At 34.6% G+C, this 225,197-nt stretch overlaps 31 protein-coding genes, 3 long non-coding RNA genes, 2 other non-coding genes and 6 pseudogenes across 58 annotated transcripts; 20 read left to right on the top strand and 22 right to left on the bottom strand.

Moving 5' to 3' along the window:
* Positions 1–4,178: 4,178 nt before the first annotated feature.
* LOC106409172 (F-box only protein 13-like) lies at positions 4,179–6,015 on the bottom strand. Its single transcript, XM_013849851.3, has one exon. It carries the CDS (start codon positions 5,494–5,496, stop codon positions 4,309–4,311), a length of 1,188 nt encoding a protein of 395 aa, XP_013705305.2. The 5' UTR covers positions 5,497–6,015; the 3' UTR covers positions 4,179–4,308.
* A 7,220-nt stretch (positions 6,016–13,235) lies between these two features.
* On the top strand, positions 13,236–17,225 carry LOC106408600 (alpha-aminoadipic semialdehyde synthase). Of its 2 annotated transcripts, XM_048763322.1 has the most exons (7): positions 13,236–14,452; positions 14,568–14,951; positions 15,033–15,115; positions 15,188–15,304; positions 15,387–15,462; positions 15,564–15,918; positions 16,012–17,225. In XM_048763322.1, the coding sequence occupies exons 2-6, from the start codon at positions 14,714–14,716 to the stop codon at positions 15,737–15,739; spliced, it is 690 nt and encodes a 229-aa protein (XP_048619279.1). In that variant the 5' UTR covers positions 13,236–14,452; positions 14,568–14,713; the 3' UTR covers positions 15,740–15,918; positions 16,012–17,225. The 2 variants fall into 2 exon arrangements, with proteins under 2 accessions (XP_048619279.1, XP_048619280.1); XM_048763323.1 differs by having other exon boundaries at positions 13,236–14,951.
* Positions 17,226–20,495: 3,270 nt separating this feature from the next.
* Positions 20,496–23,559, top strand: LOC106409318 (annotated as a pseudogene).
* A 58-nt stretch (positions 23,560–23,617) lies between these two features.
* Positions 23,618–26,172, bottom strand: BNAC07G44100D. The gene is made up of 6 exons (XM_013847912.3): positions 25,515–26,172; positions 25,022–25,119; positions 24,537–24,561; positions 24,284–24,404; positions 24,072–24,206; positions 23,618–23,976 (listed from the first exon to the last, which is right to left on the bottom strand). Exons 1-6 carry the CDS (start codon positions 25,924–25,926, stop codon positions 23,766–23,768), a joined length of 1,002 nt encoding a protein of 333 aa, XP_013703366.1. The 5' UTR covers positions 25,927–26,172; the 3' UTR covers positions 23,618–23,765.
* Positions 26,173–31,673: 5,501 nt separating this feature from the next.
* On the top strand, positions 31,674–34,736 carry LOC106407042 ((S)-coclaurine N-methyltransferase). Its single transcript, XM_048763321.1, has 7 exons — positions 31,674–31,924; positions 32,995–33,328; positions 33,419–33,518; positions 33,909–34,019; positions 34,138–34,221; positions 34,301–34,359; positions 34,453–34,736. Exons 1-7 carry the CDS (start codon positions 31,738–31,740, stop codon positions 34,643–34,645), a joined length of 1,068 nt encoding a protein of 355 aa, XP_048619278.1. The 5' UTR covers positions 31,674–31,737; the 3' UTR covers positions 34,646–34,736.
* Positions 34,737–36,670: 1,934 nt separating this feature from the next.
* Positions 36,671–37,710, top strand: LOC106409184 (glutaredoxin-C6-like). The gene has a single exon (XM_013849860.3). It carries the CDS (start codon positions 37,064–37,066, stop codon positions 37,487–37,489), a length of 426 nt encoding a protein of 141 aa, XP_013705314.2. The 5' UTR covers positions 36,671–37,063; the 3' UTR covers positions 37,490–37,710.
* Positions 37,711–40,300: 2,590 nt separating this feature from the next.
* On the bottom strand, positions 40,301–42,706 carry LOC106410744 (UDP-sulfoquinovose synthase, chloroplastic). 3 transcript variants are annotated; one of them, XM_013851331.3, is made up of 4 exons: positions 42,506–42,706; positions 41,230–42,312; positions 40,544–40,989; positions 40,301–40,500 (listed from the first exon to the last, which is right to left on the bottom strand). In XM_013851331.3, the coding sequence occupies exons 2-3, from the start codon at positions 42,268–42,270 to the stop codon at positions 40,588–40,590; spliced, it is 1,443 nt and encodes a 480-aa protein (XP_013706785.1). In that variant the 5' UTR covers positions 42,271–42,312; positions 42,506–42,706; the 3' UTR covers positions 40,301–40,500; positions 40,544–40,587. The 3 variants fall into 3 exon arrangements, with proteins under 3 accessions (XP_013706785.1, XP_048619274.1, XP_022562074.1); XM_048763317.1 differs by having other exon boundaries at positions 40,301–40,989; XM_022706353.2 differs by having other exon boundaries at positions 40,301–40,989; positions 41,230–42,302; positions 42,506–42,684.
* Positions 42,707–44,505: 1,799 nt separating this feature from the next.
* Positions 44,506–46,358, bottom strand: LOC106411230 (calcineurin B-like protein 10). Of its 2 annotated transcripts, none has more exons than XR_001282357.3 (9): positions 46,073–46,358; positions 45,803–45,974; positions 45,609–45,691; positions 45,460–45,519; positions 45,261–45,369; positions 45,125–45,177; positions 44,975–45,055; positions 44,779–44,875; positions 44,506–44,701 (listed from the first exon to the last, which is right to left on the bottom strand). XR_001282357.3 is itself a non-coding variant. In XM_013851945.3 (9 exons), exons 1-9 carry the CDS (start codon positions 46,106–46,108, stop codon positions 44,647–44,649), a joined length of 762 nt encoding a protein of 253 aa, XP_013707399.1. In that variant the 5' UTR covers positions 46,109–46,357; the 3' UTR covers positions 44,506–44,646. The 2 variants fall into 2 exon arrangements, 1 of the variants encoding a protein (XP_013707399.1); XM_013851945.3 differs by having other exon boundaries at positions 44,779–44,891; positions 46,073–46,357.
* Positions 46,359–47,830: 1,472 nt separating this feature from the next.
* Positions 47,831–51,000, top strand: LOC106407538 (homeobox protein ATH1). Of its 6 annotated transcripts, XM_022705848.2 has the most exons (7): positions 48,034–48,236; positions 48,644–48,674; positions 48,763–48,888; positions 49,232–50,033; positions 50,110–50,453; positions 50,543–50,603; positions 50,716–51,000. In XM_022705848.2, the coding sequence occupies exons 4-7, from the start codon at positions 49,248–49,250 to the stop codon at positions 50,881–50,883; spliced, it is 1,359 nt and encodes a 452-aa protein (XP_022561569.1). In that variant the 5' UTR covers positions 48,034–48,236; positions 48,644–48,674; positions 48,763–48,888; positions 49,232–49,247; the 3' UTR covers positions 50,884–51,000. The 6 variants fall into 6 exon arrangements, with proteins under 6 accessions (XP_013703863.1, XP_022561569.1, XP_048619276.1 ...); XM_013848409.3 differs by lacking the exon at positions 48,034–48,236 and adding an exon at positions 47,831–48,026 and having other exon boundaries at positions 48,644–48,888; XM_048763319.1 differs by having other exon boundaries at positions 48,644–48,888.
* A 2,977-nt stretch (positions 51,001–53,977) lies between these two features.
* Positions 53,978–55,426, top strand: BNAC07G44040D. The gene is made up of 3 exons (XM_013847754.3): positions 53,978–54,314; positions 54,675–54,833; positions 54,906–55,426. The coding sequence occupies exons 1-3, from the start codon at positions 54,048–54,050 to the stop codon at positions 55,266–55,268; spliced, it is 789 nt and encodes a 262-aa protein (XP_013703208.1). The 5' UTR covers positions 53,978–54,047; the 3' UTR covers positions 55,269–55,426.
* A 9,386-nt stretch (positions 55,427–64,812) lies between these two features.
* Positions 64,813–67,425, top strand: LOC106375135. 4 transcript variants are annotated; one of them, XR_001275214.3, is made up of 7 exons: positions 64,813–65,198; positions 65,296–65,452; positions 65,626–65,874; positions 65,961–66,029; positions 66,122–66,762; positions 66,898–66,957; positions 67,108–67,425. It is a non-coding gene; the product is annotated as an uncharacterized LOC106375135 (long non-coding RNA). The 4 variants fall into 4 exon arrangements; XR_001275211.3 differs by having other exon boundaries at positions 66,875–66,957; XR_007326362.1 differs by having other exon boundaries at positions 66,122–66,957.
* A 6,627-nt stretch (positions 67,426–74,052) lies between these two features.
* Positions 74,053–75,971, top strand: LOC106409051 (probable protein phosphatase 2C 61). Its single transcript, XM_013849739.3, has 5 exons — positions 74,053–74,350; positions 74,455–74,709; positions 74,834–74,951; positions 75,038–75,261; positions 75,482–75,971. The coding sequence occupies exons 1-5, from the start codon at positions 74,162–74,164 to the stop codon at positions 75,674–75,676; spliced, it is 981 nt and encodes a 326-aa protein (XP_013705193.1). The 5' UTR covers positions 74,053–74,161; the 3' UTR covers positions 75,677–75,971.
* Positions 75,972–76,359: 388 nt separating this feature from the next.
* Positions 76,360–77,565, bottom strand: LOC106408987 (CXXC motif containing zinc binding protein). 2 transcript variants are annotated; one of them, XM_013849679.3, is made up of 4 exons: positions 77,384–77,565; positions 76,966–77,073; positions 76,725–76,892; positions 76,360–76,585 (listed from the first exon to the last, which is right to left on the bottom strand). In XM_013849679.3, the coding sequence occupies exons 1-4, from the start codon at positions 77,483–77,485 to the stop codon at positions 76,460–76,462; spliced, it is 504 nt and encodes a 167-aa protein (XP_013705133.1). In that variant the 5' UTR covers positions 77,486–77,565; the 3' UTR covers positions 76,360–76,459. The 2 variants fall into 2 exon arrangements, with proteins under 2 accessions (XP_013705133.1, XP_022561362.1); XM_022705641.2 differs by having other exon boundaries at positions 76,725–76,886.
* Positions 77,566–79,697: 2,132 nt separating this feature from the next.
* BNAC07G44010D lies at positions 79,698–86,552 on the top strand. The gene is made up of 20 exons (XM_013851676.3): positions 79,698–80,754; positions 81,111–81,226; positions 81,329–81,537; positions 81,634–81,753; positions 81,864–81,992; positions 82,130–82,255; positions 82,328–82,383; positions 82,498–82,597; positions 82,666–82,783; positions 82,865–83,074; positions 83,151–83,472; positions 83,562–83,655; positions 83,732–83,840; positions 83,934–84,205; positions 84,419–84,546; positions 84,638–84,872; positions 84,960–85,148; positions 85,218–85,841; positions 85,913–86,001; positions 86,083–86,552. The coding sequence occupies exons 1-20, from the start codon at positions 79,952–79,954 to the stop codon at positions 86,228–86,230; spliced, it is 4,197 nt and encodes a 1,398-aa protein (XP_013707130.1). The 5' UTR covers positions 79,698–79,951; the 3' UTR covers positions 86,231–86,552.
* LOC106411007 (glutamyl-tRNA(Gln) amidotransferase subunit C, chloroplastic/mitochondrial) lies at positions 86,519–87,832 on the bottom strand. The gene is made up of 6 exons (XM_013851677.2): positions 87,588–87,832; positions 87,469–87,509; positions 87,312–87,367; positions 86,936–86,987; positions 86,785–86,871; positions 86,519–86,664 (listed from the first exon to the last, which is right to left on the bottom strand). Exons 1-5 carry the CDS (start codon positions 87,798–87,800, stop codon positions 86,796–86,798), a joined length of 438 nt encoding a protein of 145 aa, XP_013707131.1. The 5' UTR covers positions 87,801–87,832; the 3' UTR covers positions 86,519–86,664; positions 86,785–86,795.
* A 2,152-nt stretch (positions 87,833–89,984) lies between these two features.
* Positions 89,985–91,800, bottom strand: LOC106409276 (GATA transcription factor 9). The gene is made up of 2 exons (XM_013849932.3): positions 91,186–91,800; positions 89,985–90,832 (listed from the first exon to the last, which is right to left on the bottom strand). Exons 1-2 carry the CDS (start codon positions 91,408–91,410, stop codon positions 90,113–90,115), a joined length of 945 nt encoding a protein of 314 aa, XP_013705386.1. The 5' UTR covers positions 91,411–91,800; the 3' UTR covers positions 89,985–90,112.
* A 2,588-nt stretch (positions 91,801–94,388) lies between these two features.
* LOC125590155 lies at positions 94,389–95,980 on the bottom strand (annotated as a pseudogene).
* A 3,605-nt stretch (positions 95,981–99,585) lies between these two features.
* Positions 99,586–100,492, top strand: LOC106409872. Its single transcript, XM_013850423.3, has one exon. The coding sequence runs from the start codon at positions 99,755–99,757 to the stop codon at positions 100,340–100,342; it is 588 nt and encodes a 195-aa protein (XP_013705877.2). The 5' UTR covers positions 99,586–99,754; the 3' UTR covers positions 100,343–100,492.
* Positions 100,493–101,011: 519 nt separating this feature from the next.
* LOC106408595 lies at positions 101,012–104,817 on the bottom strand (annotated as a pseudogene).
* A 6,871-nt stretch (positions 104,818–111,688) lies between these two features.
* On the bottom strand, positions 111,689–112,888 carry LOC106409054 (ethylene-responsive transcription factor ERF043). The gene has a single exon (XM_013849742.3). The coding sequence runs from the start codon at positions 112,543–112,545 to the stop codon at positions 111,859–111,861; it is 687 nt and encodes a 228-aa protein (XP_013705196.1). The 5' UTR covers positions 112,546–112,888; the 3' UTR covers positions 111,689–111,858.
* Positions 112,889–116,203: 3,315 nt separating this feature from the next.
* On the bottom strand, positions 116,204–119,254 carry LOC106411207 (tocopherol cyclase, chloroplastic). The gene is made up of 10 exons (XM_013851919.3): positions 118,874–119,254; positions 118,359–118,603; positions 118,108–118,187; positions 117,884–117,960; positions 117,360–117,529; positions 117,180–117,277; positions 116,997–117,104; positions 116,810–116,926; positions 116,585–116,734; positions 116,204–116,492 (listed from the first exon to the last, which is right to left on the bottom strand). Exons 1-10 carry the CDS (start codon positions 119,119–119,121, stop codon positions 116,313–116,315), a joined length of 1,473 nt encoding a protein of 490 aa, XP_013707373.2. The 5' UTR covers positions 119,122–119,254; the 3' UTR covers positions 116,204–116,312.
* A 1,224-nt stretch (positions 119,255–120,478) lies between these two features.
* LOC106410735 (TOM1-like protein 9) lies at positions 120,479–124,764 on the bottom strand. 2 transcript variants are annotated; one of them, XM_013851319.3, is made up of 10 exons: positions 124,458–124,764; positions 123,946–124,024; positions 123,749–123,847; positions 123,563–123,676; positions 123,243–123,403; positions 122,720–122,801; positions 122,449–122,534; positions 121,953–122,150; positions 121,432–121,868; positions 120,479–121,321 (listed from the first exon to the last, which is right to left on the bottom strand). In XM_013851319.3, the coding sequence occupies exons 1-10, from the start codon at positions 124,556–124,558 to the stop codon at positions 120,741–120,743; spliced, it is 1,938 nt and encodes a 645-aa protein (XP_013706773.1). In that variant the 5' UTR covers positions 124,559–124,764; the 3' UTR covers positions 120,479–120,740. The 2 variants fall into 2 exon arrangements, with proteins under 2 accessions (XP_013706773.1, XP_013706774.1); XM_013851320.3 differs by having other exon boundaries at positions 120,479–121,318; positions 124,458–124,763.
* Positions 124,765–133,467: 8,703 nt separating this feature from the next.
* LOC111207840 lies at positions 133,468–136,744 on the top strand. The gene is made up of 7 exons (XR_007326360.1): positions 133,468–133,632; positions 133,716–133,992; positions 134,069–134,125; positions 134,202–134,304; positions 134,874–135,220; positions 135,591–135,657; positions 135,913–136,744. It is a non-coding gene; the product is annotated as a PGR5-like protein 1A, chloroplastic (transcript).
* Positions 134,868–136,744, top strand: LOC106411032 (annotated as a pseudogene).
* A 62-nt stretch (positions 136,745–136,806) lies between these two features.
* Positions 136,807–141,952, bottom strand: LOC106453554 (transcription factor MYB3R-1). Of its 2 annotated transcripts, none has more exons than XM_022707099.2 (12): positions 141,671–141,952; positions 141,229–141,381; positions 141,052–141,106; positions 140,803–140,860; positions 140,585–140,679; positions 140,342–140,445; positions 140,129–140,257; positions 138,478–140,038; positions 138,054–138,265; positions 137,844–137,958; positions 137,522–137,740; positions 136,807–137,154 (listed from the first exon to the last, which is right to left on the bottom strand). In XM_022707099.2, the coding sequence occupies exons 2-12, from the start codon at positions 141,288–141,290 to the stop codon at positions 137,035–137,037; spliced, it is 2,730 nt and encodes a 909-aa protein (XP_022562820.1). In that variant the 5' UTR covers positions 141,291–141,381; positions 141,671–141,952; the 3' UTR covers positions 136,807–137,034. The 2 variants fall into 2 exon arrangements, with proteins under 2 accessions (XP_022562820.1, XP_048619273.1); XM_048763316.1 differs by having other exon boundaries at positions 141,484–141,675.
* Positions 141,953–146,461: 4,509 nt separating this feature from the next.
* Positions 146,462–152,847, top strand: LOC106409835 (potassium channel KAT3-like). Of its 3 annotated transcripts, none has more exons than XM_048763314.1 (13): positions 147,428–149,183; positions 149,614–149,829; positions 149,908–150,069; positions 150,511–150,568; positions 150,649–150,966; positions 151,053–151,292; positions 151,381–151,479; positions 151,548–151,580; positions 151,688–151,873; positions 151,987–152,064; positions 152,161–152,227; positions 152,348–152,491; positions 152,612–152,847. In XM_048763314.1, exons 1-13 carry the CDS (start codon positions 148,930–148,932, stop codon positions 152,713–152,715), a joined length of 1,959 nt encoding a protein of 652 aa, XP_048619271.1. In that variant the 5' UTR covers positions 147,428–148,929; the 3' UTR covers positions 152,716–152,847. The 3 variants fall into 3 exon arrangements, with proteins under 3 accessions (XP_048619269.1, XP_048619271.1, XP_048619270.1); XM_048763313.1 differs by having other exon boundaries at positions 147,432–149,183; positions 152,149–152,227; XM_048763312.1 differs by lacking the exon at positions 152,612–152,847 and having other exon boundaries at positions 146,462–149,183; positions 152,149–152,227; positions 152,348–152,598.
* Positions 152,848–153,293: 446 nt separating this feature from the next.
* LOC106407156 (protein PXR1) lies at positions 153,294–155,065 on the top strand. Its single transcript, XM_013847957.3, has 3 exons — positions 153,294–153,758; positions 154,110–154,353; positions 154,465–155,065. Exons 1-3 carry the CDS (start codon positions 153,468–153,470, stop codon positions 154,839–154,841), a joined length of 912 nt encoding a protein of 303 aa, XP_013703411.1. The 5' UTR covers positions 153,294–153,467; the 3' UTR covers positions 154,842–155,065.
* A 1,027-nt stretch (positions 155,066–156,092) lies between these two features.
* LOC106411340 (transcriptional corepressor LEUNIG) lies at positions 156,093–161,758 on the bottom strand. Of its 2 annotated transcripts, XM_013852091.3 has the most exons (18): positions 161,365–161,752; positions 160,497–160,594; positions 160,272–160,381; positions 159,616–160,047; positions 159,449–159,534; positions 159,253–159,331; positions 159,085–159,160; positions 158,954–159,000; positions 158,564–158,875; positions 158,273–158,473; positions 157,953–158,192; positions 157,752–157,869; positions 157,548–157,657; positions 157,327–157,476; positions 157,097–157,252; positions 156,891–157,007; positions 156,573–156,779; positions 156,093–156,494 (listed from the first exon to the last, which is right to left on the bottom strand). In XM_013852091.3, the coding sequence occupies exons 1-18, from the start codon at positions 161,394–161,396 to the stop codon at positions 156,351–156,353; spliced, it is 2,715 nt and encodes a 904-aa protein (XP_013707545.1). In that variant the 5' UTR covers positions 161,397–161,752; the 3' UTR covers positions 156,093–156,350. The 2 variants fall into 2 exon arrangements, with proteins under 2 accessions (XP_013707545.1, XP_013707544.1); XM_013852090.3 differs by having other exon boundaries at positions 158,954–159,160; positions 161,365–161,758.
* A 527-nt stretch (positions 161,759–162,285) lies between these two features.
* Positions 162,286–166,925, top strand: LOC106409917 (probable boron transporter 7). Of its 2 annotated transcripts, none has more exons than XM_022707287.2 (11): positions 162,286–163,577; positions 163,731–163,867; positions 163,936–164,211; positions 164,295–164,433; positions 164,530–164,695; positions 164,772–164,938; positions 165,030–165,203; positions 165,277–165,489; positions 165,566–165,897; positions 165,989–166,376; positions 166,468–166,925. In XM_022707287.2, exons 2-11 carry the CDS (start codon positions 163,761–163,763, stop codon positions 166,495–166,497), a joined length of 1,992 nt encoding a protein of 663 aa, XP_022563008.1. In that variant the 5' UTR covers positions 162,286–163,577; positions 163,731–163,760; the 3' UTR covers positions 166,498–166,925. The 2 variants fall into 2 exon arrangements, with proteins under 2 accessions (XP_022563008.1, XP_013705908.1); XM_013850454.3 differs by having other exon boundaries at positions 163,712–163,867.
* A 1,100-nt stretch (positions 166,926–168,025) lies between these two features.
* Positions 168,026–171,232, top strand: LOC106410097 (annotated as a pseudogene).
* Positions 171,233–180,171: 8,939 nt separating this feature from the next.
* LOC106410233 (cellulose synthase A catalytic subunit 1 [UDP-forming]) lies at positions 180,172–184,767 on the top strand. Its single transcript, NM_001316291.1, is given in 14 exon segments — positions 180,172–180,266; positions 180,504–180,699; positions 180,777–180,952; positions 181,035–181,149; positions 181,229–181,418; positions 181,501–181,767; positions 181,880–182,225; positions 182,308–182,445; positions 182,526–182,651; positions 182,743–182,955; positions 183,037–183,304; positions 183,387–183,583; positions 183,655–184,005; positions 184,082–184,767. Coding segments are annotated over 14 exon segments (3,252 nt in total). The 5' UTR covers positions 180,172–180,185; the 3' UTR covers positions 184,670–184,767.
* Positions 184,768–187,287: 2,520 nt separating this feature from the next.
* BNAC07G43780D (protein WVD2-like 5) lies at positions 187,288–190,373 on the bottom strand. Of its 4 annotated transcripts, none has more exons than XM_013851762.3 (9): positions 190,121–190,373; positions 189,185–189,394; positions 188,871–189,116; positions 188,753–188,793; positions 188,594–188,665; positions 188,404–188,500; positions 188,258–188,329; positions 188,093–188,194; positions 187,288–188,019 (listed from the first exon to the last, which is right to left on the bottom strand). In XM_013851762.3, exons 2-9 carry the CDS (start codon positions 189,386–189,388, stop codon positions 187,564–187,566), a joined length of 1,290 nt encoding a protein of 429 aa, XP_013707216.1. In that variant the 5' UTR covers positions 189,389–189,394; positions 190,121–190,373; the 3' UTR covers positions 187,288–187,563. The 4 variants fall into 4 exon arrangements, with proteins under 4 accessions (XP_013707216.1, XP_013707214.1, XP_013707215.1 ...); XM_013851760.3 differs by having other exon boundaries at positions 188,404–188,503; positions 190,121–190,319; XM_013851761.3 differs by having other exon boundaries at positions 188,404–188,503; positions 190,114–190,296.
* A 1,737-nt stretch (positions 190,374–192,110) lies between these two features.
* On the bottom strand, positions 192,111–194,272 carry LOC106407140 (putative L-ascorbate peroxidase 6). The gene is made up of 10 exons (XM_013847941.3): positions 194,018–194,272; positions 193,791–193,893; positions 193,589–193,704; positions 193,442–193,512; positions 193,126–193,168; positions 192,958–193,054; positions 192,805–192,888; positions 192,607–192,731; positions 192,461–192,527; positions 192,111–192,342 (listed from the first exon to the last, which is right to left on the bottom strand). Exons 1-10 carry the CDS (start codon positions 194,184–194,186, stop codon positions 192,240–192,242), a joined length of 978 nt encoding a protein of 325 aa, XP_013703395.1. The 5' UTR covers positions 194,187–194,272; the 3' UTR covers positions 192,111–192,239.
* Positions 194,273–194,907: 635 nt separating this feature from the next.
* Positions 194,908–201,271, bottom strand: LOC111207622 (G-type lectin S-receptor-like serine/threonine-protein kinase SD2-5). Its single transcript, XM_022705843.2, has one exon. The coding sequence runs from the start codon at positions 197,544–197,546 to the stop codon at positions 195,045–195,047; it is 2,502 nt and encodes an 833-aa protein (XP_022561564.2). The 5' UTR covers positions 197,547–201,271; the 3' UTR covers positions 194,908–195,044.
* A 1,824-nt stretch (positions 201,272–203,095) lies between these two features.
* On the bottom strand, positions 203,096–204,733 carry LOC106407482. The gene is made up of 4 exons (XM_013848350.3): positions 204,481–204,733; positions 204,256–204,370; positions 203,849–203,963; positions 203,096–203,769 (listed from the first exon to the last, which is right to left on the bottom strand). The coding sequence occupies exons 1-4, from the start codon at positions 204,579–204,581 to the stop codon at positions 203,351–203,353; spliced, it is 750 nt and encodes a 249-aa protein (XP_013703804.1). The 5' UTR covers positions 204,582–204,733; the 3' UTR covers positions 203,096–203,350.
* Positions 204,734–206,256: 1,523 nt separating this feature from the next.
* Positions 206,257–207,801, top strand: LOC106408594 (glycosyltransferase BC10-like). The gene has a single exon (XM_013849334.3). The coding sequence runs from the start codon at positions 206,492–206,494 to the stop codon at positions 207,641–207,643; it is 1,152 nt and encodes a 383-aa protein (XP_013704788.2). The 5' UTR covers positions 206,257–206,491; the 3' UTR covers positions 207,644–207,801.
* Positions 207,802–209,687: 1,886 nt separating this feature from the next.
* Positions 209,688–211,505, bottom strand: LOC106409253 (auxin-responsive protein IAA29-like). The gene is made up of 4 exons (XM_013849911.3): positions 210,701–211,505; positions 210,202–210,503; positions 209,981–210,071; positions 209,688–209,834 (listed from the first exon to the last, which is right to left on the bottom strand). The coding sequence occupies exons 1-4, from the start codon at positions 210,973–210,975 to the stop codon at positions 209,759–209,761; spliced, it is 744 nt and encodes a 247-aa protein (XP_013705365.2). The 5' UTR covers positions 210,976–211,505; the 3' UTR covers positions 209,688–209,758.
* Positions 211,506–213,377: 1,872 nt separating this feature from the next.
* Positions 213,378–217,469, top strand: LOC106407698 (annotated as a pseudogene).
* A 15-nt stretch (positions 217,470–217,484) lies between these two features.
* TRNAR-UCU lies at positions 217,485–217,557 on the bottom strand. The gene has a single exon. It is a non-coding gene; the product is annotated as a tRNA-Arg (tRNA).
* Positions 217,558–217,643: 86 nt separating this feature from the next.
* Positions 217,644–219,007, top strand: LOC106409644. Its single transcript, XM_013850237.3, has 5 exons — positions 217,644–217,969; positions 218,074–218,176; positions 218,249–218,348; positions 218,532–218,626; positions 218,715–219,007. Exons 1-5 carry the CDS (start codon positions 217,831–217,833, stop codon positions 218,908–218,910), a joined length of 633 nt encoding a protein of 210 aa, XP_013705691.1. The 5' UTR covers positions 217,644–217,830; the 3' UTR covers positions 218,911–219,007.
* Positions 219,008–219,599: 592 nt separating this feature from the next.
* LOC106410205 lies at positions 219,600–220,231 on the bottom strand. The gene is made up of 2 exons (XR_001282285.3): positions 219,870–220,231; positions 219,600–219,791 (listed from the first exon to the last, which is right to left on the bottom strand). It is a non-coding gene; the product is annotated as an uncharacterized LOC106410205 (long non-coding RNA).
* A 1,678-nt stretch (positions 220,232–221,909) lies between these two features.
* Positions 221,910–222,702, bottom strand: LOC106409945. Its single transcript, XR_001282216.3, has 2 exons — positions 222,178–222,702; positions 221,910–222,099 (listed from the first exon to the last, which is right to left on the bottom strand). It is a non-coding gene; the product is annotated as an uncharacterized LOC106409945 (long non-coding RNA).
* Between the last annotated feature and the right edge of the window lie 2,495 nt (positions 222,703–225,197).

The following is a 225,197-nucleotide window of genomic DNA, read 5'->3' as shown; positions in this document are numbered from 1 at the left end:
TAAAGGTTTGTGTAAAATTAGTCTGATAAGTAAGGGAGATAAATAGACGACCACATATTTTGGGTATGGAGTATTTTTGATTATTGATGTTAGCACAATATAGATAATAATATAAAGGAAATTGTGTGTTGATTGTTTCTTACGGATCAATGAGGAGACATATAACGACTCGGACTGTTTCTTTGGTAAGGTCAGAGCCCTGGACAGAACGGATTTGCCCAACCACATCTGCGAGTTTAAATATCATTTATGATATCGAAGCATAATATAAACCCAGATGCAATATAATAATATACCTGGGAGTTCTAGGTTTGTGTTCGCAATCAATTGGAAATTGTCGAACAATCTAATTATGACTGGAGATTTATCTTAGGAGCATCTGTGATGACTTCATCAATAATAGTTGGTGAAATGAAACGAATGAGGAATGAATGATCAGTTATCTTGTACATGCTTGAACACCTATCAACCTCAAAACGATCGACTTACATAATTGAACCGGCTTTCAAAGATGGCATGTAATGATTAGCACGTCCAGCGGGAATAAACTCATGAATCACAGAATCTTCAAATAATATTATTCAACAAAGAATCAAGAAATCAATTAAAAACAATCTATATTATTTTCTTTCCCTAGGCCCGACCCACAGAGAAAGCCGAAGAAGCAAGGGTTTCCGACCTTCATAAATATATATTAGTTTCGGCCATCAATGTACAAAGTATCATTTAGTTTAGTGGTATAAATGTTGGTGTTTATATCTCAATAACTCGGGTTCGAGCCATGGACTTGACACTTTTTCACACTTTTTAAAAGTGTGATCCACAAAATGTTGACGTGGAGCGCTGAGGAGAGAGCAAAAATTCAATCATTATAATATAGATTATCTGTTTCCATTCTTCAATATACGACATTAATATATATTTTTTCCTTAATATGTGCGATTATGGTTTCTAATTCCATGAAAAAACTAATTAAACTATCTCAAAATACATAATTTCTTCTTTTTTTTGTCAACCCTCAAAATACATAAGGGAAATAAGAGGTTATAGCCACAAAAAAAAACGAAATTCACATGTTTCCATTTAACCTAACGATCCTATATACGCTGTTACAAATATAAAATAATACTGTAATACCCCTAAAAACAACCGGCCCAACCTGATACAAAAAATAATTAAATATTTTAATTACTCACTCCACAAAAGTAACCCGTATCTCACTTTTCTTCACATCTTCTCCTTTTACTTTCTCTGGTAATTTTACTGCAGTCGAACGGTCTCCGGCACCGCTTTCATCCATCGCCTCCAGTATGCATGCAATCGATATTTTTTCCATCTACTATGTCCTCTGTTTTCAATTTTCTTCAGCGTTACTGTTCTTGGTTAGGGTTTCAGCGGCGGTAATAAGAAACCCTTTCTACCCAACTTCACCACTTCGATTCTTCTCAGATCTCTAAATCCCCCCGTAAGTTCTCCTTCTCTGTCGTAGATTCTCTTCACTGTGTCGTCCTATGTGGTTATTTTCTTCCAATTTGGGGCTCCTCTCATAATCAAAGTGTTATAGTTTCTAGGTCTGTATCATCGGCTGATGTGAATTCGATCGTCCCCGATTCAGAATTAGTCTCTCCCATTTCCCAATTTGATTTAGGTTTTCGTATTTCTCGGGTTGTGTGAGGTGATGCGAAATATGTAGTGTAGTAATTTAGGGGAAGATGTGTGGAATATCATTGCTTAGAAATGCTCAGTCGGTACATATAGTATGATATTTCGAATCTGGTTTCCATTTGAAATGTAATAGTATACTTATCCCATTCAACTATTCCACTGCGGATAGTATCACTTGCTATTATGTTTTGCTTTGCTGCAATTTGTGGTCGGTTGTGGTTCCCTCTCTGATGTTCTTATTCTAAATTATGCTTGAATTGGGGGTTTTTTCTCTGCGGTGCATAGTTCATAGTGTAAAAATATCGATTATTTTGTGGAATAGCATCTGTAATACATAGATGTTTCATCGTATGCCCGTATCAGTATATCTCGTTGCTATATGTCATGTCAAGTGGAATAGTATAAGGTTCACATTATTTCATTTTACATGGAATCGTACTTTTACATCATATACATTTCCATTCGTTAGCCATTCTTATTCTGTTTAAATCATAATTCATTTATATATTGAATATTACAGTGTGAACCGTCCTCATTCTTTGACTCTCTTACTTTTCATTCTTTAGGTTTGGTATGGACGAGTTAGACCTTCCAAGTAGATTGTTTGAGACAGGCTTTGATGTCAAGTGGATTTAGTTTTCCGAAGATTTGGGTTGCCTATGGTGGATTGAGGTTTATATTTCCCTAACTTGTGTTTAATGTTTAATGTCAAGTGTTTTATTACCAGCCCCATTAGCTTTGTATTTCATGTTGCTCATGAGGAATGTAAATTCATGTCTCCAGTATTATGGCAGGTGGATTTAATTTCACAAAGATTTGGGTTGCCTATGTATTGGGGCTTATATTTCCCTAACTTGGGTTTAGTGTTTACTATCAAGTGTTCTATTACCATCCCCATTAGCTTTGAATTTCATGTGGCTCATGAGGAATGTAAATACATGTCTCCAGTATTATGGCAGGTGGATTTAATTTTCTGAAGATTTGGGTTGCCTATGGATTGAGTTTATATTTCCTTAACTTGAGTTTAGTGTTTTCTGTTAAGTGTTCTATTATCATTCCTATTAGCTTTGTATTTCGTGTTAGCTCAATCTTAGCTCTAGTATGAACATAGTATCATTTTAAATAGTATATTCTATTTGAGATTATTCTAAATAGCTATGTGAGATCTTTTATGCATATTCTATTTGTTCAAACTATTCTATGTGAGATAGAATTGGTTGACAAATTATTCTATTCGAGATAAAATTGCATGATCTGTAACGAATGCGCTACCGTTCTTCATCATCGTAATGTTTGAAATATAAAAAAATCATTTTTATATAAAACACAATGGATTACTCTGTTATAACCATGTTTCCAAAAGTTATCATTTGAGAAGTATTAAGTACTTACAATACATATATCTTGGCATGTATTTCACATTGGCTTGTATTACATACTTTGCTTGTATCATTCACATTTCAACTGTCGCTATATTATGTAGATGCTCTTTCAATTGGAACTATATTTGTATTTATATTATTCTATTTAAAATACATAGTATGGAACTACAATTCTTGAATTCTCCGTTTGTTTGACGTTGTTTCTTTTACACTTACGATTTTCATCTACTCCTCTCTCTACATATTTTTCTTCCTTTAATTTTGACTACGGTTCTTCGACGCGCGTCCTAAATTCTCTCATTGTTACTATGGGACACAAAACCACCACGTTGTTTGTTTAATGTGTTGGAACCGGTAACCTGTTACTTAGAAGGGTATAACCGGATGGAATGAAGGTAAAAAGTCAGTGAATAGATTATGACAAAATCATGTCTATTTTCTTGATTTCTCGCCGAAATGTGGCTATTACGCCAATTAGCATTTCAAAACTAAAAAAAAAGTGTTTTATTTTTAAAACAGTCAAATAATAATGTAAAAAAACATCTGGATGCTTCTTAACTTCTTCACCCACTTGATTGATATAGTTCTTTAGTCATTGTAGGGTTATCCGGTGAATTATTGGTGCTACTGATATTCAAATCATTTCCTTATCTACTCTCCTTTTTTTTGCCAACAATTCACCAGTAATTTGGTTAACAGTACTAAACCGAAGAACACATCATTATGAAATAACCGGTTGCTAAACCATCTTGTGCAACGTCAAGAACCAACTTGGGTGTTCTAGTTTCCCCCTATGAGTTTCTTGACTTGCAAGTTAGCATCCTTCAGTTATAAAAGCCAAAAAAAAATTAACCTACCATGCAAGCAAGCTTCAAAGCTACCCCTTTCTACTTTTGTAAATTTTTCAAATTATACTTTCTCCTCTCATTGTTTAAGAGGATATTGAAATGAGACACATGCTGCCTGGAATGCCATGTCAGTAAGATTAGCTCAACATGGGGCAGGGGAACTTTGGGTGTTCTCTCTGCTTGCAAGTCACTCAGGCTTGGTATGCGAGGCACACAACCAACATGTATGCTGCTGCTTCCAATTGGTGTGAGATGAAACTTGCCAAGTGAAAGATGTGATCAGAAACATCAAAAGAATGGTATGCTCAAACTCAATGATTGTCAAGTTACATCACATTATACTCAAAAAGAATACACAAACAAAACAATCACTGAAACCTAATCCATAAAAAAAAAAAAAAAAAAGCAAAACATCAAACTGTTGCTTCAATCCTAGGCTGGAAAGAAAGTGCTGAAACAAACTCCACAGCTTCTCCACCACTGAAACATCTCGGCAACTCACTCCACTCTTCTCCAACCAAATCAAACACAAAGTATCTACAACACACCTCAGGAAGATCCGCATTAAAGCACACAAGTATCTTGTTTCCACCAGCTCCTCCAACGCAGTTTATGTCCCCCTTTCTCCCGTACAACTCATGAGACATAGCAGGAGGCAACATCCCGACATGAACCCAGCTCATGTCCTCCAGCTTCCAAATCCTCAAGCTGGCGCTTTCGTAAAACTCAGAGAGAAGGACCACAAACATGGTTCCGTTACACTCCACCAAGTCGATGGAGTACTCAAGAAAAGGAGGAAGAAGCTTGGGAAGCTGCGTGAAGCTTCTTTTGGTGAGGTCACACGCTATGATGGTTCCGTGAGAGGTGAGAAAGTAAACGGTTTCCACATTGTCTTTAACGGTTATAACGGAAGAGTACTGCTTCGAAGGGCTTCGAAGGAGAGTGTTACTCGCTACGACGACGTTTCCTGACTTGCTAAGAAAGTAAACTGTTTCTGTATCATCATCATCATCATTGTACTCATCGTTCTTCTTCACTAACTCAAACTCTTTGCTCCATGAACAAGAACTTGACTCGTAGAACTTGAAACAGAGATTTGGGACTTCGCCGGAGATTGTAACAAGCTTGTAGCTGGTGGTCATGGCTACAGCTTGGAGAGGTTTGTTATCATCTTGACAAGGAAGGTCAATGGAGGATCCTGTGAGGGGGTTACGGAGGAGGAAGTGGCCGGAGACAGAGGAGCGGAAGCAGAGCAAGCCGCCGGAGGAAGCTACGGGGCTGAAGAGATCACGACGGTGGTGGAGGAGGGGACGGCTGAGGTTTCTCCAGCTGTTTTCTGTGGAGTCGTAAACGAAAGAAGAGGAAGAGGTGCAGTCTTTAGCGATCATGAAGAACCAAGGATCTCGATAAGGGACTTGAGAGCAGGCGAGCTTGAAGGTTGTTGAGGTTTGGGTGGACTTCCATCTCTTGCAGACGGAGGTCATGCGGAAGTAAGAGGAGGTTGGTAGGCGTGAGAGGACTCTCTCCAAAACGTCGTCGTTGAGGTCAGATAAGGTGACTGCTTCATCTCTTGATTTTCTTTTACCAGCTGAGAATCCCATGTTATCTAGGGGAGATCAAGAAACAGAGTGTGGAAGTGAGAGAAGCAATTCTTGAAATGGAGAAGTGTGGTGAAGTGAAGCACAGAGTAGAAAAGTGAGTATATAGTGGTGAAAATGTCTTCTTTTTAAAGATGTGAGAGAGAGAGAGAGAGAGGCTTCTTTGGCTCCTCTTTCAGAGAGCGTTGACAATCCCCAAAAATACAACTGTATGGAGAGAGAGAGAGATAGAAAAAGTGAAAGGTTGTGTTGTAGCTTCTTGTTCAATTGTTCACTTCCCAAAACAAAGTTATAAAATAATAAATAAATAATTTCTCTCTTTAATGAGTTTTTCTTATTTATTTTGGCAGAATTTATCTTAAAGAATATTATTGTTTGAATGAAAAATAATGGATGTGTATATACACATTCAGAAAAAGTATTTTAATAAAAAATAATGAATTTTTTTTTGTTCAAAAGATATAATGAAAATTAAGTAGCTCTATATCTTAAAGAAAACAATTTTAGTTAAATAAATAAACTTATCATAATAGTCAATAGAAAAATTATAGTTATAACAACCATATAATTTATAGACTAACTTGTAAAGTTATTAATATGTATTAGTCATATTGTCCTGTTATAATTTTATTTCGAATATAGTAATGTGTGTATGTATGTTAATGATAAGAAAAACTTAACAATTTTGTAAAAAAAAGTATTGTGGAGTGGGGCATTAAAATAAGAAATAATAGCACGTCTGAGTTATTTAGTAGTGGAAGCCTTCTTTAAATAACAATGAAATAAAATAAAATAAAATTTACAAAACAAAAACTTACCGCCAACGAACTTCTTTTATAATTTAGCTTGAAGAGTGCTGCTAACTAACCTGCTATAATGATTTGACAAGAGCTTTGTGACCTATTGTTTCCAAACATAGTTGCACAATTCCTAGTTCACAAATTGGCTCTGTTGTGCCTCTATATATCTCAGCATTCAGATGGTAATGAAATGGAACATGATATTCAATTTTTTTAATTATCATTAAATCAAAGTAAAAAAAAAAACATAGAAGAGTTAGAGCACGGAGACAGGCAGTAGACACCCCCACGGCCAAGGCTGGTTTAAAGACCCAACAGAAAAGCAAAAGAGAAAGTTGGTTAGGACTTATGACTTGGGAGCTGCCCTCTCTTCACTTGTCTTATCTCATACTAATACCTTCTATCAAAAGTGGCTATTCGTGTGGGTTGTCTTCTTTTACTTTTCCTTTTTCTTTTCGTATTGTTCTAAACAGTTTTATCTTTCGAATAACAAATTTAAAAGTCTCTACTTTTTCTTTTGCTTGTGTTTTCTCTTGTATAGGTATTAAGCTCCACCAGACAAGTAAAATTCTTTTTTTTTGGCATCAAGTCACATTTGTCAAGCTTAGCGTTGAATTCTTCATCCAAAAATACAAGCTTTTGTAGTTATGCATGCCTATTGTTCCATTTTGGGAAAAAAAAAACTATAATAGTTTTGCTGGTAATACATGTTATTTGAGTTTATGAATAATTAGTTAATTACTATAGAAATGGATTTAAAATCAGACACAATATAGTTTGGAGTTTATAAATTATCTGCAGAAAAAAAAAAGAATAAAAAGTTCTTTGTTTGTGAGAAAAATGTATGGAAAAGAAGAAGAAAAAGGTGCAAAAGCAAAGAATAGGACCACTATTACTTTGTAGCCTCGTTGAGGAATCTCTTCTCGCATCGACTATTGTGCCATTGCAAAGTCAATCCCCAGAACTTGTTCCCAGGCCAGCCATGCTCCTCAATTAACCTATAGATAATTTATACCTAGAAGCTTTTAAGAGAGAACTATATAAAACCTGATTTATAAGAAGAAAAAAAAGCCGTCGACCAAACCTAATTATAGGTCGTTGCACATATATCGATGATACCCAAAACAATGTTCAAGTTTTCACATTCTGTCACAAGAGAACTTACACGGATGTACTTTTATTTGTTAATTGTGAATATAAGTGCTAGCTTTGAAAAACACTTAAATTGCGCTCATCTTTTAAACGGCCAACATATAATCTTAAGTTAGTAAAAATAGAGAGACGTATACGATCTGGAGATCTGTCTCAGTTAATGTATTGTAGAAATCTAACATTCCTCCCTTGATTCTTGACTTGAAGAAGGTTTGCATGTGTAACACAAAGAAAGGTAGGAACGGAACACCAGAAACATGCAAGTCATCACGTGATGACAGGACAAAGGAACTTGGGGCTTGTTTTGAGCCAACAGCTTAAGCCCAACCTCTGCAAACGTGATATTGCTTAATTAAAATCCAAATCAAAAGCCCAATCTATCCATTACTTTTTATTACTCCCATGTTTTAGAGAGTTTTCAATATGTAAAATGTTTTTTATTTTCCTTTGTAACTTTTGACTTTATTGAAAATTGGGTAGCCAATAGTATTTTGTTTTGTAATTGATTGGATAGTTTTTTTTGTAATTGATTGGATAGTTTTCAATTAATATTTTAATATTATTTTTGAGATAATAAATAATTATCTTAATAGTTGTGAATATGTATAAAACATCATACTTTAAGAAACAAAGAGAGTTTTATGGAATTTCATAAACGAGAACAAGTTTATTGTCTGTTGAATCTGACGAAACCCACCCTGTTAGAATAGTCCCATATACTAAAAAGTCATGTTAAAACCTAAAATGATAGACGTAGAGAACACGGAAAGTAGTAAGAGTCGTGATCTCAGTGTAGGAAACAGCAAGAGAATAACGTATTCACTCTTCTCTTGTATGTTTCTCTTCTTCTCATACACTAATACACTTTCCGTTGGGGCAGACTCCGTCATTATCTCTATCAAACCACATAAAGACGACCTTCTCCGGGACAAGTTCTCCCTTTCTTACTTTTTCTTCCTCTTGAAAGTTGAAATAGTAATTTTTGTATAAACGAAATAGTAGTTAATTAATCCATTTGTCATTGTGTATTGCATTACATAATAGGATTTTATCAGAAAGATTTTGCTAGTCCAATTTATATAACAAATCTTAGATTAATGTTACCACATTTTCTTGCTCACGTTGAGGATAACTTTATTAACGTCTATTGCGTTTGTATAATTTTGTTTGTCGTCTACTACAAAGCACTATAAATAACCTTTAACAATGACTTTTCGTAGTTTACTAAGATTATTTTTACATGTTGGGTAATCGTTCACGTTATCCGCCTGTGTTTGATAGGTGTTCTTACTGCCCGCTCTATTGAATTATACTGTATAAAATTTTATCGATGACTTACTTTATTAGTCTCCAACAAAGTTTAGATTCAACTTTTTACAATAGCATTGATTGGTTTATGCCATCTTCGTGTATTTTATAAACAAACTTTATATGATATAACAAATACATCTAGTGACACAAATAATTATAAAAAGACCACGTTTTTCTTTCTTTTATATCATGATTTAAAACAATAGATTATTATTTGTTTAATACAAGATACGAGCCCGTTGCGTTGCAACGGTTTTTGTTTGATGTTTTAATTTAATAAAAACTATAAAATATTAAATCATTTTATTATAGATTGATGATTGTTTTTTGCATATGTTGTTTGAGATTTATTTTATAATTAAAACTCGTTTTCACACATAAGTTCAAATTAATATTTGTAATTTATAATCATGGTGCATAAATAAATTGTTATAAACTTTATACTTAGATTTAGAAAAAATACTATACCTAAACATTTAAATTGAACACAACCCGAAATAAAAAATTGAATAAAAATTAAAAAGAAATAAAAGTCAAATACACCAATCGAATCAATGACATCATTATACATGTTCATATGTACTAATTTAATGTTTTATTATATAAGTCTTTAAATTTTTATTTTGTCAGGATTTTGTTTAAAAAATAAAACATTCTATTTTATAACTCTCATTTTTATTACAATTTAAAAAAATAAAAAAAATAATATTAAATACTCTTTTACAATTTTGTTTAGGCTTTTAGAAAAAGAAAAATACTATCATATAACCTATTACAATTATCTTTTTTTTACTTGATATAAATTCTAAAATAATCAAAATTTAATTTAAATCTATGGAAAAAAAAATCGGGGCGTAGCCCGGGAACCTATTACAATGATCTTTTCTTTAGAATTTCAGAAACAAATAAATTGATATCAAATAATTATTTTTAGTTATTATTAAATAATTTTAAAATTACTATGTTTACAATTCGTATCAATACTAATTTTACCCTTGTTTTGCTAATTAAACATTTTTTAGTATCATGTTCATCATCAGCTACTCTCTTAAAAATATTATCAAATAAATTTTTACAATTCTCTTTTGATTATGACTTTTAAATATGATACAAATTTCTTTTGATTAGAATTTTTTTTATAAAAAAATGAAAACAACTATCAAATATTATTTTATGGTTTTTAGGATTTTATGAAATTGGAAATTATTATTTACATAACTTTTACAATTATATTTTGTCTAAGATTTAAAAAAATAATTTTTCTATCAAATAATTATTTCCAGTTAATATTAACTATTAAAAGTTGCCATTTTCAAAATTCGTTTTTTTAATATCACTAATTTTTTTACATTTTTTATTGTTAATTCAAAAATTGTTACTATCATGTTTATCATTAATTTATTTAAGTAAAAAATTACTATTAAATAAAATTTTACAATTCTCTTTGGTCAGGATTTATTTATTTTTTAAATAAAAAATATTAATTGGTTAAGATTATTAGAAAAGATTTTTTTTTGAAATTTATTTTATTTAGGATTTTAGGAAAAGAAGAAATTATTTTGACATAAAGGCAGTTTTTATTGACATATTCACAATCTATTTTTTTTAGTTGACACTTGTCACAATCATATCAAGTGAAATATCTGAAGCTAATTTTGGTTTATATTATTTTAACACAAAATTATTAAAAAGTAAAATTAGTTAATTATAAAAATAAATTATTTATACATTTTTATTTTATTTAGTTTTTTAAAAAGGAAATTAATTATTTTATAATTGGTTTTTCTTTTAGATTTTTATACAACTGTTTTATTTTTAATATAAAAATTATGTTTAATTGTTTATATATTTTATCTTATACATACAAACACATATTCATCATATTCACGCAACTTATGTACGACAACAATATCAAAATTAAAAGTTATGTTAGCATCATAAGATGTAAGTATAATAAAAAGTTGAGTTGTATAAAGAAATTATAAGAAAAAACTCAGGTAATACTTTTCATGTAAATACTATTGTGTTTTGTAAAAATAATATGTTAAAGCTTAAACCTAAATATAGATGTGAAATATTTATAGCTATTTTTGGTTATAATTTTTTAACATACAATTATCAATTAAAAAAGAAAAGTTAGTTACTTATAAAAAAATAATAAGAGTACTTTTAAAATTTTATTTTAATTAGGATTTTGAAAAAGTAATATTATTTATTTTAAAGTTAGTTTTTCTTCATGTTTTTATTAAATAATTTATTGTACTTGTAAGATTTACAATTTGTTTTTTTTTTTTTTTTTTGTCAGCACAATTTGTTTTTGTTTTTGTTTAAAATTTGTTTTTGTCAGCACAATTTGTTTTTGTTTAACATTTGTTTCTTAAAAGTTAATATTTATCTTTTATAATTCTCTATCTTAGTATATTTTAAAACAAACATTATAATAAAAATTAACAATAATAATAATGATAAAAATAAGACTATTAAATAATATTTATAATTACTCTTTAAGAAAAATTGTTTTTATTATTTAAGTATATATATTTTTGATTATGAGATAGTTTAACACATGTCACATTTTTAAATATATAATTCACATGTGTCACAATCATGTTAATTAGTAACTTTGAAGAACCCAACTTTGTATATAAAAATAATACTAATACTAATAAGACTATTAAATAATATTTATAATTAATTTTTAAGAAAAAATGTTTTATTATTTTAGTATATATATTTTTGATTATGAGATAGTTTAACACATATCACATTTTTAAATATATATAATTGACATGTGTCACAATCATGTTAATTAGTTAATATTTATCATTTATAATTCTCTATCATTAGTATCTTTTAAAACAAACATTATAATAAAAATTAACAATAATAATAATGATAATAATAAGACTATTAAATAATATTTATAATTAATTTTTAGGAAAAATTGTTTTTATTATTTAAGTATATATATTTTTGATTATGAGATAGTTTAACACATGTCACATTTTTAAACATATTTTTGACATGTGTCACAATCATGTTAATTAGCAACTTTGAAGAACCAAACTTTATATATAAAAATAATAATAATAATAATAATAAGACTATTAAATAATATGTATCATTATTATTTTTTTAAATGTGTTTATTATTTTAGTATATATATTTTTGATTATGAGATAGTTTAACACATATCACAATTTTAAATATATAACTGACATGTGTCACAATCATGTTAATTAGTAATTTTGAAGAACAAAGCTCAATATAAACTTTTAATTATATTTTAATTAAAATTTTAGAAAAGGAAAATTATATTAAATAAATTAATTTCAAATCTATTTTTTTTTTAGAATTTTAAAATAGGAAAATTTCTAAAACATTACTTCTAAATATTTTTTAAATTTTTTTTACTATTAAATAATTTTTAAAAGTAGTTTTTTCAAAATTTGTTTTATTATCTTATTATATATATTTTTAATCATTATATATTTAAACACATGTCACAATATTAGAAAACAAATTATGCAATAATGTTTTGATTAGGATTTTAAAAAGGAAAATTACTATTAAATCATATTTATTATTACTTTTTAATAAGATTTGTTTTTGTTAATATCTTAGTATATATATTTTTAATTATGAGATAAATTAACATATGTCACAATCTTAAAATATATAATTGCCTTGTGTCGCGTTCATGTTATTTTGCAACTTTGAAGAACCAAACTTTATATAATAAGATTTTTTCGAATTTTTTTATTATATTTTTCAAAATTTCTTTTTGAAATCGAAAATTATGTTTCAAACTATTTTTAAAATTTTTATTTATTTTTAAGTATTTATATATTTATTTGAATCCTAAATTTCACATTCCAAAAACCCTACCCCACCATTCAACTCGAAATTTTAAGTCTATATTAGTTAATCCTATGGGTATAAGTGTCTTTTACCCTTCATTAAAAGTGAAGGTAAAAGTGATTAGTGTATAAATGAAAAGTGGTACCATGGATGTAGTATTTGTGGCAATTTCTCTTTCAAATATATAATTGACATGTGTAACAATAATGTTAATTAGAAACTTTGAAAAACCAAGCTTTATATATTAAAAATAATAATAATAAGACTATTGAATAATATTTATAATTATTTTTTAAATGTTTTTATTATTTTAGTATATATATTTTTGATTATGAGATAGTTTAACACATATCACATTTTTAAATATATAAGTGACATGTGTCACAATCATGTTAATTAGTAATTTTGAATAACCAAGCTCAATATAATAATTATATTTTCATTAAAATTTAGAAAAAGAAAATTATATTAAATAAATTATTTTCAAATCTATTCTTTTAGGATTTAAAAAAAAGGAAAATTTCTAAAACATTACTACTAAATATTTTTTTTAATTTTTTTACTATTAAATAATTTTTAAAAGTAGTTTATTTCAAAATTCGTTTTATTATCTTATTATATATATTTAAACACATGTCACAATGTTAGAAAGAAAATTATTATCAAATAATCTTTTGCAATAATGTTTTGATTAGGATTTAAAAAAAATAAAATTACTATTAAATAATATTTATTATTACTTTTTAATAAGATTTGTTTTTGTTAATATCTTAATATATATATTTTTAATTATAAGATAGATTAACACATGTCACAATCTTAAAATATATAATTGCCATGTGTCGCGACATGTTAATTAACAATTTTGAAGAACCAAGCTTTATATAATAAGATAATGTATACTATTAATATTTTTTCCAAAAAAAGAAAGGCAACACGCCAATTACCAGTTCAACTAATCATTTTTATAATTTTAATCATTTACATAATTTTGAGCTTATAAAAGGACGTATTGTTACCAAGTTCTAAACTCACCTTAGAAAGCTTCCATCTTTTGACAAAACCAGTTCAACATCATCAGGTAAGTTTTAATTTTCTTCTTGTAGAACATTCCTTGTCGTAAATGATCTTGCAAGAGCTTTAGCTCAATCACTCTCTGTGTTTTCTTCCGGAATATGATGGTTTAATGTCTGTGAGTCCTCTATGAGTTATCAAATGGTTGTGTCGATGTTAAACGTTGTCAGGGAGTGTGAGATGTTGTTTTGTTATTCCTTTGCAGAGATTATAAACTCATGAATATGAACTCAAGTGGTGATGAGGAGAAGCTTGGGAATGGAGTTGTGGGGATTCTAGCTGAATCAGTGAACAAATGGGAAAGAAGAACACCGTTGACACCGTCTCACTGCGCTCGTCTTTTACACGGTGGCAAAGACAGAACAGGCGTTTCCCGTATTGTTGTTCAGCCATCTGGAAAGCGTATCCATCACGATGCTTTGTACGAAGATGTCGGATGTGAAATCTCTGATGACTTGTCTGATTGTGGTCTTATCCTCGGTATCAAACAACCCAAGGTAATAGGAAACTTGCTTTATATATGAAAAAAGAATCTACTAAATAACTTTGTAGGTATGCATCTAATCTTGTATGACACGCTATCGGTAGTTAAACAATCTTATTTTCTCGAATTTGTTATAACACTTTTTTTGGTGTGTGTGTTTATGAGTTTTAGTGTACTGTGTGTGTTGCAGCTAGAAATGATTCTTCCGGAGAGAGCATATGCTTTCTTTTCTCACACTCACAAGGCACAGGAAGAAAACATGCCTTTGTTAGATAAAGTAAGAACAGTTTTTTTTTTTTTTTGGTAAAAGTAAGAACAGTTTTCATTCTCCTTTCATCTCTTTAGTCCTCTTTTAATAGCATCTCTAAGAATGTTTAGAGACCGGATTGCAGATATTGTCTGAGAGAGTGACGTTGTATGATTATGAGCTCATTGTTGGAGATCATGGGAGGAGACTACTGGCATTTGGTAAATATGCAGGCAGAGCTGGTCTTGTTGACTTCTTACATGGACTGGGAAAGAGTAAGCTGCAAGCAACATGTTTTTTTTTCAAAAGCAACAAGCTCTCTTTTTGGATGTTAATGAATGTAATTTTGATGCAGGATATCTAGGTCTAGGATATTCAACGCCTTTCCTCTCGGTAGGTTCATCCTATATGTATTCCTCATTGGCTGCAGCAAAAGCTGCTGTGATATCTGTTGGTGAAGAGATTGCAAGTCAGGGACTGCCATCAGGAATCTGCCCTCTTGTATTTGTCTTCACCGGAACAGGAAATGGTAAACTTATTTGTTCCTTTTACTAGACTTCTTAGCCTGAGGTTGTTTCTTTCAGCTAATCTATTGTTTTTCATTTTGCAGTTTCTCTTGGGGCGCAAGAAATCTTCAAGCTTCTTCCTCACACCTTTGTTGAACCTAGCCAGCTTCCTGAACTATTTCTAAAAGTAAGTGTAGCTTCAGGGTACTGAAGATTACTATGCTCTTTTGTGAGAAATGAAATGTATATTTCTACACAGGACAATGGGATTAGCCAAAATGGAAAATCTACAAAGCGTGTACATCAAGTATATGGCTGTATCATTACCAGCCAAGACATGGTTGAACACCAAGATCCATCAAAGTCCTTTGACAAAGTAACACTTTATTAACAACTTATCTCTCCCCATGGCTGTGACTTTGTTACACTACTATTAACTCTTTATTATTTATCTTCAGGCTGACTATTATGCACACCCGGAACACTACAATCCAGTTTTCCACGAAAAGATCGCTCCCTATACATCAGTTCTTGGTACATCCTGTGCTCTCTTTTGCCTTTAAAGTTAATGAGTTTACATATATGAAATTCATTTTCCACTAGCTCCAGTGTATAAACGCTGACTTTCTGTGCAGTTAACTGTATGTACTGGGAGAAGAAATTTCCCCGTCTTCTGAGCACCAAACAGATTCAAGATTTATCAGCAAAAGGATGTCCACTAGTGGGAATATGTGATATAACTTGTGACATTGGTGGCTCTATTGAGTTTGTTAACCGAGCTACTTCAATTGACTCCCCTTTCTTTAGGTAAATCTAAACCTTGAAAGGTCTTTCTTTATAGTCTTTTACTTTAGCTATCAAATGAAACTTGTTGAAGTGATAAATGTCTTTAGGTTTGATCCTGCAAAAAATTCATACTGTCATGACATGGATGGTGATGGTGTAATATGCATGGCCGTTGACATTCTACCCACAGAATTTGCTAAAGAGGTAAGATGATTACATGTTTTTTAGAACTTGGAAAGAGTCTACAGTTTCAAAAACTTTTTTCTTGATTTGGAGTTCTTGTGTCAATGAAAAAAGGCCTCCCAGCATTTTGGAGACATTCTTTCCGAGTTTGTCGGTAGTTTGGCTTCAATGACTGAAGCTGCGGATCTACCTGGACATCTGAAGAGGGCTTGCATAAGCTACAAAGGAGAGTTGACACCTTTGTATGAGTATATTCCACGCATGAGGAAGTCTGATCCACAGTATGCCCTGCTTCCATAAAGTGGCAAATGAGGTCATAGAGTGCAATTTTTGAGATAATTTTTTTTTGTCTTCAAATTAAACTTTTGAGGTCATAGAGTGCAATTTTTTTTGAGATAAAATAATATTTTTGATTTCTCAACAAAAAAAAGTGTGCAATTAATAAATTAATTTTGTGTTTCAAAAAAAAAGTGTTTCAAAAAAAAAGATTGCTCAACAGAGTGCCAAATGAGGTGGCCATAAGTGTGACTCGGGATCATAGACTACAATCTTATGTAGCACCAAGGTGGTCCTGCTTGGCTTAGTACTCTAATTATGTCAGAAGCTTCTGTCAATGTGAGTGCCTGAAACCTAGCTGTGGAGCTTTGGAACATAACAGCATCTGCGTGTGTTTCCTAATTAAGTGCTCTCCTTTGTCTCTTTCATCTTTTATTTTAATACCCAACTTGTGGGTTCTTTTCCACACCTATTGGTGTTGGTTTATGTTGCTTGCTTTCTTCCTAGCCAGGTTATGGCTTGTCTGCACTCTGGTTTTTTCAGTTACTTTTGAATGAAACATAGTGACAAAAAAATACCTAATAATAGGTCGCCACACAGATATCGATTATACCAAAACATTGTTTAAGTTTCACATTCTGTCACAACACAAGAGCATAGACATCATTTTTTTTTTTTTTTTTTTTTTAGGTAACCGCGAGTTTCCGGCGACCGTGGTCAACCGACTATTCCCGCGAGGCCCACGGCACTCCACGTATTCTTGGAATTTAACCCTAGCCCGGGTAGCCAGCGGGACTCGAACTGCGGGTACCGTATTGGGGGTTTTCCCCTCAAGTACCACTAGCCCAAGGCCGATGGTTGAGCATAGACATCATCCACGGAAGTTTGTTTGTTAATTGTGAATATAAATGCTAACTACGAAAAACACCTATATTGCGCTCATCATTTAAACGGTCCACACCGCATAATACTCTTGGCCTGACTGGTTCAAATGCAGCGGTTGCGGTTGCGGCTGCGGGAGTTTGCGGACGTGGATGGTTGCGGTTTCTAGCGGTTTTAAGAGATTTGTACAACTGGTTTTGCGGTTAAAAATTGGTGCGTTTGCTGGATACTTATGACTGGTTAACTACCATATACAGCAGCGGTTAAATAATAAATTAACAATATTTACATTTTATATAATTATAAAATATCAAAAATCATAATATTATAATAAATATGAAATTTATAATTAGAAAATTATAGTTTTAAATTTTTAAAAATTATAGAAAATATTGTTATTTTAAAATTTTATAATATTAATTAAAATATAATAGATATATTTAAGTACTATTATAATTCCAATTTAAATTTTTTATTGAATATTTTTATTTTTGTATTTATATGATTTAAAAAATTATCCTCCCGCAACCAACCGCAAACGCTAACTGGAACCAGCTTTTGATTTTAAGAGGTTCAGAACGGTTTGAATTGATTTGTAGCGGTTTGTATGATTGTTTCGAAACGCTGTCAATCGCTACTAACCGCAAAAGTTGCGTTTGTGGGTGGTACCGGGGAAACCAGTCAGGTCCTTAGTCAAGATAGAGATTCTTGCCCTAAGACGTATACGAATCTGTCTAAGATACTGTACGGAGAAACATAACGTTCCTCCCTTGATTCTTGAACAAAGTTTGGCATATGTAACACCGCAAACACGAACACACGTGTTTTGAGACAACAGCTTAAGCCAATTCTACGAAGAGTAATTGGTAAGAATGCACCCAAAAACCTATATAATTTGCCATATATCCTTGTTTCTTTTTAATATTTTTTATGACTACAATACCCTTATCTCTATTTCTCTCCATTTTTTCTTTTATGTGTTCTAATCTCTTTATCTATCGTATAGATTCTTCAAATCATCTTCTAATTCAACACAAATCTTTATTTTTTTATTCTGTTTCTTTTGACATCCATAATGCTAATCTTATTATCTCACCCCAATTCCAATGTTTCTAATTTCGATTCACAATCAACTTTTAGATAATATATACGTTAGTAGGTATTTTATTACTTACCTGCTATTATTTAGATTTTAATGGATTCTTAATCGATACATGAAGTGTTAGCTGTTACAAATAGTTTTGAGGCTATTTGATAGATAACTAATTAATTGTTAATAGTTTCATGATTTGTTAGTCGATACATTTGTTTGATACATAGATTGTTAGATGATACTGAAATTATTAGCTGATATGTTAGTTGATATGTAGATTGTTACCTGCTATGTAAATATTTAGCTGATAAATCTAGACTTAGTTGTTTTCGATAAAGTATGAGAGTATTTTCGTCCGCATAGTATCAAAAAGTTATTCATTTTTGGGTTATCCATAATTATGGGCATTCAGCTAATTTGGACCTTAATTGGATATATTGCACGCATTCACTCTTCTATGAAAACGTGATATTCTATAAATAAATTATCCAAATCAAAAGCCCAAGTTTCCAATACTTTTATTTGTTACTAATTAAAATTCACCAAGGTTATGCTCAACTGTAGTTTTAATTATGTCAGATTTATATTTGACCTAAAAGAATGAGTTCATCAGCTTTTGTGCGTGTCTATAAAAAAATTAGTGATGGTTTTTTCTTCTATTTTACATACGTCCGGTTTAAGCCATTCATTAGCTTTAATTTCAAATGTGTTTGTTTGTTAATTTTGAACTATTTTATGGTCATTTGACCCAAAAAAATGTCAGCCCTAACAACGAAACTATAACTAAATACAAAACTGAAGTGGTTCACTGTTAATAAATCTATAAAATTTATAGGAAAAAACAAAATTTACGGGGTGTCAATTGCACCACCTTTGTTGCAAGTTGCTCCTCCCCTAACGTTGAGGATACATTTTTTAGCGTGCTATAATTTGTGTGTTTGTCGTTTACATGGGAAATACGAATACAGAAGCACAACATAATCTTTAACGAATACAGAACATAATCTTTAACGAATATAGAACATAATCTTTAACGAATACAGAACATAATCTTTCTTTATTCTTAAAAAGTTTAACAATGGATGAAGGACAACACAACATAATCTTTAACGAGGACTTTATTAGTCTATTTAACAAATTTTAAATTAGCTTTAATTTTGAAGAATATGTTCAAAAACGAAGTTTAGATTAATTTTGGAATATCATTGATTGGTTCACGCCATCCTCTTGGAATCTATAAACAACTTTATCATTATATACCAAACACATCTACTACCACTGAGAGTCTGAGATGCAACACAATTAAATTATCAAAAGAACACGTTTTCCTTTCTATCATTATATACAACATTAGACTATTACTTTAAATTGTACATATAATACTTTTCAAGAAGAAACCAACAGGCCTATCATCAATCTCCAACTAATCATTTCAATGATCTAATTTTACCAAAATTTTTTGTTGATATAGGTAATCTATACCATTAAAATAGAAATCATTACTTATTTCATATATAATATTTCATTTTGGACTTTTCCTCATAAATTTTATGAAATTTTACATTTTAATTATAACATCTTCTAATATCTTTATCTTTTTGTTTAAAATACAAATATATATTTTTAAAAATCTAACAAAATATTTTTGGCATCCTTTAAAAAATTTAATCCAAAAATTATTTAATTAATATTATAATTAGCATAAAACATTTAATAAACGAAAATTACAAATTCTGTAAAATATTTTCAATTATATTTTGATGATAATAATAATTTAAATTGATTAAGTTGCGAAAAATACATTTTACAAAGATTTTAAATAGATTTTGTTGAAAAAAATATTCATTTCTATCTCAAATATAAAAATAAAAATATCTTATCAATTTCATTTTTTCACATTCACACCTCTCAATACGTTTATTCTACTATTTAGAGTTTTAGATTTTGCTTGTCAAATGATATGGATAACATCTATGAAGTTAGAGAATAATATTAAAATATTTAATCATAAATTTCTGGAATATAAACATTAATATTTTGGTGTTCCAAAAAAAAAACATTAATATTTTGATATATATGAAAAATACGGATGCATGCACATATCAAGATCTAGTTTAGCTTATAAAAGGACGTAAAGAAACATAGTTCTTACTACACATCGAAAAGATTCCATCTTAAAAAAAAAACAGTTCACAAGCATCGAATGATCATATCATCAGGTACGTTTTCATTTCTTCTTGCAGAACTTTACTTCTCGCAAATGATCTTATAAACTAATAAGTTTGTGTTTGTCAGGGAGTGTGAGATAGGGCTTTGTTATTCTTGTGCAGAAATTATAAACTCTTAAACTTTGAATCCAAGTGTTGACGAGGAGATGAAGAAGAAGAAGCTGGGGAATAGGGTTGTGGGAATACTAGCTGAATCAGTGAACAAATGGGAACGAAGAACGCCGTTGACGCCTTCACATTGCTCTCGTCTTTTACAAGACAGAACAGGCGTTTCACGCATTGTGGTTCAGCCATCTGCGAAGCGTATCTATCACGATGCCTTGTACGCAGATGTCGGATGTGAAATCTCTGATGATTTGTCTGATTGTGGGCTTATACTCTGTATCAAACAACCCAAGGTATATAGGAAACTTGCATTTTTTCAAAAAAGAATATACTAAATTCTTGAGTCTTGTATGACACGCTAGCACTAATTAGCAGGAGATCTCTCTTTACCCGTGGACACTTGGCTAAATTGGTGAACTTAAATCCTTGTGTCGTTTACTTTCTTGTTTAATTGTCTGTTTCGGCACTATCTCATGCATCGGTTATAACATTTTTTTGTTTATGAGTTTTAGAGTATAGTGTGTATTGTTGTGTTGCAGCTAGAAATGATACTTCCCGAGAGAGCATATGCTTTCTTTTCACACATTCATAGGGCACAGAAACAAAAAAAATGCCTTTGTTGGATAAAGTAAGAAAAGTTTTCATTCATGCCTTTTAAAAGAAAATTTTTAGTCCCTTTCAAGAGAATATCTGGGAATGTTGAAATCTGTATATATTTCGAAAATGCAGATATTGTCTGAGAGAGTGACTTTGTATGATTATGAGCTCATTGTAGGAGATCATGGGAAAAGATTATTGGCATTTGGTAAATTTGCAGGCAGAGCTGGTCTTGTTGACTTCCTACATGGATTGGGACAGAGTAAGCTGCTCTTACCCATGACCTCGTAGTCCAGTGGTACTACCTCCTTGGGAAGGAGAGGTCGGCTGTTCGACTCGCGTGGAGGGGGAGGCGTGTCCAGGGCCCGTAAAAAGGTACAGACAAAGGCTGGCGCCGGACTTAGGTGGTGGGCCGCAAGGTCAACACCTGGTTAAACAAAAAAAAAAAAAAAAAAAAAAAGCTGCTCTTGCTGCTATTCTAACATGTTCTTTTTAAATCATTAATAAGCTTACTTTCTTAGGTGTTGATGAATTTAATTTTCGATGCAGGATATCTAAGTCAAGGATACTCAACTCCTTTCCTGTCGCTAGGTTCATCCTATATGTATTCCTCATTGGCTGCAGCAAAAGCTGCTGTGATTTCTGTTGGTGAAGAGATTTCAAGTCAGGGACTGCCATCAGGAATCTGCCCTCTTGTTTTTGTTTTCACCGGTACAGGCAATGGTAAACTTCTTTGATCCTCTCCTTCAGTTCTCAGCCTAAGGATGTTTCATTTATAATTTTCTCATTTTGCAGTTTCTCTTGGGGCGCAAGAAATCTTCAAGCTTCTTCCGCACACTTTTGTTGAACCAAGCAACCTTCCTGAACTATTTGTAAAAGTAAGTGTAGCTTTGCTTTTTACTCATTTTCAGGGCATTAAAGGTTACAAGTTTTGGTTTATGAAGTGTGTATTTATGCATAGGACAAAGGAATGGGCCAAACTGGAAAATCAACAAAGCGAGTACATCAAGTATATGGTTGTATTATTACCAGCCAAGACATGGTTGAACACCAAGATCCATCAAAGTCCTTTGACAAAGTAACACTTACTTAACAACTTAGCTCCACGCCTGTGACTTTTGTTACACTACTATTAAATCTTCATTTATTTATCTTCAGGCTGACTATTATGCACACCCGGAACACTACAATCCAGTTTTTCACGACAAGATCGCCCCTTATACATCAGTTCTTGGTAGATCCTGATCTCTATTTTGCCTCAAGAGTTGATGAGTTTACTTGACATAGATAAACATTCGCCTGTAATTCCCAAATTAAAAAAAAATCACTTGACATAGACCCCTAAATTTATTTTAAAAAAACTCAAATTTGTTAAAAAATATTTTTATTAAAACATTTACTAAATTGTCTATGGCCCCTAAAATCTCAGGCCCTGAAAATTCAATAGTTCCAGCGCGTACTTAACTCTGACTCTCTGTGCAGTAAACTGTATGTACTGGGAGAAGAAGTTTCCACGTCTTCTAAGCACCAAACAGGTTCAAGATTGAGCAGAAAAAGGATGTCCGCTAGTGGGAATATGTGATATAACTTGTGACATCGGTGGCTCTGTTGAGTTTGTTAACCGAGCTACTTCAATTGACTCCCCTTTCTTTAGGTAAATCTAAACCTTGAAAGTATCTAATCTTTATAGACTTTTACTTTTAACTATGGAATGAAACTTGTTGAACTGATAAATGTCTTTAGGTTTAATCCTATAAAAAAATCATACTACAATGACATGGATGGTGATGGTGTACTACGCATGGCCATCGACATTCTACCCACAGAGTTTGCTAAAGAGGTAAGAAAGTGTTAGTAATATTAGGGACTGATGCTACAGTTTAAAAACTTTGTATTTGATTTTGAGTGCTTGTGCCATGGTAAAAGGCATCCCAGCATTTTGGAGACATTCTTTCCGAATTTGTCGGTAGTTTGGCTTCGATGACTGAAGTTGCAGATCTACCGGGACATCTGAAGAGGGCTTGCATAAGCCACAGAGGAGAGTTGACACCTTTGTATGAGCATATTCCACGTATTATGAAGTCTGATCCAGAGTATGCTTTACTTTCACCATTCTTTCACGTACATTATCTAAAGTGATTATTAGGCTTCTTCACTAAATTATGTTTTAAAACTTTCTACACTTCAAAAAGCAGAGATGTACAAGATAACATCGCCAACTCTGTTAGTTAATCCAGATGAAGAAGACTACATATCTCCAGGGGGAGAAACAAAGGAGGAGACGAATAAGTGAAAGAGTGTTGTTTTGGTGGTTCTGCTAATGTCTCTAGAGATGCTTCTTCATGCAAAGGAGGAGACAAATAAGTGAAAGAGTGTTGTTTTGATACTAGTTAGTAAAAACATAAACGTACTTGTTTGTTTATGCTCCTATTGTGAATTGAATTTTAAAATAAATGAGATTTTAAAAAATTTAAAACTATACATCACTTTATATATTTACATCAAAATAAAAAGTTGAATAACATGATTAAACATTAAATTTAGAAAATAAAACATTTAATTTAGTGCTAAAAGATTACAGTTTTACCTAATTCCATCTTGTTTTGCTTCTTTCATGTTTGTACAATAATAATGTCACTTGAAAGCATCAATACTATAGTTTAGCACTGGCAAAATGCAAAAATGTTTCAACACTTTGATACTACCAATGAGAGAATATGCTGCTCCACTTCTTCCCAGTTATGAACTCTAGTAACCAAAGGATGTCTATCCACAGACTCAGTTTTAGACCAAGGGTATGAGTTTTCATAGTCAAAGAGGAGAACCTTCATTCCTATGTTAGCGCATTCCTCTGCATATCTCGGGTTGTCGTCAATCAACACCTCTGCTCCAAATGATCTGCAGTTAAATTAGCCCATCAAATCACATGAAAGATATAAAGTGTTTATGTTTTAGTCTGCAAATATATTCATGAATTGATTCTGTTTATGCACCTGCAGATTTCAGACTTGGGTTTAGACTCTCCATGAAGAGCAAAATGGTTTCCGAAATGAATCTGTTTAAACAGTCCTGGAAAATGCATGTCGAGCCACTCAAGTGTGTGATCCTTTATCGCATTCTGCCGGGACCTATTCAGTGATATAAAAACACATTTATCGTTTTTTTTAAGTAACTGGTCAAACGTTCAACAGAGAAGGTTACGTACGTCACAACTGAAAGCTCGCAATATCTTGAGAGCTTGTGAAGAGTCTTATGGGCGCCTGGAAGAGGATGGATCCCTTTCTTGAAATATGATGTCTTAAAGAATTCATGAACACGTATGTCAGCTGCAGGAAAAGAACATTATTAGGTCCCCAATCTATCCACCAAAATTGCTGGCATACAAAAAGTCTACACAGCAAATCATCAGCTAGTCTCTTAATTAATGCATATGGCTGAAAGAAGGCCGAAGATAATACCTTCATTCCGAGAGCAGTTCCATATCTGCGAGACAAATTAAGACACAAGTTTAAGGGCATATCATAGACAAAATATCCGTGGTGGGAAGCCAGCAACGTTTTATCTGTACAGTAAAAGGCGGGCTCCTGAGTTTTATATGCTTTAGCGATAACTTGACAACAGAAAATTGGAGCAAACGTCTAAGGAAACCTCTTTATCCATTCCAAATTTCTGAAAATGAGGTGCGGTTTTATACAAAGTGCACTGTGCTTTATAAGTGAAGCAGAGAACTCCTATTCTTATCATAAGCCAAAGATAGCAATCCATCTCGTATGTGAACTTCAAAAAAGGTTATTCCAAGCTAACTCAATATATCACCCATTCATCTTACTATAGGTCATAAACTAGAAAACAAAGCAATGCAAAAGCAAGAGGGTATTCCTTCATGTTGAACAACAAGGTGTAAGACTTATGGAAAGCTCAAAAAGAAACTCTCACATCATACCTTGAAGAACTCGTAGACATGGTATTCTGAGACTGTATGGTTTGACAAATAGCGATCCGCAATGAACCTGTTTAGGGCCGAGACAAAGTTTCCAAGAACTGCGTACACAAAAAGACCATAAGATGAAGCAAAGCTTAAAAGAATGGCTGAATTTTAGAGAGACAAAATATGGTGTTCAGTGTAGGAAAGCAAGAGATATCCGCAAACAAATCATAATTCAACACACATCCAATGAAAATATTTAAAGATATCAGTTTAAGACAATAGTTAAACGTAGTTCCCCGTATGATCCATTAATATAGTTAGGCACATTCGAATCAGTACACATATTTCGAGATTCTACTACACACACTATCCAGAACAATTTATATACTAGTCAGCTAATGATTACATTACTCATTCACCCCCTAAGCTTTTATAAAACCAATTCAACAGTTTAATAACTCTTAAAAAGCTGTAAGCATCATCACCTAAAGAAGAGAAGGGAACATACCCTCATCTACGTCAACAGCCACAACAATCTTATCATTCCCTTGAAGCCTCGTCGTGTTACTAGGCAGACCACGGCCATTCGCTATGTCGGTGGTTCCGCCGCGTTCAGATTCCAATCCATGTAGAAGCCGCCGGCGATGCAACAGATGTAAAGCTCGAGCCTTTTGATCAGCCTTCTTGTGAGAAGAATCAAAACAGCTTCTTGAGGCTAACCCATTGTGCTTTCCGCCTTTGTAAACCTTGAACAAGCCAGTTCTGTCGTTGTAAAATCTAACGGGATCGAGCCTGTGAACGAAATCTCCACCCAATCGGTTCCCGATTGATCGGAGAAGAAATGGATCGGAAGAAGCAGACATTAGGGATCGTGGGATGATTCTGTGGAGAATGGCCTTGGAGCAGTGCCTCTTTAACATCACGAACCTTTCTCACACTTACACCATCCACACATCCATAAAATCAAAATCGAACAAGAAACCCTAGAATCCCCAAATCGATAAGAGAGGGACTGAACTAATTAATTTTTGTAAAGGAATACAAAAAAAATTAGAAGCGCAATCTAATCATGCATTCAAGCAACTTAGCTGGGGACTTATCAAAATAGATTAAGCCATTTAATTAAAATTAAATAAATAAAAAACTATAGTATAATCCCTACATTTACGCCGCGGCCTAACGGCGGAAAAACAAATAAACATCTTTGTTTTGTAGTAGCAAAGTGTAGGATGTCTTGTATTACTACTAGTGCACCTTTACCTTGTTTAACATCTTTTAATTTAATTTAATTAATAATCATGTCGAAACAAACGATATAAGGCCGGTTCAGTTGGTCCAACCGGTTTGTAGGAATTGATTAATTTAATATGGTTCATTCTTTGATTGGAAGAATCCTACATCTTCTACCTCACATGTTGCATTCAGGTCTTTTGAAGGAAGACTCCTTTTCACCTTCGTGTGTGTGTCGTCGTCAATTTCCTTCCATGTCACGTGAAACAATCAAATATTCCAACACTGTTTTGCTAAACAAATAATAATAATACAGTGTAAATGATGAAAATAATAACTCATTTTGTGGTCCCGTTGCTTGTATTTTTAGCCAGGTAGCCATCTCGATGTCAAGTAGTCTGCTAGTTATTATTTTAGAAGTCTTCTCAACGACATAGCTAATTTCCATCAACTTAAAAAAAAACACTAAAAGAGATACTTTTGCTTTCATCCTTAATTTTCTTGATGGACAAACCAGTAATGTTTGGGATGATACATATATACTAAGAACACAAAACACATTAAGCACAAAAGAACATTAAAAAAATTCAATATTGGTTTTCTTAATTAAAATCATTTATACAAAATACCTATTTGCTTAATCATAATTATAATTAGTTGATTTTACACTTTGTGAATCGTAATTAATTTCTAATCTATCCAACTTTAATTTTACAGCCAAAATTTCTAACTTATTCAACTTCCAATATCTCCATTCAACCTCACAAAAGTCTCATTTTGGTGGCCAACTTTCACGTCTTGTTACTTGCCTTCTTAAATAGCACTCCCTTGTTTGTTCAATAAGATTTGTTATTTTTATCTTGATATCTCCAATTTAATCCTTTCTTCATAATATATATATATATATATATATATTATTTTTTTTGGTCAAAAATCCTTTCTTCATAATATATTTTTCTTATTTTCATGTTTATCAACCCTAATCATAATGACACATCAGTTTTCCCCTTTTCATATTCTTTTGTGTCTTCGTCTGACTTTGTCAAACAACTCATTGCATGTGCAACAACGAACATATTTAGCAGCCGACTCCTAGTCTTAAAAGCTGATGTAGCAGTTGCAAAGAAGATCAACTTACGGTTAGCTCTAACAAGCGTAGTTGAGCACTCTAGTTCGCCTTTCATGGAATCACAGTGTGGGCTTCCCAACAAGGTTAATACTTTCTCCAGCATTATATAGTCTATGTTGTTTTGAAATTAATTAACATTCTATATGTTTTCATGGTATTAATGTGACGACTGGCGATAAATAGAAAATATCATACTAGTGATCATATTAACGTCTGATGTGCTCAATAATAATAAAAGAAGGGGATGTGATCTAAGCACGTTATTTTATACGTTACAATGTTATTTCACGAACGAAAGATATTTTAGTCAAAACTTGTCAAATTTTAAAGATTCTTTGTTGTTAATTGTTTATCTAAATATATACGTAAAGTTTACTTGGGAATCCTAAAGTATGAGTGGACTGTAACTATCATGATGTGAAGGCAACAAAAGAAAGAAAGAAATAGAATTAACATGCATGTAATACATCTATATACGGCTCTGGTCTATTTTTGCCTAGCAGAATGGTGATATCCGAGATTAGTACGTACAAATACAGAAAAGGACCATAATTGAAATATGTAACAACATCACTACTATATAAAAAGAATTAATTTAGAGGTTGCTAAAGCTGTCCACATAGGACAAAATATTCTCAACCAATTAAACCACCACGTCATCACGGTCATTTCTTAATACTCAAGCTATTAGGCCACGAAAGCATCCCAGCCCTTCCAGATATTCGGCCCAATCGTAATACTTCCATAGCCCTAATATCTACAGGGACGCCAAATCTGTTTGTCTATCCCACTCTTCTGGTTTAACACTTACAGAGAGCCATGTTACCAATTATTTAAACTCTCCGCTATATTTCTTGTCGCTTGCAAAAATCAAAACCAGTCTGTTACAAAACTTTCTATCTTCCACATTCCACTTTTTTTTGCTAGATATTGGACTGCTAGATATTGCTGCCCAATTAAAAGTGAGTATTGAGTAACAACATCATCTCCGGACTCCAAGCTTTCTTCGTCTTCTCCCCTTCTCAATATATAAATCGATGTCTTTCTTTTTTCTCACCAATGGGTTTGTACATTTGAGATGAGCCACAGTAGAGCTAATCGTACGGCGGCTAGAATCTGATTGAGGTTAAACGCTTTACTCACGGTATAGAGGTAATGACGGTGAGAATTTGATTTGTGGTTAAACGGACTCATTCTCTTTTTATATTTTTAAACTAAAACCACATAATCTGATTTGGTGGTTTCGCTTTCTTTTGCAGCCATTTGAGTTTGGGGAACGATGAACTATGAAGGTTTGTATCCTAGCTCCTTTATACATAACTTCATTTTCTAATCCTGGACACAGAGAGATTATGAAGAATTCAAGGTTAACATCAATGCTTAGTTGCGACTGCACAGAAAGTGTCTGAAGAAGTCTTGACTAGGCACAAATGCACTCCCTGGCCTGGTAATAATATTTGTGATCATCTGTCCTGATCTAGGTGAGATTCTCAGAGGCGTTTAACTGTTTCATTTTTGTTATATGTGCTGAGTGTACACATTACTCCCAGAGTTATCTGTTTATTTTCATGTTTTCTCCTTTGAAACAATGGTGTTTGCGATGTATAAAACCACAAGCTGCCTAGGCTGGTTTGTCTTCCCATGAGAAGAGACCCAGAGTTGACCATCATAAAATGTTGGAGCCATGAATCTTATAGTAAATGATTATGCCTAATCTTTGATTATATTATTTGAATTATTTCCGCAAATCTCAGGGTTTCTATCTAATGCTCCTTATCTTATAAATGTAGATTGTGATCACTACATCAACAATAGCAAAGCTCTTAGAGAAGCAGAGGTAGATCCTCAGCCGGGAAAGAAGATTCGATGGGATCAGTATACACGACATATACATATATCACAATGTTGTAGTCTTCGACGTAAGTATACGATAGTTCTGTCACCACCCTCCTTCTCTTGAGTCATAATCTCGGGCTTAAAATTAATTTTTCATCTTGATTGAGCTCCCGCTTTGGCACTGCTTTATGTTGCTACCTTTAGCTTCATTGAAAGCAAAAAGAACAGCTACTGAATAGATTTTTAAATGAGGTACATATATATAATCACTCAAAATATTTTTTTTAGCGCCCACTTTGACCTACAAAAGAATTACACATTAAAGCACTTGAAAGTTGAATCAACCGATTGAAAACAAGACTTTGATGATTTTGTTATCCCCCACGACAAAGAGACACTTCTTACCGTAAGAAATGCACCATATATTATCTCTAGGGTCTCATCTACTTATGATTTGCATCTTCGTTTTCTCCACAAATAAAGTTTTCCGAGGAGCTGAGTTGAGGAATTCCCATAAGTTATATGGTCAGTGAACAAATAGTAACTGTGGGAGCCAACTTTTCTGGGATCCTTGACACAGAATACGTAGAGAATCCAAGTAGAATAATGGTTTGTCTCCGGGCAATAATATGTGTCGGGATAACAGTACACTGTGAGTTTTGTGTATTTGACAAAAAGTAATTACGGTGTATTTGTGTATATGCATGTGTCAGACACAAGTTCGTGATTGATTTAGTTGCTGACATGTGAGCAACCTTTTTATGATTGTTTCGTCTTTCTCAACAGATAAATGAACTTATATTATGTCAAGCAATCTAACAAATAAGTTAACTCATTAATTTTTAGATAAGTATTTATGTCCCTAATACGCCCTCTCGAGATGATGGCTCTTTGAGCGTCAATCTCGGAATGTTTGGGCAAGGATCAATGGGCCGACTTTGGGCTAGATCGATAATGGATCGGGTTGGATTGTTTGGATCGGGCTCTGATACCATATTAAGCTAGATGGACTTCCAACCTAAAACCAATTGGTAATAAGAGGAGTGACCCATCTATCTTATATATTACTAATGATCTCTTTCAATACCCGATGTGGGACTTATGTCCCTAATATTGTTGATATATACTATCTCTTTGTATTTTAAAATGATGCTTTAAGTTTTTTCACAAATGAAATGTTAAAATTATTATTATTGGGATTAATATTATTTAGATTAATTTTAATCTTTTATATTTTACATTTTAATTACAATATTTATTTGTCACTAATGATGCTCGCCGTTAATGATCTTTGAGTTTTTTCTTGATGCGTTAAGTTTCAACTTTAAAAAATGTTATATAAACAATTAGTAATATTTTAAATATAGTGGAAAATTTTGTATATTAATAAATTTGAAGCATGTAATCCACGCGTAGCGCGGAAAAAAAATCTAGTATATATAGGGACACAACTTAGGTTCACCCCCTAGGGTGAACCTTTAAATTCACCACACCCTTTTAGACCAATCAAATTGACACATGGATTATTAATTAAAAAACATTAAATTAAATAAAAATAGCTACAAAAAATAAAAACGTTAATTTTAACGACTTTAACGCTTCCGGCTAAACTCTAAACCCTAAATCTTAAATTCTAAATCTTATACCCTAAATTCTAAACCCAAATCCAAACCCCTAAACCCAAACCCTATATCCTAAACCCTAATCCTAGATCCTAAACCCAAATTATATACCCTAAACCCAAAAACTAGACTATAAACCTAAACTCTATACCCTAAACCCAAGTCGTAGACCCTAAACCCAAACCATAAATCTTAAACCCAAATCTTAAACCCAAAACCTATACCCTAAACCCAAATCCTAGACCTAAAACCCAAACGGTAAACCCTAAACCCAAACCCCAAACTTAGATGGGTCTAAGACTTGGGTTTAGGGTATAGGATTTAGGTTTATAGTCTATTTTTTGGGTTTAAGGTATATAATTTGGGTTTAGGATCTAGGATTAGGGTTTAAGGTATAGGGTTTGGGTTTAGGAGTTTGAATTTGGGTTTAGAATTTAGGGTATAGGGTTTAGAATTTAAGATTTAGGGTTTAGGGTTTCGCTGGAAGCGTTAACGTCGTTAAAATTAGCGTTTTTATTTTTTGTAGCTATTTTTTATTTAATTTAATATTTTTTAATTAATAATCTATGTGTCACTTTAATTAGTCCTAAAGGGTGGGGTGAATTTAAAGATTCAGTTTAGGGAATGAACCTAAGTTTTGTTATATATATAGAGTAAGTAATTTCCAAACGACAGAAAAAAAACGTAACGTAATAAATGAAATTCATAAATAAATGGTGCTATATTTATCTGATAAAATAAAAATAGATCCGTCATTAGGTAATACACGTAATTAACAATGCGTGTTTGAGTTGAACAGTTGAACTAAGAGTTAAAGCCGTGCCTATATATATAGACCTTGTTTCCAGTACATTCATTAAGATCGTAACGACTAAACGAAAAAAAAAAACTCAAGAGACGAGAAAGAGAGAGTAATGGAGAGGATTGTCGAGGTAGCTTACGGAGCATCCGTGAAATCAGTTTTAACGTTGCTGGAGAAGAATCTGTTGCCGGATGTTGTCATAAGGCTACTAACGCGGCTGCTTCTCGCCGGTCGACTTCGTTCCGGTTACAAACCCACGGCGGAGCTGCAACTTTCTGATCTACTCCGTTTCGTTAACTGTAAGTGACATACCTAATTGATCCTCTCATATTTTTGGTTTGTAAGTTTTTAGAATTGTTTTTGAACAAATAATAACAATTTATAATTGTTAATATATATATATTGTATAAATAATAATAATAATTTAGATTTTGTTAATAATGATTAATGAGTGACGGTCTTATACGAACCGGTGTTTGGTGTGTCACACACAAGTACGATATGACTATGCTTCTGAGTTCTGAGATTTAGTTTCGTCCGTGACCCAAACTACTTTAGTGGACCACTGTACTTTGTTGTTGTGAGTAAGTTTCTTGTTTGATCTGCGTTATGTGTAAATACTGAATACCAAGAAATTTCTTTTTAGAAGAATCAAAAAGTTTTTTTCCTGAAAAATTTGTAAATCTTTATTGTTGAGAGATCAGCGGACACAAATCTTTTTTTGGTAAAACGGACACAAATCTTCTTCGTCTTTTACTCATCTGCATGATTAAAAAGTTACATATAATCAATAAATCTAACTTTAATCATGAGTTGTGAAGCAAAAATCAAGAATTTTAAAGAATTTTTTTAATCTGTCCAACTTTTTCTCTGATTTGGCTCTAACGCCACAGGACTCTGCCTTAAAGCGCATAATCGGCGAGTTTCCGGCTTCTACGGCCGAGTTTTAAAACATAGACTAAATGTATTTATTCTTGTATTTGTATATTACCTTTTTAACAGTGATCAGAGAAAATAAAAGGAAAAGAGTTTTTACTTGATTATAAAAAAGTAAAATAATTCAACAGAAAAAATATTTACTCCACTACATTATTGATGAAAATGATTTTCAGTCAATACCTTAATTTGCGTCTCCATATTATATATAAAAAATCTTAATAAAACTTTTACATCTAAAAAGAAATAAAACATGTTCATTTTTTCATAAAATACTTTTGTAAAAGGTATAAGCAGAAAAATTAAATTAAATGCCAGTAAATTTTTCATTTTGCAGATTTGTTTGAAAAGAACACAATATTATATAAAACGTAAACAAACATTAGAGGCCATGTTACCATAATGATTCATGTATGATATATGTATATTTCAGCTATAAAAGAGATGCCTATAGCCATAAATACCGAGAAGCCGAAGACGCAACACTATGAATTACCAACCGCTTTCTTCGAACTTGTTCTTGGAAGAAACATAAAATACAGCTCATGTTATTTCCCAAAGGATTCAAGTAGCTTAGAAGAAGCAGAGGAAGCAATATTGGCTCTATATTGCGAAAGAGCTAATGTGGAAGATGGACAAAGTGTTCTCGATGTCGGATGTGGCTGGGGATCTTTGTCTTTGTACATTGCCCGCAAGTATAGCAATTGCAAGTTAACCGGTCTTTGCAACTCAAAAACACAGAAAGCATTTATTGATGACCAATGCCGGTAATTTATTTCAAACCTATAAAGTTTCAAGTACTCTTATATAAGAAGACTATCATAAATTGTTCGCTTACTTTGTCATGTGTTTTAAAGGAAACTCGGCATTCAAAATGTTGAAATCATTGTTGGGGATATTAGTACTTTTGAGCATGAAGGGACATATGATCGAGTATTCTCCATCGAAATGTTTGAGGTTAGGATATTTTTGGATCTAAGAGCATCATCATCACTTAGAAATTCAAATGAATCACTTAAACTGTTTTTAAATATATAAAAGAAAATTATATTGAAATTCCCAGCAAATGTGATATTGACCATTCAGCATTATGTCACATGTAAAACAAGACTCTCACAATCTCGGGGCACACTGTCCTCGCTGTGTTTTCTTCTTTTCATCATTTTCGATTTTTAATCTTTAAATCTCAGTTAGAGACTAATGATGCACATGCTCTGAGCTTTATTCAAGTTACCTCTATTTAAGTGAAATATCTACCACTCTTTTTATGTATGTTTGATTGAGCTGTACTTTCTTCAAAGAGAACAAAAGTTCTTAGCTTTGTTTTTCTATTTGGATTGTGAATAGCATATGAAAAATTATGGAGAGCTTCTGAAGAAAATTGGAAGCTGGATGAAGGAAGATAGTCTTCTGTTTGTTCACTATTTCTGCCATAAGACATTTGCTTACCACTTTGAGGTATACATTATACATATAATGCAAAATCAATTGATTATCTTCTTGTTTAACTAGTTCTTTCACCATTTTTTTCTCTTGGCAATGATGCTATCTTTGGGATTATGCTGATTCACTATAGGATGTGCGTGACGATGACTGGATCACAAGATACTTCTTTAGTGGAGGAACAATGCCATCGGCGAATCTTCTCCTCTATTTCCAAGTACTATACATTGTTTAACTTACCATGTTTGTTGCACTTTATTATCATCAATCCAAACATATATCCTTTTTATGCTCAGGACGATGTTTCAATTGTGGATCATTGGCTCCTAAACGGGAAGCATTATGCAAGGACCAGGTAAAAAAAATAAAATTGTTTGTGATAGTAAGTAATTAGAATACAATTTTATCTTGTGATGTTTGTTACTTGATATGTAATACAACTTTTCAGTGAGGAGTGGCTCAAAAGAATGGACAAGGAGATAGTTGCAATAAAGGAGATAATGAAAATGACTTATGGGAAAGAGGAGGCAGTGAAGTGGATGGTTTACTGGAGAACCTTCTTCATGGCTGTTGCTGAGCTTTTTGGATACAACAATGGAGAAGAGTGGATGATTTCACACTTCCTATTCAAGAAGAAATGATTATATCTTTCTTCTCCTAGTAATCAGTTTATGATTTATCTTTGAGTTGTGTGAGCCAAACAAAGAATAAAACATTATCCTTCTACTTTGATTGATTGTCTTCCTAGGTATTACAAACGTATGCTTTCCTATGAAAAAAGAAGCGCAATGGATATTAATCTGTTTTCAAAGAGACAGTGTTATTGAGAAACATAAAGAGTCGAAGGTGTGAATCTTGAAAAACACCCAAGAAGTGTTCTGCAAAAGCATTGCATCAAATATCTCGGACCAATGAGTTTTTGACCAACAGACTCGACCGTGCTAGTTAGCTAGCTTTACCTTTTTGATTACTCATTAACGTCTGTGTTTCTTTCAAACCTTCAGATGGAGAGAGAAGCATATGAAGTGATAGTGGAAGATAGGACTATTGAACAAACAGAGCATGACTCTGATCAATTCAACTGTTCAATGTCGATTGGTACTTAGCATGACTGGAACCTTATTCGTAGGGCCAAACATAAAGGTTTTTTCCAGTCTTGATGTAAATTATCACTGCACATGTAAATGTGAATGCAAATACAAACACATGAACATAAATACGCCTATTCGCATAAAATGTACATGTTTCAATAATGAATTAATTTTATATTTTGGTAATATTATTATTTAAGTTATTTTTAGCTATTTTCTAAATCATACAATTCAGGACATCATTTAAATCTAGCACTAAAGCTCAATTTTTTTTTATTGTAAAATTTGTCGGTTGTAAACTTGTTTATGTAATATTTTTATAGTTTGTAATAGTATAACAAATCAGTTTTTAAGAAGCCGGAAAATTTAAATTTAGGATTTACAAATACAAAAAGATGTATTTACAATACAATTCAAAAAAAAAAAGATGTAAATATCTTAGCCAGTGAACACCATATTTATTTAGTCAGTTAGCTAGGGAGAACTCTGTGGGTAGGTGCAAATGCAGCTGATTAACTATACAATATACCGCAAACGCACTAACATTTCTTTCGAATCATTGACAAAGATTCGTTTTCATTTAATTGGAATATGGATGGAAATGGAATCTTACATATAGAATCTTAGGACTTAATGTTTTAGGTGAGATCAATATAAAAAATACGTCATGATCCTGGTGGACATCTATAAAAAGACTATAAGCGATCACAATAAAGAAAATGGATCCACTTAAATATATAAACTAGTAGTATTAACTATTAAGTCTTAAAAATAACTATGGGCTTACGTGAGCATATGTGGCAGACACGAAATTGAAGACAACACCATCAACGGTGCTCGTATAAACAACATCTCCTCTAGAAGTCCATTTCAAATTGGGCTCCATTTCATTTATTTCCACAGCACTATTGCTTGTCCTCTTCTTCATGTAGTAGTAGTACTTGCTCATGAAATAGATCTGTGTTGATCTCTATGTAAGTTGATTCAACTTGGATGACAAAATGGACTCGTTACTCTTTGCAATTGTTATTTTTACTAGTCATGGTTGTAAGAGATCATCTTATCAGGATTTCAACATGATGTAAATCCACTTGAAGACAAAGTAGGCTAAAAGTTATGAAAACAACGTTTATGTTCGATATTTAGCATCTGATATCTTAAATTTGCGAGGTTTCTTGGAGACGGGATAGATCCAATCCAAACACTCCGTTATGACGGGATTGACGACAACAGAATCTCAACCTTAAGAAGCCTTGGGATTGGTCCATTTTTTTATATTTTGCATAAAATAACATGAAAACATTATGCTTAATGCTTTGTCATAATAGCAAAAGCGTCAGCTTAAAGAATATGCAATATCTTAGTTGTACTGGACTTTTAAAAGTATAACTACTAGTATACAGTTTAGAAGCTTCAGTAACCAATCAACATAGAAAACTTACAAAGCTAGCCAATACAATACATATAAGGAGAGTACTCGTGTTCCTTGATACTACTAACCTGACTACCAAATAATATTATTGCGAATATAATTTGCATTCACCTTTTCCCATTGAAAAGGTCAACATCGGCAATAAAATCTAGCGCGTGGATTTTGGAACTCCCATGCATTTAACTCCTCAGAATAAATAATTTGAAAATACATTAAAGAAACAGTCCAATGAGAAAAAGAAAAAAAAAATAAAAAACACACTGAGACAGTACTTTGTGATGTAAGCAACCACATACACCACTCCCTTCTTCTCTTCTCTTATATTATTGGCTATTTTGTTCCCCCTAATTTTATTTATTTATTTATTATTTTCACTAATGATTCATTTTTGTTGGTTGAACCTCTTTGATTCTTTCTATATTTTTTGGAATACTTTTTTTTCGGAACACCTTTTGATTCTTTCTATATATACAAATACAACCCACTTCTTCCTCGTAGATTAATGCTCTCTACGTCTTTTCTCTCTCTAGTTGCCTATGATGCAAGAATTAAGCTTAGAATGTTTCTCCAACGACGTCGTTCGCTTAGACCTAACTCCTCCTTCCCAAGCCTCACCTATTTCTCTCTCCATAGACGAAGAAGAATCATCGGAGTCTAAGATCCGACGGCTGATATCGGAGCATCCAGTGATCATCTTCAGCAGATCTTCTTGTTGCATGTCCCACGTCATGAAAAGACTCCTCACTACTATCGGAGTCGTCCCCACCGTCATCGAGCTCGATGATCACGAGGTTTCCTCTCTCCCCTTGGCTCTTGAAGAAGAATTTCCCGGCGGCGTTCTTCCGTCTCCGGCGGTTTTCATTGGCCGTGAGTGTGTCGGTGGGTTTGAGTCCCTCGTCGCGCTCCATCTAAGTGGTCACCTTGTCCCGAAGCTTGTCGAAGTTGGAGCTCTTTGGGTATGATTGTAATCTACTTCTTGTTTTTTTTGTGTGTCAACATTTACTTCTTGCTTTTCAATAGTATTTTACAATATCAAAAGCAGAATTTTTAGGGTTTCTTTTTTCTGATTATTCTCCGATGATCAAAGTTATATATACCCATGTAGAAAATGAATTATGAATAATAATTAAAGATGTGTAATTATAGTTTTATATAATTAGTAAATTTGTTTCTTTGTTTTACATTAATCAATCAACCTTATTTATCAATTCGGATTGATCAGAACTAATAAAATATGATTCAGTTGCATAATGATTAAAGTTTATTTATTTTTCTATAATATCATGTTGATCAGAGTGGTAAAGTGAAAGATGTTATGAAAATGTTACTGTAAATGTACTGTGATTGGCATGCAATTATTTTTTATATGTTTCATCTATGCATGATAGGATTAATGTTCGATCGTAGTTAAGTAGTTCATCTGAGTAGTGGTTATTTGGATCGAGAATGGACTACTTCCGAGTACCTTCTTCATCATGAATAATCTTTTTTGGTGATTATTAAGTTTTATGGTTATCATATGGATGCGTTGTCGATCTGAAAGTTAATTTCATTATTTATGTCAATATACTAAAGAATATAGTAGAGAACCAAGTAAAGAAGATTCTACCATTATTTGTAAGGTCTCCGAGCTCCAAGGCTTTAAGGAAATATTCCTCTATAAAAAAAATCAGATAATTTCATTACTGTGTCCCTTGGTATCATCTATTAAATAGTTGGTCGAGTTTATGCATTAAGTGGTTGAAGTTTGAATCAGATTTCCATCTCTTTCCTTCAAAATTTAAACATGTCTAGTTAGAAAAGGTATGTTGTGGAACTGTATAAAACATTTTTAATTATTCGACTATAAGTCGAAATTAATAAGAATTGGAAAATGGGAGACAAACTTTCAATAATTGAGGGGGTTTTTGACAGCGACGCTGGGCTTAAGTGGCATCTCTAAAAACAATTATTCAATTTCTTCTTCTTTGGAGTTGAGTAATTGGAATAAATGCTATATACTTCCATTATACCTGTAGGTTTTGTAGTAGGATTAGGAAAATAAGGTCAAACGTCCAAGTTCCACATTTCAAGGATCAGGATTGACCTATGCCGTATCAATGATAGATAATTAGATACTGATGTCAGATGATCACTGCTATTTTACCAAGAGCTTCGAATGGTGGTTGGTTTGAAATTGTAGTCTTTCTTTTTTATATACACACGATAACCATACGAACATCTAATAAGATAATACAGTAATCATACATCGACGATAACCAAAATTTTTGACAAGACATCCATTAATTGATCGTAAGGGAGAAATGAGATGATATGAATAACTAAGCAATGGATCCTATCAACTTCACCTTAGCGCAATCGGAAACTATATTTTGGAGTCTGTAGTTGCAACCTGGCCTCCATCCATGAAACCTTTTAGCTCTCTTTGTTGTGCTCAGACTTTATCTAGCTTTCCATGTTATGAATGCATGAATTTACGAAAACCATTCTTTTTGTTTTATTTTTCATGTTATTTTGTTTGGCTGTGTATAACGATTTAATGATCTACACGCTGTTTCATATATTGTAAACACACACAAAACTCATTATAATAGTTTCTCATTTTAAATTACTATGAATCCTAAATCATTCAAGTGCTCATTAGTGTAACTGTAATACTTAGGGTGTACCTGCTCAGAGAACTAGAATTAAAAGATAGGCAAACAATAAACAAATGTTGATGCCCACAAATGTCTCTTGATCCAAAACTCATGCAAATGAAGTGTAAGCAAATAAATTTCACATCTAAAAATAAAAACAAAAAGTTGCCGACCTATACAACTTGGTAGTTGTGGGAATAAGATTTATGTGTGTGAGATCATGTGATATGTCTTCCAAATTAAGGTTATGCTTTTAATACACATATTTTAATTTGCAAGTTGATGAATACTGATGGCAACGATGACCTCATCAACCATAAACAACAATCTCTCCAACAAATGTTTAATGATATGATAATATTTAGATTTTAGAATAATATAATAAAATACAGAGAAATACTCAGTGCCTCCACACCAAAAGCATTTTCAGTTAAACATGAATTGTGTAAACTATAGAGAATTATTTGCTCAATTATTGGATCGTTGTTGTACGTATTGCCATTCTTCTTATTTTAGAGATCAAGTCATATAAAAAGTGTTAGAGGCCAATAAGCACAACATTAGAACAATATTTTTCACACAATTATCCCACAATTATACAATTTATGCTTTTTGCGTAAATCTGAAATATGATAGCATCTCATGCACTAAGATTTGATAAATTGTTTTCAAGACGTACAAGCACTTGCAATTATATATTAAAATATGTTCTGTTGATATGGTATTTTGGTTTTTATCGTCACATAAGAAGAAAAGGAGAGAACGAATTTTAAAAGGAGAGACATTAGGGCTGAAACTATAATAATTAACAGTTACAAAAAAAAAACTATAATAATTAAACAAAAACAGTTTGATTCCTTAGAATTTGACAGCACAAGTTTCCTTCATATTTGGAAAATGGATGACACTAAAGTACATCTACGATGATCCCACCAACACTATTCTCAACTAAAAAATATTTACTAGTAGTATTTATTTTAACTGTTTAACTAAATGATTGAACCGAGATATACGTCTACTATAAAACAAAATCTACAATTTTACTTGTCTAAGAATTTTAAGAATTTTTTTCCTTGATCATAATTCGGATGTCCCCAATGCGTATTGAGTGAGAAAGCTCGTCAAGTTTTAAAATAAACAAAATATGAGATGGTTTTATGTTACTTATGTGAAATTTTTATTTGTTCAGTATAAATTTACATTTACACAACCACTACCTTCGGTTCTTCTTTTATGTAGTTTTCAAAGATTATATAACATTACGATCTCCAAATAAACTACTTAAGCACAAATAAAGTTTTGAAGGATAACAAACAACACAACTCTCGCATATAATCTAATAATCTCCCCCAGTAACAAAAAAAAAAAAAAAAAAAAATCTAATAATCTCCCTTCAGTGTACTAACAACAAACTGGACTTCTTAGGGGTTCATGGACTTAGTCTTGACACCAATCTTCTTCCAAGAAACACTAGGCATGATCTGCTTCTTGTCCACACGATCCTTAAACTGAACAGCAAAGTTGAGCAAGGAATCAAGAAGTGACTCAGAGAGATAGTGCGGCTCAAGTCCAAGTTCCATCAGCTTTGTGTGCTTTGCGTTGTAGTAATGCTCTTCCGCCTCCACTCTCGGGTTAGGCACCGTCATCTTCGTCACGTCCAGCCCCAGCTTTAAACCCGCTTTAGTCACCAGCGACGCCAGCTCGTTGACTGAGAACTGTTCTGTGAACTGGTTGAACACCCTGAACTCACCAGCCTTTGCAGGGTTCGCTATAGCTAGCTCAACACATTGGACCGTGTCTCTTATATCAAGGTAGCCTCTTGTCTGCAAAGAGGAAACAAACCGAATAAAAACCAATGTTCACTGTTTAGACGTCTTATAGATATTCAATGTTTAGGCGGACACCTAGACCGAATTTTTAAATGCATAGACAATATTTTTTAAAAAATCGGTTTTAATTTTTTTTCCGTTCAAATCCGATTTGCTGACTAAGCGGATGCCTAGACGCCATTGCCTAAACTAATTTTTAGAACACTGATAAGACAGAACAAAAAAGTTATTTACCTGACCACCTTTACCATAAACCGTAAGTGGGTGACCAACAGCAGCTTGGACACAGAACCGGTTAAGAGCAGTACCAAACACAGCATCATAATCCAACCGGTTCCTCAGCTCCTCATGCATCTCAGTCTCATCAGTCTTCACACCATAAACAACTCCCTGGTTAAGATCAGTAGCTCTAATCCCCCACGCCTTGCAAGTAAAAGCAATGTTGTGCGAGTCGTGAACCTTGCTAAGATGATAAAACGAGCTAGCCTGCTTCGGATACGGCAGCGTATCAGTCCTACCATTATGCGTTATCGTTATATACCCTTCCTCGATATCGATATTCGGAGTCCCATACTCCCCCATCGTCCCAAGCTTCACGAGATGACACTCTTCTCGAAACTCTTTGATAGCAAAGAGGACGTTGAGAGTGCCTATGACATTGTTGTGCTGCGTAAACACGGCTCTGGAACGGTCTATCATAGAGTAAGGAGCAGACCGTTGTTCACCGAAGTGGACAACCGAGTCAGGCTCAAAGGAGTTGAAAGAGTCAGCTAAGAACTCGAAGTCGCAGATGTCTCCAACGTAGAGCTCGATTGTCTTCCCTGTCAGAGCCTTCCAACGACTGATACGGTCGTGGATCGACGCTATGGGAGTTAATGACTCGAGACCAAGCTGGTGGTCGAAGAGGCGTCTGACGAGGTTGTCGACGACGGCGACTTGGTAGTTCTTTTTGGATAAGTGGAGAGCAGTGGCCCAGCCGCAGTAACCGTCTCCGCCGATGACCATGACACGTTTTGGTTTGGAGGGTGAGGTGTTGTTGTTGGTGGAGGTTTCGGGTGGTGCTTGTTGGCTTGTAGCGGTTGCTAGGAAGACGCAGCTTCTTCTTCTTCTTTTAGGTTTCTTCTCTTGGAAGTGAAGTGCTTTGAGAGAGGGATGGTTTGAAAGGGGTTGGGGGTTGAAGAAGGTTTGGTTTAAACCAAACGGTTTAACCGAGTTCTTGCTGCTGCTGGTTAGGGAGACAGCTAAAGGGCATGAAGCTGAGAGTAGATGCGCCATTTTGTTCTTGATTCTATAGAAAACACATTCACCTGCAAGACACTAAGAAAGTAGCCAAGATTTAGGACAATTTGGTCAGAAGAACAGAACATACCTAGGACAAGTGAAGATTCTGTCTGATTTCACTATCTTTCTTAAAAAAATAAATAGAAAAAGAACAATCTAGAGATTATCTATCTTCTTACACATCGCGAAAACCAGTAAGAAAACAGCAGAGTAAGATAGGAGTGCTTACAGTTTAAGTGAGGTTTTAGGAACTTGTTCAGAGTCGAGAAGAAGCTTGAAGGCTTTTGGAGTGAGGGCGTTTCCTTGTGATTTTTATCTCACTTCTCGTGGAGATGAAGAAGAGAAGATGAAGCCATTGGATGCCTAAGCATATTCTTATTTATTCCATCTTTATTTTCTTAACCGAAATACTTTAGCCGATGAAATTAAAAAAAAAAATCTAAGTTTGGGTTAAGAAAATCAGAAAATCGATCTAACCAACTGGGCATTCAATTCCAGCAAGGTTAGCCCAGAAAGAAAAGCCCAATGGTGTTCTCAAGGTAATCTAAAAAAGGAAACACTCATCTTACAATAGGTAATCTAAAAAAGGAAACACTCATCTTACAATGGTGTTCTTCACTAAAATTGAGATTCATTGAGTGGGTTGGGTTGTTTGTTTGTGTGTTCTCAGGGAGACACATGGACAAAGGTGTTAAATACTACCTCCGTTCCCGAAAGTAAGATGTCTTAGGTTTTTTTCTTGTTCCATAAAGATAAATTTTCTATATTGTTAAAGTACTTTTTTATACTTTTGAGGAACATTAATTGAGAATATTTGAATTGATTAAATTTCATTGGTGGAAAGTTATTGGAAAGTGTATAATAAAGTAAAAAATAAATTAAATTATAAATATTTATTAAATTCTTAACAAACGTGTATACTCCAAATCCATTATCTATTTATTTAAGGTCTCTTTATTTAAATCTCTTTCTCGATGTAGAATCTTTTCTCCAAGACAATCTTTATTCAAGAGACTACGTTCATTTCCCTGCCCAATAGCTCTGCTCCTCCAAGTTCTGGTAAAAAAATTTTTTTAATGAATGTAAAATTTTATTCAAACAAAAATATTATTATATCAAGTGCAGCTTTTGTTTCTCTACGAAAATTAAACCTCGTACTAATAAAAGATTAGCCTATTTTTTCATGAATTTGGTCTTGCTCCAAACTATGTTATCAATCCTTCTTCAAAATATCTTCCCTTAGCTTCAGCCTCACATTTTATCCACAAACTTTATCAAATGAAAGTCTTTATAGGTGTTAGTCACGGTTTGTAGACAATCACAATCCGGCCCCGCTCAATCATATATGGACCTCTGTGCAGATTTTATTTGTATGAATATAACATACATAATTTATGAAAATAAGACCCTAAAATTTTCTAGAAAAAGATCCTAAACCCTTACCTAAAAATTGGAAAAACAAATTGGACCCAGTGCTAATGCACTCTCGACACTACCCAAGAGCCGGGCCTGATCACAATCAGATCACTCCAGTTTGCAGTGAACATATCTTGCATAAACCATTTACTCAAAGTTCTGGTAAGTTACATGTATTATAAATCATCCAAGATTGATAGGGGGATTATTAAATTCAAAAATATGACGTGTGACAAATGAATGAAATGTGGAGCAGGGCGTGTGGACAGGACAATGTGTATGGAGACAGGAAACTGGTGTCCACTCTCCTCCCCGAGGAAGATCAAGTCGCAGCTGCAGTATAAGCTTGATTTACATTCATGTCTTATGTATCCCCTTTCTCGCTTTTCTCTTCTCTGTTTTTTTTAGTACACTCTCTATCTGTTACTTCCATAGCTGTAACATTTCCATTAGAATGTTGTGAATCACACCATCATTCGTTTCCTTTATTAATATTTAGTTGGATACATCACAGTATATACATCCACACATGACAAAAACATAAATTATTAAATTGAAAAAAAAATCAGGTTATTGAAAACAGTATAGATTCCTTTTTATTTATTAGGAAACTCAAGTAAACGGTATCTATTTCAGCCAAGCTTGAAATTGGCCAAAGTATTTTGGTTTTACACATTATATAGATTTCTTTATAACAATAAAAATGTCTCTCTCTCAATGATTGTAGATAAGACTTTTCATAATATTCCTTCTTATCCCTTCCAATCTTTCAACAGATGATATGTCTGAATCACTGATCCGTGTATGGCAAGATTAGATAGAAAAAATGGTTTATTTACTTTCAGTGGAACAGTCTACAATGCGTGCATCAAAGGAGATCAGCAACCTCACATTTACAACTGGTTTTATATACGTGAGAATCAAAGCAGAAAGAGATAACCGGGCGCTGTTGCCTCAGTCTTCAACCTCAGTGTTGAATATAAAACTTGGGAATGCTGTCGTCACATCCCTTCAAAGTTCAAAACATCTATGTTAATAATTTAGATTGAAGAGTTAAATCTAGCAAAAGAGAAAAAGATTTGGTACTTTAGGTAAGGAAGAGTCATGTTCTTCAACAAGGTGGGATGCTTAAGCACATACACTTTCCATTCCTCCTTGCTTATTTTACCATCTTTGTCAGAATCTGCATCAGCAAATGTCTAGCAGGAACCAAATTAAATTTTAAAAGATGTCAAATAAACCAATCTGTTAAGTAACTGAGATTCCAAACAAATACACTCACTTTATCAATAATCATGGTCACAAGTTCATCAGACAAAATCATTTCAGATTCCATCAGAATATCAACCACCATTTGATGCACCTAAACATTAACAACATCAATTAAATAAGCTCAAAAGACAGTTTAAACTTGCAATGGTAGATTATTTACCTCTTCTTGCTCAATAAATCCGGTTTGTCTTAGATCATATAGCCTAAACGCAACTGCCAAAGATCAGAAACATATGCTTGAGACTGTATATTATTAATAGTAGGACATTGAATAGTTATGTTGCTGTGATTCTTACAGTCGATCTTCTCCTCAATTGGTGCGTAGGGATGAAACACACTCAACGCATGTATAAATTCCTCAAACTCTATAACCCCATTCTTCTTTTCATCGAACAAATCAAAAACCTAACCAAAACATTCATCTCAAAAAAAAGGTCCAAGAAACCATGAAAAAAGCTATTCATGTCTCTCTAAAGAACACACACACACACTCACCCTATCAAGAAAGAGGTTCTCACCGTACGGAGCTTGGAAAATCGCCAGCTGAAGCTCTTCCTACAAACAAAAGAAATATCAATATCCTCATAACCATCGAGAAGACTGACCAACTTAAGAAAAATACTTGAACTTTGAAAAGAACAGACCTTGTGAATCAATCCGTCATCAATGATGGAACAGCTCAGTTTCTTGAATAACTCATACAATGCTTCAACCTCGTTGACTGAAACTGCAAACAAATTCAAAACCAAAAGGTTAAAACTTTGGGTCCCTTAAAACTTTTGAGGTCCCAAACAGAGAAACTTGAAAAACCCATTAATAAAAAAGAAGAAACCCCCACATGGAGAATCAAGGGCAAGAAGAGACAGGTTCGCCTGCTGACATATCTGAGGCGAACGGCGGCTGCGGCAACCGAAGCATTGTCCCACGGTGGAGAACAGGAAATCAAAAATGGCAAAGAGAGGTATAAAGACGGCGCAGAGTTGCTCTCCAACGGTAAGAGAGCTTGATCTCTGCTTGTTTTTAAAAAACCAAAGGAAGAAGACTCAGACCATAACCAATCAAAATTAAGGGAGAAAAAAAGAAGAAAATAAAAAAAACAATGTCTTTCCCAGAAATTTATAGAGGAAACTCCCGGCAAGTCCATGATTCACTGGTTAACAGTTCTTCCTCCTCTTCTTCCTTCTTTGTTCTTAGAATACGGTGTTGAGATCACATCAAAAGTCTCGAAATCCTTTTGAATTTGAGGTTATAGAACCAAAAAAAGGAAAGCTCTTTCGATTTTTGCGTCACGTCATCCAAATGGAATTACGCAGATCCAATTAACTAGGCTAAGGTGTTTCGTCTTTGATGGTCCTTTCGTTTTCAGTTCAGCTGTTTTGTCTTTGCGTCTTTTGTGTTTGCGTGGTCCCACCGACATTTGTAGTTTTTGTTTATGAGTGTCGTTTTTTTGGGCTTTATTTCACTTTTCTGGGCTTTACACTCCATTATGGGCTTGTGTTTTGTGGGTTTTGGACTCCACTATTGCTCAAGTTCGTTACCATAGAGGATGGTAGTGTCGTTTTGATGTCAGATAGTGGGAGGAATGGTGAAAATACATAAATGCTTAGATTAATGTGGACTAAAGGAGATGATCTAAGGCGTTAAAGGGCGAGGTGATATCGTAATCATCAAGCTGGTTTCACTCTCCAGTCTACTGAATACGGAAGATGAAGGTAAACCCTAATAACGAATGGTCCTACTATGTCACTGTAGAAGAACCCATTACATAATCAAAATGAACAAATTCGCCCAATAGCCATCATGAAACCGAGAAAACATTTTCTATGAGGACCGGTGTCAAAATTTGGGATAAGCTATGCTGAGGTGGCACTCTAAGGGGATATATACAAATTCCTGCGAGAGCAATTGTATTTACAAGAAGATCCAAACTTTTTCTTTTTTTCTTTACAAAAGGGACACGACGCTGCAAGAGCGCCGTCGTAACTGTGTACCCGGCCCAAGAAGAGAAGGCAACCAGATAAAATTTAGCGAAGCCGAGTTGCATTCGCTGAATGGTAACGAACGACTGTGTCTGGAACGAGAGCTTCATATATTCAAGGAGTGGTGTTCTTTTCACATGGCTTCAAAGTCATGTCAGCTTGTGTCTAAACATGAACCTAGAAACATTTGGTCTGAAAGTTAGATGTGTTGGAAATCTTTTATATGTTGTTATATAGCAAATTTATATAATTGCATTTTCTTTCCAAAAAGATGGAAAGAAAATGGTTGGCTACTCTTTTTCAACATAGCAACTAATTAGTAGATTTTACATCGTTCTAATTAAGTGTTCATTCCTTGTGCATTAGTCGAGTAAGATCATGTTTGAAGCTTGATAAGAACATAATTAAGATTTTGATGAAAATTAGCAACGATTCAAGGGAACAAATTCTGATATTCCCCACATCCAAACCATGGCTCCATTTTCATCCAAAAAAACTAAGACTCGTAAATCTAGACAAGTTAGAATATCATAGTTTCACTTTCAGATATGCATATCTATTATAGCTAGGACTACTAGAGTTAATCATTCTTAACTAGTATAATAAGACGTTACATATAAGGACACATTGAACTAAATGAATACACGATTTGATAAGAAAGGAACAATACAAAAAAGAGGCCAAACTTGATTGATATTTTTGTATAAAGGTTACAATAATATTATTTATATGTATTATGTAAAATGATATGAGATTTGATGGCACAGCACAAAGACAGGAGTGGTGAGAAAAGAAAGAAGAAAAAAGCAATAACCCCAATGGATCACACATCTCATCAATTCTCCTTAAATGGCTATAAAAAGATCTCACCTCTCTTTACTTTTTTCCCTCCTTCTGATTTCTGATTATTGAAACCACCACAAGAAAACAAAAACAGAATTTCTTATTATTTTATAAATCGAATTATATAATTTTGTCTAGACACATTCATATATATAGAGACATGCAAATAGTAAAAATGTAGGGTCTCTTCCCTAATTTAAAGCCTGCAACAGAAATGAGTGCACTTCTCTGTAGTATACAGTAACACATCTGCCTTCTTCATGTATTTGGATTTGGTTTTAAGTTTCAACCATATATTTCTTGAGATGCATTACTTTCTATGATCAACATGTCTAATAAGTAAATTATATAAGATTTGATTTTTTTCTTGTTTATCTTTATCATTGCTTTGTGTCAGAAAATCTAATAGAAATATGAAATGGATTTCATTACATAAACAGAGAGAGCTCCGTACGTGATCTGGCCCTCCTTCTTTTCCACACCTCTGTCTCTTCAGCTAATTTGTTTTTTTTTTCTTTGCCTGAGAGATAGTTTATTTATTATTTGTTTGTTTTTTTTTTGCTAAAATACCTATATGTTGGTCTAGTGCTTTGAATCTTTTAGTGAGGCAAGTGATGAAGTTAAAGATACAGTTATTTTTTTCATGAAAATGTATAAAAGTAAGGAGAAGATCAAAACTTTTTGTATTGTTCGCATTCATGCAAAAGAGATTAAACCAGACTCACTTTTCTCTTTTTCAGTTTTGTTTTTTTTTTTTTTTTGCTAAAATCTTTTTCAGTTTTGTTGTATCATCTTTTTCTTTTGTTTATAATATCTAATACTTTTATTGTTGATTTCTCCTTTTTGGCTCTCTTTAGGAACATAAATTGAGAAGCTGACGAGTGAAAGGTACAGTGTTCTTTCACAGGAAAGAAGAGAAACAAGCATTTTCTTCTTCTTCAATCCTAACACACATTTTGGAAAATTTTGATGTAAGAGTTCTGTTTGCAACGGTTTGTTCTCTGAGATCTTCCCAGAGGTTCTATCAGAAGAAGAAGGATAAAGGCAACGGTTTGTTCTCTGAGATCTTCCCAGAGGTTCTATCAGAAGAAGAAGGATAAAGGCAAGTTGAACACTTTTTTATGTTCTATGGACATTTGTAGTAATCTCAAGATTTCTTCTCTGTTTAACTAGGTAACTGTTTTCACAGATATCTTTGAGTTATTACTGGTCTATGCATCATTGAGCCTACATACTGCTTTCATTAATTATTACAGATATCTTTAAAGTTTACGTATATGTTTAAATAATTACATAGTGAGACATTAATGACATAGCTCTTGCATTGAACTTCTCTGTCTCTTGCAGCATTTTACATTTAGTACCATTCTCCAAAGATTTAGTTTCTAAGATCTTCTGAAAATTCTTTGTCTGAGTCTTGAATACTTCTCTTTTTGTTAATGCAGTTTCATTACAGACCTAATGGACAACGACAACACTTTTAGTTCTCTCGTTAGTGTCATGACTAACCAAAATAATCTTCTCATGGATTTGATACCTTCAAGAGAAGATTCCACTTCATTTTCAACAATGCTTCCATGGAATTCCATGAGATTAGATCCTCTACAAATGGGTGGATTTGATATCTTCAGTTCTTTTCTCACTAATAAGTACTTATCATCTACTTCAAGCTCTATCAATGTTCAAGAAAACTTTGAGGTTATGGCTCCTCCTCCTCTTCCTCTTCCTCCATTTCATCATTTGGATCATTTAAGACCATATGATGATTCCTCAAACAACATGTGGAGTCTTGGAGAAAATAGTGGGTTTCATGCATATTCTTATGTAGAAGGTGTTGTTGGTCCTAGTGAACCAATAGCATCTACATTTGCTGAAGAAGATGTTTCTGATGAGTGCTCAGAGATTAGTCCTTATGCTGCTACTAAAATGACCTCAGAGCAAGCTTTGACCTCAGAGCAAGCTTCTTCCAGCAGCAAAGACATTTATAATAACGTCTCTCATGTTATATTTGGCTCAAAGTATCTTCACTCTGTTCAAGAAATACTATCTCAATTCGCTACATACTCCCTCCACGGCTTAGAGAATAATCCTCAATGCTATTTTTCATCTCAAGAAACTGAGTCAAGGGCTGCTGGTTCAGCTTTTACTTCACGTTTAGAGAATCAAACGGAGTTTGTTGAAGGAGGTTTTGATCAAAGACGAGCATTAGAAGCAAAGAAAACCCAGCTCTTGGATCTTCTTCAAATGGTATATATTCACACATATTATACATAAGATGGAGAATGATTTTGTTTTAAGTTTTTGAGTTGCGATTTGTCTTCAGGTGGATGATAAATATAGTCATTGCGTTGACGAGATTCATACGGTTGTATCAGCCTTCCATGCAGCAACCGAGTTAGACCCGCAGCTACACACCCGGTTTGCACTCCAAACCATCTCGTTCCTATACAAAAACCTGAGGGAGAGAATCAGCAAAAAGATACTTATGATGGGATCAGTTTTAGAGAGAGGCAAAGAGAAGTCTCAAGAAAATTCAATCATCCACCAGCACTGCCTTCTTCAGCAGATGAAGCATAAGAACCATCAGATTTGGAGACCGCAACGAGGCTTACCAGAGAAATCAGTCTCGGTTCTAAGGACTTGGATGTTCCAAAACTTTCTCCACCCGTAAGAATCTTTTTACTCATTACTAAGTCTACTTTATGATGACAATGTTAGCTAGAATTGATGATCTTGATGTATCCTTTTGATTGTAGTTACCCAACGGATTCAGAGAAACATCTTCTTGCTATACGAAGTGGATTGACAAGAAGTCAGGTAATGCATCTAACTCAAGCCTCAAGACTTTAGTCGCACGTGTGTTTAGTTACACAAATCCATGCAGCTAGTGATGAAGTGTGACTTGTTTGTTGTTTGTGTGTGATTAAAGGTATCAAACTGGTTTATAAATGCGCGGGTTAGGCTATGGAAGCCCATGATAGAAGATATGTACGCAGAAATGAACAAGAGGAAGCTGAATAACACTCACCTTCAAGGCAGTGGAGGAAGTCGTAGGATACCAAAGTCCATAATGATGACCCAAGAAAGGAACAAATAAGAGAATGATTATGTGGTAACTTGTAACGCAATCGCTACAATGTTTGTCAGACAAAACTACGTACTATGATGGTTTCATGTTATAATAGTATATACCACTTCTCTTTTATCTCAACTATTTCATTTCATTTTTTTTGGTATTTAAAACATTTTTCTTTTTGACGTCAGTATTTAAAACATGGAAAATTGGGTTGTATGACAAGGAAAAAACGCATAATTCACAGCATAACCATTTTCCTTAACGTTTCTATATACGGTGTTAACTTTATAAATTAATACTATACTGCTACTTCCTGAAACCGGCGAAATCTGAAAAGAAAAAAAAAAAATCTTAATTATTATATCCAAAATGTAAATCGTGGCTTTACTGACTTCACATCTTTCATTTTTACTTCTTTAGTACCTTCGTAGTCTTGAATTCTCTCTGGTACGGCTTCGCTTCACATCGTCATTTCCACTGGATTTGTTTTGAATTGTTGACTTCTTCTTCATTCTTTATAAACGCGTCATCTTCTTCTCGTCAGAGATCGTCGACTACAAACGGCGTTAAAGTTTCAGCGGCGAGTAGTACCAAACCGTTCCTATTCTACTTCACACCGTCGATTCTTGTCAGATCTCTGGAACTACCGTAAGTTCTCGGGTGTTTATATGTTGTTATTCATATGCTGTTATTTTCTTTTCTATTTGGGATATTTCGAATTAGGGTACTATAATTGGTAAATCTACAACCTCGTTACCATTGCATCTCGGATCTGATTTTCCGCATCGAAGTTCGCCAGTTGATTTAGGATTTGGGTTTCCCCGGTTGTTCTTATGCCTATTTTATCACCGTCTGGAAATGACATGATCTCCGTTAGGTATATTCCATTTGACTTGGAATAGAACAAAATATAGACGTTTATATTCCATTTGACTTGGAATGAAATAAATTCGAACGTTTAATCATTTTCTTTAGCTTCTGAATTCATACTTGTATTTAATATTTACATATTTTTATACTTGTATTAGGGTTTATATTTCCGTGTAGGGTTTTGTGATGATTGGAGAGAGGTTAGTTTCTAGAATACTGAGTTCGTCACTGCAAGATTAGGGTTGACATTGGATTAAGTGTCATATTTCCGTGTAGGGATTCATGATTAGTTGATAGGATTTTCGTGTATATTCCCATGTGTGGTTTAAGATCGTGAGTTATGCATATCGTTACGTCTTACATGGTTTTCATTCCACATTATTGTTATACTATACAATTTATTTTACATTTACTTTGTTATATGGATCCTAACATTTTTATCTTTCTCTTTTGTTTCTCAGGTTACAAATGAAAGATTTAGGCTGTCAAGTAGATTTTTCGAAACTGGATTTGGGCCATCTGGTGAATATATTCTCATTTATATGTAATGATGCAATGTGTATATAAGCGGAATAGATCGTGTGTACGTAAAATGGAAAGACCATTCATGTGAAATGAATTATATAATCTTTACTATTTGTTGTATTCTATTTTATTTGCAGAACATAGAATATAAATATGATTGTATAGTGCATAAGCATAAATTATGTTTTGTTGTTGTATCGTTGCTATCAAAACTAAGAATTTAAAACTCAATTTTATCATTTTGTTAACCAGATCCACATAAGTGTAAACTTCACATAAATTTCGTTAACTACAACTACATTTGGACCATCATCTTATAGTACTTCGGCCATATAGGATAGAACATTCAGTGCATATATATGTGGTCAATAGTATATACTATTTCAGATTTTAATTTTATTCAAAATATTATAATTATATTTTATAGTTTACATTTGGGTTTGGGTTTAGTGATTGAAATTTAGGGTTTAATATTTAGGAGTTGGGGTAATGTTTAATATTTAGGAGTTGTGAATGAAGTCATAATCCTATACTATTTCAGCCCTGTGGAATAAAGCATTTGATGCATATGTAAGTGGTCAATAGTATATATTATTTCTTATTTTAATTTTATTCAAAATATTATAACTATATATTATAGTTTACATTTGGGTTTGAGTTTAGTGATTGGAGTTTAGGGTTTAGTATATAGGAGTTGTGGTAATGTATAATATTTAGGAGTTGTATATGGAGTTATAATCCTATACTACTTCGACCATGTGGAATAAAACATTCAGTGCATATGTATGCGGTCAATAAACATTTACTGCAGGGAATACATCATCATCTCTGCACAACCGCACACATCAGCTTCTACGTAACTGGTTATTTTGGGTCATGTGCATACATTTATTCTAGTTTATGTAGTTCTTGTGGAGTGGAAAGAAGATTCTTCACATGTATCTATTTACGTTCATAATATATATTACATTCCATCTGACTCATGTCAAACGGAAAGTTTCGTCGTCTAAATTTGACGGTTTTACTGAACTCGGCTTGATTTTATGTAAACCATTTCGTATTTTACTTTCACCTTGCACCTTATCACGGTTCTAAAATAAAGAACAACATCACTCCATTGTAAATGAACTTACAATAAACCATTCCCACATATGTGACGTAGTATGGAAAGCAATACAATCAGAATATGATTTATGTCATCATTTTCAGATCGCCGTTATGTTACAGAGTTTCTATCTCCCTCACATCTGTTCGTCACTACTTTTGATTTATATCCTCCATCATACGTGCTCAAGACAGCTGCGCACAACGATCCCTATTATATGCGATTGTTACTGTGGCAGCCAAACCCTCCACGTCGTTCACTTTATAACAACAAATTGGCAACTTGTTACGGTAAGAGGCATAACCGGATGGAATCAAGCCAAAAAATCTGACAATGAATTACGTCAAAATCATTGTTAGTTTCTTCATTTGTCTTTGAAATCTGGCTATCTTGTAAATAAGCCCTTAAAACATTATCATCACTAAAATAACTAAGAAAACTATGTACCCATATTGGTCACCGCCGTGAACACAAACCATTAGAATTAATGACGTAATAATTAGAACGAACATGAAAAGAAAAAAAAAACAGAAAATTACTTAAACGACATCGTATTCATGTTTGACTTACTTACCTTAAGTCAACTAGTTAAAACGCAGCGTTTTATTTTTGTTTCATCTGACTCAAGTAAGAAAGTCGAAGAACAGACAAAGTTCGAGTTCTGTCGGAACCATCTCGACGGCGAATGGAGGAAGACAGAGCGGTCGTGATCGGAGGCGGAGCGTCTCGATACGCGCTGAAGCCAACGCGTATAAACAGCGAGGACATACTAATCTGCGTCGACGTGGATGCGGAATCGATGGCGGAGATGAAGACGACGGGAACTAACGGGAGGCCTTTGACGAGGATGGAGTGCGTCAAGCAAGCTATCATCCTCTTCATCCACAATAAGCTCTCCATCAACCCGGATCATCGCTTTGCTTTCGCTACCCTCTCCAAATCAGCCGCTTGGGTATGTGAGAGATTCAGGGGTTTCTTTCGATTCATTAGCAATGCTCCGTAAAGTTTTGATTTTTAGATGAAAAAGTTGAATTCTTGATGTTGGGTGGAGATAAAGTTTGCAACTTTACATTGATTCAGTTAGATATGAATCGAGAAGAAGAAGTTGTGTTTGTGTATAATGAGAAGCTATATAGTTCTAGTTCTTGATGCATAACATAAGCTTCACTGCTGACTTGTGTCATCTAAATTGAACCTTGAATGTCTTTTTCCATCTAGTTACTGGTTGTGTGGGAAAGAAAGTTAATGTTTAGATCCTCTCTGCTGAGTCTGCCTGCCATCTAAATTAAACTTGAGTCCTTTTGTGTTTCAGCTTAAAAAGGATTTCACAAGCGATGCCGCATCTGCTATTGCTTCTCTAAGAGGATTGTCAGCTACTAAATCCTCTGGTCGAGCTGATCTCACACAACTGTTCCGTGTAGCGGCTCACGAAGCCAAAATCTCCAGAGCACAGAACCGGATCTTGAGAGTGGTAAGTTTATTTTCTTCACTAGCCACGTCCTGAAAAAGCTATTTTACTGATCTTGTTTATACCTCTCTTCAGATTCTCATATACTGCAGGTCATCCGTGAGGCCAACTCACGAGTGGCCATTAAAGCAGAAGCTCTTCACTCTGGATGTTATGTACCTTCACGACAAACCGAGTCCTGATAACTGTCCTCAAGATGTGTACGACTCTCTCGTTGATGCTGTAGAACGTGTTTCAGAGTATGAAGGCTACATCTTTGAGAGCGGTCAAGGGCTTGCGAGGTCTGTTTTCAAGCCCATGTCGATACTGTTGTCGCATCCTCAGCAAAGATGTGCTCAAGATGATCTCGACATCCCCAAGTCTCTTGCAAAGAAGGTGCCTGTGGTTGAGGCAGCAAGTGTTGATGATAATCAGATTCCTCAGGCCATGAGCCAATAATAAATGGCTTTTTTTCTTAACAGTAAGACAGCTCCAATCATATCTCCAAATTTCGCCACAAAAACAAAGTTTATTTTTCTTAAGGTTGTGCATATTTTAAATCACTAAAAACAAGTGTTCTTTTGAACTTTTACTTCTGAACTTTTATCTTCACCACATATCTCTCACCATTGGCAAACAACCTTTTGCATTCTTCAGTAGTGAGCTCATGAGAAACATATGGCTTTACCAGTCACCTGAACTGCATAGATACTTTCTACCCATTGTTACGGTATCAACAATCGTGATACGCTTTGTAACCGCATATATCCAGTCACTTGGGGAGAGAAGTTCAAATTTCTAATCATCGAGTGCATATCCTTTGCAATCTCATATTGTGGGGGTTGATGATAATTCTTATTGGATGGATACGAATGTTGTTTTTGAATCCAGATATAGTTTTGTGATATTAAGTCAATGATTTTATAATTTTAGTTGAAATTTTGACTATTCCCAATATATTAATCGAGAAGCATTTGAAAATATGTAACCGTAATTTTGTATTAATTAAAAAAGACCCCTTACTTATGTGGCACATCTAAATGCTTTCTAAATCTTTTTTCTAAGAATTCTAGAACACCTAATATAAACTATAGTTTAATCTAAAGTTGTCCCGTTTTTCCATAATTATATAACACTAGAGAACATTATATTAACCTAAAATATAAGAAGTATGTATTCTTTCCTTAAATAAAAGCTACGGAATTACCTAATATGATTTACATATATATCGCAATTAATGATTATGAATAATAAAGATTTGATAACAATTTTTCCCTCCTTCTTCATTTTTGTTTAATTTTATATTATTAAAAAAATTAAACAATTACATTAACCATATAATAGAAAAATTAGATTTTTTCTTATATGTTATATTTTGAATTTTTTAAAATGACTTTAAATTAAAAAAAATGAGGAAACCTTATATGTTATATATATTTTTTTTAAAAACGACTTTAAAATACAAAAATGAGGAAACCTTATATGTTATATTTTTCTTATATGTTAGATTTTTTCTTATATGTTATATTTTGAATTTTTTAAAACGACTTTAAATTACAAAAATGTAAATTTTCCTTAAGTATACGACTAAAAACATTAAAATGACATGTATCAATTCGATGATTGATTTGAAAGCTTTCAAAACCATATGGAAGATAAAAGTCAAAATAATTGAACTGTGGAAACAATACTGTTCACTTTTTAAAGAATGTGTTCGATGGAAAAAATAAAGTTTTTATGTCATAATTTGTTTAATGTCCACTAGAGAACATTATATTAACCTAAAATATAAGAAGTGTGTATTCTTTCCTTAAATAAAAGCTACGGAATTACCTAATAAGATTTACATATATATGGCAATTAATGATTATGAATAATAAAAATTAGATAACAATTTTTGCATCCTTCTTCATTTTTGTTTAATTTTATATTATTAAAAAAAATAAACAATCACATTAACCATATAATAAAAAAATAGATTTTTTCTTATATGTTATATTTTGAATTTTTTTAAATGACTTTAAATTATAAAAATGAGGAAACCTTATATGTTATTTTTTTTAAATGACTTTTAAATACAAAAATGAGGACACCTTATATGTTATATATTTTTTATATGTTAGACTTTTTCTTATATGTTATATTTTGAATTTTTTAAAACGACTTTAAATTACAAAAATGTAAGTTTTCCTTAAGTATACGACCAAAAACATTAAAATGACATGTATCAATTCGATGGTTGATTTGAAAGCTTTCAAAACCATATGGAAGATAAAAGTCAAAATAATTCAACTATGGAAACAATACTGTTCACTTTTTTTTAGAATGTGTTCGATGGAAAAAAATAAGGTTTTTATGTCATAAATTGTTTAATGTCCAATCCGATCAATCCATGATATATTAATCATAGTTTTGTACCATAATTTTTAATAAAAATTGATCCGATCCATCGGAAAGAAATTATATAATAACAACAAAAAAATATTGTATATGTATAAATAAAATGATCAAATATACAAAAGAAATTATCGATAATATATACAAATAAACTCACCCGCGCAGGTCTTATCCTAGTTATGCATTAAATAATTGGGGTTTTATTAACGGACGATAAAAGCTAATGGAATTTGGCTTTGATTGGTAACTGTGCCGAATAGCGCATGAAGCGCGATTCCACAAGTATTTTGCCAATCAACAAAATATTGCGGAATGAAAAAAAAATGCAAAAACGCAGGTTTGTATTTTTGCTAACTAAAATATTAAGAGAAATTCCATTAAATGGAAAAGTGAGTTTTAGAAGATTATGGTGGAAAAAATTACAAAATCATCACTTTCATATTATTAAACTATATGTAATACTATTTTAAAATTTAAAATACATAGCAATAAAAAATTTAATGATAAATAGTTATGTTGTAAATAAAGTTATAATATAATTTGCATATTATTAAATGTCAATCTATTATTAAAACGTATTGAAAGATAAACTAGATATTTATAATAAGAACTAAAATATTTTTAAATAAATTTTAGTTATTTTCACATTTTGTAATAACTAGTTTAATTATTGATATTTATTTTTATTATAACAAACAGAATACCATATAAAATAGTTTGATCAATTTAATATGTATTCTACCATTCCGCAAATTTTAAATTTTTCTGCGACTTAATTAATTTTTTTCGCAGATCAACTATTTTTTCCGCGAACAATAGTTACCAATCAGAGCCGTAAGACAAACTGAAATGTTCTTTTAATAACAACTTCAAGACGATATTTTATAGAAGCTTTTTCCACACAAAAAAAAACACATACAAAGGTCCAATTTTGAGTTCATTTAGATGTTTGATATAATATAAAATAATTAGAATTGTGTAACTGCTCTTATCTTTTTATCCCGATAAGCATCTCAACAAACTCATCATATGAATACAGTTCAACAAGCTGGCTGGTTAGTGTTTGCTTGCTCGGCCAGCTTTCCAAATATAGTTTGTCCCCTTTTCATGTCTTCGTTAATTTAATTTCATAGGATTTAATTATATCGTCATGGTTTAATACATGGAGATAATTTATGGAAAATGTGTGGTTCAGAGAAGGTTGAGCTTTTAATATTACAAATCGTCTCGGGTTGTAAAGTCAAACATATTAATCAAATCGTTTGAAAACGAATATATTTCGTAAAACGCTAATTGTCTTGCGGTCCCATGTTAGTATGATATGATGGCACTATAAAACTTGATATTAGAAAATAACAACCGTAGATGTATTATTAGTGTGTGATTTATCAATTGCTGCAACTAAGTAGGAGGCGAGCAATGTAGTTGTCACCTGCCCTCCAATCTCTCAAATATATATTTTCCTCTATAATTTACTTTATAATCGAGTTATTCTATTTTAATAGAAACTAGATTTTGACCCGCCCTTAAAAGGGCGGGTATATATTTTGTTTTACGTTTTTGTTGAAATTTAATTTTTATATTTGTGTTTTGAGTTATATATATGTTTTTCTTTGTATAATATTTATCTTAAATGATTAATAATTTTTTTTAATAATTGTATTAAAATAGTTGGACCACACCTATATTAATAGGTCACGTTCCTATTTTAATAATATTGATTATAGAAAAAAAATAGATTTAGGTTGAAAATGCTCTAACTGGTGACAGATTTTCTCGTACGCTTCTCGTTATTTTTGGGAGAAACTAAAAGTATACTAAATCACAAACTACGCTTCTTGTTAACGCCACTCATGTTTATATCAGTGTACTTTAATGTAGCTTCCAATGAATTTTCATCTTTTTGATGTTTAGGTTAACAGAGTTATGGCATAAACACAAACCAGACTTTTTATTTTTATCGGAAACAAAGCAAGAAATTGAGTTTGTCGAGAAATTTCAAGCTCATTTCGGATTTGATAATCTGGTCATAGTGGACCCAGTGGGACGAAGTGGTGGATTGGCATTTTATTACAATAATGAGTTCCAGGTTAATATTCTATATTCAAGTAATCGAATGATAGATGTGGAAGCAGTGGCGTTGGGGAAAACGGTATATATGACGTTTGTGTATGGAGATCCAGTTCAAGATTTGCGAGAACGAGTGTGGGAACATTTAACTAGATATGGAATTTCCCGATCCGAGCCATGGTTTATTATTGGTGATTTAAATGAGATTACAGGAAATCATGAAAAAGAAGGTGGAGCTTTGAGAAGTGCGAATTCATTTGTTCCTTTTAACAACATGATAAGGAATTGTGGTTTACTGGAGTTTCCTGCCAAAGGAAATAAGTTGTCATGGCAAGGAAGAAGAGGGAAAGGAAAAGGGGCAGTAACGGTTAGATGTCGTTTAGATCGAGCATTGGCAAATGAGGAGTGGCACACGCTATTTCCCTGTTCCTATACAGAATATTTAGGGTTGGTGGCATCGGATCATCGTCCAGTGGTGGCTTACATAGAAGATAAAGTTATCAGGAGAAAAGGACAGTTTAGATTTGATAAAAGATGGGTAGGACAAGAAGGCCTTATGGAATCAATCACTATGGGATGGTCTGATAATAGTGGAGGAACAAGAGCGGGTTTAGTGGCAAAAATTAGCAATTGCCGTCATGAAATAGCAAAATGGAGGAAAAATAATCCACCTTATGGGAAGGAGAAAATATCAGATTTAAAGAAGGCTCTAGAGGAGATACAAACAGATGATACTAGATCTCAGGAGGATATTTTGGAAGTGTCTAGAAAGTTACAAGAGGGATATAAGGATGAAGAGGAGTACTGGCATCAAAAAAGCAGAAATATGTGGTATTCATCTGGGGATCTAAATACAAAATTTTATCATGCATTAACTAAACAAAGAAGGGTTCGTAATAGGATAGTAGGGCTATATGATGGTGATGGCAATTGGATTACAGAGGACAACGGAGTAGAGAAAGTGGCGGTTGACTATTTCAAAGAATTATTCACTACAACTTCTCCATCAGGATTTCAGGAATTTCTCTCAGAGGTAACACCGGGCATAACTCCACAAATGAATCAACGTCTAATGAGGATAGCGACCGAGGAGGAAGTCAGAGATGCTCTATTTATGATGCATCCAGAGAAGGCACCAGGACCGGACGACATGACAGCTCTTTTTTTCCAACACTCATGGCATATTATTAAGGGAGATTTGGTGGAGATGGTGATTGATTTTTTGGTTTCTGGAGAATTGGATTCGAGGTTAAATATTACTAATATTTGTATGATTCCAAAAACGGAGAGACCTATAAGGATGACGGAGTTGCGACCCATTAGTTTATGTAATGTAGGGTATAAAATTATTTCAAAGGTTTTATGTCAGCGTTTGAAATCGTTGCTACCCTCTCTAGTATCAGAAATGCAATCGGCTTTTGTGGCAGGACGACTGATTTCTGACAATATTCTTATAGCACAAGAAATGTTTCATGGATTACGGACTAATGAGGCATGTAAAGGAAAGTATATGGCAGTAAAAACGGATATGAGTAAGGCCTATGATAGAGTAGAATGGGAATTTATTAAGGCATTACTACAGAAAATGGGGTTTCATGAACATTGGATTAAACTAATGATGGAGTGTATATCATCGGTTCAATATCGGGTCCTTTTAAATGGACAGCATAGGGGTCTCATTGTGCCACAAAGGGGTTTACGACAAGGAGATCCTTTATCTCCATATTTATTCATTTTGTGCACCGAGGCTTTAATAGCGAATATCAAGAAGGCAGAGAGGGAAAAACAATTAACAGGAATCATGGTGGCCAGAGCATGTCCTTCAATATCTCATCTCCTTTTTGCGGATGATAGTCTCTTCTTCTGTAAGGCTCAAAAGGAAGAGTGTTACACAATTCTAAGGATTTTAAAGGACTACGAGAAAGTTTCAGGTCAACTAATAAACTTTGATAAGTCTTCAATTCAATTTGGGCATAAGATTGAAGAATCTATCAAGCAGGAACTAAGAGATATTTTGGGCATACAGAATTTGGGAGGGATGGGAAATTATCTAGGTCTGCCGGAAAATCTTGGGGGCTCTAAGATACAGGTTTTTGTCTTTGTACAGGATCAGCTAAATAAGAGAGTCAATGGTTGGACTTTTAAGTTCTTCACGAAAGGAGGAAAAGAAGTGATTATTAAATCAGTGATTACGGCTTTGCCAAATCATGTGATGTCTTGCTATCGTTTACCCAAGGCTACTGCAAAAAAACTGACTAGTGCGGTCGCGCAATTTTGGTGGAGCCCTGGCGGCAACACAAGAGGAATGCATTGGAAATCGTGGGATAAAGTATGCATCAGTAAGGCTGATGGAGGTTTAGGGTTTAAAGACATCACTGATTTCAATACAGCGATGCTTGGTAAACAGTTATGGCGACTGATAGAGAAACCAAATACTTTAATTTCTCGAGTTTTTAAAGGTCGGTACTACAGGAATGCATCACTCCTGGATCCGATTCGTTCATATTCTCCGTCATATGGATGGCGAAGTATTGTATCTGCTAGATCTCTGGTAAGCAAAGGACTAATCAAAAGGGTGGGAACAGGATCATCTATATCAGTATGGAATGATCCTTGGCTCCCAACCACTCGCCCGAGACCAGCCAATAAAAACCAACACAATCTTTACCCAGACCTCACAGTGGATTCTCTTATAGATCCTCATTTGCGAAGATGGAATTCGCCGGCACTACGGGCTTTGGTGGACCCACAAGATGTGAAATTGATAGAAAGTATACCATTGAGTAGAACTCGGATGGCTGACCATGAAGGATGGCATTTCACAAATAATAGAAAATATACTGTTAAATCTGGATATCAGGTTGAAAGGATATACCCAGATAAGGAAAAACCCCCATTAGTGTTTGGGCCCACAGTGGATATTTTGAAGGCATATTGTTGGAAAATAAGGTGTGCCCCGAAACTTAAACATTTTCTATGGCAATTGGTGACAGGATGCATTGCTGTTAAGAAAAATTTACATGGGCGAGGGATACCCGGAGATATATGTTGTGCAAGATGTGGAGCAGATGAGGAATCGATTAACCATGTCTTTTTTGAATGTCCCCCTGCACTTCAGGTATGGGCACTTTCGAAGATCCCAACAAATCCAGCTATGTTCCCCACAAGCTCTCTATTTGTGAATATGGATCATCTCTTTTGGAGAGTTGTCCCACAAATGGAGGATCATCAGTTTGCCTGGATACTTTGGTATATCTGGAAAGGAAGAAATAATAAAATATTTAGTAATATTGACGTGGATCCTATGGATACACTTAAACTGGCGGAAACGGAATCAAAAATATGGGCTGAGGCACAAATATTGAATGATAAAAAGAGGACGACACATATAGAGGCTAATATTCTTCCGTCAATTCCAGGAAGATGGTGTTTTACGGATGGATCCTGGAAAGAAAATGAAAGTTTCTCAGGTCAAGGGTGGTACTAGAGCTGGGAATTTGGGTCATTACCCGCGGGTCCCGCCCCGTTTGATCCGCCGCGGGGCGGGTGCGGATCGATCGATTTACAAATTTCAGCATGCGGGTGCGGGTGCGGGTTGAGTCAATTTTTAGCGGGGCGGGTGCGGGTCAACCAAATTTGAGTCGCGGGTACCCGCCGACCCGCAAAATAAAAAAAAATATTATTTTTTTTCTAATTTTTTTTAAAATACATAAAAATAAAAATAAAAATATGTAAAAAATATATAAATTAATGAAAATTATATAATTTAAATTATAAATGTATAATTTTTATTATAAAAAGTAATTAATTGATAATAAAAATAATTTTTTATTAAATTTAATATTATCTGCGGGCCCCGCGGGTTACCCGCAATCTTAGCGGGGCGGGTGCGGGTTTACGATTTTTCTTTCGCGGGTTATGCGGGTCGGAATTTTGAGTTTAAAAAACAGAGTCGATCCGCGGGTTGGCGGGTCATGCGGGGCGGATTAACCCGCGAACCCAGCCCTAGGTGGTACAGCACATTAGAAGGATTTGCGGGACTAATGGGAGCAAGGAATGTCCGGGCTTCACTCACTCCTCTCCATGCAGAGATGGAAGCTTTACTATGGGCTATGAAATGCATGAAAAACTTAAGACAATTTCAGGTTACATTTGCGACGGATTGTTCTCAATTGGTGAAGATGGTTTCGGAACCAGAAGAATGACCAGCGTTTGCAAGTTATTTGGAAGATATACACATCCTGAAAGAGAGTTTTACTAGTGCAGAGATTATCTATGTACCAAGAACGCAGAACAAAAAGGTGGATAGCTTAGCCAGAAGTGGTAGGAAGAAAACGTCTTTTGTAGTTCACATGGATCAATATCTCCCTGTGTGGTTCACAGAGTCAATATGAGTATGTAAAATTGATGACAAAAAAAAAAAAAAAAAAAAAGGTTAACTTATAATTACTAAACAAATATGTCAACATTTACGAACACCGTCGGTGTCGGACCCAGAACTAATTTTGACTGGTGTCATGAATATGAGTTTTAGCCCAACCTAATGTATAATTTGGAAATTTTTTAAAAATATGGGGTCAGGGTATATCGAACCCGTGTTTTAGGGGGGTCAAAGGAAGAGTTTTGAACCAAATGAGCTGAGAATCCTTTAATGTCCTATGTAATAAGCTAGATTTTTATAATTTTACCGGTGTCAGGTGACCCCATTCCTTTGAACGTGGGTCCCCCCCTGAACACCGTTGTATGTATATTTGAGATATTCTCCAACATATACTCACAGTCCTCACAAATAGATATCACTAAAACTCCATGTGGCATTTTCAGTTAAGAAAGCTCTTCACAAATGATTTCTGAAACCAAGATTGCGATTTATAGAAAACAAATGCTTAGTATAGCTAAATTAAGCAACATTCTTGCTCGTAAACTTGTCCTCTGTACTTGCTAGTGGAGCCATATGTCCAGAGATTCTAGTTCACCCAAGTTGTAGGTCACGACATCAGGATAACTTAAAAATCACCAAAACATAAAACAAAGATGCATGGCTTTAGGATGACGATGCCAACATGTGTGACATTCGTTCTCTCACGACATCTCTCTGTGTACGGACGGCATAAATTTCTAACATAAAGAGAAAAATGAAAATATTTTTTAATAACGTTTGACTAAAATATTAAATTGGGAATCCAATTAATCAAAGGTTGGAATCCTACAAGATGACACATCATGTGCCTCTCTAATTGAGCGGCGGGGTAGTCTATGAATATAAAACAACAACAAAATTTTTATGTTGACTTTACATCTCACAAAATTGTTATTGTCTTGATGTCATATAGCTAAAATGATTATAGAACTATATATGATAAATAAAATAAATTATATATAAAGGTAGGCCATTTTACAGTTTGGATCAAGGAAAATGTAGCAAATATATCATCATCCTTTTTACTTCAATGATAAGTTTGCTTTTGTAAATTGCTATACATACGATAGATGGTATGAATATAGTTCTCAATAGGAGACCAACTAGTTCAATCTATATATATATAAAAATGTGCCTCTCTCCTTAGAGAGCCACGTCACTAAATCAAGCTCCCATAGTCTTCCACGTGTCCAACGCTGCGTTTCATTTGTTAATTTTGTGGGCTTTTGGCATGGCTGAATAAACCCATCCCTAATTATCTTCTAACATGTCCAATGGAAAATTAGGGTTCATCTCCGCCATTGAAGAGATCAAGTTGCTGAGTTCGAGTTGATGAATCTGTTCGTAGATTTCGATCACGTCGTCTGATCTTATTTCTCATCAACCGAAACGCTCTCAGTTACAGATTCATCGCATTAAACATCTTCTTAACTCCATCAACCATATCTAGCCTTGAATGCGAATTTCCCTTCTGCAAGGCGGTGTCACTGAGCGTATAAAAGGTAAGCCTTTCCCCTCTCAAAATCATATTCTTGATCTGTTGATTCATGGGGAAATGGCTAACTCGAAAGTTCTTCTTTCTGATTTGAAATCTGGTAGTTGCTGCGGTTATGGGAGGCGAGAGACGTCAGGCGCGGTGGGGATTTCTTCTCGCTGACAAAGGGAAACCGGAACTGTTACGGGCTACATTCAACCGATTCTTTTGGATTTCTTCTTAGATCGTTATGGGCGTCGATATGCTCTCCTTGATGCCAAGGTAGCTCCGGGGATTTAAAAGAACAAACCCAACTTTTTCCTTTAAGATTTACAAATCTTATCATTTGAGTTAAATCTCATATGTAAGATTTTTGCTTCAGTAGATTTTAGTTTTCAACAATGTTTTTGTTTTAAAAAGTAGATTATTGTATGATAGTTTTAAACAATTTGCAGGATATTACTGAAGAAAAAAAATCTTATCCATGCCCAACGGAGTGGTTATTCGGTGTTGATATTGACATATTGTAAAGAAATAGGAAGAGTTTTCACGGTTTCACAGCAAGCCCAAATATACTTTGTTTTTGTATCATCTGGAGATTCCTTTGAGAAGAAGAGGAATAGAGTTCTTTTGGTTCGATGGGAAATTGGGTCAGAAGTCCGAAGAGAAGGTGCTGAAGGATTCAATGAAACCATCACAAAACAGTAAGTAAATGGATAAGTTTCTGATAAAAAATTTTTTTTGAATCGAGCATAAAGCTAAATATATTTATGATTATATGATGTATCAGGTTCTGCTTCTGTCTCTGAAACCTGGAGTCGAATTGAATCTAACCGCATTTTCACACGTCTTCTTAACGGTACCATTTCTCTTCAACCTTACGTTAAAATTCAACTTGATTATGGAGAGATGATGGCTGCTCTGTTTTTTGAAATGCTTATGATCCATCAGCGGAAGAGCAATCGATCATATGAGAACTAATCGCGTAGACATAGCAGCGACACTGTTTAGAGTTCCGTGAGTGAGAACAAGATCGTAATAGGCAGTACAATGCCTGCTTTATTGAATCTTCTCTTGAACGGGACCCGAGAGCAGCTGTGGCAGCATTGTTCAATCTCTGCATTGATCAGGGAAACAAAGGCATAGAGATGATAGCCGGCATAGTAGCTACATTGGTTGAGATGCTAAGCTTTGAAGTTACATGGCTGTGGTTCCCATTGCTTGCACAATGCCAAGAATATTGACAAATCCCTCCGGCTTAGAAAGAAGGTCAAACCCACTCAGGGTTGTGAGGTTTCAGTTAAAGAATAATAAGATGCCTGAGCCAAAAGTGCCGGTGAGGTTCGATCTTGATGATCATGAGCAGGAACCAAAAGAGAAGTCTGTGGAAGAAAGAGAGGGTTTGAAAACTGTTGAATGGGAGGTGGAAGTTGTGAGGTTCAAATCAAGCTGACGAAGAAAAAAGCTCTAACTAAGGCTATTACAAACCAAGACGAAACCACGAAGATCGTATTATTGTATTTTAACTAGCGTGGATCCGATAGTTAGAGCTTTATGTCGAAACCGAGAAGATCGTATTACTCCCTCCGAAGGTACTCCTTTCAAACTCATTTATTCGTTTCTTGCTTTTAGATCGTACATACATGATTCGAACTGTTCAAGAAATGCATCAAACAATGTTGACCGTATACTTCTTGCCCATAGCGTTGTTCATGGTGCAATGGCAGGTTACACTAGCTACATCAGTAGTCTTATCAAATGGAAGACAAACATACATTCTTTAAAGCGTAAGTTACTGACACATATCAAATGGGTTTTTCGCTTTCAATCCAGGAAGAAGCCGAGTTGTGATTATGGATGTTTCAATGGGATAATCTGGTTCGACATAACAGAGGTCTTGGAATCGCCCTGACCTGTTTTTTTTGTTGTGGTTGCAGAGTATAACATAGAAACAGAACAATATGGTGGTTACGGATAGGATGTGGACAAGGTTAATGTTTTAGACGAATCAGCTCAGTTTTTAGGCCCTACGGATATAATCAAGGAGAAGAAAGAGGTGCCGGAAAAGCTACTTAAGAAAACTGGTATGGAGTTTTTGATTTTCCTACGGCTTCTTAAAAGATCGCTAAGTGAAGCTCAGAAAAGCATGTATTTCTAAAACATGTGATATTCAAAGTTTCTTTGAAACAATATGTTCTAGCGATTTACGCATATTTGTATCATTTTTTGTGTGATGAGTTTTAACACTTCAGCTATATTCTCTTATTACTGTGCTCAAGACGAAGCAGAACTGTCTAGATGGTAGATAAAAGCTTCACGTTCTACCCTACAAATAAGTGAAGAAGAATGACCAAAATTATTTGTTCAAAAAAAAAAGAATGACCAAAATTAATGATTATTTTTAACACTAAGAATTGTCATTGTCGTCAAGGACAAAATAAAGAATTAGTAATATAAAAGTGGCTTCATTGTGTACGGTGTGTTATGATTCTGTAAATAGCACAGATTGTATTGTTTATCACATTAAAAATATATTCTCATTATCGAATGAACAGAAAAACAATTAATCTATTTCACTTTTTATATATATTTTAGATAAGTTATTTTGTTTCTAAGTTTCCACAGGAAAATAACCTAATTCTCAGTATCAATGTTGCAGGAAGTGAATTTTTTAAAAATATTTTTAAGAATGGGTTCATTTTCAATTCAATTAATTTATTGGCATAAATATGTTAACATATAATCTTTTTTCAAAATTCATATAATAAAATATAAAATACATAAATTTATTGCAATTTTTAATATTATCGTGACATCATATTTACATACAAAATCTAAATTTACAGAAATTATCAAAAGTTCAAAAAATTAAAAAAGTATTAGAATAAACAAAAAATTACATCATCCCAACATATAATGTTTTTCAAAATTCATATAATAAAATACAAATACATATACTTATTGTAATTTTTAATATTTTCATACATGCAAAAAACAAAATTTATAAAGATTATTAAAAGTTTTAAAAAATAAATTAAAGAAAGTATTAGAAAAACAAAAAAATACATCATCCCAACCTAAAATAAACAGAGTTCAACAACATAAAAAAATAATTTATATCTATCTTCATCTTCTTTACTATTACTCACTATCTTTGGTTCCATAAAATATAACCTTATTTTAAATAGTTAAATATAAAAATTAACTACATCAAAAACACATTAAAATTATAGTATTCATTTATAGAAAACTACAAAATATTAATTTAAAACTGTAAAATTTTAGAAACTAACAAAAAATCAAACTATTTACATAATAGTAAACAAATACTATATCTCAACTTCAAAATTTGTAACTTTCTTATCTTCTTTACAACTAGGTAATGACCTTAGACGAATTAAAATATTTGAAATGATATTATAACTATACATTTAAGTGTTGATTTACAATATAAACAATATATTTATATTTTTAATATTTTATACAGTTTTAAATATCATATTCAGCCTAATATAAAACGTAACGAATGCATTCGTACAAATTGATAATTATGAGAACCACTAACATATTCTTGAAAACCAAAAATATAGCAATTCACAATTATCCAACAAACTATGAATTCATAATTATTATAAAAAAAAAAAGAACACCTACACCTAATCCACCCAATATGATAAGTTATAGGCAGCAATTTATTAATATAAACACAAACATCGAAATCAAACATAATTAATCTTAACATACATAATCTCTAATCCTTGCACACCTTAATATTATTAAAAACTACATACGTTATTATACAATTCTCTTGCAAAAACTTATCAAAAACACACACAATGAAAATATACAATTACATAGTTACATATATCATAAGTAAAGTAAATCCCGCCCGTAGGGCGGGCCGACCCTAGTAATATATATAAAAAAGGCTATACAATTATTGAATAAAAAGGATGTGAGAGTTGACGAAGTTGTATCGCTTGATATGTCCAAAAGGCCAGGAGGGACCGGCCTAATCTGTACTTACAAAGGCCATACGTCATCTTTTTTTAAATACTCCTTTTGTTTATAAATTTACTAGGTGTTTTGACCCACCGGCGGATATAATCATCTTACAAATATTATTATTTTATGTTTTATTAATCTAAAAATCGGTATAATAAAACTCTAATTGGCGAACATGTTGAAAAAAAAAATTATGATGAATTATTTGTTCCTCAAAATTTATAACAGTTATGTTAAAATTTTAGTTAGATTATTGGAAGGTAGATCCCACTTTTTTCTTCTAAATTCCACATGGATGAATGAATTTATTGGAAAAAAAATTTCAATGCAATTTTGATAAGGAACAAATTGAACAAAAATTCTTTTTTTTTTCAATTTCTCAAATGAATTTTTTTAACTCTTTTAATGGTCACCAACTAAAGCTATAGTGTTTCACGGATTAAACTTAAATTGGTTTAAAGTTAAAATAAGAAAATTTGTTTTGAACTTAGTCACAAGTTAAGTTATTATTTATGATTTTAAATAGTTAAATCAAACATCAAATTATTTATATATGTCAAAAAACGTTCAGCAAACTATGCACTTATTATTGTGTTAAAAAATTTAAAACACTCATATATTAGAAATAGTTTAGAAAATATCTTTATATAAATATTTTTTTGACTAATATTTAACTATAAATTGTTTTATATCTTAATTTTTTAACTTTATAATAAAAAATATTATTTTCAGATAGCAATACAATATATATAAGAATTCTCTTAATTTTTAAATATATTTTCACAATTTTATTATATTAGTTTATAATTAATTATTTAATATAACATGTAAATTTAATATTATTAAAGTAAAATTCGTGTTTTATTATATAAAATTCATTACGGGTTTTGTGAAAATTAATAAATATTCAGTTAAAAACTAATAATAAATAAATGACCTATATAAAAGCTTAAAACCTAAAAAAATATGAAAAATAAGAAAATAAGAATTTTATCATAACATATAGATTTAAATATTATTAAATCAAAATTCGTTTTTAATTATATATAAAATTCATTATGGATATTTTTTAAAATTAATAAATTAGTGATTCAGCTAAAAATTATTAATAAATCAATGACTAAACTAAAACCTCATAAAAACATGACAAATAAACAAAATTGACTAAAATCATGGAAAACATGACAATTAAGCAAAATCAAAATAATTATATATCTAATTACATATTTTATAGTTATATTATTTAACTTAATAAATTATGTACTCGACTAAAAATTATTAATAAATTAATGAATCAGTTTAAATCTAATTAAAACATGACAAATAAACAAAATTACATAAGATTATGGAAATCATGACAAATAAACTAAATCACTTCATAAATAATAGTATAGATATATGACAAATATCATTTTAATTCATTTTAAACTTTGTTAAAGTTCAAAAATTGTTCTTAGTATATAATTGTAATAATAATAAAGAGTACACAACTACGTACAAAACATTACACATCACCAAAGATATGAATCGACAATATTGTGTTTGCAAATTTACTTTCATGATTAGTTGATAAAATTGAGTTTAATATAAAGAAAAGTGTTAATCAAACAAAAGGCAAACGACTAACAACTTTGTTGATTGGCATTAGAGAAGTCTTGTGTAGACATTATTGTGCTATATGATGAACTATTAAAGATCTGCCTGGTCTATAATTAGGCTTTCGGAGTGAATTATCCCCACTAGTCCGTTTAGTTTTTACATGATCTTCGTTTATCGTCGTATTTTTCATATGATATATTAAGAAAAACCAATCTTTGAGTTTTGACAACTGCCAAGGCTTAACTTGAAACTTGGGAAGATCATAATGTTTGATAAGTAATTTAGCATACTAATCAATTGATTTGTCAGGTTTTAAGTGGTCTATGTAATCCTCAATTTCTATATTATTTTTTAATTTAATACTAGCAAACTTCCTTTGTTCACATATCTGGACACATGACTTTTCCTTTAACTAGATATATATATTTGACAACCAAAAATGCGAATACAATATTTTATGCGTCTAACTTGTTGGCACTGACAAAGAACATGAATCCCGTCGTAATTTTTGTTAATAACTTGAAACCCGTATTAATATTCTCGAATAAACCAATTAGTAGTTTAATCAAGATACTAATCACACGTCACGCCCGTACCGTGTGCCCTTTCAATAGAATATTGGGATGGTCTAGATAATATATTCAACTAAATATAGTTAACTACGTTTTTGTAAGTTGTAATACGTTGTCAGTGCCACCAGGAGCCACATAATTGTGTTATAATAAAAGAAGCTGTATTAAAATCTTAAATTGCCATTTCAAATAATTCGGAGTATGATGAGTATCTCATTCGCAGGGTCGACTCATGTGACTTATTCTTTTGTTTTAATTGACTGCATCCATCTATTACAATTAAGGGGTGTATTCAGTATAACATTTGAGGTGATTTGATTTTTAAAGGAGTTTTAGATTATTTCAATTAGTTGCAGATATTTAGGTGATTTTTGTTAAACCATTATAGATTATAACCTAAAACCATGAGATTTGAGTTTTAATTTTTTTAACTAAAAAACTTCGCCCAAACACTTGAAAACTTTAAAACTCCACAACTTAAAATATTTTCAATAACAATGGATTTTAGAGTACTCTACGAAATGTTAAGTTCAATAACAGTGGATTTTAAATGAATTTTTAAAATTCATGTTTGAATAACAGTGGATTTGTCATTTTAATACAAATCACCTAAAAATCTCAGTTGAATACACCCCCTTAGGAATCGTCTATATAGAAACTAATGCTTTGACATTTTAGATTATGTTTGCATTTATACATAATTTTCTAAACTAATGTTGTTAATTGTATGAATAATGATATATATTTATCAGTCCTATGCAGTGTTCTAAAATGCACTAGGCGTTCGTTACGCGTTAGATGATTGTATAGCGCCTAGCCGTATAGGCAGATGCCTAAACGGGGTATATACGGATATATACTTATACACGAAATACAAGTATAAGATTAATATATACACATTATTTTTGAAAAAAACTGAACATAAATATATTTTAATCCAATTTTATGTATAAGTATATAGTTTAACATATATAAATAGTTTTAAATTATAAAAATTAAAGCCATTTTAAATATATAAAGATGATAAATTTAAAAATTAAAGCCATTTTAAATATATAAAGATGATAAATTTAAAATGATTTTTCAACAATTATACTTATATCTACAATCATATAAATACATAAGATAAGTAAAAATAATATAAATAATAACATTAATAAAATATAATAATAATATTAATAGTTTTTTTTAATATTAATGCTTAAAATCTGCTTAGGCGTCCGCGTAAACCGCATAATGTCCGCCTAAACGCTTTTATTCACCCGAATTATATAAATCCGCATAAAACACTGTATAACATAAAAACAACACAGTTGGCTACCGTATAACGCCTAAACGCCGCCTAGACGGGCGCCTAAACCGTATTTTAGAACATTGGTCCTATGTATTTAGCTATGTAAAACATGAAAAAATGTTATGCTCATAAACTATTATATTAAATCTTCATAAAACAACTCTGTGTATATTATAGAAATTTTATAGTTTTTTTATAAAGAGCGTAAAAGACAAATATAAATGAAAATTTCATCTTCTAATTACGCTGCTTCATGTTTATATATGATAAGAAACAAAAATATTGTATATCTACATGTTAAATGTGCGTAAATGCCACATATGACATAACCAAATACTATTCTTAATTAAATTTTTGATTTTATAGATAAATGATATATATGTGATTGACAAAAAATTTAATTTACCCCAAATGCTATTAATAATAGAATATAGATCGACCGCCTAAGAGCATCTCCAAAAAGACTCTCTATTATAGAGTTTTGCAAATTCTATATTTGAAGTTTCAAGGTGTTCTTCTCCAAAAACAAAACTTCGAATTTAACTTCAAAATTATTTATAATTTACACTATGCTCTTTATATTTGTCATAATTAATATAAATCCATAAAACGTTTGTATATAACTAGCACATATATAAAATATTATAGTAATATTAATTAATAAAATATTACACTAAAATATAAAATTATAAATAGAAATACATAATTAAATATTAAACTACAAGAAAATACCACATTATTACATAAAATTATTTTAAAATGCTTCATTTTCAGTTATACAAAATTTGTTTGGAAAATATTTTAAAAGTTCTGAAGAAAATTTACTAGACTATTAGTGTTGATATAATATTTAAATTTGTGTAATAATTATGTCTTCATGTATATATCCTCTTAAAAAAATTATTAAGTTTCTTTTGTAATATTCTTGTTGTCTAATTCTACTTTTAAAATATTATAAATCTTATTTTGATTTAAAAAAACTTCTATATGTAAAATTTTAATTTATAGAAATAAATTTGAAATATTTAAAGTATACAAAAGTTTTAAAGATTAAAATTATGGATAAGAAAATACTTAAGAATCATAAATGTGATGTATAATTAATTATAAGGATCAAGATGCAAATAAAAAGATGAAACTTCAAATTTAGAGTTTTAAGAAGTTAAACTTCATATTTGAAATTGAAGTTTCACTTCTTAAAACTTTAAATTTGAAGTTTTGAAGTTTCTTTTTGAAAAATTCTATATTTGAAGTTATAGAATTTCTTTTGCAGATGCTCTAATAATTGAATCATTCTCTCTAAATGCCACAAAGATACAAGTCATCGAGATGAATATATAAATCATATAATAGAACAATTATTTATTCCTGATTAAGATTCACAAAGTCTATATAAAGATGGTGGGTATATGCATAAGCAAAGTCGTGTATCAAACTCCTTCATTTGCTTTATCTCCTCTCATTTCACGTATATAGAAAACAAAAAAAAAAGAGCAAAAAAACAAAAGAAAAAAAAAAGAAATGGGATTTTGTTTTTGTTTATCCTCAGGAGGATCAACAGATAGAAACCAGATTTACGAGATAAATGATTATGGACAAGAAAATGCAGTTCTATACTCTGAACAACTTGAAGTTCCTCAAGACTTTGGCTCGGTCTCGTCTTTAGCTGGAGGCAAGGGCTTCAATCAAGATGCTGCCATACTCCACCTGGTATTGTTTCAGTATAATCATTACCATTTTCTTAAGCATATATATTTTAAAATGTAAATATATGTTTGTATCTTTTTCTAAAAACATGAATGATAAAATTGTAGGGATATGGAACTGAAGAAGGAGCGTTATGTGGAGTGTTTGATGGGCATGGAGAGAAGGGTGAATTGGTGAGCAAGATCGTAAGAAACCAGTTGCCATCTTTATTGTTAGGTCATATGAATAATCATTCAGTGACTCGAGACTGGAAACTCATCTGCGAAACTACTTGTTTGGCCATGGACAAAAGAATTCTTAAACTTAAGAACACTATTGATTGCTCTTCTTCCGGAACTGCTGCTGTTTTCGCCGTTAAACATGTAAGTTATTGTAATATTCTTATAAAAATTTCATATTAAGTTATATTTTGAATATAAATGATTTCTTCCTTTAAATGAAACATATAATCATATTTTGTAATATTAAACAACCATATTTGACCAGGGAAATCAAGTGATGGTGGCAAACCTAGGAGATTCAAGGGCTATTATGATTGGAACAAGTGAGAATGGAGAAACGGAGGTGGTTCAGTTGACCAGTGACCTAAAGCCAAGTGTTCTAAGTAAGTTTGTGCTACTATGTATAAAGTGATGTTTGTAAACAACGTTTCCTTATGGTTAAGCATTTTTTTGTTAAATGATTTTGCAGGCGAAGCGGAGAGGATAAGGAAACGCAACGGAAGAGTCTTAGCTTTAGAGGCAGAGCCTCATATTCTAAGAGTATGGCTTCCACATGAAAACCGCCCCGGTCTAGCCATGTCTAGGGCTTTTGGTGACTTTGTCCTTAAAAGCTACGGTGTCATTGCAACTCCTGAAGTCTCTACGCATCAAATCACTTCTCGCGACCAGTTTCTGCTCCTTGCTTCCGATGGGGTACGTATTTACATCTCCATGAATATAACATGACCGAACAAATCAAATTTTTTTAGTATGAAACATAATCTGAATTATATTCACATATGTTTTCTCTTTAGGCCCATTTATTTAAGGCGTTTCATGATAACAAACTAAAGCCTAAATTAAAAACAACAATTGAACAGTATGATTCATGTAAATAACAACATTTTTTTTGTCTCTCTTGTGTGTTGTAAAGGTGTGGGATGTACTTAGTAACGAAGAAGTGGCTAAGGTGGTGATGAACTCTGCCAACGAGGCAGGAGCGGCCAACGCGGTGACGGAAGCGGCGGCTAATGCGTGGAGACAGAAATATCCGACGGCTAAGGTTGATGATATCACTGTCGTGTGTCTCTCTGTCAACAAGAGACATGTTCCACAGCCTCGTATATGATTAAACAAACACACTTGCGAAGAAAGACTAATCAAAGATGGATGACAAAACAGCTTACTCAGAGACTTCTGTGTGTTTGCCTATGAGCGTGAACGTATGTGTATATATTTATACCTACCGTTGTATGTTACGTCGTGTGATTAATACTGAGAAATGAAATGATATAGAAGTTAGGAGTGGTGTGTGTCGTGGGATAAAAGCAAGAAGGAGTTTGACATTTTTGACACACGTCATGGGAATCTATGTATAACTATTGGAGCTTATAACGTGAATCATTCAAATTTTTGTTTCCAAACTCTGATGTTATTGCTATGTCAATTTGATAATCACATTTAAACAAAGATGATATCATCACCATATATTTGGAAACAAAAAAAAAAACATTTACAAGAATCAGTCCTACCTGGTCCGTGGAGCTCTCTTCACCGCGGATTCAGTGCTTAAACCCCTAAAGCCCTCTTCACGTTTGTTTATACTATTACCAATACCCTCAACCGCTCAGTAGATCCCATGATGATTCCCTCTTCAGTGTTTAACTACAAATTATCGATTTGTGATGTACAAATCCGTGTAGAAGTTAAAGTTAATGTATATAAGGTTTGTCTGATATATTGTTCTCCTTGCAATTCTCAAACTCGGGATGAATTTTGTGGCAGAAACAGATGAAGAACATGGGGAATAAATTTCAGAAAATGGGAACTTTATTAGAACTTGAGTAACAATCTTTTCATAGTTTTTACATACACCTGAGAATCAGAAGATAGAACAAGAGACGCCTGAACTTTACTTGGTGACGGTGAAGCTTGCACGGAAGTTTGATATCATAACCGGGCACTCGCCCTTCTCATCGTACTCCGTGAACTCCTCTCCGCTCGACAAATCAATCTCATCAAACTTAGTTCCAGATTCCTGTTTAGGCCCCCCCAAAAAAAAAACTCAAACTTATAAGAGCTTCAAGTAGTATTAAGCATCAAAGACTCGACTGGAAACAAAGCTTGGAGTTCTTTGTCCAGACCACTGTTAAATTAAAAAAAAGGTGTAAACTTACAGCTTCAGCTTTCCAAAATCCACCAAACCCGAAATCGATGGGCTCATAGCCTCGACAGTCAAAGACCATAAGAGGAGCATGCTCTCCACCCTCAGAATCTTCCAGAGTTAAAGGTCGACCTTTTCCAGGGATCATAGTAACATTCCCTTCCCTTCCACAGAACTTACACTATAATAATAACTCATGGAGACAAACCATCAAATTATAAAGAGATGACGAAAGAGTGAAGAAGAAGGATTACCTTCTGAACAAGATGACAAGTACCCCTGCCACCAGGAGGAGTGAATGTCTCATTCAAAGTCACACACGTTTCCTTCTGCGTCACCTCTCCACATCTTTCACATTTCAACTATACGCACATTATAACATACTGTTAGTATTCGCATGCACACAAGCAATAACAACAAGGAGAATCATTCATCTACTGTGTAATATATACTCTGTAATACGCCCATACAGTTCCATGGATTCAATTTAAAAGGGGAAATTGAAACCCTAGACAGTAAAGATCTAAAGCTTTACTGATTCCTACAAAGTACCAAAGCAATGGAGAGGAGCCGTTAAGTCATCATACACCCAATTAAACGAGACGATGAAACAAAAACCCTGATAAAGCCAGAATCAGGACGGAGAATCGAAAATAAAATGGAGGAAGAAACCTTGAAGAGGTAAGGGAAGTTGGGATCGTCGCAGCCACCGGAGGGCTGGAGATTAGTGAGATTCTCTAGATCTGCCGTGATTTTCAGCACATAGTTCACCATCTTCCTTTGGTGCTTTTCGGACAAGAGAGGAGGAAAATTCGACGGTCTTCTTGCCCTTGAGAATGGGAGTGGTTTTCAAATCCTGACCGACCGGTCGGACCAGTAAATTTGATCCGGTTATCTCTTAAGAGTACTAACTAAACCGGTCACTAATATATGTTTTAACATGCATGAAGAGTAAAACAATCATCTCTTTTGTTTTAAATTTTATAATTTAGTTATAAAAATAAAAATTCAAATTCCATGGTTTTATATGAGATTCTAGAGTTGTTTAATAAAAATCACACTAAATTATAATATTCACCTAAAATCATATAAAACTCACTAAAATCAAATCACTTTAAATTTCAGATTCAATACATCCCCTCCTTTGCCGTTCTTCTCTATCTATGATTTTTCTTTTGTCTAAATTATAGCTGAAAAAATCATATACATCCAACATGTTGTGTGTACTCTCTCTTCAAGGTTAGAGGACTACAATGATTAGATTATCTTATTTATTATTGGATTCGGATTGATTCTCCAACTCGATAATCCAACCCATTTAATAATTGCTAATCTTTCAAGGCAAAGCTAACTCGATTATTTTCCACAAACGTACACACGCAGAGAACATATTGATCTTGATTTTTCAGAAAAGCCGTGTGTGTACTTATTCATATATATAGCTTGTGAATATCTTCACTACCGATTCGTTTTGAAGGTAGACGTATATATCTTTAGTCTCCGACCATTTTAATATGATTAATCTCACGCCGACAAAAAATGATTATCTCACAAGTGTCTCGTAAGACGTTTAGATCAACATCTTGTGTATTGATATAAAACACACGTTATGAATCTATTTAAACCAACAACGTAGAAACCCTTGCTCATGTGGTACGCTTTGTTCCTTTCTAACATAAAATGTCACCCTTAAACGATAAAAAATGTAAAGCTCGTGTAACATAGTGGAAACGCACCAACACGCAACCTCTCCGAGGAATCCTCAACAAACCAAACACGTTGAAAAAAAATCAATATATTCTCTTGCCATTTGGCTTGATGTCGGTTTGGCAAAGCCACACGTACATAATGTAACATAGCTTCATGACTAATCAATCCCAAAGTATTTCCTTTATGTTGATCCGTCATCACTTCCACGTTATTGTCGTCATTATCCTTTTAGTTTGGTAATCAATATTTTATCATTAAACGTGACAAGTACTATTTACATTATTCTCCAACCAAAAAAAAATACATTTCCAAATTAATAATCAGAAACATTAGTACTCTTGGACCCTCTTTGATTAACCGTTAAACTATCACTTTAGCAAAACCCCCCTCGTCATTACTTTGGTTTCGTTTTTTATATAAATACGTTAACTAGCTTTCTAGTTTCTCTAACTTAATTTAGTTTGTTTCTTGTTTTCTAATTTTTTAACATGTCACAGTTATTATTCCACAAGGGCATGTAAGAAAATTATATTGCAACCCCTAATTAAACATGAAAAGAACCCTAGACTTGAAAATGGTATAGTGAAACTTTGGCACATTGTGTTCTAGAGTCAACATTCTAGAGTCAACAATGAGTGAATACATTTTTCATATTGCCATTGAACCTAATGTGAAGTATTTCTTTGTCTCCTGAAGTTATTATATTTCATTGAAACAATGAGAAAACAAAATAAAAATACCCAATATGATTTGTGAAAATTACAAAACAATCGATTAATGAAAACATTTTTCTTACAACCGGAAGCATCGACATTTTTACTATTTAAGACATTAACATTGGTCAATCATTAACGACTTTACAGTAAATTGTAGTGATAGACTCCAAACACAACAATCAAAGAAGACTTTCATCTTTTTTTCTTTCAAATAACTAATATATTTTTATTTTATTTTCTTAGAGAAAACTTAACATGAAGAAAAATAGTTAAAATTATATTTTAACATAAGGATTAATTAAATTAAATTAAGTTTTAACATAAGTATTTATTAAAGTAAATTTTTAACAAAAGGATTAATTAGATTAAATTAAACGAAAGTATTGTTTTTATTTGTAACACACGGATTAATCAAGTTAAAGTAAAGTCTGAAGACCCAAACCAAAGATCTTTAATATTCAGTTTGGTCGTTTACGTAAACACATGTCATAAACTCATTGGTTAACACGAAAAGAAAGTCTCACGTGTAGTAACGCGAAAGCTAAAAGCTTTCTAAAAATCTCTCACCATTTTACCAAACAGAGCGCGCCTCTCGCTTCCTTCCTTCAACCTCTTCGCTCTCTCTCTCTCTCTCTCTCTCTATACACAAAGCAAAGCTATCTCCTTCTCTCTCTCCACCTCCTCTGTTCAGACACAGAGCATCACCAAATCTCCAAACCTCTGTTCTGTCTCTTTGTCGCAAATTCTGAATTCGAAATTTTATAGAGACGCAACGGTTAAGATTGGTGTAATCAATGGCTTCTCTCATCTCTGCATGATTCTGAATCCAATTCAAATGGTGAGATTCCATCTCCGTTTCGCTCTCTCCATCATCATCATCTACATCGTTTTCACAAATCCGAAACTAATCGCCGGAGATTACAATCCGCCGACACCTTCTCCGGCGCCGGAGCCTCACCCTGATGACCAATCGTCCGTTTCATGTGTCGATGACTTAGGAGGCGTTGGCTCTCTGGATTCCACGTGTAAGCTCGTCGCCGATTTGAATCTCACACGTGACTGTTACATCTCCGGTACGGGAAACCTCCACGTCTTACCCGGCGTTAGATTGGTCTGTCAGTTTCCGGGATGTTCGATCACGGTCAACATCTCCGGGAACTTCTCTTTGGCCGAGAACTCGACGGTTATCGCCGGAGCCTTCCGTCTCGCGGCGGAGAACGCTGATTTCGCGATTGGCTCGGCGGTGGATACCACCGGATTGGCTGGAGAGACGCCGGAGGAGGCGAGCGGTACGCCGGTGGGAGTCGAAGGAGCCGGCGGGGGATACGGCGGAAGAGGTGCATGCTGCTTGGCCGATACGACGGCGAAGGTTCCGGAGGATGTGTGGGGCGGTGACGTGTACGGTTGGTCGTCTCTTGAGAGGCCGGAGGTTTATGGGAGCAGAGGTGGATCCACGAGCAATGAGGTTGATTACGGTGGAGGTGGCGGCGGAAAGGTGGCGGTGGAGGTGGTAGGGTGCGTGGGGCTAAACGGCAGCGTTGTGGCTGATGGGGCCAGTGGTGGAGTTAAAGGTGGTGGTGGGTCCGGCGGCAGCATCTTCGTCTTGGCACATAAAATGTAATCTCTTTTTGTCATTTTCACTCTTTCTTTACTCTTTCTTTAATGGGAAAGTGTTTTGGATTTTTTAAGGCTTTGCATTGGCTTAGTGATGTTAAGAAAATAAAAAAGATTAATTAAAGAGTTGACTCACTTAATGCAAAAGGTTAGGTTAGAAAGCTTAGACCTTTAGTTATTGCTGCCTTTTCGAAGCCACTTTGGTTTGCTTTGGTAGTTAAGAGTGAGAACTTTAGATCAGAAAGCTTCAAACTTCTAATGATAGTTTTAGGCACTCCTCTATGTATTGTATTATGGCTTTGGTTAGGTATGATAGCTAGATTTGATCTCTGAAAATACTGTTTTGGTTCATGCCACAGGGCAGGGAATGGTCGTATAAGTGCGTCTGGAGGTGATGGTTATGCTGGTGGAGGTGGTGGACGTGTATCTGTCCATATATTCAGCCGCCATTCTGAGCCTAAAATCTTTGTCCATGGTTAGGCTTCAGTTTTGGGTCTATAACCATTCCTAAATTTTGTGAAGTTTCTTGACAACTCATTTTGATTGTGTCCCTCTTTGTAATTTTATTTTTTTGTAGGAGGTAGTAGTATTGGTTGTCAAGAAAATGCTGGAGCTGCTGGGACATTGTATGATGTTATTTCAGAGAGATTAACTATAGACAACGAGAATAAGACAACATATACAGACACTCTTCTCTTGGAATTTCCTAACCATCGCCTTTTCACTAATTTGTATATCCAAAATATGGCTAAAGTTTCTGTCCCCTTGCGTTGGAGCCGTGTCCAGGTTTGTGAAAATTAGTTAGATTCTTGATCTTTGTAAGCATCATCTTTTTGTCACTGATAGTTTCCTATGTTTAATATATTTTTTCTTGTTGTACAGGTGCAAGGATCAATAAGTTTGTCAAATGGTGGAGAGTTGAACTTTGGTCTTCCTCGTTATGCTTCTTCTGAATTTGAATTATTTGCAGAGGAACTCTTGATGAGCAATTCTGCTATCAAGGTACTGGACTAATACTGAAAAACACACATGAGTTTTGAATATTTGTTCAGTTTTTTATTTATTTATTTCTTACATGCACTGTGTGGATCTCTATGCTCTATATATATCAGGTGTTTGGGGCTTTAAGAATGAATGTCAAGGTGTTCTTGATGTTGATGTCAAGAATGTTTATTGATGGTGGTGGTGTGACAATTTTGGGAACTTCAATGCTCGAAATTAGTAACTTGCTAGTTCTAAAGGTATCCTAATCATAGTGTTTTTTTTTTTTTTTTTTTTTGAAACACCTCCTAATCATAGTTAATAATCTTTTCTTCACCTCGCTACTGAATTGTAGACAACTTTGATGTTCTATTATGTGCTCTTTTCTTTTATGCAGGAGTCATCTGTGATACAATCCAATGGAAACCTTGGAGTACATGGGCAGGGTCTGTTAAATCTAACAGGCACAGGAGATACTATTGAAGCACAGCGTCTAATTTTGTCTCTATTTTATAGCATTCAGGTAAGAAAGATATATATATATGCGTTTAACATAGGTAAACCTTGCTAAGAGCTACTTTTATGATTTGTCAAGGTTGGAGCTGGAGCGGTTCTGCGTGGTCCTTTGCAAAATTCATCAACTGGTGGCCTGTAAGTTCCGAGAAGGTTCGGATGATCCTTCTACAAAAAGTCATTTATCTTTTATTACATTTTACTTTGTTTTACTGAGCCGGTAAAGACTTTTATGTTTGGTTTATTTTAAAGTACTCCAAAGCTTTACTGTCAACGTGAAGATTGCCCTGTTGAGCTACTCCACCCGCCGGAAGATTGCAATGTTAATTCATCTCTTCCGTTCACTCTTCAGGTACTTGTTTACAGAAAAAAATATGATGAATGCAGATGTTTTTATGTTCTAAATGGTCTATGTTGCAGATTTGCCGCGTTGAGGATATTACTGTTGAAGGTCTTATCAAAGGATCTGTTGTCCATTTCCATCTGGCAAGAACTGTAGTTGTCCGCTCTTCTGGAACAATAACTGCAGATGGGATGGGTAAACACACTCATTTCTACTCTGTGTTGTTTTTATTTGTAATGTGAACCAGTTTTTGAGAGATTTAACTATTGCACACAGGCTGCAAAGGTGGAGTTGGTACAGGTAGGTTTCTGAGAAGCGGTGTTGGGAGTGGTGGTGGACATGGTGGTAAAGGTGGAAGCGGGTGTTACAATCATACTTGCATTGAGGGTGGAGATGCTTATGGAAATGTAGATCTACCGTGTGAACTTGGCAGTGGAAGTGGAAATGAAGAGTCTGAAGATTCAGTTGCTGGTGGAGGAATCGTTGGTAAGTCATGTTTTGTCTATAGAGAAGCGATTGGTTCACTTACATATACTAACTCTTTCTAAAATGTATTGTGAAGTGATTGGTTCGCTTGAGCATTCACTTTCAAGCCTATCACTTGAGGGATCGATAACAACTGATGGTGAGAGTCCCAGGAACACGCTGAGAGGCATGAGTAATTATAGTATAGGGCCTGGTGGTGGTTCAGGTGGAACAGTACTTTTGTTCTTGCGCACACTTGACATAGCTAAGTCTGCGATTCTCTCTAGTGTTGGAGGAAATGGTAGTCTAAAGGGAGGTGGTGGAGGAAGTGGTGGAAGGATTCATTTTCATTGGTCAGATATTCCAACTGGTGATGTCTATCATCACATTGCTAATGTAGAGGGAAGCGTTTATGTAAGGTTTGTAAAAAACAAGTTCATACACAACAAAATGTGAGCTTAATGCATTTTTGAACATAATGTCTGATTCTACTATTAATTAATTACAGAGGAGGGTTGGGTGCTAGTGAAGAGAACGTTGGAGAGGACGGAACTTTGACTGGGAAAGCTTGTCCACAAGGCCTCTATGGTCTATACTGCGAGGTAGTGTTGAACTCTCGTATGTGTCACTGTTTCTATCCATAACATTTGTGGTCTAACATGTTTCAATCTACTACAGGAATGTCCAGCTGGAACTTATAAAAATGTTACTGGATCAGATAAAGCTCTTTGTCATCTTTGTCCGGCTACAGAGATTCCCAATCGTGCTGTTTATGTCACTGTTCGAGGTACTTTTGTATGAGACACATAACTTCGATGAAACGCCTTGTTGTGTTTGATCCATATGTCTTTGTTGTGTATTTACTTGTTTATTTGACTAGGTGGTGTTGCGGAAACGCCATGTCCATACCAATGCGTTTCGGATAGATACCACATGCCACACTGTTATACTACACTTGAAGAGTTAGTATACACATTTGGTGGACCCTGGCTGTTTGGCATTCTTTTAGTAGTTGTGCTCCTTCTACTAGCACTTGTTTTCAGCGTCGCCCGAATGAAATTCATTAGTGGCGAGGAGGTACATGGAGCTGCCACAACCCATCATGGCTCTCAGATTGATCACTCATTTCCATTCCTCGAGTCATTGAACGAGGTTTGATCTTTTATATTGAGCCCCTTCAGTACTATAGTTGAAAGAAGATATCGTATGGATGGAACATAATTAGATACAATTATCAAGGCACTATGTTTTGCTAGGCTATAGCAAAATAAACAATCTTCCCAACTTAATCTAGTTAGTTCCCTTCAACATACATTACTTTCTAGATGGTACTATATAGTTAACATATGTGTTTATCTTATTAAGGTGATGGAGACAAGCAGAGTGGAGGAATCACAGGGACACATGCATAGAATATATTTCTTAGGTCCTAATACTTTCAGTGAACCTTGGCATCTTTCTCATACTCCCCCAGAGAAAATAAAAGAGATTGTGTAAGTTAGTCATCATTAGCTGTTGATTGTTGATTGATTGATCTGCATGCCTGTTTGCTTTGGTCTCCTCATTTGATTTTATTTTTTCCAGGTACGAGGCTGCTTTCAATGGATTTGTTGATGAGATCAATGCTATAGCTGCATACCAATGGTGGGAAGGTGCAATATACATTGTTCTTTCAGTTCTTGTCTATCCTCTTGCATGGTCGTGGCAGCAATCACGCAGGAGGCTGAAGTTTCAGAAACTCCGTGACTTTGTTCGATCAGAATACGACCATTCTTGTCTACGTTCATGTCGGTCTAGAGCTTTATATGAGGGGATAAAAGTACATACATATCCAATCATTAGAAAGAAAATTAAAAGGGTAAACCATAGTTTATGAGATTAAAGCTTATGTGATGTGAATGTGCAGGTAGCTGCTAGTCCTGATTTGATGCTAGCTCATCTGGATTTCTTCCTTGGCGGCGACGAAAAGAGAAACGATCTTCCTCCTCCTGTTCATCAGAGATTACCAATGCCTTTAGTTTTTGGAGGAGATGGGAGTTACATGGCCTGTTACTCACTCCAAAGTGATGAGATCCTCACCAGTCTTATGAGCCAGGTTCGGTCTTTTCTTGTTTTATGTCAGTGACTGCAATATCGTTACTGAATATTACCTTCTTTTTAATAGTTGGTCTCACCAACCACTTGGTACCGCTTTGTTGCTGGTCTGAACGCTCAGCTACGCCTGGTTCAGCAAGGAAAGCTTAGGTCCACGTTTTGCTCGGTTATGAGATGGATTGAGACTCACGGAAACCCTGCCTTGAGAAGACATGGTGTGCATGTTGACCTAGCTAGGTTTCAGGCTTCTCCTTCCTCGTCATGTCAGTATGGGATCATTGTTCACACCATTGTAGATGAAGTGGCATCACCAACAGGACAGCAACATTTCACACAATATCTAAGTAGCTCAATCATAGACATTGGTAGCTTACAGTTTCTCAAAGAAGAAAAAGATGTCCTGTCCTTCATCTCCTTCTTGATTCATAACACGAAACCTGTTGGCCACCAGGATCTGGTTGGTTTGGTTATCTCGGTGCTTCTCCTAGGAGATGTAATGCTAATGATGCTCACGCTGCTTCAGCTCTACTCTATATCCATGCTGGACGTTTTCCTCGCTTTGTTTGTTTTACCTCTCAGCATCGTTTTCCCGTTTCCTGCTGGTGTCAGCGCTTTGTTTAGCCACGGACCGAGGAGATCCGCTGAACGCACTCGCGTCTATGCGTTGTGGAACCTCACATCACTAATCAATGTGGTAAGTGACTTACTTGCTACTTTTTCTGCAATCTCCTCTTACTAGTCTTGTCTGATTTGTTTTTATCTCAGGTTGTTGCGTTTGTGTGTGGATATGTTCATTATCATGGCTCATCATCTGGGAAAAAGATTCCCTATCTCCAGCCATGGAACATTAGCATGTGAGAGTGATCTTCATGTTGCAACAACACATTCCTTCTTGCGACATCAACTAACATGTTAGTACATGTTTGTTTGTGCAGGGACGAGAATGAATGGTGGATATTCCCCGTAGCTTTGTTCCTATGCAAAGTGTTGCAGTCCCAGCTTGTAAACTGGCACGTTGCAAACCTCGAGATACAAGATTACTCCTTGTACAGTGATGACTCCGAGCTGTTCTGGCAGTCATAAACCATAATTTTATCATACAAAACACACGGTGAAGGGAGCTGGTTTTTTTAAAAAGGCGTCTTCTGGTGCACAAGATTTTTCCAGGTGAATATATAGCTAACTATTTGGTTCCCAAGCCAAGATCCATCTTGTGTGTGTTTTTTCTACTTTGATGGATCTTTATGGGATGTAATGTTTGTTTTGCTGTTTTAAATGATGTATGTCTTCACCTACAAAGATTGTTTTGGTGATTGTGTTATGAATTTATATGTTGTAAACAGTGGTTTGGTCTTGTTTTACAAAGAAGGATCAGTGAATACGAAATGGATTGAGTTTAGGTACATATACAAATGTTTTATTTTGTTGTTCTCTGCTTAACAATTAAACAAAACATAGATGCTGCAACAAGGACCGGAGCTGAGAATAAATCTGCTAAGCCACACAAGACGAAGAAGCTGCACATGAAAGACACACCCAAAGAGAACATCAACTAAGATTGTGAACACAAAAAAGAAGCTAAATTAACACAAGTAGATAAACTATGATTCCTCCCGAGTGGATAGAGAGTAGAGTACCTGAACAAAAGTCACTCTTTGTTTAATACTTTAGGGACTTTTAAGTATGTCTCATCAAAGCTTGGAATAGAAGCTCTTATACTATCCCTGCGTAAGAAAAATTGAAAGTTCAGTAGATGGTTTACTATTCATGAAGGCATGAAGATCAAACCTGTTCTCAAACGTCTGGGGAGCATCCTCTCGCAAATTTCGGCCTTCCATTTCTACAAATTTTTGTAAAGATGGGTAAGGAACTAAGGATCAATTCATTGAAACAAGCAGTTATATTTCTACTTGCCAAACGAATCAAGACTGATAAACCAATGTGCGTCCTCAGATATTATACAACGAGAATATGTGTTTACTACAAAGGCTTATATATACGTCAAGGGGCCTAATCTCAAATCAACTTTGCTTATAAAGGTCAGTAATCGAAACATGATTTAAGGGATGAAACTAATCTTACTTAAACACACAACCGCAGAAAAGCCCAAACAGTAAAAGTAAAGAAGGAAGTTGTGTAATGAATGTCAACGTGTGATTCAGACCTGCTCTAATGGCAGGCTCCACACAGTTAACATCGACTTGTTGAAGCTGACCAAACCTGCATTTTTCCACCAATTCACAAGCCAATCTCGGCAAAGATAATAGCTTTAAAATTGCACCAACACGAAACTATATATAGAGAGAGAGAGATCAATTTACCAGTCGATGACTTGACGAATCTTAGGTTCACATTCCTCAATCTGGAAAAGAAGAGGGAGAAGTCAAATTCCGACAAGAAGTAGATTAGAGAAACGCAAACGATTAAGTGAAGGGTAGACCTCGGCCGGAGTGAGAGAGATTCGAGCTGTCTCAGCAAGACAGGATATGTCCGGCAGGGAGGAGGAGTTCGTGTAAGACGAGAAACTTCGCGCTATTATTCTACTCTCTTGTCTTTGGAACTGAAGACTTGAAGAAAAATTTGATGACTTGATTCCCATCCTCCTGCGAGGACAAGCAGATATAGCCGCAAGCAAAGCTCTGGTCGCCGCCATAGCTAAAATTGAAACGGCGTCACTTTGTGAGCTGAGCTCTCTCTAATTATATATTAGTAAACCGGTTTCAAACCGGTACGCTCACAAAATCAGGTTCTCGTATAGTCAACCGTTTCTAACCGGTATTCCTTCAAGTCAAAAGGAATTTTTTACTGAATTTGAGATTACTAAAACTTTCATATACTTAGTTCGATGTGTTAGTGATCACGAAGTTTTTAGTTTCAAAACTTTTAAACTAAGATGCATTCATTGTAAAAATGTATTTGAGATGAATAAATTTAGAGCAAGTCTCACAAATTAACCCACAGCCTGAGCAGACAAATCATATTGTATGAAGTAGGCCTGGGCAAAATAACCGGAACCGAAGAACCGAACCGGAACCGAACCGGAACCGAAATGAAATACCCGAAACCGGAACCGGACTAATACCCTCAAATACCCGAACGGTTCCTATATTTTTATATCCGAAATAACCGAACCAAACCGGAACCGAACCGAGAACCGAACGGGTACCCGAATATATAAAAATATTAATTATATATACATATAACATCACTAAATATATATTTTTAATTTAAAATTCTATTAAAAGTATTTGAAAATAGTTGAGGATAACTAAATTATTATAAAGTATCCAAACTACCCGAAAGTATCCGAAACTATCCGGATAGTTTTATCCGAAATATCCAAAGTAATCCGAAATATCCAATTTTTTTTATCTAAATCATCCTAATTATTTGATATTTTACCTTAAATAACCAATATTTTGTCCAAATTATCCGAAGTACCCGAACTATCCGAACCCGAACCGGATCCAAATGAGAACCGAACTTTTTCCGGATATTTTCCGGTTCCTACATTTACTATCCGAACCGAACCGAACCCGAAACTATCCGAACCGAACCGAACCGAAAATAGGTCAAGTACTAAATGGATCTTCTAGCTACTATCCGAACTACCCGAAACCCGAAATACCCGAACCGAACCGAACCGATACCCGAAATGCCCAGGCCTAGTATGAAGCCTGGTCTTACTCTTGCAATTGCAATTGATGTTTCTTGTTGTTTGTTCAACATCAGATTTGTCTGTGTTACATTCAACAGCGAACGCTCTAGCCAGTTCAACAACTTATGAATACTGCATTATAAGCAGAGGTAGTCTAACCTTTTTCCTATATGATTACAAAACAAATAATCAAGATATATTATTTGTTTAGCGTTGCCTAATAGATGTTTAGACATTACACCTTATTCCACGTTGCCTATTTAACGTCGGCTAAGAGATGTCTATATTTACATTATGTACACCAAATTGCTCCCACTTGCTGGTTAGGTTTGCATGACAAAGCATGTGACGAGCACGTCGATCTATGTTCCATTTTCCTTTATTTAAGGCAATAATACTTGCATACTACTTTTGTGCTGCGCAAATTTGTATTTGTCCCTTTATTTTACTAAATATATTTCAGATTAAAATTAATGCAGCATATTTCCTCGAATATTATTGTCAGAATGTAAAACGTGAAAGAAGTTAAAATTCGGGGAATAATAATTAAGTTTGATAAATTATAATAACCCATCTATCAAAATGAGTGAGTATCCACCTTGGATCTCGGTGTTTTGGGTGAATAATGTTACTGTTTCGTTAAATTTATATACAAAATAGACAATAATCTCAGCCATCATAGTGTGAGCAAATATAGACTTGATCAGTTTCTTACATGTCTCACTTTCACGTATATCCGGTGTAGAAAAATTAGTTTGGTATTTTTCCTTCACTAAAGAACCATCATGTAACATGGAACCTCAAAGTTTATTATGAATATAGTTTTAAATTGAAATGTATAGATCTTCTTTGTAACCAATATGATGATATCTACAAAAGAAATACACACGTGTATACTTTATACAAAGTAACAGCGGAAGAGAAGAGGAGTAACAACTATTTGGATTTATCCATTTTGGATATTGATTGTTTCGATTATTTTCATGACTCTTCTTTATTTTTAAAATACATAAAGTGGAAACAAGTTGATACTTAAATCACAGTTAAGAACTTGAGATTGTTTCTTAACTCTTCTTATAAAAAGAAATAAGATTCTTAACTCGTTTTTTACCCGGTCTATAATTATTTTGAAATTTTTTCACTTTTATAGAGCTTTATATTTTGAACAGAAAATAAAAATTCATTAAAATATCAGTAGTATTCTGCAGGAAATAAAACCAACTAAGATGTTAGAAAAGCAAGAAATAAAGCGGGAAAAACCTAAATAGAACTTATTCTTCTGAATTTATCCACGTGGAAATACACGATCAGATTAAGTGTCTAAAGTCAGGAGCCACGTGGTTATTATCATTACCGATTAAGAAATCGTCACCGTTGGATCTAACATCCATCAGAAGATTCTCACACCGAAGCTGACTCAGCAAATGCTCATCTCTCACCTCCTTCTGTCTCCGGAGCTCCATCACTTTCCGGTGAGAGTTCGAGTGCCTCGCCATCACGAACGTCGGGCTCGAAGCCGGTCTGTACTCCGGCACGAGCCGCCCTGATTTGTACCGTACGCCGCACGCGTTGCACAGCGTCTTTGGTCCCATCGGTCCCGTCCGCCACTGCGGCGTCTTATCCGTCGCGCAGTGCAGACACCGTCTCTCTCCTCCGGTTTCTCCGCCTTCTCCGTCGGTTTCTCCGGCGATGTCGTGGTCTTTAACTCTGAGCTGTTTCTTCTTGGGAAAGGGTTCGTCGGAGGCGGCGATGGCTAAAAGACGGGAAGCCCACGTGGAGGCTGCAGAGCGTGATCTTTTGCTTCTCGCTTTGGCGGGAAAGGAAACGTTGGAGTCATCGGTGTCGGTGAGAATAAAGATTTGGTCCAGTTCGGGTTCGGGTTCTGGTTTAGTTTGGTGGGTTTGGGTTAACCCGGTGGTTTGAGTTTTTGTTAAGCCGGATAGTAACTGGAGCTTGTCTTGGTCTTCTTTTGAGAATGATTCTTCCACGAAGTTCGATAGCCATTCTAGTTCAGCTAAATCCTCACACTGTTAAGTGAAGTGATAATCAAAGAGAGAAAAAAGTGTTATTAATTCAGAAATGTATAAATATTTTGCCTGCTTCAAAATTACTCTTTTTTTGTGCAACCTTAAAAATTACTCATAAGTCCTAATTATTGTGTATAATTATGAACACAAACTCAAATTTTTCATATTTTATATCAAAATATTATGAAAGATAATGAATTAGAGTGACCTATTTACAAAAAAAAATTCATGAAATTAACATAAAAACATGGTAAAGGACTAAAGGTGGTGTTTCAAAAGTAAAAGTAAAAAAAAAGGGTAAAGGTGAGCCCTTTTGGCGTGAATTAGAAATAAAAATGTTATGGAAAAAGTACCGGAACACAGAGGTCGTCGGAAAACGCACTGCCGTCGGTGTAAAGCGACGAGGAGTTGGAGCTACTGGCGAGATTACCGACGGAGACGGCAGAAGAGTCAGGAAAGGATTCAAACCCGTCGTCAGGCTGGCCGTTGTCGTTAGAAAAGTCAAGAAGGTCGTCGACGACGAAAGAGTCAGCGTTACCGGCGACAAGGAGGAGCTCCGGAGTTAGTTGTTGTTCCATTGGGGGGGAAACAGAGAAGGTTATTACTGTAAGTAAATGAAAGAGAAAAGGAAAGAAAGTGAGAGAGGCTTTTTGGTGGGGGTGGTGGTGAGCGAAGAATGTAACGGAGAGGAAGAGAAGGAGAGGTCTATTTTTGGGAGGTTGTGTAAAAGAGAGAGTGATGTTAGAGAAAGGTATGGTTCATGTGAGATTAGAACGAGACAGAAGACAGCTAAAACAGAGGAACTTTGACTATTGAGTTATACATACTCTTCCTTTCTCTCTTTTTCTTTTTGTATTATTAAAATCACAATAATTATAATTAACTTTATATCTCCAAGGGACATTTGCTTATACACAAGGGGAGGTGAATATCAATAAACATATATTAATTCATAATTAAAACATTAACTACAGTAAAAAATCTGTAAATTAATAATGTTGGGAGTATGATATTTTATTAATTTATAGAGTTATTAATTTACAAAAAAAATTCTTTCTGGATTTTTTTTTATTTTAGAATATATTTTTTATAAAATAAACAAAATAATTGATTTTACGGTATATACACTAATTATTTTTTTGAAATTCGACTTTCAAGTTATTTTGTTGTATTATTTGGTGTATATAAAATATGTTTTATAAATTTTAAATATGGTTTAGATATAATTTTACTAAATATAAGCAAAATATAATGAAGTATTAAGAAAATCTAGAGATAATTATATTGTGAAATAAATCAAATAATACAATTTTTGTTTGTACTTATTTTATCTAAAATATTATTATCAAGTACTTATTCTAAAATATTATTATCTTATTATTTTATCAATTTTGTGTCTTATTTTGAACCGGTCCATCTCGGAACCGGTAAAATTTATTAATTTATAGTGTTTATTAATTTATCGAGTATTAATTTATAAAGTTTTTAAGTATTCGTATTACCGAACAAAAAGAAAACAAAGCCCTCGAGTGATGGTGAAAAAAACTACGTTTGTTTTTGGTGTTGTTAAACCAGCAAACTAACAAAGCCCATTAGTTATGTTCTGCACATGAGATGGAGTGTGATCTCTTAAACCACAGAAAACCAGAAGTGAATCCTGGAAATTTTTGATTCATCATCAATTTGAAGTGGCCTTAATCGTCCATGTACAGCCATTCCTTATAGCTAGTCTCCACCGTGACCTTAGGAGTGGATCTTTATCTAGAATTTGAACCATCTAAAGATCTCAAAACTTAGTGGTACATGAACATGATATCAACATCACAACTTTGTCATTTTACTAAGTCTAATATTGTAGTGAACTTACTCACATAGTCACATGTAACATAAGTCCGCAAGTATCAAGTATGTCTATATAATCACTCACATTGTCACATGTGATCTAGTATTTCACTGCTTTACAAAAATGTATTTACTGCTTTGCGGTGAACGTTATTCCTCAATAATATTTTTCGAACCAGACACGTATTTAATAGACTTCTCATCAGAAGAACCAGAAGAATCTTTTGCAGCCTTTTATGCAATGTAGTTTTTTTTAACAGACTAGCAATATACTATGCTTCTGCAATGGATAAAGCAACCACATGCAAAATAAAAATAAAAAAATCTACTTCCGACTTGTTCTGTTTTCATTGTAAAAACAAAAATCTAAACTGGATATTGTTAAGCAGAGGCTCACTATGAACAAAAACATAAGCCCATCTCTAAAGTAATACTGTTATGTCTACAATAATTTGAATATCTACGAATATACGATTTGAGCCTAGCGATATTTTAAACATCAACGATACTTGCGCATATTAGCATACATATAGTTTCGGAAGTTTGTTGACAAAAAAAAGAAAAATTAGTTTCGGAAGTTACAACTTTTCTAACGAGGAAGTGGCTGGTTTGTTCATTGCAGTACTTACCGCCGATATTAACATTTGTAAACCAGGCTGGTTTAGACATGCTGGAGACTTACGTTGGTGATACTTTTTTTTTTGTAATTGTACGTTGGTGGTACTTTCAAGATATCACTCTCGAGAAAATCTTTGTCAACAACGGGAGAAGACCTTATCCTCCGGCGTCCCTCAGATAATGCAACAGGTACGCTAAATCGAGCTTATCATAACATAACTAATAACTCAATATTGAAACATTATTCCTACAAAAACATTATGTTTTAACAAAAAAGTTGAATGTAAAAAAAAAAATTGAATGTAACCGGTGCAATAAAATCATAATTATGATTTTTTTTTTTAAATCATAATTTTGCGGCCGTAAATCAAATTATTAATAATAATGTTTCAGGGGTTTACGTGTATTGATGGAGGAATATGCATGTCAAGCATGGGGAGAGCAGTAAAGGGTTCAACGACGACGAAATTGCTGTTGCATGGAAAGGGTTCAACGACGACGAAGACCTTCATTGTATGCTTCATGTTCCTCAACTGGTTTTTATCTGATTTTTTTTAAAAAATTACGTTAATTATCAAAACACAGAGATACGTTTTTTCAGATATATATATATATATATATATATATATATATATATATATATATATATATATATATGTATATATATATACTCTTAGCTCTCAGTTAATTTGTATTTAGTTATATATAGTCGGAAATTATGACTATGTATCATCTCTAATTTTGAAAGGTTTTATTTTATTTTCTTATTTTTCCAACACTTCTTTTTCTATTAGCCTGTTAATTAGGTTATGAAATGTTACGTGCAATATTCCTTTTTTTGCATGGATTTTTTTCTTTTTGATTTTGTTTCGAAACTGTTCCTTGTAATATCTACTTCAAACCATCCTCTACGTGAAGAAAAGTAAACCATTCTCCATTAGCGAATCTTTTCTTTCTTTAAAAAACTTAATTTATCAATAGTAAAATATATAAAAAGAAGGTAAGAAATCTTTCTTTAAGATAGGAAAGGATATATATATATAGAGAATATTTTTGTGTGGCTAATATGTAATGGATAAAAAGTTTGACGAACATATTAATTCTTAGATTAAGTACTAATCAGAGTAATCCAGAAAATACAACAAATCCAGGAAAAAAATGAAGTTCATACAATCATAGATATATGATAGAAATCACCAAATCAAATGTATCTTTATTTCACCTTTTTAACACGAAAACACCAACTAGATTTCACACTGTAAAAAACAATGAGATTTTGACATATTTTTATCATGAAAAGCATAGAAAAGGTTTTACAGATTCATTTCCATTTTATCCGCCATATGTTGAAGACAAAAACCCACGTAGGATTCAAGGTTTTCCTTCGTCCAACCATCAACAGGATCGGACACAAACGACCACTCGATTCGACAGATTTTTCCATCCGATTCATCTCCACCGTCCACTGGCAACACTTTGACCGTCGCCACGTAAGATCCGAACCCCACGTTATTCTCAAGGACCTCGTATAGCTCAAACACCGCCCGACTGGATCGATCTCGACCAAACGCTCTTTAGCCCATTTGGTTTCCTCGTCTTTGATTTTGTTGGAGGCGCAATATCGGACCAGACTCGTCTGACCATCGGTTCCTTCCACTCTGTGACACGTGTCAACAGTTGGGAACCACTCGTGAACATTGCAGAAGTCTGAAACGACTGACCAGGCTTGCTCCTCCGTGACCCCGTTGACTTGGACGGCTTGTTTTCCCTCCCACTTTGACGCAGCTGTTTCTTGCTCCATGTGACCGACCACTTTGATGATATGACTTGTATAGTTAGTCGCTTTGGTGCAATGTTTATCAAGAAGTTCGGTAGCACGAAGCTATTTATGCTCAAAGCCAAGCGTGCAATGTACATACTACCCTCATTACAAGCCAAGTATAGCCCAATAAACCTACAAACCCAAAACTAAGGTCCAATAACAACTCATGCATAGTCCAAAAGCTCTTTATGTAACCCACATCGCAAACCAAAATCTTCAACTATTGTGACTTTTTCTAGTTCCTTAGTTCATTATTGATTGATATTACTATCATTTATAAAAGAGCCATTTGTATTGTTCCTCCTACTTGCTAACAACATATTGTGATTCTTTAGACCATTAAAAAACTTAAAAGCAACTGCTTGTATTATATTGTAATTTCGATTTCTTTCCAAATAAAAACTTTTCGATCCCACTATCCGACACTGCAAAGATACTCCACTAATATAAGAAACTACGAGAAATTAAAATTATAGTAGTAGCAAAGTAGGGATCCTATATTGTTTAGCCATCATTAGCTAACCCAAAGTCCACATCAACCTTACAAATAAGTACGCAAAGTGAAACCATAACCTTCTTTTTGTTAATTAAAATAGAACGGATAATGTTTTGGCCACTGGAAGTGCTTTCGAGTCACTGAATAAATTCAATAAAACTTGCGTATTATCCGGTGTCCATATGAACTCTCACCAACCGCGCTGATCATGTGTGTTACTTAGAATTAAAAAAAAAAATATTTTCATTGTTGCTAATACTTGTTTACTTCAGCTAATATATCAATAAAACTTAGTGTTTCGTAATTACCAATAGACTATATAGAAGTATCAAGTATGTCAAAGCGGGTCACTCGGATATTCGTATGTTTTAATGTGTAAATATGTTATAATTGTGTCTAGAATGATATTATTCAAAGTCGCGTATCAGGGTTTCACTTACTCTTAAGCTATGAAACATTTATTTATATGGCCATTTTCAAACACCACCAAGTTACACCTAACTCGCTGATAGTGAATAAGTGCGAAACTAAGAAAGAGCGAGCAAAGTGGATTATTAAATCTGATACACGATTTACGTAATTGAAAGACAAGATTCAAATACAAGGAAACCTAAAACACAAGGCTGAATGGATTACTAATACAACTATGAAGCAACACAAACGTACAAGAGATGGAACTACAAACATTAATCCATGAGAAAAGTTTATATATGAAAAGATATTCGTCCATGTAGCACACATATTTTGACGGTCTAAAGAACTTTTAAAACCAATCAAGATAATTAAATAGAGTACCAAATTTTTTAGGACAACCAAAGATGGATCGACAAATGAGATCTACATACACCCTTTTTCTAAGTGACGAAGTTAAATCGTATCCTCTTGCAGTAAGCATGATGCAAATAAAGTATGTGATAAGGTAAATATCATTCCTCTTGAAATACATAAGATAATACTTTTAACCCTTGCTTGAGAAGGTGCTAAATTTAAAATTGTAAAAAAGGGTTCTCTTTTTTTTTTTCCGAGCAGTAGGACCCGTTTTCTTTCATTTTAACATATCCATCATAATCCAAAACCCATCAATTGCCTAAAACCTTAAAATAGACTTCCTATTTTATTCAGAGAAAAATAAAAGGGAATTAGTAACTAATACCTAATGATGACAATTTTATGTTCAAATTATTAACCACTCATTACTAAACAAATTATCTAGGCCTAATTTTTGGTCGGATAATGTGATTTTTATATCTCCAGCTCATGTACACTTCTTCTAGGCGCAGTAATTATCTCGTTATTATATAAAATATGATGAAAAAGGGTGTTTTACTGTTTTGATACTCCATTATGTAGTACTAGAATCCGAACAAGTAAATAAATGGTAAAGTTAAAAGAAACCAAAAAGTTGATCATGCTACACGTTTAACTTTACGTGAGGGTTAATTGGTAAGAGTCAACAGAAATATACTATTTACATCATTAATACAGCAAGTCAGGTAAAAGTGTTTAACTAAAATAAAATCAGGTAAAAGTGTCATCATTATCATCTGTTCAAAGATTTTACTTGATTCATGCAAAACATAAATTTTCGACATTGTATTTGTTTTCGGTTAGTAACCTAAAGAAGGAAAATAAAAGTTGTTTTGTTCTATTTTTGTTATATCAAACTTTTAGACTCGATTCAGTTTTGTTATTTGGTTATTGCATTTTTACTTTCGGAACTATTCATTTTTACTGAATTTTTAATTACAGCATAATAATAAGTTTTACTTTCCACAAGCCACAATAAATCGTTAATAATAACTAATTTTTTTAGAAATTTCGACCTAAAATATTCAAATAATATAACAGTGTCGCCCGTCAAAGTATCTATACGAAATTTGGGAGCCCGAAACATCCAAGTAGGAAGACAACAAACAGTTCATGATTTCTTTTCCACAAAAAAATATTAATTTATTTATATTCTAGATAAGATATTAACTCTTTCGACAAAGCAATCAAAATCAACTTTTCCGATTTAAATAAATAAAGCCAAAGTATGACCAATGGATCCCTATTCGTATTACACTTTTTGCATATGCGAACAACTTAGAGGGACTAATACAATCAGAGCCGTGCTCACCTTGAAGTAAAAAAGGCATTCGCCTAGGGCCCCTTAATAATGTAAATTTTTTTAGGGTCCCTAAACTCTAATTTTTTTTTGTATCTAGTAAATATTAATTAGATTTTTACCAGATTTCAAATTCTTTTTTTTGTTTGAAACTTTTTTTTGTTAAAATCTGTTTTAGTTAAAATCTTAGAAACTTTAATTATTTTTTTAAAATCATCAACTTCTAAGTTCTAACCCATGCAAATTAGGATGATTTGATGAAAAAAATCACAGAAATAAAAATTGAAACAACTTTTGTTGACTTTTAAGGTTTTATCTATTATTATCTGGTTATATATATATATATTATTTTTTTTGTATCATTTTCTGAATATAAGTAAATGTAAAAATATGTAAAAGTATTATATAGTAACTAAGTTTTAGAGACTTTAATATTCTTAAAAGTATCATCATTTTAACACACAATTTAACCTTCATTTTTATGTTACTAATTTAATATTTTACATCACATTTTATACACATTTTATATACTATGATAATTTGGCAAAAATTATTAAAGAACCAAAATAAATTAATCAAAAATTTTACATTCTAAACTTTGTGTATCATTTTTTATTTTCTAATTTTTAATCCATATGGAAAAAATAAGTTTTTTTTGAATTATTTTATTTTAAATATAATACACATAAAATTATATAAACAAAAATATAATTTCGCCTAAGGCCCCTGTATCTCTTGGCACGGCACTGAATACAATTACATAACCAAAAGAAAGAAACATATAGTTTAATATATTTCTCGTTTCTTTATTTTTTTACCTGAAAAAATTAAAGTAAAGACACAGAAAAAGAAAAGGTAACAAACTATTAAAATCCATAAAGACAGACACAGTTTAAATAAATTTGTATAATGCAGCTGTTATCATTACACTCTAGCTACTTAAATATTGTTTTACTTTAAAATGAATTTATATTCTAAGTAATCGAGTCGCCTTTGTTGATGTCTATAGAGCAATCTTCAGTATCTGTATTTTACCAGATATTTGCTCCACTAGTCTAACATGTTAGATTTATGAGACACTAGTTTAGCTATATAGAAATGGCAGTTTACGAGTTCAGCCGTTTCCATTTTAATAATAACTTTCAAATCAGTTTCATATGTTTCAATTTTTTTTTAACTTAAAAGGGTTAAATCCGGATCTATTTAAGACACGTACCTAACTCCCGGGTAGAGATACAGTTCACGGATAGACCTTTTACTGAACATTCAAATGAGCCGAAAGCAATAAACCATATCCGTGTAGCCAGCAGGATTCGAACCAGGGTTCGCCGTATTGAGTTTATTCCTTCAAGAGCACACTACACCACTGGTTATATGTTTCTATTTTGAAATGTTAAGTTCATATTTATCTCATTCGTAATAGCACATGTGGAATTCAAATTTTGTATTGTTATATTTTTTTTTACACATGAAAATCCATTATAGATCTTTTAATATAACAAGTTTTAAGATCTTAAATTTGGGTAACACAATATTTTGATGTACGAAATTTAAGTCACACTATTTTCTGGAAGAAAAAAAACTAACAGTTTTTGTTTATTAATAAAACCAATGGTAACAGACTGTACTTATTTCAGAATTTTATAACCACAACCTATAAAGAGTACATCGAAGTTCATTATTAGATAGCTTGAAACTACAATAATATTCACTAGATTTCATAGTTTTGCTATAAAATACTTTGAATTATATAGAGATTTAATTTGTTTTCCACAATACCATGGTGGAAGACTCAAACTAGAAGAGCCCCTTTCCGGCAAATCAAGAATGTTTTTAACGGTTGAGATAATAACTATTGGACCCATCGACTTCTTTTTCCTATCTTGAAATAAATTTATAATAAAACTCCTATAGCCGAATAAATATAACGTTTCCGTTATATAAAGAGCATCATATGTTTTCTTCATTAACCCATTTTTAGTTTCTTTAAATACCATCCCTCCAACCTTAAGCATAACCTTCTCTTTCTCACACCTAATGTATACACACGAGATGGAGGTTTGTTCAACAGTCACAACCAAGAAGCTCTCAAGGCTCGCGAAGCTAATCCTCTTCACAATCCAGAAGGTCTCAGACGCCTCACGTCACAAACTCCTCACAACTCTCGATCCTCAGCTACTCGCGAAACGTGGCAAGACCCTACGCAAATCTTTAAATGACGCCGTATCAACATCCCACTCCCGGATCACGTGCCGTCCTGCCGACTACGAAGACATCCAATCTTCCTTCATCTCACCTGTCCCGATCCAGCTGGACTACGAGTTCAGCTGCAGCAGCACCCCACCGAGACGTTCCTACGCCTCAAACACCACCGGACGACGCAGCGGGTCTCGCAAACCGCTTATCAACAAACGCCAACGCCAAGCGTATGTCCGGTACAACACTCTCCCCAAGGTCCGAGATTCCGCCTGGGAACGACACGTGGCAGCCGCCGTGTTTCCTGACGTAGCTAGCAGCACTGGAACCATGGAAAGTGGCTACGTGGACAGGGCAGCGGAGGAGTTTATACAGAGGTTCCATAGACAGCTGAGGTTGCAGAGGTGGATGATGGCTCAGGAGGTTTAAAAACATTTGATTCATGGTCACTTTTGTTACACCAGAATATATCAATCATATCTAAAAAATTACTACAAATAGGTATCTTTCATAGTCTTGTTTTGACTTTCTACTTTGGTATATATTTCCCTAGTTTCCCCTTTTTTCGGTTTGTGTAATTTTATGAATCCATGATCGTGTTTTGGATCTGTTTGCATGAAACTGTAAGAAAGTTAATCTTCGAAATAGCTCTTTTGTGTGTATATCAGCGATATATATGAAAATATCTTTACATAATTTTAGACAGATCTAAAGTATGATTGACTACTTGCGCATCTAATGAATATTAACGTTTTGAATTACCATTAACGTTCGAGTTACTGCCCTTGCAGAGATGCATACATGATCCAAATTTATTACTATTGAATTGGCCTTGTATTTGGCACGTTTACGTGCGTTATTTACATATTACGTTTTTTATATACGTTTTCTATTGTTCCTTAACTATTTGTTCTATGTTATGAACTTATGATGAATGATATATTTGTTTAATATGCTTCGGCTATACTTGAACATAAACGACAAAGTTTGTAAGCCTAAATGATGTTGAAAATGATCCATATCATTGTAGATCTATCTACCCTATGATAATATATACTACTTCGGTTGTATTGAAAATACAGCAATGATAAAACATTTAGTCTCTGCTAAGCCAATATTGTACTAAGATTGGTCGTCTAGCAAGTCAAAAGTTACTGTAAAAGCTTTCTCCAAATTTCTCGGCAAAGACGAAGTATGACATCTCTCTACCAAATCCCACTAAAAATCTAGAGGGTTGGATCTTATAGAACTCTATGTTTTGTTTAATCATAGTATATAAAAGGGAAGGCACAGGGAAGAACAATTTAGATGAAACAAAATAAGGACGTCTGCGAACTTTTTAAAGAATGAATTTATAATTTTTTTTTGGAATATTTGATGAATAATAGTTGTTTTGCTTATAATGCGGCTTCTATATAACATGCATCCATAGGTATAATATCTTAAAATGTGTAGATTTCTATAAGAATAACCAGATTCTAACCCGCCCTTTGGGTATATTTTTCGTTTTAATTTTCTTCCGAGAAACTTAATTTTTATATATATAAATACAAAAACTTGAAAGAATCGATCCGTACCAGAATAGATATCAGAATACCTATGTTTAATTTCAACTAAATCAACGTGTAGTAATTGCTAATAGTATATATAATTGTCGATGAAAATATTTTTTTATTCAAATATCCAAAATCACAAATAAATTAAAATATTCTTAAAGTTATTAAATATTTAAATCAGTGCATATAACCATTTAAAATATATATATCAAACATATTTGACAATATATAGGCCGTTCATTAAAACCTATTAAAAATTGAATAACATTGGGCTTTTCCAATTGCACATATAGATGAATTATATGGAACATGCCATATATGGTCATATTCTTTATAAAGTATATTAACCATTTAAAATATATATATCAAACATATTTGACAATATATAGGCCGTTCATTAAAACCTATTAAAAATTGAATAACATTGGGCTTTTCCAATTGCACATATAGATGAATTATATGGAACATGCCATATATGGTCATATTCTTTATAAAGTATATTCACATATTTTTTTGGCGAAATATGTTATGGGGATTATAGTTGAAAATGTCATCATTTTTGTTACATGCTCAAATATATTATATAAACATGGATTTTAATTAGTTAAGATAAGAGTAGTGGATCCCTACAATATAAGGTTTCGTATTACTTTTGTATTTTGTAGAATAATGCAGTTATTTTAAAAGTAAGTTCAGTTGGACACAACATATATCAATGGGTCATGTTGCTGTTTTAATAGAATAGACTAGATTCTGACCCGCCCTTTCAAATTTTTTGTTTTAAATTTTTTAACAAATTTAATTTTTATATTATTGGTTTTTTAATCATATGTCAATAATGTAACTGCATAAATTAATTACATGTAGTAACGTGTTATATTCATCAATTAACAGGTCGAAATTATTAAATAGCATAAAAATAGTTTGGGCTGAATTCAGTTCAAAACAAAAAAAATTGGACTCAATATTGACAAAAGGGGAAAACGTAACCAATTGTAAATGGTCCGAAAATTTTGGATAGGAGGTTACACATTGATTAATAAAGATGGTTACATTTATAAAATATTTGATTTATTTTTTATGTTGGACACAACATTAATCAATTGGTCATGATGCTGTTTTAATAGTATTGATTTTAATAGTATTGATATCTTGGTTATATGATATTCTGATCGGGATGATGTTTCATATATAGCTATAGATGTTGATATTATTAAACAAACTGACCGTTACTGAATGTAGAAATAATTATGTAGCAGTCCATTTGGAATGTTTAACCATGGTCCCTTATATGAATCCATGTACCGGTTTTGTTTGTGTATCCTTATATAAGTGATGGTCTTCACTTTTACTGCAATCGTGTACAAGACAATGAATGATGAGGATAACATGACTCAAGTTCAGATTACACACTAATTATCTGGTATCAGATCGGTAACCTTTGTTTTTTTATGCCAGGCAAACCAAATTAAAACAAGACTCCCAAAAATAAACAGGAAGGCATATTCTTATATACATAAACCGTTGTATGAAAACATAATTATTCAAAGTCAAACCACAAAAGAACCAGACATCAGTTCATGTTCTCCATATTGAGCATTAGTCTTCCATGCTAACTCACAATACAGACAGCAAAACAAATCCAACAACTGTTCCTGCTTATCTTCTCTTTCATTTTTTTTTCTTTTTTTAAGACTTTTTAATGTCATTTTTACTCTTTTAAAACTTTTTTTGTTTCCATATAAAAATTCACTTACCAAAAAGGCTCTGGAATCGGTCTTCTTGTCCACAGCAACATTTTGAGTTGAACTTCCCATTTTCTTGATGAGTCTGGTTATCACGTCAATAGCCTAGAGGACGATCACACAGTGGGGACTTTAAGCCTAACCTGCTGCTGCTATAAAAACACACTAAAAAAACAATAACATAAAACATCATGATATTGCCTTATCTCAGTTATATGTGCCTTCTGCAAAGATTCTGACCTAGCTCTGTCAAGATCTTGATTACGAGCAAGAACATAAGTTAGTTAGGTATATTCCTCACAAATCTAAGGAAAGAGAGAAAAAACTTGAGAGTTGCTTGATATACACAACAAAAGCATTGCAGTGCAGGACCTGCCAACCATTATGTGCACTAAGTTAGGCGGTATGCAGAAACAACATAAGGCAAGTGAAAACACAGCATATATATTTTGACCTTTCAGTGCCAAAAGAGGTAGTAGTACTGCTTTAAATATGGACTACCATCAAAATTTCAAACTTAGCTATTAAACCAAGTTCGAGCATTCCTCTTAAAATCCCATGTACTGTGGAGCTTTGATGCTCACATACTATTGGAAGTTGATTTTAAACCAAACAGAAAATGTATAAATCTTTCAAAAGCAACTATTATGAGGTTGGTAGATTAAGAACCTGAAGGTCTTCAGGGGACAGCATATACGTTTCCTTTATCCACAAAAGGATCTGAATTTGCAGCAGGAAATTGAAGAACCTGTAAAACCCATCATCACTATTCCTGGTCCGTTCAAAAATTATTGTCAATTCCCTGGTAACACACCTGAACCGTCAAGCATACAAAAAACTCACCTCATAATCACGGTTCTGCTCACAAGATCTGCTCAGCTGAACACTATCAGCAATTTCTCCAGTTGTACTAGTCCCACTAAATAACTTCGATTCTCTCTCAACTTCATTGACAGCAGCTATGGAAACAGATCTCAAATCACGATCTAAGTTTTCTTCCTGCCCACTTTCACCCACACACTTCCCCACAGACCCAGTCAGATCAGACCATTCTTGAACAAGAACCTACTTTCTTCTTCCAGAGCTTGCTCGCTTCCAGAGTTACACTCATCTTGAGCAAAAAAATTTGAGTTCTGTACTCTCATTGTTCAACTTTTCAGACTCAGTTATAGTGATAGCACTACTTTCAGGAGAAACAATATCTAAACTCTGTGGACTAAGAGATGCACGTTTCTCAGGTTTCTCTGGCCGAGCATCCATCATTTCGTTGTTGTTCTTTCTCTTAGCATGCCTCTCCACCACAGAGCTGGAATGAGAAACAATGCCATCTTCACCCTGATGACTCTGGTGCCTGGACGGCCGTGGCCTTCTGTATCCATTTGGAAAAACAAAAGGTGGAAGCCGTCGTCTACGAACATGTGAAACAAACACATCCATCCCAGGTTTCCAGAACATATACATGTACCACGTATATCAAACTGTTGACAATCTTGACCACCAACTCCCTCTGCCCTCTGCAAGCCCATGAAAAAGGCACAATGCAGAAACTGCCTAGACGTGTCTACATAATTAGCCTCCCATTTGTGTCCCTTTCTATCTGCATTGTTGAATTAGAAGAACGAGATCGAGAACCATTCAATATCCAGATCAACGTCACACAGCACAGACGAGTTGGAGCTATCCAGATCCTATTATAATTCATATGTCCATTAAGAGATTTGAATCAGCAAGCAGCTTACAAACTTTTGTGACAGCTCACAGGCTCAAATATTATCTATAAATCAGGACATCTGTTCAAGAAACAGCCAACAAACTTCTCCGCTCTCTCTCACATTCAAATTTAATTAAATGTGAATGGACCATCTATGGTTTGCATGAAGAATCATCGTACGTAATTATTTTATTATGGGGACAAAAATTTAAAAACTGCATTTTATTTCCTTCCACAAATCAAACATGCACGTGTAAGGTTCCCTCCACAAATTCATATAACCATAAAAAAAACTCCAAAGTTTGCCATATGGTTATTTCTCTAAACCATTCTTTTTTTTAACGGTCTGAAATAAGTGTTACATAAGAGCAAGATGTAGAACCTGCTTAAACATAACTGAGAAAAGAAAGAAACCTCAACGAAAATTTTAAGAGAAAGACTATCTTCGTTGCACTGTGCTGCTTCTCGTACAATCTCACATGCAATCCAAACGGAAAGGCCCTGGCCCTCAGAGCAAACATCCGTTTTACCTAATTTTCACGCGTAGCCTCTCTGTGGTCTCTCATGAAGCCACGCCGGACCAGCCATAGCCAAATAGGATTGAAACCGTCCGTCTCGTAAAACACTCTTAGCTATATATATGTCTCTTGCAATTAGGTTTTCACTTACACGTTCCTCCTCAAAACTTATAATAGAAAAGGATTGATCCAACTGATTTATTTCCTCAAGCAAATGTCGGTACCTTGGCCATTGGTTAGGGGCTGAAATGGCATCGATAGTAACTCTATGGTCTCCCTAACATGCCAGTTATGTAAAGCTGCTCGAGAGTTGAGCCTATCAACTACTGCAATAGCTCCCGATAGCACCCGCCAAAGAAATTAGGAAGCTTCCAGACTCTCTCTTCTTGAGATCAATTCTCTGTATCTCCAAGGACTTCTCTAAACCATTCGAAAACAATTTATTTATCAATCCTGCTCAACATAAAAAAAAAAATATTTAGCGCTGATATGCATCGATCAAATCAATATTTGCGACCATTAGCTTTATTTCAACTCGTAGGACATCTCAACTATTTTCGTGTAAATACATTATTGTCATGATTCATGAACTTATATAAACAGAAGAAAAAACATTATTAAGATACGGGACGCATCCATGTACGTTGGTATGCTCTGTAACTCAATACTGTTGTTGGTCCTAGTTAATGTTAGTTTATTCTATTTTTTTCAACAAAATGAAAACAATAATGTTCTTTTTTATAAAAATAGTTATATTTTAGGGAACTAGATTATAACATGTTTAATGGAACTCCAGCTGGAGTGCCCGCCCTGGATTCGAGTGGCCTTGGTCACCTTCCCGCCTATAACCGTGCGTTCCCGGATGGAAGGTCTCGTGGGGATTAGTCTGGGCTTACCGCCTGGGATCCCCCAAGGATAAAAAAAAAAAAAAAAAAAAAAACAGAAAAAAAAGACAGTTCAAAAAAAAAGTTAATAGGACTAGTCTCTCGTAAAAGAAAATAATTTGTCTCTCGTTGATATCATAGAATCGACCTTCCATTGCCAACTTAAAAAAAAACGTTAATAGGACTTGTCTCGTTGTTGTCCGCAGACGTTTGCGATTGCTTGTTATAGTATGATGTTTTTCATACAATTAAACCATAACTTTTATTACTATTAGAGTATTATTATTAAATCATTGAGAATAGACGGTATGCGTTTACACCTTGCAAATTTTGTATAAACATGAAAAAACTTTATTTTGACATAAGATCACAAATTTTTTTTAGGGACAAACGAGATGGAGGTTGCTGCTAACGCTCAACCACGCAGAGCAAGACTTGAAGTTGCTTTCGACATGTACCATAGGAAGATTGCAATCATGAGTAGCCTTGTTTTTCCAACCGACGCTGGTATGGACATGCGCTTGCAGAATATAGAAAGTTCCCTATTTTCCCAACTAACTTGTTTTCTTCGTAAACAAGGTATATTGAAGCTGGATCTAAAGACCTGTGGATAACTAACTTAGAATGTATTTCAAGGAGTCCATCCACAATACTTTTCAAAAGATCTATCGTAGCACTCTCTGGTTTCAGAACAGTGTCCCACATATTGTTGCAGCTCTGGTTCTTAATCAAGTCTTCTAAGGTATACATGTAAGGCTCAATTAATGAAACAAGAGACTCGCCTCTATCCTCATAACCTCTATGTTGCAGTATATTCTTTGAATTTCCCAGCAAACCAAGACGCAAGTACTCATTCTCAAGTAAAGTCTTATCCTCCTTTGCTCTTACAAGAGAGATACTAAGAACATCACCTTTAACTTCATCTACCAAATCCTGTGCTCTTAAGGGATTCCTAATATAGAGTTTTTCTTATCTAGTTTGGAAATGGAAGAAAGAAGGTTGGAACAACTGACCCGACTGACCTGTTGAAGACTGGCCCGTTGAAGGCTTGCTGGCTTCACTAAGAGCAGACAGACTACAAGACCACTCGGATCGACTCCAATTTTTATTTAGCATGCTTTAGCAACCGGTTTAAACACCCAAATGTCACATGTTTCTCCATAAATGGTTTAATATTTTTACTTTGGTTACATGACTTAACTGTATAAAAAATGTTATTATTTAAATTGTTGGATACTTGTTTTTAGATCCTTCATGATAAGCCTGCTCTAATAGGTTTTGTCTCTCGTTTGCCGACAAACGTTTGTAATTGCTTGTTAGACCATCAGCAATGGACCTGTTGAATAATTCATTCAACTGATTAAACCATTGTAAAGAGGGTGTTGAATTAAAAGAGAGCATACGTAAATTCACAGCAGTTGAATAATTTCAACTAGTGGAAAGAACATAAAATGGGCCCCACTCTTCTACATCTTCTATTGTGATTAGTGTTTCAGATTTGTATGATTTTTATTTCCACAAAATATTTCAAACTTAATTATTTTATATTTGAATATTTTGCTACAAAATAAAAATTATATCAAAATTCATTATTTTTAATGATCTATAAATAGAAGCTACTTTCATTTCATTTGGATATATATAATAAAAATGTCATTTTCATTGTAATTTCTACATTTTTATCAATATTAAATTTTAGGACCTTAACTTATGGTATATTTGTTTTACTAATATTAATTTTAGGGTTTTTTGTTGTAAAAAATAGTAAAGAATAAAAATAAAATAAAATTAAAATTATTAAGTTATGTCATTTTAGTTATTTCATTTAGTTACACTCAATTTTTTTATTATTTAACTATCAAAATTATATAATAATAATATGAATTAAAATTTGTGGGGTATGGTGTTGAATTTTATAAAACAAAGCCATTGTAGTGAAAAAAATTATATGGATGTTGAATTAATAGGTGGAAGAAAGAAATGATGGTGTGGATTGTAAAAATGTGTAAAGTAGGGTGTTGAATTCATAAACCGTTGTACATAGTCTTATAGTATGATGTTTTTCATACAATGAAACCACAACTTTCATTACTTTAAGAAAATTATTATAATTAAATCAACATAAAATAAGAAGAGACTCTGTTTGCCTTTGCACCTTGCAAAATTTTTTACAAACATAAAAAACTTTATTTTGACATAAGATCAGAAAAAATTAGGGGGAAATTCATATATAAACACAAATGCAAAATCGTGTTTCAACGACCAAAATCCTAATAAAGACTAGAGCTTAATAAATTGCCTAATAATGTAATTTTGCTTGATTAAGATTAATTTAGCACCCCAACCTCAACCAAAAAGAGAAGTTTTATTTTATGGTACTCGTCAGATGTGTATTGGTTGTATTTATTAATGAAAGCACCTTATGGTTTATTTATTTTTTTCCAACTAATTAGTTTGCATTCTTTTTCAATTAAGGTGTATGTCAAAAATCAGAATGCATGGCGTTCCAAAGCTGGTGGTCAGCACTACTATTTTCCCAAATAGGCTTTATTGATCTTGCAAGATTATGAAAAAACTAGAAGGTAAAAAAAAATACTCAAAACACTAACACTGCTGTCATTATTTCAGCTAAACCCAAGAGCCCTGTTCAGGAACGCGCTAGACGCTAGTCGGGCGGTCGGGTTGGGCCTAGCGCCTAAAGAGAAAATCGGGGATTAATCGGAAATTATGCAGGGCGGAATTTTTAGATGGTTTATTGTGTTATAAAACATGTTAATCTTTAATTGTGTATAACATTAATACATTTTCATGTTTAAGATTGTATAAAACACACAAATAGAATATATAAACTTAATATAGTGTAATTTTCATCAAAATTATGTATATAAATGATATTTATAAAATTTTAGATCAAATAAAAAAATAAAAATATTATTAAAAATAAAATAAAAAAATAAAAAAAAAATAAAAAAAAATAAAAAAAAATAGATTAGGCGGCTAGGCGGTCATTTAGGCGGCTAGGCGGTCTAGGCGGAAAAAATCGAATATCAGATTTTCTTAACCGATTTGGCATAAATCGGGGCGGAAGAGTGACGCGTAGCGCCTAGGCGGCTAGGCAGCCGATTTTTAGAACATGGCCCAAGAGTATACACACTTACATTTCATCATCTTTCTTGGAGATATCTCACGCGACTTAACTGTATAAAAAATGTTATTATTTAAATTGTTGGATACTTGTTTTTAGATCCTTCATGATAAGTCTGCTCTAATAGGTTTTGTCTCTCGTTTGCCGACAAACGTTTGTAATTACTTGTTATAGTATGATGTTTTTCATACAATGAAACCACAACTTTCATTACTGTAAGAAAATTATTATAATTAAATCAACATAAAATGAGAAGAGACTTTGTTTGCCTTTGCACCTTGCAAAATTTTTTACAAACATGAAATTTTTTATTTTGACATAAGATCAGAATAAATTAGGGGGAAATTCATATATAAACACAAATGCAAAATCGTGTTTCAACGACCAAAATCCTAATAAAGACTAGAGCTTAATAAATTGCCTAATAATGTAATTTTGTTTGATTAAGATTAATTTAGCACCCCAACCTCAACCAAAAAGAGAAGTTTTATTTTATGGTACTCGTCAGATGTGTATTGGTTGTATTTATTAATGAAAGCACCTTAGGGTTTATTTATTTTTTTCCAACTAATTAGTTTGCATTTTTTTTCAATTAAGGTGTATGTCAAAAAATCAGAATGCATGGCGTTCCAAAGCTGGTGGTCAGCACTACTATTTTTCCAAATATGTTTTATTGATCTTGCAAGATTATGAAAAAACTAGAAGGTAAAACAAAAAATAATCAAAACACTAAAACTGCTGTCATTATTTCAGCTAAACCCAAGGGTATACACATTTACATTTCATCATCTTTCTTGGAGATATCTCACGTGACTTAAATGTATAAAAAATGTTATTATTTAAATTATTGGATACTTATTTTTAGATCCTTCATGATAAGCCTGCTCTAATAGGTTTTATCTCTCGTTTGCCGACAAACGTTTGTAATTGCTTGTTATAGTATGATATTTTTCATACAATGAAATCACAACTTTCATTACTGTAAGAAAATTATTATAATTAAATCAACATAAAATGAAAAGAGACTTTGTTTGCCTTTGCACCTTGCAATATTTTTTACAAACATGAAAAACTTTATTTTGACATAAGATCAGAAAAAATTAGGGGGAAATTCATATATAAACACAAATGCAAAATCGTGTTTCAACGACCAAAATCCTAATAAAGACTAGAGCTTAATAAATTGCCTAATAATATAATTTTGTTTGATTAAGATTAATTTAGCACCCCAACCTCAACCAAAAAGAGAAGTTTTATTTTATGGTACTCGTCATATGTGTATTGGTTGTATTTATTAATGAAAGCACCTTATGGTTTATTTATTTTTCCAACTAATTAGTTTGCATTCTTTTTCAATTAAGGTGTATGTAAAAAATCAGAATGCATGGCGTTCCAAAGTTGGTGGTCAGCACTACTATTTTTCCAAATAGGTTTTATTGATCTTGCAAGATTATGAAAAAACTAGAAGGTAAAACAAATAAACAAAACACTAACACTGCTGTCATTATTTCAGCTAAACCCAAGAGTATACACACTTACATTTCATCATCTTTCTTGGAGATATCTCACGCGACTTAACTGTATAAAAAATGTTATTATTTAAATTGTTGGATACTTGTTTTTAGATCCTTCATGATAAGCCTGCTCTAATAGGTTTTATCTCTCGTTTACCGACAAACGTTTGTAATTGCTTGTTATAGTATGATGTTTTTCATACAATGAAACCACAACTTTCATTACCGTAAGAAAATTATTATAATTAAATCAACATTAAATGAGAAGAAACTTTGTTTGCCTTTGCACCTTGTAAAATTTTTTACAAACATGAAAAACTTTATTTTGACATAAGATCAGAAAAAATTAGGGGAAAATTCATTTATAAACACAAATGCAAAATCATGTTTCAACGACCAAAATCCTAATAAAGACTAGAGCTTAATAAATTACATAATAATGTAATTTTGTGATTAAGATTAATTTAGCACCCTAACCTCAACCAAAAAGAGAAATTTTATTTTATGGTAGTCGTCGGATATGTATTGGTTGTATTTATTAATGAAAGCACTTTATGGTTTATTTTTTTCCAACTAACTTATTTTTCCAAAAATCAGAATGCATGGCGTTCCAAAGCTGGGGGTCATCACTATTATTTTTCCAAATAGGTTTTATTGATCTTGCAAGATTATGAAAAAACTAGAAGGTAAAAAAAATACTCAAAACACTAACACTGCTGTCATTATTTCAGCTAAACCCAAGAGTATACACACTTACATTTCATCATCTTTCTTGGAGATATCTCACGCAAAAAAAAAAAAACAAAAGAGAATCCCATGAAAACTAAAGCCAACAAAACAAAAAAATAAAAGAGAATAAATACGATTTTAATTTAATTTTCAGGAAAATGTTTCCAAGAAAAGCTTTCTTGAAAAACCGAGTTCAGCAGAGAATCATTGTCATATGTAAAATCATCTACCGTGCCACTCAGTGACCATGACGGCATGAACACCAAATCCTCCAACGAGTCAAAAAACACAAACTCGCTTGACTCGTCTAAACTCGTTCCAAGACTCGGCAACTCGACGATGTTGTCCAAACCGTCCGAGACCATACTCTCCTCATCAACGCTCGTCACAGAGAACGAAGACGAAGAGAACGACGCCGTTTCGCTAGTCTCACTCTCCGACCCTTTACTCAACGACGCCGTTTCGCTCGTATCACTCTCAGACCTCACGTGACAAAACGCCGCCGAGTTACCAAAGTCCATGAGAGCCGCTTTGGTGGCCGCAGCTCTGACGTCACGAGGGCTGAGCGAAGCGGGTCGAGGGAGAGAATTTGAGAGCTCAGGGAAGTTGAGAATGGCGGAAGTTCCCTTGATACTCAAAGCCGCCACGTCGTGAGCACGCATGGCCATCTCCGCCGTGGGGAAAGTCCCGAGCCAGATCCTCGACTTCTTCCTAGGCTCACGTATCTCAGATACCCATTTGCCCCAACTCCTCATGCGGACTCCACGATACACTGGCTGCTTACTTCCTTTCTTCTTCTCCTTGTCGGGACCAAGTGACAAATCGACCATTGTTAAGTGTTTCAAGAATGTCACAAAGAGTAGGGGTTTTTTTTTGTAGTTTTTCTGTTGAAATGTAATGTTAGAGATTTGGGTTGGTATAAAATATAAATAATATAAACTTAGGAAGAATATATATCTTAAGGCAAAAGGAGTGAGAAGAAGCTAGAAAAGATAGTTCTTGTTTGTATCATTAATTGGTGAAATTTCTACTCTCGTGTTATGATGTTTCCAAGTCTCTCAATGATTTCTCAGTGTTCAGAGTATTAACTCTTTAACTTATATATATAATAAGTATAGACATATTTACATTCTCTCTTGTATATGTTTGGTTTGAAAGAGAGAGGGACCCATACAGGGCGTAGCTGCTTACCTACTAGAAAGATTGGTGTGGCTGTAACTAGGACTGTGCTTTCTGTTTGTTAAAAAGTTTAATTTATAACGCGAAACACGAGTTGATGATGTTTTCTAATCTTTTGCTTTTCTTTTTGCGATGTGACATCTTAGAGATGTTCCTTAGATTTGGTTTTGTATTCACCAGAAAAGAGAAAAGAAGGTCTGGTCCTCTTCAGTATACTTACTCTGCAGTTTGCACGATGTGTATAGATTCGAAACTACGGTGGAGTACATAGTCACCAGTGTATTGGATTTATTGAACTCATAAGTAGAAAGAATTTGCTTTAAACATTTATGTCATCACTCCAATGAATTTGTTGAGACGGCAACCCTAGGCTAGGACGTAATAACTTTCTAGCTTGTGCGTTAAGAAGTACTACTTCTACGCATTAAATCACATCTTCTCGGGCCGTTGAATCCGGTTTCAAATTTAAAAAAAAAAACTAAAACAATGGATGAATCAAAACATCATTATAGTGTTTACCACCAAACCTACGTGATCGAACTTTAGCATGAGAACGCCTTATTCGTTTTGGTTTGATCTGAAGCACTAGGGCATCATTATCGGTAGGAACTTTTCAGGATTCTTAAAATTTCCTTTTTTTTTCTGATTTTGAAAAAAAAAAAATAAAAAAAAAATAAACCAATCGCTCGGACCGTCATGCGTCAGTGGAGCTCGCAAACAGTACAATGATCAAACGAAAATGACTCTTAATTAAGAAACTTCTCTCCTCGGTTTTACAATTTTTGTGGTTTCCTTTGAGATTCCACCTAAGATACACCAATAATCTTGCTCTAACTTAAATACCGTGGGTCTGCTAGAGACGGAAGTTGAATATTTTAATTCTGTTAATCTAAAACCACCAAAGACTAACTGTTATTATGCCAGTGAATGTAATATCATTGCTCCATATTTATTCAAAAGATTATATTACGAACTTGTCGTTTTCTATATTTCCTTTGGTGGTGGGGTTCCAAAAGAGCCTTCATATCTAAAAAGTTGGTCTATTATTACATCATCAATACCCATTGATTCAATAGTGTCGACAATATCAAATAGTGTGATAACGCGGAATTTCATGGGTTTTTTTTTTTTGCTTCTATATTGGTTATAAAAGATATGAGTTGCGTTGATCTTAGCTATATTTGCACGAATGTTTTTCGGTATGATAATTTTGCAGAATGTAAGAATTCAGAAGAATGGATAAAATGCGCCTTATATATACATGAATAGGTACTGTTGCTTATCAAATCCATAAAAATTTACACAAATTAGTTTATATGCACAATATGCACGATAGCTAGTAAATCATGCATAGATTTTAAGTGTCTATGTGGATTTCACTTACTTCTTAAAGAAGGCAATACGGATCCTAATTTTAAAAAGTTCTTTATTGTGTGGACGTTATGGATAGGCAAAACTACATGACAAAATATATAATGATAATTAAATACCTTAAATAGTACAAACAACCTAAATAGAAGTGTTTAGTTTAACCGGATTTCTATATATATATTTTTGGGGTGTAATATAGATTAGTGTATTATCACATCATTAAAAAAAAAGTATATTATCACATCAAGACGGTTGATGTTTGATTTTAGACTAGGAATGTTCTATTATTAGCCTTATTGACTGTTTTACTGTGTAGAACATGAATTAACTCTCTAAGAGTACTCTTTAATCATTTTTTGTTTAGAATTGATTCGCCCTCAATTAGCCTTTATTAGTTATGTCTTTGTCCATTGACCCATGTATACTAATTTGTCATCGTCGTCCACCCACAATACACACCGAATTTTTTCTTAATTTTTTATTTGTCGGCGTCAACCTTTTTTCTGTTGCCTTCCGCCCACTGAATCCTGCATGAGCTGTAATCAGGTTTCAACAGCCCAGTATTGAATGACACATTTAATGAGTGCTACAATCTAATATGAATAAAAAAATAGTAGTGCTATAGTATAGAGGAGAGAGAACAAGTCGACAAATGTTGAAGAAGAAAAAAAGTCGTACGGAGAAGATAATCTAGCTGTCTGGCTGTGATGCACCGTTCGTGTATCCGACAACTCTTGGACCCACGTGTCTCAACTACGACCAAACACACATAAAAAAACTCGAAAGCTTTAACATAAGGTAACAAAAAAGCTATTGAGACGATTTTTTAATATTGTTTTCGTATAACTTTTCTATTCGTTGGTATGAGATCTAAGACGATCTTGTTTTAAAGTCATTTTTTTTGTTCAAAGTTTTAAAGTCTTTAATCCAATCAAACTAAGATTACTCGATTGTCTCACTTGCTAACTCAAAAAAACAAATGTGTATTTTTAATATCTATAGTAGATATGCAACTTGGTGATCAATACTACATTGGATGTATAAATCATTTCGGAAGGAATTACGAAAGAAAATATTAATGTATATACGTTATGTGGTCCTCTTTTGAATAATTTGTGCCGATGATAGCTACGAGCAATACCTATTTGGTCCGATCCTGGCCATTAAAAAATGGTAATTAATATATTTATATATGTTTATAGTTTTATCTTACTTTTAAATAAGATTCTGACCACCTCAAGATTAAATAACAGAATGGTCGTTCGACGTAAAAAATAAATAAAAAAGATTATGGCTTCAACGTAGAACACGACATACACTTTAATTAAGATATTTCATTATAAGCACATGACAATTTAAAAAGTAGATGCATATAATAGCCATAGATATCTTTTTAAGCCACTGAAAACAATGAAAAGTATGCCACTATGATGTGTCCAAAGCAATTTTTTAAAGTATGCAAACGTTCTTTTATAAAGATGAATCAAAATCAAAGATTCTTCGTGTTTATTTCGGTGTTTTTGGGACCTAAAGATCAACCCCTTTCAACAGGCAACATGCAGGTTATGATTACATGTGTTAGGCATATACGATGAAGATTAATCAAAACATTCAAGCAACATTCTGGTGGAAAGGTTAATATATACAAAAGAAAACACAACAAAACTGAAGCAGACGTTTTTACAAAATTTGTTTTGTTGATGCGGGAACACTCAAATGATGTGGTTGTAGTTAAAAAATCTTGCAAGTTTAGTCTTAATGACGTTGTGAGAGATATTAGTTATAGTGAAAATTAAGGCTCTCAAGTAGTATATATTAGGAATCTAAGAGATAGCTTGAACCGGTTATCTTTTGGTTTATAGACAAAACTACCAATCCAATTCCCGGTTTAGATTTAAAGACCTAGGCTTTTTTAAGTGGACTTTACACTAGCCTGTATAATTAGTTACCCAAAAGGGCCCAATAAACTAAACCATACATATCACTGAAGCTAGCAACATACTCAGTTTTTGAGTCACTTGGCTTTCTCTATCAACAAACAATCAACTTACAAACCAGGTGGCTTGAAGAAAGGGACTAAACCAAAGACGGATTCAATATCCAAAGGGACCTGAAGAGACCGTTTGAGTAGCTCAGGTGTGTTGCTAGTATCTCCTTTCCATGTCCCAAACCACGGTCCTCCTCCTATCTCCACTGCCGCCATAGAGCTCTTTGCCTCCATTATCACCTGCATCATCATTCACCATATTAGGCTTCTTTAACTGCCTCAGTGGACTAGCTAAGACTTTTAACTACAGTGATGCATTTGTACACACATACCTTGCCTTTGCTTCCATCATAACGCCGTTCCCATATCTGCAACTTCAGTTCACCGTAACAACTATCTTTGCAAGCCGTAGCTAACCCAGCTTCTGAGGTTGGAGCACGCAGAGGTGTACCCGCTTCATTGGTTCTTGCCTCTAGTTCCACCTGTCACAAGACACTCATTCATCAAGCCTCAAAGTGAAACAGAATGAATATGAGGAAGAAAAAAAATTATATTACCATATGAGTTTCATTCTCTGCAGTCATGTACCAATAACCCCATGGAGACATCTCCCAGCTAACAACACCATTCCACGGAACAAACTCGTATAATTTTCCATCGTAGTGCACACAAATCTACAAAAGAGCTCAGAGATTTATAAACTACTTATCAAATGACATTGTGGGATGTTAATTAGTTGCATACCAGTGCAGCATTCTCAAAGGTCTCAGTCAATCCTGGCAACTGCCTCAACCCGCCAGCTGCAGTCAACGCAACTTCCCCTTTTGCCCTTTCAAATACATTACACTGGACCTGTAAAGAGACACTGACTAGTAAAGCTACCGAACAGGGGTCAAAGTGTATGTACATGGATGAGAATGTGTTTACCCAAAACCATTTTCTAGGGAAGCCTCCACCCCAATTCTTCTCTGAATAAGAAGGTGCATCCCTAAACTCAAACCTTTCATCACCCCATTCTATCCACCCTGCATATTCAAGAGAAGGCAAGTAAGTAAACGTAACGTTATATCTATTACTAAATTTAGTTGATTAAGAAAAAGTTCAGACCTGTTGAAAGGCCTCCTGCCATGCATATCTGCCAATGAGGCTCAAATACAGGAAAAGCTGCAGGCCAGCCTGCAGTAGACTTCTGTTTGGTCCCAACATCACCCCAGCCGTAAACAGGACGGGTGCTGTACTCCCACCGAGCGGATTTCACAGTTTCCGCATAGTCAGTCCTGCCAAACACAAGTGAATTCAAAGTTAAACACATAAACTCCACAACAAAAAGAAAGATAGAGTTCTACCAGTCGTGTTATTATGCCAAACTAATCCCAACATCTGAAATATACTACAATGCATAATCATCACCAAAGAACAGGAATCATGAACAGTTGAAGCAAGCATTGTAGGTAAGTGGTGTGATGTAAGAATGATGCCTAAAAGATACCAAAGTAACAGTTTCATTGCCGGGTTTCTCAATACTAAACAAGATGTCTATTCAAAAAGCAATTCTACTATTGTATTAGGCTTCAAGTATTTTTGTCAAAACATATTGAATTCTAGCTGTGCATAGAATTAGAAAAATTAACCTGCCATCATCGCAAATGTGACCTTGATGCCAGAATGGGGTAGCTTGGAACCCTTCTGACACTCTTCTGTTGAACTCCTACAACCAAAACCCCTCATGTTTTACAGATCAAAGTTTCAAGAAAATAACAAGAGTAGAACGCTATCAATGCATACAACCAGAAAGATACCTTTCACATAACAGAGTAAGCAAACGAAGGAGGAGGGAATGATTATTTTAATTTACCTCTGGTGGAACCTCCTTGTCTGGAGACCTTGTGCCTGGCTTAGCACTGAAAGTATTCCCCAAAACTAGCTCATGCCTATCTACTCATGATTAAAATATTCAGGTAAGGAATCTTCAAACTTTAATTAATTATTAAATAAAATAGCACCTAAGACTTAAAAGATTCAGATAAGAACTAGAAGTAAAAACAAGACTACTCATATATTGAGTTGGTCATTATTATCATGAAATAGCAACAAGAAGGTTACTACCTCCCCAGAAGTTGTGAGAGTCCTCAGTGTATTGGCATAAATACTTATCATTAGCTCCAAGAATCTGAGCTCCAACACCAGTGAATCTCGGTCCATACAGACCAACCTCCAACGGTGAGAGTCTCTTCCGGAAAGCAGGATTCTCCACAGAATACATAAAGCAAAAGCTCTCCCTCTTCTCAGGGATCGAAACCCTGAAGTACCATCCCTCAAAGAACTTCCTCGCTGTTCCATCGAAATGGTACCTGTTCCAGCAACTTGTCAGACATTATATAAATTCTCACTCTCTATATTAAAAGTTCTGAGAGTTCACTTTCACTTCACAACTAACCCAATAATAACAAAAAAAAAAATCAACTTGAAAGAGTAACACACTGGAAGCAGTAAGAAGGAAACAATATTCAAAGAATAAGAAAAAAAAATAAACAAAAAGTCCAATTAAACCGGAAAAAAAGCTAAACCGGAAACAAAAATTGGAACTTTGAAACAAACCAATGGGGATTAATTTGATTTACCCACTGTGAGGAGTCCTGAGCTCACGATTGGGTGGTGTGGGGACATAAACTGGTTTCACGGAGATAGCTTCGGAGTTAATCGCGTTTCCGGAGGGAGATGTTTCACTGTTCGTCGTGGAGATAGACGCTGAAGCCCTGGGAATGGAGCGGGGAGATAGTTTAGTCGATCGGAGAGGAGATAAATGACGAGAGAGATCAAAGGAGGCGAAATTGGTGTTCATCGATACAGCTAAGCTCCGAGTATCCATAATTTGAAGGCCAGATTCTCAGTAGAAGAAGAAGAAGAAATGCCAAAGGAAACGGAAATTTAATTTGGTTTGGTGACAAACATGTAATGAACAAGAAGATCATGCAGACAGGCAGAGGACACGTTGTAATAAGTGCTTATTATGTGGCAGACAAACGCCATAGAAGCTAGCAAATCACATGGGTACCGAACTCTTATGGCCCAATGGGCTTGACGAAATTAGATATATCATAAGTAAATGTTTTAAATGATATATTTTTATTTTAGTTATATATGCTATTTTTATGTTTAAGAATCTGATTGACTTATTTATTTTTGGTGTATATTGAGTTGCATTTTACGACAACTATTTTGGATTTTAAATAGATATAATAATATTACATGTTGCTAATTGTATTTAGTTCATTTATATTTTAGATTTGTAAATATATTTTCGTAATTTCTGTAATTTATCTTGTACCATATTAATTTATTTTTGTAATATTATTTGATAAGTCAGTTTTATATGTTTCACTCTCACTTAATTTTTTATGATATTAATGTATTGGTCTAACAAATACTAGTTTTGATCTATTGACAAACATAATTTATTAATTATTAAATTAGTTATTTAGTTTCAAGTTAGTTGTAATATTAAAAGTTTATAACCGAAGAAGAAGTTTATAATGCATACGGTTGATTTTCCTCTTTAAATCTTTTGATCAAAACAGATATATAACAAATATTGTTTGTTGTTTTCTTTTAGTATTTATTATATTATTTGAGATAAATTTATTTAGAAACATTTTTTTCTTTAAAATAGTATATTCATTATTTTTATTAATTAAAATTAAAATCAAGTATATATATTCCTTTTTCAATTTTATGTAGTTAAAGAAAATCAAGTATATATATACATTTCATATAAGTACACAGAATTGTATTATTTGCTTTATTTCACAACGTAATTATCTTTATATTTTCTTAACATTTCATTATATTTTTCTTATATTTAGTAAAATTATATCTAAATTTTGTAAAACTTATTTTATATACACCAAATATTACAATAATTTTAGATATAATTTTATAAAATAACGTGAATGTCGAATTTCAAAATTTTAATTAATATATATACGGTAAAATTAATTATTTGTTTATTTTATAAAATTATATTCTAATATAAAAATTCATTTTTGGTAAATTAATAACTTATAAATTAATAAAATATCATAGTCTTAACATTATTAATTTATAAAGTTTTACCGTATATTTGATTAAAAATTACATAAACAACACATAATTCATATAATATACGAAACTCTCAAATTCATGTTGAGCTTTATTGCCAATGGAAAGTTGGAAACAATCAAATAAAATAATGTCTGAGAAAAAACAAATGGATTAACAATGTCCTAGAAAATAGAATCTCCGGACAAACAGTTCTCTACAACAAATATACAAATCCATTCCCAGTCATAATCACCAGCAAATTTATAAGCAAGGAACACGATAACATATATGTATGTATGCATCTCACAAGAGGGTCTAATCAATTGATCAAATCTTGAAAAACGAAGGAAAGAGAGTTAGCCGAGTAAAGAAACAGAGAGACGAATACTCATAAATCATGAGTAAATTTCACATGGTACCAGCTCTTCCGGAAGTAGGTTTTGTACCAGGCTTGAATTTGGAGATGTCAACTAGATCCCCAAATAGCTTATCTTCTGGTTTATTCTTAGGTTTCATTGGAGGCAGATAAGACGATGATGCTGGTACCTGATGCGACGCCTGGTCTCTGATGGACATGCCATGCATTTGCTGGTCCAGATATGGGCTGCTTCCTTGTTGATGTTGGTTATAACCGTATCCATAACCTCCCATCTGGTTTCCATACGCCTGTTGCTGTTGTTGTAGTTGTTGCTGTTGGGCATAGAACTGAGCCATCATCATCTGCTGCTGCTGTTGTTGTTGGGGTGGATAGCCTTGATTAGCTTGGTTTGGCATTGGCTGTTGCATGTACATACCGGGTTGAGGCATTTGAGGATATGGACTGTTGTTGTTTTGGGGCATTTGAGGATATTGTTGAGCATGTGAGAAGCCAATTTGTGTTGGATGCATTTGAGGAGCAAATGGACTTCCTGACTCTGCAGTGGGACTGAAGTCCTGATGCTGAGCTTCCCATGGGGGAGGTGGAAATGCCATACTGTCTTGGGCACCTTCTATGCATTACAAACAGAACAAATAATGATTATACATGAGATACACTTAAGCTAGTTCTCTCGAATCTAAAAGAGTGAAATAAGTTAAAGCCTATGATTTATGATATTACCGTAAGATGGCTGTTGTGGTTGTTGCAAGTGCTGTGCAGGCTGACTATTCCAAGGAGACGAGGCCCCTTGTCCGTATGATGGCTGCTCAAACTGTGAATAACCCGCTGGAGGAGCAAATCCATTGGATTGTTGTAATCCAGCTTCTCCAGCTTGACTAGTTGGTTGAGGATTCAGAGGGCTACTCGGGAGAGCTGAATTACCAGTTGGTGCAGTTGCAGGACTCGGACTATTGGTATTCTCTCCGAACATATCAATAAGGGCAAGTGCATTCTGATCTGATGCGGCCGGACTTGCTGGTTGAGGAGGTCCAACAGGAACAAGGGCGAGATCATCGCCACTGAGGAGGTCTATTTTCGAATTGGCAGAACCATTAGTTACAGGTGGTGCAGGCAGGGCCAACTGATTTAGAATCCCGTTACTAGTGCTTGGTGTAGCTCTGCAAAAAAATTGGACATCGTACAAATCAGAAGCTATTTACTAAGACAAATTGTTTTACCCGGTCAAGTGTGGTCTTACGTACCCGTTAGCCTGAGTACTGCTGTCCCCAGTATCAATAAGTGGGGCATCAACATCTACAAGAGATTTTCCTGTCTCAGACTTTGGCTTTTCGATTTGAACAGAAGGTCCAGGAAGTCCAGAAGCGATTGCTTCGTAACTGGTTAAGACCCGCTGCAAGTCGTCATTCAACGCCAGGCCTTGACTTAACAAAGACTCGTCCCTGGATAACAAAGTTGTGAGGTGAAGAAGATTACAAGAAAGCTATGCTCTAAAGCATAAACTCAATTCTCATCAACTGGAGTATTCTACGTGATACATCTTAAGGGTGAAGTCAGTATTAAACTGAAGACTCAACGCTGGTTGTTTTATTCACAGACACTATTATCTCTGGCAATATGTATGCATATAAGAACATAATATAATGAGAGATCTCATCGCACTCAGAGTAATATAACTAGTATCAACATGAAAAAGAAAAGTATATGTAACTAGAGAGTAGGAGAAAGAGCAGCTCTTACGAAGTTGAGTTGACTAAATGTACCACTCTCTGTTTGTATGTACGACACTGCTCCACTAGATCGACCATCACCTCTTGTTTAAGGTCCTGAAGAAATCCAAAAAATAAGTATTGATCATCCTAGATAATTAAGTAGAAAGCAAAAATAATTAAATTCCACAATCGCAGTCAAATAACAATCCCAAAAATATTCTTCTTATTCTAGTATATTTTGCACCACGCCAGCACTTGCAAACAGGTAGTTATTTTTGTCTGCAGCTAAATCGTGTTACCTCCTTGTTCCCCGGCTCTAATGCACTCAGCATTTCAGCAAGCACATCCATGAGACCTTTTGCATTTTGAATCTCCGACAAACTGACAAAGAATTTTGATATACAATAGAATAAACATTGAGAATAAACAGAGGCATGCGATTACGCCCTAAATAAAGAAGCAAACAGGCGCAAAGTAAACACTTGCAGACCTAGCATACATTCCTAACATGTCCTACAGTAAAAACTGAAACTCTATTACTACACATGTGTTTTACAAAAACTAAAGATAAGTTACTTGGCTGTAATTATTTTCTTGATTCTAATCACTGTCTCACCTTCGGTTTACTCTATACCTAGGCTTACAAGTACGCCTGCTTTTTTTTCTAATACGTTTCATTAGTACAAAAAGTAGCTAAACATATCTTAAATATTTTTGTCAAATAACTACAGGACGTTGGAACTGGCCCTAACAAAATATTCCATCGATTTGTTAAAAATTCGTTAACTTAAAAACAGTGACGTTGCAACAGATGATAGTTACCTCAGTGTCGGAAAGTCTGGCTCTACCGAAGCTTCAGGCATATCATTACTAGGTCCAGCATTACGAAGATTTGGAGGGTAAGACGTCAAAGGCTGTGTTTGTGGAGGTGTGAACACAGGTGCTGATCTCTCCGATCTCTGAGGGAACACAGCCCCAGCACGCTGAAAGAGACAGGAGTTAAAACTGGTGATTAGGAAAGAGTAGTGGACGAGATTCTATCAGAACTCACAAAAGGATCTTAATGAGAGACATATGGACATCCAGAATCAGAAGCAACACTTTATTAAAGGAAATACATCGAACAATTTCACTAGACATACCAACAACTCCTGGTAGCCTGCGTAGTATTGTGGATATCTTGCCCTAGGACCGCCAAAGGCCTCTTGCCATGTATCAATAAGAACCAGGATCTTCTCTTTGACATGGAAGTCCGGCTACATGCATCAATAGATACATTGAATTAGAGAGAGATACACAGATTTAAATCCATTTCGAAGTACATTTACCTTTTTCTTAACTATCCGGACCATCTCATGAATAACACCCTTCTCAGCCACATGCATATGAACCATGTCACCACAGTTCTTCACTATCGTCTCAAGAAGCTTTCACCATAAAAAAAATGCATCATGATGAGTGAATACTATCATAAAACTGCCATTAAGGAAAAAATAAAAAAGGAGACAATGATCTTGGAGCTCACTGTTAAGGCAAGAAGTTGAGTTTTCGGATTCCTGCTACCAATCCGTTTCTTGACTCCTTTCACAACATCTTTTGCTTGCCTGCAAAAACATCAACCAATTTCAAACATTATGTAGGATCCATCAGGTTCGTAAAAATCAATTATGTAACCCTGTTGTATGCTTCTTGCAATAAAAAATCATATAAAGAAGAAAAAAAGTTCCCATCTTTTACAACAAGACCCTATAAATGATGAATTATTAGGTTCAACGAGCTATTTCAAATTCAATCAGCTGCGAACTCAGACAGCCATACACAGACCAAGAAAGACTTGTTATACAGAACAAACACTAATCATGTCGACTTTAACAGAGTTCAAACTCAGCAGGGAAGCTTATATTCACATTAACGCCTAATGAAACCAATCACAGATTCAAATGGATAAAAACAGTTTTCAATACAAAAGAAGCAAAAAAGCAAATCAAAATTCGAAGAAGCATAGAGAGAGAGAGGCAAGCAAGCAAGCAAGCATACGAAGGATCGCTATTGAGCATGTCACAGATCTCGAGGTTCATAGCCCAATCAGGTCCGATCAGCATCTCGCTCGTCGCTCTCTCCACCATAGCGTTCACCATCTTCCTCGCTTTTGACCCCCTCAAACGAGGAGAAGAGAAGAGATGAGATGAATTCAACAACAAAGCTTTTATCAATCAGCAGAGCCGTAAGAAAGATCACGCAAGAGATTACTCCGGCCAAGAATCTCTCTCTCTCTCAGGATTTCACGCCCCTCTCTCTCTCTCTCTCTCTCTCTCTCGAATTATCTTTTTTAATTTTCGGAATGTTTTATTTTATATTTTCTGTTTTTTTTTTTTACGAATTAGCCCAAAAGGGAAGAGGTAAAGACAAGATAATGGTTAGGTCTGCTATTCATCGGACCGTTGGTTTGACCGTCCAATTGAATCCCACGGCCACTATTCTATCCGAATAATGTTAGTTATTTTTTACCTTTTTGAGAGCTAAAAAAAAATGTTTTCAAATCCAATTATTCTGGTTTTAGAAAGCAATGAAACAAACATACTTTTGGAACTCAAAAGATGAATTCATATCTTTGAGTGTTGATTGATGTTTACCACACTTTGTATGGTGGGAGTGGGAATCTAAAATAATAAAGATACACTTTTTTTTATTTTTAATATCGTATTTTATAATAAGTGTCATTTTACCTCTTTTTTTTTGTTATACAAAGTGGGGATTATACCGTTTCAATGCAGATTATATTTACTTTTAAATGAAAATTAATTGCAAACTGTATTGAATTTATAAATAATTTTATTTATTTTAAATATTATTGTCAGAAAAATGTAATTAATAACAACTTACGTATATTTGAAAAGTAGTTATATTATGGAATAATAAATAATAACAGTGTTAATGTAGCCTCATAGTGGATTAATCAGGACTCTAAAGCTAAGCATTATCTATGGTTGGTCCAATGCTTAACTTGTTTATCTTTACTAGAAAGAACTAGTGGACAGCTTTATTATCAACACATGATACCATGAGGGAACCAAACCTTTTGATACATTTATGTTAAATTAATTTGCAATAATTTTCCTTCTCCTATTTCTCTAATCTTTTATCATTTTCATATTCTTATATTAGTTTCTTTTACATTTTTTGTCGTTATCCCATATAAAAAAATCTACACTAATTAGTTGTTTTGTTAGAGCATCTTTATTGCAGTTTCTTATGAGGGGTTTTAAACAAAATCACTGATTTATTTAAATCAAAAGTAAATAATTAAACTGTAACCGATCCTTAATTGAGCAGTTTGGACACCGATTATTAGAAGGGTTCTAAACACACGTGTCTAACACACAATGAAACATAAATTTATTTATTTTTTCTCTTTTTTTTTTTTTTTTTTTTTTTTTTTTTTTTTTTTTTGACAGCAAAGAATTTACAGACTCATGATGACTCTGTAAACCAAATCGGTAACTCCGCATCCATGTGAACGACAAAGGACGATTGTTTCCTAGCACTGCGTGCTAGACTATCTGCCCGAAGATTCGCTGTCCGAGGTACATGAACTATATCAGAGTTGAGGAAACTTCCTTTGAGAAGCTTTATGTCCTCCAAATAGCTTTCGAATGCTGGCCATTCTTCTGGTTCCGAAACCATCTTCACCAATTGAGAACAATCCGTTGCAAACGTTACCTGAAACTGTCTTAAATTCTTCATACATTCCATTGCCCAAATCAACGCCTCTATCTCCGAATGAAGGGGTGAAAGACATGCCCTTACATTCCTTGCCCCTAGCAGCCCATCAAACCCTGGTAAAGTACTATACCAGCCTTGTCCTGAGAACGTATCCTTATCCTTCCATGAACCATCCATAAAACACCATCGACCTTGTGTCACTAGGGGAACATTGATCGGTACCGAAAGCCCTCTCGTTGGGTCATTTCCCACCTGTGCTTCTGCCCAAAGTGATGATTCTATTTCAGCTAATTGAAGAGTATCCCTCGGATCCATATCCAAATTACTGAAAACTTTGTTATTTCGAGCTTTCCAAATATACCATAGAATCCATGCAAACTGATGATCATCCATCTTTGGCCGGACTCTCCAAAATAGATGATCCATATTAGCAAACAATGAAGAAGTAGGAAAAAAATTCGGAGCTGACGGAATCTTGGATAATGCCCACACTTGGCGTGCCGGTGGACATTCAAAAAATACATGGTTAATTGATTCTTCAGGCTCTCCGCATCGAGCACAAAATGTATCTCCATTTATCCCTCTTGCCTTGAGGTTTTTCATTACCGATATACATCCTGAGAGAAGTTGCCATAAAAAATGCCTTATTTTTGGGGGACACCGAACTTTCCAACAGAAAGCTTTAAGTATATCCACTGTAGGGCCATAAAAAACTGGTGGTTTTTCCTTATCCGGATAAATCCGTTCCACTTGATAGCCTGATTGGACTGAATATTTTCCAGTTTTAGTAAAATGCCATCCATTCCTATCCTCAAACTGATTCCTACTTAAAGGAATACTTTCAATTATTTTCGCATCCGCAGGATCCACAAGAGTCCTAATTACCTGTAAATTCCATGAGCGAGATTCCGAATTTATGAGGGAATCCACTGTAAGGTCCGGATAAAAGTTGGGGAAATTTTTGGTTGCTGGTCTCGGGCGAGTGGCTGGGATCCAAGGATCATTCCATACAGAGATAGACGAACCTGTTCCCACCCGTTTAATTAGTCCTTTACAAACCAGAGATCTAGCAGAAATGATACTCCTCCAGCCATATGACGGAGAAGAAGAACGAATCGGTTCCAGGGGTGAAGCATTCCTGTAATACCGTCCTTTGAAGACTCTTGAGAATAGAGTATTTGGTTTTTCCATCAGTCTCCATAGTTGCTTTCCAAGCATTGCCGTATTAAAATCCATAAGATCCTTGAAACCTAACCCACCGTTATCTTTGGTTTCACATAATTTATCCCATGATTTCCAATGCATACCTTTAGAACTTCCTCCTGGGCTCCACCAAAACCGAGCAACTGCGCTTGTTAATTTTTGAACTGTAGTCTTCGGTAACCGATAAACAGACATAACATGATTGGGCAAAGCCGTCACCACCGATTTAATAATTACCTCTTTTCCTCCTTTAGTAAAAAATCGGAATGTCCATCCATTAACCCTATTATTCAAACGTTCCTGAACAAAACCAAAAACCTGTACCTTAGACCCTCCAAGACTTTCTGGCAACCCCAAATAGGATCCCATGCCTCCTATGTTTTGGATTCCCAGAATATCTCTCAACTCTTGACGAATTGATTCTTCAATCTTATGCCCAAATTGAATTGAGGACTTCTGGAAATTAATTTGTTGCCCTGAGACAGCCTCATATTCCTGTAAAATCCTAAGAATAGTTTGACACTCCTCCTTGTTTGCCTTACAAAAGAATAGACTATCATCTGCAAATAGCAAATGAGAGATTGCTGGACACGCTCGCGCCACCTTTAAACCAGTAAGTTGTTTCTCTCTCTCTGCCCTCTTAATATTCGCTATTAATGCCTCAGTGCACATAATGAATAAATACGGAGACAGAGGATCCCCCTGCCGTAGACCTCGTTGAGGAATAATAAGTCCCTGTGGCTGCCCATTGATAAGTACCCTATATTGGACCGAAGAGATACATTCCAGCATCAAATTAACCCATCGAGGATCAAATCCCATTCTGTGTAAAAGTGCCACAATGAATTTCCACTCAATCCTATCATATGCCTTACTCATATCCGTTTTGATTGCCATAAATTTGTTCTGACATGACTTATTTGTCCTCAGTCCATGAAACATTTCCTGCGCGATAAGTATATTATCCGATATTAACCTACCCGCCACAAATGCCGATTGTGTCTCCGAAATCAGTCTTGGTAGGCAAATTTTCAATCGTTGACATAAAACCTTCGAGATAATCTTATAACCAACATTACAAAGGCTTATCGGCCGTAATTCCGTCATCCTTGTGGGTCTCTCTACTTTCGGAATCATACAAATATTAGTCATATTTAAACGTTGATCCATATTTCCTGTGAGAAGAAAATTGTTCACCAGCTCAACCACATCCCTCTTAATTATATGCCATGAGTGCTGAAAAAAAAGAGCTGTCATCCCGTCCGGTCCTGGCGCTTTCTCTGGATGCATCATAAATAAAGCTTGTCGGACCTCTTCCTCCGTTGCCATTCGCAGCAAATTTTGATTCATTCGGGGAGAAATAGATGGTACTATCTCCTCCAAAAAACTATCAAATTCCGTTGGATCCGTGGTCGTAAACAGACTCTCAAAGTAATCAACCGCCACCTTCTCAACCCCTTTCTCATCTGTTATCCAGTTACCTGTTTCATCATGAAGACCCACTATTTTGTTACGAACCCTACGCTGCTTCGTCAAAGCATGATAAAATTTAGTATTTAGATCTCCAGATGAGTACCACATATTCCTGCTTTTCTGGTGCCAATATTCCTCCTCATCCTTATAAGCCTCCTGCAATTTCCTAGAAACCTCAATAATCTCCTCTTGAGACCGATTATTATCCATTTGCACGTCTTCAAGTGCCTGTTGAAGCTTCTGTATTTTATCTTTTCCATATGGTTGATTATCTTTACGCCAAGTAGATATTTCATGGCGACAATTAGTAATTTTGGTAACAAGATCTCCTAGTTGTCCTTCCTGACTCCCCGTCCAGCCTGTTACAATCGACTCCATAAGACCCTCTTGGCCAATCCATCTTTTGTCAAATCTAAATTGCCCCCTTCTTTTCTTTATAAATTTATCCTCTAAGAAAGCCAACACTGGGCGATGGTCAGATCCCACCATCTTTAGATACTCTGTATAAGAACATGGGAAAAGCGTATGCCATTCCTCATTTGCCAAAGCTCGATCCAAACGACATCTGATCGTCACTGCTCCTTTCCCTTTGCCCCTTCTTCCTTGCCAAGACATTGTATTTCCTCGAGCCGGAAATTCTAGTAAACCACTATTCCTTATCATATTATTGAACGGGATAAATGAAGTAGCACAACGAAGAGAACCCCCATCCTTTTCATGATTCCCAGTAATTTCATTTAGATCCCCAATAATAAACCAAGGTTCTGATCTTGCCAAACCAAATCGGGTTAGTCTCTCCCATACTTGTTCTCTTAGTTTTGGCACCGGATCCCCATAAACAAAAGTAAGAAAGACTTGTTTTCCTTTAACCACCGCCTCAATATCTATCATTCTATTGCTAGAATATAAAATCTTCACCTGATACTCATTATAATAAAAAAGAGCTAAACCACCGCTCCTCCCATTAGGATCCACAGTAATCACACTATCATATCCAAAGTGTGATTGAAACCCTTGTACAAACTCGAACTCCTGTTTCGTTTCAGATAAAAATAAAAAATCCGGTTTGTGTTTATGCCATGTCTCCCGAAGATAACTTATGGTCCAATGACTCCCAAGTCCTCTACAATTCCAGCTTAAAATTTTCATATATATAATAATATCTTGTATTGCTCTCTCGAGCCCAAAATTTGGGTTTAAAGATACCCATCCATTTTATAATCCCAATAAAACAGTACCAAGCACCCATCCCTACCGACGCCCAAACAAACCATCTGGACCCCTTATGCTGATACTTGCATTCCACGCTACATCCGTACAGTCGCTCAAATACAATACTTGACAACTTAATCCTCAAGCTCAGAAATAAGACATTCATAATTATTCCTGCTAATTGATATATTGAGGTGATATATATTAAAAACATACATTTAATTATTTCGTGTAAAGAAATAATAAAACCTCGCATCCTCACATTCCAAATCGCCTTCAGACGAATAAAATTTGAAACCACTCCACTTTCAAGTTTCCAATTGTTCCACGTAGACCAAATTACATGTACCAAAGAAATAGTAACATGCATAATACGTACATAATCAAATGCATTATAGTGATTTCCTAAATGTACGTGGCCTTTGATTTCAACTACCAAATAAACTAATACCCCACAGATAACTCCGCACCACCGAGGACGTAAAGCGTTTTCAACACTCCTGATTACATCTTGAACCCACAAGCTTTGTATACTCACTAGCTCCCACCAAAAGAAAATCATGTTTACTAAACCCTGCCTATGTAAACATATAAATAAACCTAACCACCGATTCAAGATTAGACCGTTAATCCACCATCCTCCGTTAATCCACCAACCTCTGTTCCCATAAAATAATCTACAAACATATATATCAAAGTTCCTGTCTTCAAAAGACTTTAGTACAATAAGAAGGGAATGAGCAAAATAAAACTCATGATATCCACAATTCCAAATCCTCCTCCACAAAACCCTTTTGCCAGAAATCATCAACACGTATTTTTGAATAGAATACCAGGAACTCAATAAACCACTCTTATTCCAATACTCAATAAGAACCAAGAGAAACAGAGCAATGAATACTACCCCCAAACCCATGAAACCAAATAAAACTTCAAAGAAAATTAACTTTAATGATAAAATGAAAGCTTCACCCCCATAAACCCAATCCTTTATTCGTACTCTCATTGTAAATGAGATTTGATCCATAAACCTTAGAACTTTAAGTTAACCGGCTTCGGGATTGAAGGTCCCTTGCTCTCCGGTGGTTTGGTATTGTCTCCATGACGAGTCCCGACCTTAGCTGCTGCTGCTGCAGTTTTCTTCCTTGGTGAAAGAAGCGCAGACGCCATTCTCATTTTAGTACTGCCTGCAGTGCTGTTATTAGGTTTAAATAACCTCTTACGGTGACCCTGTCTCGTCGCCACCTCCCCTGTCCCCAGCTCCTTATTGATGTGCGCATCACCAGCCACCGGTTCTTCGGCATTCTGAAGAAGAACTTTCTCTATCTGAGCCTCAGAATCTTGCTCAAACTCCTCTTCTGAGAGAGTTTGAAACTCTTCCTCTGCCTCCAAATCAACACCACTCGCCATCATCGCCGCATTAATAGCCTCAATTTCCATCTCAATATCGTCAAAAGGCTCATCATGTTTCTCCATCAATCCTTGCACTGCAAGTAAATTCTTCTCCTCCTCCATAGCCTCCACGACCACCTCCGATCCTTCCGCCTGGGTTTTAGCAAGTTCCATTTGAAATTCTGCAGACGGCAATGTGGCATCAGCATCTTCATTCATCGTGATCTCCCCTTCTTCACGTGCCGGATGTACATCCTGATGCTGCCCCTGATCTTCTCTTCGTTGCAGTGGATATGTCTTAGTCGACACCCCTTGAGTACCAGAGCCCACAACTGGAACAGCCTCACGGTATGTAGATTTAACCCGTGAACCTTCCCCATTACCTCTGTAGTTGCCGTGGTGGTTATAAGATCTCCTATTACCCCGCTCAGGTACCTTCACCCACTTAGAATCAGGTGCCTCCCCCATCTTTCCCTTGCCCTTTCCATAATACTCCTTACAATCTCTTTCTCTGTTCTGTTGGGCCGTATTGCCGTTAATGACCACACCCTTATAGCTCCGAGCTCGCTCTTCATGTTTCACGCCATCAGTCCATCCCCCATTACCTTCTCTATGCTCCCTCCTTCTCTCTGGTTCCGCCTTCGTGTTCTTCTCATCAAGAGGGCATATCTCCTCCTTGTGACAAAGACTCCCGCATCCCTTGCAATAACCGAAGAGCTTCTCGTAACGGAGAGATACCGCCACCTCCTCTTCCTCGTAGAATTCTCCTCCTTTGAAATCTATCGACGTTTCAAAGCATAGTTCTTTGAAAGCGTCAATTATAACTTGAACTCGGTTTTGAACCACATCTACATCCACCACTCTCCCCAAAGCACCACCAATACTCTCCAGAGTAGGAGCGGTCCTAAATTCAAGGGGAAGACCAAAAACTCTGATCCAAAACGGGATCTCCGAAGGGAAATCCTTGAGTTGCTTTGGTTGCCACTTCGCCAATGCCAGCATCCAGTAGTCGAAGTGATATGGTTGCTGCCTCAACACAGCGTCAAGCTCCTCTTCCGTCATGAAGTCAAACTGAAACTTGCCAAAGCCCAAGTCACTACCCGTAACCCTTTCTTCCAATTTCCAAATCTTCGGGAGATTTGTAAACAAAGCCTTCATCTCTTGTTCCACGGGATTCATGCACCGTCCAATCAGAGTTTTGGAATAGGTTCTGATAAGCGCAGAGTTGTCGAAATGCGCCACTGAAATCTTCAACCTCTTCCGCTTGCCGTCCCCGTTCCTCTGCTCCTCACCATTACTCAACAAATTACTCTGCGCCATTAAAACACCACAAAGAGAGCCCTTTAGAACTTTACTATAATAAGATGAGATAAGAATGATATTCCAACGAAAGGTGACTTCCATCTTATTATATAGTGCCCAATTTTCCATATTCACCATCCTACAATAAACTCCCACGATCTCGTATCCCTGAAAATTGAAATCTGCCAATCTTACTTTCTCCAAAAACCGTAAACCCCATATCCTCCGTATATAATTGAGATCACTCCCAATTAAATAAAAGCAAAAGACTAAAGGATCGCAATCCATTATACAACCTGTATTGATTGAGCAATCTGTTGTAGTGATAGCCGAAATCCGTCGCCCTTCGATCCCAATCTTTATTTTCCTTAAAATTCCGCCCATCCCCTTTCTAATACCAAAATCGAATCCCCATCGGCCCGAGATGCAGCCCTGATACGCCGTCGCACAACCCTGATCTTTCCTGAACGGACCGATCCAATCTCCGGTACCAATCCCCGGTTCCCATCGTCGCGAAAACATTGAACCCTAGATCTCCCGTTTCATCGCCGTCAGAGCTAGGTTATCATTTTCTTTTTGATTGAGACTGATATTTATTTTTTCTCTTTATTTTGTTTTCTTTCTTTTTCTTCTTCTTCTCTCAGTTTCTCAGAAAGAGGAACGATGTATTCTCGGTGAATCCGACGAAGGCAGATCTTTTCTTTCTGTTTCTGTTGATAAAAATTTAATTGGTTTCCCTCTTATGAAGATCAGAGCCATCCACTCCCTTTTCTCCGCCGTTTCTCGGAAACCCACCACTTGTTTCTCGTCGTGGAGGACTCAATGGTCTCTGCTCAGCTGTGGAAGAACTGTTTCCTTGAGAAAAAAATCTTCTTGTTGCCTCCAAAAACCACCACAGAGCAATCAGGTCTGAAATTTATTTTTCCAAAAGTTGTAGCCTTTACTATTGAAAGTTCTGAATTTAGAGAATCTTTTGGTATTTCTTTTAAGGTTAAGTGGGAGGAGAAGATGTGGATAGAAACATCATGCCGTATTGCAGCATCAACAAGGCTGAGAAGAGTTGATGTGGGAAGGAATCAGTGTTGTCATTGTAAGTAATCAACTATTATTTTTGTTTTTGGTTTCTTAGGGTAAAGGCTTCATTTTTGGTTTGGTTAAAGGAAACAGTATGTTCTGATGAACAGAGATTGTTGGAAGCTTCAATGGCTTGTGTTGAAATCCGATCCTCAATGATGAAGAATTTGATCAGCTCAAACTCAAAGTTAAGGTTCTATTCCACTCAAAATACACATATCCTCATTCTTCTGAGCTTCAGTTTTTAAGGATTCTTTCTGCTTCTGTAGATGGATGGTAGTGAGATTGTGTGTGAGGGTCCAAGGTGCAGTCTAGGTAGTAAGAAGGTAGAGACAACATAAAGCTCCATTACTCAAAGCTTGTTCCATATACAAATACTCATTTACAGTCTTGATTTTGAAGGAAAGCAATGTTGTGATCAAGCAAAGTTGGGGAACAAATACCCATTACTCAAAGCATTGAATTCAAGGTCAAAGTCAAGAATGTTGGTGCCAGTTTTGTCAAGGTTAAACTCCACTGCTCTTAACTTAATTCTATTGTCTTGCTTTCTTGTTTATTGCGTTCACATGTGGATAGTAGTTGATAGTGATGAATGCTGGTTAGAGTTAGATTGTTGTTAGTGAATATAGGTGTGATTAATGCTTGTTTTAGGACACGTTTTAGTTGATAGTGATGAATGTGATGAATGCTTGTGTGGTATTTTTTTTTCCTTAAGAATTCTTAATTAAGAAACCTCCAATGGAACACAAAATTTATAAGTTTCTTAACTAAATTTCTTAACTAACTTTTATTATTAAACAAGTCATTAAGAAACTCAGTTGGGGTTATATGGATAATGATGCTCTTACCATTCTTAAGGAAAAATTGGGTAACTAACATAAACATTTGGGGTCTATCTGTAATATATTATTTCCATGGGGTCTATTCATAATTATTTCCATCACCTTCTTCCTCATTTCTCAATCTCATGCTCCGTTCCATTGATTCTTCTTCAACAAAGCTTTGAGATTTAGGGCTCCTGATCAAACCCCAACAAGAAAAATCCTACCTTTATCTTAAAACTCTTCAATGTAGATCATCAGAGACGCGTTGCATCAGGCGTTTATGCCGAAGCAGGAGTGCGAGAGCCTCAGGGAGGAAGAAGATATAGCTTTGATTAAGCTTCAGCGACAGTGGGTTTCATTTGCGTTGTCATCTTCACTGCACGATCTTCACCTTGAAAATTGTGTTTCCTTCGAATGTTCTGAAGAGGCCGTTCTGCGGCGACGTAAAGCTACAGCCTTTGAATATGTATGGCAACTCTGATGTGTATCCAGGTGCTTTTTACTTGACGGATCAAGAGACTGTGGATTTCTACTGGATGGTTGTGTTCCTTCCGTCGATGATGATCTTCTTAGTGTCATCTGTTTATCTTGTAGCAGGTGAGTGTCACTCTCTAGCTTTTTGAAGTTTCATATCTTAAGAGGTTGGCTTGCAATAGTGTTTTGCTACTGGCTCCATTTGATCATGAGCAATGCTTAAGCTAGAGTTGATCGTTGTGTCCTCAAAACCTGAATGATTGTTGTTACGTTTGGTTGGTTCTAGCTCTTAGTGAACTTGTAGGGTGAGTCCCATCTATTATATCTTTTCCTTTAGTCCTTCAAGAAGTGACTCTAACAATATGGAAACGTTTGTCAAGTGCTTTACTATCTTCAGTGACCAAATGTCTCTACAGTTTGTCCTTTGTGTTGTCTTTGTCAATCTTTTCATAAATGTGTGGTGTGTTTTCTTAATTTTCTCGTTATTTTGTAGGAATTTTTGTGGCTTATTCGGCTCCTCACCGTCATTGTTGAAAATAACTATTGTGCTTCAAGAAGAGGTATACTCTCTTCTCTCTCTCTCTGTTATAGTATTATGTTTTATATTTTCAATGCGTGCGTGCAATAGATTCATTCGTTTTCAGTACCAACTTTTTCTTGTAAATTTATGGTACATATAGTCTTGTTTCATGTGCTATTATTAGTTATGATGTTTCCACCTTTGAGACTCTGGGATCATTAGAGTTTCTTATCACTAAGCTTGGACCTCAAATAGGCTATTGATCTTCTTGATCCTGTCTCTGGTAAATTCACAGGTGGGGTTCGTTGCCTGTCAATCCTGAATGTTGTGTTTGCTATCATCTACGGTCTCCTCGCTATATTTCTCGGCTCAAGCCTGCTGGCACTAGGAAGCAGCTGTTCTGTGCCACTGTTTTGGTGCTACGAGATATCTTCATGGGGTTTGGTAATTTTGTATGCTGGAACTGCTTTCTTCCTTAGGAGAAGAGCAGACGCTTTAACTATTGACGAAGGAGAGTTTGGGAACAGAAATCATCAGGGCTTGGAGATGCTTGAAGCTAATCCTTTGGAATTCACACCAGATGTCGAAAGACGAGTGAACCAAGGGTTTAAAGCATGGATGGGTAATCTTTGTTATCATCTGATGAAGAAGACGAACCTTAGTATTACAATGAAGTTCCCAATGTAACAGCGCATACTCTTTCTAGCCGGCAAAGATCATGATTCTTGAGAAGAAGTATTTGGTATGATGGTAACAAAGACAGATAGTCACCTCAAGAGATGGTTTCTTCAGAGACTGAGCTCACCAAATTTTTGCCTTGGACTGATCATGAGATGATTGTGGATCCAGAAGATAAATCAGAGCAAGTAGCCAGTAGGAGTGTTGAGGTTGTAGATATACATACAGTGTATCATCAAAACTGGGTTTGGTCAGTCCACCGTCTGTTTTGATCTTTTACATTGGTTTCGGAATCTTGAAGTTGGAGTGTAGGCCTAACTGTACATTTTGACCGTACAGTAACCTTCATATATTCACATTAAAGTAAGCCAAAAAATGACGTTCAACAGTGTTTGAAATTCATACAATGTAAAAGTTAATTTATTGAGAACAAATATCTTTTGACCGTACAGTAACCTTCATATATTCACATTAAAGTAAGCCAAAAAATGACGTTCAACAGTGTTTGAAATTCATACAATGTAAAAGTTAATTTATTGAGAACAAATATCTTTTTTTCGCTATTTAAGCAAGTGTATCATGTCCAGAGTTGAAAGATCTACACACATTACAAAGAAGAAAAAATTTAATGAGAGGAGATGAAAATAAGACATACAGTACATATATGGGATGATCAAAAAAATTGAAGGGGAGAATGAATGTCCCTTCAGAGCTCTATCAACAACAAACGCAGCCTTTTCTATCTGCAACTCTTCAGAAGGTAAGATGAGGGGCTCGAGTAGCCGCCTGGAGAAGCCGAGGATACTTTTGCTTTCCCCGGTGTCCCACAATCGCTGAAGTCCAAGGCGCGACACTCCACCTGCATTCCCACACAGAATTGGTTCAGAGCAAGTCAACTTATTAACTCAAACACAAACTGCTATACTATTTTCTCAACCAGTTCAGATTCAGTTTGAACACTAAGTTAGACTAAGAACAGAAGAAAGACTTGACAAAGTTTCCTTGTAACTAGCCTAGTGGTTGAGCAGTGAATTGTAGCATTGTCAGCAACATATTTTACAGGTAGTTGAGAGCTAAAGGGTTTGCCTAGAGTCTTGGTTTGTGCAATGGTCGAGAGTTTGGAGACTCCTCCATGGTGTAATTCTTTGGTGAATTGAATAAAAGAGTTCATCGGTTCCAAACTTATTAAGAATTTTGTAAGGAAATTATGTTGTGACAGCTGTTACCTGGGAACGGTTCTCCAGTTGATCGTGAGACCAGTGCTGATTTTCTTTCCCTTGAATAGACTTGTTCAGCTGCCTCTTCTTGAGTATTGTTTCAGGTGTGTCATTACCCAAGACTTCCAAAGCATCTGCATATGCCGTAGCTGTGTGTTCACTCAAGTGCTTCATCAGTCCTATGGCATCATAGCTTCTATCTCCGGGACTCATAAAGCACCCAATATCCTGAAAATAAAAGAAAAAACAACAAAGAATATTTGTCCATCAGCAGGGGCTTCAGTGGTATCCAGAAACTAGTTTCATTCATAGTTATTCCATTTCACATTACCTCAAATGTAATTTCTGGAGGCAACCTCGGGCTTTGCAAGAAAGAACCAAAGAGTAAAGGGGATTTCCATGGTGATGGGGTATCAAGAAGTTGTTTGAACGGAGTTCCATCAAATCTGTAAAACGAGTGGAACCAAGACAACTTAGAATAATACTTTCCAGCAAATATATCAATCAACCGAAAAATCAGGTGAGGAAAGGTAAAACTTACATGCTACAGTTTTCAATAATATCAAAACTACTCTCTGCATTGTTGGTTTTATTTCCTGCGATTGCTGATAAAGGAATAGGGTCTACAGTGAATGGAGGTTCTGACGCAGTTGTATTCACTTTGTTATCTGGTCTCGATCCACTTTTATCAGGAGAACTCAGTTGCATCTCAACATCATTACAGTAAACCAAACTTCTACGAGTTTCTTGGTCCTGGTGCAGAGGAAAACAACACATTTAGAGTTTAAAGCTTGTAAGGTTAAATTTTTGGAGAACTAGCACCAGCGATCAGACTATGATCCTTGACAAAGACAGCTTAAATAACTAGATGCAATATGCTTAGAATGGCACGTTCCAACAAGAAGAGATATCAATGAACCAGACAGTGCACGTTAAAGCATGTAGAGTAAAAAAGACGGACTTACAATTTTAGCTGAAGTTACTCCTCCTGACTCCAAGGTTTCCTTTGGGTCCTTTTTGGCTTCAGAAGAGGAAGCATGTTCATTTCTATTGTCAGGACGTTCAGACAAAATAGAGGAACTGCAACCATTAAGCATAACATCTAAGCGTGAAAAGTCTTTAGCCAAGGAGGAAGCCTCAGCACTTTTCAGCAATTTTTCTTTTCTCCTATCAAGCACAGGTGACATCAAGTCCCGATGCTGCCGCTTCTTCAAGATGGATGGTGTACCACTGAAACTTTTGGCAGCATCTTTAAGCATGACATCAGGGCTCTTATTACGACAAGGTGAATCCCATAACCTTAATGGAGTTGCACAATTCATCATCAACTGGCGGATACCAAAGGGACTGTACTCTTGCCGTACGTCGCTATTAGATGGTACAAGATCACAGCTGAAGAAAGGAATATCTGCACTTGGGAACCGTGGAGGTTCATAACAAAGAGATCCTTTGTCTTTTTCAGCTGGCTTGTCGTTAACAGGAAAATTAATCTTATTCACTCTAGAAGGAGAAGTAAAACTATTCAGAGGTACTAACTTCAAAGAATCCTTGGGAATATAAGACGGCTCCAGCTGGTCTGGGATACCTTCATTATCATCTTTTCCATGGGAAGTTACATGTCCATCAGTGTTGATGAAACTATCATTTGTATCCACTTTACGTTCTAATGCAGTAGCTTCAATAAGGTGACAATCTTGAACAGAATCGTTAGAGTTTGAAGGATGCCAGGATAAAGCTGGAATGTTTTCAGTTTCAGAAGCTGGAATAGATCCTTTGCCCTTTTGAGGTTCAACCAAGTTCTGACCTTGCGCATTAGAAGCTACACCGCTATCTTCCGTAGTATTTGTGAAAAGAACCCTACAGCACTCCTCGTCCGTGATCAAAGTTTGAGGTTGTGGATGCATACATGTATCCGAGTTTGGCATAGAAGGTTGATCAGTTAATCTGACTGAATTTTGAAAAGCTTGGCATGCTTCATTTTTTTCATCTCCCAATAACTGAGGACAGTCGAGATCACGGTCCTGTTTATCATTATTACATACAGCCTGCAAGTGATCCTCTGTAGCTGCGGTAGTTCTAACCTCGGTTAAACCATTATGATTCTGATACTCCTTTGAGGATTCTGCTTCACAAGAAATCTCGGGGAGAACATCTTCAAAGGAAGGGTAGTACGATTCTGCATGAGATGGAGAGTTTGAGATTTGCTGCTCTGTTCCTGAAGGCAGCTCAGGAATGTAGAATTCTTCCTTTGCAGGTTTAGCCTCATCTAATAAATCATTGGTCGACTGTGAACAACTGAAAACAGTTGAAGCCTGGCTGCATTCTGATTCTTCAGCATCAGCCCCTGGCCTGAAATTACCTTCATCTCCACTACTGTGCATCCACGAGGAAGATGAAGCTATGGAATTGTTCTGGATAGGAATGAGTGGCGAGCTTTGACTCTGATCCAAAAGACCTGATGCGTAGTATGAATCTAGTTTCTTCTTAACTGAGCTGTTCCAGTGATTTTTTATTGAATTGTCAGACCTATGGAAAGATAAGAGACCACAAATCTTCAGGACACAGGTCAGCAAATACTGTCATATCACTACAAATGGAAGAGACATATTATATTACCTTCCTGGCAAAAATTTAGTTAGCTCTGCCCATTTATTCCCATAAATTTGATGTGCACGAATAAGGGTCACTTCCTCTTCCTGGGTCCATGCATTTTTATTAATGCCAGGGTTAAGATGGTTATGCCACCTACATCAGCCACAATATTGTTTATGTGCATCTAACCACCAAACAAAGTAACAAGTGCAAAGGAAGTAGAGATTATGTGTATACCTTTCCCTACATTGCTTTCCTATGCGCCCAGGTAAATGCTGAGAAATAGTAGACCATTTCTTTGGCCCATATTTTTCTACCAGAGCAATTATTGTGTCATCCTCCTTTGAAAATATCGAAAAAATAAAATGTCATGAAACACATCACAGATATTAACATGTACGACACCGAAACGACCACCACAAGGAGCAAAAGTTGAGTAAAGCATATATAACGCAGTTCATGACATTTAGAAAAAATCACCTCTTTTGACCACGGGCCTTTCACAAGCTCTGGGTTCAAGACCTTTTGCCATCTATGAAGACACTGGACATCAGTCCGATCTTTAAAACATTCAGCTGAAAAAGGTGAAACAAATAAAAATCACACATTGCTTTCACCATATTCATCAAAGACTACAAATAAACACGGCTGCTAAAAATTAGGAAAAGAATGAATCAGGATTTGGTAACTTGACTTACCAATCTTCTTCCAGTTCTTTCCTTGAAAACGCTCAACAGCTTTGCACAAAACTTCGTCCTGGTCCAGGGAAAACAGGATTAATGTAACAGAAAAGTTCATGGAGATAAATGTTGAGTACACCCAAAGGATAGCAAATGTCAACTAGTTAAATCGAACTGTACAACAAACTAAATGTGCCAGGATACATCTCTGATTGAAAATCCACAATAAATGAAGAATCAAAGAATCAGATAGACAAAGGAACTCACCTCTTCAGCGGTCCATTGTCCTTTGGTGGATCGTCTTGCAGGACCACATGGCCTCCTATGAAAGTGTTCAACACATCACAAAGAGACTTTGCAACATTAACCTGAGAATGTCTTGTTGAATGCGAGCAATTCAACCTCAACAATGGAAAAAAATAAAGGAAAGAAGAAAAGCAATACCCGTGACTCCCTTTCTTGCTTCCTTCTTGTGGAATAGTGGGGGCTTTCATCTCACTCTTCATACTTAGCAAGAGAAACAACAATACAACACAACACAACCCAAAGCCAGTGTCTTTGGTGTCGTAACAAGCCTAGCACAATAATGCCTACGATCTGAAACAAAAAAAAAAAAAAAACATAAATTTAAACACAGTCCGACAAAGAATCAGCATGAGCTTACAGATACAATACATAGCGAAAAGCGTAAACACTCACAGAAACTAAAATTCAAAACGGTGAAGAAATGCAACAAATTGAAATTGAAGAAGGCAGAAATTAACTTCAGGTGATGAGATTGGGTCCAACCAAACACACAACAAAGCTTCGAACTTTGTCGAAACAAACTACAAGAGAAGTTCGAAAGAGTGGATTTTTATAACTCAGGAAGAAGTGTGGGTGAGACCTTAAGAAGAGGGAGACACGATGCTCTCATCTGAATCAATCCACAGTAAGGCTCAGAGTAGAAGAAGCAGCAGATCCACTAAATCCAGAATATAAATCAAAACGATGAATCCAGACGAAGAAGAAGAAGAAGACAAATCGATTATAAAGAGGAGAAAGGAGAGAGAAAGGTGTTCCTCAATCAAACATGGAGAGGCAGGCGGAATTTGAATTGAGATCGATCATAAGAGGAAGATTAGATGATCTGAGCCGTTGATTTTATCTACTCTCCCATTAAAGTTCCACGCCTATATTATTTATTTTATTTTACTCCTCCTCTATCTCTCATTTCAAAATATGCAGAATAACCCAAACAAATATGTGGTGGACTAAGTCAAACTAAACTTTTCATTATTAACTAAAGGAAACATCTCAAGTAATCAGTGATGTTGGAGGAACAATTTCTGTAATTAATAGTACTTGTTTTTAGTTTCTGAATAAGTATTTTTCTAGATAAAACTTTCCCAAAATAACAAAACTTGCAAAATAGCAACCACTAAAAACTTGATTGCTGATTTCTAGTTATGGCACATCACAACAAGTCACAACAGGTAGATAATAATAACTAAAAGTTTTACCATATTGACTACAAACATACAGTACGGCAGCTAAAACATAACATTGGTATGATCCTTAAGTTCCTTGGAAAACTAAACTAGGACAAGAAAGAAACAGAATTTGGCACTTGACTTACCAATCTTTGACTTACTAAACTAAATTATTGGAGAGCTAGCACCAGTGATAAGACTATAATCTTTGACAAAGACAGCTTAAATAAGTAGATGCAATGTGCTTAGAATGGCACGTTCCAACAAGAAGATATATCAATGAACTAGACTGATGTGTTAGGTAAAAGCATGTAAACTAACGCAATGCTAACTAACGAACTACTCAAAAGTAATTTTTCTGTATAAATTAGAAGCTTCTTCCATTTCCCATTTCATCTCAATTTCCCATACTACAATGAGTATTCTAAAAAATATTCGGCCCATTCTACAATGGGTGGTGGTAGCGTTGGCGAAGAATCTAGCTAAAATAGCGGAAGGAGCGTCGCATCTAGCCGACTGGCTCGCTACGGTTGGGTTCTTCTTCGTGATTTACCACGTCATCACTGTACTCAAACGGAAAATGCGGTTTAACGATTTCGGAGCCTTAGACAGTTTGATTTCCATCACGATTGCTTTCACCGAGGAGGTGATCCAAAACCCGTGCTCCAAAATTGTGTTAACTCTCGTCTTCCCTCTATTCATGGCGACGAGAGAGCACAGAGCTAGACTCAAAATGAACAAGTCAGCTCCTAACCTCGCAACGGTGACTTGGATTCTCAATAACCGATACGCAAACATGCTTCCTCATCATCCTGCTCCATTCCAGATTACTGCGCCTTTCCTCATCTCATGCTTCCCTCACCGTCGGCTCCACCACACGATCTGGCTGCTCCACCTATCATCGGTGTTCCGTTGGGAATACTGATGTACTAATGAATGAAACATATTTTTATCTAATTACTATTAATAATTTTTTTAGTTTTCTTTTTCTTTTGCTTAATAATTTTTGATCAAGTTTTATTTTTTTCTCTATAATTCTTATGATTTCTATTTTATTTTTCTACTTTTGATCCTTTGTTTTAGTTTTATATTGCATTAGACACTAGTACTTTGCTATAAGTCCATAAGATTTGATTTTCTTGTGGTGTCACTTTGTTCTCCAACTCAATTTCAAAATAGTTAAAAAAAAAATTAATTGAGCCCATTTAAAATATAGCCCACAACACTCATTACTTCAAATCCAACACGATAATAATTAAAGATAAATTCGGTACATATTTATAGATTGTACTGATTAAACAATATTTTCTATTTTCAACACTAAATGTTTATCAATAATTGATTGATTAATTAATAGCCAAATCAATATTTGGCAAAATATGAGCAAAATATTAGCAAAAAATAATAAATAGTAAATAATATATATAGTGTTGATTTGCTGATTTGAGAAGTGAATTTGCTTATGATTATCAAAATAGTAAATATTAGCAAAATATAGATATATAGTATTAGCAATAAATATTATTTTAAAAGTGAATTTGCTAATTTGTCATATTTTCCATAATTTTAGGTTTAATTATATTTTATTTTCAATTATAATTTTAATAATAAATATTTTTATGATTTAGCTAATAATTTATCATTATCTTGAAAGTAATTAAAAAAATTAACAATAATACTATGGTTAAATTTATATTATATTTTACTTTAATAATATTTATAAGAGAGAAAGGAAAAAACAGAGGAAATATGAGTAACAAAACAGAGAGAGAAAGAGAGAGAGAGAAGCTTCCCCTACACCAATACATATCATGCTAATAATAAAATAAGAAAAAAAGACAATTAGTGTTTTTTGCTTATATTTTGCTTATACAAAGATACACATCATGCTAACAATAGAGTAAGAAAAAGATAGTGTTTCTTGCTTATATTTTGCTTATACAACGATACACATCATATTAATTAGAATTTTTTTCCAATACAACGATACAAATTAGATTATCTTTTTCTTATTGTATTATTATTATTATTAATATTTTTGTATTATAAAATTTGGATTTTATATTTTATTTTGATTAAGACCTCATTGTTCTGACTCTTCCAAGGGAAAACTTTATCGATTAATTTAAAAAGAGATCTGAAGCTTGAACTAATTCATGTTTTTGAGTTTATCAGTAACTAATGCATATTTATAAAGTGTGTCATTGGGAATCTCAAAATCATTTGAGATACTTTAAAAAAGATTCTTATAATTTTCAGATTTTTTTTTTTGAATATATAATTTTGATTTTGAAAATTGCATAGTAAAATATAAATATTAATACATGTTTACACTTTAGGTCATTTGCATCGGTAAATGACTCTTTATAGTTTTTCACCGGTTATATTAACTTTAGTTAAAGAATCCCTCAAAAAGTTGAAAAATAATGTGAAAGTCTCAGAGACTTCAATTCAATGTAAATATAATTGATGAAAATTATGATGACAAACTCATCAATATATATGTTTAGAAAACTTCCCAATCAGTAATGGACTCAAATAGACAAATGAGATGTCACATAACACCCCTTAAATATGTATAAATATTGTTTGTTCACAAAAGCTTTGAAAAATTTGGTTGCTCTGTTACTAACGTTTCTCACGGTCTGAAATCCATAGATGAAACCTTTTCTTTATTTTCTTTTAAGTACATAATTTGACCTATTAAAATTCACTCATTGGTCCACTGTTGGACACAAGATTTCACATTGAAATATGTAAAAGATTTGAGTAATATATAAGGGACTTGGATCACTCTATTTACCGCTAATTGATTTTAAGTTTGAAGCCGAAAAAACTTATCATGGTATCAGAGCCAGGTTCGGAGAAAACCTAAGTAGTGTAATAGTTTCTCTCTCGTTAACTTAGCCAATATGCTTATTTATAAAGATATATCACTTGTCTACCAAATTCTTTACATTATAGAATAGTAAATCTAACTTATACATTAATGCTAACTGTCATAATAGTTACATGAGAATATATCCAGGTGTTCTCGTAATCCCCGAGATCTCCTAATATCCACTACTACCCCCAATGGGATTGCTCTTAGAACCATTGATTGTGAATGATCGTTTTTGATGTTTATCTATAGGCTAATTACATTTACACTACCGTCTATTACCCATTTGCTTGATGTATCCACGTATTTACAGATGTGATCGTGATGGACGTCCTTGGTGAGTCTTGCTCTTCTGATTAGGATACCCATTTGGGTAGAACTTTATCAAAACATGAATAAAGCTTGAACTATTCTCTTCTTTTTCTAAGTTTTTAGTAAAGTTTGCTGGCGTGTTTATTTCAGTGACAACATTGTCTACATGGACCGGACTAGATTGCAAGTAGTGTACGTTAGAAGAAATAAGCTTGAACAAGTCATTCTTTGTCTTCAATTAGGACACAGAAACAAAACTGAACACAAAGTAAGAAGAAACAATTGATGTTACTTCACAGACGATCTGATGAATGCACTTAATTAGCTCTTTACCTTAATATACTTGTAAATCCAAAGTAATGATTAAAGATATTTTTTTCAGATTTTACCTGATAAACACTATTTAAATTGACACTATATGTATGTAACTGATTAATTAATATAACTCAATGTTTAGCAATATAATAAATATTTGCATTTTTAGTATATTCATATGTATATATAGTTAAAAGATCAACTTTAGATTTTTTTTAAATTCCCTTTTCATTTCATAAAATTTGAGTTTGATTCAGTTTTGGTTTGGAAAATTTGGTATAGGAATATCATTATGTTTGGATTACTTCATAAATTGGTTCTGATTTTAATCCGGTTTAAAATGGTCAAACTCGGTTTGTAAAATATGTCACCCCTAATCCACGGTATCTCAAAGTGACACAAACTCCAAATAAAAGGAAGGCTGTTTTGTCTGGAAATTAGTGGCATGTAATCTAAAAAAAAATGATAAGAATACAAATGTTTTTATGTATTAAAAGCTTAGTTTTCGAAAATAAAGAATCGTCGTTTTATTCGAATGAAGCTTTTGTGTATATAATTTAATCAATGCATGTCAGTAAAATTAAGGGTGTAAATGGGGCTGTATATAATTCACACAAGTATTTGTAATCGGAGCAGTATAGGCCACTTTTCGTTGAACTCATGGGTGGACCCACGTGGAGGAGTGTAAGATCACTTGACACTACAAAAAGAATATAATCCAGATTTTATTATCTGTTTACTAATGGACAGTGGAAATTTGGTTGAAACGTTCATTAATTAATGATCCTCCAAATCTGGGTTTAATTCCTTTTTCAAAATCTTTTGACACTTCATAAATATCTTTTTGGGAGTACAGAAGAGCAAACACGAGTCCATAACTGATGACGAGAATTGATGATCTTCTTGCCAAAACTCATCTTTACTCCTTTAGTATGGAGAAATTTGAAACCTGACCAAAAAAAAAGTTGAACCAGTGAAAAGAAGAAGAGAGTCATAGTAGAGAAGAATCGTCAATGACAAAGGATTGTTGCATCTGGTTTATTTTTGTATAGTAGATTTTCCATATGATCAATTCGACACTTTACTTGTTAAGTTGTTACCAAGACATATTGCCCCAAAAATGCTACAAGTGTCTCGTATTTTATTAATATATTTATTACTACTGTTGGCATGGTTTTCAACATTATTATTTTTGTCATGTGTCAACGATCTAATAGAAACAAAGAAAAACTACATCAAGAATTGACTTTTGAGAATATCAGTATTTCAACTTCGATGCATAAAATTAGGGCAGGACACGGATCAGATATCCAGGTTTTCGGATTCTTGGAGATATTTGTGGTTTATTTCATATGTTATGGATATCAATTTTCGATTTGCTTTGCTTTGGAAAAATACGGATATTCGAAAAATATGTTGATATTTGCAGATATTTACGATACTTACGGATATATCTTTCTGTTTTACAGATAATCTAAAAAAATCAAGATAAATTTGTTCTTTGAAATATTTTTACATGATATATAAAATATAAAATAAAAGAAGCAGTGAAACTATATGTTTGTAAATTTTAAAATTAGATTTTAAAAAGACAAACTTAAGAAAAAGTTATATAGATCATACATTTTTTCTTTTCTTTTTTGATTTAATACTTTTATAAGTAATAATGTGAATAGAATTTATTAAATCATATGTTAAAATAACAATTATATAAACTCATACATTTAAAAATCTACATTTGATCAATATATATATATATGTATGTATTTATATATTGGTCGAAGCGGATCATATATCCACTTCTTAATTTTATTATTTGTGAGTTGCTTCATTTTTAACGGATATTAATTTTTATTATTTACTTTGCTCTGAAACTTTATAGATATCCAGATTTTTCGGATTGAATCGAAAAAAATAACGGATTAAATCAAATTTAACGGATAAAATGCTCAACCCTACTTAAAATATGTTATGTACTAAAAAGTTCATTATCCTCTAGCTGTATTGTAGACATCGATTATATCATTACACCCCTTGTCGCATTAAACATACATATGAGACGTGAATAGAGGTGAAATTTTAGAAACGTTACAAAATCTAAGAGCTTCCATATATAATGCTAACATAGTAGCGATCAATCAACTTTTGATTAGATGGTAATGTTGTAATGCTTTAGGTTTAGCAATAGTAACACTCAACAAGTCGGGTTAGATTTGGCATAGTTAAGTTTTGCCTATTTATTTTTTCATATATTATTTATGCGACTAAATTATTTGTACACTAAGATATTTTATGCAATATGGAGAAACAATCTTCACGTTCGCTTCTAGCCATTAGCCGCATCTATTCATACGCCTGACACATTGATACCATTTGTATGTTGCTTTTGTTCTCACCCGGCGATGAACACACAACATAACCTCTCTAAGTCTCTCCAGTTACAGTCACAGTTAACACTTTCATTTATTGAAACTTCACTTGTCAACGTGATAAGTGGCTCGGTCATGTAATTCAGACCTGTTTACTCACGATTAATGTGACAAAAAGCTAAAAAACATCATGTACTTAAAAAATACATAGTGCATCTTATTTTAATAGTATATATTTACTATTGTTGGCATTGTTTTCAACATTACTATTTTTGTCAGATGACATCGTTCTAATAAAGCAAAAAACTACGTCAAGATTTGACTTTGAGAATCTCAAAACTTTAAATACTAATTTTTCGTACGAAAACATTATCCTCTCTAGCTGTATTGTAGAATGTAGACCTCGATTATATCGTTACACCGTTTTTCGCATTAAATACACACATGACTACATGAGAATATACATGTAATAATTTAGAAAAATAAGCAAAAAATGTTACAAAATCTTTTTAGAGTTTTCCATAATGCTAACATAGCAGCGATCAATCAACTCTTAATTCATTAAATGGTAATGTTGTAGTGTTTTAGGTTTAGCAATATTAACTGGTTACAAAAGTTATGTTCCCACACATTATTAGGTAAAACAAAAGTATATAAAGTCAACGCAACTCGCTCACCACCTTCTTGTAAAGTTGTATAATCTAAAAAGTAACAAAGGAAACAATAATATAAATGATAAGATAGAGTGAGAGGCAAAACCAAGCGTGAAAGAGGGATAAGAAGAAGGAGAGAAAGAATGTCCATGACGACTTCAGAGGCGAGATCGCCGGTACCGTTGTTATTGAGAAGAGGTAGGTCTTCCACGGCGTTAGGGACGTCGGAAGAGAGATCACCGTTATCTTTACTGTTCAGAAGAAGGTCGAGCAAAGATGTGGGGAACATAACGTCCGTTTCAAGCAGTCTCTTGCCTGCGTTTGGGACAGTCATCGAAAACGATAATAACCCTTCTTCCAAATCTTTCATCGTTCTTCCTTATGATCGTCGTTACAGGTTATCCCTTGCAATATTCTTTCAGTAACACTAATTATGTATACGAAATGATGAGACCTTATGTTGTAAACAAATATGAATCAAACATAAAAAGACAAAACACTTAGAGAAAAATACGATTAAACTAGAAATTGTATATTGATTATGTAAATTAGTAATCTACAATCTTTAGATCTTCATTTATATAGCTTATAACTTTGATATTCATTTTTCTTTTGAATAAACTCATCTATAAAAGAACGGGTTTTCCTGATTTAATTTTAAAAGATATACCGCCACACCTATATGTCAATTTCGAATTTTTGATAACGAAGCAATCCGCATAACTTCTACGAATGTGTCAGGTGTACTGATATTTAAATCACTTCCAAAATTAATAATCATGTCATAATAATAACAAAATAGAGTAATATTTATATAAAAATGGCAGGTTGTGGGAATTGCTTTTGGTGATTTTGGTGGGTTATTCGGCATGGGCATCTCTCTTCGAGTTAGCTTTCGAGAAAGCTGCTGATGGAGCTATTCCGACCATTGATCTCGTCGTTGACTTTTTCTTCGCCGTCGATATCGTCCTCACTTTTTTCGTTGCCTACTTGGATACTTCTACTTACCTCATCGTCGACGACCACAAGCTCATCGCCAGACGGTAACAGTTACACCATTCAGTAATATAATAAAATATTTAATGAGAAAGTATATAACATGCATGTGAAACAATGATCAGGTACTTGAAGAGCGTGGCCTTTGTGATGGACGTCTTATCAACGTTACCGATTCAGTTCATTTATAAAGCGATTACCGGAAATATCGGACGAGGCCAAGCTTTCGGCTTCCTTAACTTGCTCCGCCTCTGGCGTCTCCGTCGCGTAGCTGAACTCTTTAAAAGGTTTCTTCTATCTGCATGTATATAAGAGGCTGGTAACCATGAAATAAAATTAGAAATTAAAAATAGATGAAATAAAATGAATGCATATGTTAAAAATGAACTATATATTATTTCATTCAATTTTAATCAAAATTGTAGATTTTTTTTAAGAATGTTTATATATATATATATATATATATATATATATATATATATATATATATGTGAAAGTGTTGTGGAATTGATAAAATGAATATTCCCTTTAGTTCTATGTTAAATGGTAAAATAATATAATTAATAGAATAATTTTTCCACATCATTTTTATTCCATGTCACGTCAGTTGCAGCCTTCCAAAATTAAACATTTGTGATTTTGTATATCCATACATGTATATGCTTTTGACATAATACTGCACTTAGACCTGATCAAATTCCTAAGTGTATCTCTCTTTCTCGTTACAGACTAGAGAAAGACACACTTTTCAACTACTTCGTGGTCAGAGTCATTAAACTTCTTTGCGTAAGTTCTTCAAGACATGTGTGATCTGTTATATAACTTGGTAGATGTAAGTCCTCTTTATAAAATAATTTAAATACTAGGTATCGATATTTTGGGTACACACGGCGGGTTGCATTTTATTCTGGATAGCCTACCATTATCCAAGGCCTGTAGATACATGGATAGGATCACAAGTTGAGGATTTCAAGGAAAGAAGCATATGGCTAGGCTACACATACTCAATGTACTGGTCCATTGTCACACTCACCACCGTGGGATATGGCGATTTGCATGCAGTTAATACCCGTGAGAAGACATTCAACATGTTCTACATGCTTTTTAACATTGGTCTTGCCGCTTATATCATTGGTAACATGACCAATCTTGTTGTCCATAGCGCTCTACGTACATTCACCATGGTAATTTCTCTTTAGGTATTCATTTCTTTCCGTTAAAACAACCAAACTGTTACAACTTAACAAGTACAAACCTTCTTGTTGGACAGAGGAGTGCCATCAATCATATACTGCGGTATACAAATAAGAATAAGTTACCGGATATGATGAGGGAGCAGATGCTTGCGCATGTGCAGCTCAAGTTCAAGACTGCAGAGTTAAAGCAAGAAGAGGTTCTCCAAGACTTACCTAAGGCCATAAGATCAAGCATTAACGAACATCTATTCCGCTCCGTGATCGAGAATGCTTATCTTTTTAAAGGATTCCCCGATGGTCTCATCATCCAGCTAGTAATCCATCAACAATTCCATTTATTTTTGTTTCTTGTTAAAGAAGATATTAATTAATTAACTAATTAATTGTTCATTGTTGTTGTAGGTTTCTCATATAAAAGCAGAGTATTTTCCGCCTAAAATGGAGATAATATTGCAGAATGAGATTCCAACGGATTTCTACATAATTGTATCTGGAGGAGTGGTATGTTCTCTACATACTCAATATATATTATTAGACTTCAGCTGATAAAAATTAAACTGAAATCACAGGAAATAATTAGATCCAAGGGGGCGAGTGAACAGGTAATCTACTAATCTACACCTAGTTAAATAAAAAAAAACGCATTTAATTAGACTCAAAGATTGAACAAGAGATCTAAGAGTTGATTTATACATATACGGTGGTGAAGGTATTGGCTAAGTTAGGTCCAGGGGATATGGTAGGAGAGATTGGAGTTGTCTTCAACATTCCCCAGCCTTTCACTGTGAGGACAAGGAGACTTTCACAAGTTATTCGAATCAGTCATCATAAGTTCAAAGAAATGGTTCAATCTGATGCTGACGACGCCAAAATGATCATCACCAATTTCATGGCTGTAAATTCATCAAACTTTCTAGTTATAGATTACTGAATTTAAAATACATCAACAACTATTGCTTATATAATTATATTATAACATTTTAGTAATGTTTTTTTCTTCTGTTTCAGTATCTCAAGGAACTAAATGATGAATTGAAGAAAGAAATCCCTTTTCTTAGAGATTTATTAGCCAATGCAGATGCTCAGGTACGTTTTCTTATGCACATATATAAAATGCATAGTTTGCATTACCAACTGGTTTTGAGTTAAATCCATATTATTTTGTGGAAGGAAATGGTCCAGACAGGAGAATCACAACAAAGTTACAATGAGGAGATGGTTACGTTCTCGAAAGATGAAAATGAAAATAGTAAGAAGACAATTCTATGTAGATTGGAAAATAGTTTTTTTTTTTAAATTATATGTTTAGATCTATTATTTATTCTATATATTTTTTAAAAAATAAACAAAAATGAAAATTTAAATGCAGAACAAGAGCCAAAAAGAGAGGGAGTTCCCAAGAGAGTGATAATTCATGGGCATCCTCCTAATCAAGGTAACAACAAGAATGGTGATTCCAGTGGTAGACTTATCATTTTGCCTGATTCTCTTCCACTTCTGTTCGACTTAGCTGGTCAGTTTCAGTCTTTCACTACTCATATGTTATTCATCTTTATATTTTTGGTATTATATATACGTATATCGATTCTATATCAGTTACTGTATCAATATATATGGTGATTGGTGGATGCAGAGAAGAAGTTGGGGAAACGGGGAAGCACGATTGTGATGGTAGATGGAGCACATGTTGAACAGCTTGATGTTCTTCGAGAGAATGATCATTTATATATTTTCTAACTAAATTAATAAGACTGTTATATTTTTGTTATCTTTCATACTTTGGCCTTCCTTCTTCTTCATTTTTGTCGTGTTGAATTAATTCAAAAGATGACAGTTATAAAGAAAAATAATTATAAACCGTTGTTTCCTTGATATATTTGTTTTGTCGTCTACAATCTATGAGCACTGGAACAAGTTCCATCGATAAAATTAGATTTATAATCTTTTGGATGGTCATAACATACAGATGGTAAACCCTCGGACGTTAATTACACATTTGATCAAGGACCAAGAAGTTTGCACTAGCTTTCTTGCTTTCCCTGTAATTTTTCTGTGACAGCCTAAAAAAAAGGATTTATCTTAGTGAAATGAACTAAGAAAGAAAATTAGCATACCAATGTTTTCCGTGAGATATTGTTTAGCTACTAAATAAAATTGGCTTGGAACCAGAAGAAACAAAAACTGAGGTTGAACTATAAAGTTTAGCTACTAAATAAAAAATTGGATTGACGGATAACCGTCCGATCTCGGGGCGTTACTAATTAAACGGTCCAGATTTTATTAATCCATAACATTCTTAATAATAATAATAACATAATAAAGATCAGTCGCTTCATCTCTTCCTCCTCATTTCTACTTTCTCGATCAATCTTTTAACGTTCCAATCGATCGAATCATCCAGCTGAAATTCTCGAATTTTCCGTTACTGGGTTTCGTAAAGGAACACACTTTCGTCTTCTCTGAATCGAGGTTGTTCGAGAGAGGAAGAGATGGTTGGTGGAGGAAACAGGAGAGACGAAGGATCGATGAGGCCGATTCAAAACACAAACTTGTTCGCCGCTTTGGATACTCGGAGGAAGAAGAAGAAGTCCGATAAGGGCAAAGGCTCCTCCGTCATTAAGGAGCCTGAGCCACAGGTCTTCTGGGCGCCTACTCCTCTAAAGGCAAAGGCTTGGGCTGATATTGATAGTGACGATGAAGACGATGACTATTTCGCCACCACTGCTCCTCTTCCTCAGCCCTTGTGGAGTGCTTCCGATGCAAAAGAGGTTCACGTCGAGGTTGGAAAAGTCTAGACCTTTCATGTGTGTATGTTCGTTTCTGGTGTCTCCACTGTCTTTAGATTTCACATGATTTCCATTCTCGTTGATCACTCCAGCATTCAAAGGTTCTAGCTTTCTGTTTTGCTTTTGATTTCCCTTTCAAATTGACGGATATGGATGGATAAAAATATCGCATTTTTTTTTATGTTTTGTTGTACTGTCCTAAGGAAAATGAATCTTGCTTTGTGTTCTAGAGGTCGCCATATATCTAAATGTAATGTAAACTTGGTTGTTTATAGAATTTTCTCTAGGCAGTAAACTTGGTTGTCTGTAACTGTAATGTTCATCGAGATGTGCCTGTTCTCGCAGGAAAGTGAAAGTGAAGAAGATGTTCTTGATGAAGGTGATGATGATGATGATTTGGAGGAAGAGCATGAGACACAGGTTCATCCAGAAGCAGAGCCTGAGGTGAAAAAGGCTCCTGAAGTTCCTGCACCACCTAAGGAGGCAGAGAGGCAGCTTTCCAAGAAAGAGAGGAAACAGAAGGAACAAGCTGAGTTTGATGCTTTGTTAGCAGATTTTGGTGTTGCACCCAAGGATAGCAATGGTCAAGGTATCTCACAATTATTCTCTACATTATTCACGAGATGGAGTCTTGCATCTGTGGCTTATTATTAATCATTTGCTAATACTGATAAAAGTTTCTTCTGCTAATACGCAACAGATAAGCAAGAAAAGAAAGAAGTCAATGGAGATGGAGACAAGAAGGAGAACACAACCGGAGAATCAAAGGCCTCAAAGAAGAAGAAAAAGAAGGATAAACAGAAGGAAGTAAAAGAATCATCTCAGGATGAAGTAAAGAGCAACGCAGATGCTGCTGCAGGTGAGTCTGGTGAGCAGGAGAGCGAGGAGGCCTCTTCTTCCATGGATATCAAAGAACGGCTGAAGAAGATTGCATCAGTGAAGAAGAAGAAATCAAGCAAAGAGACGGATGCTGCTGCAAAAGTTGCTGCACAAGAAGCAGCTGCTAGGAAGGCAAAGCTGGCTGCCGCAAAGAAGAAGAAAGAGAAGAGTCACTACAATCAACAGCCAGTGAGGTGATATCAATCACCAAACAACCCACCCACCCGTTTTGATATATGAACTTGTGTTTCCCTCTTTTTTTTTTAATTCATATGAAGACTTTGCCTTGAAAGGAATGTGGTTGGGTCGTACTATTAGAGACATGACTTCGATCCTTTGCTTCTTTTAGAACCATTTAACGAAACATTATGCATCAAACTGTGATGTTGTTATTGCTAAGCAAGTTACTTTTTTATTGACTATGTGAGCTCTTAGTAAAGGCAAAGCTAATGACGAAGGGTGTTCAATCCGGATATCGGTTCGGTTTAGGTTCGGTTTTTTTCGGTTTTCGGTATTTCGGTTAGTAAAATATAACTACCATTCTAAATACATATTTACTTCGGTTCGGTTCGGTTTATATACCGTGGTTTTCGGTTTATTCGGTTTTATACCAAAAACATAATTATTTAGTTTGAGATCATATTATATGAATTTTAGAACCATATTGTCAACAGAGTCATTTATTAAAAATATATTACTTGTTCAAATAAATGAACAAAAACGTAAAAATGCTTCTACCATCAAATAAAATAATCAAATCTATAACTAAAATCAAAGCTTGAAATTTTGAAATTAAAAATATGAAACAAAACAGAAACATGAACGAAAAGTTTTTTCACTTTTCCATATTTAGTGTTCAATAAAGTCATGCTTTTTCAATCGAACACGAAACTCTGTTTGTTTACAGATAAGAAAAAAATTGTGAAAATTCATCAAATTTATAATCTTCATATTAATTTAGTGAAGACTAAAATAAAGCAAAAACATCAAAAGAAGACTTAGAAAATAAGATGTCTGAATTGCGATGTATTGTTATTTAATTATAGTTCAAGTGTTTTACAAATAAAGGTTTTATTACTATAAAATTATGGTAATAGTTATTAACACAAATTTAACTTATGTAACAAATATATTTTCATGTATTGTTATAAAATAGATACATATTTACATGTTTCTACTTTTAATCGGTTTTGTTCGGTTTATTCGGTTTAATCGGTTATATACCAAACCATATCCAAATCATACGGTTTTTATAAAATTATATCCATTCGGTTTATATGGTATATACCAAAACCAAACCATATTGTCTATTTCGGTTCGGTTCGGTACGGTACGGTTTTACCAACAGCCCTACTAATGACCTTAAAGGAGTCTGGTTAGCTGTGTCTCAGAGCGGTATCAGTGTCACTTTATATTATCCTATTCAGCCCATGCTAATACAGTAAGAAGTGAACCGAACCAAACAGAAGAGGGTCATGTAAATTAAGGTGAGCCACAGTATAAGAGGTTAAAAACTAAGATTACAACAACAGTTTTGACAAGATCCCAATTGCGTCAGGATCATACAACATTGTCTAACCATCTGATAAAAACTATCCTGAGATCGAAGATGATTGGCCGAGAAAGAACTACAAAAGTTAAAAGAACCCCCCCTGAGAAGAATAATACCTAAACATAAACGAGCTTGGCCTTTCCTCCCGTTGATTTTCACTTCCACAGCTTCACTAGCTTGTCGTGACTAGCTGATGCAACCAATCCAGTTGCAGTAGAAACAGCCAATGATGCAATTAGCCCTTCGTGAGCAGGCAACGCCATCGTCTTGTTCTCTGACATGTTCCATAGTTCTAAAGACTGCAACATACAAATTTCACTAAGTTTAGCAGAACAGAACCAGACTGATTATCCGGGCCAAAATGACATCAAATTTACCTGGTAACAACCAATTACGAGTAGTGAAGGGTAAGTCGGATGGAAAACACAAGACGAAAATTTGTTGCCGTTGCAGCTTAACTCATGAATACATTCTCCTTCACTACCTGTCCCCAGCGTCCAAACTTTAACCATATCTTCACTAACCGTTGCCAAGAAGTCACCAGAAGGATCCCAGCAAACAGAGTTTATCGGATTAGCATGGCCCTGTAAAGAGGATTTAGTATAAAGTGTTTTTCTCTTAGTAGTTAGTATATAATATCATATCAAACAAGCACTATGTCACACTATTAAATAAGAAAAGGTTGAACACTAAACCTGTAAAGAGTGTCGACAAGCTTGTGTCTCAACATCAAGTACTGATACAACATTTGATGATGAAGCTGCGAGATACTTTCCAACACGTGGTTGGAACCTCATCTGAGTGCTACCACCCTGTGAAAAGAAAACAAACAAAAGTGAACCTAAATGAAATCAACTTTATAATGGTGCACTATAGGATTTGAAGAGACAAGAAGATCTACCTTGTACACTCTTGTGCAACTACCATTGTTGATGCTCCAGTACCTTATTTCGCCATCATTATCACATGAACATATGAGATCATCCTTGTTGGGATGGAAGTCAAGTGACGTCACCATAGAAGAATGTCCGATGAAGTTACGAAGGGAGTAGCCTTTCTGCAAAGTAGATTCACAAAATTGTAATAAACAAACATGCTCATGGATAGTGAAATCATCAGGCTTCAACTTACATTATCAGCATCCCAAACCCTGACGGTTTTGTCAAATGAAGAAGTTGCAAGGCGAGGCAGGCTAGGACTAAAACGGACATCTGTAATCAGAGCTGTGTGCTCCTCAAGGGTGGTCTTTGGCTTCATAGTGTCAGTGTGCCATATGACAGCCTGCAAAATTGACCAAGATAAGAATCTCTCAAGTTTCAGAACACCACAAGATCTATGAGAATGATGATAACCTTTTTGTCATGTCCGGCACTAGCAAGCATTTTTCCATCCGATGAGAAGTGGCAGCAGATAACTTTGCCTGTGCTCGCACGTACTGAATTCACTTCAGTAAACGTGAAACCTGGTGCAGAGGCATCATTGTAGTAATTGAGAATATTATTACAGAAGAAAAGTTGAAGGTGTTAACTAGTAATGAGTGAGGCTTAAACACGCACCTTTACTAACATCCATACACCGTCCAACTGCATCCCTTTGATCACCATCCTCATGTGATAAGAAAGACTCAACGTTGTCGTCAAGTGACCCATCTTCCACAAACCGATCCATATCAGCCTGTAAAATAGCCAAAACTTTGATACTACTAATTCATATTTTTTTTTACAAATGTGCACTCCTAAGAGGTTAAAGAAACACACCAACTGATTTGATGGAGATGTAAGGGTCCCAGCTCCATCAGAGCCAAACATAACCATTGGTTTGGATGAACCACCATTATGAGGCAGATTAGGCATCACCTCTCCAGGAGTATGAGTTGAAGGTGTAGAAGGTGCTGAGCTTGGGGATGGTCCAGTAGTGTTAGCCGTTCCTGTACTATTAGCTGGTCCAGAAGACGAAACTGGTTGCTTTCTTTTCCTCCCACTCTGATTCTTCAGTACCTTCATTTGAACGCAGAACATATTAGGAATCAACCTCAGAGTCACCAGACAGGACAAGATACATGAATTTGATTACAGACCTGTTCACTTCCTCTATAAGAATTTGACATGCTACCATCCATTGTAATACTACCAACCCCTCCCAGTTTATCTTGTTGATGAATGTTGTGATTTGAGCTCTGTGATTGCTGGTTTGAAAGGGCTTGCTGATTAAGTGTCTGCGGCTGTGGTATATTTCCACCACCCTGCTGTTGCTGCTGATGCAATAGAGCCATCTTTAACTACAAACCATAAGCAGTTAGTAACGCAATAGTCCAGCCTTTTTTTTAAAGTCACTCACTAGAGATTTGTAAAGAGAAGACAATGCAAACCTTTAGTAGCATATCAGTGTCTCCACGAGGCAAAAGAGGACCGCCAGGTTGTAAAGACGACCCAACATTAGGTAACACATCCCCGACTGAACTCCCAAGGCCATCTTTTCCAAGGCTCATGCTCCTGTTGTTCAGTAGCATTTTTAGTCTCCTGTTCTCTTCATTGACGGATTGTGAGTTTAGATTCTGTTGAGTCATCATGAGCTGTTGCTGATGCTGCGGAGTCAACATGTTGAGCTGGTGAAATGACTGCGGAGACTGCATAAACGGTTTTTGCTGTTGAAGAAGACCAGAACGAAGCTGATCAAACCCCTACATCAGGAAAGAAAGATGCAGTCAACAAAAGAGAGTGACCAGCCAGGAAAAAAAAAGTATGGATAGAGAGCTTACAGTGAGTGGCCACCCTTTAAGTGTAAGGTTGCTGCCTTGATTTGAGCCTGAAACAGGAAACAAGATCATAATCAAATTCTTGCGAGCTGAAAATAGTTTTACAACATTTGACACGCTTAACCAAAACCTACCAGGGATTCCAATCAAGGACCCTTCTGGAACAGCGGTTCTGGGAGTGAGCACAGGATTGATCTCACTTTTTATATCCTAAACACAAATAAGCCAATCAAGTATTAGCTATCAGTAAAGTTTCACAAGGGACTAGACAGAACATAGATGATAGATTCAATATTGCATACCACTGCAGATCCAGGAAGTTGCTGGTTTTGACCTTGAACCTGTGGAGACATACCACCACTTGCACCATGTAACACTTGCCTGACATTAGCACAAGAGAGGTATTGAATGACTTTTCGTTGCAATATTCATTTTATACTAGGCGAGTTAGAAGACAATATAAAAGGAAACAATGAAGCACTAGTATGAGAACAGTACCCTGCATGTTGTCCAGAAGCTCCAGAAGATTTCAACAGCGATGCATGATTAGGATCCAACAGTTGCCCAGCATTGTCCCCAAATCGCTGTAGCCAAGGGGAAAAAAAACTAATGAGCTATAATAAATAAGAGATTGGACTTAAAACACATGCTTGGCCTAAGCTTACCTTCATAGCAGCCTCGTCTAAAGACTCTCTCTGAGTAGGCATTTTGACCCTCTCCTCGTATGCCTTGTTATTAGCTAAGGCACTCCCAGACCCAGGATTTTGCCTCATAACTGGGTCGCTGTTATTACCAACAAGTCCATTTGCTGATCCATTTGCATGGAGAGACCCATCTCTCCTCTGTGGCTGCTGCTGCTGCTGCTGTGGTGCCGACTGCTGTTGGTGTTGAGGAGCTGGCTGCTGCTGTTGAGAAGGCGGTTGGTTTTGATGTTGTTGTTGTTGCTGATGATGTTGTTGCTGCTGCTGTTGTTGGGCACGTTGTAACAAGAGTTGTTGCATCTGTATTTGCTGCTGCTGTTGTTGTTGTTGCTGCTGTGAGACCTGTGGGTGTTGAGATTGCTGCATTTGCTGTTCTCGCGCTTTAATCATCTGTGTCTGTAAAAAAAAATCACACAGAAACAATTCTAAATCTTATAAACTTAACCAAAACTAAACTTATTAATTGGAGAAAACACTCCGATTTATAACATACCAACTTCTAAATCTTCTCTTTAACAGAAAAAAAGAGAGAACACAATTTAACTGTAAGCAATCAAGCAACTAACTAACTTTATATCACTAACTACAGCTTTGCAAAGATGTAATACAAAGAAAGGTACCTCAATGTAAGATGCGGCGACCTCAGAATGCTTCTCATTGGTCCTAGCAATAAATATATCCCAGAAGACAGACCACCACTCAAAGAGAAATCCTCCAGGTGCGTCAATAGCTATAGAAAACAATGCAAGAAGAATGTAAAGTTCATTAGGAAGAAAAAGTGCAGAACAAAGGACATTTCTTAGAATCGTTGTACGAAAACTCAAGAAGATTTGTGATGTATTTACCGACTGGATCCGATGACACTTTGCCTTCCGCTTGGAAAGCCTGAGCTGTAGCTTTTAAATCTCTTTTCACCAGATAATCGTAGATATACACATCCAACCTGTTACATCCCAAAACAATATTTAGAGCAGCAATGTAAACAACACCGACAACATAAGACTTATATAACACATCAAAATAGGATGAAAAATGCCTGAAAAAATCATCTAGGTTACTCTCCAAAGAGGAGCATAACATCAAACTTAACAACGTCCCAGAAACAAACCATCCAGTTCATAGCAGAAACGTTAAATCTAGTGTGTTATAAACAAGATACTTTCCTGATGGAGCTTTTAAAGTCACACATGTAAGCCAAAAGAAGTAACACATAAAACCTGATGACTCAAGAGTCAGCCATAATTGGATAAACCAAAATATATATACAGAGAGATTCTCAAGCCCCCTTGAAAGTGACTGTCAAAACAAAGAACTGAACTTTAGCCAAAACATGCAAATCTTACCAAACGAAAAGTCCACCCAACCCCCACAAAATCTAGCAAGAAGGCTTTCTGAGAATAGAAACTACCAAATCTTCAAAGTAACACAAAAACCCCCTAATGGCAATACAAGCAAAAATGTCAAAGGAGAAAAGCTAAACAAATGTGACAAGTTGAAAGGTAAACAAGAAAGAATCCAGATCAAGTAATAAGCAATGAGCTTCCAAACAAGTGTAGAGGAACACAAGCCCTAGAATCAAACTGTAGCTGGAGACATAAAACAAAAAAAACAATGTATTATATAATCCAAACCCTAGAAACAACCAGAACCTAAAGGTAACGTCTTTCAGTTAGCAAGCAGCAGAATCTAAGTGAGAAGAAAAAAAAAACTCACATTTTATCAGCTTCCCAGTTGGTCTGAGACATCTCTGTTGTTCTTCAAACAAAACTAACCCCACAAAAAGTTGTTGAGAATGTCAGATTAATGATAAGAGCTTCACATCCCCTCTCAGAAAATTATTGCACAGCAGAAACAAAAATCAATGATTTTTTTCTTTGCCCTTTTCACCTCCCCAACTAATACTCTCTAGAGAATGACAAGATTAGCACTTGAAACAAGCCAAAACAGAGGATTGAAAGAAAGAAGGAGACAGAGAGTTAAAGTGATACTTCAAGTTTGAGAGAGAGAAAGCTCATTCAATAGAAAGACCGCAAGCATCTCTGTTAAAAAGACATTAGAAGTAGCTCAGCTCTGGTTATAGCAACTAGGGAGGTACAATTAATTTATTACTGTAGTTAATGGAAAAGCAAAAGATTAAAGAAAAAAAGACAAAACTTTTTTTTTTACTTGGGAATTAAAAAAGACAGATTATCTCGGATATAGATGCAGATGAAATGTCCAGAAACAAGTTTTTTTGTCAAATTATTATTTATTTAATTATTGGAGAAAACGTGTTGTCATTATATTTTAATAATTTTAGTTGCCTCTTAAAAAAAAAAAAAAGTAATAATTGAACAGAAGTAGTTTCCATGTCAGAGTTGTTTTGAGTGGAAGATAAATTACGAAGAAGGTAGCTTTATTAAGTTCTAAATTCCCAAAACACCTTGATCGAGTTGTAAAGCAATAGCTTACTTATGCTTTTAATGACAAAATTAACCTTATATAAATCAGTAAACGAGGCCAACTGTTTTTCTCACTTTTTTGATTTTGTCTTTATCTGTGGGGAATTGTAAACTTAAATTCATCTTTGAAAGTAGGGTAACCTTGCCCAACATTAACTCTCAAGTGCAGAAGGCCTCGCTGGTTCAGTTGTTCATGTTTGAGGTGATTAGCATTTTATAGGTTTGTCACGAAATTGATTTTTTTTTCTCTCTCATTCGTTTATTGCTTGATATAGATAATGTCTCAAATAATGGATCTTGTCTTGTTACATAGATAATTTTATTATAAGATTGGTATTGATGGTGATCTTTTCACATATTCATTAACCTGTTCAAAATAATTCGGATTGATAAACGAACTCGGCCCAAAATAAGTATTCTTACTCGGCCCAAACTAACGAAGACAGAACTTCATACCCATAGTTTTGTTGCTTTTTTGGATTATTCCATTGTCGAAGATGGTCACGTTTTTCTCTGGTGCAGGTTATGTGTAGGAATCATTGGAAGCAGCTGCGCATTGTCAGATGCTCAGAACTCGACCCTCTTTGTGAAGATTCTTGTGATTGAGATCTTCGGAAGCGCTCTCGGGTTGTTTGGAGTTATTGTTGGGATCATTATGTCCGCACAAGCAACATGGCCAACCAAATAGATATAAACCTGTCTGAAACTGTTGTGGTCTCTGGTATCTTCATTGTTATATATATGGATGGATACTCTCATTAGTGTCTAGAAGAACAACCTGTGTGAGAACTCAGAATCTCTTTTGGATCCCTGATTTTTTGTATTGTTTAAAACTTTGTAATAAATTGGAGTCTTCATGTTTGTATTCTCGTTGGTTTCTCTTTGAGACAAAGACAAGAGCTTGGGTATATGATTTGCTGTTGGTTAATTACTGAAATTGAATATTTCATTCAGTTGATATATCTATGCCCTTGTGTTTCTATTGTTCATGAACTAGTCAAAGATCTCCTCCAATGATGACTGCTCCTTTGAGAGTTGAGTCTCTCAAGGATGATTCCCCATTCCTGGAGCTTTCAAAACAGATGGTGTCTTGTTGTATCTTTCTAGGGTTAGAACAGCTTTCTTTGCTTGCGTGTGTCCCAAGATTCAAACTGCTGTCATTTGAGTTTTTTAATCTGTAGCAAATCCAAAATAGTGATATTGGTTTAAACGTAAGGAGCAGCTATTTCGCAGGTTGTGATGAATGTATCTCACCCAATCTCTCTCTCTCTCTCCCTCCATCATTTTATTTTTTCAAATATTGTCTCTCTCTCAAAACAGAAACAAAAAGAGAGAGAGAGATCCGGTAATAGAGTTTATCCTCTTTCCTCCCTTCTCCCTTTCACCGTATCTTTACTCTAATCGGATCTCTCACGTTGGTGGATTTGCGTGCCTATCACGGCGGCCAGGACCGTCTTTAGCTTTCTTCTTCTCCTCCACCTCCAGGTGCAAAGATTGTCTTATCCTCCTTCATGCTTACGTAATATAATGCATTCGTATCAGAATTTGAAGATTCTCTCTGTCTCGTGATCGTTAGACATGGTACATTGTTTGCTAATATGATTTGTTAATTATTTTAGTTTTTGTTCATCGGTCCAGAGCCATTGCTGATCCCTCTCAAGATCAGCCATGGAGGGAGTAGTAAACACACCCTTTGCGGGAATCATTCACGATTTCAAAGGAAGAAGAAAGTGCTACAAACAAGACTGGCTTGCTGCCTTCAACTCTGGTGTTAGGTATGTCATGCCTTCTTATTTCATGCAAACCTTTTTGATCCTCACTTTTGGTTTTGTATCATTCTCAGGATACTGGCTCCAACTCTCTACATTTTCATTGCCTCTGCATTGCCTGTGATTGCCTTCGGCGAGCAGTTAAGCAGAGAGACAGATCGAAGTCTTGGCATAGTGGAATCATTAGCTTCCACAGCTATTTGTGGAATCATCCATTCTATTTTTGGTGGACAACCTCTGTTGATAGTAGGGGTTGCTGAGCCCACTATTATTATGTATACATACCTTCACAGCTTCAGCAAAGGCAGGCCTGAACTGGGTCAGAAACTCTACTTAGCCTGGGCAGGATGGTACTATAAACTACTAAATCTATATTATCATTCTTCATTCTCTTTAATTTTTTTATTTTTGAGGACTCTTTTCTTTCTAACAGGGTGTGTGTCTGGACAGCTGTTTTGCTTATCCTTCTTGCAACGTTAAACGCATCAAACATCATTTCTAGATTCACCAGAATTGCAGGAGAGCTTTTTGGAATGCTGATAACCGTTCTGTTTTTCCAAGAGGCTGTTAAGGTGCTCTGATTGGTAACTAATTCCATTGTAAAATGTCATACAAGAGTCACTTCAACGTTGTTGAAACTTAAGAGATGTTTTGTTTCCTAATTGCAGGGAGTTCTCGGGGAGTTTCTTGTACCAAAATCTGGAGATCCAAGACTGGAAGTGTATCAGTTTCAGTGGCGGTACACCAATGGACTTCTTGCAGTTATCTTCGCATTTGGCCTTCTTTACACTGCTCTTAAAAGCAGGAGAGCAAGATCATGGAGATATGGCTTTAGTATGTGAAACAAATTTCCTTGTCTGAATATAATGAAATACTTGACAAGAGTCATTAACTAGCTTTGTCTTTGCAGGGTGGATGCGAGGTTTTATCGGAGACTATGGAACTCTCCTGATGCTTGTGTTGTGGAGTGCGTTCTCCTTCACAGTCCCTAGAGATATTCCAGAAGGAGTTCCAAGAAGGCTCGAACTACCTCTTCCTTGGGACCCTGAGTCGTTGTATCACTGGACAGTAGTCAAGGTACTACTACTACTACAACAACCTAATGAATCCTGACACTCTAGAATAGAGAAACAGTTTATAACTTCATTGATGTTGTACATAATTGTAGGATATGGGAAAGGTCCCACCTCTTTTCATTCTTGCTGCATTTATACCAGCAATCATGATAGCAGGTCTATACTTCTTTGATCACTGTGTATCTGCACAAATGGCTCAGCAGAAGGAGTTTAATCTGAAAAATCCACCAGCTTATCACTATGACATCTTTATTTTAGGAATCATGGTATGATGCCTTATGGTTTAGTTGCTACATGAATGAAAGTGAATACTAATTGATTTCTAAGTTGTTTTTGTAGACACTGATCTGTGGATTACTTGGACTTCCTCCTTCAAATGGAGTCATTCCACAGTCCCCTATGCACACAAAGAGTCTTGCGGTTCTTAAGAGGCAGCAAATGCGAAAGAAAATGGTCCAGAAGGCCAAAGAATGCATGAAGGCAAAAGCAAGCAAGTCAGAGATCTATGGGAAGATGCAAGATGTGTTTATAGAAATGGAAACATCACCCAAGGCATGTAAATATTCACTAATTAGTTCATTTTTTATTAAGAACTTAATATCCCACCTAACATATTAAACTGGTTCAGGCTACCTCAGTGGTGAAAGAGCTAGAAAACTTGAAAGAAGCAGTGATGAAAGCAGACGATGGAGGAGGAGGAGGAGACACAAAGGGGAAGAAGTTTGATCCGGAAGTACATATTGAAGATCATTTGCCTGTTAGAGTAAATGAGCAGAGAGTGAGCAATCTCTTGCAATCAATCCTTGTTGGATTGTTGATATTCGCAGTACCACTTCTCAGAATGATACCAACTTCAGTTCTATGGGGTTACTTCACTTACATGGCTGTTGATAGTCTCCCCGGGAACCAATTCTGGGAAAGACTTTTGTTACTTTTCATCACTCCTGGTCGTCGATTCAAGTATTGACAATTTTTCTTATACATCAAACTTACATCTATGAACTGATAAAACATGTTCTGATATTTGTATTTTCTTTTAATGTGTGAACAGAGTTCTTGAAGGTTTACATTCATCATTTATGGAGATTGTACCATACAAGTCCATTGTTATGTTTACACTCTTCCAGCTTCTGTATTTTCTGATATGTTATGGAGTGACATGGATACCTGTAGGAGGGATTCTGTTCCCTTTGCCATTTTTCTTCCTCATTGCAATAAGACAATACATCCTCCCCAAGATATTTGATCCAGCTCATCTCCAAGTTTTAGATTCTTCAGAGTATGAAGAGATGGCTGGTGCACCACATAATATTCCTTTGAGTTCGGTAGAGATCATTGAGGACGAGTTTTACGATGCAGAGATTTTGGATGAGATTACTACTAGCAGAGGTGAACTCAAGCATAGAACCTTAAGTGTCAGGGAGGGCAGATCCCAAATGGTAACTCAAAACTCACTCTATAAATAAACTTTTTATTAATCTTATATGGTTTTGCACCCTTTTTACATTTTGTTTGATGTAAATCTTTCAGGTGTATCCGGAAAACAGTGGACATTCCTAAGTCTTGTTACATATCTTTAAAAGATGTTGCTCTCTAATAAACTGCAGATAAAATGCAAGAAGATGAGGCAAGAGAAGAAAGTATGCATAAACAAAGATGAAGAAAAGCAAGTATAGACCAACAAAACATCCTCACTGTTTCTTCTATGAAACATTTTTTGTTTCCTCACTTTTGTTATAGTTTGCTCTCTACAAACTTTACAGACGACATAAGCAAAAGAAAAAAGTACAGATTACAATTCTCTCATTTCTCTGCCTTTAGGACTAAAAATAGTAAGTTTTGTTTACTTCCATTTTGTTTGTTAGAAGTAAAAGCTGAGGATGATTAAACCTCTATGTTGCAAAACGAGGCTTTTAAGATATCCCTGCCATAATGAGTCATTGGTTGAGAAAATCACTTTATTCACCGCAAGAAGTTGCATTTTTATCATCATATTTAGTTATAAACAAAATTGATTGTAAGATATAACAACTCCATTGAAAAGTATAACAATTTCAGTTAAAATATTAATTACCACATGGATTTAGGTTTAATAAGAGGAATTTTAATGGTGAAGTTTTTCAATTAGAATTTTTCATCTTCAAAATAGTAAAAGAAATATTAATTATTTATTTTAAAATCCACCAAATCATATTTTGTATACATTTTCATGTGATTTGTATTTAACATCTAAGCTCACATCACCTACCTTTCTGGTAACAATATCACCAGTTTACCCAAACAAAAAGGTAAATTAACCATGTAAGCTAAAGCAAATGTAGTTTGAAAAATACGCATGATGCAATGAATTATTTTATTAATCACAATCCAAAAACTACAACAAAGTTCATAGTTGAACCTGTTTTAAAACATATACAAGCAAAACATAACTTTTATATTTCTAACAAATGTTCCATCTTACATAAAATTATATCATAGGTCATCGATTGTAAAGTTTTCACTATGCTAACCAATCATCATCTATGTTCAGAGAGCTGTTTTAAAGCATAAGTAATTAGAAATATATAATTATTGTGATGACAAAATATTATTCATTATATATATAAAGACAAAAAAATAACTTTAAAATAAAACACATTACGATTAATACTTTTTATGTACATGGAAGATGATGCTCGCTTTATCATTGACAATACAGTTTTACTTTGTCACTATAATAAAAATCATCAAAGACTTATGAAGCAGGATAAAAGTCAAGTTTAGTGCATGAGCAAAATAATGTAAATACAATTCAGAGAATGATCTTTAAGAAAACCCAACTAAAAGCAACATTTTGACGTCTTCCAAACTGTCTATATATTCCAAACTGTCTATATATTCTAAAGTTAGTTTTGGTATTTTGGAAAACTATAAAACAGTCTTATTACAGTTTAGAAAAATCAAAATCAATTTATATGTAACATTTAAACAACCTAAATCAACTCATGTCAGCATCCTTCTTAATTTATATGTTAAACGTTAAAGTGTCTTGTCACAAAAAAAAAAAAAAAAAAACGTTAAAGTGTATAAAATTTAGAGGCCAATTAACCGCTCGTAGCGCGGAAAATGATCTAATATAGCTAAAAGTGCAATTTTAGAAACTTGAATAATGAGAGACTTCGAACGTCATACACTGTTTTATGTTACCGTCACGTGACATTATCTGCGCCCTATGATTGCAGAAAAAGGCAAATCATAAACTTTTGGGGTTTATGTATTCTCATGATTGGTTGATTTTTTGTTTTCTTATGCCCCTCACCATAGAGATAAATAAAATGCACTAACATGTCACAATGAAAAACTAACTGTTAATAACATGCTCATGCAGTTTTGACCAAATCGTAACACAACTTAGCAAGACAGATGCAAGGCTGCGACGCTGACTTTGATCATAGTTACATTAAACAAAAAGGAGAAAGAGAGGTAGCGAGAGAGAACGAGATGATCACTCACTAATTTTGCGTTTTATATCTTAAGAAATTGACAAAATATTTTACTCATCTATAGTGTTTATGTATTCTGTTTTTTTCTCATCTCTTGGAATAGGATGAGCCTGAGGCTGAGCTGGTTGTTGGTGATGTTTCATCCGAGATTGAGCCCAAGGGGAAAGGAAAAGTCGATCAGGTTCTTCTTCTATCCTTATGAAATTAGTTTCGATTATGATTTTTGCTGTTGTGTTATTGATGATGATTGTTGGTAATCAGCGGTTGTGTTCCAAATATACCTTGAACAAGCAAGAGGGTATTTCTCCATGTTGAACAAGAAGGTGTAAGATTTATGGAAAGCTATCACATCATACCTTGAAGAACTCGTTAAGGGCCGAGACAAAGTTTCCAAGAACTGCGTACACAAAAAGACCATAAGATGAAGCAACGCTTAGAACACAGTGGCTTGGAAACCACATTAAGAAAATAAATTAAAAAAATTATTTAGAAAACACATCAATTGGTCCTTAATTAGTATCCGGAAGAAACTCTCTGTAACATCTCCTCCCACCTGTGATTTCATTTTATGATTTAAACAAAACAAATTAAAACAGTAATATTTTACCTTTAAGAACCTGTTTTTAAGAACTTGACCGTTAAAGTTGCTCTCAGCGTTCTAGAATACATCAAAAAAATATTTTATTATAAATTTATAATATATATTTTTTATTTTATTTTTTAATAAAATACTAATTGAACAAGAAACAAAAATAGTTACAAATGAAATTATTTTGATAGATGAAAATAAAATATTCAAGATTACGATTTATTCTAAAAAAAATATTTATACCTATTTAATTATTTAATAATAATTTTATTTTAAAAATATCTTATACCAAAATAAGAAATCAAGATTTGTTTCTTTATAAATATATTTTATTTTAAATAAGAAACAAATCTGATAATTAGCTAATAAATACATATCACGTTTAAGTTGCTCAACAAAAACTTGATTAAAAAAACATCATCACAATTTACAAAAAGAATATTTAATAATTATATCATAAAATTATAATTTTATTTTACATTAGTATATATAAGGTGGAGAATTAGTATAATATTTTTAAGCAAATTGAAATAACATAGAAATAATTTTATTGATTTATTTAACTTGGATATGTTTTTAATCAAGCTATACTACTAATGAAATTTGCTGTCACAAATAAATAAATAAATAAATATTATTAGAAATATAAAATAACAAATAAGGTAATTTATAAATTATAATTATAAAGTAAATATATTATAATATAATTAAAGTTCTTAAATTTTTAATTAGTAATTTTAAATTAAAACATCAAACAAAATCTGTGTAAGCAAGAGTCCATATCTAGTTTTTTTTAAATGGTGAGATAAATATATTTTTGTGGGTGTTTCTTTGTATTTGTGCTTATCTTTATTTTTTGAGATTTTTAAGTTTTATTTCAGATTTTTTATATAGATTTCTAACTAATTAAATAGAAAATCAAGAAAGATATTTTTTCTATATGTCATATTTTGTTTTCAAAATTCCTATAAAACAATACCTATTCTATTCATAACTTATTTGAAAAAAAATCCGCCCACTGGTATATATAAAATGCTTTGTAGTAGACATGTTAATAACGATTTCCTTGTGTTTCTTCTGACGTTGAATCCTTCTCCTAAGGTTTTGCCTCGTGAAGATGGCTGATGACAAAATTGAAGAGACTGTTTGTGAAGATAAGATCAGCGCTTTACCCGAAGATCTGCTTGTGAGAATACTGTTGCATGTACCTATGAAAGATGCAATTGCCACCATGTTTTTGTCTAAACGATGGCGCTTTATCTGGACGATCCTGCCTAAACTTGAGTACGATTTTTTTTCTGATGATGATGAAGATGACGATGATAAAGTTGTTGATGACAATGATGATAAAGCAAGAAGACTAGCTGGTGTTTTTTTGATAAGTCAATGAAACTCCACAAAGCACCTGTCTTAAAAACCTTGCTTATCAAACTTGGTCCGGGATGTTCTAGTGATATTGATGTCGGAAAGTGGATTGCAAAAGCTGTTGACCGCCGCGTGGTAGTGCTAAGATTCAAGCTGTCATGGTCCACAGGTCCAACCAGGTTGCCTAAGAGCCTTTACACCTGCGAAACACTCAAGGAACTAACTCTCTCTCACAAAGTTCTTTTGGATTTCCCATCGTCTTCTTGCCTCCCGTCCCTCATGTTTCTTAACCTTTTTTACGTAGTGTATAGAGATGATGCTTCTCTTGAAAGTTTTTTTCGCATTGTCCAGTTCTTATTTGTTTGAATGTGAAGCGAAACAGACGAAACAGAGATGATAATATAACCAAGTTTAGTGTGAAAATTCCTTCTTTACAAGGCTTATTGTATGTTAGTGATGATATTATTTCGTCACTGCCAGATGACGATGAGGTAGTAGATACCGGTAAGTGTTTGGCTATCGATACTCTGGGGTTATTATACTTTTCCATCACTGATCATTCTGGAGACTCTTGCTCCATTGAGAATATGCCTTGTCTTGAGGATGCATCAATCGATGTAAAGTCTTTCTCCGATATGGACAAGTCGAAAACATATCTTTCAGCAGTCCGGTCTCTTGTATTGCATACCACCGATCAAGTGGTAGCTCTCTATCTCTTTATCTGTGTAACAAACATGTTAGTTGTGGTTACATTGTTGCATATAATTAATTGTATATGTTGTCGTTTGTTTCGTTTCAGCTTTTGCCTTTTAGCACAGTCAAGTTCTCTCGACTTATAAAGTTAAGAACTAGATTTTGACCCGCACGCTCGTGCGGGTGTATTTTAAAAAAAAATATAATGCTATTTTTTTTTTATGTCACTATTTAGAGTTAGGCAAAAAACTCGAATTCGAAGAATCAAACCGATCACAATCCGAATAAGTAGTACTAAATCTGAACCGGAATTGATTAAATATCCGAATTATTCAAAATTTTGGTATTTGAAGAACTGAAACCTAATCCGATCCGAACCGAAATATTTTGGGTATCCAAAATAGATTTATATACTTATATATATTAATTATTTTTGGATTTAATATATATAAAAACATCCAGAATATATATGATACTTTTAAGTTCACATAAATGCCTGAAAATATATACAAATAGTTAAATGTAAATATCTTAAATAGTTAAAAAAATACTAAAAACTCAAAAAAAATTAAATAATTATTAATTATCTATCCAAATATTTAAACCAAACTTATTTAAATTGGTTATCCAAATCCGAACCAAATCCTCAAAGATCTGAACTGAATACGAAATCCCAAAAAGACCCGAGAACGAACCCGAACGCCCACCCCTAATCACTATTATATATCCGATATGTGTCATCATAGGTTACAAAATATGTGTTATCATATAATTAATTGTATTTTATACGTACCATCAAATAAGTTTTCTTATAATTAATAATATTTTATACGTACAATCATATAAATAATCACATATATTATATTTTAAAATTTAATGTGAAATATAAAAACCATAATTTAAGTTGGTGTTTGAAGTTGAACTTTGTATTGTATTTTTATTATATATATTGAAAACATTTTTATAATAGTTATTGGAAAATATGTTAGTAAAAATCAAATTTTGAATATATATATATATATTTTTTTTTGAATGAATTTTTTATATAAATTAATTTTAAATTATTATTTTGATTTGAATATATATATCAAGTAACATAGACCCATTACTTTTTAATATAATGGACTTCCAATTTTTTTAGTAGCATAAGCCCATTTTTTTTCTAACTTAGTGCTATCCATGTTTCTAAATAGTACTATTTTTTTAGCTACTATTCATATTGCCAAACAATCCCAATGTGTACTTCAACTTCAACTTTAATTTTAGCAGGCGTGCGGGTGTATATTTTGAAAAATATGTTGATATTTGTTTTTCATGTAATTATTATGGTTTTACAAAATGAATCCAATGAACAGAATCGATACCGATCTGAAAATATAGTACCAAACCCGAACATAAATTGATTAAATATTCAAATTATTCGAAATTTTGTTATTTAGAAAACCAAATCTGATCCGAACCGAAGTATTCGGGTACCCAAATTTATCTAAAAATAGATTTATATACTTATATATATATTAATTATTTTTAGATTTAACGTATACAAAACATTAAGAATGATACTTTTAAATTGGTTTAAATACTTGAATATATATATATAGTTAAAAGTAAATATCTGCAATAGTTAAAGTATACTCAAATCACCAAAAATACTTAAAATAATTATTGATTTCGTATCCAAAATTTTAAATCAAGCCAATTGATATGTTAAGCTTAGGTATTCTGACATATGTTATTCAAATTTATAGGTAATATATTATTTTATTTATAGATTTTGAGAAATTTAAAATAGATAATGATTTAAAACTTTAAAAATAGTTTAAATGGGTTATCCAAACGCGAATCAAACCCGCAAAGATCCGTATCAAACTCAAACCAAAATTTAGAAACATCCTAACAGGGTTTAAATCTTTGACCCTGAAAACCCTAAACACAAACCGATCAGAACCAAACCCGTATTGGTGCCCGAAATCTCATCCCTATTCATTATTATATATCGTATACTGTCATCATATAATTAATCGTATTTTATACGTACCATCATATAAGTAATCATATAATTAATAGTATTTTATACGTACCATCATATAAATAATTACATATATCTATCTTATTAAAATTTAATATGAAATATAAAAACCATAATTTGAGTTGGTATTTCAAATTGGGCTTTGTATTGTATTTTTATTATATATATTGACAACATTTTTTTATAATGGTTATTGAAAAATAGTTTAGTAAAAATTCATTTTTGAATATATGTATTATTTTTTAATCAATTTTTGATATAAATCAAATTTAAATTATTATTTTGATTTGAAATATGTGTATAAATTTTAAATTTTGTTTTATGGTTAGTTTAGAAAAGAAAAAGTTATAGGCAATTAGATTGACCCATTTTCATATATTTTAAATCTGGGCCAGATAGATAGTTTCTTATAATATGATGGACTTTTTATTTTTCTTAATATCATAAGCCCATTATTTTTTTTCTTAATACTACTATCCTTGTTTCCAAACAAAATTAATTTTTTAAAAGACTACAATTCATGTTTCTAAACACTCCAAATTTTTTTAATAGTCCTATTTAAGTCTCCAAACACTCTAATTTTGTACTTGAGTTTTAATAAGATAGATATATCCAGTTAGATCAGACTGGCTGGAAGCACTCTTACTTTTACTTAAAAATGCTCCAAAACTTAAAGATCTTTTGGTAGATTATGTAAGTATATATATCAGCCTCTTCTTTTAGCCTCAGCGGATTAAAATACTAGTCATTATTTGCTTAATATATAACCTTCATTGCTTCTCAGGCATTTAACACAGATGTGATCCCATCTTCATGGAACCAACCAAGTTCTATTGCTGGATGCTTGTCGTCACATCTGGAGTTTTTTGAGTATAGAGTATATGGAGGCACAGAAGAAGAGAAAGAATTTGTGATGTATATCCTAGCTAACTCTAAATGTTTAAAGAAGGTAAGAATCTCAGTGAGCCCCTATCTTGAAAATCAGAACTTGAGCATCGAGGAGTTGAGAGATATTCCGAGGGCCTCAACTTTTGTTGAAATGATAATTGTGTTTGATGATGCTTGAATAGCGTTTTAAGTATAAGCTCAGTTAATGTGCAAGCTTAGCCTTGTCATGGACCCCTTTGGGACTGGTTTGCTGAAACTTTTGCAATCATATTATATACAGTAGTTGATACTTGATATTAAATAACAAAATAAAGATTTATTTGCCTTAATTTAATTGACTTTGTTAAACAGATTATTATAGTAATTAAATGAAACGTCTGTTGTTAAAAAAAAAAGAGAGAGAGTAAAAACTAAAAACTCTTCTATTTATATATACTAGAGGCATTGCCTCCGCGCAAGCGCGGGGTTGTGGACAGATTTCTTGTTTCATCTCGATATTTTTTAACGTCATTGTAGCTGTGAATTTTGCGTTTTGGGTTGATTATTGTTTTTCAAGTTTTTTATTGTTATAGGGTTAGAGTTGTGATGATGAACTGTGTATGCACTGTTCTCCACTCATAAAAGACTAAACTGTGTTCGTAATGTGATTGATATAGTTTGTGGTGTTGCTTGTTGTGTCACTGAGACTTATTGTTTGTTTGTCTTTTTAATTTGTTACTTGTATTGTTAAGATTACATAAATTATATTAAGGTTGTTGAAAGTACCTTTTGTTTCTGAATATTTTTTTTCCAATTTAGTTGTGTAAGTTGTGTGTATTAAGTAATAATTTTATTTATTCTTATTATGTTGGTTATATATTTTTTTATTTTTAAACTTGTTGCTTAATTTTATTTATTCTTATTATGTTGGTTATATATTTTTTTATTTTTAAACTTGTTGCTTTTACCGGACCTTTAAAACAAATACATGAAGACTTGTAAAAATAACTATAAAATGAATGACAATTAGATTTGAGTCTTAATGGGTTTTAAACGAATATATGTATTTCTCATAAGAAGACAATAGCATTGGCCTGTTGACATTGAACATGTAAACTATTTTCATAAGACAAGAGGAGTGAGCATGTAGAGATGTTGTTGCCGCCTTTGTGTCTGTTGGGATTGTCTCTTGTATCTTCTGACGTGGTTGTGTTTGTTTCTCTTTTATTTGATGGGTAATATGTAAACAAAAATCATTGTTAGTTGTATTTATCAGAGTTTGTAACTTACTCTTCTTTTTTGTTTAGGTAATTTCACTGATCTTGGTTGTCGTCTTCGTCTTCTTCGTAAGCATCTGCGGAAGTAAGTTTGTAACTTGTTAAATAGTTGGTCGTGTAGTTTGTATTTGTTTAGCTGACTCAATGTATGTGTCGTTGAATTTTAGTTGAGTTGATTGATTTGGTATATTTGTTTTGAAGTTTATTTGTAAGATTATACAAGAAGAGAGGTGATCATTAATGATTCGTCTTTTTTTGGGATTCTAGTTTTTGGTGTTTAGTATGTTTGGGTTATTGTGGTATCTTTTAAGCCGTAAAATAAAGATTTGTATAAAATTAGATTGATAAGTAAGAGAGATAAATAGACGACTACAAATCTTGGGTATGAAATATTTGTGATGATTGATGTTAGCACAATATAGACATTAATATAAAGGGAATTATGTGTTGATTGTTTCTTACGGATCAATGAGGACACGGATAACGACTCGAGTTGTTTCTTTGGTGAGGTCAGAGCCCTGGACAGAACAGATTTGCCCAACTACATCTGCGAGTTTAAATATCAGTTATGATATCGAAGCATAATATAAACCCAGATACAATATGATAATATACCTAGGAGTTCTAGGTTTGTGTTCACATTCACTTAGAGATTGTCGAACAGTCTAATCTTGACTGGAAATTGATCTCAGGAGCACCCGTGATGACTTCATCAATAATGGTTAGTGAGATGAAAAGAATGAGGAATGGATGATCAGTTAACTTGTACATGCTTGAGCACCTAGCAGCCTCAAAACGTATGTTGAAGCTTCTTGCTGATGGATTACCTTTGGACATAGTTGGTATTGAAGATATCAACCTGAAGATGTCAGACAGGCGTGTGTGGAAGATTACGAATGTTAGACATGTGCCAAAGTTGATGCAAAATCTGATCTCCGTATGTCAACTTGATGATACGGGGCACAATGTTAATTTTGGTGGTGGAGCCTAGAGAATCAAGAAAGGTTCCATGGTGGTGGCTAGAGGTCATAAAAGAGGCACTCTTTATATGATGACGAGTTTTCAAGACACTGTTGATGTTGTCGAGAATGCCAAACAGACCAAGTTGTGGCATTGTAGGTTGGGGCACATGAGTGAGAAAGGAATAAAACTCATGGTGGAAAATGGCGCTCTTCCGGATCTGAAGACAGTGGATTATCAGATGTGTGAAAGTTGCATCCTTGGGAAACAGAAACGAGTCAGTTTCTCTAAAGGGGGAAGATAGCCAAAATCTGAGAAGTTAGAGCTGATGCACACTGACGTGTGGGGACCCGCTCCTGTTGCATCGCTGGGAGGTTCATACTACTATGTGACCTTTATCGACGACTCCACAAGAAAAGTGTGGGTTTACTTCATGAAGAACAAGCATGAAGTGTTTTCGGTTTTCACAATATGGAAAGCCATGGTTGAGATTGAGACGAATCTCAAGTTGAAGTGTTTAAGGTCTGATAATGGTGGAGAGTACATCAGCGACGAGTTCAAGAGATATTGCGCTGATAATGAGACCAAGATGGAGAAGACTATTCCTAGAACGCCTCAACAGAATGGAATAGCGGAAATGATGAACCGAATAAAAGAAGAACCTGATGGGAGTAAACGCTATAAAGCGAAGCTTGTTGTGAAGAGATTCCAACAAAAAGAATGCGTTGACTACACTGAAATCTTCTCTCATGTAGTCAAGATGGTGACCATCAGAACGGTTCTTGGGCTGGTAGCACAAGAAGATCTGCATCTTCAACAGATGGATGTGAAGACGACATTTCTTCACGGTGATTTGGATGAGGAAATTTATATGAAGCAACCCGAAGGCTTTGAGATCAAAGGGAAGGAAAGTCTTGTATGCAAGCTGAAAAGGAGTTTGTACGGTTTAAAACAAGCTCCAAGACAGTGGTATAAACGGTTTGACAGCTTTACTAAAGGCGTTGGTTTCTTGAGGTGTGAAGCTGATCACTGTTGTTACTTCAAGACGCTTGAAGAGTCCTACTTGATATTGCTCTTATATGTCGATGACATGCTGATAGTAGGAGCAGACTTGCACGAGATCAATAGCTTAAAGACGAAACTCTCAGAAGAGTTTGCGATGAAAGACCTTGGAGAAGCAAGACAGATTCTAGGGATGAGAATCAGTAGAAGCAAGGAAGGTTTTAAGTTATCACAATAGGAGTATGTGAAGAAAGTCCTCAAAAGGTTTAACATGGATGACGCAAAGCCAGTTAGTACTCCCCTGGCAAGTCACTTTCGGTTATCCAGAGAACAGTCTCCAAAGACGGAAGACGAGATGGAATATATGGATAAAATTCCATATGCTTCTGCTATTGGCAGCTTGATGTACGCGATGATATGTACAAGGCCAGAAATTGCACATGCAGTGAGAGTCGTTAGCAGATTTATGAGCAATCCAGGAAAGAAACATTGGGAAGCCGTTAAATGGATTTTCAGATATCTAAAAAGAAATCCAAGTTCATCGCTATATTTCACGAAGTCTAAGACGGGATTGCAGGGATATGTTGATGCTGACAATGGATGTAACATTGACAGCACGAAGAGCACAACCGGGTATGTCTACACCTTTGGCGGTACTGCAATTTGTTGGGTTTCAAAGTTGCAGAAAATTGTATCTCCATCAAGCTGTGAAGCTGAGTATGTTGCGGAAACGGAGGCAACAAAAGAGATGATATGGCTACAGTCTTTTTTAGAAGAGCTAGGCCATGACCAAGGGAAAAGTGTGTTATACTGTGATTGTAAAAGTGCCATTGATTTGGCAAAGAATCCGGTTTACCATGCTCGAACGAAGCACATACATCGTCGGTATCATTTCATCAGATCGGCGTTGGAAGATGAAATGTTGGTTCTTAAGAAGATCCCAGGAAGCAAGAATCTGGCAGACGTGTTGATGAAAGTCATGCCATATGATAAACTGAGGTTGACCTCAGTTGGTTTGTTGGAGTAACAAGCTGGGAAGACCTGCTACATTGATCAAGGTGTGAAGACAGATTGAAATCAGTCTTCAAGTGGGAGATTGTTAGTCAAAGCACATGTGAAAAATGATGGACGGTGAAATGTGGTTAAATGGAAACATGGTGAAAACAAAGTCAAAAAGAATGGCTTGGTAGTTTTGTCAACAACTACTTCTCACCAACCTCTCATAAGCTCTCCTATAAATACATGATGTCTCTCATTGTTCAGAATCATCCCAAAACAAAGTGAGAGAGAACAAGAGAAGAGAAGAAGTGAGAGTGCAAGAGAGAAAAAAAAATATCTTTCTTGTGAGAAAATCTTTCTCTATAAGAAATTAAGTGTAATTTCTTGAGCGTGTTTGGGGTCGGGTGTGAGTTGAGAGCTTGTAAAAATTTTCCGGGTTGATAATAAAAGATCTGTAGCAGGTCCGGAGACGTAGGCAACATAGGCCGAACTCCGTTAACAATTTTGTGTGCTCTTTTTCCGCTCCTATAAATTATGGTTTACCGCAAAATTTGACAGCGTATTTCCTAACACCATCATGCACCGATCGTTTTGCTTCTTCTATCTCATGCATGTCTACGCGTAGGCATTTTTCCGTTCTAACACTTATCAATAGATTCAATACACTGGATAAGTTTTTAGCTGATCTTATCTTCTATAAACATGTATCGATGGATTTGGGTTTGATTTGAGCTGCTTTGTACTTCCTTGTTTTGGGCTTTTCCATTTTAAATGAAATGGGTTGACAGAAAAAAGAACTAACATGGGTTTCTAACTTTCTATAAAGCCTTTATAAAATATTTTTTATAAAGTATGAATCTCTAACAGGAGAACTCTTTTCTAAACTCTATCTTTAAGTGCCATGCATGAAACTAAGCAATTGGCATTGTACAATCTTTTACTTTTGCAATTAGTCATATACTTGTGTTAGTTTCCACAACCACTGACATTCTTGCAACTAGATGCTTACTGATAACAAGGTACTTATGTTCTCTTTGGCTTTTTTTTTTATAGTTGCATCTGGCGCTTTAAGTGAATGTAAATATGTAATAATGTAAGTTCATCTCGCAACTTTGCTTGACATCTACAAAAACATATCAAGTTTTGCGTTGGTGCTAGCTTGTCAATATGTGGTGAAGGGTTTTGCTTTCTCGTGTTTGTGATTTAAACAACTCTCAAAGTTTTTCTTTGCTATGCGGAGTGGGCAGTGTGAGTGTGGTCTTTTAGTTGATTAAAGTTGTTGGTAGTCTCCTATAAGGTGGCAATTTAGAATCAATTTGGCTTCAGATTTATTTTTTCATGAAAGTTATTTATTTAAAATAACAGGCCCATAATTTTGGGTGTTTCCAGTCCCAACTTTTTCATGGCTGGGCCTGTTCATTAGCGTTTATTTAAAATAACAGTAGGGCGATGATATGGAGGTCCATATTATGGACTATGAACTGATGTATTTGGAAACCCCACTGAATTATTGATTTCTCATCCGTTAAAAAAGATATATATTATTTTAGCTGGTTTGGATTTGGCCCATAACTTTTAAATTTAACAATTTGAACCTAATTACAGTATCGTCTTGTCTCCACCGACAGATATCAGATTTGTTGTCCTGTCTCTTTCTTATACAATCTGGCCACGTCACACAATAGCTGGCTCGTCTAGTGGGGGAAGCCAACGGCTCGGCTTTTATAAAAGAACACCTATAGATAATCCGAGCCGAGCTGAGCCAATAATATCGGAGACGAAGAGGCTACCGTCACCATCTCCGGTGAAATATCTACTTTGTCAATTAAAAAAAATATATTTAAAAAAAAAAAGAAACTCAGACACGGAGATAAAATAGGCAAATCAGATTGGTGTTTGAAGCTTAGAGATCAAAAGAAAGAAAGAGAGACAGTGTCAGTGTTGAACATCTCTCTGTCGGTGTGTGATCTGACTCATCATCAGCAATGGAGGCCAGTGCCGGCTTGGTCGCTGGTTCCTACCGGAGAAACGAGCTCGTTCGGATCCGTCACGAATCTGACGGCGGGGTTAGTGTTTCTAGATCTCATCTAGATTCCTCCATTAGGATCTTGAGTTGCTAAAGATAGAAACTTTCCTTTTATATCTGTGGATTTCAGTTTAGGATCTTCTTGAATCTAAGGCTTGTGTAATAGATCTTTAGCTCTCAAAGTTTACTACTTTACTTATAGCTCAACTAGATCTGCATTGATCTGTTACAGTAGTTTCTTATATACTCAATAAACTAACAATGATACTCAATGCAGACCAAAGCTTTGAAGAATATGGATCCACATACATGTCAGATCTGCGGTGATAACGCTGGGCTAACTGAAACTGGAGATCTTTTTGTGGCTTGCAATGAATGTGCCTTCCCTGTGTGTCGTCCTTGCTACGAGTACGAGAGGAAAGATGGAACTCAGTGTTGTCCTCAATGCAAGACTAGATACAGACGTCTCAGGGGTCAGTACTAGTCTTTGTTTGGATCTTTTTATTCTATTTAGTCTTTGTTGCTGAACAAGTTTTTTGGATTGTTGCAGGGAGTCCTCGTGTTGAAGGAGATGAAGATGAGGATGATGTTGATGATATTGAGAATGAGTTTAATTACACTCAGGGAGCTAACAAGGGAAGACGCCAACAACGTCATGGTGAAGAGTTCTCTTCCTCTTCTAGACATGAATCTCAACCAATTCCTCTTCTCACCCATGGCCATACGGTAATGAATCTACATCTAAAGTGATCTGTATTACTGGATAAATCTCTAAGATTAGACCTTTTTTTTTAAATTTGCTACACAGGTTTCTGGGGAAATTCGCACGCCTGATACACAATCTGTGCGTACTACATCAGGTCCTTTAGGTCCTGGTGACAGGAATGCTATTTCATCTCCTTATATTGATCCACGGCAACCTGGTTAGTTCAATGTGATTCCTATTCTTTCCTACAACTTCTTTTATGAACACTTACTGATAGTTTGTGCTTAAATTTGCAGTCCCTGTAAGAATCGTGGACCCTTCAAAAGACTTGAACTCTTACGGTCTTGGAAATGTTGACTGGAAAGAAAGGGTTGAAGGGTGGAAGCTGAAGCAAGAGAAGAATATGGTACAGATGACTGGTAAATACCATGAAGGGAAAGGAGGTGAAATTGAAGGGACTGGTTCCAACGGCGAAGAACTCCAAATGTAAGTTCAAGAACTAAGACATAGATCTTATTCAAATTTGAGCGTTATTATTTACTCAAATTATGGATCTCTTACTTAACAGGGCTGATGATACGAGGTTGCCTATGAGCCGTATTGTTCCTATCCCGCCTTCTCATCTCACACCTTACCGGGTTGTGATTATTCTCCGGCTTATCATCTTGGGATTCTTCTTGCAGTATCGTACAACTCACCCTGTGAAAGATGCTTATCCATTGTGGTTGACCTCAGTTATTTGTGAGATCTGGTTTGCATTTTCTTGGCTTCTCGATCAGTTTCCCAAATGGTACCCCATTAACCGAGAGACTTATCTTGACCGTCTCGCTATAAGGTTGGTCTTTAGGTCTATGCATCCTACTTGTCTAATGAAGTGCTTGTTGAGAATGGAGCTAAGCTATTATACTGACTATATTTAATGGTTTGTTTATGGTTTCATATTGTAGATATGATCGAGACGGTGAACCATCACAGCTAACTCCTGTTGACGTCTTTGTTAGTACGGTGGACCCACTGAAAGAGCCTCCTCTTGTTACAGCAAACACAGTCCTCTCGATTCTTGCCGTGGACTACCCGGTAGACAAAGTGGCCTGTTATGTTTCAGACGATGGTGCAGCGATGCTAACGTTCGAATCTCTTTCTGAAACTGCCGAGTTCGCAAAGAAATGGGTGCCATTTTGCAAGAAGTTTAGCATTGAGCCCAGGGCCCCTGAGTTCTACTTTGCACAGAAGATAGATTACTTGAAGGACAAGATCCAGCCTTCTTTTGTTAAAGAGCGACGAGCTATGAAGGTCATTTGAAAAATCAATCAGCTTCTCAGACATTAAAAAAACTAGAGATTGGCTCTAAAATTTTCTTTGCTTGTAATGACAGAGAGAGTATGAAGAGTTTAAGGTGAGGATCAATGCACTTGTTGCTAAAGCACAGAAGATCCCTGAAGAAGGATGGACGATGCAGGATGGTACTCCCTGGCCTGGTAACAACACTAGAGATCATCCTGGAATGATTCAGGTACAATGATTCAATCCCTTAAATTATTATAACTTAGAGGATATTTTATTTATGGTGCATCGTTTTGTTTCAATTTTCAGGTGTTCTTAGGCCACAGTGGAGGTCTGGATACCGATGGAAATGAGCTGCCTAGGCTCATCTACGTTTCTCGTGAAAAGCGGCCTGGATTTCAACACCACAAGAAGGCTGGAGCTATGAATGCACTGGTTTGTTCTCTTGTTCAATGCCTAGGAAGCTATCTTCTTCATATTCTTTCGTCTTGTTCTCTCCTGATTCAGCTTCTCTTTACGTTGACAGATCCGTGTTTCTGCTGTTCTGACCAATGGAGCTTATCTTTTGAACGTTGATTGTGATCATTACTTCAACAACAGCAAGGCTATTAAAGAAGCCATGTGCTTCCTTATGGACCCTGCTTATGGAAAGAAGTGCTGCTATGTCCAGTTCCCACAGCGTTTCGATGGTATTGACTTGCACGATCGTTACGCCAACAGGAATATAGTCTTCTTCGATGTAAGCTTCACTCCCCTCCATTCAAACACTTTCTTTTACCGTTTGTTCATATTTGACTTAGATGTTTGTTACTTTGTGCAGATTAACTTGAAGGGGTTAGATGGTATCCAGGGTCCAGTATATGTGGGTACTGGTTGTTGTTTCAATAGGCAAGCTCTATATGGGTATGATCCTGTTTTGACTGAGGAAGATCTGGAACCAAATATCATTGTGAAGAGCTGTTGCGGCTCAAGGAAGAAAGGAAAGAAGAGCAAGAAGTATAACTATGATCAACAGAGGAGAGGCATCAACAGAAGTGACTCCAATGCTCCACTTTTCAACATGGATGACATTGAGGAGGGTTTTGAAGGTTCTGATTTTGAGCTTATAGTGTAATAATCACATCGCTTCTTCATTTGATGGTATAATCTTACAATTCTCTTTTGGTGCAGGATATGATGATGAGAGGTCTATTCTAATGTCCCAGAAGAGTGTGGAGAAGCGTTTTGGTCAGTCCCCAGTGTTTATTGCGGCTACCTTCATGGAACAAGGTGGCATTCCACCAACGACCAATCCTGCTACTCTTCTCAAGGAGGCTATTCATGTTATCAGCTGTGGTTATGAAGACAAGACTGAATGGGGGAAAGAGGTCAGTTCTCAAACTTTATGTTCCCTTTCTCACCTCTCTGATGACATCTTATTTGTTTTTTTTTTGTTTAGATTGGTTGGATCTATGGTTCTGTGACAGAAGATATTCTTACTGGGTTCAAGATGCATGCCCGGGGTTGGATGTCAATCTACTGTAATCCTCCACGACCTGCGTTCAAGGGATCTGCACCAATCAATCTTTCTGATCGTTTGAACCAAGTTCTTCGATGGGCGTTGGGATCTATTGAGATTCTCCTGAGTAGACATTGCCCTATCTGGTATGGCTACACAGGAAGGTTGAGACTCTTGGAGAGACTCGCTTACATCAACACCATTGTCTACCCTATTACAGCTCTCCCTCTCATCGCCTATTGTATCCTTCCCGCTTTTTGCCTCATCACTGACAAGTTCATCATACCAGAGGTTCGTAAAACTGACCACACTCCTATATATGCCAGTGCGTTTATTTAAATCTTCATCTGTAACAACATTGTTGCAGATAAGCAACTACGCGAGTATTTGGTTCATTCTTCTCTTCATCTCAATTGCTGTGACTGGAGTTCTAGAGCTGAGATGGAGCGGTGTGAGCATTGAGGACTGGTGGAGGAACGAGCAGTTTTGGGTCATTGGTGGAACATCTGCTCATCTTTTCGCAGTCTTCCAAGGTCTACTCAAGGTTCTTGCGGGTATCGACACTAACTTCACTGTCACATCGAAAGCCTCGGACGAAGATGGGGACTTCGCGGAGCTTTACATCTTCAAATGGACAGCTCTTCTCATTCCACCGACGACTGTCCTAGTTGTGAACCTCATAGGCATTGTGGCTGGTGTCTCTTACGCTGTGAACAGCGGGTACCAGTCATGGGGACCGCTCTTTGGGAAGCTTTTCTTCGCCTTGTGGGTCATTGCCCATCTCTACCCTTTCTTGAAAGGTCTAATGGGAAGACAGAACAGAACGCCAACCATTGTCATTGTCTGGTCTGTTCTTCTGGCGTCCATCTTTTCGTTGCTTTGGGTCAGGATCAATCCCTTTGTCTCTGTCACTCCCCAGGCCAACCCCACTGCCGTCCCAGGAGGTGTCTTTTAGACCCTATTATATATATGTTTTGTAAGCAAGCATATAAGCAATGGGACGCTCTAAATCCTCTAAGCCCCAAAACCAAGTGAGTGAACCAGGCGGTTAGTTTTCTCTTAGGGGCAAGAGTTGTGAAGTTTTTGGTACTTGTCAGCGTTGTGATGATGTATCTCTTTTGAAACATAGAGGCACAAGTGATACTTTGTTATTATTATATATTTAATTTATTTTGCTTCAACTTGTTAGACTCGAATTTGTAATGTTGGAGCTTTGTTGTTGTCCGAAGGAGTCCATATGTATGCGCTTTCACTATAATACAAACTTTTATTCAACAATTGAGATTTATATATGATTTTTAAAGATAATAATTCTCACGTAAATGATTTTGTGGATCAAAATGTGATTTGATTCTATACCCTCTACGATTACTAAGGGTGATTGATCAAGTGATTGATCAAAATGTGATTGATTCTATATCATCTACCTTTGAACAAGTGATTGATCAAAATGATTGATTCTATATCCTATACCTTTGAACAAGTGATTGATTCTCATACGATTACTAAGGATAAGGGTGGACACGAATCGAATATCAAGGTTTTTGGAAATATTCGTGATCCGATCCGTTTTCATGTCCAACGACTTTTAATAACATTTTTTTTTTCATTTTCTCTAATATCATATATAAATAATATATAATATAATATATCACACAAATTTTTAAACTAATTCAAGTCTATTAATAATTATTAAAGATAATTTTACGAAGTTAATTGTATAGCAATATTTGTTAATATTATTACCAACATTTTGACTATAATTAATTATATTTTACTAAAATAAATCATTAATACAAAATCTCACATTTTTTAAAAATAATATTTTACTTCTATTTTATATACTTTTTACTTATATTTTTATTATTTTTACTTATGTTTTTGTTCATTTTTACTTGTATTTTTATTAATTTTATTAAAGTTTATATGTACACATAATTTTTATTTATTTGATAAATTTATTATGCTCTCTCGAACTATATGTTCTAAGCAATGGCTTCTCCTCTTGGCCGGCTCAGTCTAACATGTTCTGTTTCTGCATGGAAAGAGGATCCACATGATCATCACGCTTTCAAGATTCTCACTGTTTATTTCTTTTTTCAATATGGTTCGGTGTTTTCTCATACCCATCGGCATGGTGAAGAAAAAAGTTGAATCCACAAATATATTAAGGTAGCTAGGGAGCTAGTAAGTGATTCTATATCCTCTACCTTTGAACAAGTGAACGGTCAATTTGTCTTGAAAACAACAAGTTCTCATGCGATTATTAAGGGTGGACAAGAATTGGATATCCAGGTTTTTGGAAATATTCGTGATCCGATCTGTTTTCATGCCCTAAGAAAACTTTTAATAACATTTTTTTTTTACATTTTCTCTAATATCATATATATAAATAATATATAATATAAAATATCACACAAATTTTTAAACTAATTCAAGTCTATTAATAATTATTAAAGATAATTTTACGAAGTTAATTGTATAGCAATCTTTGTTAATATTATCACCAGCGTTTTGACTATAGTCAATTATATTTTACTAAAATAAATTATTAATACAAAATCTCACATTTAAAAAATTAATATTTTACTTCTACTTTATATAATTTTTACATATTTTTATTATTTTTACTTATGTTTTTGTTATTTTTTACTTATATTTTTATTAATTTTATTAAAGTTTATATGTAAACATAATTTGTATTTATTTGATAATAATAATGAGTATATTCGTCAAAGCATTAATATTGCTTATATAACCTTTATTAATAAATTTATTATGCTCTCTCGGACTGTGTGTTCTAAGCATGGCTTCTCCTCTTGGCCGGCTCTGCCTAACATGTTTCTGTTTCTGCATAGATTGTTGAGGATCCACATGATCATCACGCTCTCAAGATTTTTACTAATCATTTCTTTTTTCAATTTGGTTCGGTGTTCTCTCGTACCCATCAACATGGCGAAGAAAAGAGTTGAATTCACAAATATATTAAGGTAGCTAGGGAGCAAGTAAGTGTATTCATCAAATCGTCCAATCAATAAGAAAGATAAGTTCTTAAGCAAAAACCGGAGAGGCCCTCGGCCATGATTCTTATAGAAGCTGTTATTTGGATTGTGCAACTTTACTGGCGTCACAAGATTTTACATCAGGCCACATGATTTATACCATTGTATTAGGAATCTGTAGTTTGCTTTTCTAGGTATGCTAGGATCCGATGGAAATTGGCCCAGATTTATTTTAAGTATTTTTGTACTTTTCTTTAGGCATAATTAGGGTTGGAAAAAAAATCTGAATCCGAAAAACCAAACCGAATCTGATCCTAAAAAGCTTTTTGCTTTTAAGAGATTTAAAATGAGGTTTAAAGAAATTACTTAGTCGATGGATAAACAGAAAAAAAACTTCAGTTCTTGGCAATAAACAAATAACCAAACATGATTACAGTGGCTTGACCTTATCTTCAGAACAACAGCTTCACATGTACTCCAATAAATAACACAATGTCAGTTGTCACTAATTACCACAAACCACAATGACATTTTTTATATCTTTCAAGAAAAAAGGAAGAAGAATAGAAAAGAGAATAAACAAAGCGCACGCATAATCTCCTGAATATTCACCTTTTAAGAATCAAAGCATCAAACAGAAAAGAGCTTAGACATCAAAAACACAACTTGAAAGATTAAAAACATAGAAATATCAAAAAGCAAAAACATTTAGAACCAAACGCATATGACTCTTTTCACTCTTTTACCCATTTCTTCTCACATAAGTTTTGGTCGAAAGTACATATATAATAAATATCATACGGTTACTTTTCCTCTTGTCCTCCTTAATTAATGCAAGCTATGAGTCTTAATGCTCAACAGAAACCACTTCAGATACCTCTATGGACTTGGCTCTCTCTTCATCCATCCTTGGAGATGCAACCTCATGTGAATCTTCTGCATCTGCCTTGGCCGATACAGTCACTTGTGCTTCCTCATCAATGGGATCCGAAGACTGCTTCAGGGCTTCTGCATCTTTTTCAACTTTCTTTCTTTCAGGTTTCACCTTAGCTGAGGTTGTTGCAGCTTTTGCTGGGGCGAGTTTTCCATCGGGGAGAGCTGTTTTCTGAGATGGCAATCTCGGAAGTGATTTGCGCAAGGGTTGCTTCTTGAGATCAACCGTTGGCACAGTTCCCTTAGCAGTTGGGCTATCTTTAGAGGCTTTCTCATCTAGGCTCAGCCTAGAGACACGAGGGGTCTGAGTTTCTTCAGAATCAGTCTTCTTCCTCCCGAGTTTTGGAGATTTGGGTCTTGTTGGTGGTATCTACAAATAACAATGAGAATTAGTACTTCATCAAAAAGGTGAGATCATGGTTGAGAAGATAGAGCACAAGTACCTTCTTTAACTCTGTTTTAGGCGGCTGAGAGAAGCTAGGCATGGGCGTGGCTTTGAAGTTCAAGCTCTTTCTTAGCTTCCTAAGCTCAGCTTCTTGTGTTTCCTGCGACAGTACCAAAGAGTTTTAGGTCGAGAACACTATATGACAAAGAAGAGGGTCGACAACCTTAGACTTGGCTTGCATGTTATTAATCTCCTCTTCTTTCGCATGAGTCTTCTCCTCAAGCTTAACATAGAACTGCACCATATGAAAGCAGAGATACAATTATTTTCACAATACATGTTTGTGGAGAGTGGACTTAAAACGCAAACCTCTCTTCTCTTTTCAGCACGTTGGTCACACTTGAAACTGAACCCATAATTTGGAAGTGCACCAACTTTACGAGGTTTGCCATCTTCTGCTTTTGGGCTACTAAGAAACCATAAAGTTATAATCAACATAAATGCTAAAATGAGAGCCACAAGAAAGAAGAGGTGGTAATTAAAAAGGTGAAACAAATACTTAGAAGACTGAGCATCATCTTCAGATGTCTCCTGGACTTGTTTCTTTTGAAGCTTTGGTTTCACCTTGTCCCTGTATTAAAAGAAAGAAACAAATCTCTAGCTTCAACAATTGATTAGTGAGTAAAAGATTAGTGAGAACACTTAGCAGACTCATTACCCGGTGGCGGTTTCAGCTGGTGCACGGTCTTGCTTCCCTTGCTGATATGAAAAGAAAGAAAAAAGTATGCATAAGCCAAAGCAAAGAAGCATAGAAGAAAGATGTGAGGGATGATTACCTCAGTGACCTTAGACGCTCTACCATTGAATGATGTGCTCTTCAGAGACTTTGTTGTTTGTGCAATAGGAGCAACAGAGCCATTAGATGATGCCACTTTAGCATCTCCACCTTTAATCTCTTTCTTCTTTTTGATAAGAACCGGTGGAACATTCTTACCACCTGAGAGTTTCTCCTGCTTTAGCTTCCGTTGAGACTTTTGGCCATTAACATACTTTGACCCATCTACACTCTCAACTTGTGTGCCCTACAAAAGAACAAAAACGTTAACTATCTGACAGGGGCGAGTATTTTAACCATTAAAGAGTTACAAACCTCAGCTGTCTCTTTGGGCTGTTCAACAGCATCTAAAGTGGAACTGTCTCCTGAGTTCTCATTCTGACTTTCTGAATTAGCATCCAAAGTTTCACCAGAAGCAACACCATTTCCTTCAACACAGACATTCTCCATTGTTAAACCACCATTTGGAAGAGCAGAGTCACTAGTCCCATCAACCACCATTGTACTTTCAGGATCCATAGTAAACTACAAAACAAACAACACTGATATAAGTGAAGACACACTCACTTGAACCATGCATTATCATGTAAATCAATCAACAGACAAGAACCATATATTGACACAAAAGCAGAGTACTTTATGAAGTGAATTAAATATCAATCAACATTGTGTCAGTGAGCAAGCAAGCTTCAAGCTACATTACAAAAGCACTTTGTTTAGCTCTTGTGAAGAAGATAACAAGTGAACAAATATGACCTTAACATATAAGCAGCAGCTACAAACTCAAACACCAAATAAAGTGATTCTTCAGAAACAGACAAGAGTGACTTCACCGAACGTAAACCCACCAACAAAGAACATAACTTTCCTCGAGAGAACATATCTATCAACATTGTGTCAGTGAGCAAGATTCAAGGTACATTACAAAAACACTTGTTTTGTCCAATACCCAGACTTAAAACCACTCATATGTAAATGGATCCGTAGCTTCATCGATCCAAGTGTACAAATCCGAGAAAGGCAAATATTATATGTAAGAAGAAGAAGCAAATCTGAATCAGACCAAACCTAAATCTCGAGCTCACTAACTAGTCATTGTAGTGAAGCAAATCAGTAAGTGACAGCATAAAAACACGATCTACCGATATACAGACCAAGCAATGGAAACAGAGAAGCTGATAAGTTCCACAGATTCATAACACTAGACAAAGAGAAGAAGAAAGAACGAGAACAGTAAGACGCACATCTTACCTCACCAAACGCAGTTACCAGAACAAATCAAAAGGCCATTGAAAGCAACAATAAAAGGAACGCAAGAAGAAGAAAAAGGATGAGATTTGGTTTGGTTTTGGTTTTGGGGTTTCTGAGGATGGATGGATTCTCGGTCTACACACACAAGTTGAGATTTTTTTTTTTGTGAAGGGAGAAAAATGACAAAACGTTTTAGTTATTTTTATTACAGCGGCGGTTCGAAATCTAATCGCCACGTCATCGCGATAATTACGGTTTACTATTTTGATCGTGGGATTGAGGAGAAGTTTTGTGGTACTCTAAAATCTTTTCTTTTAATGGAAGTCTATACCATTTACTATCACTAATAATATTTTTTATTTTTATCCACATTAAGTTTGCTGTTACAATCAGAAGTCTGAATCAGATTTTTCTGTGACTGTCATCAACTTTGGATGGTTTGCTTTTCTTCTTTTATACTTCAAAGATAAACCAACAATTAATGTATACAAAGAGTATATTGCGAGCTTTCAGCTTTATCATATGAAACTGTAAATTGTTCTATTTTTTACAAGGAATTTATTCCAGATTTGGTAAAAAATTTATATTTCAGGATATTGGAGGATTAGTAAACGGAAATGTGTACAAGAAACTTAAAAATAATAATGAATTTTTCTTTTGGAGGTTCATGATGTAATGGATGCATATATATGTGCGATGAGTCAATGACTGATGTATAAATAGTTTCAGACAAAATTTGTGGAATCAGTGCAGCACAACAGTCCTCAATATGTTCAATTATCTTGTTAACTCTTTTCACGCATATAGTAAGACATTTTTATATAAATAGATCTTTTATTGAGTAGTCGCTTTATGAAGGTGAACCTTATCATCCCCCACACTATTATAACATACTTGACTCTTAAATGGGAACTTTAGGCATCTAGTTAATTAACACCTTTCGTCCAAAAAAAATACTAAAGCCAGCTCATGGAATCTATATATACTTTTCATCTAAATATATCATTGTTTCTAAAACTAAGGATATGGTTTCAAAAGTTTAACAGTTTTAATACATTGCATGCAGACTACTCTAGACATGGGTCATAAAATCATCTCCATATATAAATTGACAATGGTGAACTATCATATGTAACAAAATTGTTTTTTTTTTCAGACCAATATAATGATACTATCAGGTAATTAGTTGCTTACTTCTTTTCCTAACCAATCAATAATATTTTAAAATTTGGATGATATGAGAAGTTATAATAAAGTACATCATTGTCCCATTTTTTATGCAAATCAAAGAACACAAGTGTTTCTTATTAAAATACATGCACCCACATGAACACACCCAAAGGCTCCTGGTAGGCCAAAATATTTAATGCAAATGAAACTTTTCTTTAAGAAACCAGATGAAAGCAGCAGTACTCATTTGTTGACCACCGAGGAGATAGTATAGTTTATTAGCTAGAGTAATTAACAATTAGAAACCAATTAGCAAGCTTTTATTTTCAACATACATCATCATGCGTTCGTATCCAATATATAGTTAATTCTGTCTCAAGGTGTTTGTAAAGTAAAATTCTAATAGTAATAGTTTAGTAACTACTAACAATTAAAGAAGTATGATTATCCTGATTAGCACTGAGAAAGAGTGATTAAAGAGGAAGCAAAGTGATTAGACACAGAAACCATTCTATTAAGAGACAAGTTGGTCCCGTGACTAGGGTAAGGCACAGCAACAATAGTGACACCCTTCCTTTCTTGATGTTTCCCAAAACTTTCTCATTCCATCATCTCCATCTTATCCCATTTTTTATATTCTAAAGCTCAATTAGTGATATCTTACTGGGATTAACAATTTTTAAAAACTTATTGTTCAAAAGATTCAAAACTAATATACTTGGTATACTTAAGAGATGCCGTCTTGCCTATTACCTACATGAACGAAACATAAGTAGTCAAAATTCACATGAATCAACATTAAAATGCTTAGAACAACACATAGCTAATGGTTTTAGTGTCCTCGTTGAAATATTCATCATGTATATAGAAAAGGAAAAATAATTAAATAAGCATTACAACCCAAAATTTTCAGGGCATGTTTATGAACTAACATAAGATAAATTAGACATCATAATGTTTTCCATTTGGCACCAGAGTTAACTAGTTTGATATAAGCATTGGTGAAGTCTCTGAAGAACTTGTCTTGGTCTTCCGCATACTCTTTCACCCACCTATGCATCAAACATTGAATCTTATATCAGTTCAATATACTCCAAAACTCTTCATCCTCTACTTTAAATGGTACTTGACAAGTTAGATAATGAAATGATCAAAGTAAGAAGGACTGACCTTAAGCACTCATCATCCTCCACGAGGGCATGATCCGAAGGAAGCCCAACCATACTCGTCATTTTGGCTGCAACCCAAGTAAAGTCATGATAAATTAAGAAAACTATGTAAAGATACACTCCTCAGCTTAGAGTATAACAACTTACATGTAGTAGATCTCCAAGGTTTTTCAAGAAGGATTTTGTAGTATGCATTGTCAAAAGTAAATGGATCTCCAAAGCCTTTACTCCCAATCGTATGTGCACCAGACAAGGCAACGAGTTCTTGGGTCCTGCAATGACCCCCCAAGTGATGTTAAGTGTTACAAAACTTTGGTACTAAAGAAACCACAAGTTATGACTCACGAGAATCCTTTTCTTTGGAAACATTCTTTTAAACCCGACGCATTGAGGGATTCTGGAGGTAACTTGTCTTCTGGATCAGGTTGCCTGTAAACCATGAAACGACCATCCTGTTAAACATATAGAAACAAAGACCAGAGACTGAGACGTGCTTACATTGAATCAAGTCTTCCTAAGACTACTGGAATCGTTGGGCCGCCGCACATTGAGACTGCTTCAGAGCCACCGACAGCGATCATATCCGCCCAAGACACTAACATCACACAGTTCAGAACGTTAGCACCACGAAGGCATAACAAGGACACACTTTCAAACAGAAATTACCTGGTTGTACCTCATCAACCTTAATCTTTGCTTTCTCTAGAACCTAACAAATGCCAAAAAAAAAAAAACATATGTGAAATTACATCTTTATTTGCTCACACTCAGGGCAGGTCCTAAGATTTTGGGACTATAAACAATTTAGTAAAAGTTTATATAAAAAAAGTTTATTTTGAAAACGTAGGGTTAGGGGCTATATATATATATATATAAATTTTTCCTAAAATATTTGGGGACATAGACCAATGCTTTACTAGCCTATGCTCAAGACCGGCCAATGCTCACACTAACTAAAAAGAGAGATAGAGGGGTTTAGTGCCTTAAGGGATCTCTTCAAACCTCCGTTTTCAGGTCTCTCTAGTTCATAAACAATAGACCCATTGATGCCACCTGAAATTACACACACCACTTAAGTAAGATTTTGAGAATGAGATTGATTAGTATCAGAGAGTCATGCCAACAATACCTGTGTTATCATCGAGTTCAAAGGTTCCAGCATCATGAAACACTAAACGAAGCACACCAGCAGCTTTACCCTTCGTCACCACTCTCCTTATCTCATCTTTCATCAGTGGATACATGCTAAAACCCAACAGTTAGATTTGGCTAAAATCTAGCACAACAAATTTAAATCTATAACATGAAGAATAAGTTTGCATCAAACTCACTCAGCTGCTTTTCCATCTGGCGGAAGCAAATGAGACAGAAGCTGTACAGTGGACAACATTACAACCATGTTTCTTCTACTGGAGACGTATACATGACGCGAACCTAGTCAAATCATGCAGAAACAGAACACAAACTAGTCAAACATGTAGAAGCAGAACATATCTCAGTATGATCAGTAATAACTCCACAAGAAAAGAAAGCCGTGGAACAGAATGAGAAACTATACCAGGATCATCGGAGGAGCAACGGACACGCCATGCTTTTAACGATCTAACAACGTGTTTCCCTGTCGCAGGAGAGAAGAGTCGTGTTTTCGCGGGAGATTCGAGTTCGCATTTGAAGTTTAAAGAAGAAGAGTGGCACCGTGAAAACAGAGACGCAGTCGTCGTCGTCATCTTTAACGGTGGGACGAGAATCACCGAGAGCGGCAGCTTGATTTTTTTAATGTATCGGCGAGTTTTATTGTCTACGCACAAGCGTACATTAAGAAAACGTTGTAGCCAATAGGATCGCAGTATTCTGCTCTCAGAGAGAGGAGTGAGAACACGGCACGCATTTGGAAAGCGTGAGGACTCAAAAGAACACAAAGCGACAACTTGTTCTATGACAGTAGATTAAAACGACAGGTAGTTTAGTTAAACTATGTAATAAAAAGAAAATTTTCATTTTAACACTGATTTAATTTTAATTATCAACTTAATCGACTTACAGCATGATTAACTCGGGGTTCTTAGTGGAAGTTAAGAAACTGTTTCTTAACTTTTAACTAAAAAAGGTAAGAACCGGTTCTTAAAGTCCTTATTTAAGAACTAGTTCTTAAAGTTCTTATTTAAGAACTGGTTAGTTCTTAGTTTTTTTTAGTTAAAAGTTAAAAAACAGTTTTTTAACTTTCGCTAAAAATTTCATCTTAAGAACCCCGAGTTAATCATGGTCTTAGTTCATTTCCAGTTTAACATTAATATTTTTCAGTAAAAATGAAAATTAAACATAAGACTTAATGGAAGTTTACTATCTGTTAATTTGATATTTTTAAGGATATACACTTCAAAAGTTGGTTTATTGTTATGTAAATAAAATTTAGTTGATGTACTAAGTTGGAAATGGACAATATCAGTGTATAAAATTAGCAATTAAAATTAAATTTGTATTAAATGGATTTTTTTCTTAAAATTTTTTGGAACATTACAAAACTGGAGACACTACTATTCTCTTATTTTAAACACAACACAATAGTCTATACAACACAAGATCTGCTATCTCGGACCGGAAAGTCTCACCGCAGATAGATCATTCTCACTGTAAAAATCCGTCGGTCCAGACGACTTACCACCACCGCTTTCCTCGCTGATCGAACTCGAGTAGAGCCTCGAGCCCAAATTTGAAGAAGACGGAGGCTGCACCACCGGGAAAACACCTTCAAGCATTTGAACAACTTTACTCATCGACGGTCTCAAATGCATATCCTCTTGTATACACCAAAGCGCAGTTCTCATCGCCCTTTGAACTCTCTCATCGTTCAAATCAACGTTCTTCATCTCCCCATCAACAATCTCCAAAAGATTCCCTTCTTCCATCATCTTGAAAGCATAAGAAGGAAAATGACACTTCTCAGACGACTCTGATGGATCATAGTTCTTTCTTCCTCCTATCAGCTCTAGCAACACCATCCCGTAGCTATAAACATCGCTCTTCTCCGAGATCGCGTAGCTTGTGATCCACTCTGGAGCTAGATAGCCTCTTGTCCCACGCATGGTCGTGAAGACATGGCTTTGCTCGCGTGTCATGAGCTTAGCTAGTCCGAAATCAGATACCTTGGCGTTGAAGTTATCATCCAACAAGATGTTCTCAGGTTTAATATCACAATGGATGATTCTTGCGTCGCAATCTTCATGTAGATAAGCTAAACCTTTCGCTGTTCCTAACGCTATATTGAACCTTGTGTCCCAATCCAACAGAACATCTCCATCTTTTTTCCTGAATATCCATCTCTCTAACGAGCCTTTAGCTAAGAACTCATAGGCGAGAAGTCTATGCGTGCCTTCCACGCAAAAACCTCTGAGCCGCACCAAATGTAGATGGTGAATGCTTCCGATGATACTAACCTCGGCTCTGAACTCTTTCTTTCCTTGACCTATTCCTTCAAGCTTCTTAACAGCTAAACGAGAACCATCAGGTAAAGTCCCTTCATAGACCGAACCAAACCCTCCTTGACCTAACTTGACGGAGAAGTTATTCGTCGCTAACTGAAGATCTTTATAAGCGAACCGGATAGGCATTCCTGAAAGATTCTCCAAGAAGTTATCCTCCTCTGAACTCTGTTCTAACTCATCAAAAAGAATTTTCTTTCTCCTATGAATCCGGAAAGCCGCAAAGATCAACACACAGATGATGAAAACCGTCACCAAGATAATAATTACTATATAAGGAAAGTGTTTCCCATCATCTCCACCTCCCAAATCATTAGTAGCCACCTTGATGTAAGAGACGAAGCCAGATCCTCCATTTCCAGAGTTTCTAAAGCTACCAATCCAATCAAACAAGAAGCAGTCACCAGAACTGTTCTGGAAGAAAAGACCGAGGCACGAGCAGTTCTTGTTGCAAAACTCTTTACACCTATCAAGACTAGTTCTCTTGGAGAAGGGTGTAGCAAAACCTAGAGCGAAGTAGTCAACTTTATCTCCAGCATTCACAAGCTGCACAGACAATGTTGCATTGTTTTCATTCTTCTTACAAGGAGACACGATCCCGGATTTGCAATCAGACCGAGCTTTTGACAACCCGGACACACATCCACACACTTTACCACCAGAACAGACGTAGTAAGGCCCGCAAGGCTCGGGTGTTGCGCACTGATCGTTTGGGATTTTAGTGGAAGCATCAGCTCCAGACGCACCAGCGCCGAGATTCGAAAAAGTGATCACACCGTTGTTTCCCAAAACCGCGATCCAAGTAGCGTTACCATCTTTATCATCCGAATACACAAACTGCCATAACAAAGACCGGTTCTCATCAAAGAACCTCCACGAGTTCCCGAGTAGAGAAGATGACGTCACTACACCGTCTTTGTTAACGATCTTTCCTCTTTCATTCCCCATAGACCAATACACTTGAGGAGTCAACGAGGTGTTCACAGATAAAACCATATCTCCTGATTTGATCTCAAGAGTATAACTCACGCTGCTCGAAGGAGAAGGGTTGCTAGTGAGCTTCATGCCTTGTTTAAAGGCTTGATTCGTTATCAGAGTATCTGTTGGATGATCAAAGCTCTCCCAGATCGTAGCTCCGTCATCACCGGAAACAACAACGAGGTTCCCGGAGTCGCGAAGCTCGATTCTCGAGACGTTTTTGCCAGAACTGTCCAATCTCCAAACCTCGGATCCTTCTCCTCCTCCTTGTTCTCTACGGAGCACTACGTTTCCGTTGGCTTCGAACTGGAGCTTGTCGGAGTTCGAAACAGGGGAAGCTCTGTTCGCTGACCAGATGACCCTCGAGCTGGCTTGGTGGACGATGCTGAGAGTGAAGAGAGTGACGGAATCTTGCGTGGTTACGAAGCCGAAACCAAAGTTTGAGTTGTTGGATTCGAGGAAGATGCCGTTGTTGTTGATGTAGTTCATCTGAGATCCACTAAACCCTGGGGTGATGCTCCCAGTGTTAGCTACACCGGCGTGTAGAGGATCCGGGAAGAGAGCTAGACATGTTAAGAAGACGGTGAAGAAGATTCTCATGGCTTTTGCTTCGAAGATCGTGGAACCCATTATTTTACACGACCGGACAAGTATTAAATCTTGAAAAAGATCTAAACTTGTGGATCAAGTCAATGGATCTGAGAGATAAAAAAATATATATATATTCCCAGAAAGATAGAAAAAGACAAATTTTAGAGACTTGACATGTGAACAGTATGCATAACAAAACAGAACAAGAAGATTCTGTGTCGGAGAAGAATCAGTAGAGAATCAAAACAGAGAAATAAGAACTCGCTTGCGCCTTGTTACAAAGCTCTAAACTTTCAGACGGGAAGGAATAAGGAGAGAGAGATTAAAACGCAGAAGTTGGATTACTTTTAGGGGAAAACTAGGGTTTTGTGTTTGCCTCTCTGTCTTACATTTAATGATGTTTTAAGTTTGGTCTGTGATAGAGAGGAAGGGAAGACGACAAGTGGGTCTGAAACAGAGAGAGAGAGAGATGCGAGAGTCTTAATCAAAACTCTCTTTGAGCCGTTTCCTTCAAATCTGTTTGCTTTTTTATCTTTGCCGCTTGTGACCGTCGCAACTAATTTTGGACAGATCCGACCACTTGGGTCATTTCTCTTTTTAACCAAACATGTTACGACTTTTCAAAGTGGAAGAAGAAGACCGATCTAATTGATTGTAATGGAAGTAACTTCTGTCTTTCTTTATGTTTGTTTTTTTTTGGGTCGAATTCTTTGGTTGTAAAATCTATACTTTTTGGTAGAACTAGTGTATTTATTTTCACCTGAAAACATAAACTTATATGAATGGCTTTTTATTTTTTTTGGTCAAGATATGAATGGATTAATGAAAAACTGTGGAAAACCATTACACTCTGTTATCTACTCTGCTTTAAATGAAGCCCCCTTAAACAAATTACAAGCTGGAGCATCTATCTTCATTTTTCTCTTTTTTTTTTTGTAAAATTTTTGTTTTGTTAATCTTGGCATGAAATATTGTAATTCAGACGACTTTCTCTTTCCTCTTTTTTTAGTCACGGGGGATTCAAAGAGGGATCAGCCAATGTCAAAGCGTGGGTTTGTTGTTGTTGTCTAGTTTGAACACATAGCTACTTCCTTTTTTTCTTTACCATGGACATGAAAATAATACCTAACTTGTTTATTTGTCAGCAAATGTATTACACAAGTTTATTTTATTACATGAAATGTTAAAAGCAGAAAGGGCACTTTTAGAAGAAGGTTTATGAGTTTAAATTTACAGTCCATGATAGTGGCTAATGTGTCAATCCTCAGTAGAGAACAAAACCAAAGTACTCATTTTTCACCACCGACGATGTTGTTTGGTTTGACGTAATGGTTATCATCAACCTCTTTTTCAACGGCCTACGTTATTGAACATCAGTGCTAAGCCACTGTATGTCTCAAATATACTATGTAATATATTTATACTACCTGCATGTTATTCTTCTATTGTATGTTCTATTTTGTTTAAAAATAATAACAAGAACATATGCTTTTCAGTTATCATTTATGATATGGGATCAAGTGATATTAATACTTTTCTATCAGCTCTTTCTTCAAACAAATACTATGATTTATTGTTATTTGACAGAGAACAACAACACATGATTCACACACCGGTATCTACATTCTGATTTTGGAGCCTTGAGCATGTTTAATGGTAAAACTCTTAAATGTCTCTTAAGTGGGGTCATAGAGAGAGACAAACAAAAGATGAAGAAGTAATGGAAGCAACGTCCATTCCTTTGCTTAAATAAGGTACGTTCCACCTCTTTTCTTCATTTTTTCCTTTATTTTAAGTGTAATTATGCTTAACAACTTTTCTTTAAAGGACATCAATAAACTTGCTCTTAACTAATCCAATAATCATAGGAATCATGATGCAGATGAATTAATATCACTTGCAGATTAAATCAGATATTGGCAATGGAAATTCGCAATACCAATGGTTTAATTAAAATCACACATTCTTATAACAAAATGTTTTTTTCTGTGAAATCATGATTAATTAAAATCACATATTCTTAATGTCATTTTTATTAATTAACTAGTATTACACAACACAAGATGTATACCTAATCTTTGTGTTTTAAACCTCCCACAATTTATAAATCATACTACATCCGTTTCCGAAAGTAAGATGTTTTAGGTTTTTTTCTTGTTCCACAAATATAGATTTTCTATATTATTAAGGTACTTTTTTACACTTTTGAGGAACATTAATTGAGAATATTTGAATTGATTAAATTTCATTGGTGGAAAGTTATTGGAAAGTATATAATAAAGTAAAAAATAAATTAAATTATAAACATTTATTAAATTTTTAATAAGCGTGCATACTCTAAAAAATCTTACTTTCAGGAACAGATGGAGTATGTTTTATTTGTTCCTCATTGTAGATAAGTTAATCATCTCAATTTTTTTTTATATGTAGCTAATATGTTTAGCTACACTAGAGTATATACATGATCGACTTTTGCATCCACGGATTCTTTGGATGGGACCAATATATTATTTTGAGGGGTATGCTTTACTATAAATTTTCATTCTAATTAATATTAATTGCTCAAATACACTATAGTTGGGTGTTAACTTTCGTTTTAATGACCTGCAATCATCAATGCCCATTCAAATCTCTAATTATTAGTTATTGGCGAATCATATTACATATTTTAATACTAGTGGAAAACGAAAAAAAAACTTGAATCATAAAAGTTAAATTTATCTGAAATAGAAAACAAGACGCAATAGTCAAAGTATAGCATTCAATGTGGTCTAAACAATGTCAGCCCGAGATGTCTTTAAGTAACCTTAAATGCAACTTCCTCAAACATGCATTTTCCATTATCTCTATTGTACTATATGTACACATTTATGTATGTATATTGGATATGTATTATTGTCAGCACTTACACTATTTGTTTCTTTGGGTCAAAAATCAGCATTTACACTATATAATATCAATTATCAATATATGTCATAACTATGTTCTCATCTTATTCTAGAAGTATTTTCTTTCCAAATCAATAAATCATTTTACTTATAAGCTCTCTCTTTTAAAATGTTTTCAAACCCTTTATTACTTCAAATATATATGTGGAGTTGCTTTATCAAATACATGTTGACATGTATGCATTATGTATCTTATTGAATTTACTAACATTATCAATTATTTAGACAAAGTTAGTGTGAATGTATGGCTGCAATTCACCTGGTAAATATAATTTGAAACATGTATATTAACCAATCATATCAAATTAAAGAGTTCTAAAAATGCTAATTGTGATTTTATAAATATTGAAATCAAATAAAACTGAGATTCAAAACAAAACAAAGCCAGATTACATATTTGAGTTGGATGCAGTTCCGAGTCTGACAACAAACTTTATAGATCCTAATGAAAAGGTAAGAAATATTTTGATAACCCGTTTAAATAATTATTATAATAATTGTAAAAAAAATGCTAATTGTAATTCTTAACGCGAAAATGTAGTAATTTTCGTAAAAGACATTTCATTATGAAATCAGAGAGAATTTGCTATGTTTTGGATTCTTGAAACAAGTAAAAAAATATGATCCCAAAACCACTTTATAATATAAACATCAAAGCATTGGCATTCTGCATGCTCTGGTGTAGTGGTCTAAATAGTGGTTGGATACATCTGTTATGTCTCAAGATTTAATCTTATAACGCCATAGAAAAAAGATCACAAGAATCTGATATTTTGATACATAAACAATAACAAAGCAGCTTTTTCATGCATACATTTTTCATCAAAATATGTAATTATAAGTTTATATCATGACTTTGTGAATGTGTACATTATTATGTATTAGACATGTGTGTCTACAGTTGCAAGAACATATATAAGCAAACCTGATCTTATCATATCATATAATATAATATAAAATTATAGATCCTATCTTAACATATGGGTATAGTTCGTCATGTCTCTGGCACTACAATCATACAAATGATCTCATTTGATATCATCACGAACGTGGAAGCCGCCAACGTATAAACTAGGCCTGGGCAAAATAACCGGAACCGAAGAACCGAACCGGAACCGAACCGAAATACCCGAAACCGGAACCGGACCAATACCCTCAAATACCCGAACGGTTCCTATATTTTTATATCCGAAATAACCGAACCGAACCGGAACCGAACCGAGAACCGAACGGGTACCCGAATATATAAAAATATTAATTATATATACATATAACATCACTAAATATATATTTTTAATTTAAAATTCTATTAAAAATATTTGAAAATAGTTGAGGATAACTAATTTATTATAAAGTATCCAAACTACCCGAAAGTATCCGAAACTATACGGATATTTTTATCCGAAATATCCAAAGTAATCCGAAATATCCAAATTTTTTATCTAAATCATCCTAATTATTTGATATTTTATCTTAAATAACCAATATTTTATCCAAATTATCCAAACTACCCGAACTATCCGAACCCGAACCGGATCCAAATGAGAACCGAACTTCTTATGGATATTTTCCGGTTCCTACATTTACTATCCGAACCGAACCGAACCCGAAACTATCCGAACCGAACCGAACCGAAAATAGGTCGAGTACTAAATGGATCTTCTAGCCCCTATCCGAACTATCCGAAACCCGAAATACCCGAACCGAACCGAACCGATACCCGAAATGCCCAGGCCTAGTATAAACTTAGATTTCTCTCTGTTTTCTCTTTTATAAACTAGGACTAATTAACTAATAATGGGTCGCTTGATTCCAAGAATAAATAATTAAAATCAGTGAGAACCAGTCTTTTCTTGTCAAACCAATACGTCGAGAGGCAATTGGTCACACATTTAAGTAATTTAAACTACTTGGATCAACTTTTAGGTAAGACATATTATTATTTTGAATCTTGCAGTGATGTATATAATAATGTACAAGGCTGTGCAATGAGAAAGAAAGGTCTAACTCAAACTCCAGCGACAAATTACTTTTGTGAGGAAATTAGTAAATTACAAAAAAATAGCCATTTTCAAATCTTACTTTGCCATTTTTCAACAATGGACTACACAAGGGAAACATTTTTACTTTATTCTATGTTATAATATCTTCAAGTGCATTTGTAAATTTGTATGCATTTCTATACAAGAGATGTGGCTGTTGAGATAGTTTTTGCATCTTTGAACCAAAAAAAAAAAAAGAGATAGTTTTTGCATCTAAGTTTTTTCTTCCCAGATTCAAATTCGAGTCTATATGTAGCACAGCTGGATGGTACTGAAATGACAGAACAATCTACCGTTTACTTAATCTAAATGTTATTAAACTACGCAACTAATTTATGAAATACAATTAAACAAATGTATGCTTAAACTTTCTCAACTAGCTGCTCCATAGAGAATGGTGTTGCTACTAAATGGGCCTAAGCTGAGTTCTATATAATCAGCTGACCCAGATAAACCCATATCACAAGAGCTAACCAGAGTTATATCAATGGCGCCTAAGACTCTGTTGTGCAGCTACGTCAACTGAAGCAAGCTACTATCACACAACTTTCATTAGATCTTGTAATGATTTTTTATGTATTTGTTGCGAAAGCACATATGTAGACTCATTATTTTTCAAAATCTTGCTTTTAAATTAAAGTACATGAAGTTTGAAGATTCTAGATTGATGCAAGACAAGAAGAAGACTGATCTGTTTTCCTCATCACTCTCTCTATTTACATCTAACGACAACTAAGACCTAAAGATGAACTAAATGAGCTAACTAAAACCCATTCTATTACACAAGTCTCTCTATAGTCAAAACCCCAATTCTGTTCTGAATTATCAGCTCTTGTTGTTGTTGCTGCTTAACTTACTCCATTTTTTGAGAAGGAGATCTGATATCATCTCCAAGAGGGCCTAAGCGCAGAGATAAATCACAACCACCAAAGGCAATGCCATTAGTTGCATCTTTCACACTCACAGGTCTGATCTTCTTGTTGGACTTGCACGAGTCAGTGACATTGACTGGCAAAGAAGGAACTCTGAGTGAATAGCATAAAGGGTAGCTTGAGTACTTGGAGACAGGGCATTTCTTGACCGGAACATCGCTGTGAAAAGTCATAACCGGAAGAGTCTTTGGAGCAAAGTTGTTCTGTTTCATGAAGACTTGGTATTGCGGCGAAATGACGTTGTCTAAGTTAGTTGAGTCCTGGCTAAGATAACATCTGGGGTTTATGTTCCTTTGGCTTCTTGAAGCTCTTCTTGGCGTGCAGCCTAAATGCAAAGCAGCTACAAAACAAAACAAGAGTTCCCTCATTGATCTGAGCCAAGAAGAATTCAGAGTATCTAATATTAAGAATGTGTATACCTTCAATACAAGGCTGAAGATATTCTCCAGTTTCAGTGGTTTCATCCAGTCGGATTATGGTGTTAATAGCGTCGTTGGCACGGTTTAAAAGTGTATTCATGTCCATATACTCAGCCTAAAGATGTAAAGCAAATAGTCAAGACTCAACTAAGTTGGACTCAGTGTTCATTATTAGATGGAGTATATAAGATTAGTAACAAATCTATTAACCAAGTAAATACACAGTGACATAAGTTCCAATGTTCATTATTAGATAAGAGTATATCATCACAAGTAAAGACTAAATCAGTCTCACAGTTCAAAGAGGGTCACTGGTTTTAGTGAGTAGCTTTTCTGTTCCACAACAACTAACTTAAACTATACAAAACCCAAACTGAGAAACTAAAATGTTATATAAATAAAGAAACCTCAGAATTGGCTTTGGAATAGATGATTTCTTCAGCTCTCAAGACAACCACAGGGAGCTTCTCTTGCCATTCAGTGTTCTTCTTGGTGGATTGGCTGTGAATCTCACAAACAATCCTACAAAAAAAAAACAGTTCAAAAGAAAAAAATGAGCAGAAAAAACAGAGAAAGGACACATGCACACACAGATGGATACAAAGTGATAGAGAGAGAAGAAAGAAGATGACCTGAAAATCTCTTGGATGAGCAAACCCCTCATGGGTTGGTGTGTGTCACTATGCCAAGCTCTTCTGATACAGTCGTACGGTCTTGGCCCTGGCCTCGGCATCTTCTCTTCTCTTCCACCACTTTCTATAAGAGAGAGAAAAGACAAAGTCAGATTGTTTTTCTTCCCCTCCTTACACTGCTCACTCAATAATTTAAGTGGAGGGGGAGAGATAGTTGGCCCCGGTTCGTTCCGGTTTACAATGTTTTTTTATTTTTATGGTCCGGCCTACTCTATAATATAAGTCTATAGTGTTGCAGTCCATTATTTTTTAGATTATCCTTTCCAATATATAACTATAAAGAACTAGAGAGCATTCACCAAATTATATATAACCAACTAACCCATTCTATATTCTTTTGAGCTATAAAATGCCAAACACCAACCATATCTTAGTTATAAATAGGATCTACATTTGCATTAGTACTTAAATGTAAAGCTTTATTGCAATTTGCAACTGTAAGATTCAAACAATAGATGCCAAATTATTTAAACCTAACTATATAGTAGTTGAGATTCATACTAGTGTAAGAATAATTTGTTCTACGTCCTTATGGGAAATTTATTTAAACGTTTTTTCACTCTCTGGTATTAAAGCAACTTCACTACGTTTTCAAACATTCGCTCTAATTGTTCTCTTTAGGAAAAATAAAATATTCGTGTGCAGTGAAATAAAGAAAAAAACAATTCTTCAGAATTCGTACCACCACTACTTCTAGCCTTTCGCTATAATTTTCTCTGACACTGAAACATTCACGATGACGACAAAGACAAGAAGGCCATGTTCGTTTATGTGTCGCGCGACCTGCGACTAAGATTACGTTTGTTTACGTGTCGCGCGACTTGCGACTTGCGACCTGCGACTAAACCTGCGACCTGCGACTAAAACTATGTTCGTTTACGTGTCGCGCGACCTGCGATCTGCGACCTGCGACCAGTCGCGCGATCAAAATTTTCTTAATTTTTAGTCGCTGTTTTTTCGGGCGACTTAATTGGGAACCCGCGACTGGTCGCGCGACATCAAAACGAACAACAACCTGCAACTTGCGACTTGAGACCAATCGCAGGTCGCATGTTACGCGACAGCGAAACGAACAACAACATGCGACCTGCGATTAGTCGCAAGTCGCATGTCGCAGGTCGCAGGTCGCGCGACATGTAAACGAACACGCCGAAGATCATAACTGAGCAGACACAAAAAATAAATAAAAGCTTTGAAAATATCATTAAAGACCCTAACTAGAACTTAAACCACGCAAGTCTCTCACGTAGTCGTTACTGGAACTGGAAGCAAGGCCCAAAAGTCAGATTTGAAGGCCCAATCCTAATGCATGCAGGCCACGTGGTTACACAGCACGGTAGCTCGTATCCATCCAGCAAAGATGTTAAGTTCGAGATGAAAACGTTTGCCTGAAACGGATCGATTACGAAACTTCACGTACATGTCAATTATCGGCTACAATACATCATACCACGTGTATGAAGACTAAAGACGTGTGTACACATAATCGAATATTTAATGACTCTGTTTAATGCTGTCTTTAACTTTAATCAACGAATAAATTCGTATGCATTCACTTTGTTGGCCTATGATTTAGTCATATTATATAGCAAACGGACTAGCACAATCAACATATTTAATTCTTCATATTCTAATTTTGGATAGATAGTACACGTAGTGAACAAATTAAGAGAATTAGTGGCGAAGAGAAACAAAGACCGTTATTAAATGAAAATGCGAAACAAATAATCTTTCTGTTGAAAAAAGTCATAAATTCCAAATATGAAATGCCATTGAATTGAATTGAAAATTTCCATAATTAGTACTCTAAATTTTATTAATACAAGTTGCACCAAATCCCACTCTCTCACTCTAGAAAAATGTATCATCGATTCTAATCATACTCCACTTTGTTTCTCTCTCTACAAAGTAAAAAGCAGTCACTGGTTTTTTAATCTTTCCGGCGAGAGATATGCTGTCTCCGACGCTGTTCCCTCTCTTCTGCGCTTTGTTTCTCTGTCTACCAGTCGCAGTCATCTTCACAGTCCAGCGAGAACTCACCGGCGTCGCCTCGCCGGAGTTTGGTTTCCGCTCTCTCTCCGTCTTCTCTCTTTACGCCCGAAACGTCCCCGACGCTTCTTCTCCGCCGCTTCGTATCGCACCTCCTATCCCCAAAGACGACGAACCGCTTCTCCGACTCGCTTCACAAGTAAACCCGAATCACCCGCCCGGGTCGACCCGGAAAGTGGCGTTTATGTATATAACCACGACGCCTCTCCCGTTCGCGCCTCTGTGGGAGATGTTCTTCAACGGAAGCTCCTTCAAGGATCTCTACAATGTCTACATCCACGCGGATCCGACCCGGGACTACGACCCGGTTTTCTCCGGAGTGTTTTCAAACCGGGTGATTCACTCAAAACGCTCGGAGCGATACACACCAACTCTCGCCGCTGCGGCGCGTCGGTTATTGGCACACGCGCTTCTCGACGATCCGCAGAATTACATTTTTGCCCTCTTCTCGCCTTCGTGCGTTCCCATCCGCTCATTCGACTTCACTTACAAGACTCTTGTCTCCTCACGGAAGAGCTTCATCGAGATACTCAAAGACGAGCCGTGGCAGCTCGAGAGGTGGGCGGCGCGCGGAGACGACGCGATGCTCCCCGAGGTGAAGCTGGAGGATTTTCGGATCGGGTCTCAGTTCTGGGCCTTGACGAGGAGGCACGCGCGCATGGTGGCGCGTGATCGGCGGATATGGGAGAAGTTCAACAAGACGTGCGTGAGGGAAGACACGTGCTATCCCGAGGAGAATTACTTTCCCACCCTTGTGAATTTGAGGGACCCGCGCGGGTGTGTTCCCGCTACTCTGACTCACGTGGACTGGACCGTCAACGACGGAGGTCACCCGAGGATGTACGAGGCGGAGGAAGTTGTGCCTGAGCTGATCGTGCGGCTGAGGAAGTCTAGACCGAGATACGGTGAGGATGGAATCAACGGTTCAGATTGGTCTGTGAGTAAGCGGAGTGATCCTTTTCTGTTCGCTAGGAAGTTTTCTCCTGAAGCGCTCGAGCCGTTGTTGGGTATGGCTAGGAGTGTGTTGTTCAATGACTCGGCTTGTGATGCGTGAATGGTTCGCTGATGCCGTTGTTGTAAATTTAGGTTTAGTTTTTGTTTTAAAGTTGGATAAAATAAATGTAATTAAAAGGGTAGCTGGGAAAAACAAAAAAAAACCCAGTCTATCATTATCTTGTTTGATGCTGAGTCAGACGTAAAAAATTACTCGAATCTCAACCTCATAAATTCGCAACTGAAGTTAATCATATCACACTACTAATGATGATGTCAGAAAATCTAGTCGGTAATATTGGATTTTATTGTTATTATTCCTTTATATCTTCATAGTGTGTTTTGACTTTTATTTAGACTTTGGTTGTTATCTTCACTGTGGACAGAGAAACCTAAAAAATGAAATGGATAATGTACAGTATTAAGTTATACCAAAAAAATTGATATCAATTTTATAAATCGTGTTGTTTAAAGATCCTAAATTTTGGGTATTGAGTTTGCGGAAGATGGGACTTAGATTTGTCAAACAGTCAACACTCGAGTTTGGCTGTTGGTTAAAGAACACACACAGCCATAATGCTTTCTCCCTTTTTACTTTTCCAAAAAAAATTACGAGAATTTAACAGTTACAAACCCTGAATTGTGTGATAGACTAATAAAGAATGGTAATTAAAATTTGTATATTGATGATTTTTGTTTGTTTGTTATATGGGCTTAACATCCTTTATATAGTTCATAGTCTACGATTTAGGATTACTGTTCTCTTGAGAAATTGCTTAAAACTAACCGAATCAATTAATCTCATTCACCTCACAATCACTCATCAATGTAATATATAAAAAAATTAGTACGTGTGCACAATGCACGTACCAAAATGTTGTTTTGATCTTTGAGTACATCTCAAATGGAATTCAGCAAATTCCTAGTTAATTATCCATTAAGTTTAAGATATTTACAAGTGAAAGAATCAAAGCCAGAGGAATGCAATGAGAGAAATGTTCATGTTCTTCATTTGCTTCCTCTGTTTTATGGAGCAAGTGGTAATGAAATTATCTATGTTAAGAGCAGGTAAGACGGACATTGTTATGTTAATCTATATTAATAGAGATTATGATGTCAATTCGTTGGTTTGTTTTATTATTCAGATTATATTAATTTTCTTTGGTTTAACCGTCGAAAACTATGATTTATATGGCAGGGAAACTGACATACAAGAGAACATTATAGACCATACTCTGTTTGATTACAAGAAAACATCAGATAGGCGACACAAACAAGTTTAGTCACCTGAAAATTTGACAATAGGTTATTAAAACAAACCAAAGAAACATGTATATTTACCAATCACTAGCTTCACCCCCGCTCAAACTTAACAAGGCTAAGTTGTATAAAGTACAAGGAAACAACAAGGACTACTATCTCATAAGAATACGGTGTATTACGAAACTTATAAAAATTCCAGAAAAGGTTTAAATGACTTTATTAATCAAATGCAAGAGAGCAGAAGGTCTCACAGATTCAAGCAGAGTCAAGACCCAAAGAATATAAGAACAAACCGGACTATAACACAAGAAATGTGAGGTATCGTCTATTATATTGGTCGAAATATATTTATGTAAGAAAAGAACAAAAGTGAATCAGTACGGGTTGTTGTAATAATACTCCATCGGTGGATGTCCAATCCCATTAACCGGTAGCATTCCATAAGGCATTGCGGTTAGAACCGGACTCGTCTTAGCCAAACTAGCTTGACCTCTCATCCCTTCTTGCTGAAATTGCTGCCACAACTGCTTCTCTTGAGTCAATAGTATTGCTTTTTGTCCATCTCAGCCATTTGCACATACGAAGGAGGTGGTATGATAAAAGAAGCAGCGTAGCAATCATCATCACAGTTTATGTTTCTCTTTCTTTTTTTTTCTTGTTTTTGAAGTAAACAAGTCTATTAAATTTCAAATGCAACAAAGGATTGATGTAATAATGTCTAAAAGCTTATTTAGTTGCCGAGCCTGATCCTTAAGTAGATCACTGAATTCTTATAAAGGAAATGTCATTACCCTTCCGTGCATGTTTAGCCATAATTCATAATAAGTGATACTAGAGGCAGATAAATCGAGTGGAAATCTGATAATGTAGACATTTTAATTACAAAATAATAATTACTTTGAAAGAGTTATTTTTAGAACAACAGCCGTGTGTATGCACACGGGCAATCTCTAATTATTGATATTCGATGAACAGACTCAGCAAAGATCCTGCAAAACCAAAACAGATTCTAGATATTAATATGCCAGTCACCCTTATCCGAATATTAAAATAATGTCCATCACCTAAAAACTATGTATATATTTATGAAACTAGGTAGAAATTTGAAATATTAAACACAGAGAAGTAAACGTACTTCCATGGAACATCCCCTAGTAATAGCCAGTCGCCCTCTTTCCCCTGGAAGGTGAATTTGTAACTTGTATCTTCTCTATCACAATTTTGGTCTGACAAAACAAAATTGTATTCAATATCAAGAAGACTATTGAGAGGTTATATGTCATGCTTTCATTCGTTTATAGGTTTAGGAGAGTGTATACGTTTTAATGCATTTTAAATACTTAAATTAGTACTCACATTGAGTAAACATGGTGATCAAGAAGTTAGTGAGAGACTCGTAAGAGTTGAAAAGCTTGATGTCCACCTTTCTAGCTATTGCGACACCATCCATCTTCACCTTAACATACATTGATGATCTCGGTGATGATGTTGATGACGATGACGGTCTAAGTCCGATAATTGTAGCCGTAGGATTAGGTATGTTGATCCTCCTACCATGATGGTGATATGGGTGATTACGACTATGACGGTAATTATGATACTTTGTCATACATGACTTTATTGGTGGCCACCCCACGACTTCGCCATCTTCCTCCTCACTATACAAAATTGTTTTAAATGTTATGAGAATTCTTTTGTTTTGAATGAGTGTTATGAATTATAATCCCTCCATGCATACTTTGTATAAATACGCAACAGAATATTCGAAGAAACTTATATAAATTTCTTTGGTAAAATGTTAAATTAACTTATATAGTTAACCTAAGTATTGTCAAAAATATAGTTTGTTACTCACTCGTCAACAATAGTAGAGTCGGATTCCAAAGGATCTTCATCTTCCTCGTCTGGCTGGCCATTCAAAGAAAACGAACATGGTTTTGGTACATAACAATCTTCTTCCATATTGTCCAACCAAAACATCGACTCAAAACGCGTTTGTTTCGTTTTCTCGTAGTGAACGACCTCAACAAGCATTCCCTCAGTCGCGCAATGCTTGTTGAGGTCAAAGCAAAACCCGAATTTTGAAGAATTAGTATGAGGTGAAAGAGAGAGATCAAGATCCAACTCCATTTCTAGTGCAGCTTCGTCTTTGATGAAACTAAAAGTGTATATTCTTTTGTTGTCTGGCTCTGGAAAAGGTTGTGTGGATGGTTGCTTAATTAGAGGACCATGAGTATTCCCTATTTATAGTAAAAGGAAAGAGTACAAAAGTGAAGGAGGAGTGCGTGGCTTTATCGTAAATATCCATGTTTGATAGGTTTAAATTATTATATATTTTGTCGCACAAAAATATAGATGTCGTCATGGATGTGTCTTTATGGTATCTTAAGCAACACGATACTATATAAACTAAACTAATCAATCAAATATTAGAATACTAACAATTTGTTTCCCTTGACTCCTCAACTATATAGTTCATATAAATTTTCTTAGACCAACAACTAGGAGTCCAGAACATATATTTGACTAGAGAAAAAGCTCTCATCTTCAAAATCTGAGTTATATCGTATTATAATTCATAGCCAACATGATTAAAATACGTAAAAACGTTCCCTCAACGAAATAGGTTTGGGTGAAGATACTTATAGAGTCGTTACTATACTTAACCTGTTAAACAGACTAGCAATCGTGAAAAAGCATTTACAACTATTAATGAAACAAGAGAAACAAGGACCTTTGTCTTTTGGGAGAAAATGAATGACTTCCGACATTTATTGAGTTCAGGTCGGCCAATATCCCAACATTTGATGCTAACATATTTCTACATTATTTTATTTAAATTGCTATGATTTTTGAATATAAAATACAATCTTATGATAGTTACTTGTTTCTTATTCAACTTCTGTATACATTAGATTTTTTTTTTTTTTTTATTTCATTGCAAATTACACATTCGCATACACAGAAATTGAAAAAACTATAATCGATAGTATATATGCATGGACTTTGTAAATACATTTTCTCCTAGGATAAATTATTAATTAATAACATTAGTCATATAAATTTGTAAACGATTTAGTTCTTTTGGTTGACTTTATCTGATTTTCCATGTTTGCATCACTAATTCCTATTTATCACAATATCCAATTAGCGTACTTATTAAGATAAGCAAACCAAACAACTAAAGAAATGAAAAGTGTATTTATATTTTATACTTCTAAGCTAGAAACAAGAGCATGCATCTTCAAGGGACACATGATTCAACGAATTTAGACATGCAACACCCAACTAACATGAATTTTAATAGACAAGTTTGGTTAATGTTGGAACGGACAACGTCCCATACTTTTGTTTACATCCAATGTTTCTATTTGACTCTTGAGAATCATGTTACCCAATTACAAACTCCACTTCTTCTTTTTTTGAGCTTGTCGCAATATTCTTAACCTTTCAAGAGACAACTATCACTACACACTTCTGTTGATTCACTATGCAACTTCAGTAAAATATTTGGGGAAGAGTTCAGATCAACTTATGAATAAAGGCTATTAACTGTCTGCCCATCCTGAGCTTGATTACACTGCCCTCTTTGGGAAGGAACATTTTCCTTTTTTCGTAAAACATTTATTTCACAAGTGCTTCGTTTTTTCAACCATTACTATTGTGGATTGATGATATAGCTTATAGTTTCTAATTCAATGGTTCAGTACCATGACAGACTAGAACTCATGGCCTTACTAGTTACCTCCTCCCCTATATGATGGAGACGACTTGTCGAATAACCAACATCCGATCCGATTTTTACTAGCAAGTGTATAAAAACTGAATTAGACCATATGGTCGATCAAACAAAATACCATAAAGACTAGGAAAAAGGTAAATAAAGTCCAGAAGAGGATATGGTCTTGGAATTCTTTCAATTATCTTATATTTGTTTTACTCTAGTAATTCAGTTGTAAGCTTGGTATTGACATATGTTTGATTTAATTTAATAAAAACGTTGGTAAAAAGATATATGTTGTGCCTAACACAATATTAGAAACTTGACTTTTAAGAAGTAGTTCGCACGATATCAATCTGGATAACGAAAGTGACACTTGATTATGAAGTCCATATCATATATAATATATGACACTTTGGTTGGTCTCTACATGTTTTTAGATCAACCAAACAGATGAGAGTAGAGGGGGAAATATCAATGTGAAGAGAGTCGTGCGTGACTACTCGTGCCGTAGTGTCGGGTCGACCACTGAAGTTATGGGCTTTAAAAGTTGAAGGGACCATATGACTCTTGTCGGAACCACATTCACACTTATAGTCTAGTTCGTGGGATCGATCTGGGTTTTTAAAAAAATTTATTAATATTTTTAGTTACTAAAAGGTAGCAAAACCTCAAAAACAATGGAGACTTGTTCATGCTTGCGGCGTTAAATTCTTATAACCATCGAGAGTTTTAGCTGAAACAACATCAAATTGTGCAAGGAATATAGACAAAAATTGGATAGTAGCTAGTGATTTTGGGCTGTTTTTTTTTTTTGGTAAAAATGTTAAGATAAAGAGAAATAAGTTAAGCAATTTTGGGCTGTTATTAGCATGTTATAACCTATTTTGATTTGACCAAGCTGTTATTCGAAAATAAATATTCTTGTCATGTAATAGGATTTCTGAATATTTTAGCTTGGTTATTTTGAATTTCAGAGTTTTTACATGTATTTAGTAGCTTGAACAAGTATGATTTAACATTTTGGCTCAAACATCTTAATATAATCGAGCAAGATATGTTTTGATTAACGTTTTGAATATTTAAATATTTAGCATGTTTGAATCTCAACACTAAATAACTTGAAACAGATATAAATGACATAAAACTATTCTATTTATTGTAAATTGATATAAAACCATACCCCCTTACGTAAGGGTCGGATGCGAATTAAGCAGTAGCAGGTACAAAACAGATAAAAAGAATAGATATGTGGCCGAATCCAATAATAGTCACATAATATACCGACAAGAAACCTAATCCACTGAAGAAACTGATCTAGAAATGAAAACTACTGGTGAGAGATAATAAAGGACGTACGTGGGAGGAAACGAGAAAGGATAGAAACTGTTTGTTTGAGTGCGGGAGAGGGGGACAAACGAGTGTTAAGATAAAGGGGAAGTGAATGAAACTATCTTTTTAACTCGAGTTTGAGTGCTGTTTTGGACAGCTTTGGCTTAATGTCTTCTTGTCTTCATCAAGTTTGTAGATACCAAAGTCTTATCATGTTTCTTCTATGTCTCCTCAACTACTACTTTACGAATCGTACCACAAACTTTCGCCATTCATTCATTATTCAAACTTCTTGATTTAAACTAGTAAGATATTACCGGTTCATGATGCTATTTTAATCATTTCCAAAAAATTATGGTTTAATTTTTGCTTTTCATTACCAAAAAATAGCACTATTCCAAAATCAGAATTCAAAACTTATTTTATAGTATATAACTTCCCAAATAAAAATTAAATTTATCAAAAATATCTTAAATCATTTATATGCTGACTTTTTTTTTCATTTACCGGATAACAACGAATTATGAAAAAACAAAGACACACCAAAACTATAATGTATTAGTTTAATCATTATCCATAAAACCGAAGAAGTATCATTATCGATTAAGAGTCTCATTCAACATGGTATATATAGCTCTAAGAAAAAAAAAACATTTCTTAGACTTGTATAATATACCAAATAATTGAAATTATTTCTTAAAAAAACATAGAATAATAGCAAGAAGATGATGTCTTTCTTTCTGTTATAATTTTTTCATATTAGAATTAAATGTTAAAAATAAATCTTATAGAAGAATATAATAAACAATGACTTGTGTTTTTTTTATGGTTATTGGGGAAAATTTTCCTTTTAGAAATGATTAGATGTTAAAAAGTTCAAAAAACAGTTGAGATCTAATAAGGCCTTAGCCCATAAACTTAAATGAGTTCAGTATAAGAAATTATTACTATCACTGGGCCTTAAGCCACAAATAGAGAGAAACGAGAGGAATTTAATAATTGTCATAACAATAATTAATTACAAAAAGACATTCGCACATACACAGAGAGAGGTGGTCTACTCAAATGTCCCGTGTCTTCTACGTTCAGTATCAATCATCTCCGTGAGTCAGAGAGTCAGAGACGACGAACGCGGAGTAAGACGAAGACCGTGGAGAGAGTCTACCTCTCTCTCGACCATGATGAATCCTGTCCTTCCTGTTTCCGATCCTCCTCTCGCCGGAGATAATAATCTCGACGGCAAAGCTGTAGTAGACGACCGTCTTTTTCAAAGGATCCGCCATGACTAAACGTGGCGCTTACGCTGCTCTCTCTTACATGGCCTGTGCAGGTAATCGTTGGAGTAATGTTCATTTTCAGATTCCAGCTGATATCAATGTTAAAGTTTCATGCTTTGAGATTATGTCTGTATGTTGTGTGTTGGTGTTTAATTGGCAGTGATGCTTGTGCTGTTCAATAAAGCAGCTCTCTCTTCCTATGAGTTCCCCTGTGTTAACGTTATCACTCTCTTTCAGGTAACTATATTACAAAGTTTGTCTTTTTGCAGTGACCCAAAAAGATTGACACTTTTGTTTCAACAGATTTTATCCTCTACATTGTTTCTATACACGCTGAGGCGCAAAAAGATCATCTCTTTCACAGCGGCTGATTCCTTTTCAGCTTCTGATAATAATAATAATAATGTCTCAGCTTTTGTGCCGTTGAAGACATTGTTTCACACCCTTCCTCCCTCAGCTGCCTATCTTCTCTACATGGTAGTTTTTTTTTTTTTTTTTTACTGTGACAATGATCTTCTGTTGTTTTGAATCCTATAAATACTAACTGATCACAAATTTTGGTTCAATGTTTTATCTACTGAAAAGCTAGCCACTATGGCGTCTGTGAGAGGGGTTAATGTTCCCATGTACACCACGCTTAGGCGTACCACGGTGGCTTTTACTATGGTGATTGAGTACTTTTTTTTTTTTTTTTTTTTTTTTTTTTTTTTGATAATCCATGGGTTCCCCACTTACGTGGATCATTCCCCTGAGCCCGGTTAGGCAGCGGTCCACTTCACCCGGGAGGGCTTTACCTGGGTTGGGGACAAGACCCAACACCCAGTACCGCATTTGGTGACAGAATGGGCAGTTCGCCTCCGCCTGGCGTCGAACCCGTGAGCATGACAATTGGTCCACAGAGTCCTTACCAAGTGAGCTACCTCATCCTGTCGATTGAGTACTTGCTCACTGGTCAGAGATATACCCGCTCTATCATTGGAAGGTGATTCATAGTTTCCTCATACTATAGAAGTAAAAAAGGAGAATAATGCTTCTCCTTGATTCTTTACATGCACAAACTAAACTCTTGTATGTTTGATAATATCAGTGTTGGCGTTATTTTGTTTGGCGCATTTTTCGCTGGAGCTAGGGACTTGTCATTTGAATTTTATGGATATGGTGTCGTTTTCTTAGCCAACATAACAACAGCAGTTTATCTAGCAACCATCTCCCGGACTGGTACGCTAGTTACATACTTTCTGTATAAATGTTCTTCTACTCAAAGTCTAATGTCTGATTCTCCAGGGAAATCAAGCGGCTTGAATAGCTTTGGTCTTATGTGGTGCAATGGTAATCTTAACAGACAGCAAAACATGATTTAAACTCCAATTACTTCCTTTGAATTTTGTGAGTTTTTATAATGATAGGAATTATATGCGGACCTATATTGATTATTTGGACATATGTTTGCGGTGACTTGGAGAGGACGTTTAACTTTCCCCACCTCTTTTCTCCTGGTTTCATGGTACTGTAAATCACTCTGTTCTGCCTTGTATCTGTTGCACTTTTTTGTTGAGGAGACTAATGATCTCTTTTCATACTTTTGTTCTCACTTCTCACACAGGTTGTGTTATTATGTTCGTGTGTGTTGGCTTTCTTCTTAAACTACAGCATTTTTCTTAACACCACTCTCAACTCGGCTCTCACTCAGACAATTTGTGGCAACATGAAGGTCGGTTTCACTTTATACAATTATCTTTTTACAAAAAGAAAAATGTGAAGCTTTGAGCATTAACATCATCGTTGCAGGACGTCTTCACGGTTGGACTAGGGTGGATGCTCTTTGGTGGACTCCCATTCGACCTCGTATTATTTCTTCACCGTCCCATTTAATTTATTAGACCTAAAATCTTCCGTCTACATTTGCTACATATCATATCAGTACTGTTTTTATAAAAAAAAAAATTGATTGGTTTGTTCATGCAGATGAATGTGATTGGACAGCTTTTTGGCTTCTTCGGGTCTGGTTTATATGCATACTATAAGATCATTGGGAGGTAACTAGTCCAAAACAAAGAAGAGCCAATCACTAATAGGAGTGGCCCTAGTGATCATAAAGGCTCGATCTGAAAAGAAACTAAAGGAAGCCTTTTAGTTCAACAGAGGTGAAGTAGTTCAGAGTAGTATTAATAATGCGATGCCTCATTTTTATTTGAACTTGTGTATTCAAGAAGGCAAAACATAACAAATTATTGTTTTCTTGGTTTTCACGTTGATAAATAGTGAATGGATGGTATGAAAATGTTGTTTTACCTCGCAAAATATTAAAACACACCCAGTGGGACTCGAACCCACAATCGCTTGATTAGAAGTCAAGCGCCTTATCCATTAGGCCATGGGTGCTTGTTGTTTTAAGTTTCCCCACAAAATATTTTAAAATCCGTCTCTCTATATTGTTCTATCTGAAAGTAAAACGTATATTACCGCGGGAAAAAAGCCAGAGAGAAAGACAGATCCCTAAACCCTGATTCCCATCAAAGTATCTCTCATCTTCTTCCTACCTCACATGGCATCATCAATCTCCCACTCTAACTCAACTTCCCTTCTCCTTCCAGCGCCCAGAACTTAACTTACTACATGTTTGTAGCCCTGTCAATTTCTAGTTCTTGATTTGCGATGGAAGTTCCACGCCGCTCTTTGGCTGCGTCTCTGTCTCCTCTCCGCCTGATCGATCGTCGGAAGAGTTTTAGTTATAATCAGTTGCCTGAGGAGCCGATCAAACTCACTGTTCTCAAGCTTGATGGTTCTTCCTTTGGTACCGTAACCTAATCTTCGCTTGCTTGTTTCTTACGCTTCTACTAAGAGTTTTGGCTCTACAACGAATTTTGAGGTTTTTATAATATCTGATATTATCATAAGGTGTTGAAGTGTTGAAGAAAGCTACAGTAAGGGACCTCAAGATGGCTGTAGAAGCTGTGTTTTCTCACTTGCCCATCACATCCCTTGGCAATAATATCTCATGGTACCATTCATTTTCTTGATTTTTGAGTTTAGTTTTCTTTATGATCCTACTCTTACCCCCGTGAGTATGAAGGCCGCATGTTTGGGCACAGTTCTGCTTATCCTATGAAGATCAAAGATTGATTAACGACTCTGACTACCTCACTGACTTCCACATTAAAGACGGTGATCAGGTTTTGTAGTCTATCCTAATGTTATTGTTTGGTCTTTTGAATTGTCATGTGGTAGAGTTGAGGTTCTATAACCAGGCTTATGTAGATTGCTATATTCAAGTTTAGTTTCCATTACATTCCTCATTTTTGTTGTAATTAATGTTTTAATGGGTTTTGAGTTTTTTGTGGATAAACATAATTCAGCTTCGATTCATCCGCTATATATCAAACCACTGCATCTTGATGAAGACGCACAAGAGCAAAACACCAGGCGTTTCTTCTTTGAAACAACTCAAACTGTAAGAATCTTTTTCTTTTTCATTGCTGTTTGTTTTTTTTTTTTTTTGCATTTCATGATCCGCGGCATGAGACGAATACATGTTTTAGACCATCTAGGTTGTCAATCAAAATCCAAATCTGGAAAAAGAAGGAAAAAGGAGGTCAAGGAGACGGTGTCGACACTACAAGAAAACAGCGAAAACAGCCAAGCTTTCTATCGACTGTATTGGGAGGTTGGCTCTCTTACAAGTCAACGCCAACTCAAAGAGGGACGAGAAAACTCTTACTAAGTTCAAAGAAATAAAATATCTTATTATGCACATGAACCATCATGAAACCATATGTAATCCATAGTTAGACTAGTTTAATATATGACCATACCTGGCTTGACACAAACCTAATCATAGCTTTAAGCAATGAACACAAGCCATTTAGATTAGCCAGAGTCCTGACCATCCAGAATCTAACAATCACCTCCAATATATCAAGAACTACGATAGAAATCCTGACTATATAGGTTCAAGTGTCAAGATGAACTGTTACTACGGTGGTATGACTTGTGAGTGGAACAAGACTGTAATGTACCAACAAATCCAGATTACTGACATGTTACGTCGTTTTCATACGGTCCATGATAGTAGTTTATAGAGCTTAACTATTTATCATAAACTTATACACGAAGAAGCCAAGAGAGAGAGAGATTTACAGTAGCAATTACTTGTAAATGAGTCTGAGAAAGACATTAAGATTACGAATATAACAAAAATAAGAGTTTTTTTTTTTAAAGTGTTGACAATGTATTGACTAAGAGCAGAGATCTGAGAATCAAGAGCCTTAATGGTTTCTTCCTTTCGATTTTATTTTAGATTTCGTTCAAATTGCAAAACCTACTTTTTGAATTTCATCAAAGTAATTTTGATTTGGTAAAGTATGTGTATTCTACTCTAGATCTTTTATATAAATATTCAAAACATATCAAAACTATTGATGTTATATTTCGAACTACACATTTTGTTATATTATTTCATGGTAAACGCTTTTTTCAATAACAACAACATCCTTCGATGTCAGTACATCGGCCAAATTTGTATTTATATTTATTGCAATATCTAACGCAACCAAAGAGAATGTCTTCCTTACACGGCCAAAATCCTCCAAAGCAAGACTCGCCTCCTATTCCATATCCTATTTATCAATAAAATAAATCATTAATACAATATCCACATGACAAAAACATATCTGCAACAAAAAATATGTTATTACCCGGAGAATTTAAAGTAGTTGAAAGAGTTTCAGCGGTTAATGTACGACAGTCAATAAAAGATATGAATAAAAAGATAGTTAAAACAAATGAGACTAAAGTTTTTACGGTTATAGCCATTTTTATGATGTTCTCAATCGTTTTGTTGAGTAGATTACTTAGACTGATTACATATATATACTAATACAAACGTTCAAAATAGTTATCATGGTCAAAGATAAATTCAGAAAGAATGTAATATGTACATTAATTACTTATAAGATATAGTCAAAACAAAAACAAGATTTCTTTCCATATGAATTAACATTGGTAAGAATACATATTCTTTCCATATGTAGTTAACTTTTTTTTAATGCCGGATAGTTATGATATTACATATTATAAGAAATATTACATATGATTTTACAACCAACTATTCTAACTGCATTATGAAGATTCATGTGATCTGACTGCATACTTGAGCTATCATATCGGATTCACGTTTGACGGTACTCCTTGCGCCATGATGTAGATCTCTTATAAGCATTTTGTTCAATAATTTGAAATAATTCTGTCTTCTCTAAAATTCGAAACGCAAATTTTCTAGTGTATAAATATTAATAAATCCTTAGTCAAACCTTTGGACCAAGGGTATTTTCACAAAACTCCAGATTATATACCTCAGCAAACCAGGAAAATCGGGACAATATCCCATCACCTTATTGTCTTCACTCAGATCACAAACTTGCATTACTAAGCTCGACATATAAATGTAGTTAACTATGCAACTTTTTTGCTTAATAACATTTGAACATTGGTAGAAAGCGATATATTAGAAAAAGTCATTAAGTAGTTTTTTTACACGTGTATGTGAACTGTTAGATAATTTTATAATTTAATCATTCGAGGATTTTTTTATTTATTTAATTAAATTTAAAATAGAAAATATTCATATACCAATTATATCAATTGACGAACCATCTAAATAATATTATGAATAAAATTTTATTCGAAATTTATGAAAAATGTGCTTTCAAATATATCTAAAAATATAACTTGAAACATCTGATTTATAAAGAAGCGTTAGGATATTTTACATCCTTTGAACATTCAAAATTTTGAGTCATATTAAATTATTTTAAACAAAATGTAGACTTTTTTGTTATCAAATCTAATCGATTACAAATTTATCTTACATCATTTTTAAAAAAGATGACTAAGATTATTATTATTAACAAATACATTCAAATACATAAGTTTCCCAATTTATAATAATAAAATCTATCTCTTTATTGCTCCACCTGATGGTTGGTTCTACAACGATGTTGAGTGTTATATTGTTTTCTCACTTACCCATCACATCCTTTGGCATTATTTCATGGTACAATTCATTTTTCTTGATTTTTGAGTTTAGTATCTATATGTGATTCTTGATGATCCTACCCTTAACCCGTGAGTATATTTTCGATGAAGGCTGCATGTTTGGGCACAGTTCTGCTTATCCTATGGGGATCAAAGATTGATTAACGACTCTGACTAGCTATCTTATTAACTTTGGCATTAAAGACGGTGATCATGTTTATAGTCGCCCTCCTATTGTAATGCATCGTTGAGTATGTTATTGTTTGGTCTTTTGAATTGTCATGTGGTAGAATAGAGCTTGTCTATCTAAATTCTCTAACCAGGCTTATGTAGATTGTTATAGTCAATATTAGTTCCGATTACATTCCCCCTTAATTTCTAGTAATGCTTTAATGGGTTTTGAGCTTTTATGTACAAACATCTTCCATCTTAGTTCAAAGATGCAATATATGTTATTATGCACATGAACCATTATGAAACATATATGACCAGACCTGGTTTGACACAAACCTAATCTCTGCTTCACTCAACACACAAGCCATTCAGCATCCATTAACTTGTACTTTCGATTTTATTTTAGATTTCGTGCAGTTTACAAAATCTACTTTTCTAATTTCATCAAACTGATTTGGTAAAATTTGTGTATCCTACTCTAGACTTTTTGTATAAATATTCAAAACATATAAAAACCATTGATGTTATATTTCAAACAACACATTTTATTATATTATTTCATCTTATACGCTTTTTTTCAATAACAACAACATCCTTGGATGTCAGTACATCGTCCAAATTTGTAATTATATTTATTGCAATATCTAACGCAACCAAAGAGAATGTCATCCTTACACGGCCAAAATCCTCCAAAGCACACATCTTCTATTCCAAATCCTGTTTATCAATAAAAGAAATCATTAATACAATATCCACATGACAAAAACATATCTGCAACAAAAAATATGTTATTACCTGGAGAATTTAAAGTAGTTGAAAGAGTTTCAGCGGTTAATGTACGACAGTCAATAAAAGATATGAATAAAAAGATAGTTAAAACAAATGAGACTAAAGTTTTTACGGTTATAGCCATTTTTATGATGTTCTTCTTAATCGTTTTGTTGAGTATATTACTTAGAGTCTTAGACTGATTACATATATACTAATACAACCGTTCAAAATAGTTGTCATGGTCAAAGATAAAGAAGGAATGTAATGTTCATTACTTTTTTATAAGATTTAGTCAAACGTTCAAAAAAAAGAAAAAAGATTTAGTCAAAACAAAAATAAATAGATAAATTTCTTACCTAGTAACATTTGAACATTGGTAGGAATACATATTCTTTCCATATGTAGTTAACTATGCAACTTTTTTTTTTGCTTAATAACATTTGAACATTGGTAGAAATACATCATGCGATACATTAGAAAAGGTCATTAAGTGATTTTTTACAGTGTATGTGAGTTGTTAGAGTAATTTTATAATTTATGGAGGATTTTTTATTTTCTATTTATTCAATTCGATTTGAAGTATAAAATAATCATATACCAAATTATATCAATTGGCGAACAATCTAAATAATATTATGAATAAAAATAATATTCAAAATTTATCACACATGTGTTGTGAAATATATCCAATAATAAAAATATAACTTGAAACATCAGATTTATAAAGAATCGCAAGAATATTTTACGTCCTTTGAACATTCAAAATTTTTAGTCATATTAAATTATTTTAAACACAATGAAGACTTTTTTATTATCAAATCTAATCGAATACAAATTTATCTTACATCATTTTTTTAAAAGATGACTAAGATTATTGTCAACAAATACATTCAAGTTTTGTATAATTGGAACTTTTTACATCAGTTGACGTTGCAAAATAAAAAATAAACTCCTAAACATTTATTTAAAACAATTTTTTATTGAGAGTGATAACTGAGTATTTTATCCCTTTATTCAATACTACAAGCGCACAACATATCACAATAGTATAGAAGCAATCAAATCCACAAAACTTAAGCCCACACAACAAGTTTACGAGAATAAAGTCAAGATAAGTCAAAAAGATGGTTTTTCAGGTTTTAGTGATAAAATTCTTCAACTATTTTAGACTCGTAATAAAACACCCCAACTAATTAATGTTTTAACCCCTCAACTTACAAAACGTTAAAGTCTGTCATCCTCCATCTATAATTCTGTAATATAAGGTGAGAAACATTAACGGTTTGTAAGTTGAGGAGTTAAAACATTAAAAACTTAATTGAAGGATTTTCTTTTGATTGGAAAATAGTTAAGGGTTTTAATCACTAAAACATATTTTTAAAGAAATTGATTTACAAAAAAAAAAGAATAAATAAGTTGATTTTTCTCTAATTATCAAATGTTTATTTGTTAACTAAGAACACTTTAGTTTAGACAAAATGACTATAAACTGACAATGAGACAGTAGTAGCATACGTACATAAACAACCGGACTATAAATCCAATTTTAAAAGGTTCAGTTATCAGATAATACAGATTCAAAGTAAGTTACTGTGGCGAGATTATACGAAAAGAAGATCGATTGTATGGGAACTAGTTAAAGAATTTGGTTGTAGAGAATGAGTTAGACCATTGAACATGCTCAAGGCGTCCTTAAATAGGATTTCTTAACTGTTTCCAGAAAATCCGATCTTTATTTTGTATAATCCCGCAACGATTGCTAATCAAACATTTCTTACTTGGAACCAGCATTATCCGATAAACGAATTTTCTTTTACTTAGGCTACCATCATCCCACTAACAAGAAACATTTGATACTTAGAGAAAAAATCAACTTTTTATTATTTGTTTAAACCAATTTATTTCAAATGTGTTGTAATGATTAAAACCCTCAACCATTTTTCAATCGAAAGAAAATCATGCAATTAAGTTTTTAATGTTTTAATTCCTCAACTTACGAATAGTTAACGTCTGTCACATGCCGTTACAAAATTATAGACAGAGGATGATAGACGTTAACAGTTTGTAAGCTGAGGGGTTAAAACATTCAGAAATTAGTTGAAGATTTTTCTTATGATTCAAAAATAGTTGAGGGGTTTTATCACTAAAAATATTTTCCCCTAAAACTAAGCAGAAAAATAAATATGCAATAAGAACCGTGCAATAAAAGCTAAAACTTACAAATAACAAGCTTTAGGCATTAGAGAAACCGCAGTAAATCAGATCATGAATATAGATAGTTTATTAAAGAATCAATGAAGCACCATTTTGAACTCAAAACACGAATGTATACTCTTTCCACTATCGTCACTCTAATCACTATGTATAACAACCTAGATAACTAACTAAGACTAAGAAATTAAACATGTATTAAATTTAAATTTTGATAGGTTCACAAAGTGCAATAGCATCAATTTTTGTCGGTTAAGAAAACTTTGCTCACAAACATTATTTTCATTCAATTAGAGCAAACCCTCGCCAACTCTAATCAACCTAAAATCATAAACAAGATAACTAATTAAGTTCAAGCATAAAGTTAAATTCAGATGAAGAGATGAAGAACTTTAATGAAAACTAGGATAAGACATGCGTCTTGCGCAGGGTAAATTTATATGAAAATTATTTAAGAAATATCGTATGAAAAAAAAATTATATTATTGATCGAATTAATATATTTGGCTCTTAAACATTTTTTTAAAAAAAATTCTGTTAATTACATAATTTGTTTACTAATGAACTGATCTCATTTTTAAAAATATTTTAGGTCAAAAAATTATTTATCGCATAAAACCCTAACGTTTAGGTCAAAGAATCTCATGCCTACTATTTGGTTATAATGAAACTATGTCAGCTCGGTTTTATATCATGATTTAGCAATTAAAAAGTTAATTATGGTCATGAGAAGTTTACGTCCACGTGTCAATCCTATCTATCTTCGATATTTTTCTCATTTTTGTGTCATTTTGGTTATTGCTCGATATAAATATTGATTTTTGAGTTTATTC

The sequence above is a fragment of the Brassica napus genome, chromosome C7 (genome assembly GCF_020379485.1).
Source record: "Brassica napus cultivar Da-Ae chromosome C7, Da-Ae, whole genome shotgun sequence".
Lineage (NCBI taxonomy): Eukaryota > Viridiplantae > Streptophyta > Magnoliopsida > Brassicales > Brassicaceae > Brassica > Brassica napus.
Note: the sequence above shows the minus strand (reverse complement) of the source record. Positions and strands in the feature narration are given on the sequence as shown.

Bases quoted from the DNA above. Each gene is read 5' to 3' on its own strand.
- LOC106411230 (XM_013851945.3), bottom strand. From the start codon at position 46,108: ATGGACTTGCCGGGAGTTTCCTCTATAAATTTCTGG. The intron at 45,520-45,608 runs GTCTGTTCTTTT...TTTTGTTTGTAG, and splicing joins ATGACGGATTGATTCACAAG to GAAGAGCTTCAGCTGGCGAT. The intron at 44,702-44,778 runs GTACCAAATCTT...TGAACTTTGAAG, and splicing joins ATGACTCTTCCTTACCTAAA to GGATGTGACGACAGCATTCC.
- LOC106409184 (XM_013849860.3), top strand. From the start codon at position 37,064: ATGATGCAAGAATTAAGCTTAGAATGTTTCTCCAACGACGTCGTTCGC.
- LOC106411007 (XM_013851677.2), bottom strand. From the start codon at position 87,800: ATGGCGGCGACCAGAGCTTTGCTTGCGGCTATATCTGCTTGTCCTCGC. The intron at 87,368-87,468 runs GTAAATTGATCT...GGAAAAATGCAG, and splicing joins ATTCGTCAAGTCATCGACTG to GTTTGGTCAGCTTCAACAAG. The intron at 86,872-86,935 runs GTTTGATCTTCA...TTTCTTACGCAG, and splicing joins CCCCAGACGTTTGAGAACAG to GGATAGTATAAGAGCTTCTA.
- LOC106407042 (XM_048763321.1), top strand. From the start codon at position 31,738: ATGGAGAGGATTGTCGAGGTAGCTTACGGAGCATCCGTGAAATCAGTT. The intron at 31,925-32,994 runs GTAAGTGACATA...TGTATATTTCAG, and splicing joins TCTACTCCGTTTCGTTAACT to CTATAAAAGAGATGCCTATA. The intron at 33,329-33,418 runs GTAATTTATTTC...TGTGTTTTAAAG, and splicing joins TTTATTGATGACCAATGCCG to GAAACTCGGCATTCAAAATG.
- LOC106410735 (XM_013851319.3), bottom strand. From the start codon at position 124,558: ATGGTGAACGCTATGGTGGAGAGAGCGACGAGCGAGATGCTGATCGGA. The intron at 123,677-123,748 runs GTAAATGTACTT...TGATGCATGTAG, and splicing joins TCCGGATAGTTAAGAAAAAG to CCGGACTTCCATGTCAAAGA. The intron at 121,869-121,952 runs GTACGTAAGACC...ATTTTTTTGCAG, and splicing joins AGCAGTACTCAGGCTAACGG to AGCTACACCAAGCACTAGTA.
- LOC106411207 (XM_013851919.3), bottom strand. From the start codon at position 119,121: ATGGATACTCGGAGCTTAGCTGTATCGATGAACACCAATTTCGCCTCC. The intron at 117,961-118,107 runs GTAAATTAAAAT...TTTTGGTTGTAG, and splicing joins ACAAGGAGGTTCCACCAGAG to GAGTTCAACAGAAGAGTGTC. The intron at 117,530-117,883 runs GTTAATTTTTCT...TGTGTTTGGCAG, and splicing joins CACATTTGCGATGATGGCAG to GACTGACTATGCGGAAACTG.
- LOC106408600 (XM_048763322.1), top strand. From the start codon at position 14,714: ATGTTTTTTTTTCAAAAGCAACAAGCTCTCTTTTTGGATGTTAATGAA. The intron at 15,116-15,187 runs GTAAGTGTAGCT...ATTTCTACACAG, and splicing joins TTCCTGAACTATTTCTAAAA to GACAATGGGATTAGCCAAAA. The intron at 15,463-15,563 runs GTACATCCTGTG...CTTTCTGTGCAG, and splicing joins TCCCTATACATCAGTTCTTG to TTAACTGTATGTACTGGGAG.
- LOC106411340 (XM_013852090.3), bottom strand. From the start codon at position 161,396: ATGTCTCAGACCAACTGGGAAGCTGATAAAAT. The intron at 158,474-158,563 runs GTTTGCATTGTC...TATGGTTTGTAG, and splicing joins ACACTGATATGCTACTAAAG to TTAAAGATGGCTCTATTGCA. The intron at 157,658-157,751 runs GTGCGTGTTTAA...CCTCTGCACCAG, and splicing joins GTGTATGGATGTTAGTAAAG to GTTTCACGTTTACTGAAGTG.
- LOC106409835 (XM_048763312.1), top strand. From the start codon at position 148,930: ATGTCCATGACGACTTCAGAGGCGAGATCGCCGGTACCGTTGTTATTG. The intron at 149,184-149,613 runs GTTATCCCTTGC...TAAAAATGGCAG, and splicing joins CCTTATGATCGTCGTTACAG to GTTGTGGGAATTGCTTTTGG. The intron at 150,569-150,648 runs GTAAGTTCTTCA...TTTAAATACTAG, and splicing joins GAGTCATTAAACTTCTTTGC to GTATCGATATTTTGGGTACA.
- BNAC07G44010D (XM_013851676.3), top strand. From the start codon at position 79,952: ATGATTCTGAATCCAATTCAAATGGTGAGATTCCATCTCCGTTTCGCT. The intron at 81,993-82,129 runs GTATCCTAATCA...TCTTTTATGCAG, and splicing joins GTAACTTGCTAGTTCTAAAG to GAGTCATCTGTGATACAATC. The intron at 84,206-84,418 runs GTTTGATCTTTT...TATCTTATTAAG, and splicing joins TCCTCGAGTCATTGAACGAG to GTGATGGAGACAAGCAGAGT.
- LOC106407140 (XM_013847941.3), bottom strand. From the start codon at position 194,186: ATGACGACGACGACTGCGTCTCTGTTTTCACGGTGCCACTCTTCTTCT. The intron at 193,894-194,017 runs GTATAGTTTCTC...TGATTTGACTAG, and splicing joins TTGCTCCTCCGATGATCCTG to GTTCGCGTCATGTATACGTC. The intron at 193,055-193,125 runs GTAATTTCTGTT...GTGTGATGTTAG, and splicing joins GGTTGATGAGGTACAACCAG to TGTCTTGGGCGGATATGATC.
- BNAC07G43780D (XM_013851760.3), bottom strand. From the start codon at position 189,388: ATGGATCCTGAAAGTACAATGGTGGTTGATGGGACTAGTGACTCTGCT. The intron at 188,794-188,870 runs GTAATCATCCCT...TTTTCATATCAG, and splicing joins GAGCGTCTAAGGTCACTGAG to CAAGGGAAGCAAGACCGTGC. The intron at 188,504-188,593 runs GTATTTGTTTCA...ATGGTTTCTTAG, and splicing joins GATGATGCTCAGTCTTCTAA to TAGCCCAAAAGCAGAAGATG.
- LOC111207622 (XM_022705843.2), bottom strand. From the start codon at position 197,546: ATGGGTTCCACGATCTTCGAAGCAAAAGCCATGAGAATCTTCTTCACC.
- BNAC07G44040D (XM_013847754.3), top strand. From the start codon at position 54,048: ATGGAGGAAGACAGAGCGGTCGTGATCGGAGGCGGAGCGTCTCGATAC. The intron at 54,315-54,674 runs GTATGTGAGAGA...TTTGTGTTTCAG, and splicing joins TCTCCAAATCAGCCGCTTGG to CTTAAAAAGGATTTCACAAG. The intron at 54,834-54,905 runs GTAAGTTTATTT...ACCTCTCTTCAG, and splicing joins AGAACCGGATCTTGAGAGTG to ATTCTCATATACTGCAGGTC.
- LOC106407482 (XM_013848350.3), bottom strand. From the start codon at position 204,581: ATGCCGAGGCCAGGGCCAAGACCGTACGACTGTATCAGAAGAGCTTGG. The intron at 203,964-204,255 runs GTTTCTTTATTT...TTACATCTTTAG, and splicing joins ATTCCAAAGCCAATTCTGAG to GCTGAGTATATGGACATGAA. The intron at 203,770-203,848 runs GTATACACATTC...TTTGTTTTGTAG, and splicing joins TCTTCAGCCTTGTATTGAAG to CTGCTTTGCATTTAGGCTGC.
- LOC106409644 (XM_013850237.3), top strand. From the start codon at position 217,831: ATGGAAGTTCCACGCCGCTCTTTGGCTGCGTCTCTGTCTCCTCTCCGC. The intron at 217,970-218,073 runs GTACCGTAACCT...TATTATCATAAG, and splicing joins GCTTGATGGTTCTTCCTTTG to GTGTTGAAGTGTTGAAGAAA. The intron at 218,349-218,531 runs GTTTTGTAGTCT...AACATAATTCAG, and splicing joins ACATTAAAGACGGTGATCAG to CTTCGATTCATCCGCTATAT.
- LOC106409253 (XM_013849911.3), bottom strand. From the start codon at position 210,975: ATGGAGTTGGATCTTGATCTCTCTCTTTCACCTCATACTAATTCTTCA. The intron at 210,072-210,201 runs GTGAGTACTAAT...TTGTTTTGTCAG, and splicing joins GATCACCATGTTTACTCAAT to ACCAAAATTGTGATAGAGAA. The intron at 209,835-209,980 runs GTACGTTTACTT...TTGGTTTTGCAG, and splicing joins CTAGGGGATGTTCCATGGAA to GATCTTTGCTGAGTCTGTTC.
- LOC106409051 (XM_013849739.3), top strand. From the start codon at position 74,162: ATGGGATTTTGTTTTTGTTTATCCTCAGGAGGATCAACAGATAGAAAC. The intron at 74,351-74,454 runs GTATTGTTTCAG...ATAAAATTGTAG, and splicing joins ATGCTGCCATACTCCACCTG to GGATATGGAACTGAAGAAGG. The intron at 75,262-75,481 runs GTACGTATTTAC...TGTGTTGTAAAG, and splicing joins TGCTCCTTGCTTCCGATGGG to GTGTGGGATGTACTTAGTAA.
- BNAC07G44100D (XM_013847912.3), bottom strand. From the start codon at position 25,926: ATGTTAAAGAGGCACTGCTCCAAGGCCATTCTCCACAGAATCATCCCA. The intron at 24,405-24,536 runs GTATTATCTTCG...CTTTTCCTGCAG, and splicing joins GAACTGCTCTCGGAATGAAG to CTGACATACGTGTTCATGAA. The intron at 23,977-24,071 runs GTGCATAAACAG...ATTTAACTGCAG, and splicing joins CCCAAGTCTGAAATCTGCAG to ATCATTTGGAGCAGAGGTGT.
- LOC106453554 (XM_022707099.2), bottom strand. From the start codon at position 141,290: ATGAAGAGTGAGATGAAAGCCCCCACTATTCCACAAGAAGGAAGCAAG. The intron at 140,039-140,128 runs GTAATATAATAT...ATCTTTCCATAG, and splicing joins ACTAAATTTTTGCCAGGAAG to GTCTGACAATTCAATAAAAA. The intron at 138,266-138,477 runs GTAAGTCCGTCT...CCTCTGCACCAG, and splicing joins GAGTAACTTCAGCTAAAATT to GACCAAGAAACTCGTAGAAG.
- LOC106409276 (XM_013849932.3), bottom strand. From the start codon at position 91,410: ATGGAACAACAACTAACTCCGGAGCTCCTCCTTGTCGCCGGTAACGCT. The intron at 90,833-91,185 runs GTACTTTTTCCA...TTCACTTAACAG, and splicing joins CCGACGACCTCTGTGTTCCG to TGTGAGGATTTAGCTGAACT.
- LOC106410744 (XM_048763317.1), bottom strand. From the start codon at position 42,270: ATGGCGCATCTACTCTCAGCTTCATGCCCTTTAGCTGTCTCCCTAACC. The intron at 40,990-41,229 runs GTAAATAACTTT...TCCTCTTTGCAG, and splicing joins TTTATGGTAAAGGTGGTCAG to ACAAGAGGCTACCTTGATAT.
- LOC106409917 (XM_022707287.2), top strand. From the start codon at position 163,761: ATGGAGGGAGTAGTAAACACACCCTTTGCGGGAATCATTCACGATTTC. The intron at 163,868-163,935 runs GTATGTCATGCC...TATCATTCTCAG, and splicing joins GCCTTCAACTCTGGTGTTAG to GATACTGGCTCCAACTCTCT. The intron at 164,696-164,771 runs GTATGTGAAACA...TTGTCTTTGCAG, and splicing joins ATCATGGAGATATGGCTTTA to GGTGGATGCGAGGTTTTATC.
- LOC106407538 (XM_013848409.3), top strand. From the start codon at position 49,248: ATGGACAACGACAACACTTTTAGTTCTCTCGTTAGTGTCATGACTAAC. The intron at 50,034-50,109 runs GTATATATTCAC...ATTTGTCTTCAG, and splicing joins TCTTGGATCTTCTTCAAATG to GTGGATGATAAATATAGTCA. The intron at 50,604-50,715 runs GTAATGCATCTA...GTGTGATTAAAG, and splicing joins GTGGATTGACAAGAAGTCAG to GTATCAAACTGGTTTATAAA.
- LOC106409054 (XM_013849742.3), bottom strand. From the start codon at position 112,545: ATGGTCGATTTGTCACTTGGTCCCGACAAGGAGAAGAAGAAAGGAAGT.
- LOC106409872 (XM_013850423.3), top strand. From the start codon at position 99,755: ATGTATACACACGAGATGGAGGTTTGTTCAACAGTCACAACCAAGAAG.
- LOC106409172 (XM_013849851.3), bottom strand. From the start codon at position 5,496: ATGGGATTCTCAGCTGGTAAAAGAAAATCAAGAGATGAAGCAGTCACC.
- LOC106407156 (XM_013847957.3), top strand. From the start codon at position 153,468: ATGGTTGGTGGAGGAAACAGGAGAGACGAAGGATCGATGAGGCCGATT. The intron at 153,759-154,109 runs GTTGGAAAAGTC...CTGTTCTCGCAG, and splicing joins CAAAAGAGGTTCACGTCGAG to GAAAGTGAAAGTGAAGAAGA. The intron at 154,354-154,464 runs GTATCTCACAAT...AATACGCAACAG, and splicing joins CAAGGATAGCAATGGTCAAG to ATAAGCAAGAAAAGAAAGAA.
- LOC106408594 (XM_013849334.3), top strand. From the start codon at position 206,492: ATGCTGTCTCCGACGCTGTTCCCTCTCTTCTGCGCTTTGTTTCTCTGT.
- LOC106408987 (XM_013849679.3), bottom strand. From the start codon at position 77,485: ATGGTGAACTATGTGCTGAAAATCACGGCAGATCTAGAGAATCTCACT. The intron at 77,074-77,383 runs GTTTCTTCCTCC...ATGTGCGTATAG, and splicing joins ACTTCCCTTACCTCTTCAAG to TTGAAATGTGAAAGATGTGG. The intron at 76,893-76,965 runs GTAATCCTTCTT...TTATTATTATAG, and splicing joins CTTGTCATCTTGTTCAGAAG to TGTAAGTTCTGTGGAAGGGA.